Genomic DNA, 228,763 nt, shown 5'->3' on the forward strand with positions numbered 1-228,763 from the left:
AGAATCATCATCATCCAATGACTTTGATGGATTTAATAGTATAGATTTTCTAGTAAACTTCGAGTTATAAGTAGGTTTTGTTATGTGAAAGCACTTTTAATAAAGGTTCTTGATTACAGCTTCCGGTTGCTACCGCATTTAACTATAAAACCCATAAATTGACATATTTGGAGAGCATCTAGCGAAAAAACGAGAATGGTGACCCCATCTTTTTACTGCAGTTTTTAAATGTCCATAACATAATTAATGCCCAAAAAGTTTTCATGACAAAGTTATTGGCTAAATTTCTTTTCAATTTCTTTCAAATATTACCTTAAAAGAGTCCACATTGACGTCATCCCATTGGCAACCTAAACATTGTTCTATACGATCGCAGTACCAGAGTATTGATGGTTTTCACGGCGGCCAATTGTCAATGAATTCTTTTGTTATATCCTCCAACATGGCCGCCGTGTCTTTTGTTATTTAATTCTCTTGGGAATGGTTAAAAACCGTCAGTTATTGGGTTTCCAGGTTTTTTTTGGAAGTCAGTCACTGATAATATCACTGATCATGATCAGCTTGTTGCCTGCACAGACTATTGTATTTTCTTCTGAGCTTCTATGTTCTAGTTTTTTGAACCCGCCTGACAATCATTCTGCAATTGCAGAGTAAAGACTGACCTGGATATAAAAGAATTATTTATCATTTGCATACATTTAATTATTCAAAGCTAGTAAGAATGAACTTGTAAACGAAGGTTCTGATCAAAGAAATTTTGATTTTCGCCAATTTCGAAAAAAAGAAGGAGTTTTACAGTTTACTCGAAATTTAATCTTTTTTTTCCAGGTTATTATATCATTCTTTTCTGAACTTTCTACTGTTTCAAACCCTGTAAAATGAAGCATTGGGTTCGATTCGATACACCGAGTGTTCTTATGTGTGTATGAGAATATATATGAATATATATATTGAATGATATATGAATATATATTTGTACTACTGATGTTTTAATGTGTCAAATTGAGTTGATCCTCGCAGTATATGAAGCAACTTATGCAGCTGCAAATTGAAAGACTCATAAAAAATCTTATTTCCAATCATTTACAAAAACTCGAAAGTGTTCAAGGTCCGAGTTTCCTCACTGTAAACAATCCCTTAGTGTGATACGAACGAAAAGAAATAGTTTCATAGTTATGTGTTTTCCTAACTAACAAATATTTGATGCATTGATTATTGTCTTTGACTGAAAACAAGAAAATGCTAGCAGTGTGTGTCAGTTGATTCACTGACGTGGACATCTGCGAAGCACAGTAATACAGTCTTCTTTGTTTTATATCATTATTATGTACGCCTGAATTGATGGAACGTTGTCATATAAAAATAACGAAATAACAAAATAGGAATTTGAAACTTTCTTTCGAGCAAAACAGAAGTGATTATTTCAGTGTTTTGAAGGTATAGACTGAAATTTTCATTAATATTTCCTCATATTGGTATATACTAAAACAGGTATTTTCATCCATCCATTGGGCTTTAAAATCAAAATGCGAAAAACTGAATATTTGAAATTAATTCCTATTTTTTATTTTTTATGTTTATGTGACCACGTTCTCGCAATTATGTTTATATCACTATTTATAAGGTAAATGAATTCTCATCTTAGGAAATAAAATCACTTTTCGCGAGCAGAATTATCGAGATAACTATCAGAATAAAACTGTATATGGTTAGGTTTTTTCCAGGAGTTTCAATTGTTTAAACTCGGCACCTTTAATGCATACAAATAGGTTGTCATGGATGGGGGGAAATTTCAAACTCGTTAAAATAATAACAGTGAGTTTTTAATAATTTATTAGGGAATTCGTTGGCTGAACTCATCAATTAAAGCTGTCACTGTAATAAAACACTCTAGTCTAAGAAAGTAGTCCATAGGGGGTTTTTCTTCTGTTGATTTTGTTTGACCACGGAACTAATATAAAACAATATAATCTGGACCGATCTTATCAGTCAAGCCAAACCGTCTGAAGCACGTCGAAAGCGGAACTTCTCTCCTTTATACGGTAAGTTAACTAAGGCAACGACTTTGTTACAATCTTGTCAACAGGTTATCCACTACTGACCACTACTTCCGCGGACCGTTCGAAATAGTGTGACTTTAACTAAATTGTCCAACAGAAGCTGGTCGTTGAAAATAAACAAGTTGGTCAACTTTGGCGTTGTTAACCCAGGTACTGAGTTTATTAGTTGTAAATTCGGTGGATGGAAGTGTGGACAAAAACTTGATCAAGTTGGGTGCTGAGAAAATGTTGTTTGTAAAAGCATTTCGAGCGCAGCAATTTTTTCTTTGATGCAAATACTAAATAGGAAAACAACTACTGGTTTTGTGAACTTTCATTACGAAGCATGGAATGACATATAAACAAGTTTTCTCAGCAAACCTGACAAAAATGTTGCGCGAAAGGTAAAAGGATAAAGTAACTTAGTTTTTATTTTGACCCTTATTTTTAAAAGTAACTTAAAAGTTACTTAAAAGTAACCAGCCAGTAGTTGATACAACCATCAATGATGTACTTTGCCCTTGGCCTGCTGATGTCTCCATTCATCCTGCATGACATCTGGTGCCTTGATTGTCCTTCAACGTACGCGCAAACGAACTTCATACTCAAGCACCATGTTCTGTCGTCGACAACGGTGAAGAACTACCAAGAATGCTACGGTAAATGTGCATCTACCACGGATTGCCATAGCATGAATTTCTATGACAGGAGCCAAAGATGCGAGTTGAACAAAGGCAGTCACTTGTCCAATCCTGTTGACTTGGTCTACAACGAAGAAGGCACTTATTCGGTGCATGATAGTCGGTCTGTGGCGACGTGCAGTGACAAATATTGTGGTACTGATACCATTTGTGTGGTAAATAATCAACTGAATAACAACTTTGAATGCAAAGGTGAGTGAATGGAATGCGAAGTCATCTTGCAATTGCATCGTATTGTCATATTATCAGAACGCTTGCCGAGCACATTATGGTATGTGTAGTAGAGCATCAAGATACAGCAACTATATGCATACTATGCTAGTACTGTTTTTCGATCGCCCGAATTTAAAAGCTTGAAACATAGATTAGTAAGGATTTATTATTTTCTGATATCATCCCCCCCCCCCCCCCCCCCCCCCCGGGTGATTGTCCCACGCTGAAATACAACAGAGAAAGCGGCATAATATTTTGCTGGTGGGAACATAATATTCTCAAACATACTAACGTGGGCCTTGGGTAATATTTAGATCTTATTAACCGAGCGGGAGGTCTGTACGGGATAATCTTGACGAGGTCGGAATGTACAGACCGAGGTCAAGATTATCCCGTACAGACCGACCAAGCTCGGTTGATAAGAGTTTTATTATATGACCACTTTTCATTGAAAAGAACAAAATGTTTTCGCCGTAAGATTAATACGCGATCGGACCGGTTAATACCGGAGAATCTAGACCAGTCCGCGATGCGATCTATCCAATCAGATTGCTCGATTTGCTAGTGTCCAGGCTCTAAGATTCACGGTCATAAAATAATTTGAAATATCAAATGGTACGATTTCTATACAGTTTTTACCCAATATTCCAAAGTGATTTACCAACTTCTTTAGATAAACTTAGGATCTTAAAACTGAGGAAATAAACTACTTTTACACAAAGTTACTAACATGTTTTGTATCTGCAAATTTTTTATACTTCAAAACTTCAATATTAATTTTTTTTGAAAATGCTCTCACAGATTCTAAATCTTGAGCAAATTACTTATCCTCCAATATCTCAAAAGCAATTTAAAAACTTAGGTCAAAAAATGGGGAAAAAAAGGCAATAAAGTAAACGCACCAACGCTTAACAGCGATCTTATATTGATTCAACTCATTCGAAAATTTCATCTTTCCCTTGAAACGACTAAAGTGTCTAAATCCGTGTAACAAATACTATTTTTTAGCACTAAATAGTGATAATTAAACAATAGAAAGCAAAGGATTCTGTATGAAATAGTACTAATTAATACTATTTAATGTTCACGGTTTTAGTGCGTGCACTCTAAAAACAATTTTTAGTATTTGATTGTTTGCGTCCGCGTATTTGCGATTGAAGTTTCATGGTAGCACGCGGATAAAACCCCATGGAGCCATCTTAATTATCAACTAGCATATAGTATTTATTGCATTAATTTCTCAGTTTCATATTAACTTTATATTTCTTATTATATAGAATTTCATTGTATTATAATCCTTGTAGACCCTTATATATTGATCAGTAATTTACGCAATTCAGCTAGTCGGGCTTTCATGTCAGCCATCTATCTATTTTTGTTTAAAATCTAACTTAGAATGTGCGTTGGCGTTTGGAATGGGAGTTAATTCGAGCAAGATTCCAAACTCAGCGATAACTGCGTCTTCTTCGCACGGTTCTGCACATGAGTCTTGGAGGGGGCGACTAAATAACTACCCCGTCACCAGACCTTATAGCGCTGGATGTTGGGCAGCAGGGGATAACACCGTAGGACAGTACTTACAGGTGGACTTGGGACACGTGGTATACGTCACCATGGTAGCAACACAAGGGAGGTCACATGATAGTCTTGAGCAGTATGTGACAAAATACAGTCTGGCTTACAAGAGCACCGACAGTTCGTTTGTTGATTACGAAATGGCAAACACTGTAAAGGTAAGTTACAACTATTGATGGTTTTCAACCATTCCCAAGAGAATGAAATAACAAAAGACACGGCGGCCATGTTGGAGGATATAACAAAATAATTCATTGACAATTCTTTTGTTAAGTTCCTCCAACATGGCCGCCGTGAAAACCATCAATACGATATTTCTAATATTCTACTCACTAGCAAACACTAAAACATTTAGACTGCACCAATTGATGATCTTAAGAGGCTTGCCATCGCTAATCAATACCGCAAGTAGAGCGGTGGCGCAGCTCAACTGGGTCGAACAGAAAGCATTTTAAGGCGCCTGTACGAGGAACTGGGAACGAGAATGTAGTAAAATAGGCAAAGTTTGTTCTTTCGCATTACGAAGTGACCAGCACGTAGGCCTTCGATTCGTTTAGACTCACTTGAAGGTTTCTTGTGGATCCGATTTTAGATATGAGGAAAAACTCTTGTCTTAACCGATTAACTTCGCTGTTAAAACTGAGAGGAAAATTAGATGTTAGAATTCCTTTATGAAGCACCTTAATTACATTTACTAATAACCGAAATCATTTTGGCTAGGTCTTTCAGGCGAACACTGACAAGACATCGATCGTAACCCACAGGCTTCCTGAGAAGATAAAAACCCGGTACATCAGATTTGTTGTACGAGAATGGTATGGCCATATTTCGATGAGAGCCGAGGTTTATGGATGCCAAATTCCTGCATAAATGAAAACCAAATTCGACCTCTGACCCCCAATCCTTGGGACAGGCCGGGGAATCAAGCTATACGCACTGTTCAAATCCCCGGTATGCCCCGGGGGTCGGGGAATGGAGGTTTCTATTGGCCAATGTATTCGCTGATCAGGCTTGTCTCGCTCAGAATTAGCACTGCACAAGTTTCACTGTCGGGCGACAGCACCTTCAGATGTTCATCGAATTTCTTAATTTATGTATATATATGTGTGTGTGTACACTTGATTGCAGAAAGGTTGTAGTATACATTTAGAAAACTCATTAATCATTCATGAAGAAAACACAATAGAAATCATGACCATGAAGGTGATTTTATATCGGATAAAGATTCGTCTTCATTTGCATAAACTTTAACTTGGATTTTCTCTATCAAACTTGGTTCATTTCGTAAAAAAATCGGTACACAATGAGAACAAACATCATAAGTTTTCTAAGCCGTTCAATAATCTCGCAGATCGTGTTTTATCGGGTCTAAAACCACTCGGCTGCGCCTCGTGTTTTATACCCGATAAAACACTCCTGCTCGTTTATTAAACATTACTTATACAAATACCTAATTTATTCAGTATATTTAATGATATGCAAAACAGAAAACTCGCTTTATTTATTATTTGTTTCATTCAATGAACGTCAAAATATTTTATTCTTGTGTTTTACATCCTACAGATTATAAATTGATTGGTTTTGAGGGTTAAAAAAGTAAAATTGCAATATGCATCTCATTAGGTATTTGTATAAATGTATAAATGTATACTACAACGTTTCTGCAATCGAGTGTGTGTATATATATATATATATATATATATATACACACACACATATATATATATATACACACATATATAAATATAATGAATGAATGAATCTTTATTAAGGCAAATTCAACAAACGCGAAAAAATTCAACAAACGTGAAAACGCGATATACACTCAATTGCAGGAAGGTTGTAGTATACATTTATGCATATATACGAATATCCGTATGAGATGCAAAAATGAAAGAACTCCTAAAATATGATCGTGTATATATTGTTATAAAATCCATGAATAATTAATTAGGGTTTTGACCAATCAACTTTATGAAACCAATTCTCCCAGGCAGCTTGTAAACTCCATACAAACCTAAAGCACGGGGAGGGCTTGAAGAGCTGGCAGGGAAAGCTAGGGTAGCCTGCGTCGCATCCGGAATTTTCTTCAGGCTAAGCTAGGGGTGAATGAATCAACACAATGAAAATGCAAATTAGTTACAACCACTAGTGGTTGTTACAAAAACAGTATACTACCACTAGTGGTTGTTACAAAAACAGTACACAACACCTAGCTTGAACTGTAAGAAATTAGCATAATCATTACTGTGACTTAAAATGAATAAGGAAAAAATGGCTACATGTACAAGACATTTTGATTTATTTAATTCTTCAAAGTTCAACAATTACTTTTTAGTTCTTCAAACTTTAACACCAAAAATTTTTACAACCAATAAACACACAGTTTTGAAACATTGGTCTTATTTTAGTAGGACGAGTTGAAGTAGACGTGCTACTTCGTGCGCTGAAATTTGAATTCAAACTACAATCATTCCTAACAATTCATCTGGTACATCGAAATTTCCAAATTCATCAGATAAAGAATCTTCGTTCTTGTTGATTTGCTCATTTATTTCTGACAAGTTCCCGTTCAATACCGAGGATCCAGATTGTCCTAAGACATCACTAGGGATATCTAGCATTCTTAGCAATTCATCTGATATGTCAAAATTAACAGATTCTTCGAGAAAAAAAACCTCCAATTTCCCACTACTTTGCGTTTCCTTCTTTTCTATGAAGCCTTTATTAGATATAGTGGACTTTGGTGCTCCTAGGACATTACTAACAAATGTTGTCTGTTCATCACTAGCCTTCTCATAGCGAAATAAAGAATTGGATTTATGCCCTGTGCGTTCACGGATTTGTTTCTCATTTACTGAATTTTGGAAAAGCCGAGTAGCGCATGATATTCGCAAACAGTGCGAGGTTTTTCTCTTCAACCCTGCTCTAGCACATAATTTATCAGGCAATATCTTATTCAAGCTATTTATACCAATTGCACTCTTTTCATAACCGAAAGAGCCGTTACGTTGTGGCCTAAAATAAAACGCATCTGGTTTTTTCCTTTACTCATTCAGTGATTTTGCTTAGATACAATCTATACAGGCTTTGTAAACAACGCGAATGAATCTCTCCAATTTCATGGCACTTGTGCTGAATTACTCTCCAGCTGGTTTTCAAATCTTTTAATCCGCTGTGGAAAGTTTTGGATACTCTTTCATCAAATATTATGAAATCTTTTAAGATAATGTTACAAACTCTGAGAAGCCTATGTTCACTTGATCTCAGTCCAAAAAGCTTGCCATTATAGAAAAAGGCACTCAGGTGTATTATTGCCCAGCAATCCTTTTCGCCATAACAGATCTTCCTCTTCTAGTGTAACTTCATTTCGGACATCTTTCTTAGTCTTAAGATCCACGCCATTTTTAGTTGCATCTCTCATCTCGCCATCCATAACTTTGCGAAATAATGCAAACCTAAAGAAAGAGGGGAAAACATAATGAATAAATCAGCTTTCGTTACTTACTTATTTCCCTTAGGACTTTTTAGTCTTAAAATCTTGAAGTAGATAGACAAAGTATAGCTCACCTTTTATCATTCTTGTTCAGTGGATTTAAGCCACTTTTGTCGTTTAAATACCTCTTCAGACCACAAATGAGAACATATGATGTTCTTGGTGGATATCTTTCACCACTCTTTCACTTCTTCCAAAAAGCGAGTAAGCCATAAGTTCAACGTCTCAGAATTCATGCAATGCAATGGTGTAGACAATTCTTCGATTTTGGACATGTATCAAGAACAACTGAACTTAATTGCAGATTTTTAGGAGTTTTATCGCGTCTACACGTTTGCCATTCTTCGAAGAGCTTCACAGCCCATTTTGTGTTGTTTTGAGTATTCTTTGGTACAGTATTTTCGACTAAACGATATTCTTCATCCTCTGTCAAAGGCTCTCGGAATCTTCCACCGCCTTCCATCGCTAGCTGTTGTAAACGAGGACTACAAGACCAACCCTTAGTAAAACTGACGTGTTTCATATTCATGCATGACATCTAACACCCTTTATGAAGCAACCATTATTGAGTAGGATTTGGTTTTATATTCAACAAATCCCAAATGATATTGTTCTCAATGTCAATTCATATCTCGATCCCTTAATTCCTTCTGAGTCCCACAAGAATTTCTAATTATTTATTCATTTCATAAGTCGTTTACAACATTCGCGTCCGTGTTGTATCAGATCTACAATCACTCACACTCGCCTACGGCTCGTGATCGTAAATCTGATACAACACGGCCACTCATATTGTATATATTACAAAGTTAACAAAAACACTTGTATGTTTTACTTTGATGCAAGACACGTCAAATACATAAGGTTTTTAAGTATCAGACGTTAATTAATTATATTTATTTATGTATTTCACTTTTCTCCAATATATATTCGATATATATTCAATAACATCTCATTGCGCATCTCATATCATATTTTTTATATTCTTTAGGGATACAACTCAAAAAATATATAATATAAAAATACAATATCTCGAAAAATATTACTTTTTGAAGTATGAATGAACGGGTAAAGAGTTTTCATGTTTTTGCATCTAATGAGATATATTTGTATATATGTATAAATGTATACTACATCCTTCCTGCAATCGAGTGTATACACCTAATTGAAAAAACGTAGTCGGATTCGAGAAGGTCATATCATCGAAGTTAAGACCGAAAAGGATTTTGGGTACTCCGAAATGTGTATTATATTTGCATATAGACATGTAAAAATGCACAGTAGAGCAAAGTCGGTTGACCTAGATTAACAACATGCCAAAGCCATGATGCATAAAATGTGCACAGGAAGGGAAAACTGCAATGGCATAATTGTTTGTCTTCCCATGCTCCCCTTCGGTCTTAGCTTTGATGATATAACCTTTTTTGAACCCGATAACGTTTGTTTAATTAGGTGTATGCATACAAACACTAGCGTAGGGAGAGTGGGAATACCGGGGGTGGGGGAGATTTTGGGTATTATAGAGTTTACGGACTTAATACATACACGTAGGATTTAACATTTATCGCAATATCATTATACACAGTATATACTTATTCGTACATTTATAGTATATTAATATTAATTTGGAACCCAGTTTATGTATCGATGATTAAGTGCAATTTGCAAAACAGGTGGAACTGAAGTAAAACATAAGTTATTTGCCGTAGTAAAGTCGGTCCTGATTGGAAAAACCTGTGCTCGTGGCCTTGAAAATGTGCCTCAGCCTAACGGCCTCTCGAGAACAGCCTTTTCCCTGTCCGGATCAACTTTAGGATGGTAAATAATGCCAGTAACATATTTGTGCATAGAATTAGTCACTACAGACACTCAATGTGAGTGGTAAAACACGGAAACGGAAAGTGCAGAAAGCGCGGAAGGTGTGGAAAGCTAGTGCGGAAAGTGTGGAAAGCTAGTGTGGAAAGTGAGGAAAGTGAGGAGAGTGTGGAAAGTGAGGAAAGTGAAGAAAGTGTGGAAAGTGCGGAAAGTGCGGAAGGTGTGGAAAGTGCAGAAGGTGTGGAAAGTGAGGAAAGTGCGGAAGGTGTGGAAAGTTAGGAAAGTGTGGAAAGTGTGGCAGACGTTTAATTTGTGTGAAGAACGAAAGTAAATAGTCAATTTGATCGATGTTAGTTTAATATACATCACATGTACATCTGTATATGATGAAGTGTATCTTAACGTTCTTTGTTTCAGCTTTGATCTGTTTAGGGTTTTTTTCTTTTTTTTTCTTTTTTTCCCCTATACTTTTTTTCTGTTCGAGTTTCTCATTGGATTCCTTTACAGTACGGACAAATAAATAAACAACAACTTTGAGCTGTTGTCCCAGATTTGACAGATACTATTGCTTTTTCCATTTCCGTTTTGTGTGCTAGTGTTGTAAACGTCACGAGCGTTACATCTTTTTTTTTAAGAACATGGCATCGGGAAAACCTGATGACACTACGGTTTGCGGACACAGGTATTCAGACGCAAGCAAGAGAGAGGGGGAAGTGTGAGAAAAATGATAAAAGAAAAATGAAAAAAAGAAAAGATATCGATAAATAAAATGAATAAGATATATACGTAAATATTAAGGCAGCATTAGATTGACGAGTGGAAGGGGTACGTGGAAAGTGGATAAAAATAGTCGAGCGTACACATGAAAAAATATGGATATGTATCGTAGATTAGGTAGCAATGGTAGTACAGTAAATGTAAAAGTAGACCGTACAATGTACATTAGTTGGATTGGGAATAGAAACGTTATGATTGAACGTTACGGAACATGAGCTCATGCGTCGCGACGGTGTGTTGGTGAATATATATCATTTTATTATCAAATACGAAGGCTCTGGGATAGTCGTTCGTTAGTGTTTATCATCCAAGGAAACAAAGTAGAGGTCAGCATTCGACCTACACTTTTAAGTATATTAAAAGTATATTGCTTGCAAGAAAATGCATTTTTCAAAAATGAAGTTGAAAAATATTTGAAAAGTTTCGACAAAAAGTCGTTGTTTTGAGAGCATGAAGCCGACAAAAAAAAATTAAAAAAAGATTAAACACCGAAGGTCTTCACATGGTATCGCAAAAAATACCCTATTTTTCTCTGTTCTTGGCTAGTTAATAGAAATATCTACTAAGAATAATTTTTTTTGCAAGAAAAGGGATTTTTATCGTTATTTAGTGCGCTAACTTACCTTTTATCACAAAAAAGAAAACTACCCTTATCCGCCATCTTTTTTTAAATTCTTGCATAGCTAAAATCCTGTAGAAAGCCAGCCACTGGCCGATTTGATCACGTGACCTCTTAGTGCAAGTCGTCTATCGCATACTTGAACTGCATTATTTGCATTATTACATTCGTTTGCGCTTGTTAAGTACCCCGTTTAGTGCCAGTGATGTCCCGCCATTTTCCCCAGAGATTTCCCGCCTTGTTCCCAGAGATTTCGCTCCTTAGTTATTTCTGAGATTTCCTTTGAATCCAGGACCAAACTTGTGTGTAAATAGTTCAAGGTGAACGACGGTTCTTTTTCGTCACGCGTTCGCGCGGATGGAAAATGTGTAGTACTACTCATACGCGTGAAACAGTTTGCGTTTTGTTTTTGCTTTCGTAATTGTTACAAGCAAAAAATCTTTATTAGCCGAGTATAAATGATACAAGAAGAATGTGCTTATGAATACCGTGGTTGCTTTGTTTCGTCCCTCGCACCAGAAAAGAAAAGAAAGATAGATACTTTAGCCCGTTGTAGAATAGTAAACCATTGCATCCAACAAAGTTCATAAACTCTAGGCTGACAATGATACTCACAGTGCAAAACTAACAAACTCTAAACCAAATGACAGCCGAGGTTAGTTTTTGATCAAATAGGACTGAAGATGTGAATTAAAACAGACATTCTACCTCCTGTTTGCTATTTAAAGTAGCTTCGTCAATCTAGATCAAGTGACTTTATACTTATCTGACATCCTGAATGACAGACGTCAGAGATCATGTTTCAAACAAAGGCCAGTATTTGATCTTGTGCGGCAAGGGTTATATATTAGCTAACAACGCCTCATGCGGTAAAGAAACCATGCAAGGCAGAGGCATATGTCCTCGTCTTCTTGACGTCTTGTTTCTTCTGGTTCTCTGTTTGATATCATCTGTCTGTACAGCCAAGAATAATGCCTGTAGCAAGTGTTCCTGTAATCCGAATGGGTTGGTAAGCTGTTTTGATCTGGAAGAGTTTCCTCCTATTGCAACATTTCCAAGAAACACTACGACATTGTAAGTAGATTCCTTAACCCCATACTTAGATATGACTGAATTTAATACGAGTAAAACTAAATTCTTATAACATTCTAAACAAAAATATTCACTACTTCAAAGTACTTTATTTTAATTCCAAAAGGAATCCTTCCTGATCCAAAACCTATAATCTGCAGTTACTCGTTCGTAAATGGCATGTTTACGGTAATCTTTGAACTTTGGAGGAGTCTATCTAAGCAACCCTTACGGACATTCCTTCCAAGAGATGGCTCGCGTATCGCAACTTGTGTTTCGTAACATAGAAAGTATTCCTTCATGTTTGTAATCCTTATGTAAACTATTTTGCATCCGGAATGTCTTCAAGTTTCTTTTCGAATGTCCATAAGTCACTGTAAAATACATGAATGAAAACAACTAAGAGAGTAAAAAAATCACTATAGAATAAATGAATGAAAACAAATAGCAGGTAAAAGAACGAAACTTTTTTTACTGTAGCTAAGCGAAATATAGTTGCTCTTTTAGCGAAAACAGATGTTTATATTTTAGAATGTGTAGCTATGAATATAGTGTTTATATTTTGTTCTCGATTCCAATCTTATTCGAATCAAAATCAAGTTCCATATCGATTGAAGACTCGTGGAGAAGTCACACAAAATTAAGGTATTGATAAGATAATAAGATTGGGTAGAAGATGGGAAAGAACTCAGAGGAAAAAACGTGTTAGTGTGCAGAATGAAATAGCAAGAAAAATATCTATCTAAATTGCACGATAAAACCATATGATTTACTTTTAATGATATACATGAAAAAATTGAAAAGCAAAATGAAGTATTTTTTGAAGAAAAAGCAAAAATCTCAAGAAAAAGCTATGAGCGCGCGCTCGATGACGTTATGATTGCTTCAAAAACGAGCGAGCTCTCTTCAACCAAAAATTTGTTCAAAAACACTGTAACTTTTTCAACAACTTCCAAGTGAAAAATTGAGAAAGTCCAAGAAAACTGAAAAATTCGCTTGTCACATTATGTGACTTATGCAGTGATCTTTTCATGATTTTCGTGCATAGTTCTATAAGCAGGGCGAAAAAGTTATTTAAAAGTCTAGCGATGTATATTCTTATGCGAGTACTGTACACCGCTTCACGAGATCACGATAATTTTAGCATCATAATTTTACCAGATGTTCTTCGATTTCATATCAACTGACTTACATCTTCTTAATCAAACACACAAACTGCGAGTGACATTTATATTATAAATTAAGTTACTGACTTAAAAATTGGTTTCTAATGATCAGCGAGAACGTTTTGTCTTTTGTTAATTCAACTTGTGTTTTCCCACGGAGGGAAACGAGGTTTTTAATTTCCAGTAAGCAGCGTAGTGCCCCAAAAAAATAAATAGGGTTACTTTTCTCTTGATTTCTCTGAAGTTTTAGAAAAATAAAGAGGGAAAAGATATCCAGAAAGGATGAAGTGAAACCACGCCTCAAGAACGAGCAAACATTATTAGCACAAAATATTTCGGGATTAAAATCTAAACTCGTTTGAAACTTTTATATATTGGCTATAAGTTTCACTGCAACATCTTCGACGGCGCACCTCGTGTGCAATGATAGCTGGATCAAAAGCGCAATCAGGAAGATGATGAAAAAAATCAAAGAACAAATCCTAATAAAAGGCCACCTTTTGCATCGTTTTTACTACGACTACATGAATGCCTTGCACTACTTCTTCTTCCTAGTTGATTAGCACCATTTTTTTAAAACTATTGTCATGAGCAAATAAAAATTTAACTACATTATGCTTGGCATAATAAAAACCGGATAGCAAATTTGAACTCTGAGTTCGTGACAAAAGATCCATGACGTACATCCAGATAGCCGTAATTATAACGTTGTTTACTAATACAGGCTTTGAAGCATTATTTCTTAATTCCTCTCTTTTGAAAGATAGTCTTTCCGTGCCGAACAGAACGAGATAGAATAACACTGAATTAGCATCTGTCAGAAAAGATTTATTTTGTACAACGACTGTTTAGTGGCTTCCGCTTGGAACTACAAACACGTACTGTCAATAACGAATCAATACATTCGAATGTCCTATGATTTATGCTCGCAATTCGGCAGCTGTGTTGGTACCATATCTTTTTCATTTTCTAAACGTAAAAAGGTGTTCTATTTTGGTGTTATACTGATCTGTACTCACTTCGGCAACGCATGACCGACCAATCAACCGACCGACCGACCGACCACGAACCGACCGGCTGACTAACAAACTTACTGTCGACTGACTCACTGATTTATAAATCGAGCGATCGTTCGTTTGATTGGCTATTTAATATGATGCATGTTGGCGATGTTTTATACTGAACTCGAAAGTACCTTATCTTTCAGGTATGTGTCCAATTCAGGAGAGATATCTATCCCCTCTAACATACTACAACACCTGGACGAATTGAAATATTTGTAAGTATTGTGCGGGAAATATTTTTGTTTGTTACTCTGCAAACAAACGTTTCTCTTGAAAACTTCTTTCTTTTCTTTCTTTTCAAGAACGTTGAATAACAATAGAATCAAAAACATCACTAAATTTAGAGTCAACAATGGATATTCCAGTGTGATGTAAGTATGCCGTAAAGTAATCATGGTTTCTAATGGCAATCTTCCAACCTTTGCAAGATTATGTAAAAGTTGGCGTTCACGGAAACTTTCTAAAGTAGTAAAATCGGTGTGTGTGTGTGTGTGTGTAGGGGGAGGGGGGAAGGGGCATGTCAAATTACCTAATGGGGGGGGGGGGGGGGACACTACCGCAATAATGTTAATTTTCCAACGGTAGCCACCCAACCCTGAGATGTTACCAGCGATGTTGCCCTTGCTTGGAAACTAGGTAATGACATCATTACCGCACGGCATAATCAGCGGATATTGAATTGTGAGTAATTCTGTCTGCGTGGGTGTTTCAAGTAGAATACCCATGATCTATATTCCGAGAAGGATAAACTAATGACTAGCGGTTGCTAGTTAGGACTGCATGGGTGTGTTTAATACCACAAGTTAGTAACAAGGAAGCTTAAACGACGCGTAAAAGGAAACCTAAACGCAAATCTTAAAAACGGAAATGTACTGACGTTCAATGCTTTACTCTTACGAAGGACTGATATCCGATCGCTAAACGTACGACAGTACAGTTCCAAACGATTTCGAACAATGTTTCACGATAACAAATTTTCTAAGGATTGGCAAGGTAGTTTTGAAAAAATAAAACGATAAAAATTAGGCGGGTCAAGGTGCCTGTCAAATATCAAATTTTTGAACCCAAAAGACCGATCGTAAAGTGTGACCTCTGGTGTAGTCAGTGTGTACTTAACGTTTTTGGCTATGATCGAAGTAAAACTTTCAAGGGATGCAGAAGTAAACTATCCTGCGTAGCGGCCCAAATTGGGTAGAAGGGAGATGGAGACCTTTGGAGGAGCGGTCGAGGGGGAATGGGACCCCAAAATGCGTTTCTATACGCAGGCTAGAATCATGACAATCATGACAATCATATTCACATATTTGAATGTTACTCCAATATTAGAAAAAACTTTTTTTACTACGTCTGCTGCCCAGAAGTGGTCATGTTGCCATGCATAGCGAAACATTTGTTGGTCCCTACCCCCCCCCCCCCAAGGTTGCTCTGTCGCCCATGGGGTATGTATAAACATCTTCTAAAATCCTATGTATTTTATATGTCATTACTTATCTCTTTTTCTTATTTTATATCGGCTTTAGAACTCTAAGTTATACTCACAACATCATAGAGACCATTGAAAATGGCGCCTTTGATGACCTTCAACAGCTTTCTCTATTGTAAGTCAGACAACCATGCTATTTATATTCACGATGAATATATATATTTATATATAAACTATATGCACGATATCTTTAACAGAACATATTCTTGCATGAGGTTAATTTTGTCAAGATGATGTTAGTATAGGGGACGATTTACAACAACGATATTTCGCGATACGACTTGTCTAATTTTTAATACATATACGAGTCGACCTTTCACGCAACCGCGTATCGCGAAAAACCGTCGTCGCGAATCATCCATGTAGCATCAACTTCAAGACATTGTGCATGCGAAACCATATTTTATCTTTTCAAAATCCTTAATAACTTTTTTAAGTAATAAGATAACCGGCCCCCATTCGTAATCTCACTCTCGGTTGGATCGACATTTTGCGCACAAGCACACATGCATCCCGTGAAACATGTGTGGTTCACTCATGAGTTCACCAACTACATAAGGGGTCAGTGATTTATACTAACTCCGGAAGTGTTAGAATTGGAATCGCAATCTTAGTTGTTTTCTTATTTTCTCTTAGTTGGAGTTCTGTTATATGTGCGCTCCATACACCCCACCCCCACCCCCACCCCCACTCTTTAAAAAGTGGTCTATCGTCCTGTCTAAACTTGATAACTAAAACGTAGGAAGCGACGGAAGCAAAGCCATTATGAAACGTCGTGTCCATGTAGGTATTATGTTCATCATTTTTCAGTTGACTTTCACTAAGCTGCATGCCCTTACGATTCTAATTCTGATTCTGATTCCTATTCCGATGCTCGGACCAATGAGCTAGCGCTCTGACTATAATAAATAACCGGCAATTAGTATAGGTAATAGGACTATACATGCTGTCCAATAAGGAAATAATTGGAGGAAACAATTTCGGGGAGAACTGACAAAATTGGAAGAGGCCGATAGGCTGAGTCCAATTTGGCAGTCAGAGAATTCTTTTGAATTCAATTTCCAAATTGAAGAGATAACGAGCTAAAAACTAATGTGAGCTACGTCGGTGTTTCTAATGAAACAGTAATGATAAAAAAGTAAATTATACACCGTGAAAAGATGATCAAAAAACTTACTGACGTTTCGGACGCTACTCCTTCGTCGGAGTAAAAGAGCTCTTTAACTCCGACGAAGGACTAGCTTCCGAAACGTCGGTAAGTTTTTTCATCTTTTCACGGTGTATAATTTACCTTTCTATCATTACTATTTCCGAATTGGACAGACATGTAGCCCTATTGCAGATTAATTATATCATCCCAAACTATACTAGACTATAGTAGACTGATTCCATAAGTCATAGTTTCCCTTGAAAGAATGCAAATGGAAACGATCCAAATTAATCTTTAATTTGGACAGGAAAGAGAATTTGAAAATAATACAATATTTGCTCATATGGAATTATAGAGTAATAATACAATTAATAGTAGTATCGTTAAAGGAACAACATGGTTTGTTTGGTTCATCTATTACTGATAATACTCCTGGGGTAGCCAAGAGTATACATCACTATATACATGTTCACTTTTTCATATTATTCTTATGCATGCTATTAACATTATCTTTTATTCCAGGGACCTTTCAAATAACAGACTGAAAGAAATTCCTATCTTTAACAAAAAGTCTTCAATTACCAAACTGTAAGTAACGATCATAGGGGGGAGGGGCGCTTAATCATACTCGTCGGCTGCATATATCATATTTACCATGCAGCATTGTGATTGCCTTGGTTGTATGTGGTGTTTGTGTTTGTTCGTGGTTGTCATGGCCTGGTGCCTCCGTTGCCCACGATCTTCTCTGATTTTAAACCACAGCGCTGCATGTGACAATATATTCCAGTTGCCTCTTATTTATTCATTCATTCATCCATCCATCCATCCATCCATCCATCCATCCATCCACCCACCCACCCACCCACCCACCCACCCACCCACCCATCCATCCATCCACGCACCCACCCACCCACCCATCCATCCATCCATCCATTCATCCATCCATCCATCCATCCATCCATCCATCCATCCATTCATTTATTTATTTATTTATTTATTTATTTATTTATTTATTTATTTATTTATTCGTCAGTGAGGGATTTTCATATTATCTGTTTACATCGTTATTTTCGTTATTTAGTTATCTGCGTGGAAACCCTGGAATAACCAAATTATCCAGACAGAGCCTAGAGAATTTACCGCTGCTCGAAAGTCTGTAAGTCATAATATCTGTACTTAGCAGTTTTAATCCATAATAATTTAATTATCTAATTATCTAAGGGGTGGTATGAGTAATACAGGACAAAGAGGTACCCAAATTGTTATGCAAAGACTGTCACGCAAAGACTGGGTGTGACTTAATGTACTGAGTCAATAGTCGAATTAGAAATTAGAGAAATATAGATACAAAATACAGAGAAACCAAGTGAAGAAACGGAGAGAGAGAGAGAGAGAGAGAGAGAGAGAGAGAGAGAGAGAGAGAGAGAGAGAGAGAGAGAGAGAGAGAGAGAGAAAAACTCCAGAAGCTGAGGCGTCGTTTGGACTTCGGACGGCCGATCCGCCCATATGCAGAGGGGTTGGACACGGCGCGCGAGGCATGACGGTAGTGAAGCTGACCAATTAGAAACCTCTTTTTCTAAAGTGGGGGAAATGATCCTACTAGGTGTAGGATTCATTCTTTAAGAACTCTTTTGGCTAGTCCGAAGGCATCAGGGGAGAAAATATTCTATCTAGTTTGTTGTTTGGTTCATGGTCATCATGGTTATGTTTTGTTGTTTATATACTATCTAGAGCAGATTCCTTTCCATTACAAAGGAAAGTGGCTGATTTGGTCGTTTCTAATCTAATTGTACGTCTGGTGTCTGGTTTGTTATTAGGTTCATGGAGAGTACAGGGATCCAACAAATACCAGCTGGGATATTTAGAAAGAATTCAAGACTTATCAGCTTGTAAGGATGTAATTTCCACGCGTTCTTGCCTTTAATTTCGATTCACCTGTTCGGCGCTGGCCGTCAGGGTTATAAATATTGTTACGGTATTTAAACCAAGAAGTTCGTTCTCAGCATATTTCCGTACGAATGTACTGACTTTTAAATAAATCATTTCTTTATGATTTATTTAGTTAGCTCTCTAAGTACAAGCAAAATATCATTTTCCTAACTTGATTTAAGCTTTCCTTACTGCTGTTTAGAGAGCTAGGGCCGAAAAGATGAATCCCCTGATTTCCTAGTTTTAACTTTGATGTTCAAGTCATTCTGTTATTCTGCCGCTCTGTCCTGAGCTACACAGAGCAAGTCTGTTCAGTTATTAAGTCAATGTTTATATGATGTATTTTTACAGGTATTTCAATAAAACCAACACACTTGAACAGATTAATGAAGATGCTTTCGATGAAGATTCGCCTCTCAAAACATTGTAAGTTCAATTACGACTTTGGCGCCGCGCATTGTTTTTGATTCACTGCGCATGCCCAGCCGATACCTTATGAAAAATTGCTGCAACATTCATGGTGTTTTGAGCAAGGGGATTTTTGGCTTTTTCAGTCAAATCTCTTTTTGCTGTAAAAATGAATAAATACATTCTAACTTGCAAAACATTGCCCTTGAGATAATATGAGTATTAACATTATTTATCATAGTATTTTTTGTTATTGATCGTTAGAGTACTGGATGAGACCAGCGTCACATCTTTACCAAGCCGTGGTCTCAAGAATCTTCATGTTCTAAGTCTAAAGAAGGTCCCTGATCTGTGGCAGCTCCCTCAACTGGATAGTATACGCGAGGTTTACCTGAGCTCTTATAATGGATTTTTGTGTTGTGAATTTGAAAGTGGAAAAAAGTACGGCAAAGATTGTACGATGCAAAAACCTTCAACAGAAAAAAACAACGCTCGAACAACAGCCTCTACTACGTCTGGTTTTGACGGTGGCACGTACCCATCGACTCAACCTCACACTACGTCTGGATTTGGTGGGGGAGGCTTCCCTGGTGGAGGAGGCTTCCCTGGTGGTGGTTCAAATCCATCGACTCAACCCCACACTACATCTGGATTTGGTGGGGGAGGCTTCCCTGGTGGAGGAGGCTTTCCTGGCGGTGGTTCAAATCCATCGACTCAACCTCACACTACGTCTGGATTTGGTGGGGGAGGCTTCCCTGGTGGAGGAGGTTTTCCTGGCGGTGGTTCAAATCCATCGACTCAACCTCACACTACATCTGGATTTGGTGGGGGAGGCTTCCCTGGGGGAGGAGGCTTTCCTGGCGGTGGTTCAAATCCATCGACTCAACCTCACACTACATCTGGATTTGGTGGGGGAGGCTTCCCTGATGGAGGTACACAGTTTTTTACCAACCAATTCACTATTCCTGATATTCCAAATGTACACATGAGTACAGCGGATCCACCGTCTCTCATACCACATAGTAACAATACCCCGAATGGGACGCACTTTCATCAATGTTCAAAGATTCCCGTAAAATGCGTTCCAAAAAGTGACGCCTTTCATCCATGTGAAGACATCATGGGGCATGTTTTGCTGACGGTGGTATCTGGAATGGTAGGTGGGGTAGCGTTGGTTGCGAACCTTGTTGTAGCACTCGTACTTTTGACGAGCCAGCGACGTCGAAACGTCACCAGATTCTTGATGTGTAATTTGGCCTTTTCTGACTTCGTCCTCGGCCTCTACATCTTCATACTAACGTGCGTTTCCGTAGCAACGCACGGAGAATACCACAACTATGTTCAACAATGGCAAAACGGAGCAGGCTGCAAAATATTGGGGTTCTTGGCCGTCTTTTCATCTGAGCTCTCTCTGTTCACACTAGTCATGATGACTATCGAACGCTTCTATGCCATTGTGTATGCCATGCACATGAACACCCGGCTATCGTTTCGCAAAACAGTTCGCTGCATGATTGTTGGTTGGATATTCGCATTGGCCATGGCTGCAATACCTCTAACAGGCGTAAGCGGTTACAGCAAAGTTGCAATCTGTCTTCCTTTTGATGTCTCTGATCCTGTTTCTACTGGTTATGTAGCTTTCCTTCTGCTAGTTAACGGTGCCTCTTTCGTATCCGTGGTGTACTTATACTCCAGAATGTTGTACGTGGTTATGAGCGGGGGAGATATGGAGGGAGCTCCAAAGAGGAATGACAGCAAAGTCGCTAAAAGAATGGCCATACTTGTCTTCACGGATATGCTATGCTGGGCACCCATCGCATTTTTTGGTCTATTGGCTGCTTTTGGACAAACACTACTCACTGTTACTCAATCGAAGATCCTGCTCGTTTTCTTTTTTCCTATTAACTGTATCTGCAATCCGTTTCTTTACGCTTTCTTCACCAAGACTTTCAAGAGAGAGTTATTTACGGCTCTAAGTCGCATCGGGTTCTGCAAGTTTAAAGCGCTCAAGTACAACGGAACCCTAAGTTCGTTTTTGTACTCCAGATCGGCGCGTCGCCATCAGTCCACAGTCAACGAAAACTCCACGCCTAAAGTAAAACATGGATCTACTATGTCTTTGAGACAAAGCAACCTGGAGTTGTACACAAAAGAATCGAAAGCAGAAAAAGGCGAAAACCTGAATGGGATCAGTAACGCTGGATTCATCCCAGGACATGAGGAGATAAAAACAAGCCCGGGGACTGTACGATATGTTGTCAGCGCTACGGGGAGTGACCAAGTATTCTTCCCCACCACACCTCATGCTACAGAAAACAAACATTCACCAAAGTCTATCATAAAAAAGAATTCCACCACCGACAACCCCCACCGCGGGGTTTTCTCTAAAGATGACGCACAATTGGCTGGTAGTGATGCACTTGAGAAGAATTCTACGGCAAACTCACCACCACTACAGGAAAAGAGAGTAAAAAAGGTTTCCATCGTAGACTCTCAGCGTGGAGGTTTCCCTAAAGATGACATACAATTGGTCGAACGCGATGCACTTGAAAAAAATAAGGAAAATAAAAAAGATACGACCGACGTACCAGACAAGAAAAGTAAAAAGGTCTCCATTGTGGACTCCACCGTGGAGGAGTGAAACTACTTACTTGAATCTTGTCTTTAATGATAATTAAAATGATACATTAGGTTCAAGTTAAAGCAATGGTCCACGATAAAAAAGGATCCCATTTCATTCATTTAGATGGAGGGTACTGTAGAGACCTGTTAAAATGTTCAATACTGGATGTTTAATTTCTGTTGTATTCCCAACAAAATAAAACGGCAACAGACACTTTTTAATTTTAATAAAACCCCTCCGAAACAACCTCTGGGCTGATCAAAGTCAGGGCACAGCTGACTCACAGAACAATCCCCGAAACAACCTCTGGACTGATCAAAGTCAGGGCACAGCTGACTCACAGAACAAGCCCCGAAACAACCTCTGGAATGATCAAATTCAGGGAACAGCCGACTCACAGAACAAACCCTGAAACAACCTCTGGACTGATCAAAGTCAGGGCACAGCTGACTCACAGATCAAATCAGAGTTTGAAAATGGGAGACCGGTCTCTGGTGGTCAAGTTGCTTAACATATCATAATTCATTCAACATTGCATCCATGATAGCATATATAGTCATGCATGAATCTCTAATAATGATTTTTTTTAAATTTGACATCAGGTTAGAGTGCAAACAATATAACCGTGAAACTTTAGTAATACTAAATAGGACAATTTCATGCAAATTCCATTGTTTTCTATTGTTTAATTAGCACTATTTTGTACTATTTAGTAATTAGTGTTGCATGGATTAATTGTTTACACTCTACTGGGAAACCAAATAGAGTGATTTTCCTTGGTGTACTTATAGAGTGTATAGTAGATCTTCTTTTGTGTCTATTTGACTGTTATACTCTAATTGACTACTAGAAACTGTTTAACAGTCCGAGATATCACTTTATCTCATGCCGTCTAGTATTTTATACTAGCTAGTCAAATATCAATGATATTTGAAGGACAGGAAATTAAAATAGCAGACACAGAGTGAAATCTTGGCCAGTTATAGATGATCCATTGCTGAATCATTAAAAAAAAACAGGAAAAAAAGGCCATTATGATGTTATTTATTTATCAGAACTTTCTGTTTAGTATATACAAGTCCAGTTTATTTTCTTTATAAAATATGTACTTCCACTTAAATATAAAATTGTTTCAGCATAATTCTCAAACTGCGACAGCTGCAGTAAGATAGAAGAGGAAAGACCACAAAATGTAATTAAGAACTTTAAAAAATCATGAACTGTAGAAACTAGATTCAAAGAGCTTTGACCTTTCTATTAACAAAACATGTATAATTCATATATATAGTTGGGAAATGATGTAGACCCTTTCATTAATGAAACATGTATAATTCTTACATATAGTTGGGAAATGATGTGGATTGCAAAACTAAATAAGTAAAATTATTGAAATTCAGAGAGTACGCTCTTATCAAGACTTATGTACATTCCTTTGACTTAACGTTGTTGTTTGATCGGCTTCATCCTTATGCACCTAGACAGAAAAGGATCATTGGGATAATTAATTCACAGTTGCTAGCTGCCGCATATGTTATCTAACACGTCTTGAGCTCGCTGTTTTCGATACCATTTAATTTGCTAATACCATGCCTCGAGCATACGGTGAAGATTTAAACTGGCGAGCAATTTGGATGACACAAGTTCTGGGTAATCTACTCATTATCCTTTTCGGTCTAGGCGTGTAGGGATGATCCGATCAATGACAACGTTTAGTCAAAGGACTGTATACAGCAAACTATTTCAAGGAAGGTTGGTGAAGGTTTTGTTGCATGTTGCTTACTAAACTTCAAACTTATTATGTTCATACGTAAATAATGTTAACACAGAGCAAATTAGGCAGGAAAACATAGCAGACAATGTTTGCTAAAATTCCATATGCTGTGGCGTTCACAAAGCCCATAGTGCAGTTCAGGCTTGGTATTCAACATGCAACAAACTTTAAAAACTTTAAAATTAAAATAGGTGTATACAACCACAGCACTTTCACAATATACGAAATGGAAAGCAAGGTAGGGACAACAACAAAGAAGTTGGGGGTCAGATTTTAATAAAAATCACTTAATAGTAATATATAGTAATATCATAAGTAACAGTTCATTTTTTACGGGCATGGCGGCCTGCTGGTATTTCGAGAATTGTAAAATTGTAAATAATAAAATGTATGACTTACCCCTATATTTTTTTACGTGACCCTCTCCCCCTCCCCCCATCTCAACAGCCCTTCCCTCCCCATGGTCCCTAATCTCAGTTTTTCTTGCTTTTGCTGTAGAAACTGTTGGCTCCCCTACAAATTCCGACTCTCCCAGTACATAAATTACATGCTCTCTTATGCTTTTCCTTGAAGAACAATGGCTCACCTTGACATAAAGGACCACCAGAAGTGGCGCGATAGCCATAATTATATTTTGAATAAGTATATGCAATTCAAAATATATAAGCATAAAATAGTGAGCTTTTAATTTACGGTGGAATGTGTTCGGAACGTTAATCGATCTTAAATCTAATTGTAATTAGATTTAAGAAAAAAGGCTAATAAAAATTTCCATACGTTCGCCTTGATATTTGCGTAGATATGAGTTACACTGCAGTTCCGAGATCACTGTTGGAACATTGTTCTGGATACTCGTCACATTCTTTAATAGCTTGCGCAACTTCTTTTTCAATTGAGGGCGATAAAATACTTCCAAGTGTACTTCTACGTTTTCTGGTTCTACCACGATGTTTTGCCATCACAAAAAGATCGCTTGCTTTACGAAGTTCTCGAGCGACTGTAACAGCTTGTATTGAAATTGGAGCAGAAGATGAACGCGAACGTTTCCCTTCAAACTCAAGATGCCGTGTTTCCAAGAACTCCGTAGACCGAAAGGTAGGGCTTGATTTCGTAGCGTGAAGAGGTTTATGCGTATTAAGACTTATTTGCGTCGTTTCTTGGTTCTGTTTCGAATTCCCTTGTTGATCAGGGATATTTGACTCAGCCATTGTTCGCCACTTTTAAAAATATAATTTCCTTCAAGATTGTGGTGCTGATACGGGTTGAAGTTTTGATTAGAAGGCGTTTCGACGAAGCTGAACAGCGCACTGATATGTATAAATCTAAATGCGATTTTAAAGTTTGCTGTAACAGGGTCCAAGACGTGATACTAGTATTTCGAGCGACAGAACGATAGCTAGATGACTCTAGTACTGGTTCCACTTGTGTTAAACAGCCAAAATAAATTCACATCAATCACTCCAAGTAATGTTTTGACAAAGAAATCAAAGCACTAATACGTTGTTACTCTTGCAGAATAAACGTTTCTGAAAAAAAAATCAACTTGTTTTGATTTTAAGTAGGACTAGTCTGTGCGTGTATGAACCTGAGTACTGTGCTAAGGCCCTCTGGACTGACACGAAATTTTCTTAAAATGACGTCATCTTGTTTATGATCCTCGTCCACGAAGACTGGTGTCAAGGTCAAGAAGCTGAGTCGAAAATAACAAAAGCTAAAATGATTCAAATATATCATGAAGTCACTAAAGAACAGTTCTTAAATCAAATATCTGCAGCTAGAGTGCCAGCTGTTTTGAAAGGAGTGGATTTAGGTGATGCTGTAGAAAAATGGACGCCGCAATATTTAGCGAAAGTTGGTGGCGAGAAGCCTGTAAAAGTTCACGTGTGTAATGAAGGACGAATGGATTTTATTCACAAGAATTTTGCATATAAGTTAGTAATGGAAAAGGGTACAAAAACTAAAAGCGTGCAATATGCTTTGCACTATTTAGCATTAATTAGCACTAATTAAACAATAGAATAGCCTTATTAATAACATCATTTAGTACTATTCATATAGATCGCTAGCATGCTCTTAATATTGTATTTTACTTTTTCTTTTCTTAACTTTAAGGGTTTAAGGATCATGCTATCTTGAGGGGGAGGGAAAGGGTGATACAGATTATTTTCCCTGGCCTCCCCTCCCCTCCCCTCCCAATAGTTCACAAACAGTGGATATTTAGATAACTACATTATGTGTTTCTTTCTTAGGACTCTTCCTTTTAACCACCTTGTAATGAGAGCATCAGAAAATGTTCATTCAGAATACTTTTTTTCTCCTGTAAGTATACTAATTAAAATAAATCTAATTTATATAGTGAACTAGTTAGCATGCAGTAATAATTGGTTATATGAGCTGCACAAAAACATAATTTGTGAAAATGAAAATGATCAAAGGATGCCAAAACTTGAAGAAAGGAATGCAAGATTAAAAGTTTGATGTTTGTGTGGGGAATTGTAGATGTTTGGAGGCTTGACGGTGGTGGGGTTTTTTTTGTCTCGGTTCGGCAATTCACTGACATCCATAGCAAGGTTACTCATGCAGCAGCCATGCTTACTTTCATTAGAATAAACTGAAGTCCATGTGCTGAGCAGAGTAAAGCGCCTCACAGAGGCTGTGCAGGAGGTTACAGAGCAACTACTAATACATTTTAATCTTAGATATGTGTTCTTTAAAAGTGAAGTGTTATTAAGCTGAAGTCAACAGTTTCTTAGGGGGTGGATGAGGAGGTTTTTGAGTATAAAGTCTTCTCTAACTACAAAATGATGACTTTTTCAACAAAAAATTAATAAATGAATGATTAAAAGAATGAATAAATGAATGAATGAATAAATAAATTGATTAATGATGATTTAGTGGGTGGGTAGATAAGGTAGTCGGTATGTAGGTGGGCCAATAATTGATTGACTGATTGATTATTTTAATAATAATAAATTAATAACTGATAATTAAAGATGAATGAATTGATCATGCATAGTGATCCAGATTCTTTTGCCATTTGTACAAGCTAAAGAAAAAGTTCAAGTGCTTAAATTTGAAATTGGAATTTCAAAAGAACCAAACTGTAGCTCAAAATGCATTGTCTGTATACATTGTTTATCATAGGAAGAAAAGTACTATTTACGTTCTTTGGGAGAGGATCCTCGAAAAGTAAGTCCACCTTTGAAAAAACATTTTTATGAGTACAGCAAAAAGCATTTTTATGAGTACAGCTGTATACACTTCTAATGAAGTACATGTGTTACCAATCTTTGTATAGACCCCTTGCGTTGACTCCTAAGAGGATTTATTGTTCTGGGGGACAAAACAATGGATGTTTTTTACATAAGAAAAGACGGCCTTTTGTTTTGTCCCCCAAAACAATTCCTCTAGAAAATAAATGCAAGGGGTCCATTAGTAATTATAAATATATTTATAATATCTTGCACTTTCATTCCAGGATATTTCAGACATCAGTGTACATTTTCCATCGCTTGCACAAGACATCAAGTTGCCAGACCTGTATCCAGAACAACAGTTCTTCTCTAGTGTATTCAGAATAGCATCTCCAGGTTGTCAATTATGGACTCATTATGATGTGGGTATTCAGAGTTTTGTTATTGTAGAGTACAGGCTGTTACACTGTCATGTATATAATAGAGTATTTTTCGCACAACTGTGATGGCTGATTTTTTCCTTGCACTTTGTGATTGGTTTGACAGTACAGTGCATGCACTGTGTTTTTGCCATGTTCCGGGGAATTTGATTGGAAGGAGTGAGTATCCCTTACCGTGTCACAACCATGTTTGTGCCATAAGCTTTTCAGCTTTTCTGCTCTAATGGCATCTAGTGTGCACGTAAGTAGTCTCCTAGGCAGCCGCTATTAGTGTCATCACGCAACGCTCACTCCCCTAAGTAGCTACTCGGGAGTGAGCGTGGCGTGACGACTATAGCGGCTGTGTAGGCATATAGGGAGAGGTTCAGAGAAGGATATAGATAATTTCAAAGGGTTGTGCAGAGATGGTCACAGATCTATATAATATAATTTATGTTCTAGTTTTTTTTGCAAGGTTTTAGGGTTTAGGCCACAAAACTAAACATTACTTCAATATTTTGTATTTCATTCATTTTCCAGATAATGGACAATTTATTGATTCAAGTGTCAGGCCGTAAGAGGGTAGTTCTTTTTAGCCCACAGGATGCTTCCAACCTTTACCTGAATGGAGACAAGTCTGAAGTATTAAACATTGATAATCCTGATTTGAAGAGATTTCCAAGGTTTTCTTCAGCCGTACCATTTGAATGTCACTTAGAAGCTGGAGATGTGCTCTTTATTCCTGCTTTATGGTTCCATAATGTTTTATCTATTGACTTTGGTGTTGCTGTGAATGTATTTTGGAGACATCTTGATGTGGGGCTTTATGACAAGAAAGATATTTACGGTAACAAGGATTTACTACCTGCAACACAAGCCATGCAAATGGCTGATAAACTTATCAAACAATTGGATCAATTACCTCAGGACTACAGAGACTTTTATGCTAGGAGAATTGCTTGTAAATTAGAAAATAAGTGCTATATTCTTGAAGAAAAAGAAATTTAATGTTATGTATACCAGTAAATTGAAGTGATGCAGAGTGTAAAGAATTGTTGTAGGTACGAATTATGTCATAACATAACCACTATTTAATAGATAATTACCGAGGCACGCAGCATATAATGCAGGCGAGGGTGTAGCCCGAAGCTGCCTGCATTATACCTACGAATGCTGCGTGCCGAAGTGATTATCTAGTATAATTATTGTTCTTATCAAAATCCAATTGTTTTCTTTCTAGCTTGTTTATCATAGAAACAAAGCCAATAATGAATGAACTAAATATGTCTGATTTTCCTCTATGCATTCGTTGGGATAATGCAGACTGAAAACAATGGATTTTGATAAGATCAGTAATTATAACACAAGATCTGATTGGTTATTTAGCATATGCCAGCATGCATCCACGCTGACGTGATTGAGTAGCGTGCCCTTTGCAATAAAAATGTCTCTTTAAAAAATGAAATTTTCCTTGATTAACAAAGATTTGAATTTTTTTTTTTTGCTATGTCAAAAGCATGTCATTGATTAGCATGCTTCCATCGAGTTTTGGGTGCACTTGGTCTTTTGCTTAAGCACTCAAGAAGCTACGCCTAATGTGACTCTTACGCTTCCTTTTTCCTTAGCAACAGGCCAAGTCGCTACTTAATGGTGGTTCGATAGTTCCAATGACCCCCTCCCCCCCACTTCATTCTCTCCCTGTAAACAAAAGCTTTTTTTAAAAGATCCAATAATGCAATAAAATGATTATAAAGAAATGGAATAACTAAATTTGGTAGAAAAACCAACTCTCCTTCAAAGTTCCTAGCAATGGGCCTGAGGAACCTCCTGCGTGCACACAAAAACTTGTTGGAAGCAGGCTTATCAATGCCCAATCCTTCATATTACTTATCAAGTTAAATAATGGACAAAAGAATCCATTTGATCCTTGTTTAGAGAAGTAAAGTACTGTGTTAATTAATTTTCAGAGTTACTCCCTTAGAGTGCCATATGAATGTATTCTAGTCCCTAACAGTGCAATATAGCTCTCTCAAAGAATTATCCTACATGTAGACCCTAACAGTGGTATAGACCCCTTGCAGCGCTTAAGAATGCAGCTCAGTTTGAAATTGCAAAACAATAGGTTTCCAATTCTCAGGAGATTGAAATTTTGTTTTGTCATCCAAATTGAGCTCCATTGACATGCAAGGGTTCTTTATAGCTTTCTCAAAGAAGGTACTAGACACACATCTGTACTTTAGCAAGCCATAAACTGTTTATATCTTAAAATATCTTTAATGAAACCATAAAAAACAGCGAGCTAAAGTAGGAATTCACAACTCTAAGAGGTAATTTTCCAGAGTTAATAAGATCAGGCAGTTTCCAACTTCTTTTTCCGTGATAAAGATAAAACAATATTGCACTTGAACAGACAACTAACAGTATTGCAAAGCAAATGGTAAATCAAAGTAAGACAATTGAGTAACCATGTCTGCATTTTAGAAACTCTTATCTGGAATCATTGTATATCACTGGTTTTCAATCATTCCCAAGGCAGTTAATGAGAGATATAGCCTACCATGTCAGCTGATATGACACAAGACAAATAGAGGATATTACATGGGTGTGCGGAGATACGAAATTTATCTTTGAGTGTTGAAAAGATCTCTCACGAGTGACCTTCATGTAAAAGATACCATTACAGCTATAAACGAATCTTTATTTGTTATAAGATCCCTTAGGAAGGAAGGATATACACAAAAAGAAGTTGACCATTTATTTTCAACAATTGTTATATCAAAACTTATTTATGGTCTTAGTGTTTATGGAGCATCACCTCCGGAGCTTACCACCGTACAAAACTTTTTAGATCGCTGTTACAAACGAAATTATACAACATACCATTATGATATCCAGGATCTTTTAAATAAATTTGACACAAGGCTATATAAGAAATCGGTTAGTAGTGACCATCCTTTGCATAGCATAACGCCTAAAATACAAACGTCCAAATATAATTTAAGGAAATCACATTTTATTAGACCTAGAGTTAATTCTCAACGTTTTAAAAACTCATTTGTAAATAGAATAATCTTTAGTAATTAGTATCTTTTAATCAGTTTTTTAGTTTCATGATTGTAATCACGTTAATGATATGTATTTTATCATTTCTTTAATAAAGACATTATTATTATTATTATTAAATTGCGTATCTCCAAGCGCCGATGTAATATTCTGTTTATTATATAATTATCAATGAAGTATGTTTTGGCTTTTTCAGGCAATTCTTTCCGTGTATTTTTGAATAGCCATCGCAGTGGTGTTATTTTCACATGTGTGAAGCCCCGTTTACACAAGCGATTTTTGCGGTAAAGAATAATGGTAAAGAATTTACTTGTAAAGTTTTTTTCAGGATACCAAGATTTTCCTAGACGAATGTCTATTTTGAAGGATGAGACAAAAGATTTCATATTTCTGAAAATTGCAACTGAAAAATCGCCACAAAGATTGCAAGTGTAAACAGGGCTTGAAGATATCAATTTTTCGAAATAGAGAAAAATAGATATTTCATAGGCAAATATATAATAATCACAAATATTTTGTTCAATTTCAACCAATATGGCAAGAGTTAAATGTGTCATGAGAACTGTACGTAGAGGCAATGAACAGGAATCATCAAAGCAGAATATGAAGAAAGCAAAAATAGTTGTTGTAATACTTCATCACATTGTAGATCAGTATCACTGTATTTTGTTCTAAAAGTTGTTAAATATAGAAGATATGCAATTTTGAAGTTATTTTGTGGATACCGGCAAAAGCAAACAAAATTGTTTTTATATGATCTTTACAGGGTTCAAAATATAACAGCCGGACATCGAACAATGTCTGGCAACAATTGGGACTTGTCCAGTCAAATCTTTGCTTTGCCTATCATTTTGACCAGTAATGTTTAGCCAGAAATGAGGTATGACTAAGCTAAAACTGATTTGGCAAGTGATCATGACCAGTGACTGATCGGCCGTTATTTTAAGCCAAGCTGCTTTTAGAGTACATACGATATAACTGTTAAAAACTTTGTAAAAAATTGCACAAATTAGTAAGTTCAGTAAACTGTAGACCCACAAAACTTTGTCTAAATTCGTACAATTTCGTTAGTTAACTTTTTAACATGGATTTATGGTATGCACTCTACTGTAGTACACTTTGTATAATAATATTAAAGACAAAGTTTTGTCAATTGTTTATTTTTAGAGGAATTTTAATTCTAATTTAATCAACTATTTCTAATTCATCCAGTTCTAGATCATCAATATCCTCATCAAATAAACTTTCTTCAATAGGTATGCCATCAACAACTGGTGCTGTATTTTCAGGTTGATTTACATTAGAGCCACCTCCACAGGCTTCATCCAGACCATTTTCATCTGTTGCTGAAGTATCTTTAGGGTTCTAGAAGCAGCCACCATTACAAGAGATTAATCAAATAATATACCTACTAATCAAATAGAAAGGTTTTCAAAAACCCGTGAAATACACTTTAACGAATTACACTTTAAAACACATTTTCTTTTGATTTTTGATTACGATTTATTACACCTTAGTTATTACACTTTGTTTCACGGGTTTTTGAAAAAACCACTCTAATGTGCCTGACCACTATTCTGCAGGGGCCACCGAGCGCCTAACCTTATGAGTCTAGTATAGGAAAAAGTGTGTTTGTGTGTGTGTGTGTGGGGAGTGGGGGGGGGGGGGGGGGGGGGGGGGCTAAAAGACTAGTATGGGAAAAAGGAAAAAGTGTAGCCATCCCCCCTGCCCCACCCCTCCACAGCCCCTGATATGGTTGAGACCATAATCTTACACTCAATGACATTAGAGAATGAATTTTTGATGCAGAAAAATTTAGCTACCTTTTCAGTATCTTTATTTTTTTGTTTGTTCACAGTCCCTGTTCCATCTACTTCCTTAGCAGATGCAGCTAATGCTTCAACAGTTACGTCAACTACTTTTATATCATCATCATCATCTTCATCCTATATACATGTAAGAACAGCAAATTAAACACAATTAAACTTTATAGTAAGTTCTACCACTCACACAATAGGGACCTTAAGCTGCAGGACGGCAACGTGGGCGACAACGTCGGCGAAATTGAGGCGCTTCAACCTTCTATTGTATCGTCATTTCGTGTTTACCTAGTATTTTACTCAATAAGCATCCCCGTTTTAGAGCGAAATGACGTCTTTTGGGAGCGCTTTACTCATAATGAAAATCAGCAAAGATAACCTTATGGCGTAGCCATTCTCTTTAGTACGTAAAAATAGGACATTTCACGTCTTACTTTTAGCACAAGACGGCAATGATGCACAGATATCGTACATTCCAACGAGTATCTATTGAATAGCGCAATTAGTGCTATTGTATGCTTGCCGTCGTTGTTGCCGTCTTGCAGCTTAAGGTCCCTAATATCAGACTGTCATCAACACTCCATTCTCCATACCTTTTTTCTGTAAATACTTATATCTTCTGTTTCTTCATCCTCATCGGCATCTGCTCCTGCTAATTCAGGTTTAAACTGGAACACTTCCCGACCACTGACCTATAACAAAATAAATAACCGTAACATTAAGTTAACATTTAATGATAATGTTAATGAAAATGTTGATATTGATTTTTCATTACTTTTCATATGCATATTGAAAACTAGCTTTTCTAAGATAGAAAATGGAAAAAAAAATCAGTTGTGTGAGGTTGTAAGGAAAATACAAAAATATTCCAATAAGATGGCTAATTTTCCTTAATCAACCAAAATATCGTACAGAATTCAAGCTTTTATATGATTGGCAAACATTAAATGCACTTATTAACACTGATAGTCACATTAGTTTCCCCTTTCTAATAGACGATTCTCCGATACTTGTCATAATAATCTCTAAATATTGATCACCAACCTTGCCAACAATTCTGCCTGACTTGAAATCGTCTTTCTTCTTCTCCTGTTCTTTTGCAAATGCTTCTTTCTTTTCTTTTAACTAATATTGAAATATTCATTGAAACAAAATGCACAGTATAAGTTATATACTGTAGTGTGATATTAAAACCAGTGTACTAAAATACTTTTAACATTCACTAGTATAATTTTAAACTCAAATATAGAGTTTTGCGAGCTGTGATTGGTGGAGCGACCATTGATTATGAGACAATATTCCCTGCTAAAGGGATGATTATGAGGTTTCCCAAAGTTTGCCAGAGAAAAATATTATAAAACATTTTTTTAAATCCTGAATTTCGTCTTTTCTCTGATATTCAAGTCTAAAATGATACTAAAATAATAATAAATTATTCAGTTTAGGCTCAGTGATGATGATGAATATTCACATCTCTGCCTGAAGAATCCTGGCTCAGTAATTAATATTCACTTATAATCACTAATTAATAGCATTGATTGTGAATAGCAAATACCAATTTTATTGAAGACTGGGCTGGCCTATGTGTAAGTCAGGGAATGGGTGACAAAAAGATAGAATTGGATTTTAGCATGAAGTTTGTGGAAAAACCCCTCAAATCAGGGTGAGACTTAACAATCTCGGCTCACATGTGATGCTGTGTCCATGAATCAAAACCGTCAACCCATGTAAAGGTCAATGCACTACCGTCAGTACCGTAAGTACTCAATTAATGCTTTTTTATTCAGTGCTGACCATGCCATTTTATATAAGCCTTGCATTGCTGTTATTTTGAGACTAACCTTTTTCTGCTTCCACATTAAGAATGTTTCTAATGTGACTTTTGTTAAATTGGGTCCAAGGTTCATTCTCTGAAAGACAAATAGATGGTTAATATAGATTGAAAAAAGACTAGTAATAACATGTTTATTGGTCTTATACAATAAGAGAGAATACTGTATGTGGGTCTTTCCAGTACTGCAATTTATATAAACATGAAAACTCTGTATCTCTGAGTTGCACGCTTTGGTTTTTCGCTTCCGCCAGTCAAAAATATGAATGGTACTGACTGATTAGGTTTGATTGACGGCAGTGAAAAACTAGATTTCTAGCCCGCAGACACAGAGTTTACATGTTTATGAAAATTGCAGTAAAAGTACTGGTATTCCTTTTCATCCAAACCAAACCACCACAAAATCAATTATGCTGCAGTTTTAATGAGCAAGTAAGAATTTAATGTGCTTTCTTAACTTGTTGTATATAAAGACTTACCTCTGTTTCAATAAATTCTTCTATAGAAATCTCTTCCTTAACTTCTTTATCTTGTTTCTTTTTAAATACGAAGCCAGGGGGAAGAGCGTGTCTATATATACATGTAGTACCATTGGGACAGGACCAGAACCAGCCATACAAGTTTTTATCTAGAGCCTCAAGAAAATACTTGCACACCTAATGACATATAAAAATAATTATGTATGACAAATATATTAGAGCATGTTCAGAGCGTGAAGGCACACCTAGAGTTTTAAAATATATGTTTTAAATAAATGCATATTACAGCATGTTCAAAGTGTGATATGCCACTCATATAGACTAGTTCTGGGTCCAAAACAAAAAGCAGCTCTATAAAGATTTTTCTTACGTTTTCTAAAAGAGAGGATTTGATGTCCAAAGATCTGGGCCGGGTTGTTCAAAGCCGGATTAACCCTAATCCAGGATTAACTCTATAGGTCTTATTAAGAGTTAACCCAGGATTAGCATTAATCGGGCTTTGAACAACTGGGCCCTGGTTGTTTTAGCTGGAGTTTAAGTCATAAGATCATATTTTTTCTTTATTTCAGCAGTTTTTGTGAGAAGTTGGATATGGAAATACGTCACGGCTTAAAAGTTCTACTGAACTGGAATTCAATGCGTTAGGTTTTGCCAAGCGAAGAAAATGAAAGGAAAACCCTTAAATCAAAGGAGAACCAACAAACCCTGGTCATGTGACGCCCAATCCAGGATTGAAACTGGAGAGCCCATAGATAATTTACTCCTCCTATGTTTGATCCCCTCATACAGTATGTGTATGAATAGGTGCCTGTTAAATGCCACAATTGTTAATCCAAAACAGTTGCCAAGCAAATAAACCTTGATATTTAACCTTTACCATTCAGAAGGAGATACTATACATTACATACAGTACACAATCCATACAAATATCATTGCCATGATATACTGGTAGGATTGACTTACAATTTCAGTCTTTGGCATGCATTTTTCCTTAGCTCCATGTTTTTTCTCAATGACTTCTTCTAATTTTTTCTGATCCCATTTATCTATGGTATCTAATAAATAAATTTATAAAATAACTGTTATGAATGTTGTGTTCTGATTGGCTTGGAGCGAGTGCTTTATGAGAGCACATTGCATGCACGCACACTTTCCGTTTCGTCATTCCTATCTAAAATAACGGTTATTGTAATTTGTATTTCATAAAAGAAATAAAAAACTTGCTTGCTGTGCTGTGTGCCATTATAAAGCACTTGGGGATTGGCAGAACACTTGAGAAGTGTCCAGAATCGCTACGCGTCGTGCTTCTACTAACACTTCTCTCGTGTTCTGCCAATCCCTGCGTGCTTTATGACTGCACACAGCACGCGCACGCGTTTTCTATTTCTTCAACAATTTACTTTAGCGACACAAATAATCCATATAGCATCATCTACTGTACCACCACCAACAGAGAATGCCTTGATCAGCACTTTCCTGATGGTCAGGGAATACAAATTTGAGAAGAAAACAAGTGAAACATCTTGATGGTGGTACAGTAGTTAAAGTTCACCTAACCCCTGATACAATACTTTCAGTATTGATTCTACATAAAGTGAATAGCTGAATAGTAAAATATTTCTTCATTTGAATGTTGCGTATTTAAGTTATGAAGGTTTATACTTCCAATATGTTAATGACTGTGACATCAAGCCAGGTTTCATTAAATATACAAATTTGGTCCACAAAAACAGTATTTAAAAAGCATAATCATTACACTCAAGGTTTCCATAATGTTCATTGTAAATTGGATGTCTCATAATGGCTAATATTTGATATTAAAAATCAAAAGAAATACAGTCAAATGCCTGGGTGAGTAACATTATTGGAATTACTCTATAAACCTTTACACTAGTTTTCACACTAGTTTTTTAGCTAGTTATCTATTCAAACCTTTATAACTTAGAGACACAACATTCTTAATGAAAAAATATTTTACCGTTCAGCTATTCACTTCATGTACATGTAGAATCCATCCATCTATTCTTACCATCTTTAAGATCTTCTTCTGCATCTCGTTTGTCAACATAAATGCTCCTCTTCTCTCCCTTTCGGTCCAAACTCAAATTATGGGAAAATTTACATTTGTCTCCTTTGGAACATGCTCCTTGTTTGAAGAAGGCACACACAACAGATGCTGGGTCAGCTCCTAAAGACATATTCAAACTACATTTAAATTTCTTAGCCCTACACCGAAATTCTCATTTATGTGGTTATTAAGGTGACTGGCTACTTTTGGGAAACAATTTAAACTTTTTTTCCATCTACATTTTTTTAGAGTGAAACTTATTGCTGATTCCAAATATGAAAAAAAAAATGGGTGCCCTGAGCTTGTTTTTGAGATAATCAGCATTTAATGGATGCCTATCATCACCATAAGCCATCTGGATGCTACCAGAAGTGATCAGGAAAAAATTAAAACTCACAAGATAATAGCTCTTTACAGACTTTATAAATGAACACATATGATGGCAAGTGAATCATTCTGCAATACTACATGGATATTTTTGACAAAAAGACAAATAAATGCATTGATTTGTCATATTTCATCATTTGTCCTCAAATCTCAAAGTCAAACAAAAATTCCTACAAAAATCTATTTTTTTGTGGGTTAGAAAAATTAACTCTTCTAAAAAAAATTTGATAACAATAGATTTTTAGAAGTTTTTTCAATTAAGCTTATAAAAAGTATAGAGTCCCATGCAGAATTTGGGGTTTTTGCCCTCTTGAAGTTCAAAACGCGTATGGTTCTTCAATAAAATCAAGAAGATTATTCAGTGGTTTTTGAGCACCCGCACATCATTGGCTCATTAGTTAACATGGAGCAGCATCTGGTCAGCAGTATATAATTTTATTTCATTGCTCATGCTCTCTAGCTATTGACCAGCAACGTGGTTTACTTTGCCATTGCAGGTGGATTTCCACTGCGCCAGAGGTAATGGAAAAGTCGCAATGTATTAGCTGATATGTAAAACGATGCCATATTGCCAGACCACTTCTGCAATATTGCATGCAACAGTTCGAGAGTTGAACACATGGTGCAATTTTGTTGTTACATGCAATATTGTGCACCACATTACAGTGTATCTCAGGCTGTAGTTGAACTACAGCTTATCTTCAAATCAAAATATCTTACCAGCTGATACTTTTTGTGTTATGACTGGTTTAAAAAGTTTGTTTGCTTCTTCCTTTTCCCTCTTTTTGGCTTCAATTTCTTGCTTTTTCTACTGATACAAATATTTATGAAATATCTCATTAATTGACACAATATTTCTTACTTAGTTCAATATGATTATTAAGATTAGAAAACTGTACCTTCTCTTGGTCCTGCTGAAGCTGTTAAAAGAGTAAGAGAGAGTAAAATATTTAACCACAGATTGGACCATACATGTTTCGACTATTAAATAAGTGAGCACTTACAGTGTACACTTTTTATATTAAAGTTATTTAAGCTTATTAAAACTATTATCTAAATTATGTACTTCATTATGAATATATAAAAAAATATACATTTTTGTTATTTGTAGCCTTAAATTCATTGAAAGTAGGTCAAAAACCCAAACCACACGGTAAATTCCGAAACGGAATTCAAATTTATGCCATCTGCTACAAAAACCTCAATGAAACACCACCAAGAAACACAAATCTGATGAACGTAAGTTATCACAGAATCTAGGTAGTCCACGTGATCAAAACAAGACTTTTTTCTGACATTGAATTCTTACCTTTCTAGCCGAAGGATTCCCGCCAAATTTGACCTACACGTTCAACAAAGCATGTATAATTAGATTCCAGCAAGACCGGCAATCTCTCAACTAAATTTGCGGCACAAAATCCTTCCCAAACCTGTTGAGTAACTTGTTTTACGAATTCCTGTTGCTTCTTGCCCTTCTTGTTTTTTAGCCCAAATGTTTTGTCCTTGAGAAAATAAAACAAAACAGGGGAAACATTAAACATCTGGTAAGGAATTTTCTCTGATGATGTCGTAGTCCTATTACCTCGATGACTTTTTCCTTCTTTTTTTCTACATTTTTTTTACTTGGTTCGTTCTTCTTCTGCTTGGGAGGCATGGTGCAATAATGGCGGAAAATATCCTACCCACACACCCTTGCGAGCCTTAGTACCACAGGGAGCCCGTTGTAATAAAATGTAATTTTTAATGGAGATGAAAGGGATCGTGGTGATCCGCGGTATTGCCTTTTTTTGGTGCAGTTTCGCGGTAATTTTTTCCTTAACCTGCGGTATTGCGGTTTCACGAGACTACAAGGTTTTCGCTTTATATAAATTTTAGACTACAGCAATAAGTAAAAAAAGTGTACGGTGGAGTTTTCCCTCGATTCTCTCACATTCTCATGATTTCTTTCACTTGAATTATCTAAAGTACAAGGCCGAGGCAATTGTCCTGTCTGTCTAGACGTCTGCTGTTTTAACCAATGATACGTCAACATATTACGCGTGGTATTGCCACAGGGAGCCCAATTTAGATTAAAGTGAATGGTGAAAATAAAATCGGAAAAATTAAATAATTAATATTTTTTAAATTCGAGATCAAGATAATGTCCTCTGTAATGCGAAAGAGCAAAAAAATCAATGAAAAATGCACTAAAACATTTTGTTTGCGCGCGCCTTTGTTTTCCTATATAATTTCCCTATGGTATCTGATGTCGATCTTATGTATATATATTCTGAATATATTTATACACCTAACCAAAAAATTCTGTAGCTTCAGATATATATATGTCTTTTGTTCTCAAGAGACGAAACAATAGAAAAACAAAAGATATATATATGTAAAGTTGCAGATTTTTTTTGGTTAGGTGTACACTGATTTCAATAAAGTTAGTCAACAAAAACCTAGAAAGCTGAGATCACTGAGCATCGTGGGAAACTTTTCATATCAAAAAAGCATATATATACAAAGCTTTTTTAATAGAAACTGCAGCTCGATGATGCTCAGAAGAGGTGAGACTGTAACCTGTAAAAAAATTCGCAAGTCCATGAACAGTCCATGAACGTGTAAAATGAATCTACCCATAATTCTGGTCGGCCTCAGCTTTATAGCTTTTCAGGTGACTAACTTTATTGAATTAAGTGTATATATATTCAGAATATATATACATAAGATCAACATCTGATACAATAGGGAAATTATGTAGGAAAACAAAGGCACACGCAAAAAAAATGTTCTAGTGCATTTTTCAGTGATTTTTTTTTGTTTTTTGTTTTTTTTTTTTTGTTTTTTTTTTTTTTTGTTTGTTTTTTTTTTTGTTTTTGTTTTGCTCTTTCGCATAACAGAGGACATTATCTTGATCTCGAATTTAAAAAAATATTAATTATTTAATTTTTCCGATTTTATTTTTACCATTCACTTTAATCTAAATTGGGCTCCCTGTGACCAAAGCAAAGCATTATGGGGAATGTGAAAATGCTAAGTAACTTTGGGTTCCCTGTGTCTTGTATTACGTGGTCACCCAGCTCTAATGGCGGCCATGTGAGTAAACGTCAAGTGACGAACAGAACTCTAAAAACTAAGCCAAAAAAGTCAGTTTTCAAAGCGATATGGGATCTTCCAAGAAGCACAAAGAAAAGGATAGAGATAGGGATCGTGAAAGGAAGCGTGATAGAGAAAAAAGACACGATAAAGATAAACATAAACAGAGAAGAAGATCTCGGTCTCCACGCGATCGGGATGAACGTTATGAAAGAAGAAAAGAGGACGTAGACAGCGAGACAGAAAGAAAGAAATCAAGGGGTGTTTATGATGATGATGATGATGATGGTTTATTACAGTATGCAATGGAAGAGTCGACAAGAGAGGAAATGATATCAGGTGAAGATATTTTTGATTTTACACGTTCGAAAGACTTCCTAATTTTGTAGATAGTACAGTACTCGCAGTTTGCTGAGTAAAGAGCTAACAGTAGAATTCATTTGTTTATTATTATGAATTTGTTTCAAAATGTTAGTCCTATCTCTTCAAAATCCCAAAAACATATTGATGGTTTTCACAGCGGCCATGTTGGAGGAACTTAACAAAAGAATTGTCAATGAATTCTTGTCATATCCTCCAACATGGCCGCCATGTCTTTTGTTATTTAATTCTCTTGGGAATGGTTGAAAACCATCAATATGTTATCTGGATAATAAATTTACAGTTATTACGAATTAATTATTCAGCTTCTCATTAATCCCATATAGGTAACTGTCCAATTATTTTCTTAATTAACCATAATTTTTATAAATAAGGGGGACAGTTGGTTAGGGAGTTTGGTATACAGTAGGCAGGCTTTGCAGTAAACTACATTGCTAACTAATTAATGAGTATATCATATATGACCTGATGATTCCAGAACCTCCATCAAATCAAAGGGCTGGTGGTGATGTCTCCCTCAGCATTGAAGAAACCAAGTAAGAATACCTTCCCATAAAGTGTATATATGCACATAGGCCTCTTACAATGTATTATCCCAATGTATTGCAGCTCAAATTGGAGGACAAAACAACAGAATTTTACCCTCATAAGAATTGAAATTCGTTGTCTTGTCAGGACTGCAAATTGAATGGCTTTGGGATCGCGATTGCTAGTACTGAAAAAAAATTGAAATTTGATACCTTGAGATATCCAAAACACATAACTCTCCTGTTGTTGTTTTTATGGGGGGGAGGGGGATAATGAAAAAACAAAAGACGAGCCCTTGTGCAATTCAGCCTAGCTTTGAACAAGCCATCCCAGGCTTAAACTACTGACTACTGATTGTTATGTAGGCCTAGAATACTTGGGTTAAACAAAGGTTTTTATTCTCATGAGAATAAACATGGCACGGTTTGATCAAGATCCATAGCTATGTTCATGGATTATAAGAGAGACTACGTATTTTGTTGGGGGGGGGGGGGGGGGGGGGAGCTTGGGGATTTGCAGTAAATGTTTTAAAAATGGTTATATAGCACTCCCCCTTTCACTCAGTAAGAAATTCATGACCCTCCTATAAGTCAACAAGGAAACAGCTTTCATCAAGATAAAAAGTTTGACCCTCTACAAAAGCTCTTTTTTTTTCTGATTACCCTCCTCTCCGAAGCCCCAGCCCTTATGAAAAATAACAAATAAAAAACATATGTTCCCTAAACATTGACAGCTCTTTTCTTATTTGCTAACCTTTCACCAAAAGATCCCTCTGTTTCGATAGCCATGAATAAAGCTCTGGTTGATATATTAATATTTTCTTTATCTACCATCAACATTAGTTGCTATTGATACATTGTAAACATTATAAAAAGGTTTCATTTAGTATTATAACATTTTGATTGTTCACTTGCAGTAAAATGAGAATAAAACTTGGATTGAAGCCACTTCAAGTTGATGACAGTTCTGACAAATCAGAAGGTGAGAGTAATACTCGCTAAATATGACCCATTTTTCTTAATACTGTAGTTTATTGATAATTTATTGAACTGGCTCCTCCTTTTTCAGAGAAAAAGACCTCACTTTTAGATGATGTTCATGTCCCAGCTATTAATATCAGAGAAAAAGAAGAACAAGAAAAAGTTAGTAGCTATAATTGATGTTTACTTAGTTACAAAATTTGAACCCAAAGATTGAATTAATTTTTTTTTAGATGAGAAGGAAACTTGAGGAAATAAGAGAAAAAAGAAAACTTTACAAAAAGCTGAAGTAAGTTTATTTAAGTATTGACTGTAATGGCAATTTTGCCTTCAAATATTTTATGTTTTATTTCCTTTGTTTTTGCGACAAAATAATCTATGTGCTACCTTCATTATACAAGTATTTTTTATATTCTAAGGAAAAATGAAAGCTCATAGTTAATTTTGTAACAATAGTTTGACTTTTACATTTCCTTTTAACAGCAAAGTCAAAGTTCTTGGTGATAGCGACAGTGATGATGAAAGTGCTGCAAGTTGGGTAGTAAAAAGTAGACAAAAAGAAAAGGAAAAAGAGATGGCAGCAAAAAGGGTAAGGTCAATGACTACCATGTACATAGTAAATGGGAGTCAGCATTGATTCACAATAACTCCTTTTAGATACTAGGGAATGGTCTAGTTCAATAAGTCTATAAATCCAGTAGCTCCCAACAGAGTAATCTGCAAGCTCAGATATTAGTAATCCAAAGGACCCACTAACCTATGGTATGGACTAGCGAATTCTAATTTTCACTAGCCCAAAGCATAGATTTACTAGTCCCAGACTAGTGGACTATCATTAGTGACGTCAAGTACTGAACAGTATTACTAATGTAGCCTGTATATGTGTATGAGTTCCCATGGTTCCCATTCCTCCTTTCTCAGTCTGCGCTACTTTTGTCCTGTGGCATATTTTTCCATTTAAATGTTAAGCTACTGATTCCTCAATTTGGCTTTGCATGTTTTGGATCAGACGGAATAATTTTGCAATATTAACCACATCTGGGGAAGAAGCTGAATGAATGTTGCTGACATTTTCAGTGACATCCTGTCAGAATTTTCAACAATATTTATTGAAGTATCATGAATTTATACTACATACAGTAGTTATAAAGAGTATCTACATGTATGTGCATACCTTATATTGAAACTCTTTTTAGCATATTATATAAATTCATGCTACAGTACTTTCAATAACTTTGTTGGAAATGATTGCAGGTCAAGTCATTGAAACGTTCATTTTTCTATTTACTGTAAATATTTATAATACACTTTAAAAGTACTCTGTAACATGTGAATTTCAATAGCAATACTTTTTGAAAGTGACTAATAGTTCCCTTCACAGTTCCCAGTGCCATCTCGAAAGGAAACAGTGCCTTTTCATTGAAGCGAGGCAAACAGTGAGCTTCCAATGATAGAGACATGTGAATAATTGTCCAAGGCGCTAAAAAAAGGTCTCTTTCATTGCAAGCTAACTGTTCGTCTCCCTTTGATGCAAAGGCATGGCTACCTTTCAAGATGGTGCAGGGAACTGTGAAAGGGACTATTGTTTTAAGCAAGATTGGACTTCTAATCAGGAGTTAAAATAGGGTTTTGTTTCAACCTGTGCCTTTGGAACTCAGTATTTATTTATTTCCTTTTTGTATTCTGACTCCTAAAGGCTCAAATGCTGGCAGAGATGGATGAAGAATTTGGGATTGGTGAATTAATAAATGAGGAATTTGGTCCTAAATCAAAGGTATGCTGGGCAAATAAATAATAATATTGATGGAAGTAATAATTTATCAATGAATACAGTATTGTCTGTTGATCTTGATGTAATGTTGTATGCTCTTTTTATCAGTCATATTCATCTAAAGATCTCAGAGGACTAAAGGTGGAGCATGATCAAACAACCTTCAAGGTAATCAGAAAACAAGCTGAATGAATTAAGTAAAGATTTTAATTGAATGTTTTAATATTCTCACAATCCAAAATTATTAATATTTTACTTCAGGAGGGAGTAACAACAATACTTACTTTAAAAGACCAAGGTATGTCTTGACCCTGAATTATTGAATTTCATAAATTTTTTAATCTACTTTTTTTGTTTAAGGAGCAGGTAGTGATTTCTCAGTTTCCTAAAGCCATGCAGATGCTCATTTTTAGCTCCTGTATATGGGTAGAAAGAAACAAGTTATTGTGAAGGGCCTGAATTCGCCTTTCTGATATTCAAGAAAAGACTGGACAGATTTCTATCTTGTCCCTAAAATCAATCCCAGAATCCAATGCAAATGCAAAATGGCAGCATTTTTTGATTTTGGCCCTTAATTCAGCCCCAAAATTCTGCGTGGCACAAGTTTTTTTCAGTCCTCTGTTCAATTTTGGAAAAGTGAATATGTAAAGTGACACTCGCTCACTCACCAACAAGATGTTAGCAGATTGATATCTAAACAACTTATTATCAACCATCTTACATCATTTACAAACTAATAAATCACAGTCCAAGAATATTGATTGTTGATTGAATTTCTTTAGGTGTTCTGGATGAAGAGGATGAAGTACTATATAATATCAACATAGAAGATAAAGAAAAGGTAAAAAATGTGTAATATAGTTTAAATTGCAACCAGAAATCTATTGGACAATCCAATAATGCAAAGTGACAAAACCACCACTTACCGACACCTTACCATATCGTGCAGATTGATCACAATAGCCAGCAATGTTTATAAATATTACATCCACCTATTTACTGGATTCCTTTTTCAAAGCTTGGGGGAGACTTTTTATGTGTAGCGCAAGGCTCATATGCAGCATACCATGATAGTTTTGCCACAGAATACCAGATTTTTTAATATTTATAAAATGATTGCAAACATTTGCTAAGGTTTGCCTATCTTATATATCTTATTGTACATATATAACACATATATATACATATCTTATATCATGAATTAATTCTTGATGTCTTGTTACTTCGTAGGCTGAAAAAAACATTGAAAAGAGAAAAAAGAAGTCAGATTATCAACCGTACGATGAATCAGATGAAAATGAAATGGTACGAATATGATTACTGTTTTGAAAGTCAGCTGGTGTATCCATTTTGTGATCCTCAATTTACATCTTGTTTCTTGGTTTCATTCACATTTATTTATAAGTAATTAACTACTGTACATCTGTTTTACTAACATTACATACATATATTAATGTGAAGTGTTCCAATTTTAGTTTAAAATGAAAGGAGTTTTAGAAAAATATGATGAAGAAATCGAAGGAGCAACCAAAAAATCTTTCGTGCTTGGTGAGTCAATCAGTGAATCGTATTTGTATGTGATCGTTATATGTACTGTACAGTATGTACATGTATCAGATGTAGCATTATTAGTTCTGGGCTGTAAACTTTCATTTATTTATGGTTTAGAGAAAATAGTTTATTATGAGTTTAGCTGGAATCTATTTTGGGTATCCTGTGGATCCACATGGAAATGAAAATAACCAATTTATTCACATTATGATGCGAAACAAGATATAAGATATCAACTCTATGAAGAATATCTCCCTAAGATTGAATTAGAATTTAGAAGTTGATTTTTGCTGAGGGAGGAAACCGGAGAACCCGGAGACAAACTCTGAAAGCACAGGAGATAACCAACAAGCAACTTTGCTTACATACAACGTGTCTGTGGATCAAACCTGGCTTGCATCAGTAAGAGGCGACCCAGGGCTTAAAATAAACAGCTAGGCATTGGACAATGTTTGGCCAGAACTAGGACTTGTCCAGTCAAATCTTTGCCTTGCCAGCCATTTTGACCAGTAACAGTGAGCTAGAAATGAGGTATGGACTAAGGTAAAACTGATTTAGTCTGTGATAATGACTGATGACTGATCAGCTGTTATTCAAATTGCCAACCAGAATAATCTAACGGGCAATCCAACTAAGCAAAGTGGCAAAACCTATTGTCAAAATGGTTGGCACATTTTAACATCACATTGGCAATGTTTATCAACATTAAATCTTTATATTGTCTTTACGTTAATAAAATTCTCATAAAACCTCATTGATTCCAGAATTTAAAATATATTTTTTTCAGAGTCTGGAGGTAAATTTGATGCCAGCAAAGAGGATGATCTAGAAACGGTAATAAGTAACTACTTCCTTTCTTTCTTTTGCTAAAAATCTTGTTCTGTCTTGTCCTTGTCTTTGTTCTGTTTTGTCTTGTTTCTGTCTTGTCTTTCTCTATGTCTGTCTTGCCTGTCTGTCTGTCCCTCCTTTTGTGATAACTTCTCTTTTCCTTCCTTTCCTTTCCTCTCCTTTCCCTTCCCTTCAATTCCATTCCTTTCTGTTTCCTTCCCTTCCATTTCTTTTTCTCTCCCTTTTCCCCTTTCATTAGATGTTCCTCCTGTTCCACCTTGCCTTACTGTTCACCCTACAGGCATCATTTTATAATAGTACATATAATCAGTCATTAATTCTTATTTATCATTTTGCATTCTGACATATTCAAGTATTTTTATGACATACAAATTCAGGATTAATAAAATCATTTTTTTCCTCAGATGAAAGCAAAGTTAAGAAAACAAATGGTAAGTAATCTGACATTATTTTATTATACATTAAATTTTGAAGATGAATGTGTAGGATTAATAAGGCAAAGAGTAAATTCCTGCCATTGTAGCTTTGAAAGGGTTTGTCAATTGAGCTACATCAATTATTTTATCCTTAACAGGTTTCCCTCGAAATGGAAAGACCAAAGGTGGCTTCAGAATACTACACTGAAGAAGAAATGGTAAAGTACTGCCTTGAACTAGTGCACATTATACTAGTTATGTAAACTCAACAAAATTCTGATTGAGAGAAAAATATCAAATGCCCTTAGCAGGAATTGCATAATTTATTACTTCTATACTATGCCTATTCTTTGCGTACATATTTACGGTGTTCAACTCACCTATAGAGAAGGAAAAAAATCGCTCTGGGATCCTCACAAGTACCCTACATTTCATATTCCAGCTGCGTTACCAGCGTGGATGGTCCTTGTAGTGTAGTGGTTAACACATCGGACTAGAATACCGAAGACGTGGGTCCGAATCCTGCCAAGGGCATTTGATATTTTTCTCTTATTCACAAAATTCTGATTGGATAAGAGAAGTACAATTCAATCGTTAATTGTACTCTGTAGAGTCCCAATTAAGTTGCTCAATTTTGTTGAGTGTATTATAAACGAAAAAAATCGCATGATCTTCTCGTACAATTCGGAATTGATAGATACTCGTGATGTTTTGAAAGTTTTGAAAACTTAGAAACCTTTGAAAACTTCAATCCCACCTGTCAATTCCGAATTGTACTCGAGATCGTGTGATTTCCTATACATTCACATTCCTGGAACTCTTTAAATAAGTTATCAATCTTATTTATTGAAGGTTAAGTTCAAAAAACCCAAGAAGAAAAGAAAAGTCAGGAAAAGAGAAGTATTGAAGGTAAAATTTGAAGGGCACTTTTTTTATCCTAAGACAAAATGTGTTAGTTGATTAGAATTGTTTTAGCAAGTTGTATTCATACATTTTTTGTTATTGAACAGGCTGATGATTTGGAGACCATCACAACAGGTTCAATGACAGGGGCTGGTGATCATGGTTCACGGTACGTCATGTAGTCACAATAAACATAGTTTCTGTCATGTTTTTCTGATTGTTTTTATTAATGTTTGATTGTGAAGGAAAATGAAGTCCAGATCAAGAGGTGCTGACAGTGAGAACTATGGAGAAGAAAGCATGGAGATAGCACCAATAGAGCCAAGCAATGAAGGTATGCTGTATATGACTAGACAGATGTATTACTGGGAGGACCTTTTGGCGCCAAAATGCTGTGCCATTACCGTCACGGTCAGGGTGATGCTTCCGTGTTCCTTAGTCTTGTTAAATGAGCAGTTATAATACCTTGTGTTTCGATTGGTTGAAAGGATGTCATCATTTCATAAATATAACTTTGTTGTGTGCTATTATTTTTTGCTTTAATATGAGATGTGTCAGTTTACCCTTTAAGGTAGAACATACAGATTCAGTGGCAATTCAATGCGTCCAGTCGTTGTCAATCCTTTATTATCATCTTCGTTATGCTCATAATCATCAACATCATTATCTCCTCTTTGTACTTCCTTATTAGCATCTGTGCCATCACTGATCTTCCTCTTCATGCTCAGTAATAACCATTCTAGTGAGCTAACTTAATTTTCAATTTCTACAGAAAACTTTTACAATCCAGAAATCCAAGATGATCATGACATTGTTTTAGAAGATGACGATGCTCAGCTGGAACTAGAGATTGCACTGCAAAGGTACTAACACACAAATGAAAAATGAAGGTTACTATTTGCCACAGTCCAGTCCTCTAGACTTGGAAGATAGTGACAATAGAATAGAATCGCGCAAATGTTGTGTAAAATTAGAACTACAGTGATAACGTAATCACGTTTTCCCTGCTTGGCTAATTTTCTCTGCCAAGAATAGTCAACGAGGGAGACTCTGCTAGCAGGGAAAATCAAATACAATTAAAAAAAGTTTATGTAAAGAAACGGCGATGAACGTTTGAAACTCAGTACACAGTGTCTTGGAAAGGAAAAAGTTAATCGTTGTGTTTTATATATGTTTAACAGTACAATTAAATTTACTTGATAATATTCTTCATGTGATTTTCTTGTTAGGTCTCGAAGAGCAAAAGTGAAAAAAGATCTGTCGGGAGCAGATAAGGTACGTCTGTGTGATGGAATATTGTTAGTGTTCTCAGTGTTTGGCGTGATTACCCGTGACGTGCCCGCGATGTGACGTGACATGGTTTTCTTAAATCTAAATATTAAATATCAAAAGAAGAATTTCATTAACCGTCTTCGAGAGAACTTACCATACAATACCATTCCATAGGTCTGTCTCCATTTATTGGAAATGGCAGTGTGCTGTTTGTGTTCGAGTTTAGCACTTTTTTTAGCTATCAAGCCCATCACAACCCAGGGGCGGATCCAGGATTTTTTCAAAGGGGGGGTTGTAGCACTGATTGAGGTACTTGTTTGGGGGGAAAATAGCACAGGGTTCCCAAACAGAAGTAGGTCTTATGAAAATGATCATTTGCTGCAGGCGAGCATGGTTGTTTCAGGTCCCACACACGGCGTATAGAAAAAAAGCGAGTGAAATGTGTTCGGCACCCCTGTTTTAATAAAACTCGCGATGCTGTTGGTGTTGTCATGAAAATAATAATAAATCACGATGGCTCTCATGGGGGGGGGGGGGGGGGGGGGTTGCAACCCCCAAAACCCACCACTAGATCCGCCACTGCAACCGACAAAATGTCCTTCAAATACAAAATTTGCTCTGTACCCATGCTTAGTTTTTAACATCACGTTGTGTTCTGTGATGTGTAGGTAGCACAAGTCCTGGCTACTGCTTCAAGACAAGAGACATCAGACGATACACAAGGTAAAGTATACTATTCATTATTAAAGGGAAACAATGTAACGAGGCCAACACCTATAGCTATAGTGGGGAAGTTTTGGAGAACCATTCAATGAAAAAAGAATAATGGTCTATTTAAGGCCAATAGCTGATTTACATCTTCCTTACTGTGAATGACATGCCTCCTCCTCCCCTCCCCCCCCCCCCCCCCCCCCCCCCCCCCCCCCCTTGACATACCCCAAACTTTAGTTAATATTCAGTTTTGTCATCACAATTCTGTTGTATTCTACAGGAGCATCTATTGTTATTGATTCAACGTCAGAGTTTTGCCGGACACTTGGAGAAATCCCAACATATGGTAAGATTACTAACCAAAGTATGAACATTAATGGCATGTATCTTTACAATTATACGAGGACACCACAGCCTAGTTACTTAGTACAGAGATTCGTTGGGGATGTTGTGGTAGCGAAGGTGCAGGCATGCTTCTGCATGGACATCTCTTACGACAATTTTTGATTCCGACCAGAGATGTTTTGTATTTTGTTTCAGGATTGTCAGGGAATCGTGAAGAAGAGGAAGAGGAAGACGCTGAAGCTGAGGTAAGAAATCAAACCGAAGGATTGTTCTGATCTATGTTAATTCCACTCTTGAAGGTAAATCTTTTATGAAGTCGTTAACTGTCTTGATAACCGAACCCGCTTGTCCACTGTAGAACCCATTATTTATACTTGAGTAACTAAACGTAACAGTATGATGAGATGGGTTTATCCAATCAGGCACTGCGTTGCCTCAGGTTACGGCGACAAATACTGTCTTGATAACCTAACTTGCTTGTCCACTGTAGAACCCATTTATACTTGAGTAACTAAACCTAACAGTATGTTGAGATGGATTCATCCAATTAGTTGCTGTGTTGCATTGGGTCACTGCACCAAGTACTGTAGGAAGAAACAAAATTGAATCCCATTCATTACAATGAATTTTAAAAAATTCTTTGCCAACACTTGTGTTTAATGGCAGATGGACATCGACAAGGAACATGAACCCCAAGGGGGGTGGGAGTGGGTCAAAGCACAAGATGACAAGAAAAACCAGAATGCAGAACAACTAGTAAGTACACTGTACAGTACTAAATGACCTACCAAGAAAGGTTAGGTACCATATTTAATGGCGTCAAAGATAGATAACAAAGACGAACAAAAACTTGTTTCTTTTAATTTTTGTGTCATGATATAATGCTATAATGGGGGATCGCATTAAAAATCTTGCATTTTTGCGCGCATTATAGGAACGAAAAATAAAATGCATTTTAAGGTTTCCGGGGACTCACTTCAATCGCGTTTAAAAGGGCTCCTCGGCTGAATATCGATTGGCACCTACAACATTATACTGGGGATATAAAGTTGATTAGTTACAATAGGGGTTACTGGAACCAGACCGAAAGTTCTTATCGCAATTCCTGTAATAGATAATTTCTGTGCACAAATTCCTTGGCCAATGTGAAGGGATCTGAATGAAAGCTCAAGCCTGTGAAGCTGAGGCATGGAAGCTGAGAGGTGTTAGAAGGGTGATGGTTTCAACTGAGTCATTAAAGGGCCCTATTTTTCATCCGATTTTTATGAAATGATCTTTTACTAACACTATATGTTTGTGCTAAAGGAAGAGGATAGCCATGTTCTTGATGAGGAACCAGTCGTTGGGTCTGGAATTGCAGCTGCTTTACAGCTAGCAACCAAGAAAGGTAACTAGATATTATTACATCATATGACCATATGCAAACAGATCACTGTGTGTGGTAATAATACGGACAATAAATCTTGCTGCAACTTGTTACGCGGCAACATGATTGTGCTGTAAGGTGCAGAGGAAATATTGCTCTTATTACACTTTGAGGAAAGGTTCTCCTTCATGCAACCAAAATATATAAAAAATAAAAATAAAAAGCCCACCTGCCCACAACTCGTCAATATTGCACTTAACATTGCGTGGTTTTCTTCTACGAGTTGAAATGAGAACAGCTAGGACCTTGCAATTTAACGAGTTTCCTCCCATGTTGCACTTGTGTTTAATACCAATAATGAATGGTTATTAAATAACGAACAAGTTGTCGATTTAACGTTGTATTCTTTGTCAGGCCTTCTGAATCCCCAGGGAAAGCGAAAACGTGAAGAAAAGTTCGTAGCAGAGCTGCCATCTGTTGGTGTCATCGATGAAGATAAAATGAGGTCAGGATCAGTTACTTGTCATTCGTTTGGATTTTAATTAGCAATGTGATACTAAAGGGATTCCAATATGTGTTTCTTTTTCAGAGGAGACGACAAAGACAGAAGTCGATCTGGAAGGTAAAATGGTTAATAACCGTTTATTCTTTGTTTGTTTATTCGTTTGTTTGCTTATTTGTTTATTTGTTCGTTTGTATGTTTGTTCGTTTGTTTGTTTGTTTGTTTGTTCGTTTGTCTGGTTTGGTTTGGTCTGTTTGCTTGTTTGTTTGTTTGTTTGTTCGTTTGCTTGTTTGTTTGTTTATTGTTTGTTTGCTCGTTGGCTTGTTTGTTTGTTTGCTTGTTTGTTTGTTTGTTTATTTGTTCGCTTATTTGCTACCTAGAGTAAGAATCGGAATTGCAAGCGTAACGTGCAGTATCACTAGCCTTGAATTGAAGCCGAGGTTATAGTGACGATGGAATCAGAATAATCGTGAGGTTTCTCTTCCCTTTCCTTCCGATTCCATCGCTTATAATCTTGACGAACTGGAGAATCGGAATCGCAAGTGTGGTCGGAAGTTTTAGCCAATTAGGAAACTCATATCCAATCCAACAAGAACAGTAAACATACATTAAAGTACGGCTTGTGTTTTCGTATCCCTCTCTTTTGATTGGAAATTGAGGCTGCAGATCTGTTGTGATTGTCCCACTATAGTCTTGTCCTTCCCTTTTCTTCCCAATCTGTGACCATAAGGGCTGTCATTTATATTACCACTGGAGAAGCTATTAGAGGTCTCTTGTTATATATTGTTTTTTAAATACGTTGTATGGTCGCAGGGACAGAGAGCGTGACCGTGACTATGACAGAGATAGAGACAGGTATCGAGTGGAAAAGGATGGATATAAACCTAACATCAAACTGGATTACGTAGATGAACATGGACGACAAATGACACCTAAAGAGGTAACAGGCTAAAACAGTCTTTCTTGTTTTATTTTTATTCATTTCTTTATTTATTCTTCTTGTTCTATGATGCCATTACATGACGTTAGAGGGATTTTACTGTACTTTGTCCGTAAACCAAAGTTGTATAATTAGTGTCAACAGGCAAAGTAAAAACAAAAGAAAACGAATGAATTAGGCCCCGTCCACACGTATCGATTTTTTTTTTTTTTTTTTTTTTTTTTTTTTGTGACCGGAAATTTTTGTATCCGTATCCGGAATTTTTCGAAAACGATCTCCAGAGTGGAAATTTTCGAATACGCTCCGAATACGAATACGTGTGGACGGTCGTATCCGCAAATTTTCGAATACGATGACGTAAACACGATTTTGCGCATGCTCAATAAGAAAAACTATCCGTCAAAGGGTCTAGGCACTAGCGTGTATCAGGGCGGATCAAGAAATTTCCGGACGCGTGGACGCAACCCGTATCCGTAAAAAGAAAATTTGCGGATACGTGTGGACGGGGCCTAAATGTGTAGCAACCCATGCTAGAGTTGTTGATTGATACCAGTTTATTTAAATGTGTTTCATAGGCTTTCCGTTATCTGTCACATCGTTTCCATGGAAAAATGCCGGCAAAGCTGAAGACAGAGAAACGATCCAAGAAAATCCAAGAGGAAGTCGTAAGTTGCTATAACCTCTATTATGAGCTCTACTCACATACAACACCAAACCCGGCGGGACTCGAACCCGGCTCGCCTTTCTGAGAGGCGAGCGCTCCCCCTGGACGCCACCCGTGCATTCTGATTGGCTTCGCGAGAGGACGGTATTTTCTAGCTGACCGAATTCCAGTATCCTGTATGGGATAATAGATTGTTAAACCACAACAGAACTCTTAAATAAGATAAAAAGTAAATTGAAAAAAAGTTATATAAGGTCCTAACGGCCTCGCCGAACGTATATTCAATACCTCTTGGGCACAGTTTTTCCCTAACCAGTCCTAAATAACTAATATTCTGAGATCCATTTTTGGATGAGGAGGAAAAAGGAGGAAGTTTTGTTGCCAGGTAACTAGCGGTTATATTGATGATCCTAGAATCCTAGGATCCTAGAATAGACTCGAAAACAGAAATCGCATCATAATCGAGCCAGGACTTGATCGCCAATCACAGCGGCCGTAAGAGGCGATGCTCGTAACCCCCGCCATCCCTGTTTGAATCCCTGAGATTTTTATGAGACAAAAGTGGTGGAAAACAAAGAAGTGCAAGAGGCGCACAGGTAACCAATATATGATGACGTAAAGTATCATCGTTAAGATTCTGCGTTTTCCTTTCTTTTTATTACCAGTCGATGCAGAAAATGAGCTCAGTAGATACTCCCCTCAACACGGCTGCTCTGCTCAAGGAGAAACAGAAAGAATCACAGTCTCCTTACCTTATCCTCAGCGGCGGTGGAAATACATTATCTGCAGGGTAGGTAGACATTTAGGTGCTTTCAGGATTGCTTAGTTGTAAGATCTTCCCTCTACTTGTTCTTGGTTACTGGTGTTTATCGTTGTCCATGTGAGGATAAACGCCAAGTGAAACCTTTGAGGGGTTTGGTCTTTATTGTGTGGGAAAACTAGACAATATTAATTCTTTCTCGGTCAAATAGTGACCAATAGACTCCCTTGGCTCGGGCGTAATGTTTTCCCATTTCAGATCACGTGTCATTCTTTCGAGAATAAGATTCTTTGTTTGAGCTGTATCCATATTCGTGTGTCTGCTCATGTGCAACCGAGTTCAACCGTTAAACAAAGAAATGATACTATAGGGAATGATGCGTGGTCTGAAATGGGAAAACATTACACCCGATCCGAAGTGGTCTTTAGAAGTCAGGGACTCGCAGTTTTCTAGCAAGGGACTCTAAAAATACCTTTCACTCCTGCTAGGATACGTAAGCAATATAAAATAAGACGCGGGAGTCGGTCGTGAAAGAAATCCTCGCCGCTATACGCCGAATAGAAATATGGCGATAAACTTGAATAACTATTGTTAATTCTGGACTGATTAGCCTCGTGTTCATGTTGAAAAAAAGGCCTCTTTCAGTCCAGAACAATAGTTATTCAAACTGGTCTCTATATTTCGATTCGGCGTATGGTCGTAGAAGTTTCTGAGGAAAAAAATGATTATATTTTTTAACTTTTTTTTCTTCAGCACGACTATTTCAAAAAAGAAGTAATGACGGCTCATCCAACCCATCCACAGTAGCGAGAAACAGCTGAAAGGTTCTGCTGCAGGCTCACGTGGATTGAATAGCGGTTAATTATTGGACCCATTCCACTCTCACCTTGAAGACAAACACGCCTCTCAACTTTTATTAAATATACTTTGTTCAAATAGCTAAACACTGAATGAATAAAATGTAGTTTGTTATGTTTTGTCTATTTTATTGTATGTTTAATCCCTTCGGGTAGCATGGGTGGCGTTCGCGGCTAACGCGTCGTCTTTCACCGCTGTGAGTCCAACGGGTCGGGTCGCTGGTTCGAGCCCTGCGGTCGCCACATGTGAATTGAGTTTGTTTGATGTGTTGTTCTCTCCTATGCTACGAGGGTTTTCTCCGGGTTCTCCGGTTTCCTCCCTCCATAAAAATCAACATGTGAGTTGAGCGTTGTGTGCATAGAATATTAAATGTAGTGGTAGTGCGTGTGAGTGAAAAGTGTCCCCAATTAGTGCGAAAGCGCTAGAACGACTAGACACTTAAATAAAAAAGTGATTTTTTATTTATTTATTTCGTTGGAAGCGACGGCTAGTGACGATTGTAACGAGTCCAACCACACTTGCCACAACTTAGATCAAGTCTGAGGTTGTTTCAGGGTTCGATGTGTGAGTTAGGCATGCCCTGACTTAGATCAGCTTATAGGTCGCGTTTAAGGGTTCAAACAACTGTAAACTAATTTATGATTTTATGAAATGTGTTTTTGTCACTTGGTAAAGATCTATATTTAAGTGTATGCTACATCGATTGTATAAGCAGATTAAAAAATCTGCCTCAGTTGGGTTCTCGCGGGACTCAAACCACTGACCTCTCGTTTGCTAGACGAGATCTCAACCAGATCTCGGCCACTGAGGCTTTACGGGAGAAGGTCGTGTTAGATCTATATTTTAATCAAATCCGCGCGTGATTTTTCACCCAACACGAGACGGGACGAACACATTTATCATTTATTTATCAGTTAGACGACATAAAAGCGCGCGCCCATGGCGATATAGACGCACGAGAGAAAATATAAAGAACGATTAACAAGCGAAAGAGTGGCACGAGGCGAAGCCGAGTGACACTCTAGCTTGTTAAGAGTTCTTTATATTTTTTTCCAAGTGAATGAAGTCAGGATACCAGACCTCGGCAGAAATAGAAAAATACCTCGCGCTCCTGTGGCCAATCAGAACGCACGATTTTCCTAACACACCCTTTTTGCGTGGCTAGTTCTTCAAAAGGCATCCGGATCCCACATTGAAAGGAATGATCATGGGAGGTTAGTGGTCAGTGAACCACACGACGTATCAGGTCTGCTGGTCATAGCAAGGGGTTAATCATCTACGGTCTAGGGGCCGACTAACCTCTCCCTTGGGCCTCGGCCGAGCTTCCTGATCAGTCTGTAAATCCAGGGATAGCGGTGTCGGGGCCGAAATCTCCGGCATAGCCGTAAACGCTTCGCGCTGCCATACGACGCTTCAGCACTCGATGTCTGGAAGTATGGTCCTAAAGCAGAAAAACAAAGTAAACGAATACAAAATAAATCGGTCACTGATTCCGATAGTCAGTCATGGTGAAAGCCGCACCTCTTTTCTAGATATCTCAGTCTATTACCGACAATAACGTACCTTAGCACTGCCATTCACTATATCAGTATACTTATACTGATTCTCATTCTTACTTGTCATCTCATCCTAAACATGTACACACTTCAAATGCCACTCCTTTTTCGCAATTTCATCGCCCTCGTTTTTGCGTTGATGACAGATTTTCTTGAAAAATGTTTGGAAATATATTCTTTATTCGTGCACGCAACCGTAATTTACTTTCTAGCACCTACTACTCTTTTAACAAGTAATTTTGAGGTGCAAATGGGAGAACATGGACCCTTGCAGTTCCACTGTGCAATGGCTGCCACCATAACACCAGGTGGAGATAGTAACCAGGACCCTGGATTTAATTGATAGACGATTCTACTTATAATGGCAAGTATATCAAATATAATTTTCTGAGAAAGTATCTGAAAATTAACGATATGGAATCCGGAATCCGCAATACAAAAGCTTTGGAATCCAGAATCCAGAGTCTCGGCATCTGGAATCCAGCGCTTCGAATCCGGAATCCACCATAAGTCCGGATTCCCTTACATGGCGCGACCAGAACACCAGGTGGAGATAGTAACCAGGACCCAACATGTACATCACATCACATCAATACCACTTCAGCCTAGGATGAACATCAACACTAGATGCACCAGAATACCAGGTGGAGATAGTAACCAGGACCCAACATGTACACCACCCCACATCAATACCACTTCAGTCTAGGATGAACATCAACACTAGATGCACCAGAACACCAGGTGGAGATAGTAACCAGGACCCAACATGTACACCACCTCACATCAATACCACTTCAGCCTAGGATGAACATCAACACTAGATGCACCAGAACATGAACCAAGAGGAATTGTAACAAATTCAAATTTATAATTAACATTTGATTTTTTAGCTATGAGGACAAATCCTTCTCATTAAGTTAACGAGCTGAAGAAGACAAGTCTGCTTAGAAAAAAGGTTTTAATAGGCCTATTTAAAAACAATTAACTTGCATTGTTAAGTTTAACGTGTTTTCGTAGGTTGGAATCATTTACAAAAATTAAGACGCTTCCGCAACCATGAAGTAATGAACTTGTGATATAACCCTACTATACATATTGAACAAAATTCAATGAAGGTTAAAAGGTTTAAATGTTTAAAAGCGCAAAAATCATCGTAAGACGAAGAACAAGAATCGAAAAAAAAACAACACACACACAGCGCACATATATAAGTACATATTGGCATAAAAATGTGAAGTCTATGAGGAATTAAACGAGAAAGCTGCTATCTTAATTGATTCTGTATAGTGTTCGTAAAAATACGTCACTCCTTTTGAAGTTAATTTTTTTTCCTCTGATCATTATTTTTACGATGAGGTTCTAATCTCATATCTTATGTCTTATTTTGATCATGCATCTGCTCGAATATTAAGTTGCATTTTAGACAATATCTACAGATAATTAAAAAGAAATTCGTACGTCTAATCAAGTAGAATGCTGCTAACGCTGTTTGATACTGAATCTACTGTCAGATCAAAATGAAAATTGAACTCATTTTGTCTGCCCACCGCTCAGCTGTACGGGGAGAGGGGAATGAAAATAGAGTATGCAGTTTGCTTACACGGTATAAGTAGTAACGCAAATGACTGGCTGCCATCCGCCCCTGATACCCTTACTGCGAATTAACACGTTAATAAATATTATGCTATCACTACAAACAGAACGAAATAACAAAAGACATGATTGCCATGTTTTTTGTGCTGTTTAATAAACTAATGATGGCTACGAAAGCAGTGAACAACGATAAGAAAAACACTTTCAACTTCAGTTTCCTGTGACTAATTGTTAATCACTTTGATAGTAATATGTCTTGACTAATACTTGACCAATTGATAAAGCCTGATTACCAACAATTAGATCATTGGACTAACACTGAATAAATAATAATTCAATAATATAAAGTAGACAAATTGTCTTCATTTCATATTTTTCTGGAGCTACTGAAAAATGCGTTACATCTAAATATATATTTTTCGTGTTAATAACTGTTTCAAATTTCTCTCCTTGTTTGTATACGTGGTTAAGAAGGCTATTGTCAAACTTTTAAACAGGGGATCTTTAGAAGTCAGGGACTCACACTGTTTTCTAGCACGGGACTCTAAAAATACTTTTCACTCCTGCTAGGATACGTAAGCAATATAAAATAAGACGCGGGAGTCGGTCGTGGAAAAAATCCTCGCAGCTATACGCCGAATAGAAATATGGCGATAAACTTGAATAACTATTGTTAATTCTGGACTGATTAGCCTCGTGTTCATGTCGAAAAAAAGGCCTTTTTCAGTCCAGAACAATAGTTATTCAAACTGGTCTCTATATTTCGATTCGGCGTATGGTCGTAGAAGTTTTTGAGGAAAAAAAATGATTATATTTTTTGACTTTTTTTTCTTCAGCACGACTATTTCAAAAAAGAAGTAATGACGGTTCATCCAGCCCATCCACAGTAGCGAGAAACAGCTGAAAGGTTCTGCTGCAGGCTCACGTGGATTGAATAGCGGTTAATTATTGGACCCATTCCACTCTCACCTTGAAGACAAACACGCCTCTCAACTTTTATTAAATATACTTTGTTCAAATAGCTAAACACTGAATGAATAAAATGTAGTTTGTTATGTTTTGTCTATTTTATTGTATGTTTAATCTCTTCGTTGGAAGCGAGGGCTAGTGACGATTGTAACGAGTCCAACCACGTGTTGACTTGCCACAACTTAGATCAAGTCTGAGGTTGTTTCAGGGTTCGATGTGTGAGTTAGGCATGCCCTGACTTAGATCAGCTTATAGTTCGCGTTTAAGGGTTCAAACAGCTGTAAACTAATTTATGATTTTGTGAAATGTGTTTTTGTCACTCGGTAAAGATCTATATGTTAAGTGTATGCTACATCGATTGTATAAGCAGATTAAAAAATCTGCCTCAGTTGGGTTCTCGCGGGACTCAAACCACTGACCTCTCGTTTGCTAGACGAGATCTCAACCAGATCTCGGCCACTGAGGCTTTACGGGAGAAGGTCGTGTTAGATCTATATTTTAATCAAATCCGCGCGTGATCTTTTACCCAACACGAGACGGGACGAACACATTTATCATTTATTAGGAATTCGTTAGATCGAGCAAAGCTTTGAAATGTTGCGTATCGTCGTAGTTTCATATGTTTGGGAAAAAATGGTTGTGACAACTTGTGCAAATGAAAGATACAGGTTTTTGTATCGTGATTCCTATCGACGTTCACTAGGTTATTCTGAGCCGACAATACGGTTTCTTATTATCCAACTACACACTTGACTTTAATCAGTAGAGTAAAAATAAAACTGTCTGAGAGGTCTTCATTAAAAACCGTTTTAAGGCCGAGGGCCTAGTTTTTCCTATCCGGACCGACTTTAGGCCGGTAAAAAACTTATTTAATTTTGTTTCCAGTTTACTTTCCCCCATGGATTATGGAGAAGGTAAACTGTATAAAAAAGGGTACAATTTTTTTTTTACTTGTTTTGCAATTTGTTTTCTCGTTTAACAACCGTTTTCCATGCGCGCGCGGATAACGTAAGAATGAAGTCATGATACCAGACCTCGGCAGAAATAGAAAAATACCTCGCGCTCCTGTGGCCAATCAGAACGCACGATTTCCCTAACACACCCTTTTTGCGTGGCTAGTTCTTCAAAAGGCATCCGGATCCCACATTGAAAGGAATGATCATGGGAGGTTAGTGATCATTGAACCACACGACGTATCAGGTCTGCTGGTCATAGCAAGGGGTTAATCATCTACGGTCTAGGGGCCGACTAACCTCTCCCTTGGGCTTCGGCCGAGCTTCCTGATCAGTCTGTAAATCCAGGGATAGCGGTGTCGGGGCCGAAATCTCCGGCATAGCCGTAAACGCTTCGCGCTGCCATACGACGCTTCAGCACTCGATGTCTGGAAGTATGGTCCTAAAGCAGAAAAACAAAGTAAACGAATACAAAATAAATCGGTCACTGATTCCGATAGTCAGTCATGGTGAAAGCCGCACCTCTTCTAGATATCCCAGTTATTAAATGATGATGATAATAATAATAATAATAATAATAATAATAATAATAATATATTTATAACGCGCATATTTCATGTGGATATGTTCATATGCGCAGAAATTAATTATGCCATTCATGATCAATTAAATAAATTGGACAAAAAGAAATATAGATATAACATAATATAGTATATAGTATATAATAATATAAATATATGAAATAGATAAAATATATAGTAAATAGCAATAAAGATGTATAAAATTCTAAGTAAAAGCTAATTTAAAAAGGTATGTCTTAACAAGTGATTTAAATTTCCTGATACACAGTTCATTCCTGATTTCAACAGAAAGAGCGTTCCAAAGTTTGGGGGCCGCAGATTGAAAAGCCCTGTCACCTAAAGTTTTTTTATATTTCCCACTAGCTGGATTTAGCAGAGTGCCCTTATGATTCCGGAGGTTATACCTAGAAACCTTACTTACTGAAACCAAATCAGATAAATATTGTGGTGCTAGCCCACGTGAACATTTAAATGTTAACAGTAGTATCTTAAAATGAATACGATATCTAATAGGTAGCCAGTGTAAATCGAAAAGAACTGGTGTGATGTGGCAAAAACGAGGAAGCCCTACAATAACCCTGGCAGCAGAATTTTGCACTCTTTGTAACTTATTTACATGAATATCAGGAAGCCCATACAATAAACCATTACAGTAATCAAGTTTACTCACTATAAAAGCATGGACGGTAGAACCACGTGAAAGGTATTTCCTAATTCTTCTAATATTGTATAGATGGTAAAACGATGAACTACAAGTTTTCTTAATTTGTTCATGCATATTCAAGTGGGAGTCAAACCAGGCTCCCAAGTTTTTTACAACAGAAGATTGGTTAATCTTGGATTCTCCAACTTGTAGATTGGTGACGTTCACTTTCTCCAGCTGTTGTTGGGTACCGATCACTAAGAATTCTGTTTTACCAGGATTCAGCTTCAGTTTGTCAGATATTACCGACAATAACGTACCTTAGCACTGCCATTCACTATATCAGTATACTTATACTGATTCTCATTCTTACTTGTCATCTCATCCTAAACATGTACACACTTCAAATGCCACTCCTTTTTCGCAATTTCATCGCCCTCGTTTTTGCGTTGATGACAGATTTTCTTGAAAAATGTTTGGAAATATATTCTTTATTCGTGCACGCAACCGTAATTTACTTTCTAGCACCTACTGCTCTTTTAACAAGTAATTTTGAGGTGCAAATGAGAGAACATGGACCCTTGCAGTTCCACTGTGCAATGGCGGCCACCATAACACCAGGTGGAGATAGTAACCAGGACCCTGGATTTAATTGATAGACGATTCTACTTATAATGGCAAGTATATCAAACATAATTTTCTGAGAAAGTATCTGAAAATTAACGATATGGAATCCGGAATCCGCAATACAAAAGCTTTGGAATCCAGAATCCAGATCATTGGAATCCGTAATCCAGAGCTTGGAATCCGGAATCCACCATAAGTCCGGATTCCCTTACATGGCGCGACCAGAACACCAGGTGGAGATAGTAACCAGGACCCAACATGTACACCACCTCACATCAATACCACTTCAGTCTAGGATAAACATCAACACTAGATGCACCAGAACAACAGGTGGAGATAGTAACCAGGACCCAATATGTACACCACCTCACATCAATACCACTTCAGTCTAGGATAAACATCAACACTAGATGCACCAGAACAACAGGTGGAGATAGTAACCAGGACCCAATATGTACACCACCTCACATCAATACCACTTCAGTCTAGGATGAACATCAACACTAGATGCACCAGAACAACAGGTGGAGATAGTAACCAGGACCCAATATGTACACCACCTCACATCAATACCACTTCAGTCTAGGATAAACATCAACACTAGATGCACCAGAACACCAGGTGGAGATAGTAACCAGGACCCAACATGTACACCACCTCACATCAATACCACTTCATCAGTCTAGGATGAACATCATCACTAGATGCACCAGAACAACAGGTGGAGATAGTAACCAGGACCCAACATGTACACCACCTCACAACCATAACAGGGCTTTTAAGGCTTTTTCGTCTCGAATGGTAACTCCAAACTATGTATCTGGAAAGGATACCAGATTTTGAAAAAAACTGATGACAATTTTTAATTTACGGCCGTAAGTTATGTTTAAGACTTTGGTGAGGAGTAATCCTCCCTTTCCCCTCTAAAGACAGTTTATAAGGGAACGGCAGCAAACACGAGCCTTTTGCAACAGATTATCCGGTGTGATATTCACCCCAAAATGTTCTTGACCTTTTTCAATAGCGCTTTAATTTCCAACAAGTAATCTTAAATTGAGGTCCAAAATTTTGAACTTGGATTTTTCACTGACCCCTTTCCCTGTGCCCTGATGGAGAACAGCTCAGTTTGCGATAAAATTGCCATCAAAACAAATAGACCCTTTTCGAATTCCAAATTACCGCTGTGTTTCTTGATTACAGACTCATTTGCACAGGGTTAGTCTCGAGTTTGTGCAGAATATTCACGTGTTGCAAACAAGGTCCGTCGAGCTTCAAAGTGTTTGTATTGTTGAAGTTGTGCATTCTTTACTTTACCGTTGGTATTTGTGAATATTTAAACACTGGTACGAGGCTAACTCTGTGCAAATGAGTCTGTAATCAAGGAACACAGCGGTAACTTGGAATTCGAAACTGGTCTATTGTCGAAAATCCTAAAGTATTTCTAAGTTTGAGGAATAAAAGGAAGGGTGTACGGGCGTCTGAACCTTCCTCTAGTTGAATATTACACACTCCCTTAACTGAGTGGAGTAAATCTGTAATAAACGTCTCTAAAGAAAACAACTGCAGCCCGAATACTTCAGAACCATTCTTTTATTATCATTAGTTAGTTTACACACAGTTTATCTATAATACATTATACTTGGTTGAATATTTCACACCACTCCCTGTTTGACATACATGGGTAAGTGATAAGAATTGTAGGACAAGAAGCTTAGTTGCCTCAGTTCGATGGCTTTTCGTACAGGAGAAGCGATGTAAGCATCTCTTAGGTTCCGTCTCTGTTCCTTGGTAAGCTAATAATAACACAAGAAAAATATTGATGAAAATATGGGGGAGAAAATGATAAACATTCTTATACAAACTTATACAGCTATTAAAAAACGGTTGTTGTAGGTTTTGCAGTATGTTGCATACCAAGCCCGAAATGCACTATGGGTAATGTGAATCTAATCAGCGAAAGATCACCACAATATGGACTTTTACCAAACTCTGTCTCTGCACTGATTTTTCTGGTCTATTTTCCTCTGTGCTGACATTATTTACACATGACGACAATAAATTTCAAACTTAGCTAGCAACATGCAACATGCAACAAGCAGAATACAACATGCAACATGCAACAAGCAAAATACAACATGCAACATGCAACAAGCAGAATACAACATGCAACAAGCAAAATACAACAAGCAACATGCAACAAACAACATACAATATGCGACATGCAATATGCAACAAGCAAAATACAACATGCAACAAGCAAAATACAACAAGCAACATGCAACAAACAACATACAATATGCGACATGCAATATGCAACAAGCAAAATACAACATGCAACATGCAACAAGCAAAATACAACAAGCAACATGCAACAAACAACATACAATATGCGACATGCAATATGCAACAAGTAGAATACAACATGCAACATGAAACAAGCAAAATACAACAAGCAACATGCAACAAACAACATACAATATGCGACATGCAATATGCAACAAGCAAAATGCAACATGCAACAAGCAAAATACAACAAGCAACATGCAACAAACAACATACAATATGCGACATGCAACATGCAACAAGCAAAATACAACATGCAACAAGCAAAATACAACAAGCAACATGCAACAAACAACATACAATATGCGACATGCAATATGCAACAAGTAGAATACAACATGCAACAAGCAAAATACAACAAGCAACATGCAACAAACAACATACAATATGCGACATGCAATATGCAACAAGTAGAATACAACATGCAACATGAAACAAGCAAAATACAACAAGCAACATGCAACAAACAACATACAATATGCGACATGCAATATGCAACAAGCAAAATGCAACAAGCAACATGCAACAAGCAGAATACAACATGCAAACATGCAACAAAACCCTCACCATCCCTTTTAGCCGTATTCATTCATTCGTTAGTTCGTTTCTTCATTCAATTCATTTTATTTGTTCAGTACATTCCCTATGCTACAAGTCCCTAGAAGAATAAGAAAGACCCTAAGAACAACCACTTACCACAAGATCTTCATCAATCATTTTGCGTACTTTTTCTTCTAGTGAGTGCGCATCCTGTTCCTATAACCAACGAGATAGATATTCAATACGAGAACCAAACAACACCCTGCACAGCAGATTGAATGATCAATGTCCACGGACCCTTACCGGTTTACTGACGAGCAACTCGCGAACCTCTTCCCTGAAATCATTAAATCTGTCGTGGAATATTGCCAGACACCAAGATTCGCGGAAAAAGCTGAAAATGTATGAAACCAAGTTAGTTTGTTTCAAGGTGAAAGAAACATTATGCCAATCAATATTGTAAAGAGATCGATATTTCAGATAACATCATTTCAAGGACTACCAACCTATAGAAGTTCGTTATGAGATCTTCGTCGAAGCGCTGTAGCAGGTTGTTGAGATAGCGTTCGTGTAGTCCATAAAGGCATAACAGATTACTCGTGTCAATGGGCTGCAAATACAACAGAGAGTAGAGCGAGTTAAATCTCTGTGTTAGATAGACAGGGTTAAGTATAAAATGCGCTGCTTGAAGTAAGTAAATCATCCTTGCTGCACGAGAGTATCACTTAATATCCAGTGGTTAATAAAGCTGTGGCCCTTGTTCCATTCAAAATTTAGAAGCTAAATTCAGCGCGAAGAGGAAAGTCGGAGAACCAGAAGAAGCACAGGAGAGAACCAACAAACAGCTCTAGTCACAATCGACGCCGAGCACAGAATTCAAACTCGGGTTGCATTACTTCAATTTAGTTGCAGGAAAAGTTGTTACGTGTGACACTGTGGGCAGGAACGTTGTTCGCAACAGTTGCATGTGTGCCCCCGCCCGATTTTAAGTTGTTTAACGTTTTATGGTTAAAATTGGGAAATAAATACACCCAACTTGTAGGCCATAGCTCAATAAAATTACAGAAAATTACAAATATCAAGTATTGCTGAAAACAGATTTTTGAAAATGTGACACTCAAATGGTTTTTAATATGAACCAATCAAAGATTGAGAAAAGGAACTTCGTCCAATCACAGTATCAGTCACAATATCACAGTATCTGATAGTTGATGGGTCTCTTACTTGTTTACTCAGACAGGTGATTGTCTCAATGGATCTGTACTGATTGACATGTAACCGGAAGTAACCTGGGCTGGACTCATCGTGTTTAGCACTTCCTGTCACCAATTCTCGACCCTAAAACAAAAATATATAATAGAACAATATATTTTTAGAACCTGTTATCTATAACCACGATAAATCGACACTATCTGCTTAACGTCTGAGAATCGAACGTGAGTTCACATGTTAAGTGCGCCTCCATTACCATCAATGCGGAATATTTTTAGGGAGTTTGTTTTCACCCAAGTTTATCTTCGAGTGTTTATTCCCATTAACTCACGAGTCATGCAGTGAGCGCACAAGAACATGATTTTTATTTACTTCACTTATTATTATCCATTGATTTTGAGTTTACCTTCCTCAACAATACCCAACAAGTTCAATTCCAATTCGATCTATGATCGAATCGGATCTGTGTACAAAGAGGGCGGTGGGGGATAATATCTTTACTTACGTATTCAGGCTGTACCATAAGCGAATCCAGTGGTAAGTTGAGGCCTGGTTTACCAACGTGAAGATAGTGATAACCACCTAGATGCGATACGAAAATCATAAAACATTGATTAGCATCGACGCTACCCTTAGTAGTTATGACAGGACAAATAGTTTCACTGGCATCATGCAAAACGCAGAGATCCCCCCCCCCCCCCCCCCCCCCCCTCGATACTCTCAATCCTTATTGGTACACAAAGAAGTCATACTCGAGGGAATGACACGTGGTCTGCAATAGGCTTACGTTTACTGACCTGGCAGCAAAGCACTGTACATCTTAGCTTGTTTGTATATCGGTACCAGCTGATCGTCTTCCATCGAGACTGGCTCGGGAGAGAAACCTTCCAGTGTTGGGTCAAAGAGAACTAGCATGGAATGTGCAAGCTGTCATAAAGAACAAATTAGTTATAGAAGATGAAACACTATTTCAAATCAAGAAGCCTGTTTAGTGGCGGTGGAAGCCTGAGAATTGCCAAAGGAAACTAGTTTAGTGTCACGAGAAAGCCCTTTTGGTGCCATTGAAAGCCTGTTTAGTGGCAAGGGAAGCCAGGTACTGTGCCAAAGGAAACTAGTTTAGTGCCAAGAGAAAGCCCTTTTGGTGCCATTGAAAGCCTGTTTAGTGGCAAGGGAAGCCAGGTACTGTGCCAAAGGAAACTAGTTTAGTGTCAAGAGAAAGCTCTTTTGATGCCTTTGGAAAGCCTGTTTAGTGGCAAGGGAAGCCAGATACTGTGCCAAAGGAAAGTAGTTTAGTGTCAAGAGAAAGCCCTTTTGGTACCAATGGAAGGCGTGTTTAGTGGCAAGGGCCATGCTAAATGCCAAAGGAATCCAGTTAATTGAAAATGCATTTCTGGAATATTATATATCATATTGCTAGTCGACTGCAGGAGACCACTCCCTTAACTAACTAATATCCAATGCGGAAAAACTAGCTGAACTCACCTCAGAACCGATTTCTTTTGAATTATAATTAGCGTGGGTCCTGAAACAAAAGAACAAACACTATAAATTAAAGGGCCATTCTCTGGAAACGTAAAGGCGTAATAGACCTTGTTGACTTCTAGGAGATGAATAATTCCTTTGTTATGCCCCCGAGACTGGGGATCATACAGTGGGTCTATAAGGGGCATCTGACGGCACAGGAGGTAAAGACACTCCCCTCCCCTCCTATTTCCAAGGCAGCACCCTCAAGAGGAAGCCCTAGCACGTATACAGATGAAAACCTAGACCCATTGTGAGGTGCAGTGCTTGCTAACTTACCAGGATTCTGCGTGGTATCTTCTCTGATACTTGGTCAGTGGTCCTGCAGCTCTGATGAACGGATCATTGGTATGGAAATTGGCGTTCACCACAAGTTTTCCATCAAATACCAAACAACTGTCATTAATAGCTAGCAAGGAAACAAACGTTAGAATTACAAATCTTATACTTATTAATTATTCATGACCTCATCGACCAACCAGGGTTTCTTATTTGTACCACGTGCAGTAGTTTGAAACCCCCATCAAATACGACCGCACCCATTTCAAAGTTCTAGTACTTTGAAATATTTCAAAGTCCTACTACTCGGACTTTCAAATATTTCAAAGTACTAGAACTTTGAAATAAAAACAAGCATAACAAAAGCTAGATGTCGTGTCAAATACTCGTCACTGTATTCTATTGTTGTTTCAATATACTCGTGAAATTCCACTCGGATTTTGAAACCCCAATAGAATACAGCAACTCGTATTTGAAACATTATTTAAAAGGAGAAAAGTTCCATTTCAACACCTAAGGGACTGGACATTTATTATCGCCCCTCACACCAGTGGTCTACTGGTCTATAGCTAAAAACGTGATCCTCCTAAATTCTCTGATTGTCCCCCCACCCCCACCCCCAGGGAGAAATGACCGCTCCCTAACATTCTGTTACACAATAAATGAGCCCTGACACCGAGTTTAAGCAACACAATGAATCTATTCATGCTTTTCATAGACAGGAATACAGATTCAGTTGACCCAGGCTACCTATTCATTGATATTTATGTTCCCTTTGATTTCAAAACATTCTGTAAAACCACTGAACTGAAGGCTTACCCTTGAAGGCCTGGTAATCTACTCTTTTCTCTTGGAAGCAGAAAAACGCCTGAATTAAACAGAAGAAAAATAATTACTGGCTGTTGCTTTTATCCACGAACACCGAAATTACTAACGATAAAACACTCTGATGGTCTTCACCACCGTCCATGATCGTTATCATTATCCAAATGTATCATTACCAAAAAAATTCATCATCATCATCATCATATTCACAATCAACGATTACGAACACTTATTTATCATTACTATCAACATCTTTAGACCCTCCATGTCAGTAGGTGCATAAAGGTCACAGTATAGACCATATGAAAAAAGGCGTGTCCCTTGAGATACCTTAGGTCATCAGTTATAGAAGATAACAATGCTTTCATTAGAAAGAGCATATCGAAATTAGTGAATTCTAAAATTTCATTGTAGTAACATTAAATGATAAAAAGCTACAGCTGTTTGAAATTAGAAAGGTTTGTATGGAAACAACAACCAAGGGCCTACTAGCATCGCTTTCATGGTTTTGATAAATTTCAAATGCTTATTACTCTTCAGGGATTTAATATATGACAACAGAACTTTCCGAAATTACTAATTTAGACATGATCTTTCTCGTAATGAAAATATATTTTTGAAGTCATTAATTGCCCTACTTCACTATGGCGTCACATCAAAACAATCTATTGTTTAAACGCAAAGGATCATGGTCGTCGGAGGGGGTCAAATCAACGCAAATTCACCGAAAATTGTTCTAAAACCCGTATCGATCTACGAAGAGAAGTAGAATAGCCAGCAAACGCTCAGAATATTTTTTTAGTACATATCAACACATATTATATCTGAAAACCAGGCCATTTTAGATTAAACTGTTTCGCTAGGAGCAAATTTTGTTGAATTTTTTATTGGATTTGGCGATTCTATCTCCCACATAAACAAGCAGTAACGTCGTAGTCGTACACTCGTTTTTCATATGGTTTATTCAGTGGAATAAAATAGGACGATTATTGGTCTTATTCTTACCTGACATTCTACCCTTAAAGGTTTATTATCTGATGTAAAAGTAGCACAGGTCAAGGGTCCATCCAGGTTACTGTCGTTCCACTGTGCTAAGGTAAACCCTATATGGATCTCTACTCCTGAAAAACAAAAGGTAACTCAAGTCAAAAATTGTGAACATCGATTTTATCCACACCCTGAAACATCTTTTGGGCTAGCTGATTAAAGTCAGGGCACGGCTAGCTCGCTGGTAAGCACGTTGGATAGCGCTGAGGGAGGAAAACCAGATAATTCAGAGAAAAACCCTGTATAAAACACACCTTTCTCATACGGTGGCCATGTTTTTTCTCTCACTAGTATACCTTTGAAGAGTACATTTTTTTCAATAATGAGCAATAATGGCAAAAAGCGCCAAAAACTAGACTTTCGTATGAGTTTTGATCCCAATTTTCGTTTTGGATTAACACTCAAAACCTTTTTTAAACAGTTTTAAACTGATGTACTATGATAAAGTGCCTGTTTGAAGCGGTATTTTCCATTGTACAAAGATGTTTTGTTGCATTTGTGTTAGAATGTTGCTTTGTCAGGCTTTTTATAGAAAATATGTGGGAAATAAGCAAATGAAGGCCTAAACCTCATTTTCGAATAAAATTTTTGCTTTAGGTTAAAACTTTGATTCCACTTTCATCGGGTCTTCTCCACTTCCAAACAAGTTAAACTTTCTGAATAACGAGATTTTAGCCTTGTATAACAGCCTTCTTCAAGAAAATAGTTTTTGGCGCTCACTGCTTGAATATGAAAAGAATTTTCTCTTAATGTTCATTCTTGGTACGGATTAGTAAGGTGGCTCGACCCCCTCACGCTTGACCGCTACCTTCCACTTTTGGAACGCTAGTGCATAAACGTCTTTTATCCGATTGCAAATCTTTTTTGCACATAAGTCACATAAAGATTGAATTAATGTTTGATGCAGTTTTTTATGAGATCGGACGTCATAACACGTGATTAGGATGAAATATTTGATTTCGTTTAGAAAATAATTTTAGTCTTGCAGAGCGTTCAACACTAAAATGCTTCGTACCACATAATTATGTACTGGATGCCTCCATTTGTGGGGATTTTTGAAAAAATCTATCAAGCTAATTATGAGATATTTGAGATTATTTAAATATAGTGCATAATCTACTTCAAAACTAAACAATGGATTTCATACGGCCGAAATTAATATTTCAGAGCTATATTTTCACAAAAGTCATGCTCATTTAGTTTTACTCTGTATCTAGTTTTAAAAGGAACATTTTGAAGGTAATCGACTTATGCGATTTTGTGAAAACGTATAGTGCAGAAGACGGGGTAAACATTTGATGCGCACTTTTCATCGCAGTTTTCTAGTCAATCTTACTAGATCTTCCATTATTCTAAAATTCGCTGATCATTTCTCTCAAAATTACGCCAGGATACAAATTAGAACTTAAACTAATATTACACAAAATTGCAAGACTATTGAACTCATTTAAAGCGATCTAAAGCGAACGAGAAATACAGAAAACATTTTCCCTTTCCCAACGATTTGATGCTCTGGGAATTCTATTGTTTGCTAATGATCATAACACCAAATTCTTTCGCACCATGCACGGTCTCATCTCGCTTGGCTGCTTTCCGATTTACTCCCGAAGCATGGTTCTTTATCTAAACTCAAAAGTCTTGCTCGCTTCTTTCTTGAAGTTTTAATTTGAGGCATGTTCGCCGATTCTATTCACTCACACTGACAAAGTACATCATGACAAACGTCCCACGTTTGAATAAAAAAAAACAACTGTTTGTTACCAAACTTCGGGGGTAAATCGGAAAGCAGCCAAGCGAGATGAGACCGTGCATGGTGCTAAAGAATTTGATGTTATGATCATTAGCAAACAATAGAATTCCCAGAGCATCAAATCGTTGGGAAACGATCAAGGTTTTCTGTATTTCTCGTTCGCTTTAGATCGCTTTAAATGAGTTCAATAGTCTTGCAATTTTGTGCAATATTAGTTTAAGTTCTAATTTGTATCCTGGCGTAATTTTGAGAGAAATGATCAGCGAATTTTAGAATAATGGAAGATCTAGTAAGATTGACTAGAAAACTGCGATGAAAAGTGCGCATCAAATGTTTACCCCGTCTTCTGCACTATACGTTTTCACAAAATCGCATTAGTCGATTACCTTCAAAATGTTCCTTTTAAAACTAGATACAGAGTAAAACTAAATGAGCAATGACTTTTGTGAAAATATAGCTCTGAAATATTAATTTCGGCCGTATGAAATCCATTGTTTAGTTTTGAAGTAGATTATGCACTATATTTAAATAATCTCAAATATCTCATTATTAGCTAGATAGATTTTTTCAAAAATCCCCACAAATGGAGGCATCCAGTATATAATTATGTGGTACGAAGCATTTTAGTGTTGAACGCTCTGCAAGGCTAAATTTATTTTCTAAACGAAAACAAATATTTCATCATAATCACGTGTTATGACGTCCGATCTCACTAAAAACTGCATCAAATATTAATTCAATCTTTATGTGACTTATTTGCAAAAAAGATTTGCAATCGGCTAAAAGACGTTTATGCACTAGCGTTCCAAAAGTGGAAGGTAGCGGTCAAGCGTGAGGGGGTCGAGCCACCTTAAGTGCGTTGTTCAATCCCACGCAGCTGCCATGCGAGAAAGTTTCATACTAGAGTATTCTAAGTCGCAAACATATGATATCCGCCAGATCCCTTTGACTTACCGAGAGTCTTTAGTGAATTCTCGATGGCTTCATCGATGTCTAGATTATTAAAGCATGATGGGATAGGTGGAGGTGGTTGTACCATTACAATTCTACTGGCAGGGACACCCAGGCTTAATAATCCCTGGATGGTAGTATAAGCTTCCATTGCCCATCCATACACTACAGCTTTACCTGATAAAATACAGCATAACAAGTAAGGAAATATAAACAGACAGACGAACCAAGATATATTTTTTCATACCATCAGAAGCCAAAAACTGATCCTTTAGCCACTTGACAATGTGAGCAGAATCTTGCAGTGAGTTGATAGCAAACACGTTGCCAGGCAACGTCCCTCGATAGACAGTATCACGGGGTCTCTCTACCTCACTGGTGGTCACAAGGGTACTGATATCAGCACCGGATGGCACCGGGATTTGGAACTGTTGCCCCGTGCACAGGACCAGATAGTCGTATGGTACCTTGTGGTCGTTTGTGACGTACACAATTTTATTGGTTCTGAAAAACACATTAAGCTTTAGTTAGAGACCTTTCAGCTGATAGCTACACCATTTCCCCTGGTACCCCTCTCCCATCCACTCCGACATGATTATTGAAAAATGAGAAGCGAAAAGGTATGAAAGAAGAGGATAGATATAGAGGATGAGGCTGATTTGCTTGCTATGATATTAAAGAGAGAATAGTTATTTTCAATTCTGTTACCTGTCAATGCGAGTCATTTTCTCCTTCACAACATTAATCCAAGTTCTCAGTGACATGTGGGCGTGGTCATCGTCTGTAAAACACAAACTGAAAAAACGACGCCATTAGAACGGTTCCACTTTAGGAAAGGCACTCAATTGGTTGCATAAAAGTAGCCTTGCTTTACGATAACATGTACATAATCTTGTAATAAGGCCAGCAATGATTCACTCACCTTGAAGGAAGAAACTGATTGACCTGGGGATCTGGTGCAGACTGGCCAGGAAGCCCTTGGGGGGTGATGAGCGTAAGGTTGTTAAACCTCAAATGTGGACTGTAAAAAGAGAGTAGAAGTCACTTGATCAACATCATGAATGCAAGAATCCAAGTTTTATTTCAGTGTTAGTTAAACTTACCAAAACACGAATGTTTCTAGGAATGAGATGCCAACATCTGAAGCACCGACTACCACAATACGAGCGTTGATGGCAACCTAAATTAAAGAGTAACCAAAAAGTACAGACTTTTTTATTGGTTTAAAAATAGTGCGCCTTAGGGTGTCAACTGAGAAAGCCCTCGAAACTCCGCAAGGCAGCAAAGAGAGACATTGCCGGCTACTTTTTCATTAGATTTTTTGAAATTTTCGACATTGTTCGAAAATTAATAGCCAGCTACCCTGGGCTCCAGACGTTCTGGTTCGTTCACTTGGAAAGCGAATAACCTTGGCCGACGTGTAATAACCAATCCCCTCCCCTTGGACCGCTACAATCCAAGGGTAATAACCACTCCCTGGACCAACCACTGAACCAGCCCTCACCCCCAAAAAATTAAAAGGAATTACAAGATGTTTTCAGCTTAAATAAAGACGTAATTCGCTAGATGGTACTACCTTTGGCTCTAGGGTTAGTTTTCTGTTCAGGTGATTCAAAGCAAATGGTTCCTGGAAAAGAGAAAAAAATATATTCACGACTGAAACTGGGACATTAAGGCTAGACTTGGCTTCTTGTAAAATCCCTGTGAATAAGAGTACGCTCACATGCAAACTGGCACACTGCGCCATCACAGATTACAGTATATGTATACAGACATTACTAACCTTTGGTTGTAGGATCCGGTCTGACGGAGCATTGCCTCCTAACTGTTCAACTGGGTATATGATTTGACGGCGTGCCCTGTACAAATGAAAAAGTCAGCTACTAAAGGCTTTGGGGTGGAGAATGGGTAGAAATCTACCACCTTTCTTCTTCTGACCCAACTACCTGTGCCCCCCCCCCCCCCCCCCCCTTACACCCACTGCCTTAAACCTAATGGGATTTACCACTCTATAGTGGACGGCAGAAACCCTGACAGAATTTTTAAAAAAACACTTGATCGAATTAGAATTTTAAAAATGATTTATGAGAAGGGAGGAAAATCCGGAAAACTAGGGGAACCCTTGAAGCACTGGAGAGAATCAACAAACAACTCTACTCCATCACATACGACACCGAGACCGGCAATAGAATCCAAACCATCCCCTAATTATCTTACACATCCCCACATATATCACACCCCATCGTTTACTGAATAATCATGATCAGGAAAACAGGCGTAAGAACAAACAGATAAACATGATTCTTACTTTATGGTGACCAAATCATTCAGCGCAGTCACTGTGGAGTGAGGCTTTATACCCTGAAAGAATAAATACAAAAAAATCACATGTGAATAATCTCTTACGCAGCACAGAAAAATCCGAGATAAAAACAGGAGCAGGGCCCGGTTATATGAAGGGTGGATTGCGCGAACCGACGGATAAATCTTATCGAGTGGTAAAAATTATTGGATAAAAGCTAGAGCCAATCTCCACTGTTCCACTGGATAAGGATTCATCCGTCGAATAGCGCTATCCACCCTTCGTACAACCGGGCCCAGAGGGTTGAAAAACGAGATCGATATAGATATAAAAGTAAAAAATTATTTGAACGATCCATCTTAAAATTCTAAAAGAAACTGAATGATTGTGAGTAATAAATGACGGCTAACCAGGGGCCGGGCTGACCAAACAATGCTTACCTCTAAAGTTGAATATCGAGGAAAGATTGGATAATAGAGACAAGACTTGTGAGACAGTCGTAGCACTTCCTACAATAAAACAACTATCGGTTAGATATTCCTTCATAAAGGAAAGTTTTTTAGTACAATGGTTATTCGAAACGCGATAAGCACGCGGCACAGTGTCAAGCGTTCTGATTGGATGACTCTCACGAAAAGAAGGGGAAGCCATTTAAATGTTACGGGATGTCATACCGTGTGTATGTACGTACATAATGTAGAACCGTACTCAGAACCGTACGTTTCCCACGGCGAAAACCAGTAAAAGACAGCTATGGTAATGATACAAATTCGAGTTGTTGCTCAGGGTAAGGAACAAAAACTACAGCAACAACAGCAACCACGCTGCAGCAACAACAGCAACAACAACGACGACGACGTCACGTGGAATTTTAGTTTGTATTAGTGCAACAAAATAAATCTTGGCTGGATTGGCAAAGAGGTAGAAATCATTACTAGTAAAAATCCCGTGAACCGAACAACTTCAGTATATGCGCCCTGGGAAACCTCCGACGTCCGGGGATATATAACAACCCGTTCCTGGACTCCCCGAGCATTCATAGGTTCCGCTCGCTTGTCCACGGGATTTACATTATACTGTTGTCCGGTAGCCCCCAGATCTAACAGTCCCGTCTGGTAAAAGACCCCCTTGAATTGATTTTTCTAGAGGAATTGTTCTGAGCGACAAAACAATAGGCCGTCTTTTTTCATGCGAAAAAAAATAAAAAATAAATAAATAAAAATTTGTAATCCAGAACAATTCCTCTCGGGACTCATACCTTGCAATTAAAGAAAATGATATACCTAAATACATGCATGGCTCTTAATAACATGTACCTTGAGGAAGTGTTTGGAGTACTGCTGGAATATAGGGTTGAGTACAAAGTGATGTAAGTGAGCATGTTCTTCACGCTGGTGATGATTGAAGTACACAAAGTCTTCGATGCTGTAGTGCGAACGAATATACTCTATATCCTGACAAATAAAAACCACATTCAACATTAAACTATAATATCAAATACTGATTCAGAGAGTCAAAGGTGGCATAGCGGAAGTGCACTCGCCTTGAACCTTCTGGAGTTGGCTCTGGTTTGATTCCTGGACTCGGCGTCAAATGTGAGTAGAGTTTGTTAGGTCTTTATCTACCTTGATTCGAGGGCTTTTCTCCGGGTTCTCCAGTTTTCCTTCAGACGAGGACTCCCTACAACCTAACAAGCTAAATCCCTATTCTATCTGTGAGTAGTTCGACGGTCCCTGACTTCTGAGGTCTTTTCAAAGTTCTGTGTGAGTGCGTGCTTGAAAACTGTTGGGGATATTTTATACGAGCGTGTGTTTTAAAAACGACGATTACCAATTACTCAACACCAGTGATATTAAAAAATCAACCATGTCTTGATTAAAAGTGTTTGTTTGCCGAAGGAAAAAGATGTTCTGCAAAAATCATATAAATATGCAGTACAAAGAGGGTTCCTTCTTCCCGCAATATCAAATTAACAATAATATACCATACCTCTTCTCGTCTGAGGATTGCCACGCCCACTATTTGACCCATCGACTCGGCGACAAAGGCTTGTAGTTGTGTCCCATCCTGGACATAGTGAATGCACGAAAACGTAAGAAATAGTGGACTCGAACTTGACCTTTATAATACGGACACCAATTATATAGGGGGTTACCGTAACACAGAGATGACCGTAAAATAGAGGTGACCGTAATATAGGGCTGGGTCTACGAAACAATAAATTGTATGGTGATTTTGCCTGGACCTAAATATCGGTCCGTAATAGAGAGGTGTCGAGTGCTTGGTAGCAAAAAACCTGCCTTTAACAAGTTATTATAATTTAAAATGCAATAAGATACTCACATGATCTCTAGGTGATGCGATGTACTGTTCGATGTCACTGGGAAAAGAAATAATAAATCGTTTGGTCAGAACCGATATCTCTGAGCTCTTAGTGAAAAACGCAATAAGATGCTCTTAAAAAACGGCTTCTCTATCCAAGCTCTGCAGTCAAAATGGAAAGGAAAGAAAAGGAAAGGAAAAGGAAGGAAGGAACGGGAAGGAAGGAAGGAAGGAACGGGAAGGAAGGAAGGAAGGAAGCAAGCAAGCAAGCGAGCAAGCAAGCAGGCAGGCAGGCAGGCAGGCAGGCAGGCAGGCAGGCAGGCAGGCAGGCAGGCAGGCAGGCAGGCAGGCAGGCAGGCAAGCATGTTATCGTAAATAAGCAGTTTTAATTAAGGAACAAGACCTTACGTCATTATTCTGTTAGATCCTTTCAGACTCTTCACTACATTTTTGATGCCATCAGTGTCTGAAGTTGTACAAGGCTTAACGCTAAATGATCTGTAGATACAACAAGACACTGATGATTAGTATTAGCAAATCACAAATTGAAGGTTGGGACAGGAGTGGTTAATAATGTACACTTACTCTATGAGACCCCAGCGATGATAGACATACAGTTCCTGTGAAAGGGTGCTGTGTCTTTTTGGAGTCACTCTCTGTGAGAGAAAAAGACAACAAACGTTGAGTAAGACACTCACTTACATGCAATGATTTACGTGTAAAATAAAAATAAACTAAAAACCAGTCAGGTAGAAAAGCATTTTTGATTTGACCATCATCCACTTGGCTATGTTGAATAGTGTTTTTCATGGATGACGTCACGATTGTGGACAGGCCGACCCAGTGCACGTGCTAATATGCTACAACAATGTTTTGTTGACTTGTTCTTTCCAATAGACTCTTTAGCTTCGTATGCAAATTGCCCATTTCAGATCACATGACATTCCCTTGAGAATTGTTCTTTTATGACGAACATGTTAAAATATTTACACATGAAATAAACAACTCCCAAGAGTGGAATCACATGGTCTGTATGTGCACAACAAAGCTAAAAAATATATTTACTTCCTACCATTGTTTGTCATGTGTACTTGTGTGCTGTAAGTACAGTACGTAATCAGTATCCCATTCATATATTAATATGGACTCTGGTTTTAAAAATAGTTTTTCATAGATAATAGAGAAACATACCGTGAAGGATTGTAGAAGAGGAAACTCCGAAACAAGGTGTGGCATGGTTAGTATACAATAATCTCTATCCTGTTAATAAAAAATACATGAATATTCAAATGTTATCTTTGATAACACTAATAATTTACAACAATCAGTTACAGAATGCACTTGAAGCATTATTCTAATCTGAACTAATACTATAATCTTTGTACACCTATTTTAAAGAATGTTGTCGGTTGGCGATCCGAAATCTAAGGTTGAGTAGCACCCCCGGGGGAGGGGGGGGGGTACTCCCCTATATTTGCTATATGGGTACGTGCCGCCAAACAGGGTATGGTTTTCAGCGATTCTACTCTGAAACAGCGTATACAAAATCGCACTCGCTCTGGGACAGGATATATGAAATCACGCTCTCTCCTCTCTGGAACAGGGTATCCATTTTCGCACTACCGGAAAAGGTTATGGTTTTCAGCGATCTTGCTCTGGAACAGGGTATGAATTTCAGCGATTTTACTCTGGAACAGGGTCAGGGTTCAGAGGGCTCAGCGGCACATCCTTACCCTAAACGGGCAAGAGTACCCCCCCCCCCCCCCCCAGGGTAGCACCCTGCAAATTGTAATATATTCACAGCCGAACAACGCAGTTTCCTTTTAGATTGGAACATGAAGCATGACCTTTGAGTTAGGAATGTGATTTTTTGCATTTTAGCCAGAAAACATGAAAGAACAAAAATCTGTTTAAAGGACAACTGACCCTCCAAAATGACCCATTTTTAAGAGGAACTACATCATTTGAGAAGTCCAAAAATCCAGTTTTTAAAGGGGATAGAGCATCCATTTTTCTAAAACAATTTTTTGAAAACATCGCATATATCGCTCTGGTGGCCGCCATCTTGCGCTTTTATCGCGGGCTCAGAAAAATAGCGTAATGACGTCACAACGTCACAAGAGTTCAAGCTTCCAGTTGTTTGCCTGACTTCTTCCTCAGTTTCTTATACTTTTTACTCAAAAAATACAACTTGGTCATCAAATTAAAGGCATGTCAGAATCTAATTCTTCTTCCGAAGGCTCGGACAGCTCGGGAGACGATTTCGCTCAAGAATTTTTCGGAATGGACGACGAATTTGGTTTACGGCCATATCAGTTTGAACCAGAAATAGAAATCTCCTCAGATGAAGAGTTCAGAGAAGGATCTGACAGTGACATTATTGAAGACGATGAACAAGAGAACAATCGACTTACAAATTCAGATTGGTAAGTCGTACCTCTGTCTTATCACAAAACTGAACTACATATCCATTTTATATAAAATCGTATCTTGCCACTCGTGTTCTTGCAATCTGTTCTTTAGATATTGGTATGCATGAATCCAGTTTGCGACCAAAAGCAATACCAACTTTCACAATTTTAATTAAAAACATGTTTAAAAACATCGCTTGATAGTCAATAAGTTATATACTGCAGGATATAGATACAGGGATATAGTTGTGTCACAAGTTGTGTATGTATATTCTCACTTGGGACAATCGTTGATAATGTTCAAAGATACTAAGAATTGTTTTATTTCTGTTAAATAGGTGTACCTGTGGTAGCTGCCAAATTATGGATTCAATATCTGAATGCATTTGTTGCCAAGAAATCGAAAAAGTGGTTGCAACATGCCAGTCTGTTGTTGAAGATGGAGATGCTGATGAACCACCACCATGCATTACTCAACATCCTGGATTCTTACCTGTTCGTGCCAATAAGTATGTTCTTCGAACCGCATGGGCTCAGTACAAACAGCAGTACAGTAATGCGTATGAAGGCCCAGAGCACAAGCAGTACAGACACATTGCATATAGGCAACTAGCAAGATGGTGCTGGGGAGTTCTTGGAAAGGAAGTTCGGGTTGTTCTGCCCTCTTGTGCTGTCATGTGCATCAGAGCACACTTCCCTCCCCCTGGACTAGAGGAGGACTTTGAATTTGAAGGTTTTCACTATGCAGATGATTAGCTTGGCCTAAAGTTACATGGAGTTATTATATACATTTTATTTATTCCTTACTTCATTTCATATACACAGAGTGGATTTTTTTCTATCAGGATTTCTGAATTGATAAATTGAAAAGGAAAACATGGAAAGGCTGAGACCAAAATGTATAAGAGTAGTCATGAATTTATTTTTAGATGAAGTACATATAGAAAGTTGTTTATATAAATGTTTTCTAGGTTTTGCATATTTTATTATTTAAAAACAACTACACCTAGACAAAATATCCAGCTGAATAGAGAACCTAGTGTACAAAGCACTAGTGGACAAAATCATGAGCTAACCAAGCAAATTTTGCAGTTATACTAGACATGGATAACCAATATTTCCTGGGCACCAATTTGTCTGAAAACAAGGCTAGTCAGTATTGTTTATAAAGAATTTGCCTTGAAGTAGCATGCTATAATGGATTCAAAAATTGTGCTAAATGAAAAAAAAATTCTCTTGGTGATAGAATCCCACCCCATCTTAGAATCTCGGTACTGACTAGTCTCATTGTCAGACAAATTGGCACTAGGAAATCTTGGCATCCAGGCTTGTCAGCCATTTATGGCTCATATATTTTTTTTCCAGGCAAATAGGCCCTTTGCAGCTCAGTAATCATGTGCTGATTAATTCACTGAGAGCAAATGAATGAACATCTTGATTCCCATGAGTGAAAGCGAAAGTCACTATTCAGCTGGAATTTTTTCTATACTACATTCATACTGGGAGAGACCCCATATATAATGGAGCGTAGATAGTTAAAGAAAAGACCTCTTTTAAGATTTCATTTAAAAGTCAATCGTTTCCTAAGTGGTAATGATATTTTAATACAATTTTCATCTGAACATCTAAAAACTGCAAACTTATCTACCACTTTAATCAGGTCCCCTTCACATTAATTACATATTTTGTTTATAGCAGTTTTACTTGGGTCTGTCATGTACCTTCCCATTTGTAGAAGCATTGTAATTATTACCAGTAATGAACACAACTGTTCAAAGATGAGGGGGATTGGGACGACAGGCTTACTTGACAGTTCTTTCAAAACAGCTATTCACTAGAGTACAATCACTAAAAGAGTGCCAATGATGCTTTGCATTATTTTCTACTAAATAGTGTTAATTAAAAATAGGAAATGGTTAGAATTAGCATCACTTAACACTACACATTTCAGTGTTTTTAGTCTCTACTACATTCCATTTAAATTAATTACCTAGAAAATCTTGACCGGTGTCGTTCAATCAATTCCTGTTTGTCTGGGGCAGGAACACTAGCAATGTTTCTTGGTAATTCAACCTCTTCAATTGGGTCAACCCCTGCAGCCTCCATGCCACCCTCACAAATTTCAAGTACTTTCAGTTGTAGCTCAGGGAGGAAAGCATAGCTTTTTCTTTGTAAGACTGGCTTAACAACCCAGCGCTTGTGCATCTTAGGGAAGCACTTGCGATAACGAGCTTCTCCACTCCTTGGGCCTTTTTGAACAATTGCTTGAATTCTAGCTGTATTGAAATTGTTGTCAATGGCAGCAAGTTGAGTACGAGCAACCATTCCCTTGTAAGAGAAGTGCTCTCTTTTTGAGCAATACTTCAGCATCATCGAATGATAAACTTCAAGCCCTCCTGTGTGACAAAAGTCGGTCAATCTTGCCAAGTCATTAAGTAACTTTGGTTGAAGGACAACCTCTTCTAGGGCCACATGAGCTGGTGACCCCGGCTTGATCCAGTGTGTGGTGCGCACTTGTCTGCGGGTTAGGGGAGGATGGGCACACTTTTTGAATACCTCTGCATCCTTCCAGGAATGCTTGTTCACGCAATGGTGAACAACAGATTTCCACTTCTCTCTCAAAAGTTGTACATCCCCATTACATGTAGCAGCACACCACCAAAGATGGTTTGAAATGGATTGTATCCAGGGTGCCAGCTCTTGGTTTTTCTTCAATTTTGCTTTCTTGTTCAGCTTTTTTACAATTGACTTGGAAAGATGCCACACATCATACTGGTGTTTGATGTGGCTAAAATCTTTTGCCATAGTGCTGGTGATGGATGTGTGTCTGTCAGTTGTGATACATTTTATACTGACCGTGTCTTCTAAAGTGTTCAAACACCTTAGAAACCCCTCTTTCTCCATAGCATTGGAGCTGGTTACTTCAGAGACTTGAACAATGCTGAAGGTGGCAATTTTCCCTGTGCTTGTCTCCATCATAGTATATGTGCCACATTTAGCACTATGGCCAGGACTGTCACTTCGGCCATCACCATTGAGATTTACTATGTCCTTATTTGACAGCTCTTCAATTACAGCAGCCTCCTCTCTCTTCCAAGCATCATTAACAACAGGAAATAGGTAACGTTCCTGATGTCTGTAAAAGACCCTCTCACTCAGAAATTTTAGGCCAAGACAGGATGCAAAGTTTTGAAGTCTGGTAAAAGTATTACCAGTAAATAATATTGATGAGGAAATCAACAAGTTCCCAATAGCTAAGCGATTTAACATTGGCTGTGAGTACCATGTCAAAGCATGATGTTTCATACATATAGTTGTCACAATAAGTAGGCTGCCTTGACATACAAAGTTGACATCAGCGATAGGTGCTCCACAGCTTCTACAAAACTTGAATAACTGCTGCAAACAAGAGTTAAATACCAAATATTTAGGTTCTTTGATATGGTTTTCAAGAGTTTTATTGCAGTCTTTGTTTTCTGGCTCTAATTCACTGTCCGTTGTTGAAACTGTCTCTTGCGATGAAACAATGAAACCATCATCATCGTCACTTAGTGGGAGTCCCTCTTCCTCTGAAAACAAAGACTTTTCTGACTTTTGTGGAGACACTGTTGGCATTGACTTTACTGGTGAGGTGTGATAGCTAGTACTGTAGCTGTGGTCGTGGAAGCTCACACTGAGTATTTCATCTCTACTGATGTTTGGTGAAGGGGAGGGATTGTAAACTGTTGTTGTGTCGGCATCTTTATAGTATCCAGGCTCTGTCTGAGTTGATGCAGTGGATGTTACAACATATCTACAACCAAGGCAACACTGAACACCAATCTCCTTACAAAGTGGTTCAGGAGAGAACTCTGGTGTTTCCATACTTGGTGGATCTTCACACGAGGGATTTATTGTGGCACATAGCTGCTCCACATTCTTTGAAAATACAAAAATAAACAATGTTTTCAACAATACTATAAACCATTCTTCGAGGCCTACTTTACCTTAAATAATACAAAATAAACATATTAACCAGCAATGCTATAAATTATTCTTCCGTGGTCATTTATCCAAGCAAATTTGGAATATTACGGCAACATTGTTATGGTTTACGAATAAATATCAAATGTAAACTAAACACGTGCAAATAACCATTTTGAAAATTTCAAGTATCGATCAAATATTACTAGCTATACTTATGATTTTAAGCAACATTTCATCTATGAAAGCATAAATAGCTAATGATTGATGACTCGCTTCGGTATGCATTAATAAGTCTTTTTCATGAGTGATTATTTCGAAAAACAATGTAAACTATGTTATGTATAAATGACATGTTATCTCACCTCTTCGTTTTGTTTGCGTTTGAGCCGGTTCTCTGATGTAGCTCTTCTTTTAGCTGGCTTGCAAAAATTGAATACTGACGGAACAGCATCGCTCTTTAATCTCCTCTTCCTTTTTATCCCGGTTAACTGCTCCATCAGATCCACTTCAAAGCATGAATCCTCGAAGTGATCGCTGCAAACGTAGCAGTTCTTCAAAGGCGGCAGGTTCTCTCTCTTTATCCGCGCTATCCATGCCTTCTGAAGAGCTATTTTGTTAGGAATTTTGTGGTAGCTAACAGACTCAGTTTTGGAAGAATGGTTGGTGCATTCTGGCACACAACAATGGACCATCTGGATTAAGAAACTTACTCTAACTTAGACTATTAAAAGATCGACTAGCACTCGAAATATACAAACTCAACAAGTTTGGAATGCAAGCTTCACGTTGTGACGTCACGGCATTAATGCGGTAATTTATTGCGGGCTCAAATATGGCGCTCTTCTATTGCTATTTTTCGCGAATTGATTATTTCTTTTCGGCGACATAGAAGCTGTATCAGAGTTCAAAGTTGAATTTATGTGATCTATGTACGTTGTAGTTTTATATGAAAAACGGCAATTTTTGGGGTCAGTTGTCCTTTAATCTCAGATCGCGCATCTCAGATTGACGACGTTTTTTCTAAAATAGATGTGAATGTTTCTAAATGACCTTCCAAGGTCATGCAGTGCATTAATTGTATCAAGGAGTTTTCTACTTACAGGAAACTGAGCAAAAGCTGCAGGTAGGAAGTCTAGAGATCTACGAAAGAAACGGCATTAGGAAAGAAATTTTCGAACATTTTCAAAGTTTCTCAATCAAAAACAAATATGGACTGACCTCATTTCATATTTTTCATCAATGCAGAACAGTTGAATACAAAAAGCACTTTCAATTCCTTGATACACTGATGTCTGGAACACAGCAAAAAATTTTAAAAAATAATTCAAAATTAATTCATTTTGTCATTCATTTTCCCACTCCCATTTCCATTCACTTTATTCATTTATTCAGACTTTTCTCACCTTTCTGGCAGAATCGCTGTCACTCTCTGAATCATAACTGGAAAAGAATCAATTTTGAATTATGCATTAGGGTTAATCCATGCAGCAATATTTCCTGTATATTACTTGATGGTTTACAGTAAATATGTAAAAAACAATTCTCTCTTTAGTCATTACCCTTGTCTCATGTGTTCATCACTTAGTTTAGGAACAAATGATTGAGATTCTGTGAAAGATAATAAAAAATATATTGTAATAATATCCGATGAAAAAAGAGAAAGAATTTACGTAATGAATGAATGAACCAACCAATGAACAAACCAATGAACAAACCAATGAACAAGAAAAGATAAACAAACAATCAGACAAATGGGTGGGTGGGTTGGTGGGTGGATGGGTGGGTGGATGGATGAATGGATGGGTGGGTGGATGGATGAATGGATGGGTAGGTGGGTAGGTGGGTGGGTGGATGGAAAGATGATTGTAATGTGCATACTGTTATACCTTCTTCCTCAAGAATCTCATCGTCTTTGGTTTCCTTTGATCTGAAGTCGAAACAAAATGCATTAGAAACTGCTTTAAGTATATAAAGCAAGCAGCTTTGTTTGAATTTTCCTACTTTTTTAAAAGCCTTATATGTAAACAACTAAATAATATTTCTTGTACTTACGACTTCCCACTATCTGTTGATGATTTTCTTTCTTCTTTTTGTTCAGGAATATCTAAACCAATGCATAAACAAACAAGAGAATTAATATCGTCTTATAAGTCCTTTTGCTTGAAAAATCTTTTAATTTGCTGCTCATAAAAACATAATAAATGGCATCTGCAAATTGGCATACAACCCTGGAGCTTAAATCCATAGCTTCAAAAGGATTTGGTAAGTGACACCCCAGGCTAACGTTTATTTTCTTATCAGCTGTAAGCCATTTTATATACATACATAAATATATTGATTGGATGTAACTTAACTGGCTACTTTGTTTTTATATCAGAGGACTGAGACAGCCTTGTGCAAAGTCATTCACAAATATTTTATAAAAGTGATAATGGCTGCTAATGTCTTGTAATGTGATATAAACACTCTCTAAGAGGTTAAGGGCTCTTGCAAAGCAAGAAGCTGTAGAGCACTCACAAAACAAGAGAAACACTTGACCATACCTCATGTTTCTAAGCTTGCTTCTGTCATGCTCTACAGCTCTCAGCATGTTTATATGACAGTACTGAGACATTCACACACGTTTTACATGACTTTGTTTAATCCTTAAATATTCATGCGCATAATATCATGCATATGCATAGAGTATGCATGCTTGAGCTCATTAATGCATTTATATGCATAATTTTTCGCAGGCCTCCAGCATACAGCTTTGCAAAAGACCACCACTTCACTTTACCTTTCACAACTTTTTCTTCCTTCACCATTTCTTCATTCATTGATCCAGTATCATCTCCATCCACTAACTTCTTTAGACCATTAAATGGTCCAAGGTCAAAACATCTGTTTAATATCTGACAATCAACTTGAGAACAAACACTCATGAATCCAACAGCTGTACCATCCACCTATAATATATATATATACAACAGATAGATCATTAGCTAAGGCATCCACGCATGAACAACAGTATGTGCTTTTGTTGTAAACTGGCATATTTTAAAGAAAATCTGGATCTGTCTTAACAAATAAGGTGTGTAAAAGTTATGTATGCAAATGCAAGAAATGTACTTTATGTATTGCAATGTGCGTACATGTAAGTTACCCATATAAGATAAAAGACAAAAAAGTGATAGAGCTTACATAGTCTCATCTGTTCCTCCCTCTTCATGTTTTCTGACATTACGTCAAGCAAGACTTTTGAAGCTATAATCTTTTTTAATTGTACCTTATTATTGCTATAAACAGGGATAAGCATAAATGTGGCCATGGGGCTGAACAATGTAAGCTAATGATGGAGGAAGGAGAACTCAATTGACACTCACATCAGCAACTAGACATCTGTTATCTTCATCCTGTGCCTCAATCATCTCAGCTAAGAAAAAGTTACCATACATTGAGGTCAACACATCGTTCTGTCTGTTGAATATTGGCATCAAGTCATCGTGGTCTTCCACTCTTTAAGAAATAAATAAATAAATAAAGAATTAATCAATTAATAAAAGAGCCAATGAATCAATATATGAACATGTACATGTACACACAAAAAGGAAAGAAATACTTTAAGTGACTTTCCACTGAAAGAGGACTTATGTGTGTACTTATGCCGACTTAAGCTAACTAGTAACATAACCCTACTATCATAGACGGCATAGCAAAAGCTCAATAATTCATAGCCATATGTAATCTAAAACATACATTAAGCTTTAGCTGTTGTATTATAGCATGGGACAGTCCCTGGGGGGTTCTCTATATTTACTATAAGGGTAGGTGCCACCAAACAGGGTATATGGTTTTCAACGATTCTACTCTGGAACAGGGCATATAAAATCGCGCTCGCTCTGGAACAGGGTATATGAAATCACGCTCTCTCCTCTCTGGAACTGGGTATCTATTTTCGCAATACCGGAACAGAGTATGGTTTTCAGCGATTTTACTCTGGAATGGGGTCATGGTTCAGGGGGCTCAGCGGCACATCCCTACCCTAAATGGGCAAGAGTTCCTGTTCCTGGGGACAGTCACAACAGAGCTAGGCTCCAACTGTAGGTGAAAGCCCAAAGATTGAATTGGATTTTAGAAATTGATTTTTGAGGAGGGAGGAAAAATGGAGGACCAGGAGAAAAACCCTCAAAGCGCAAGAGAGAACCAACAAACAACTCTACTCACACTATGACACAGAGACTGGCAGGAATCAAACCTTGCAACGCATTAGCAGTGCACATCACCCGTGCTTCCAATAATGAGCAAGTCAATAGATAAACATCATTCTTTACCTGGCATGTCGAATGTGTAGTTTAGGGCAGTGTTCATGGCGGTGGCATATCTTAACCTCAAAATTCAAGTTGCCTTTGAAATCTGGATTGTATCTCATTGAGTTAAAGATTTCAAACAATCCTGGCCCTGAAAAACAAATTGATCTAAAATGAAATTCTGAATGAAATACAATTATAAAAATAAGCGCTCAATAAGCGCATGTGTCTACTGCTTGGTCAGTGGCAGATCCAGGGGAAGGGTGCAAGGGGTGCACACCCCTCCCTGGTTCAACTTTGTGCCCCTATACAAAATAATGCTTTTTCTCTTTGATTCTAAGGGGTGCACCCCTCCCTGGGTTAACTTTGTGCACAGCACCCCTCCCCTAAACAAATTCATGGATCCACCCCTGTGGTAAGCAGCTAAAATAACTGTGAAAATTATAGCAACTGAAAATCTTTTGTATTGACTTAGGGTTCAAATATCAGTAGTGTAGAAATGTTATATTCCAGTTATTTCAGCTGGAAAAAAAACAAATCATGAAAATGAGCATGATGTGCCCCATTATGTGACGCATCCCATGACACAAATCTGAACCCGCAACTAGATTACATGGCTCATCGCAAGGCAAAACACCTCTTATTTTATGCCATTTTAAACGTTTTTCCCCACTATATTGTTGAGAAGTGCTATATGAAACAATACTAAATAATATAAGGAAGCCAATTGATGTTTTCAATACATTTTGATGCAGACTTTTAAGTGATATCATAAATGTTTTGATTCATGAGGTTGACTGTGAACCAGGATTGTGTTGTCTTGAAAGGAGAATGTTAGTGAAGTAAATATTTTACTGCAGACATCAATTACATCATCATATTTTGTGGCAAAATTGTTATATAAAATCATGTTAATTGTCATACGTTGTATGTTGTATGTTCCAGAAATGTACAGAAAACTTTCTACCTAACATTCTAGCGCTATTGCATGCGCTACTGTATAGCATCCTTAAAACTTGCATGTGCAAACATTTTCACCGATGAAGGTCTTTGTTTAGACAGAATCTGTTGTAAATTTAATTTATTTAATTTATAATGAATCATGAATCCTCACTGCAATTTCGGAATGTTATATGTGTTAATACACTGTTTTGAACTAGGTACAGGGTTCATGAATGATCTTTAATGCGTGTCTAAATTGTGTATAAATTATGAATGGTCTAGTTCAATAGTTTAAGGAGGTTCAACAGGAAACACCAGTCACAAAACTTAGAAGTTTTGTCTCTGATGTTTCTCTTGAACCTTCTCAATCGATACAAAGAAGATTCTCAATATAATTTTTCCTTTCAAAGTTCAAATATTACAGGACTTGAATATTATGCATATTGTAAAAATTAGAGGCAAAGGAGTCATCCAAGCAGTGGAGCAGAAAAGACCTGATGGGGTCGACCATTAAACATCAAGTATATACTAGCAAACTTGATGATGTTATTTCAAATTTGCACTTTCAGAACAAGCTCTAACAAACCCCTTTGTTCCCTAGGATGCATGAATCATCGCTGTGGGTTGTTGTCTATGTGACGTCATTAGAAGTTTTACATCACTTACTATACAGTACTTACTTAGAGTACACTGGCATATACTTGACTTCGGTCATATTTTATGCCATTTGCCAAATAAACTTGATAGCATAGTGTCTACATATAGTGCTGAATATACAGTATAGTACTCCTACTAACCACAATCAGCTCCTCTTGGCATAACAAGAAATAGATAATGCAGAAATGGGACAGCATTGAAAACTGTTCTTATGATTTCTGATGCACATCCTAATGCAAAGTCTGGTTTAGCAACAAAGAAGTTCAGGAATAGACTGTTAAGTGCCTATAAGGAGGATAAAGGAAAGTTAAATACATACCAATATATTTTATGACAAACAATACCATTCTGAACCTTAAACTCTTTAAGAAACAACTCTACACTTGTCCTATTCCACTATGGCATCATATGAAAACAATCTTTTGTTTTAATAACAATAAAATAGGCAACAAAATTGTGCAACTTGTTGAGCAACATTGTTGCATTGCAAAAGGCAGAGCAAATGTTCAGCAACTTACAATGCTACAATGTTGCACAACAAGTTGTGCAATCTTATTGCCTGGGGAAAGTAACCATTAAGCGAACAAATACTTAATATTAAATTGTACAGACTGTAGGATAAACACTGGTTTATCAAAATGTTTGAAAAACAAACATATCAGAGCTATCAATACACCATTTTCATGGTGAAATGCAAGTATCATTCTTTTCTAAGCATCACTATAATATCTAACACACTTACATTGGCCTTTGTACAGTCATATTTTTCTTTCAGCCACTCCTCCCATTTTGCCTGGTTTATAGAAGGTATGTTGGGATAATCAAAGAATGCTGCAAATGCTATCACATCATTTTTTGCATTGACCAGAGTGACTGCCAAGTTAGCTTTCTCTCTATGAACAAAAAGAAAGATCTCCTTACTGTAGTTATTAACTAAGTTAAATCCTATTCAGGTCCCCTATCCATGTGGAGAATGAGTGGTTTTCCTGTGGATGCCCTGTATAAGGAGTACTGGGTAATAAGAGGCAAAATCCATGTAAGATTCTTCCTCTTATCATCTCCTCCGCCCCTCCCCCCATGGCTGGTGAGGTAAGACAGTGAAAAACAATCTGTGAATAGGGGCCTTATGCATTAATTCAAGCATCAAGGAAGGTGATGTCAGGATATAAATTAAGCATGTTTCTGAAATAGATTTCCTTGTGTGCACTGTCATTGACATTGAAAACAGTGATGCTGAACCTAAGACGGCATGCACATGAAAAGCCCATTTTCCCAGTGTTGCTGTTCTCGATGCATGTCAATGTGTAAGGTTTCTAATTTCAGGTGTGCACACCCCGAAAGGAGGGTGGAGTGGCCCTATTAGGGGTGTGGGAGGAGGTACTCATGTCCTCCGTCTGAATTCCACAACTGCCTATGTTTTAATGAGACCACCCAAGCGAATTTGCTTCATTGTCTAGAGGTTAGGTTTAGGGTTAGCGTTGGGGTTGGCATTGTAGTAGTTCTTTGGCGCTGAAGGTGCTGAGTTCGATTCTTGGTGTCCTCACTTTTTTCTTTTTCTAAGTGAAGAGAACCAAAATTTCTAAGTCCCACTCGTGTGTTCGGAAACCTTAATGACGTACTTCGTTTACCCGTACACGACGATAGTACCGTCTTGTTGATTGTCGGGATTTGTTCAGCATACACACATGCACAGTGCGGTATAATTGTACAATAATTATGATGTGCTAAACGTGAAAATGCCTAACATACATTATATTTACAACATTAACTCGACCGAATAGCTTCTCAGTTCCTCCACTGACGAGCTTCAGTATCTCAGGAGCATCCAATGATTCCGTTCTTCTGGCTTGAATCACCTCTGCGCCACTCATTCTGTTAGATTATCTACAAACACAATCACCAAGCAAATGTTTAATCCCTAATATTTCCTTCCTTACCTCCAAAAATAGAAGAAAAAAATGTTTTAAACAAGAAATTCTAAAATTTTCGAGGTTGTATATTTTCTGACAGTTTGTTACAAAAAGCATATTTGTGGTAATTTTTAGTAGTTTTTGGAGGTAATATTGGTGAACTCTATTATTTTGTAGAACAGTAATGTACTGAAGTTTTTATAATCGTACCTATGATTGATGAAAGTTCTTTTGAATCCAGTATTTCGGTGTTTTCTTTCTCTTCTCGTATTTTCTTTATTTTGCTTTGGGCGCCATCTTGTTGCTGGGATACAATTACCCATGATTCCACTCATACACAGGAAGCCCAACATAATGCAGAAAAATGTCATGTGACCCAGAGGTAGCTCAAGCTTGGTTTCTGTGGTGTCCTATTATGAGGAAATGTATGGAGATTCATCAAAAATTTCAATAAAATCATTGAAACGTGAAATAAAGCCTCGAAATTTTACCCGATCATTGAGAAATAGCACTTCTTTCGCTCTGCGTGATTATTTTTTGAATTTAGCCCGTTTTAAGATTTTTTCCCCCCGCAGGACACCACAGAAACCAAGCTTGGGCTACCTGTGATTCAAATAATTAATAGATAAATAAATAAATAAATAAATAAATAAATAAATAAATAAATAAAGAAGATATTTTATTTCACAATTGATTTTCATATAGTCTTTAATCAATAATTAATAATAACAATAATCTCTAATCAATAATTAATGATTTTTAAATATTTATACATTTTTTCAAGATTGTAAAAAACGAATAGAATTTGTCCATTATTTAAATATGAATATGTTAATATATAATACTTACAAAGAAGAAGGAATTATAAGAAGAAAAACTGACTAATAAGGAAAATTGAAATATATATTAAATATATAACTATGTATCTTTATCTAAAAATCTACGTTAATAAGCTAAAAATCTAAATTTATAAAATGGCGCTTTCAGCAACCTGAATGTCTAAGTCTATGTTGTTTATATCATTATAAGTTCTTTTTATAGTCCTTGAGCCTCGTAGACATACAAGTGCAGATCTTAACAGAGAGAAACAAGTCTTGGCCCTAATCCATGCCATTATTTTGTGGTACTCTTCACCTTTCTTTCGGGCTATCAGTTCAGCAAGCCTGCTGTGATATGTTTTGCATTCTTTACTCATACCTCCTGTTGTACAAAAGACAAGGGGAGTAAATGTTCCATGTTCGATTTTGTTTACTCTTTCGGTGTATTTCCGCTTCTTGTCATTTTCATGTAGCTTGTAGATTTTGGGTAGATCTAGATCTTTGTACGTATCTGCATTTGGGTGACAAACCCTTACGTCAAAAAAGGCAGAACGTTGCTTCTCCCAGAAACCTCGTGCATGGATGTCAAGTCTTGCGTCTGCAGCTTTGTTTGCTCCTTTGCTTAGTTTCTCATCTGAGATTGATTGTAACAAGGGCTCAATCTCTACGTCGTTGCATAGTGTGCTAAGAAGCTCAGCCTCCAGATTGCGTAATTCGTTGTGACGTTGAATTACGAATCCACCACGTTTACATATCATTGCGTGATCGACCGAGAAATCTTCACCACATACGCACTTTGATGGAATGTCTCTGAAAGACCAATTATAAAGGAGACGTAAAGCGTCTCTAAATTCTCTCTTGTTCAAGTCGAATCCCATTTCCTTAAGAGGAATTACAGTTAACCAGGTTGATGCTCCTTTCTCTGCGGCTAAGTCCAAGGATCTGGCTGTAATCTTTGGTAGACTTTCCTTCAGGCTTTCAAACGCATCTTTGGATGCTTTTTCTTTCTCAGTGTGACATTTCTGCTTTGCTGTTTTCACTTCAATTTCATCTGGCAACTCGTGAGACTGGGAGATAATCTTCTCCACAAGTGGGGCACTTACTTTGACTGACGATGAGAATTCATACTTTGCGTCAATACACGGGTTAGTAATACCGATACCTCCATATCGTGTCGGTAGCGATAAAATCTTGCGATCATCTTCATCACAATCTTTTTGTGTCATGGCGGGTATAAACACGTCGGAGATGGCAGCTTCTAAAGGTTTCAGTAGTTCTGAGATATCTGGAAGTGTGCGAAGAAAGTACGTCCAGCGATGTTTTAAGCCAAACGTGTAGGCAGCGTAACGTAACAGGCCTGTGGCTGTGATAGAGCAAATTCTGCTAATTTGGTGATCTCGTTCACCCAGTTGTCAATCTTTTCCGTGACGTACTCGTAATAAATAAATAAATAAATAAACAAACAAACAAACAAACAAACAAACAAACAAATAAATAAATAAATAAATAAATAAATGAATAAATAAATAAATAAATAGATAAATAGATAAATAGATAAATAGATAAATAGATAAATAGATAAATAGATAAATAGATAAATAGATAAATAGATAAATAGATAAATAGATAAATAGATAAATAGATAAATAGATAAATAGATAAATAGATAAATAGATAAATAGATAAATAGATACATAGATACATAGATACATAGATACATAGATACATAGATACATAGATACATAGATACATAGATAAATAGATAAATAGATAAATAGATAAATAGATAAATAGATAAATAGATAAATAGATAAATAGATAAATAGATAAATAGATAAATAGATAAATAGATAAATAGATAAATAGATAAATAGATAAATAGATAAATAGATAAATAGATAAATAGATAAATAGATAAATAGATAAATAGATAAATAGATAAATAGATAAATAGATAAATAGATAAATAGATAAATAGATAAATAGATAAATAGATAAATAGATAAATAGATAAATAGATAAATAGATAAATAGATAAATAGATAAATAGATAAATAGATAAATAGATAAATAGATAAATAGATAAATAGATAGATAGATAAATAGATAGATAGATAAATAGATAAATAGATAAATAGATAAATAGATAAATAGATAAATAGATAAATAGATAAATAGATAAATAGATAAATAGATAAAAAGTATGATAATAATAAAAAGCATATCATAGAGCTAAAAAACATTTGATGTATTTACATTTAAAACAAAATCTTATATGGCATTCGTGATCCTCTAACGCTCATATGGACAGATCTTAGTATCTAAATATCTCAGGAAGCCCAACTTGAGTTTGGCAGCGCACAAAATTGTAATGATTTTCCCGAGTATTTCCAAATTATTTGTCAATTAAAATAGAGAACTTTGCCTGATAGGAATGATAAGGGACCGGTTGTCTCCAGACCATGTGTCATCATCTTGAGCATCATCACTTCGTTTAACGAATGCGCACAAGAATGGCGTGAATATGGCCGGATAAAACAAACAAAGAATTTTATTCTCAAGAATCGATACTTGGTCTGAAGTGGGGAACATGTTACAATCAAGCTAAAGAGGTCTATTTTTTCTTTCCGAGCTTCTTAATTTTCATGATTTTCTTTATTTTCCATTTTCAGCTTGTTTTCATTTGTTCAATCTCGATCGTTTTCTTAGAATCCCCAGCGAACATGGCAGCCTATGAATTAGAATTCCCGGTGTGACTGATGAGGAACGATGCTGGCGACCACGAAATTTTACTTTTGTCACCGTTGCCCAGGGACGGCGGAAAAGTTCTTAAAGAGGGGGGTGTTGCAGTCCTCCCCTCGACTACCTATCCCACATACCCAAAAATTAGACAAAATCAAAATGTAATTCTGGCAATTACGTAATTCTCTGTAATTCTTAGCCCCCCGTCCTCGCCGTTCCTGTGCGCACAGCATTCCAGCATTCCATAATCGAGGTGTCAGTATGTTGCCTTACATGTAATCACAACCTTCATATTAGTATTCACAAAACTATGTACGGTCTTTACGCACGAATGCTTGATCTGTAGCAACAAGAGGCCGTCACTTTCTCTTTTGAGTAGTAACCTTCGTCAGTGATTGTAGTTAGATCACAGGAACTGAAGCCCAGACAATGTACTTGATCTCAAATAAATATGTTTTAAAAAAATCACGTGAAATTGTAAAAGAAATGCCCTTAATAAATTTATTTTTAAATTCTTATTTTATCGGTATATGGAGTTTTTATCGCTTTCTGAAGTCCACCATTTAGTGGTATTAGAATATAAGTGGGTTTCCTGTGGTACGAAATAGAAGTTAGGGAGAGGTAGGAGGGTAATTTTTTGTCGCCATACTGCAGGCTCGTTTCCTTGTCAGCAGTGAGTATTTCTGTTCTTGTTCTCTTGTTGCATCAGCTTGCATGTGGACACGAATAGCAGTAAAACTACCGGCCAGATCAGGGAAATTATCATTTACAGCCTTCATTCAAGCCAGGATCTTGTGTACTACCACTTTATCTTCCAGTATGAAGACTTATACTGTGGTCGCAAGCACCTCAAACCCTCCAATAGGTGAGTTTTTCAAACAGAATTTTGCCCAGCTTCTTCACGTGTGACCGATTTTACTTAAAACGTCAAGAAATCTTAGATTTTTGTACAATTATGAGAAACAATAGCTCTTTATTTAAGACGTAGGTCGATAATGGGTTAGGAATCGATGCTTAGGAATCGAATTTAGCTTGAAAATTACCAATCTTATGTTCAGTATAGTATTTTTGTGATTACGCCTACATAAAAATACCCGGGGTAGCCAATCGATAAAATCGATGACCGGAAATCCAATCGATAAATTGATAACAATCGATAAAATTAGTTAATGAATATCGATTGGTATCGGTCAATCAATAACCAATCGATAGTCACAGAAAACTTATCAATCGGTGTATATCGATTGACATTTTCGACTGCTATCGATTAATATCGATTGGCATCTGTCATGAAAGGTCTGTACAATGTTTACACAACATTACATATATTCAATATTCAAAATCAATAAATTGATAGTGCAGGCCTGGTCCATACTCAAAATTTCCACATCTTCAACTGCGAGAAGAATCCGAACACCTTGAAGATGAAGCCGTCTGATTCCACTGTGACTGATAACACCTCTACTTAATTTCTGACCCTAGTTTTTAATATAAAGCATAGAATCTCGGAAGTGAATCCGAGAATACTATGTAAGACACAGGTATTCGGACTCAAGCAAGGGGAGAAGGGAAAGGGTCTTTGTGCATAAAATGTTAAAGAGTACGTACAGTAAGAGTCACGTTTGCGTATGGAGGGGAATGAGTTCATAAGAGTATTGAGTATTGTAGATTGAAAGAGATATAGGGAATCGGTAGCAATGATAATATTAAGGGCAAAGGGGGAAAATATGAAATTTATAGGGATTAATCTGAAGGTAGTGCGGGGAATAGGGGAAATATGCTGCGTGTGGCAATGGCATGTGTGGAGGGGGCGGTGTTGATATAATGTATCAAAAATTAATTTGCTTGTCAGTTTGTATGATGAGCTCGTGTAGTAGGTAGAACCGAAAGTATTGGACCTAGTGTAATTCTATCTTGCATCTATCGTCAAGGGTGAAGATGCAAGATAGCAAAGAAAATCGACGTGTTTCAAGACCCATTTTAATCTAGTGTCATTCATGATCATTCCTTTGCAATTGAGTTTTATTCCGTTTGTTTGTGACTGGAATTAAGTTTTTAGTGAGATACCCATTTATCCTAATAGAATGACAAAATGGGAAATGGGAAGACATTGCAGACCTCTAGCACCTTCATCCCTCGCTCAGTCACTTCGCGACCTCATATTAAGCTCGCTTCGCTCTCCCTCACATAGAGGTCAACTTGGGGCAAGTCTACTACACATTATAAGATCGTTTATTCCAACAATTTGCATTCAGCTTCTAAAGGCTAAAAGACTATTCATCTGTTCTGGGTTTAATAGGACTTTCACCTATACATTATTGTAAGGCTTTTCTCTTAGTTCCCCACTTTCTCTATTCTCCAAAACCCATTCAGCTTGTGAGTTGTTATGTTTGGCTAGCTAAATACAACAATGTTGATTCTTTTGATTAGCAACTCTGTTGACTGCTGAACACCTCAAGTCTACTGGTGTTGTCAAGGTTGAGCTAGGAGATTCTACATACATCAAGTTAAATGAGTAAGAGAAAAAGATATCATTTGGATATAGTAGCAACACAAACAAACAGCCTTGATTCAGAAATGACAGAGTCAGTGGGACTGGTGGGAGGGGGGACCCTTTTACTTAAAGTACATTTTTATTGCAATTATTGGGGAGTAGGAGGACTGGGGCTTGAGAGGAGAGAATTCGAGTCATCAGTAAAAATTTGAACTTTTGTAGATGGTCAGGTCCTCTTATTTTGATGAAGCCTAACCACTATCCAAAATAAAAAACATACATTCCTTTACACCTCAATTTTGAGGCATTTGATCAAGCTAAAACACCACACATTTGTAAGTAAGTCTTTTCCACCATTCCTGTGATTCATAGTTAGAGAAAGTAATTAATGTGCATTCTGTTGTTTGATAAAAAATAGTATTTTGACCCTTACTGGAGATCACAATGTATCTCGTCATCTGGCTAGACTTGTTCCAGCAAAAGGGCTTTATGGTCAAAACATGATTCAAGCATCAGAGGTAATCTTACAGTACAACACAATATTTGCATATATAAGTGTTTTCATACATACTTAAACTATGGTTATTTTACTTCTGCTTATGACCAACGTAAAATAACCATAGTGAAAGTAATAATAAAATTAATTTTATTTCTGATTGAACCAAAGATATAAGACAATGCCAATTATTGTTAAGTCTTACATACAGCTGTAGCTCTGAAGATGATGATTTTGCAAACGTTTATAATTTCATAAGTACTTATTATTTATTTATTTGATTGTTAAGGTTGACCATTGGCTGGAGTTCTGTAACAGATGTCAGAGTAATCCAGAAAAGGCTCTTCAGCAATTAAACAAAAATCTAGCTCCAGTTGCATACTTGGTTGGTCCATCAATAACACTTGCAGATTTTGCTGTTTGGGGGATGATAAGAGGTGAGATACCAAGGAATCTGAACAAAAGTATAATAGTTTGTACAGTAAACAAAAGCTATAAGCTATAAGCTAGTAGAGTGTCTTCCAGAAGATTTAATGCTTTCATGATTTCCTTATAATTGAATCCTAGGTAATGGAAGGCTCAGTAACCTACTCAACGGTGATAAAAATTTTGAGCATGTATCCAGATGGTATAAGTTTTGTGGTTCTCAGAATCCATTCAGTGTAGTTTCTAAAGAACTGCCAAGCAATTATGAAGGAAAAGATGCTGCTGCTTCCAAAAGTGGGGGCAATATGGGTGTAAGTAATAATTACACATTTACAGAACTCATGCTTTCTTATAATTCTTAAATCCATAGTTTTCATAATGTAAAACCAACGGTATCCGGTCATTTCGAGACACAGTCGTTTCGAGACAGGTCGTTTCGAGACACTAAGATACAAGTTCGAGACAGGCATATATCCGTTTCGATACACCTCATACACCGTTCAATATATATCATATATATAGGATATTACAGGTTCAAAACGATCTTATAAAGATAAGTATTTGTTGCTATGTTGAGATACAAGGATACCAGACCAAACGTTACCAAGTTTTCCGTAAATTATTGACTTGAAAACTCGTCAATCGACAACAAGAATGATCGACTCGTCAAACTACCAGATCTTAGTCAGAAAACTATGATTTTTTCCAAAATCTTTATCAGAAACTCACATCTGCTAAACTTTATGAAGAATTTTTAGATAAATATGAAAGGGGATTCAAGTTTAGAGAGAAACACGAAAACGACTAGCTCAAAAACTTTAGACGCGGACGAGATATTTTGACTCGACAACAAGAATGTTCGACTCGTCAAAACTCCCAGATCTTAGTCAGAAAACTATGATTTTTTCCAAAATCTTTATCAGAAACTTACATCTTCTAAACTTTATGAAGAATTTTTAGATAAATATGAAAGGGGATTCAAGTTTAGAGAGAAAGACGCAAACGACTAGCTCAAAAACTTTAGACGCGGACGAGATATTTTGACTAGACAACAAGAATGTTCGACTCGTCAAAAACCAACAGATCTTAGTCAGAACTCTATGATTTTTTCCAAAATCTTTATGTTGGTGTGGTTTCGTTGGTGTATAGTGCATCTAAAATCTTTATTATTATTATCAAGGTAAAAGCATATGAATTATTGACTTTTGAAGCATTTGGTCGGTTGTGCGTCTTTTCTGGTTAGGAGTTAAAAAAAGCCAATAAAGTGCTGTGATAGGTAGATTTTGATCCGCTTGGAGCTCAAAGCTCGATGAATCTACTCTGATTGGAGTTTTTTTTTATGTGGATCGAATTCATATACTTTCACCTTGATAAAAATAAAGGTTATACTAGTATATTCTCTAACTTTAATGTGTGTTTCTGATAACGATTTTGGAAAAAATCATAGTTTTCTGACTAAGATCTGTTGGTTTTTGACGAGTCGAACATTCTTGTTGTCGAGTCAAAATATCTCGTCCGCGTCTAAAGTTTTTGAGCTAGTCGTTTGCGTGTTTCTCTCTAAACTTGAATCCCCTTTCATGTTTATCTAAAAATTCTTCATTAAGTTTAGAAGATGTAAATTTCTGATAAAGATTTTGGAAAAAATCATAGTTTTCTGACTAAGATCTGGGAGTTTTGACGAGTCGAACATTCTTGTTGTCGAGTCAAAATATCTCGTCCGCGTCTAAAGTTTTTGAGCTAGTCGTTTGCGTGTTTCTCTCTAAACTTGAATCCCCTTTCATATTTATCTAAAAATTCTTCATAAAGTTTAGAAGATGTGAGTTTCTGATAAAGATTTTGGAAAAAATCATAGTTTTCTGACTAAGATCTGGGAGTTTGACGAGTCGATCATTCTTGTTGTCGATTGACGAGTTTTCAAGTCAATAATTTACGGAAAACTTGGTAACGTTTGGTCTGGTATCCTTGTATCTCAACATAGCAATAAATACTTATCTTTATAAGATCGTTTTGAACCTGTAATATCCTATATATATGATATATATTGAACGGTGTATGAGGTGTATCGAAACGGATATATGCCTGTCTCGAACTTGTATCTTAGTGTCTCGAAATGACTGGCATTCAAAACCAACACATCTGGATTTTGCTCCCAGTGTATTCAAATTTAAATATGAACTCACACCATCAGGAATTTGGTCAACTGTGATGATCAAAGCCAAAAATTCAAACATTGCAAATGATGTATGTTGAAAATACAATAAAGAACATGACAAAAGTATTTTATGGATTTTTTATTTTATTTTTCACCAGACAAAAATGAAGCAAGAAGGCAAGTATGTTGATCTTCCTGGTGCAGAAGAAGGAAAAGTTGTGACCAGGTTCCCACCAGAAGCTAGTGGGTAAGTGCAGTGACTGTTGAATTGTTGGGTTTATGTGACATAAACCATTTATACATTTCATCTTGCTTCTTTATGTATAGATATCTACACATTGGTCATGCTAAAGCAGCACTTCTAAACCAGTATTATAAGAATGTCTACAATGGGAAGCTAATCATGAGGTTTGATGACACTAATCCTGCTAAAGAGAATGCAGAATTTGAACAGGTGATGAATTTTTAGAATTGGTTAAATTTGAGATATATTTGGTCATTTTAGTAAAGAATGCTGTGAGACATACAGTACGTTTAGATCAGCTGAGAGTTTGTTTTTAGAATTTAATAGATTTATTTGTTTCTTTAGTAAAACAGTAGTAAAACAGAAAATCATCTTTTTATTGTTGCAATGTTTTTTTTCTTATTAGGTTATTTTAAAAGATTTGGAAATGCTGCATTTTAAATTTGACATGTTTTCACATACTTCTGATCACTTTGACACCATCATTCAATATGCTGAGCAAATGATTCAAAAGGGACAAGCATATGTTGATGACACTCCGACTGAAAAGATGAGGGAGGAGAGAGAACAAAGGATTAAATCAGCAAATAGGGATAACTGTAAGTTTGTCACTGTACAGTATGTAGTATATACAGCATGAGTGGCTGTGTTGTATCCGATATACAAACTCGAGGCGTAGCCGAGTGATTGTATATCTGATACAACACGGACACGAATACTGTATATGACTTATCAAACGTCTAGGTTAGTTCCTTTGTGTTTCACTAAAATTTTCAAAATTAAAGTGAATCTGGCCAAGAAAATCCAACTCAAAGTTTATGCAAATGAACAGGATTCTGTATCTGATTTACAGAACTCTTCACGGTGGCAATTTCTGTTGTGTTTTCCTCATGAATTATTATTGAGTTTAATAAGGCTTATAAATAAATAGTCTTGGGATTAATTGTCTGCACTGCTAAATCTCATTTATTTGTTATTTTAGTTTACTATCATAGTGGAGTTTTATTACTCTCAATTATCTAATCAAATTTCCCAAAACATGGTGTGAACATAACACAGACACAATCACTGCCAATGTCAGGGCACTGCATGCCTGACCAAAACCTTATTGCATGGGAAAAAAACTGCAATTCAAATTTCTAGAAAAATGCCATGTGCAAAGCTCAGGGTTGCATGAGTGCCTTGCTGAGAACATTGTGTTTTTTAGAATTTTGACTTATGCAAGGCACTCATACAGCCCAGAGCTTTTCACATCAGATGAAAACTGACACTCTATTGTGTCATCTCTACTGCAATTACCTTGTTCTTACTAATTTTCGCATGTACTAAATTTCTCAAAAATTTGGGAGCTGAATTTTTGCAAGTATTAGATTTCGCAATGGCAATAAAAATTTGAGTAAAACTGTACTAATTAGGTACTAATTTTGCAAAATCTTTTTTCGTGCCACAATTTTTTCTTAAATTGTGAAAGTTGCAAAAATTTATACTTGCGAAAATAGACCCGTTTCGAATTCTAAATTACCGCTGTGTTTCTTGATTACAGACTCATTTGCACAGGGTTAGCCTCGACTTTGTGTAGAATATTTGCGTGTTCCAGTCAAGGTCCATCGAGTTTCAAAGTGTTTGTATTGTTGAAGTTGTGCATTCTTTACTTTACCGTTGGTATTTGTGAATATTTAAACACTGATACAAGGCTAACCCTGTGCAAATGAGTCTGCAATCAAGGAACACAGCGGTAATTTGGAATTCCAAACTGGTCTATAGGTAAGAATAAGGTTTAAGATATTAACCATAAATTACCTAAGAAATAGTATCTTTCCTTCATAATGTTAGCTGTTGAGAAGAATATGCAAGACTGGGAAGAGATGAAAAATGGTACAGAACGAGGCCAAATGTGCTGTTTGAGAGCTAAAATTGATTATAATTCCTTGAATGGAGCCCTAAGAGACCCAACCATCTTCCGCTGTAAACCAGAGTATCATGTCAAAACAGGATACAAATACAAGTATGGACATTCTTTCTTTCACTTTAAACCTACCTCTTTATTACGCCATATTTTTCTGGAAGAATACCCATCACTGAAAAAGTTTTTTTTTTAAATAAACTTAGTCACAAGAACGAGAATGTAAGAAATAAATTTGTCATGCTGAATATTTGCTTATTGTTTCAATGTTGGATAATACCAATATAGTCTTCTTTGCAGCAACTATTAGTGTTGTCACGCAAAACTCTTTCCCCTACTACTACATATAGGAGAGAGCAATATTGCATGACAACACTAACAACGACTGAGTCAGAGACTAAAGCTGATTGTTATAGCTGTTAATTCTGATCTTTTTTTTCTCTTACAGGGTTTACCCAATCTATGACTTTGCATGTCCTATTGTAGATAGCTTAGAAGGTGTAACTCATGCATTGAGAACGATGGAATACCATGATCGTGATCCACAGTACTACTGGTTTCTCGATACTCTTGGTAAATAAAAAATAATTGGCACTAGTTTCACTTTATTTGCACAAGCTTGACAAAAACACTTTCTTGTTTGTAGGTCTAAGGAGGGTTCATATCTATGAATTCAGTCGGTTGAACCTTCAAAATACTGTCATGTCAAAGAGGAAGTTGACCTATCTGGTTAATGAGGGATATGTGGATGGATGGTAAGATTACTGAATATATATGTCATCAAAGAAACTTATTTGTAATCAGCCTAGAAGACTTTCCAGACTAAAAATTATTATTATTATTATTATATTATTAATATTATTAATATTATTGTTGTTGTTGTTGTTGTTGTTAATTATTAATATTATTGTTGTTGTTGTGGTTGTTGTTATTATTATTGTTATTATTATTATTGTTTTTATTGTTATTATTATTATATTATTAATATTATTGTTGTTGTTGTGGTTGTTGTTATTGTTATTAATATTATAATTATTATATTATTATTATCATTGTTGTTGTCATAGTTATTATTATTATTATTGTTGTTATCGTTATTATTATTATTATAATACAAGCTAAAAGATTGAGTTTGTTGTTGATGTTCAAGGGATGATCCCAGATTTCCTACGGTGCGTGGTGTCTTGCGTCGTGGGATGACTGTTGAAGGCTTGAGAGAGTTCATTATTCTTCAAGGTTCATCAAGAGCTACTGTCCAAATGGAATGGGATAAGATCTGGTCAATCAATAAGAAGGTAAACCAGAATATAGAAAGAATGGTTAAGTGAGAAACTTAATACAGTAGTGGCACAGTCAGCTGTAATTTTAAAACTGAAATGTAACATTCCTACCTTTTCAGTTTTTTTTCATTACTTTACTATGTTTAAATTATCCATAATCTTAATATTAAAATATTTTGTTTGCTATTTTTTTAGGTTATTGATCCCATAGCACCTCGATACACAGCGCTACAAAAAGATTCTGTTGTTCCTTATAATCTTTCAGCAGCAAAAGAGGAGTTCAAAATGTGTCCTCTTCATCCTAAGGTATTTACAGTGTGTACAGATATCTAATATCGTTATGTATACTGTAAGTTTAGCTAAACCATCTGTTTGCAACTTTGTTTTGGTATTTTTTCCCATTTCATTTCATCTCCTTTCTTTTCACTTCTTTTCTTTTTTCTATCCTCCCTTTCTTAAAATTTTCATTATTTTATTCATTTGTTTCACCTATTGCATTTTCTGTTTTGTGCATTCAGAGCATATTTATTAGAAATAATGACCATTTTTCAGAACCCTGATGTTGGAACCAAAAAAGTGTGGTATTCACCCAAAGTATTCATCGAAGGTGAAGATGCACAAACATTGTCAGTGGGTGACATGGTCACACTTATGAACTGGGGAAATACAAAGGTCACTAAAATAAACAAGTAAGTACATAAACTACTGTCAACAGGGAAGTGCAGTTGGTCATATATCAATCTTACTGGTAAACATTTGACCATGTCAATTTGTATAAAATTTACTTTTCTTATTGAAATTTCTCTAGGAATTCAAAAGGAATGGTTGAATCAATTGACGGAGAATTACATTTGGACAACAAGGTACATACAGAACCATATTGTGTGTATGACTGTAAGAGCGTATCTGTTAGTTTAGTTTGTTCATTTGTTCACTTTTTGGTTTTGTCCTGGTTATTTTGTGTTTCGTTTGTTTGCTTGCTTTTTTGTTCTTTCAGTCCTTGCTATCCAAAGATATTTCAACATATATGTATTATTTTTTTTTTATCATAACTACTATTATTGATAGTTACTCATCTGATGCTTCTTCCTACTTAACAATTAGACTACGAGGTCGAGTTTTCTACAAGTCAATAGATGGTCGATGAGGCACGTAGCGCCGAATCGACTATTTGACTCATAGAAAACGAGAACGAGTAGTCTAATTGTTTTAGCATAAACCTACTAGCTAATATTATAATATTGAAAACTAAGAATGACAAAAACTAACAAAACGACGGTCAACCGGCCGCACTGTTTTCATTCATCTTTGCGAACTCGACTCGACGTCTTATCGCGCATTGTTAAACTTGCTCTATTTCTACAGTTTTTTGTCTCTATTATTACGCTCAAAACTCCCCTCTCCAATATTCTTTTTCATTTTTATCAGTTCTTGGGATCATTTTTCTAATTAATAAGTGATAAACTGAACGGATTTGTTTACAAATATTTTGTTGTCAGATCATTCAAAGTCGTGCCATGTTTACAACTTGCTTAAGATTCTTGTCAGTTAACTTGCACTTTCTTTATTGTTTCGTCTATTCTTACCGTTTTGAAATTCTTCTTGAATATATATGAATAAGTTTTCTTTTGGGTTTTTCCTGTTCTTTGGGGAAATCCTTTTAAAATAACATTGTTATCTCAGTAGTCAGTTGTTTGTCCTTTCCTAAGTTTTGCTCTTGAAAATCTCAATGAAATCTGACGGCCGCTTTTTCGTGTTAGAATTGCTATAATCCTCCAGTTTTTTATTTGTCTGTACTGTCCAAAACCTCCATTCCTTTCCTTAAGAGTGTCTTTTGTTTTCTACAATCGATTTTTAAAGATTTTTTAGAGAACAAGCAGAGATTTCGACAAAACTTGACCATGCATTTGTTTATTTTTCGCTACTCGCCATCTATCACAGGATAGATAGTGAGTACTTTAGCCAATCAGATTGCAGGATTCGTGAAAGTATGCTAGTAGGTTTATGCTAAAGACTATTTACGATGTTTTGATATTTTGCTCAGGACTTCAAAAAGACAACCAAGTTAACATGGCTGGCCGATCCATCCTCTGCCTCAAACATACCAGTAGTAATGGTTCATTTTGATAATGTCATTACCAAACCAATCATAACCAAGACAGATAACTTCAAAGATTACATCAACAAGAACACGAAGGTTTGATAAACTTTATTTATTATGACTTTATCGACGTGTGATGGTAGTAACTTCTTAAACTCTTTGAACTCTTGGAATTGAAATATATTAAGGTTTCTTATAAAGGACACTTAAAAAGTCCTTAAAGAAGTAAATAGTCAGGGAAGAGATGGGTTTTACATTTTAAACAATCCTTAAAATTTTTGGATTTCATTAAAGGAATCTTGCATTAACTCTTATGTTATCTGGAAACATATTTGGGGAATACATAGTTTTCTTTTACAAGTTTTTAAAAGAAATTTTCTCATTTTAATTTTTTTCTTCGAGAAGAATTTTAATTGCGACCAAAATGTTTGCTCGTTCTATCCTAAGGGACCTGCCTATTACATTAAATCACTAGGAACTAGAATTTTATACCTTTCGAGAATATTTTTTAAGACTAACAGTGTTATTTTTATTGTTGTATAGACCGAGACACTCATGTTTGGAGAGCCAGAGCTTGCGAACCTCAAGAAGGGCGACATCATCCAACTACAACGAAGAGGGTATTTCATTTGTGATCAGCCTTACGAACCTCCAAGGTATTTGTTACACGAATAAAGTTGGCCGGGTTTTTAGATGAAGCACAGTGCTTGTGAAGCTAGTAAAAAACCCTTCATATTTTATATTTTATCGATTCCCTGAAACAGCCTCTTGGCTGATCACTGGAGCTGATCAAAGTCAGAGCGCAGTAACCTATAGATCGGATTGAAAGTTAGAAGATATCTTGCTCATGAGCCTTGAACTTAACTTTGCCGTTGCTAACAATTTTGAATATTTCTTTTTTTTGACGATGTTAGTCGTCACACAGGTCGTGAAAGTCCTTGTGTATTATTTTCTATCCCTGATGGACACACCAAGCCACAGACCACAGGAGGTGCTAAACCATCAAAGGTTTGTAATTTTTTAACAAACAGTTACAGGAATCATTGCGACACCACCTTACTTTTCCAATAAAACTCTTTCACTCAGTCCCTGGAGAGTTAACTGACAATAGAGATGGCAGCCATATTGGTGATACCAAAGTGACACCAAAGACAAAGGACAAAGTTATTGTCAAAGGTACACCAATATGGCGGCTGTAACATCATGTGAAAACGCTCTGTATTCCTCTGTATACCTTTTTCTTTTTCAAAAGTAGTGTTTCTTCGAATTTGCGATATTTTTTTCGTACTCGTATTTTGAGGTAGTTTTTTTTTTAGCGAACACGCTTTCACTTTTCATTCTACGAATTAGTAGACTTCCGAATCCCGTAGGCTGATCAAAAAAAGGCAGTCCAAGTCCTACCTTATTAATCGTCTAGTATTAGCCTTTCCGAGGTCGACAGAAAAATTTTGGTCGAGTGCATTGTGGACTGCCCCGTGATGCATTACAATACCAACTCGACCCACCGTTACGGTTGTTTTCCCCTTTGTGGTTTTGGAACTGTTATCTTTCTCCCTCTCTCTCTCTCCTCATTTAAGGGGAAGTGATAACGTCAAGAAAAAATGGTTTCAAGATTGTCCTTCAACCCTCACTGCAGCTAAAAAATTTACTTGTTGCTATGGGGACTGAATTTTATAAGTAAAATAGTGTTGCCATGGTGATATGACTTCTATTATTAGAAGAGGATAGGGGATAGGGGAGGCCAGTGTTCAGTTTTATTCGGATGTATAAAAGTATATTTCCACAAAATACACGCACAACAACTGTGTAAATACTAACGTAACTTCATTCAGTCGAACTTCATTCAGTCGATTTTGGTAACGTCAAAGTAACTCGATCTTTCTTCGAAACGTGTTTTCAAAGGTATGGAAAATTGGTATGGTAGCCATTTTGTGGTCTCTTTCCATTGATTGGATATTTTGATTTGAAATATTACTTCTGGTACCCGCCACGCTACGAGTTATTCGTTTTATTGTTCTTCGAGTTGAGAGCCGGGACAGACAAGACGGGTTGTACTTAATTCAAGGCGAGTCTTTTTAGAAGGTTTCCCGTTTTATCTTCTCACTTTGAATTCTATTTATTTGGCTTTTTTAGTCTTAATTTCCTGATTTATTACAGGTTTGTATGAAGCTAAAATTAGCCGAATAGTCACTGAGTTAAAAACCTTCAAAGGTTTAGAAAATGTGTAGTTCAGATTCAAGACTAGATTAGAATTATATTTTATAGAGCTAAACAAATAGACTTTAGAATTTCACTCAACCGACGCTTAAACCCCTTTTTTTTTTTTTAAATCCTTAGGATATCTTAATTCGCCTTTTGATATCAGTACCCGATATTTTTTTAATGATTTATAATCTTTATAATTACTGTGCTACCTTGTTATTTTATGTTTGAAAGAGCAGCCGAAGGAATTGTTAACCATTGTAAAATCCTCAGTTAAATAGTGTAAAATCTCGGCATAAAGTTTTTATCATTCTACTTTTGACTTGTTTATAAAAGACAATGTAAGTGATTTTAAATTTGCTGAAAACTTTTTTTGGTTTATTTTAAGCGATAATTTCTCTTAAAAAATTCTCTCGCTGTATGTATCTACTACTGTTGCTTCACGAAGCTCCACGTGTTTGCTGGAGGATAAATATTATTATACCTAAATGCATTAATTCACTCGACGTTGATATTTTTTCAGGAGGAGAATAATAAGAAAGAGAAAGGAAATAAAAAAGAACAAAAGAAACAAAACAACGCCGTGCAAGTAAAACCAAGCGCTTCTCCAGAGGCTGTCGAGAAGCTAAAAGCTGAAATCTCAAAACGAGGAGATCTAGTCCGTGAGCTGAAGACTAGCGGAGCCGAAAAGGTAAACAAATTACTAGAGTTGGAAATTCGTTGCATGCCAATAATAAGAAAAAGCGGGAAACTTTGGCTTATGAAAAATGGTATGCGTGTCTACCGGAAGAACCGAAATGAGCGGGAAAAGTGCATTATTTCGATTCAGTCGGAAGACCGGATTTTCCGGAAGTTTTCGATCGGTATGACACTTACCATTTGCTTTCCAACAAGAATTTTCGGTTTTATCGGGTAAATGGTGAGCACTCCATATTTTTAGATTTCGTATGAATGGAAAACTGAGACTAACCTCTTTCTTTTTATATATTAAAGGAGAAAGTGACTGCTGCTGTAGCTGATGACAAAGAGATGACTGGGGAAGACTTAGCCGCATCAGGGAAAGGAAAACAAGAGAAAAAGCAAGATCAGAAGAAAAATGGGAGTCAAAAACCAGAAGAAAAGCCTGTTGCTGCGGTTGCACTGAGTAAAGAAGCCGAGGAATTGAAAGACGCCATTACGAAACAAGGTGACAAAGTACGAGGGATGAAGACAAGTGGTGCTCCAAAGGTGAGAATGTTACTATAGTCAAAAACTTAGGCAGTGCTCCGTTCAGTAATAAAGCACGCAAGAAGTAGCGTAAGTACGAAAGAAGTGTTGAGTGCTTACGGAGCTTCCTAAGTGCTTTACTAAACGGAGCACGGAAAAAAGCTGATTTATTCGTTTTATTATATAGTTACTAATTTCATTTCGGTATTGAACTTATTTAGGCAAAAATAAAAACGGTCGCAGGGTCTAGCAGCACTTCGCGCGCGCAGATGGTCTTGGGTATAATCTTTTTCCATTCCTTATATGGTGTCGTTTATACCCAATAGACCACAATGCATCATTCTTTTGAATTCAGTAAAATTAGGATAAGTGTGCTCTGTTTGTTCACCGCCATTTTGATAGAAAGCTATACTGAAGGACTATGGTAGTATGCAATATTGAAAAAATTGAAACATTTTTGACACTACATTTTTTCCCCTTGCATAAATACAACCCCGTTTGAATGCAACACTAGAGGATCTGAAGGGACCTGTCTTAGAAGTATTTACCGAGTTCACCGACTTTCGGAGATTAGTTTTTACACGGCAATTCAGTTGATTTCCCCCCCTACTACTATCCCTTACCATTTGTTGTTGTTGTTTTTAAGTTATCAACTGGTGAAAAGTATTATTAAACTTAAACTTTTGCTAAGCTTTAATATATAGTGTAATGATACCATTTGTAGGACCAGGTTGACGCAGAAGTGAAAACCTTACTAAGTCTCAAAGCTCAGTACAAAGACCTGACGGGTGAGGATGTGACTGGTGCTGGCGGCAAAGGAAAAAAGGATAAGAAAGACAAGAAGAAAGAAGCAAAATCTGAAGAAAAGAAGAGTAAAGAAGACAAGCCTCAGCAAGCATCGAAAGGTGGTGGTGGTGGAGATGAGGGTGGATTAAAGAAAACCACAAGGTACAATTACGATGATCTCTACTCGTCTGTTATTGGCCCCATAACCAATGTGCACGAGCACGAATCTCTAGCACAAAGCATGATGGGAAACCTAGTATTTACGGTTTTTTAGCTCCTCTAAAAATTCCTCTGACAATTTTTCTTCGACTTTTCTTTTAAAACAGTAAGTATTTCAACAGACGAAAATAAAAGAGTAATTGTTTTCTGATAATTCTATTGATTTTCTTGTTCTGATTTGTGTAGTACTCGGTTTCCCATCATTCTTTGTGGTAGATATTCGTGCTCGAGCACATTGCCTATAGGTTGCTATCAATAGACGTCACTTCCGGTAATAGCTCTTTTTTGATGGCTTGTAGAATCCTGGAGGTTGTTTTGATCTCTTGTTTTCTGGTTTGATGTCGTGAAAATAGTCAACTACAATAGTTTGAGGACTTACTTTAATATGTTTTGACTTAGCATCCGCTAGTTGCCCCCCAGTCAACCGTTTATTTGTCCCCCATTCAACTCCAAGAAGTCACGTGATTGATCATAGTAAGCAATCAGCTGAATCACAAGTTTTCAATAGCATTCTTTCTGGTTGACAGCACGTGGTGGTCAGTGTTTGAACACCATGTAGAGCAGATTATGAGATTCAGAGATTTGTATCAGCTGATTGAAACCCAGCAATTTTCTCAGTTTTTCTCATTTCGTCTCTTTTTATAACTAACAGGTTGGGTATGGAAGCCAAGAAGAGTGAGAACCTCAGTGAATGGTACACCCAGATTATCACCAAGTCAGAAATGATTGAATACTATGATGTTAGTGGGTGTTATATATTACGTGCCTGGTCCTATGCTATCTGGGAATCCATCAAAGGTATAACATAATACAGTAGATTCATATTCCAATGAAGTGTTCACAGGGTTCGTGCTACTCCTAAAACTCATTGAAAACTCCTTGAATTTAATTCACGTTTTCAAGGGCACTTGAAAAGCTCTTGAATTTTATGATTTTAGCGAAACTCCTTGAAAACTCCTTGAATTTTTGCTTTGATCATTACTTGCATGGTTCTGAAATAGATCTAGTCAAAAAGATTGGAAAATCTGAAAGTCGGCCATGTGCAACCACCGTGTAAAACCTTGGCATAGTTAGCTGAACATACTCCTTGAAAATTCATTTTTTGGGTCCTTGTATACTCCTTGAATAGTCCTTGAATTTTAAGTGGTTACCTCAGCACGAACCCTGTCTTCAATCTAACATATTAAAATTAAATGCATATGAGTACAGTTGATATTGTATTTTGTAGGTATGTTTTTAGTCTGGCACCACTGAAAAAGAGATTTTCATCTTCTGATTAAAAAATGTATGTTTTTTTTGTTTTGTTTTTTTTTTTCGATTCTAGCGTTTTTCGATGCTGAGATCAAAAAACTTGGTGTAGAAAATGTATACTTCCCAATTTTCGTGTCTCAAGCCGCTCTCGAGAAGGAAAAAGACCACATCGCTGACTTCGCACCAGAGGTAAGACAGTTGTGTGACGCTATGTGTGATGAAGTACTTTCCTAACCAGAATTCTTAGACTTTTTTTCTGAAGCATTGTTAAATTCCGATTTTTTTAGGTTCTTTTCATTTCTCTTATCTTGTTTTTCCTTTCTTCTTTCTTTCTTTTTCCTTTCGATCCTTTATTTTCCTATTGTCTCCCTTGCTTTCTTTTTCCTTTTTTCCCTTTCCTTTAGAGTCCTTTCCTTTCTTTCCTTCGCTTTCTTTCTTTTGTTCCTACAAGTTTATGACTGAAAGTGATTTACTTGAGATATTATCGTCCGTTTGTTTGTTGAGTGTGATCTAGTCCTGATGGTTATTGAATTAGCTTCAGAAACACTCATTATTGCGGTGGATATTTACTATTCCAATGGGACGATCATACTCCCCGTCAATCCATAAGTTTAGTTTGACTCGTAGTTTACGTTAATAATCTGTTTTAGGTTGCCTGGGTTACAAGGTCTGGCCAATCAGAGTTGGCCGAGCCAATAGCTGTTCGACCTACCAGCGAAACAGGTAAGAAATAGCTCAACCAAAGGAAATGTCTTTTGACAAGGGTAGAACTTCTTTGTTTCCTCAAAAAATATTCCCTCAAATTGTACCTTTCCATCCGCTGTGATATGATTTGACGCATACGTTATAGACCTGTCAAAAATTTATAAAGAAAAGAAGAGAGGTAAAAAAGGAAGTGAGGGAAGGAAGAAAGAAAGAAAAAGAAAGTGCAATGAGAATAAAACAAATACGAAATGTGTTTTAAAGTTTTGTGTTCTCACACTGATATATTTATTGTAGTGATGTACCCTGCTTACGCCAAATGGGTCCAATCACACAGAGATTTACCTCTAAAATACAACCAGTGGAACAATGTAGTGGTAAGTACACCATACGGACACGAGTGAAAAACGTCGGCGCATGCTCTGAATCCGTATGCAAATTAGTCAAAACATAAGTAAATTTGACTTTCAAACATGCCTTATAATTTGGACTTCACAAAATGCCAAAACCACAGTAAATCCGTGTAACACTAATTACTAAATAGTACAAAATAGTGCTAGTTAAACAATAAAAAACAATGGAATTTGCATGAAATTGTGCTATTTAGTATTACTAGAGTTTCACGGATTTACTGTGGTCACTCTAGTGTCCATGCTTGAAACTTAAGACTAATTCTTTCATATTGCGTTTGTTAATACAGTATCTTGGTCTGGAAAAAGTATACTCTCGAACTTTTTTGTATACTTGGAGAAAACAAACATTTATTTTCTCACTCAAACTCTTCAAAAGTCTTACAAAACGTGCTGAAGTGCACGCATGCGCAAACGTTTTTCCCTGGTGTCCACCATACGAACTACTTTTAGTAATGGTTCTTCCGGCTTTTTTTAGTCTCATTCCGTTACTCATTGCGACAAAACGGTACGAGATTGGGATTCATTTTGCATTGCTGCTTTTCCGTTTCAGCGATGGGAGTTCAAGCACCCTCAACCATTTATACGTACACGCGAGTTTCTGTGGCAAGAAGGTCATACGGCCCATGCTGATCGAGAAAGCGCCATAGAGGAGGTTTGTTATCTTCAAATATTTTTGACCAACGTAGCTCAGTCTGATTTTCTTTGAAAAAAGATTTTAACTTAACTTAACTTCTAAAATTGTTTTTGCATCTTACATTTTTTTACAGTCTATAAATTCAAATAAAACGGCTAATTTCTTTCGCCAAGTTTTATAATTACACGACCGATAAGCTAACTCACTCCTTGAGTCTGGGTTTAGTAAATCGAAATGATTATTAGCTGAGGCCGTCGAAAATCGGATTGGCGAAAGCTCCATTGCTTTGTTGTCTGGAGCGCGTCATTTAGTATGGAAATGGGCGTCGCCAACAACTATAACAAAGAAGTTTTTATAAGATAAGTGCAAAAAGATGGGCTGATGGCCTTTCGCCATTCAAAAATTCTTTGGTCTGTTTTCCAGATAATTAACTTTTCACTATTAAAATAGGACCTTTTTAACCGTAAGACGGAAATGCAATTACCAATGTGACAAACCACATCCCTGGTTTTCGTTTCTGACTGATGTATTTTTGTTGGTGTTGATATTTTTAGGTGCACACAATCTTGGAGCATTACGCTAACATCTATACCGAATTGCTGGCCATTCCTATTGTAAGAGGACGAAAGACTGAGAAAGAGAAGTTCGCAGGATCTGATTTTACCACAACGATAGAAGCGTACATATCAGCCAGCGGTAGAGGAATTCAGGTATGTAAAAGCATAAGATATTATTAGTACCCTCAAAGGCGTGGCAGGATACGTAGGTATGACTGTGGGTTGGTTGGCTTTAAGTGCTCTATTAAATAAAAGAGAGGCTAAGTGTATAGATCCCCTCTAAACGTTCCACTTTTCCGTACAAGGGGTGAGCTCGTCCTTTGCTTCACTCACAGGATCGCCTAGTCCTCGCCAACAGAGAGTTATTAACTGTGACTTGACAGAAGTCCAGTCCAGTGGAAGGCTTACAGTTCGCTCCTTATGACCTAGCTCGATTTTCCACTTTTCTCGACTTTCTGTAAGCCTGAGGCTGTGGTTAGGCAGAGGATGGAGGGGTGTGTGTGTGGGGGGGGGGGGGGGAGGAGGGGGGTACGCCCGATTAGCACTGGAAGACCAGCAGAAGACCTATTCCACTGTTTTCACATTTCAGACCACGTTTCAGACCCTTGAGTATCATTTCTTTGTTTGACGGTTGCACATGAGAAGACACATGAATATGGATTCAACTCAAACAAAGAATCTTATTTTCAAGAGAGTAACGCGTGGTCTGAAATGGGCAAAGCATTACGCTCCAGTGGATTTATAATCATTTTTAATTTATATAGCGTTAACTGGTCCGTCACTGACCTTCAAATGAAGTGCCACAAATGCCCTCCCTTTTTTCAGACAGTAATGATTTAATTAATACAGTAATGATTCAATTAATAATGTCATCTTCTCCACCTTTGTTTCACAGGGCGCCACATCACATCATCTTGGCCAGAACTTCTCCAAGATGTTCGACATCAGTTTTGAAGACCCAGATCCTGAATGCCAGGTACCGACGCGTGAAATCTGTCCCATCTTCTACATATTCGATATCTTAAAACTTTTATTTTCTGTTGTTCAGGAGAAGCGATACGTGTACCAGAATTCCTGGGGTATAACGACAAGAACAATTGGAGTCATGACTATGGTTCATGGAGATGATCAAGGTCTAGTACTGCCACCACGTGTGGCCACAATTCAGGTAATGCCATTCCGTCCATTATAATTCTTTTAATACTTCTTTTTCTACTTACGTAACAGGAATAAGCACCCTTTATATTGACATTTAGTGACGTCGCTAATAAGTTACATGTTCGATTTGTTATAAACATATCAAGGTATACAGTAAAAACCCGCGAGTAAGAACCTACATTTTTAGAGGTATCCTTAACAGGTTTATTGCTTAAATGGTAGTTAACACAATTTTAGGCTATCTAGGATCTTAAATAGGTTCTTATTTCTGTGTAAAAACAAATAAATACCAGTTACAAGACAAAATGGTAATCAGCCTATTTTTCAATCAACCCCACCCCTCATAATGCAATACAATTAATATCAACCTTCCTTCACTTTACGTTTGATTACATGAATTGATTTATCTTATCTGCACAGCAATGGCAAGCTCCTATTTTTCCAAACAGGATTCTTACCCAGCTCTGCATCACTAAATGATGATTTTTGAAAATAAGAACCTGTTTTTCATTTTCTAGGCTAAATAGGTTCTTGTTTAAAGGGGGTATAAATGACAAATGTGAGGCTAACAGATTCTTAATTTTCAAGTTCTTACTCGCGGGTTCGCGGGACGCCGAAGTCTGTAATATACCTGTTCGTGGTCACATGTTCACTTCCCACTTCACTAAAGGAAACAGAAAATAGTTTTTATGTCTTTATACCGGGTCGGTATTAGGTCACGTGATCATTTCCCGCCACTCTGAGGGGATATCGAATTACCATTGGGTCACATGACCATTAACATCTACATTTGATATTTCCATTACATTTCTAACATCTGTGTTTGATATTGAACGAATCACTGACAGGTTGTTATCGTACCATGCGGAGTGACAATAAATTTGCCTGCCAAGGACAAGGAAGAGTTGCTCAACAAGTGTGCAGAATACGAGTCAGCACTGAAACAAGCATCGGTACGAGTTAAAGGGGATTTTCGTGAGAACTATTCACCCGGATGGAAGTTTAACCACTGGGAACTGAAGGTAGGATGACCGTCGGGTTGTTAACCCCCCGGGGATCATGAACATGGCTTAAGGTCATGACCCCGATTTATAAAAATGTGTTGGGAAGGAAATTACATGATTGAGGGCTTAGTGAAAGGAAAGGGTCTTAATGGCTCCATCTCGTAGATGGAGATTTTATATAAAACAAATGTCGTACCATGCACGCGAAAACTGCACCGAAATTCTGACTTGACCACTGGAAGGCTTTAATTAGAAATTTATACCGGTGAAATGCAGGTCGCATTAATCACTATATTTGGTATATGTGAAGTTCCTACCTTAGCAATGTACCTAGCATATGCGTGCGGGATTAAGGTGGAAGCGAAGAGGACGGCTACAAAATTAATCCTCCCAGTTCCTCTTGATATGTAGGATTCTGATTGACGAGTAATCGTGTTTCGTACATTTAATAGCTACCAACACATTCTAGAGCAGTTTTGGTGTGACTGAAAAGCTTGTGGCATAAACGCAGTTGTGGCACGGCTAGGCATACGCCAGCCCAATAACATTGCGAGAGAACGTACTCCTCATCTAATCAAAAGATTGCCCGAAACACGGCAATTGCCCGTCCAATCGTCACATTGCGCGAGAAAAAAATCAGCCAATGGTCCTAGAAAACATCACGGTCACGGCACAACACGCTTGTGGCACCAAGCTTTTCTAAGTCATACGAAAACTGTTATAACTGCGTGCATTATAAGAGCACAAAGCACGCGTGCGGCGCGCGTGTTATTTCATCATTGGTGTACAAAAAAAGCCACGCACGAGCGTTAATTCGTCTATTCAATCATATTCTTTCCATTTTGTAAGGGTGTGCCTATTCGTATGGAAGTTGGGCCTCGTGATGTTAAAAATAACCAAGTTGTTCTAGTGAGACGACACGACAAAGGCAAGGTAAGTACTAACTGACTTCATGCTCACTTCACAACCTATTTTGTTCTTATTTTATATACATGTACTTGTAGTTCTCACTTTTATGTTGCTTGGTACACATATTTTAATTGGGGGGGGGGGGGGGGGGCTGTCTGTTATTTACCAAACAGGGTTTAATTCCTAGTGTAATCAAAACTATTCCCAGTCTTGTACGCTGGATTAACAGAGGTTTCCCATCCTGGAGACAAATGAGGATCGACAAGAAGAGTCGTAGGCCTTCTTCCTTGTGTTTGAGTACCTCACAGACAAGACATCCTTAAACGAACCCCTAGCCTACTTCGCAGCCGTTCTTAGGGTCGTCACGCAACGTTTCCCTTCCCACACGTTGCGTGACGACCCTAAGAACGGCTGCGAAGGAGGCTAACGAACCCCACGCATCATCAATCCTTCAATCGCCTTAATTGCTTTAAAATCTGTTCAAATTCCCACCATGCTGTCTCCATGTGGTAGCAATGAATTCACACTTCTTTACTTTTAAAGCGCTTTCTTTCAGACTTTATTAAAAACAGACCCTTGATCATAAGTGGTTGGTAATGAGGTGTGGACGCGGAGGGTGGTCGCTGCGAGAGTTTCTTTGCGTTCTTTGTTTTTTTTTTTGTTTTTTTTTTTTGTTTTTTGTTTTGTTTTACACTGATAGAAACCCTTGCACCCTTTCTTAGATCACCTTAATGCGGGAGACAGCACAAGCGAATTTCACTCCCCCTCAGTAAATCAAAAGCTATTCTTACTTCAATTTATTTTATTGCTTTGGCTCCCAAATCGAGTCGCGCCGGGGAATGTTGCAAGGGGTCTAAATGAAGTGAGAAATGGCGGCCGTCAATCATTATTATTCTTAATGCAGTAGTGAAGAGACAGCGATATTTCAACGGTTTATGAGAGCCACTCGAAGGTATATGACTCGGGCACCTATCCATAACAACTTACTTTTTTCTTTCAAAGGAAATAGTCCAAAGCGCAAACCTAATTGATCACGTGAAGGAGACGCTTGAGAAGATCCACCATGGAATGTATCAGAAGTAAGTCCTTGTGACGCGAATTAGATAACCTTATTTGAGACAACTACATCATTCGAACAGTAGAATGTGGTCATGCAAATCAGGGGGGCTGCTAATTTACCTAATAAGACTCCTTCTCGATCTCATAAGCCGTTCACACGATTATTCCAGTTTTATGTCACCATGTGTGAGATAGTAAATCTTGTATCTCAGATAACGTCATGGCCTATCAGACAGGGAGACCAAATCCACTTCACTGTGCTAATGAGGCTGGTGATAAAGTTAATCGAACGACTTTTGTGAAGGAGTTTGCTTGGAAATGACTTATTTAGCTTCTAGCTAGACTGTTTGGTATGGGAATCCAAAAAATGCAGACTGTCTTTCCTTGTCTCTATAATTGAGGTAATGTGACTTGTGACTAATGATGTTCTTTTGCGCCTCTTGCTTAGAGCAAAGAAAGATCTTGACGATCACATGGCTGTCACCACTAGTTGGGACGAGTTTCTTTCGATGCTCGAAAACAAAAAGGTACTGTGCAATGACATAATGCTTTTAGATGGTGTCTATTTTCGGTCTGGTGTTATTCTTGCTGGAATGTAGCCATTCATAGTATTACTAATGTGATTCTAGATTATCCAAGCACCATTCTGCGGAGATTCAACATGTGAGGATAAGATCAAGAAAGATAGTACAAGGTGGGTAACAACACGGATGCAATGATCAGGATGGGAAAATGTGAAAGAAAGGGAAGAAGGATAAATTGAAGTTTGGATAGAAGAAAATGAAATGAAAGGATGGGAGAAATGAAGGAACAGAAAAAGTGAAAAAAGGAAGGGGCAGCGGAAAAGAAAAAGAAGGAAAATAGTCAAACAGACTTCACAGACTTAAAATGAAATACTCTTCTAAACTAATCGCTTCTTATCGTTGCTGCTCGCCAGGGAGGAGTCATTGGAGGCAGGAGCTCCATCCATGGGTGCAAAGGCATTATGCATCCCTTTCTCACAACCAGCACAGATTACACCTGAAACCAAGTGCGTTCATCCTGATTGCGTTAGGCCGGCCAAGTGCTATACTCTCTTTGGACGAAGTTATTAACTTCTGGGCAGTTTTGCAGTTAGGTACAAAATCCGAGGACAGATGTAAGAAATTAGAATCACAAATAACACACCATTTATGCCGGGAAACTTTTCGTCCGCTTTTATAATCAGTAGAAATATTAAAGAATGGCTTTGACTAATAAAAAGTGCATTTCTTTTTCTTCAAAATGCGTATTAAATTTAACTGCATTGGTTATTGTCGTCATCTAGCAAGTTTCAAAATTGCATTGTTTGTGAACATTCCAAAGAGAATAAACTATAACAAAGTATGTTGGCCGCCATGATGGAGGACTACAATTAAACCCAAAGATAACGAGTATAGCCCTCCAATATGGCAACTATAGCATGACACTTAAATATTGTGTTACAAAGTATCTGGCCGCCATGATGGAGGGCAACACATAAAACCCAATGATAACGAGTATAGCCCTCCAATATGGCAACTATAGCATGACACTTGAATATTGTGTTACAAAGTATCTGGCCGCCATGATGGAGGGCAACGCATAATGTTAACGAGTATAGCCCTCCAACATGGCAACTATGGCATGACACTTGAATATTGTGTTACAAAGTATCTGACCGCCATGATGGAGGGCAACACAGAACGCAATGATAACACATTCACTAAAGCCCTCCAATGGTAACTATGCGTTACCCATTCTGCCCCGCCTTTCACACTCGTCTAGAATTAAAAAGGGATTTCCCCTGGCTCAAAACCAAGGCGGGACAAGGGAATGAATTCTTCCAAGAGATCACGATGGTGTCTTGATGCTACTCCAACGAAGTATTGAAAGACAAAGAATGGCGCGTAGTCTATAGGTCAAAAAAATCCTTTCAACATTCACTTTAGCACGAGTCTAATATTTCCACTTTGACAAACTTTGTTTCCTACGACAAACTTTGTATTAGTGAATTCGCTATATACTCGTTAGTGGACGTTGACCAGGTCACGTATAACTCGTAGTCAGCTATCAGTATCCAACCGGACGTTGCTATCACGCTTCCAAGGTCAAAGGGGCTTGTGCGATCAGAGTTTTTAACCGCGGGAATAAAGCACAATTCATTGGAATGGAAGTATGTTGCCAACCTCTAGTTAAAACCGAGTCAATCCTGGCTGCCCTTACGTTGATAGCTATCTTTCAACGCTTGTAATAAGGGTAGATAAGGACTTTTATTCTAGCATAGGAGCTAGAGGAATATTTGGGCAAAAACGTCTTGCTAGGGTAATACGTGATTGACAAGTGCTAGTCACGCTACCAGCACTTCAAAACCCTAGAAGAACGCACAAAGCTCGTACTAACATCAACTCAGTCACGTTCATAGCTTGAACCATTTGGCTTTTTTATTTTCAATGTGTGCTTTCTAGAAGCCTTCGTTCCGATTGTACTTAAGTACTGTTGACGCAGTAAGACTTCCTTCATAGGTCAGCTCTTTTCATGACTTCTGTTATGACTGGAGGTAGTGAATATTCTTATGTTAAAAAGTTTTCTCCGAGAGGTTTTTTCAAGCATTACATGTACAAGTTGAAAGAGGAATTTAAATCTAGGAGTTAAAATTATAGAAAAGTAAGTGCGAGAGGATAATATATCCATTTTAGCTTTATTCTTGATCAGTTATAGCGAGTTCATAAATAGTTTTCCATCCGTTCAACAACTAGATGAGCCTTCCGGTCTGCAATGATCCGTCAGATAGCGAGTTTGTCAACACTGTGTCGGTAAACTAATGAAGGAATTGTTATGCTTATTAATCTTATTTGTACATGCATTAGTTAGTTAATTGCAGTTGTCGATCGCATCAAAACTTTCCATTCATTTTACTTTCCAAGGAATGTCGTACTGCAATCCCCATAGTAGAATTCCTTGTACTTAAAAAAGCTATTAAACTTGTCAACCTTAATGCAATGTTATAATTAATTATGAAAATCATTATAAATACCTCAAATCAAGTCAAAATATGGGCGCGTTTTAAAAGGAGAAATGAAAAAAAAACGACGATCTCCATTAGTAGGGTGGACATTTGGGGGTTTCTTTTGGTCACCGCGAGTCATCAGTAGAAGTTTATTCTTTAGAAAATTTTGGGAAACGCTACCGGTAGGTTGGCAGAAATCCATTTCTGGGCTCTACTCCTTGGCAAAGATGATGCCGCCTCGCGAGGGAATTTACAACTCCTTGACAGCATAGCTCTATCAACTTATGTTGACAGCCATGCCTGGGGCGTCCATCACACATCGAAGAGTATTTTGTGGAAACAAAAGCGTCATTATCTCACGGGGTTTATGAATACTTGGAGCTGAGATAAAGCCGTACGGGATATGATGGTCAGATAATGTGGTATTGGCTGCGAAGTGCTTCAGGTTACATCAACACGTCTCAAGTTACATTACTCGAAGTCATCACTAGCGGGTAGAAGTGAATCTTGTCCAGTGCAGAGTTTGATCAACTCACAGCCAAATTTTTAGCTCTTTACTCTTGAACCATGAAGTTTTTTCTAGAAGAAATCCTAGGGCTTGTAGTGATTGGATTGTTTGCCGTGGTAAGTATGATACATGCAGATATTTTAGCCCCAGTGTCTAGTTTATTATGACACTTTGATAGCCATCACTGCTGTGCTTTGACAAGAAAGACTGAGCGTAATATGCTTTTCATTTGTTAGCAGTGCTTTCGAATCATTTAGCGATCTCTCAAGGTGTTTAGCGATATTTATATGATAGCAAAAAATTAATTCATTAAAGCTGTTTGAGCTTGGGGAATAGAAACATCGTTTTGAAAGTAGAATTTTTTTGGCACTAACTAGGCGTCGAAGAGTTTCAGCTAGTACTTTAAAATATTTTCCAAATCACTCTTTTACATCGTGGAACATGAATTGTCCTTCAAAGTGATATAGTTTTTAACTTCTCGGAGTTCAAATTAGTAAGGTAAGAGGATTGTTAAAGTATGACGTTTTTCTAAATTTGATTTTCAGATGATTGTCAAAAGGTAAATCCCCCGTGTAAGTTTTAGCTAACAATAACAAAAAGGTCTTGTATTCTGTTGGCCTTCGCTCATTCTATCTCAAAAATTCTCTTTATATCTTTGTCTGTAAGCTTTGACAAAGAAACAAAGCCTAAAATATATGAATCGCAAGACAAAGTAGTCTATAAAAGAACGAGTCTTTTCAGTGGAAATCCAAAAACTGTCGATAACCGATTATCTGCTATCACGCGAAGTTCTTCTTTTTCTTTCAAACAACTCTTGTAGCTTTAATTGGTAGACCATAGGTTTGACCTTTCCAAGTCTATCATTTACTTCCCATAGCAGGGCTTTATTGTTTCTCGAGAGAATGTTATTGAGATTTGAACTGAAGACCCACAGCAGGAGAAATTTGAAGACAACTCAAAATGAAGTGGTCAGTCTTTTTATCCTCATCTTGTTTAACCAAAACCGGCTGCAATCTCCCGCCACAATCTATTTAATTTTGGCCAGTCGTGGGAGTGGTCTGTGAAATTCCCCTCGTGGGAGGTGCTCGAGGATATTTCACGGGTCAAAACTCTGCATTCTTATGTCTTAAAACAAACTGATGACTATCTGTTACGTTCTTCAGCGTTTTCACAATTCTAGTCAATTTAGCCAAGAAATTCCTTCCCTTCCCTGCCAAAATTAAGGACGTTTCCGATGACTCGCTTTCAGCGAAGGATTGGTGATTGAAAAGATGAGTCAAACAATTATACAGACTTTAAAATTTAGTTTTTTAGGGATATTTATACAAGGTTACGTTTGAAGTCTATCTTCTGTTCTATTAGTCAAGAGCACGTAACAAGGACTAAAGTAAAAATAAATCGACAGTTATCCCAAAAAACTTGAACACCGAGAAAAGGTGAATTGATTTTATATGAACACATGATATCGATAAATTGTGATATTCGTTCGTTATCCGTTTATCTTCTACGTGCTTGCTCTGAAATTCCTGCTATGTTTTTGTTTTGAAAGGGGAATAATATCAGTGTAGTGTTTTTAGCGTAGATCTGTCATCATGATATCACAGATGTAAGATAGGAGATTTGTGGGAAGAGGAGAAAATAAACAATGGAAAATATTTGCGAGGATCGATTCATGTCGCGCGCGCGCCAAGCCGCCGCGTCGATTAAGAGTTGCGCGCGAAATTAAGGCGCGCGTTATATACTATGTTATAAAGAGTCTTGTCACGTCTAAGGATAGGTACAGTCACGTTCCTAGCGGGAATATATCGCGAACTGTATTCTAAATGAAGACGAACATACAAAGGCCGATTTACCGGCGTTTTGTCGGTGCTAGACAATATTTAAAGAATTTCAATAAATGGTTAATCGCACGAAGTGTATTTGCTGATAATGATCGCCAGACATCATTACAGTTAACAGCGGTACAAATCCAACCGTGGCCTTGATCGAACTTAGACCTTTAAATGCTAGACGACGTAACAATTTCATTTCATTTCCGGTTTTCACTTGAGTAACAATGAAGCATTCGTTAGTTTGCATTCCGCATTACGTATCACAAGACCGATCAGACCACCAATATACGACTGACTCAGGTCAATTTGCAACCCAAATCCATGCGAACGCATCTCTTTATTACATATAAAGCCCGATTGGCTGATAACAGTTATTAACGACCTCCATTTATTCGAACCTACTAAAACGATCTTATACAGATGTGGTCGAACCTCTTTTGAACGAACCCCAGCGACTGATAACAGTTGTTACCGACCTCTATAGATTCGAACGTACCTCTAAAGTGATCTTATCACTATCCATACAGATGTAATTGAACCTCCTTGAACTAACTATAAGGAAGCGAATGCACCTCTGTAAAGCGGACACAGATACCTCTAAAGATTCGAACGTACCTCTAAAGTGATCTTATCATTAACCATACAGATGTAGTTGAACCTCTCTTGAACTAACTATAAGGAAGGGAATGCACCTCTGTAAAGCGGACACAGATACTCTCTTCTACAGATGCGGTCGAGCCTCTTTTGAACGAACACGAGGCGACCAATCGATACTTTTGAGAAATTCGACCGCACCTTTCTAAAGCGACCATATATTATATGCTCTTTATTTAGCTCTTCTTCGTCATATTGAGAGGTGACAAAGTTGTTGTCGAACCTCTCTGAGTCAGCGGTCTCCTAAATCACTAATTCGATACTTTCTTGATAAATTCAATATTGTTCCATAACTGGATAAAAAAATATCTCGCTGAATAATATAATTGAAAATTCATATGAAAACAAAAACTTTTTGTAAAATACTATCATTATAAATACGTTGATAGCGCCTTTATTTTCTAATGAAAAAATGCATAAACATGAAAAAAGGGTTGGGAAAACGGAAAATACTAACGGGATTCATACTGTCCTTGGCCTTTCAGAGTGTTAGCAGTCAACAAATAAGTACCTGTGAAAACACTTTTTGCCCTTATGGTCGCATGTGCGTGGAACAGACTGGTGGAGGAACAATCTGTCAGTGCCCAGAAGAATGTCCTGTCACTGTTGAACCAGTTTGTTCAGTGTATGGAAAAGAGTTTGACAACATGTGTGAGCTACACAAGTTTGCGTGTGCTCTGGGTGTCAGCATTGCCGTCAAGCACAGGGGCTTGTGTACGGAAGGTGAGAATACGTCTAAGATGCGTGCGAACACTGAAAAGTTTAAAAGAAATATTCTCGGTTGCGGAGACGTTTAATCAAACAACAGGAGTGTCTCGGATTTTGAGGGGTTCACCCTTAAAGCAAATACTGAGTGCCCTTTTTAAAAGTTCAAGTTTCTAGTGGGGATTTAAAACATGCAGGTTCTCGCATAAAATTTGAACTTTCTCTGAAAAAGTGAAGGTTTTCAGAGATTCTATTCCTGGCATAGACGGGTATTTCTTAATAGGACAGGAAAGAAAAGAGGACGCACTTGTTCTGCCACCCACTATAAATAGCGCCCTTGAAATCTAAAACATGCTTGTTCCCGCATAAATTTTAAACATGCATTAAAAAACTTTACCTGCTTCTGGTATTCTCAGAGAGGTATTCCTTCATAAAAAAGGAAAAGAATGGAAATGGGATGCATTTGATTCACCATGGCCACCATCTATAAATGGTGCCGTTGGTTGCATTTAAGCGCTCGATGCTAGAGTCATTAACCTATGGTTTTCATGCAGTTCATTTGTTTTCTAGATGATTTGAATCCGCGTACTCGCTGCAATGACTATCAACTGCTGCAGTTTCCATATCGTTTTCTTGATTGGCTCATGATTGCGAGAGGAATGTCGTTAAACCCGAAGTTCAGGCTTGGTAGACGAGCAGAAGCGCTCAGAGAAGAAGAGGTCAGGGACATTACGCTGGTATGTAACAATTCAGGGCTTTAAAATCATCAACGATGAAGAAATATTTTAATATATAATTAATTTAATAATGTTCGAGCATAAAAACAAGGATCATATTATCCATGTATTTTTGAGCTATGTCTTAGAGATTGTTGCGCGTGTGTCGAACACTACCAGAAAGATAAACTTTGATCCAGTAGAATGAGATCACATTGGTGCGTAAGGATTGTTGCGCGTGTCGAGTACTACCAGAAAGATAAACTCTGGTCCAGTAAAATGACATCACATTGGTGCGTAAAGATTGTTACGTGCATGTGTCGAGTACTACCAGAAAGATAAACCTTGGTCCAGTAGAATGAGATCACCTTGGTGCGTAAGGATTGTTGCGCATGTGTCGAGTACTACCAGAAAGATAAACTCTGGTCCAGTAGAATGAGATCACATTGGTGCGTAAAGATTGTTACGTGCATGTGTCGAGTACTACCAGAAAGATAAACTTTGATCCAGTAGAATGAGATCACCTTGGTGCGTAAAGATTGTTACGCGCATGTGTCGAGTACTACCAGAAAGATAAACTTTGGTCCAGTAGAATGAGATCACCTTGGTGAGTAAAGATTGTTACGTGCATGTGTCGAGTACTACCAGAAAGATAAACTTTGGTTCAGTAGAATGAGATCACCTTGGTGAGTAAAGATTGTTACGTGCATGTGTCGAGTACTACCAGAAAGATAAACTCTGGTCCAGTAGAATGAGATCACATTGGTGCGTAAAGATTGTTACGTGCATGTGTCGAGTACTACCAGAAAGATAAACTCTGGTCCAGTAGAATGAGATCACATTGGTGCGTAAAGATTGTTACGTGCATGTGTCGAGTACTACCAGAAAGATAAACTTTGATCCAGTAGAATGAGATCACCTTGGTGAGTAAAGATTGTTACGCGCATGTGTCTTCTACTACCAGAAAGATAAACTTTGGTCCAGTAGAATGAGATCACCTTGGTGAGTAAAGATTGTTACGTGCATGTGTTGAGTACTACCAGAAAGATAAACTTTGGTTCAGTAGAATGAGATCACCTTGGTGAGTAAAGATTGTTGCGCGTGTGTCGAGTACTACCAGAAAGATAAACCTTGGACCAGTAAAATGACATCACATTGGTGCGTAAAGATTGTTACGTGCATGTGTCGAGTACTACCAGAAAGATAAACTTTGATCCAGTAGAATGAGATCACCTTGGTGAGTAAAGATTGTTACGCGCATGTGTCGAGTACTACCAGAAAGATAAACTCTGGTCCAGTAGAATGAGATCACATTGGTGCGTAAAGATTGTTACGTGCATGTGTCGAGTACTACCAGAAAGATAAACTTTGGTCCAGTAGAATGAGATCACCTTGGTGAGTAAAGATTGTTACGTGCATGTGTCGAGTACTACCAGAAAGATAAACTTTGGTTCAGTAGAATGAGATCACCTTGGTGAGTAAAGATTGTTACGTGCATGTGTCGAGTACTACCAGAAAGATAAACTCTGGTCCAGTAGAATGAGATCACATTGGTGCGTAAAGATTGTTACGTGCATGTGTCGAGTACTACCAGAAAGATAAACTCTGGTCCAGTAGAATGAGATCACATTGGTGCGTATAGATTGTTACGTGCATGTGTCGAGTACTACCAGAAAGATAAACTTTGATCCAGTAGAATGAGATCACCTTGGTGAGTAAAGATTGTTACGCGCATGTGTCTTCTACTACCAGAAAGATAAACTTTGGTCCAGTAGAATGAGATCACATTGGTGAGTAAAGATTGTTACGTGCATGTGTTGAGTACTACCAGAAAGATAAACTTTGGTTCAGTAGAATGAGATCACCTTGGTGAGTAAAGATTGTTGCGCGTGTGTCGAGTACTACCAGAAAGATAAACCTTGGACCAGTAAAATGACATCACATTGGTGCGTAAAGATTGTTACGTGCATGTGTCGAGTACTACCAGAAAGATAAACTTTGATCCAGTAGAATGAGATCACCTTGGTGAGTAAAGATTGTTACGCGCATGTGTCGAGTACTACCAGAAAGATAAACTCTGGTCCAGTAGAATGAGATCACATTGGTGCGTAAAGATTGTTACGTGCATGTGTCGAGTACTACCAGAAAGATAAACTCTGGTCCAGTAGAATGAGATCACATTGGTGCGTAAAGATTGTTACGTGCATGTGTCGAGTACTACCAGAAAGATAAACTCTGGTCCAGTAGAATGAGATCACATTGGTGCGTAAAGATTGTTACGCGCGTTTGTGGAGTACCACCAGAAAGATAAACGTTGGTCCAATAGAATGAAATCATCTGGGTGCGCAAAGATTGTTGAGCATGTGTCTTCTACTACCAGAAAGTTAAACTTTGATCCAGTAGAATGAGATAAATATTATTATATATGTGTATGAGAATATGTATGAAATATATATTTGTACTGTGGTTGTAACGTATCAAATTGAGCTGATCCTCGTAGTATATGAAGCAACTTATGCACCTGCAAATTGAAAGACTTAGAAAAAATTCTGAGTCTCGGAACGGGACTTTAAGCCGTGCCCTAGCAATTCCGGTGCCATGCTCTAATCACTGAGCTACCAACTTATGCAGCTTCAAATCGAAAGACTTGGTAAATCAGTGGTTAGAGAGTGGTTTGGGTATTATAATATTTTCAAGGCTGAAACTCCTTTTCTTATTCTTTCTCGTTTAACTAGCTCCTAATTTAGTATTTATCATATGTCTTGCAGTGGGAATTCGAAAACCGTGACAAGGACAAGAACAGAGAGCTCGACGACAATGAAATCAAAACGATTGAAAATCGCCTGTTGCCTCTAGAAAGTTGTATTCATGGCTTCTTGAAATCTTGTGATCTGGATGGTGTTGGTGGGATCAGTGCAAGGGAGTGGTCTACGTGCTTTCCCAGAGGAAGTAAGTTAGATGAATAACATATTATAGAGGTAGTATGTCATGCATAGTATATGTCTCTCAGGCCCCGTCCACACTATGCCGGATAACTTGAATCCGCTTCACACCGAAACCGAAAAAAAAGTTTTCCGTCCACACATGAAAACGGATAAAATGTTTCGCGTCCGCACTAGTCCGATCAGAGGCGGCAAAAACGCTTCATTGCACATCTGAGCATGTGCATCGAAGCTGAAATTGAGCCCGCGGTGAGTTTTAAGCCTTCCCGCCATGTTCCCATGACAATCATGACGTCATCGTACTCGGATACGAAATGTTCTCCGTCCACACTAATACGGCTAGCCGGCGTTTTCAAATTGTTTTACTCTGGAGACCGTGTTCGAAAAAAATCGTTTTCGGTGAAGAGTTGTTCCGGATTCGCCCGGACTAGTGTGGGCGGTAGGCCTAACCGAATAAATTCGGATTCAAATTTATCCGGCATAGTATTGACGGGGCCTCAGACCAAAGTAGAGAGTTTGAAAAAAAACTCCTTTGTCTTGGTGCCCTTTTAGGTTGAGAGTCGACGTTGCACATCTTATTTTTTGTCTTTCAGTACCCTAAAAAATATTTAAGTTTGCGTCTCCTCCGATCAGCAGGGTAACACACAACAGGCATCTCTCATTCTGCCGAGAATCTGTCCTTTTACAATCCCAAATTCCCGATGCCCAGACCCCGTTAATAACTACTAATTTGCAATAATACTGCTCTAATGTTTCCGTTTCACCTTCTAGGGAGGAGTGAAGCCACAGGAAGCAGAAAATTATAAAGACCTGCTTTCCAGCTTCTTCTACACTATACTTGGTATCATTTTTATTTGTTTATCATTTGTTGCTGTTGATCTAAAATCCAGAAGCGAGGAGGATTGATTGAATGACGATACGCACGATAAACGAATTTTTTCATCTTTCATGTGGTATTTTTCTTATTATTTTGCTTTTCTTGTTATTATAGATAGTATATTTATGTCTTGAAAGTAATGCGTTGATATATTAAAATGATCAAATTTGTTTGAATTTTGCTACTTCTGATGAATAATAGATTAAAAATTAATTTTACACCTTTAGGCATATTCTTTCTTTTATGCACTAGTCAATTGAAACCCCCGCCCCCCGACCCCCGCGGCTAGCGGGGCACTGAACGGGGACGTGACGCGTTTTTTATGTGCTTTTAAGAGCATGATTGCACCGGGGGTTCGCGGAAGTAGTAGGGTAGGGGCAGCACAACCCCTTTTTTGGACGGGGAAGGGGACGGGGAAGGACGGGGAAGGACGGGGTACATTAATTATTCATCGATCATTAGCATAAAACGACGGGTAGGTATTGTTTCGGGTTGCCATGACGACCAATTGACGTCATAAGACTATTGTTGACCGGTATGAACAAGACTTTGTTTCGGGAATGGTGGGCCAGTGATGGGCACCTCCATTGTTTATTAAATCGTTACCATAAAATGACGAGCAGACTATTGATTATTAAACCGTTACCATAAAATGACGGGGAGACTATTGTTAGGCAAGTTTGGGCAAGTCTTTTGTTTAGCAATTCAATTTATAGAGCGCGGGGACTTTGAATTTTTTTATTCCAAAACTCAACCAACCAACCAAGCAAGACCTAAAAAAATTACTTTTGAGAAACGCAATGGCTACGTTATTCCAGTTAGGATCTCGAGGATATCATGCTACCGTCAATGAATTCAAAGGGCAGATCCTGATCCACATCCGAAAATACACTGATTTTCCTGACGCGGAAAAGGTTCCAACAAAGTATGGAGTGTCTCTTTCCATTCAAGAGTTTGAAGAATTGAAAAAAGTCATCACGGACTTGAGTGAGATGGTCAACGTTATGGCAGAAACGAGTCCTATATCCACCCAACCCGGAGATCAAACAAGAATTCAGAACCAACAAGTAATTGATCCACGAGCTACGAACCCTAAGTCAAAAGGTTTCGCTAAAAGACAGCAAGGAGGCAAAGAAAATGAACCTCCCAAGAAAAGACAGAAATCAAACAAGCTTTCTAAATCCGATAGCATGCGTGGAACTAATTTCAGTCTATTTTAGTTTTAGATGTAATTACTCATGTGTAATATTTCTAATGAAAATAAATGTTTTTTTGAAACAATCTTATGTGTTGACCAAATTCTTGATAACATCCTTCCATAATTCTTTTAAGAACAAACGCCAAGCGTAGATATATCGTTTTATGAATTATAATTTAGTGACTATTGTATCCAACACAATACAATTAATGACTCATAAACCACAAAGAATAAGACTTACGAAGTTCTACCTAATTATTCAAATACAAAGGAAAACGTTGGAGAGTAAAACATCTTTATTTGTAAACTAACATAAAAATACAATGCTCATTCTTCATCGCTACTTAAATTAAAAGTTTGGCTCGAAAATCGATATTTCTCCACAAAAATGATGTACTGAGAAAGAGTAAAATACTTGTTACCAAACATTCAAATAAACAATACAGACCAATACAAATCATTGAGTTTTAGTTTATTCATCAATTTATGATAACAAACAACAAATACAATCAACTCATTTTACTTCATCTTTGCTTATAGATCATTTTAGATATTTTTCTTTTGAACCTAAAGCAATGTCAATGGTGGTCGTACTTATAAGGGAAGCGGTTTTTTACCCGTATTGACCGACGCACACTTTTTCCAGGCTTTTTGTTGGGGCCACCTTCTAAATAGTTTAGTAATTCAAGACGTGGTCGTTTACGACGTTTGGGAAGTGAATCAGGTGGGGTTAATAGCGAAGAAGGTGGTTGTATCAAAGGAGAAGGTGTCAAGAGAGATGATGTAGGAGTCTCTGGCATTTGTGGTTCAGTGGAGAGTAACACAGGAGAGGCAGTGATAGGTGAAAATGCGGGTGGAGGAAGAAAGTTAGAAGGTTCAGCAGGTAGCGGTGAACTCCTTGCGGGCTCGAAAAATAATTGGTCTGATGATGACTGAATTTCGGCAGCGAAGCTACTAAGGGGTGTTGAATTACCTAATCCCACTGTGCTGGGATTTATTTTGTCCTTGTAGCGCAGATAATTGTTCTGGAGTTGAACGTATTGCCTTGCTTTTTGACTTTTGCCCATATTAGGATCCTTTAGAAGGGTATTCATTTGATCTTTCAAGCTTTGCATTCTCGAAATCTCTGGGGGTAGTACAAGATTTTGCCTACCAAGGTAATGAAGCAATTCCTCAGGTACATTTTTCTCTTGCTCTTTCTTCTCTCCAGGGAAGACATTGGTTCTCAGTCTGCAGTCGTCTGGTGTGGTTGTCTTCAAGTCAATGAAGAGATATCCATAAGGTCTACTCACGGCTTGTTCATATTTTTGCAGAAAATATTCAGTTTTTCCAGGATACATTTGCTTGGCTAGATTGAGAATTTGAAGTTTATCTCTTGGATTCTTGAATATAACCAAATAATGACAATTCAAACTAATGCCTCGATTAACTTTTCCTTGATGAAAGATATTCTGTACCATGTAGATGACACTCAGGTTGCGATGATGCGATCCTTTAGTGAACAAGTTTAAAACTCGCTTATCATTCCCAGTTTCGGTCATCTGGTCATCGATCACTATAAGATTTCGCACATTTACATCAAAAAAATGATCTTGATCCAGTTCCTGCGGAATACCTCTAATAAATTCAATGCCAGGCACGGTTCTTAACATTTCTAGATAGGCTGGTTGCCATTGGGAATAACAGTAAACAATACGCTGAGGTGGAGGGTTGATCATCACTTGCGCATGCTCCAATAACTGCTGTACCCAAAAGGTTTTTCCACATCCTGTAGTTCCTCCCACCATACAAGTAAATGGATGCTCCAAGTAAAAAGGGATACATGATTTTTCTGGCCTTGTGATTCCAGCTTGTGGAAAGGTCCGATCCTTGTGTTTTCTATTCATGTGTCTCTTTAGATTATCTTTTCTAGAAAACTGTGTTTGACACACTGAACATTCCATATCCATGTTACCTCGACGGTGACTTATAGCTAAATGACATGAAACAAGTTCTTTTCTCACTAATATGTCTCCTCCTCCTCCTCCTCCTCCTCCTCCTCCTCCTCCTCCTCCTCATCCTCCTCCTCCTCAGCCGCCTCTCCTCCTCCTCTCCTCCTCCTCTCCTCCTCCTCTCCTCCTTATCCTCATGTACGAGTTTTAGTATAATTACTTAGGGACAACCGTTCTGGCATCATTCTTTCATCATGTCTCGTGTGGTAAAGAACAATCTTGGTTATCTTCAACTCTTGGTGTCTTCTCCTGAACACCAAAAGCACTTCCTTCTTTGCACTGCTACACCCGAGCAAGTTCACGCAATTATTCAAGTGATTCATAATATTTTGTACAAGTACATCCCTACGACAAAACAAGAACGGAATCATCTGCTACCTTACCAAAGCTCAATATGTGATCTTCACGACCCTGGTGTTCCATATAAGAAAAAGAAACAAATTCTTGTACAAGAGGGGGGTGGATTCATTTCGGATTTACTGACCCCGGCTTTCATATCGGGACTTTTGATGCTACAAATGGATAGTGATGTAGGCGCGGGCAATCATTTGATTTAAGACTCAGTTGGGGATACATCACCATGAAAAGAAAATTGGAATGGCGGGAACAAGAAGACGAAGAAGACAATGAAGAGTCCAATGATGAAGAAGAAAGTGAAGAAGAACCGCTTATTCAGAATGTTTTGCAAGATCTTTCGGACGGTGTTTCAGCGTCAGATGCCAAGGATCTTTTGCATAGCATGGCGGCTTCCAAAAATATTGTGTTCTGGACACCAGGCGGTGAGCTTTTACGAAACCAGCGGCGCATACCTGTCACCAGTATTACAGAACTCTTAGATTATGTATTGTTGCCCTACAATCTTGATATCCTCAAACCTAGAGCCCTCAATTCGTTCCTGGAAGGATTGGCAGAATTGGGGATTAATAAGAAATGGATTCGAAACAAAAAAGTCTTAAGTGATTTAATGGAAAAAGAAGAACTTGAAGATAATAAAGAGCAATCCGATGAATCTGATAGTGAAGAATCAAGTAGCGAGGAGGAGGAGGAGGACCGAAATTCTGAGACTAATGACACTGAACAAGACCAGGAAGAGGTGGACGAAGAAGAAAATGAGGGAAGTGAGACAGAAGAAGATCCCTGTGTTTACTGTGGAAACAAGGATATCAAAGTGAACAGAATAGTGAAATGTCCAAAGTGTCTTTGGCACGAAAAGCTAGTAAATTTTCCTAGTTCAACACTCTGTAGTATTTGTAAACATCCATTTGCAGTCAATAGAAAAACGCTCAAAAGCGTGCTTACACGCTGCCATGGTTGTAAGACTATACATCACCAATCACCCAGAAGTAACAAGCAAGAAACTTTTAATTTAAGTAGCGATGAAGAATGAGCATTGTATTTTTATGTTAGTTTACAAATAAAGATGTTTTACTCTCCAACGTTTTCCTTTGTATTTGAATAATTAGGTAGAACTTCGTAAGTCTTATTCTTTGTGGTTTATGAGTCATTAATTGTATTGTGTTGGATACAATAGTCACTAAATTATAATTCATAAAACGATATATCTACGCTTGGCGTTTGTTCTTAAAAGAATTATGGAAGGATGTTATCAAGAATTTGGTCAACACATAAGATTGTTTCAAAAAAACATTTATTTTCATTAGAAATATTACACATGAGTAATTACATCTAAAACTAAAATAGACTGAAATTAGTTCCACGCATGCTATCGGATTTAGAAAGCTTGTTTGATTTCTGTCTTTTCTTGGGAGGTTCATTTTCTTTGCCTCCTTGCTGTCTTTTAGCGAAACCTTTTGACTTAGGGTTCGTAGCTCGTGGATCAATTACTTGTTGGTTCTGAATTCTTGTTTGATCTCCGGGTTGGGTGGATATAGGACTCGTTTCTGCCATAACGTTGACCATCTCACTCAAGTCCGTGATGACTTTTTTCAATTCTTCAAACTCTTGAATGGAAAGAGACACTCCATACTTTGTTGGAACCTTTTCCGCGTCAGGAAAATCAGTGTATTTTCGGATGTGGATCAGGATCTGCCCTTTGAATTCATTGACGGTAGCATGATATCCTCGAGATCCTAACTGGAATAACGTAGCCATTGCGTTTCTCAAAAGTAATTTTTTTAGGTCTTGCTTGGTTGGTTGGTTGAGTTTTGGAATAAAAAAATTCAAAGTCCCCGCGCTCTATAAATTGAATTGCTAAACAAAAGACTTGCCCAAACTTGCCTAACAATAGTCTCCCCGTCATTTTATGGTAACGGTTTAATAATCAATAGTCTGCTCGTCATTTTATGGTAACGATTTAATAAACAATGGAGGTGCCCATCACTGGCCCACCATTCCCGAAACAAAGACTTGTTCATATCGGTCAACAATAGTCTTATGACGTCAATTGGTCGTCATGGTAACCCGAAACAATACCTACCCGTCGTTTTATGCTAATGATCGATGAATAATTAATGTACCCCGTCCTTCCCCGTCCTTCCCCGTCCCCTTCCCCGTCCAAAAAAGGGGTTGTGCTGCCCCTACCCTACTACTCGGGGATTTAACGAATGGTTTTCTCAGCGGGGATTTTAACTCTCTTTTGAATGTGTAAGGGCCTGGAAACAGGAGGTCGGCCATCTTGAAAAATACCAAGAAGGCGTTGTAATACCAAGCACAGGCAGCCCGTAGCCTAGTACAGAGCAGTATGTTCTACACAACACACATGCTCAAACAAACTCATAGCAGTTTCTACCTATACACTTTTACACTGAACTCCACTGATAAGAACCTTTCTTAAAATTAATAGGTTCTTATGTGGAGGGATCTTAAAGTGAGAATGTAGCCTAACAGGTTCTTTAAAAAAAACCAGGTTCTTATACGCGGGTCTTCTTCAGTCGTTTCGGTCAGTTCGAATGTAGAATCAGATCATGATTAATCTATTAGAACTACTTCTTCGCAATATTTACAAGCATTGTTCATTTTCAATTTGATACCATTAAATTCTCAGCTGACTAGACGTAAACCCAAACTTTTTCGCACGATTTGAGGTTCAGAGCTTATGAAAATAATGAGCATTGAATATTTAGTAGCCAGCGTACTGGCTAAATATTTAGTGCATGGAACACACAACAATTGGCTCTGTGTAGCACAAGAATTTGGAGTTGGCGTGAAATGTGTTTCTCGTTGACTACTAAACCAAAATAACGGGACCACAATAGCGGGGGTTTTAACAGTGAAAATTTCTGACTTTAACACCACTCAAATGTTAAATTCCCCGGTATTTCGCGGGGGTCGGGGTTTCAATTGACTAGTGCATTAATGTCTGTAGAAACTGTTCCTATACTATTCTCACAGGGAGTCCAATTTAGCGTAATGCCAAAAATAAATTCAGTAAAATTTCATTTACTGGAATTTTTGGTATTTGTGCTAGGCCATGATATTACCTTAATATCATTATTAGCCAATAGAAAATAAGCAAAATTAAAGTACAATTTGTTTGCGCGCCTGTGATATATAATACCTATTGAAACTGTATTTTGACTTAGGACACCATAGGGGAATTATAAGAAAGGACCGCTACAAAAGTTTTAATAATGTATTTTCGTCTAAAAAACTGATAAACTTCTCAATTTTTCTTCCTGTGATATATTTTAACCATAAAATGTCTTTTACTGTAGATTCGATTCGAGTCCATGTAAAAAAGACAATGATGACACGCGCAACCACGGCCCGCCTATTTTTGCAGTTCCACAAGTCACCCTCGTTTCGCTCAGAGTACCTATCCCCGGCCCGCCGCGCTGACATATTTGAACAACACAACGATTCTCTATCTGTACCTTTTGCATAATTTAACTTGAAAGTTCATCATTTTAAGGGTAGCCCCCCCTTTACTGTGTTTGTTCAGCTCTGCCTCTCTTTTCGTTTCCTTCCTTCCTTTCTTCATTTTCGAGTTACATTGATCCACATGGCCTTTTTATTTTTCACTATTTTTTTTTCCTATTCCCATACAGACCTTGCTTCCTTTTTTCGTGTTTTAATATTTACACCCCCCCCCCCCCTTCGCCTCTACTCTGCAGCTTTCATTCCTCATCTGTAGAACGATCTATTTGACCTTTGACCCCTTCCCTCCTATTATGATTAATCATCACCACCATCACCGGAAACACTCAAGGCAGGCTCTAATAGCCTCTAGACTCAATTAGAACCAAAACACTTTGTTTATCCCGAGAGAGGAAACCATTTAAAAATCTTGAACAGACAGTAAAATTTATCTGGTGATCATAGGCCTTCTTGCAAATCGTTTAAACGCATGTAATGATTTGGGTTTTCTAGTTGATTGTTTTAAAATTAAAATGAGTAAACAGATACTCATTTATCCAAGAGAAACTGTATGATTTCATTCTGTTAGCGGAGAAAAGGAGCAAAATATCCCTAGGGCTGCTGCCAGGAGAGCTTGTGACTCATCCATCAGGCACGGTATGTTGAAGTACTAGTGGCGAAAAACGATTTGGTCAGTGGCTTCCGTGATGTGTGGGAACCTCTGAGTAATGTTCTTTATGATTTCCGGAAGGAAAGAACTCACAATAAAAAAATCCTTGACTTTGAATTGAAAATCTGTAATTATAGTCAACGAAATGTCAATAATTTTGAGATTTCCTTGTATTATATATTTTTTCTGTCAGCAATTTGTTAAAGCTGACTGTTTCGAATTCTCACCTATTTAACCGCAAACGGATATTCATGCTAAACTTCGAACAACCGCAAGGCACATTATTATTATTACAACAATCAGTATAAATGCAGGCGGGGCAATTTTTATCATCCTAAAGTGTTTTTTTACATAGTGATTTTTACCATTGAAAAGTTCAAGCCTATGAATAGCTCAGTAAAGAACAAAAATGTGAACCTCCGCTTTCCGGTCGTGTTCGGGTGTGGCGAAGAGCGTATGTAACGCTAAGAATGTTAGCAATGGCTGCACGCATGCGCAGTAGCCCGTCATGTCTTGTCACTGAAGCTCAATGCAGAAGTCACATCAACAGACAGTAGCAGTAGTCGGTACTCTAACCAAGATGTTTTCTGTTTTCATACTCTTCGCTCTCTTTTATACCTCTGTATCATTCAATATTGATTTGAATATTCCTGTTGTGAGACAAAGCGACCAGACTGGTAGTTATTTTGGGTTTTCTGTTGCACAGCACCAGTGGTTCAACTCGACGTCGAATGCTTATGAAAACTGGTAAGCGTCGCGCGGCTTGTCTTTGGATTAACTTTACACTACGACTCGCTATTTCCCAAGGAAGGAGATGATTACTTCATGTTTCCTTTGTCTCACTGCTATCTTTTTTTATTTTATGTGGTTGTTCTGTTTAGGCTTCTAGTGGGAGCGCCTAAGGCGAACGTAAGTGTAATGCTCGCTCAAAACATCGTGAATCCAGGAGCAGTTTACAAATGTAGTTTGAAGGAAAACTCATGTGAACAGATGCCTTTTGAAAACAGTGGTAAGAATTCTCTTTGTCTGAACAGCCTAAACGTTTAGGTCAGACCTGTTTGTATATGTATAGTGATATTTAAACGGCTGTTTGTTGTTATGGGAGATTTTTATTTTGATTCTAAGAAGCGATTGGAGTAAACCAAACGAAGGCAGTGATCTTTTGCTTACTTTAGTGTGGCAAGGTCAATATTTGCAAATTATTTCAACAAGTGCTTTTTGGCGGTAATTTTCTACCTCTCAACCTAATTGCAACCGTACATCATTAAAAATTTAGCTTCGTGGTAAAAAGGGTTTCCTCGCCACGATTTTGTTCACATTCTAGCGTAGCTTGGGTTTAAATTATTTCGCGTGATCATGATATATAAGTGTGATGTTATATACAGGTCTAATAATGCTGATCAAGTGTAGTCCCAGCCTTGATGATCTTAAAATTTGAAAAACGCTCAAAGCCTCAATCAAAACAATATCATCTTTCGACATGGGGCAAGCGTTTAATTCGGTTAATCTTCTGATCTCACTGTTACCTACGCTCGTTTAAGAATGCTATTGTTTTGGAATCAGTTGACATGGAATGTTCATATGTTTTATTTAGAATGTCGAGTACAAACATCAAAATTCTAAATATTTTTAAGTTTTCCAAATGATTATTAATCACAATCTTTCAGTTCTAATGTTTTTCGTGCTTACAATAATGCATTTTTCTGTTTTGTTTTTGAATAACAAAAGAATAAGGTTCTTTTTTTAAATTTAGGTTTTTTAAAATTTATATTTATAATTAAGATAAAAGGTAAACAAATAAAGGAGAAAACCAAATTTTTGGAAGAGTAATTCGGTTTTTAAATGCATACATGTATTTATATAAAAACTGAAAATTTTATCCTAATTTGAATTTAATCCATATTTATTCCCTAAAACTCACAAAGGTAATGAGGACGTTGGTGGTAGTGTCATAGAAGACAAGAGTAACCAGTGGTTTGGTGTGTCACTTTATAGCTCAGGACGTAATGGAAGAGTCGTGGTATGTACAACCTTGTATTAATTATCAACTTATCCTAATGTTTTCATCAACACATAATATTTCGTGAATATAGGGTTTATGTAAAAAGTAATCAAAAGGAATTAATTTACCTATGTTATTTAATCAACTTGAAATCTATTGAATTATTAGTACAAGGATAAACATGTGACTGTTTTATAATATAACTCTTTTAAATCATATTAACCCAGAAATACTACCGAGACCCTGGACTTTTAGTACTGCACATCCACTAAATTCATGTGTAGAAAGGATGTGCGTGAACAATGCCCGTGAACATCCTTAATTTCAATAGTTGTAAAACAATAGACAGTTGTAAAATTCTGTTTTTGTGACTGTATAATCATAACCCCTGCTGTGAAGATATTTCTTCCATCATCAACCACAGACAATATGCAATTTATTTGCTGGTTTATTTAACAATTACTTCTACAGGTGTAATTATCGTTGAAAACCTAATGTGATCTGTTTATTTATTAATGTCACCAGGCATGTTCACATCGTTATTTGTATAAAGGACAGATTGCCAATTATCACATGTATCCAGGGAAATGTTACTCATACATGGGAAGCTTGTCGAAGGAATGGGAAAAAACCCTTTATGAAACATGCAGAAATTTAAATGACCGTAAGAATATGACCATTTAAAGTGCTACTATGACGAAAATCGCTCAAACTTGGATTCAGCTGAAACTTCCTAAAAATACTCTTTAAAGGTCCAATAATCACTGTATGAAGTGTTTTCTCAATATTCAGTACGAAAGTATGATATTTTTACGATTATTTTTTGGAGTCTGTGACGTCATACACTCAACATCAAACATTGCTACATATATTTCTTTGTATATAAATCCTTAATTTATTTTATTCCTATGAAGCCCAAAGGGTGGCTAATGTGTTTATTTCACATTACTTGTGACTATAATTTATATTTTGGGGTGTTTGGGTATTTCTTTCTCCCTTTACTACTGATATTTTGATCATAAACTACAAAGAAATGTATGGAGCGATGTTCGATGTTGAGTGTATGACGTCACAGATTCCAAAAAATAATCGTAAAAATATCATACTTTCGTCCTGAATATCAAGAAAACACTTCATACAGTGATTATTGAACCTTTAAAGAGTATTCTTAGGAAGTTTCAGCTGAATCCAAGTTTGAGCAATTTTCGTTGTAGTAGCACTTTAAGTAATATATACAGTATGAGTGGCCGTGTTGTGTCCGATATACAAACTTGAGGTGTAGCCGAGAGTTTGTATATTGGATACGACACGGACATGAATACTATAGATTACTTATCAAACGTCTAGGTTAGTTCCTTTGTGTTTCGCTAAAATTTTCAAAATAAAAGTGATTCTGGCCAAGAAAATCCATCTTAAAGTTTATGCAAATGAACAGGATTATGTATCTGATTTACAAAACTCTTCACGGTCGTGATTTCTGTTGTGTTTTCCTCATGAATTATTAATGAGTTTAATAAAAATTAATTACAGTGCAACTACTTACTTCAACCGAGGCCACTTTGATGAATTTTCTACAAATTATTCAATAGTGTTTAAGTATTTAGACAATATTTTTGCTGCAAAATTTGAATTTAGATATTCTTCTGTTGTTCAGATCGACAAAACTAAATGATAAACAAGAGCTTGTAATATATTTTCTTTGCAAATTAGAGATTTGTATCACCAAAAATATAGAAAAAATAGTAAAGTATGACTTCAAATACGACAGGAAAGCAAATTAGAAACTGTATAAAACACAGTCTTTATGATTACAGCGGCTTGTTTCTTCCAGACAACGAAATTATCAGGCTGACACTGTTAGATCTTATCACTGTGTTGCTATCACATCATTTGAAAACATGGATATAATGTATGGTATGTTCTTATTCTCTTTGTTGTTTTCTTGTATTATCACAGAGGATGCCTCAAAGCAGACCCCAGGTGTCTCAGTAGCCTCCTACACAAGATATCAGTATTGTCAGATGGGAGTCAGTGCATTGTATCTTCCTGTAAGTCCTGTGTGTAGCCCAGATAGAAAAGATGTGGTATATATGGTATGGGTTGAAGCATAAAATACAGAGAGGCCAAGAATCAGTCAATAAAAAAGACCCAGAGCATCCTTCTTAAGGGGAAAAAGCATTCAAGTCCTTTTTTTAGGAAGGAAAATGAAGATTTAGCTTTTTCCTTGAAAAAGCCTGGCCCATGAGTGTTTCCCTTCCAAGAACAGCAGCTGTCATTCTTATTACAGTCAAAGGACATGAATCCTGCCTCCCACTAGACTGTATACATGATGCACCTTTTTATTGCTAAAGAAACAGTTTTCACAGGATGTGACTCGTAATGTTCAATGTTTCCCTGCAACAAGACTTTGAATTGAGGAAAGCTATGCATGTTACATAATTTAGACAGCCCACTGTCAGAATTGCAATTTGAGTGTCAGTGAAACTCGTTTTGCTGCCAATGTATGCATCCTGTAGATACCTAGCAGTGCGTAAATTATACTAATAACATGCTTTTACTATTGATTCTATTAATTTTCAGGAGATCAAAACAACAATGTTTGGTGCACCTGGGTCTATGAATTATCAAGGTACAGTCATATCTTAGGGACCCTTTATTTCTATGGGCATGGTGAAGGCTGGTGGGATTCAGGAGGGGTGGGGGTGCACCTGGGTCTAAGAATTATCAAGGTACAGTCATATCTTAGGGACCCTTTATTTCTATGGGCATGGTGAAGGCTGGTGGGATTCAGGAGGGATGGGGGTGCACCTGGGTCTAAGAATTATCAAGGTACAGTCATATCTTAGGGACCCTTTATTTCTAAGGGCATGGTGAAGGCTGGTGGGATTCAGGAGGGGTGGGGGTGCACCTGGGTCTAAGAATTATCAAGGTACAGTCATATCTTAGGGACCCTTTATTTCTAAGGGCATGGTGAAGGCTGGTGGGATTCAGGAGGGGTGGGGGTGCACCTGGGTCTAAGAATTATCAAGGTACAGTCATATCTTAGGGACCCTTTATTTCTATGGGCATGGTGAAGGCTGGTGGGATTCAGGAGGGGTGGGGGTGAACCTGGGTCTAAGAATTATCAAGGTACAGTCATATCTTAGGGACCCTTTATTTCTAAGGGCATGGTGAAGGCTGGTGGGATTCAGGAGGGACGGGGGTGCACCTGGGTCTAAGAATTATCAAGGTACAGTCATACCTTAGGGACCCTTCATTTCTATGGGCATGGTGAAGGCTGGTGGGATTCAGGAGGGGTGGGGGTGCACCTGGGTCTAAGAATTATCAAGGTACAGTCATATCTTAGGGACCCTTCATTTCTAAGGGCATGGTGAAGGCTGGTGGGATTCAGGAGGGACGGGGGTGCACCTGGGTCTATGAATTATCAAGGTACAATCATACCTTAGGGACCCTTCATTTCTATGGGTATGGTGAAGGCTGGTGGGATTCGGGAGGGGCGGGGGGTGCACCTGGGTCTAAGAATTATCAAGGTACAATCATACCTTAGAGATCCTTCATTTCTATGGGCTTGGTGAAAGCTGGTGGGATTTAGGGGGGCACATAAAAAAGTATGGCATTTCAGTGGGCCATCCCAAAAATAATTAGCTAAATAGAAAATTTATTATTAAAATAATTTATCTTGTTTTGATAGGGGGCCACATAAAAAAATTGGTAAGGGGTCATACATTTTTTATAATTCACAAAATCCCACCAGAAACCCCTCCTATACACACAAAGGTAGAGAAACTTGTGTATTTGAAATGTTGAGGATGACCACAGAAGTCACTTAGTTGACATCTTACAACAGTTTTCACCCCTAAATGGTGCTTAGTGGTAAGGTACTGTACCCTGAAAGAGAGGAAACCTAGAATGTTTTACATTGGAGTACACCTCTTCTCTTGGCGTTTATGTAGACTCTTTTTTCCCCTCCAGGTGTCATATTTTACAAGCAGAGAGGCCAGACGAAAGCCAAAGAGATGCAGAACACCTCATCTGCATTGGGCTATCAAGGTCTGTCTACAATGTGTTTATTTTAACCTTGTCAACAAATACAAGCTTGTATAAGTAGCTAGTTGTAGGTCTTCTTCACAGTTGTCAGGGAAAAACAATTCTTATTCCTAACGGGTTAATATTTTTATTATAGGTTTTTCAACTTCATATGGTTCTTTCTTCAAACCAAAACAAGTTGGTAAGAAAGTTATGCTGAAAAACTTGGCTTCATTTTTACTGTACTCTTTTCTTCGACTCAAATTTACTAAATTATTTCTTCAGTGTAATAAACTAAGATGATTACACTTAGGTCTAAAATTTCTATGTCAAGTTAGATAGGTCATAAGTTTGAAAAAATAAGAACTTCCAAATGAGAACTCCCAAAACATTGCAAGTATCTATCAATTCCAAATTGTATGAGAAGATTTGGGGATTTTGTGTTTATAATACACTCAACAAAATTGAGCAACTTAATTGGGACTCTACAGAGTACAATATGGGATATAATTGTACTCCTCTTGTCCAATCAGAATCAAGTAATTTTGTGTATTATAAGTTAGTGTACCTATTATCCAACTATTCAAATTAGAGTAGAAATAATGCAGGAGAAATCCTTGAGCAGATGCAAATATCCTAACATGTTCAACAAAATACTGCAGACTTGAAGAAATATCCACCAATATTCTATGCCCTAAAATGTCTAATAAGATCTATATTTCTTTGAACAATGGTTTATTTTCACTTATCCATTTGATTATTCTTTTTTGCAAAATTATTTTTTATTTACTGTTTTCAATCATTTAATTGTTGTTCAGATATTGTGACTGGAGCACCACGTTTTAATCACTGTGGAATGGTAAGTCATTATTTTTGATGTTTCCTTGCTAGTTTAATGACAAACATACCATCATTAGAATCTCGATGTGAACACTACGCAGACATCAAAACAAGCTGTAACTGGCTCCTGAAACTTGTACATTTGTCATCTAAAAAGTTAACATTTTTCAATTTCAAACAAAACCACCATTTATGTTCAATTTTATTTTTAGCCAACAAACATAATCAGTCTAGCTTCCTTGTTATATCACATTCATTCCTGACTTCTTTCCCCTTCCTACATACTACACTTCTAGACTTGTTGGATGCTGTATTGCCTCCAAGTTACAAGAAAAGGTTCGCACTCATTTTACTATAATGTTAATATCTTTGTAATTCATAGTTCAACATTGCTTTCCATTTTCCTACCAGGCTGTAGTGTTTGAGAGAGGTAGTGGTATCTATCCAGACTATCACCCCCGTAGGGTTATTCTTCCAACTGAAGAAGAGGGAAACCCACAACCTGGCTCAGGATTTGGTTACTCCGTTGCTGGAGTAGATGTTAACAATGACAGGTATAGTTATTGCATGATGCTTCAGAAAATCACTCAGGAAAATATTGCCATATTTATCTTAGTCACATACAGTAGCCTAAAAAAACTGTAATGAGAACATGAATGGCAACATTGTTTGTCATTTGGGAGGAAGGAGTGGATATGCCAAAAAAAAAAAAATTGAAAATTATGCTGAAAATGATAAATCTGGTCTGGTATCCTAAGAATTTGCATTCTGATTGGCTGCCTGAGTCTTGTCATTTACTATCTCAGCCCACAGTCCGGTATTTGTGCACACATGTGACAATGATGGATTGCAATATTGTTAGATGTCAAAAGAAGTGAAAAGATAAATGGGAAAAATGACTAATTTTTTTGCCATCCTAAAGTCGATCCTGATTGGGAAAATTGTGCTCTCTGCCTTGGAAATTGGCCTCAGCTTAAGCTTAATGGCCTCGGATCTGGATCTCCTGGCCAGTAAATTATACCTATATTATCCCACTAAAGCCTCAAAGTATAGACCCATTATTCATTTTGCAATAGGCCATTTGACTACCTCTACCAAAATCCTTGGTAAAATTTCTTTCGTATTCAAATTTGTATAAATCCTCGTGAGAATATCCTCTGATTAATTAATGACACTATAATGCAAGTGGCCTATTGGAATCAGTTCTCATTTTTTATCAGTTGAGTGTTATTTCTTTGTTGCTACTAGAAATGAGATATATGGTATAGAAGAGAATAAAATGACAAATTTGAAATTTATGTAATATGTCACCGAGATGGCTTCAATAACTGATTGCAATATCTTGTTTGTAATACTAGCCTGACAGATGTCCTAGTAGGAGCACCTTATTATTCTGTCAAGGATTCACCAAACGAAGGAAGAGTGTTTGTTTATATCAACAAGGGAAATGGAGTGTTCAAGAAGGAGATGGAGCTAGCACCAAGTGTCAAGAGGAGAATGGCTCAGTTTGGACATGTTGTAGCAAGAGTGGGTGACTTAGATCAGGATGGCTATGAAGGTACATTATGGTAGCATGGGTGGCATACACTGCTAAAGGTTCGGGTCACTGGTTCGAGCCCTGTAGACACCATTTTTATATTGAGTTTGTTTGATGTGTTGTTCTCTCCTATGCTACAAGAGCTTTCTCCGGGTTCTCCAGTTTCCTCCCTCCGTAAAAATCAACATGTGAGTCAAGTGTTGTGTGCATATTGAATGTAGTAGTATTGAGGGTGAGTGAATGTGTGCCAAATTGGAAACAGGCCCTTTTAAAATGCTGTATTTGACACACACTTAAAATAAAGATTATTTATTTATTTATCAATGACTTTAGCATGTAGTACCCATGGCTGCAAATCTATTTTCCAGCTCAGTTTTTCTGAGAAGAATTTCTATTTTCATAGATATTGCAGTAGGAGCTCCATATGAAGATATGAATGGCGTAGTTTACATATTTAATGGCTCTGCTGATGGGCTCTCCAAGAAGCCTGCACAGGTATAATTTAATTTTGGGCCTTTTTCGCTTGCCAACCTTCTTATCTATTGACTGAAACAATAGAGTCAATGTAATGTGACACATTCTATGGTTCATATGTACACTTATGAGAACCAAAAGCCCATAAAACTCACTTAAAATGTTACCTAGGGCGGAATAGAAAGAAAATCGCATTCAGGGTTTTTTGTAGGTGCTTGGAAAGATATTAAAGATGTGAATTGAGTTTCTGAAACTCAACACTGGTTAGAGCATCTGAATAACAAACAGAAGGTTACAGGTTTGAATCTTGGCTTGATGTTTTCAAAGTAAAAGTCACAAGTCCTACGCACACTCAGTATGGAGCTCAAAACCTTTTTTTCAGGAAAAATTTGCTTGATGAAATTCACATCTTCAATATGGTATTTGTTACGTTAAAAAAGATTCCCCATATCTCTGTGCAGAGGAAGGAAAAAAGAGACTGATAAACTGCTGTTAGTTTTAATAGTATTGTGTTAAATTTGTGATTTAGATTATAAAGTCTTCAGAGCTGCCTCAGAAGCCCAAAACCTTTGGATATTCTATAGCTGGACGTCTTGATTTAGATGAAAACGGCTACCCAGGTATAAAAATAGAAAATAATTTTCTTTGAACTTCAGGAAATATTCAATACTTCAGTTGAAATTAACTTTTTATGGCTGGTTTTTTTTAACTAAAATAATATATGATGTGAGTGTCCACACTCTAGATGTATGGACATTCATTCATAATGAATTGGATAGAAATATTGTTTATTTGGAAGGAATATAATTTCATGTTTGACTAAACATTTTGAGATTGAGGAGTGAGTTTGACCAAAACAGTCATGTTAGTTGAAAGGAAATGAGGACAATTCTGTACCCAATTTACAGGCTTCTCCTGATTGATGTTTATTGTCTTTTTCCTCATTTATTGATAATTTGATAATCTCAAATAGAGAATCCCTTTATGATTGGGATGAAATATACCTACCGACACCCTACCAACAACCTACCATCACCCTACCAACACCCTACCAACATCCTACTGACAATCTATCAAGACCTACCCACAACCTACTGTCTCACTAAAACCTATTGCTAAGATATGTATTGTTAACTAACACGCTGACAACACTTTTAGGTCACATTCATAACCATGATAATACCAACATATTTATAATTGCTATTTCAGTTCATAAACTATATAATATTTTCCACAGATATTCTGGTCGGTGCCTATGAATCAGACAGCGTATTTCTGTTAAGGTAAGTAGTTCTCAGCACAGTAGTTCTCCTCTCCCATCTCTGTGGGTTTTGGTCTCAGCTGCAGCATGTATACCTATACTGATTTTAGCTGCCTTCCCAATTTCCCCCCCAGACTTTCAAGACTTTCAAGTAGTATTTTCCTCTCTTTTTTCAAACCAATCGGAACTAATTCAGACTGGTAAGAGTTTGACACTGGGAGACATGACAGTGAATGATGTTATGGCTGCAGTCAAAGAAACACTCAAATTCTTTCAGTTTGGACCTTGTGATTGACCTTGGATTACCTGTATTTAGAGTGGTGGCTAGAAATGAAATAACAGGCTTATAACTACTTGAGTGGCTTTGTACCATCATGTGATGGCAACCATGATAGGAGACAGAACAATTGAATCTGCTTTACATCAGAAAGAATAGGGAGGGTACATTTTTTATTTGGGGTAGGGCTGGGGAATTGGTAGTAAATGTTTTTTCAATGGTCATATGTGACCCTTTCAATTTTATTCAGTAAGAAATTCATGACCCATAATTATGCAATTTAGACAACTAGCTATAATTTAAGTCATCTGGGTCCGTCAATCAACTTTCCGACTGTCTGAGTTACTAATTTTTTTTGATCAACACAAAAACCCTGACAGTTTGGGATGAGTTGGTCAAGTAATGCTGAAAATGAGTGTAGCATATTCTTAATTAATAGTTTGTAATTGTTTGTTTTTTGACAGATCCAGGCCTATAATTGACATGCAAGCAAATATTGCAATTACTCCAAATCCATTTGACATTAGGACCAAAACCTGTCCAGTGTTGTATAAAGGAAAAACTATCAATACAGCATGGTATGTTGAATGACATCTTTAACTGTCAAGGAATATTTGACCAAATACATGGTTTCCATATTTCTGTAGTCCAAGGCATTAGTAAGTTAGACTTTTTCAATTCATTATCATGTGGCATTCTGGATGATTATAGTAGCACATTAATTGGTAACACATTTGCAGTATCTACAATACACATACACCATGAAGATATGATGAGATACCATATTTACCTGTATAAGGGCTGTAGGGCTTATTAAATTTTTGGGTTTCGTATGCAAATTTAATTGTAGTTGAATAGGCCATCCCCCCATAGAAGACCTCTCTTACTTACCTATATGGAACTTTCTCATCTCCCCTCTAGCTATTAAACTATCCTATCCCTTCTTTCTTTTTTTTTTAGTATGGCAATTCAAATATGCTTAAGTTACAAGGAAAGGAAAAACAAACTTAAAGATAAGTTAAGTAAGTATCATTTCACCATCAAGGGGCCTTCCATAGAGCAAACTCCGTGTAATGGTGGATAACTCATGAACTGCATGAATGTTGTTATGTGATTGTAGGCCTATTGTGTTCAAGCATGTTCATTGAATGAAGGAGTTATCTCCTCTGCTCTGACTACTTCAATAGATACCTTTGATTGCATACATACCATGATTTTGCAGTATGTCATGCTGATGGTCAACATTATCATATGAAGTCTACTTTTTTTAAATCTATAGTGACATCTCATGAGTGTCTGAATTCAATGCATTTTCTTCTAGGCATAGACTTAACTGTTGAGTCAGATGTTGAATATGTCCATCAATCCAGGACAAAAAAAGAGGCTCGTATAATGTTTATAGCAACAGGAGGTCCTATCTATAACAAGACTTTAACAAACCTGCCTGTTGATCCAACCAAGGAATGCTTTGTTGAAAACGTTTTCTTGAGGGTAAATACCAAGCCATTTATTTAAAAAATATATCGTAGTTGTGATAATATAGGAAGCAGATCTAGAATCAAGTAACATGTTGTCCTAATACATGTATGTATGGTATATATAGAAATATGTGTGTGTATATATATATATATATGTTGTATTGGTAGATAAAAATAAGAGATGTAGGCTACACACCTCCAGTTTGTATATCGTATACAACACAGCTGCTCATATTGTATAAATTATTTTAGTATATACCAACAGCACTTGTGTACTTACTAAGAACGCGCACGCTCATTGGTTAATCGGAGGTGAATATTGTACAATATTCACCTCTGAATCTCAGAATATTGAAACAAAATGGCATCTGCCGGCAATTGTTTTGCTACAATTTCCGATGAGGACTTAGGAATAATTATGTTATTTGGTATTTTTCTTTTTCCATTTTTGTAGGAGAATGTAGAAGATGTGTATCCTGATATAACATTCAAAATAAATTTCCTAATGCATGAACCCAAGACTCCACCCACAGCCGCCCCTGATAAAATGCCGTCCTTGGCTGGATATGCAATGTTGGAGGAGAAACATAAGAATTTTGTGACAGCAGTGGTGAGTACGGCTAGTGTAATGTTTGGTTATAATGAAATGTGACCAGGCTAATCCAAACATTTTACAGCTGGGTATTGTATTGTACTGTGAAAACTAATCTTGTAACTATCCCCATGAGAGTTAAATGACAAAGAAATGGCATCCATGTTGGAGGTATTAACAATGGAAGCTAATGAGAAATCTATACTGTAGGCAGTAGCTAAATACCAACATGGCTGACATGACACATATATGCAAATCAATCTGAATTCAAAAAAATTAAGTATTTGAATTGAAAATTTTCATTTGCACAATCTATCTTTGTCATTAATTCTTGTAGTATCCTACCTAAACAAATAATAATAATTATCAATTCTTTAATTCTACTAAATAAATAAAATTTGTTTTTTTTTAGCTGAAGTTTAAGAGAGATTGTGTCAAGTGTGAACCAAACTTAAATCTGGCTAGTGCAAGTAAAAAGTGAGTTTATGATGATTATGATGATTATGATTCATATAGCGCCCTTATGTGGATATAATCAAAGGCACTTTACATGGAGTTGTGAATGACAGATTGCTTTTTGTGCAATTTACGAGCATGAGAGATGGTTAGTATGAAGTGGAGGCACTGAGAGTGGTCACTGCCAGGGTTTCGTTTTACGTCCTCAGTGGTTCTTTTATGTCCCCCATTTACTGCAGGTTAGGAAGGGTTGGGAGACAGGGCCTACAGTTTAAAGTCCTTATCTGAGAAGACTTGAAGGTCTAACCATTTGCAGATATAATTACAAAGGCAGCACCTTCTCCTCAGTTATTTTAAGACCCTGAGTGTTGGTCCAGCCGAGGCTTGAACCACGACCCCCACAACAGACTGACGCTCTCACCAACTGAGCTAACCGGGTGGTGGTTATATTAGAATATTAATTATTACCTCTCTGAATTTGATTTACAAATCCTGATTAACCTCTTGAACAGCATCCTTTCTTCCCCTTTTTACTGTTACTTACTGTTCTGTTTTCTTTCCTCCCACCCCCCATCCACCACACTTATCTTTCAGTGATTGAAGGACTGATCAGTGTAAAATATAAAATCTAATGAATATTTAATTCAAGTCCTGTAGACAAATGGATAAGGGTGGGGCAGGGATGTGGGGATAAAATTAAAAGCTATATACTTGAAACTGTTCTCCCATGACCCTACTCTAGATACAATAATAATGATGATGATGATAAGTACAATAATATAATAATAATAATAATATAATGCAATGTTATTTTATGAGAGTAACACATTATAGTTCTTAAGCACAACTTTAACAATCTGGTTATTTGATCTAGGACTCTTGCAGTAGGAGCACAAGACTACCAACTAAATGTAACGATTTCCAATTCTGGTGAATCAGCTTATAACACAGAACTATTGATAACTGTTCCTGAAGGAGTCACTCAGAGTGCAGTCTATGATGCTAGTGAAAAACAAAAGGTACAGTATTATATATTAAACCTGAAATTAATATGAGCACTGTACTTCTCTCGATGCCACACAGGAACCCTGAGTTTAAGAGAGAACCAATTTAAGTAATTAAATATTGTCCAGCATTTGTTAATGTAATGTCTTTCCTAAATAATATGCAGCCATATTGTCATTGAATGGAACAATTGTGACCACTGAACTGTCAGTGTGACATTGCAAAAGTTATTCTACAATTCAACTAATTTTTAAGCCCAAGGGTAAAAAAATTTACTGGCACTCTGAAATTGTCTTTTTTCAATGATTTTTATCCTAATCAATAGCATTTAATATTTTGTTTCAGGATCGCTTTACAATCAGTCATCTTGTTACCTCTGAAATACTTAGTGATAACAGTTCAAAGCTTGTCATACCTGTTGCCAACCCTCTTAAGAATTCTGTGACGGTATGTTTACTTGTCCATTTCGTCCTTGAGCTCCCTTCTCCATGCACTTGTTTAATTTCCATTCTACCTTCTCTTCTTCCCCTCTCCCTCTTACTCCTTCCTTTTCATCTCCTCCCTTTTCCTTTACCCATCTCTTCCCACTTTTCTCTCTTCCCTTCCCTCTTCCTCTTTATTCCACTTCTTGCTATTTTCTCAATTGTAGTAACTTTATCTTTACCTTTCAAGAGCAAAAAGTGTTTTGGTTTCATACCTTAACTCAGTAGTGTAAAAAGCCATTAATTTATGTCATCACCTTATTACAGAAAAGATTCCAAGTTCTACTTAATACTGCAAGCTTCAGCAAATCACAAGATTTCTTAGCTATAGATTTAGAAGTAATGAGGTAATTACTAAAATATGACATTTTGAGATTTTAAACGTTTAATTATTTGATAAGCAGTATTTGATAAGCATTATTGGTGTTTGCTACTAGTGCTGCCACTCACTGCTACAAGACTGCCAATCCCTGAAGTCTTGATAGTTCAAATCTGGAGAAATTATTTGAATAGGGCTACCTGCGCAATATGATCGATGATTGCAAAAAGTGCATGAAAAAGATTTCAAATCATTTTAACATTTAAAAATTTGGTGTTTTATATTCACCTGAAATTTAGACCAGCAAATTAATTAGCAATTATTTGCCAAAGGGAAAATCGGGGAATATTTACTGAGACATGAGTCTTCAAGCGACGAGGTAAATATTCTCCATATTCACTGAGCCTGAGGCGAATAATTGTTTTAGCATATACCAACTTGTGTACAGAGTGACTTATTTTTATATACAAAAATTGAATAAAAACAAACAAACAGAAACTTTTAGTTTGCGTTACAAATTCACCCAAAACTTTTAGCAAAACTTTAGGCCATACTTTGTTGCCTTTTTAGTATTGATAGGAATGGCATTTACTTTCATTTTTTCAATTTTCTCATCGGAAATTGTAGCAAAACGATTGTCGGCAGATGCCATTTTGTTGCTGACTCAACATTCAGAGGTGAATATCGTACAATATTCACCTCCAATTAACCAATTAATCATATTTTGCAGCTCCAACAAAGAACCTGATAAGCACATGGCTGATAACAAGATACATTTAAATATTACTATTGTATCACGAGCTGACTTGGAACTATCTGGGTAAGTAACTCATTAGCTAATAGCATCAAAGATAAAAGACAGCTTTGGTGATTTTGAATGAACAAAAACTAGGCCTTTAGTGAGAATAATAATAATTATTTTTGAAGTTTTCAAACTCATTAGAGAATAATAAATATGAAAGACGGTTTTGATGATTTTGAATATTAAACAAATACTAAGCCTTAAGTTAGAATAACTTTTGATACTCACTGTTTATGAAGTTTTATCATAATGTGTGCCATCATTGGGCTAGCGTCTTCCCCAAAAGTTCCCATAATGCACTGCCTCATGAATTTAATAAATATGGTAGGTAGGCTTTAAGGCTGTTTATTGTGTATTGTTCTATGCACAGAACTCTCAATGAGAACCCAGAGAAAAATCCTTGTAAGAAGGGAAAGAACAACACATGAAACAAACACAACTCACATGCTAGATCAGATGGACTCAATCATTGTCACAAGCCCTATGATGGTGGGATGACAATGCAGTATAGAGCACCTATAATACCATGTAACATTAATCCTAATAAAGGCTACTGTACAACTGATGTATAACAACCAATGCACTAGCTTTTTATACCTGTGATACATACAATTGTCATGCATTGATCAACTAATCCTTCCTCTGCTCATGATAACAGATCAACCAGGCAAGAACAGATTTACTATGGTGGAGAAGTAGTTGGTGAAAGTGCAATGGTTACTGAAGAGGATATTGGCAATGAAGTCAGGCACACATATATTGTAAGTATAGGATGCTACTGTACCCCATTTTCACATCTTATTTAATTCGTAATTAAGGCAGGGATTGATGAAAAGTCATCATAGCATAGGCCCCCCTCCCCCCCAAGTCCCGGTTAAATTGCTGTTAGTGTCTGGTTTTGAAGGTAACCTGTTTAGCATGGGTGACCCTACCATGGTCAGTAGACTGTGTTCTCACTATCATAAATTTTAGGTCTGGGAAACACCGAGACCATCCCCATGCTGTAACCATTTCTGTAGCTACACGCTGTGTCATACAAAAACTGGTTCCAAAGACACACAATGCTATAGTGCAGCATTAATGTATTCATGAATAATGCTATATTAACTACTGATTAATGACTTTTTATTTGTTTGTTTATAATTATACTAAAGTTCACTCCCTTTCAATACGATAAGTAATAATGTGTATACTCGTTTCTGGTCCAGTATATGTATCCTAAAAAATCTAGTGCATTCTAATTCACTGCACAAGTCTGTGGTATTTTTTACCTCTGTTTATGGTCCAATAACCTGTGCTACAACCACCTGTGCTCACATGGAATAACAGATTGTTAAACAACAAACAGATATAGATGATTTCCAAGATGCAGGAGTGCTTGCTCTTGCTTGTGTTTGCTCTTAAAATCTTGCCCAAAAATACCTCGTTTTCTATTCTGAGCACCTGATACTAATTCCAAAGCACTCACACATCTTAGTAAAGATCTATTGCAAAACAAATCAAAAAGGAAAAGTCCTCTACCTAAAGTTGGTCTGGACAGGCAAAGTGTTTCCCTATCCATGCAGACCTCCTGGCTGTGGTAAATAACCTCTATATCATTCTATGGTTTTTCTATGCTTAACAGGTACAAAACCTAGGACCAGATCTTGTGCCTGAAGCAGAAATAGTAATCAATTGGCCTTATGAAGCACCAAGTGGAAAACACTTGCTGTACCTCATGGAAGTCATGGTAACTAAGACATGCATTATATAAATTATTGCAATATATATTATAATAATATGTATATCCCAGTAAATACATGATGTAAAAGGTTTATCTGCCATTTTTATCCTGGCAAATAGAAGGTGACTGAGATTAAACTTTGTGATTGACAGGTTGGTGGAAGAGGAGAGTGTGAATTCTTGCCGAATCAGATTAATTTACTTAACCTTTTGGTAAGTACAGATTGTTTGGTAATCAATACTACAAAACATGATACAGCAACAAAGAAAGCATCAATTTTACTTCAAAACAACCTGATCTGATCAAGCGGTTCGATCAAGCTGATCCAAGTGAGATCACTGACTCACACATCAAATGGGAATTTAGCATTTTGAGTTTTCTCAAGTTTTCATCCCTCTACAAAACCCAGTTAAATGCCTCTCATGAACATTTGATGCTGAGTCCAGGAATCACACCTGAGACCCCAGAGTTGAGAAGTGACTGTATTTATTATATCCTTGTTTAGTGTTATAGTGGGCATATGGGCCTTATGGCCCAAGAGTGACTTTACCTTATAGTGAGTGAGTTGTATCTAAATAGTCTTACAGTGCGACTACTCCAACCAAAGCCACCTCGACAAATTTTCCACAAATTAGCCAATTAAAAGTAGGAATCTGAACAATAGAATTGCTACAAATCGGACAAATTTCCATGGGTTTACACAGTTGAGAAGACTGCCGGCACCTTTGTTGTCAAATATAAACGTGCTGTCGCATAGCAACATAGTGATAAGATCTAACAGTGTCAGCCTGATAATATCTTTGTCTGGAAGAAACAAACTGTAATCATAAAGACTGTGTTTTATACGGTCTCTAATTTACTTTCCTGTCGTATTTGAAGTCGTACATTACTATCTTTCTATATCTTTGGTGACACAAATCACTAATTCGTGAAGAAAATATATTACAAGCTCTTCTTCATGATTTAGTTTTACCAACCGGAACAACGGAAGGATATTTAAATTCAAAATTTGGAGCTAATCTATTGTCTAAATACTCAAACACTATTGGATAATTTGTGGAAAATTTGTCGAGGTGGCTTTGGTTGGGGTAGTCGCACTGTAAAACCATGGTAGATTTCTAATGAAAGTAGATAAACAAAGTTTAAATGAATCGGGTGTCTGATAAATACTGTATGTAAAACTGGTTCAAATATTTTTATTTGATCTTTAATAGAAAAAAGCAAAATCCCAAGCATCCAGAAATGCAACAGCTAGAGATATTTCAATACGAAAAAGAAGAGATGCTCAACCAGAACCAGAAAAGAAAGAATCAAAAGAAAAACGAGAAACGGCTGAGAAAGCTAAAGGACCAAAAGGAGTTGTTCTGGTAAGTTTATTTTTGTTCTTTAAGTTAGCATAAACATCTGGCTTTATTTCTTAGCATAACAGAGGTAGCCTTACTCAGTTTCTATACATTCCGTTTAGAAATGACAGACATAATAACACATTGCCAAAATGAACATAGTATCAGGCTATAGTACTATGTTTTGAAGTGGTTTCCACTAAGCATATATTTTCAGAAAACTTGCCTGCCTATGGATAACACTCTTACTTTGTTATTGAGAGCCTTGATTATTCTTGTCAATAGAGGATTCGTATGATCACATGCCAACCATCATGCCGCCAACGTACCATCATGTCCCTCTCCTTCTAGCCCACAACCATCATGTCCCTCTCCATCTAGCCCCCAACCAACATGTCCCCTCTCCATCTAGCCCACAACCATCATGTCCCCTCTCCATCTAGCCCCCAACCATCATGCCCCTCTCCATCTAGCCCCTCTCCATCTAGCCCCTCTCAATCTGGCCCCTCGCCATCTAGCCCCTCGCCATCTAGCCCCTCGCCATCTAGCCCCTCGCCATCTAGCCCCTCGCCATCTAGCCCCTCTTCATCTAGCCCCCAACCATCATGCCCCTCTCCATCTAGCCCCCAACCATCATGCCTCCTCTCTATAGATGGGGAGGGGACAAGATGACCAGTTATTGACTGCACAAAATCTCTACACTCAAGTCAATGGGAGTTGTTCAGAATAACTAATAATCAAGAGCTTGTTTTCCTACAGGACTGTAATAATACTCCCTGTACTCCAATTAAATGCACCATGAAAAGACTGACCAAAGGTGATGCAGTATCTTTTGTCTTGAGGGCAAGAATATGGAATGGAACTCTGCTTGAGGTAAATGAAGTGTCAGTCTATTAATCCCCCTTTTTAAATTATAAATTAGATTAACTATTGCCAATGGTTAATGTTTTGACTGTTAACAATGAAAACCATGGGGTTATTGTTTTGGTATCTAATTCATTGGCTCATACTCCAGAAAAAGGTTCAACTTGGGGTACCCTGCTAACCCCCCAATGGTATGACTCATCTGGTAAAATCACTGGCGTAGACCTCACATGCCATGATGATGTTCATGCAGTGACAATGATGTCTTGCAAATTAAAGCAATGTATACCTAAATATCTATTTTCTGATCGGAACAGGACTACTATGGCAAAGAAGTGGAAGTTGTTTCCAGTGCGACCGTCAAAACATCTGTTTCTTTTGTAAGAGAAGTTGATGAAAATAACAACAAGGCTGAGGTAGGTTGAAAAATTATTTTATATTATTATTCACATGCATGTATAAGATCTATATCACATATGTATGTCATTGTAGAAGGAGTTCCAGAGGAGAGGGAATGCACATGTCGTGATGTGAAAGTTTCTGCCAAATCCACACACTTTTCTTTTCTTTTATTCTGACATAATATAATATCTAGAATTTCTCTCACATTTTTGACCGTTTTCATCTCACACATACTTTTCACTCTCTGCTTTCTGTTTTCCTAGGTTTTTCACTAACACATCATAAAAGGCTTTGCACCATTGTGATGACAACCATGACAGGAGGCAGGAACATTATTGAATCTGGTCTAATCTGATTTACATGAGAAAGAATTCAGTTTCTCAAGGGAAAAAAGACTATCGTTGTGCCTCCTGTCATGGCTGCCATCACATGATGGTGCAGAGCAGGCCTCTATAAGTCAGAGTCTCTTATACTGGTATTAGGATAAAGTAAGTAATAATGATGACATTTCTTTGTTTCAGATCCGTACCCTGTTTTTCCCAGACTTTCCTCCACCTCCTTCCAAAAAACTAGCTTCATGGGTCATTCCAGTAGCTGTGGTTGGTGCAGTACTAGCACTTCTTATCATCATTCTCATCCTTTGGAAGGTAAGTATCACTGCAGACAATCTAAAATCAATAGCCATCTGCTTCAATATTTTTGCTAAGGAAAAATGTTCCTTGGTACGTGATTTGCTGAGACAGACATGGTGCATATTTGTTGTTTACCATTGGCACGAACAACTTTTAACTATAAGCAACATTTATCATGCCTTATATACACCTATTTAAAAAATTCTGGTGTCCAGAATTGCTGAATTGCTTGGGTATTGCTAAAGTGGAATTTGTGTGGGATTTTTGGGGGGGGGGGGGGGGGGGGGGGGGAGTTGCATGAAATTGTTAGGCTGGATGTCTAGGACAGAAGGATACTTCTTGTGATGGTTGCCTGTCATGAGCACCCAATTCTATATCTAAAGCTGTGCTTTGTTTTTAGCTGGGATTCTTCAAGCGAAAAAGGTTTGATGGAAACTTGACAGAAGCAGAGGGAGAGGCCATGTTAGATTCCAAGCAAGAAAAGAAGCCTTTTGATCATTAACTATTTGGACCATAGGAATCATTGGTGGCCTTGCTTGCCTCTCTCAATACGAATTATAGACACCAGAATAGAATGGAGGTATTCTAGTTCAAAGATGTTTTTCACAAGTATGTCTTATGAAAAAGAGCATTTTATCCAAGATGAATAAGACATTGATGACTGAGTGTTGTATGGAAATGACATTTGGACAGAAAAATACATATACATATCCATATGAACACAATACAACAGTATCATTTCAAGACTGTAGGCTGTAAAGAATTCTGTCAAGACAGTTATATTAAATTTTTATTGCATTATGGTTTGACATATAATTATTTTAAATACAGGATTAGCTAAAGTTCATGGTGTTCAGCCATACATGTATGGCCAGTTTTTAGGCTTTAGGTAAGCTGTAAATAGCTGGGACTTCAATACTAGCTTCAAAGTCATCATTCATTTTCATGTGCCAGTATTCCAGTGCCATGGGTCAGAATTTTTGACTTCAACAAACAAGATGCATTGTGGTCCAGCTTGAGTACAACAACACTATATAAGCAATATTTGTACACTTAGACTGCAATGCACCATGTTTGCTCTCAGAAAACATCTATGTTTATTGTTACGTTTAATTTCAGACCAATTTGTCACCACTTCTTCATGAAACAGTTTTTAACCAGTTTGAATTCATGCAGCTTGCAATCTTAAGATTGAATTTTATCCCTGTTTCATGTTACTGTGAGGTGTGGTGTAGTGTAGTGTGATGGTATATAACTGTGTGTAGGTCAAGTGAACACACATTAAGCAGGATTAGTAATTTATAACATTTGTCAAAGTTTTACCTTCCTAAAAGAAACTAGTTTCAAGCTTTATAGTCAGTAATAGCAGATCATAATCTCCCCTACAAGATGTAAAAATGACTTGATATGTTAACTAGAAAACATTTTGACATAAATAGCAGGGGTAGTTATAAAGTGTTTTAATAAATGTACATAATGTGCCGATACATTATAATCTATAGTTAGGTACATTAATTTTTTTGGATTGTTGGAATGTTATTTACAAATTGATTCATCAAAGTTCAAGTTTCTGTTGCAGCCCTAATTTTGCCCAGGACACAGAAACTTTAATTATTCCTTTCTGAAAATTTTAAAAAAAAATCTTAATAAATGATGCTTTAAGTAACAAAGATGAACAAAGAATCATTGTGTACTTCCAAGAACATTTCCAAAACTTGTTTAGCAAAATAAACTGTAAAGCTAGAAAAATCTAGATCTATGCAAGAAAAATATTTTCAAGTCTCCAAACTGGTATTCAACCGAGTTTGATAGTATTTAGTTATTTTTTTATTTTAATAATTTTGAAATTTTCATATACAATATAATGGTATGTTGTACTGCATGCAGAGTACATGTAATTTTTTGGTTTCAAATATAGTTCAAGTTTGCCGATTGTTTTATTTTTTTATGCTCATTGTTGAATCCATGGCCAAGAACCCAACTTTTTGTTCCAGTTTCATTGATTTCTGCTATTGGGTTATCGTTGTGTTAGCCTCTCTTTTCTCATTTCAAAAGTCATAGAGTGGTTTTCATCAACCAGTGAAACAAAAGTTACTTATTAGATGGTAATAGCCAGATTCAAACAATAGAAAACACAGGAGTTAGAGCGTAATAGTACTAAATACGATAGAATGTATTTCACATATTTATGAAAATCACTCCATGTCATGACTATTAGAAAATGTTGGCAGACAGATTTGTGTGGCATGATCGATATGTCAGGTTCTTGGTGGAGAAACCAATGCATAATAGAAATCTTTTAATGCTATTGTATTTTTATTACTAATCAATTGGCCACTTTAGAAACGAGTTGAGCACTGGTAACGAGTCTTTAGAATTAGCCTAGTTACAAAATAAATGCCATTACAAGAAAGAGTACATCGAAATTAGTAAATCTCTGGAGTTTCAAGATTTTGGGTTTCATACCTTTCGTGTAGCAACCTCCCAAGCATCTCAATAATTGGCTGCGTTCATAATGTATCTCAGAGGGATGGGGGGGTGGGCAGGTGAAAATTTGAGATGTCCAGAATAATTCTTAACACCCCCCTTAAAGTTGTGCAAAAAAATATGATCCCCCCAGGTAAGCAAGGCCTGTAGCTTCTTCCAAAAATTGTGCATCCCCCCCATTTTTCTGATAAGAATTTGCCCATCCCTCCTCAATTTCACTTGCCCCCCCTCTGCCATACATTATGAACACAGTCTTACAAAGAAATGTATGGTTACTGGGGATGCCGCTTGTCCTTACTAAACATACGTTTCATTCTAATTTTTGATGTTTTTGATTGCTTATAATTTAACTGTTTTAAAATCAAAGCCAAACTGCAGAAGCCTAGTAATTTTGATGTGCTCTTTTTCATCATGGGAATCATTTTCAAATAAGATTAATTATCAATACCTTCTACGTACTTGTTCCCAGTCCACTCATTTCTAAAGTGGCCAATACTTTACACATGGTGGTGTACATAACACCATTAAGATTGTTTTTGGTTTATTTTCTTTTATTGTTTTCAATTAAAGGAATTATAATTTATTTAACTACAATTAATATTGTACTCGTCGCCGAATTATTATTTTTCAAAAAGTAAAATAAAGCTATATTATATAAAACAATTTTGAGTCAAGTTTCTTACATGCCCTGGCCCATAAATGCAATTTTTCAATTAACAAATATTTGATTTTCTAAGTTTTTTCCTATTTTCGACATTACATCTTCTCGTCTTCCATTTTCCCCACTAACGCAGTCTTGAAGAAGTTGATTTAATTTCACTCTTAGCTTTTTTCCTGGGGCAGAGTGTAGTAGGCCTTGTCGTCCCTTCATGTCTGCCAAAACACCTCGACACAATGCATACAAGTTATGATCTCTACAGATACCATTACAAAGATCACTTGGGCTGTACTGCAAGCACTCTGGCTTGTTTGAAGGGCAGTTATCAGGACAAGTTGCTCCTGTAAACAAGTAAAATAAGCAAAGATATCATCACTGCTATCTGACGTCACAACTGCCATCATCATCACCAATTCATCATTCATCATCACAATCAATACATCCTCATCAACTCACCAACAAAGGAAAAAACCTCAATACATTCTGATACTGGTCAATACAGGAGAAATTTGTATGATTTTACAGCAAATAATTGTATGATTTTGTGCAAAAAATTGAGAAGTGCTGTAAACGAAAAGCCCATACCATTCATTTTCTTTGTCATCTGTCTTCGGTCAGCAACCAAGATATGCTCCATATCAAGCAGCACAACTTCACCCTTTTCATTGACACCAAAGTTCTCTGCCGAGGGATCACCCAAGTACAGCACCCAATCCTCCACCTCCCCTGAGCCTAACTTGAGGGCCAGTTTAATGAGATTTAGAGCGATCTTAGCACGCACTGGCCAAGGTTTTTTATCAAGAGACTTTAAGTTCTTGCCTACATTTTCAACAACTATTACTCTTCCGCATGCTCCATGAAATGTAGGAAAGGGCCAGCCATCTTCCTTGGGGAAAATCTGTATCAAAAATCACATGTGTATGTAAGTGCATGTTCTATTTAGCCAATGTCTTACAAAAAAACTATCAAAATAATACTAAAGGCCCAGGGGGGGTACTCTTGCCCGTTTAGGGTAGGGATGTGCCGCTGAGCTGGGCCCACTGAACCCTGACCCTATTCCAGACTAAAATCGCTGAAATTCATACCCTGTTCCAGAGCAAGATCACTGAAAATCATACCCTGTTCTGGTATTGCGAAAATGGATACCCTGTTCCAGACAGGAGAGAGCGTGATTTCATATACCCTGTCCCAGAGGGAGCATAATTTTATATACCGTGTTCCAAAGTAGAATCGCTGAAAACCATACCCTTTTTGGTGGCACGTACCCATGTAGTGAATATAGGGGAGTATCCCCCCCTGGGACTAAAGGTCATTTATAGTGTTCAGCTGTTTAATAAATTATGCTCAAAGCACAGATTCTTATAAATCTGCTAGTATACCTGAAGTAATATCACTTCTTGGTTAAGATGTAAAGCTGTACTTAAGTAAAGTTTCTCCTCTCCTGTTAAACCTTTTTCACTTTTGCTATAAGTTCCAATAATTTTTTGCAAAAGTCGGTGAAAAGTGCAGTCCATCCCATCATGTAACATTCTGTGAAAAGTTTAAAATTGAGGAAAAAATTGTTTCATGTTAATTAATTGGGTTGAGTGGTGTGTGTGTGTGTGTGTGTAGTACTTCTCACTCATCCCCTCCCCTCAACTACTATAAATAATATACGATTTTTAACAAGATCAGTTATGTAGGCTGCATGGAGTACAGGGGGGAAGGCATAAGTATAACTAAGCAAACATACTTTTTGACAGAAGTCTCGTTGGCTAAGAAAGAACTCCATACATTAGATTTAAGGTCGCAGGAAAGCTTCGAATTCATTCCTGAACTCGTGCAAATATGTCTATCAAATTCAGCTATTTCACTGGTCGAAGCAAGATACTTAACGACCACTTCCATGTTTTTCCATCTCCCATACATAACACCCTTTGTATACTCATTTGTCCAAAACCCATTGGTCTTTACGGTGATTTCACCATCTAAAATACTTTGACATAAAGAGGTATTGACTCCAAAGCAAGCAGGGCATTTTGAAAGTCCAATTTCATCTGCTGTCAAAATATGAGGGACTTGAAACAGCCATTCGACAGCCTTCCAACAAGTTAATCTGAATATAAACGCTGCTACTAAAAAGATGAATACTACTTGCTTCTTCCTCTGTCTTTTGAATGACAATGTCCGAATAAACTGTAAGAAATTCGGCCTCATAAACACGGCTTAATATTTCACAATTTTTCTTCTTCAAAACACGGTTATGACCAGGCGTTCTTGCCAAAAGCCAATTTCTGTTCACTAGGGTGGGGTACGGATAGTTTTGTCACCTCTGGAAATAGATCGAATGATTGGTGGTAATAATTCGTACGACTGTCGAACCGCGAACCCTTCAGGCTAGAAAATCAAACGAGCATCTTATCTTGGAAGTTGCTCTGATGGCTTCCTCTCCGAATCCTAGTTCTAGTACACTAAATAATACAGAGGATGGAGAAGAAAATAGTGGCGATGAAGACGAGACTGATGAAATGCTCGATCCTCGCGTGAAGGTACTGTAGTACAAATCAGAATGTTGACATTTTCTGACCCCACAGAGACAAAAGCAAGAAAGACTTTTACATAATACGATTTTACACTATCCTTAACAATGTTGAACTGTTTTAACGTTAAAAGGTCGAGCTAGAGAGGCTGAATTCAGCTACCACGAACATTAATGAATTGGAGCAAGAACTAGAGGTGAGACACGCATGCTTTCATGCGCTAACTGTTTTTTTTCAGTACAATTACTAGGAGATTTTTAACGATAAGAAAACGATCAATCCGAAGTTTACTTTATGTATGAAACCAGAACAAATTAAGTTTTTGGTTATGCAATTCATTTGTAAAATTGAAAGATAAAAATTCTAACAAATTTTCGCACGTAATAAAATTTGGCAAATTTAGCTCAAGATTATGAAGCGTATTCTATCTTGAAATATGCAAATAATTCAAATCATTCCCAAATGTAAATACAGTAAGATTCTAAGGTGAGATGAAGTTATAGAATTATACCTATTCATCTTCTTTTATGAATTCTGTTATTTTGTAGGAAATGCATGCTATCTTTAGACAAACGTTGAGTGAGTCAGCCTTTGTGCTGAAGACTCGAGCAAATATGCTTGGCAAGTGTGTGAGGCAGTCAAGACCTTATTATGAAGAACTAGAGATAGCAAAACAGGTAATTCCTTGCCCGGAATATGACACAAAGAGCGGTAAACCATTGAGGAATTTGACTTTCAAAAAATCCCATTTTTCTTTCATCCTTTTTTCACAAACTTTTAACTTTAATTCTTCAATATTTTTCTTTCTCGAATTCCTTTTTTTTCTTAAAGATTATTTTAGTTTTCATGAAGGTATTATGTATTTATTTCCCCCAATATCTTTAGTACAATATTTCTAAAGAGGTCTCTTAACTTTAGGTTGCTTTAAATGCCATCTTTTTATATATTAGACCTATCTGCACTCATTCTGATAATTGCTCAGCCAATCCAACACATCATCACCATATCTCATTGGCTCTTGCTTCTATTAATTAACCAAAAACATGTCCATTTGGTCTGTTGGAAATTAGATCAATCATAAGAAGGAAAATCCTTCTACTTGTAAAAGGTCTGTAGCTTTATTGTTCACATAAAAAATGAGCTTTTAACTATAGCTTGATAAATGAGATGTCCCTGCTGTGTAAAAATATCATTGATATTATCATTTTATTATTTTTGTCCGGAAACATGGATCATTTACTAATTTTTCCGCTTTTGGATGTCCAATAATATAATAATTATCATTGCAAAACAGGCATTAAATTTTATACTGTATACATTATCAAATAAACTAAGTATGGGTATGTAGTGGACTTGCTGGCACCTTAATTGAGTAAAAAAACTTGAATTTGCCCTGCCTTTAAATTGCTCTAAAACATTTCTCTAAATTCCACCACTTTCATCAAATAGTTGTTATTTTTATTAACATAATACCTAGACCTTTTTTGCTCTAAAATGTTTTTCTAATCCCACTACTGTCATCAAAGTAATATATGACTTATAGACCTTAGAAAATAGAACTACTAATGTGTTTTTATGTACAGATTCAAGTGGAAACTCAAAAGGCAGCTCTTAAGTATGAAAGAGCCTGTAGCCAGCACCAAGCTGCCAAGCATATGGTTGGTAGAGCAGAACAAAAACTTGCATCAACATCAACAGAGCACAAGAGCCTTGATCCTGCTTGGCAGGATATGCTCAACAAGGCCATTAAAAAAGTAAGTGATTAGAAGATTTTCATTTGATGGTTGGATTGGAATTTTATTTATTATCAGAAAGAGAGTATAAATGGGCCTTTAAGATGGACTTTTTATTTAATTACATACTTTTATTTCTGGCTAATGGTATTTTTTTACCATAAAGAGGATCAATATTGAATCAAGAAGACACTCAGGTTTTTATTAGTCTTACTCCCATCTATACTTCTATTTGGTGCAGACAGCAATCTTCACAATAACATTTCTTTTCCTTTAAAAGGCATTTCATGTACCAGGGCCAAAATGATTTTCAAATTTTCTTTTTTCTTTTATATGTGTATTTTCTCTCGAGAATAGTAAGATAATTGGTGCTGATTGACTGAACAAAAGAAAGTGTTCAAGGGATTTTAGAAGGGGTAAAATAAACCTAAGATACAAATGACCTGTATTATGTTAAAGGAAGGAATGGCTTATAATCTGGGTTTTAGGAAAAAATACTTCAAATATCATATTTTGTTTAAATTATTGAGTGTTTTGAACATACTGTTACTGGTCTGTGTGTGTGCACGTGTGGGAGTTGTTTTTATTGCAATCCACTATTAGAAGTTATATCCTTAAGTAGGTTTGATCTGGAAGAAATATGCTATCTTCCACCCATGTAATACCATATTTCACAGGCAGGGTTAAAACTAATCAGAAGACTAGTTCACAAATAGTGGAAGGAGCTCTTTTGTTGTTCAAATTCCAGAAAATGGAGGGGGAGGGGACCTTTTTTTGGCTAATCCTTCCACCCACCCCCTCCCCCCCCCAAATCTGAGTTGCTGGTGTCCAAAATATTTTTATGGAAGTTCTATTATTTCAATTGAGAAATTTCACTTCAATCTAAGGTCATGGATTCAGAGCTTGAAAAACAGAAAAGTGAACAAGAACACCTAGAAGTGGCACACAAACTAACCTTAGCTAATAAGACTGTTTCAAACCTTAAAACTAAACTCAAGTCAGCCATCAACAAATCAAAGTAAGTAAAAAGTAATTCTTTTAAAGTTTCAAATTGCTGCAAAATGATAGTATATATTACTATATATGAATTAAAAAGGTAAACCTTAATCATGGGTGTGATAGATTCTGTTTAGTTTTACAAGTTTCTTTGTGTATATTCACAAAAACTATCCAGCTGTTGACGACAAGGGCATAGCTAGGGGGCTTGTCCCCCTTCTTGGCAACAAAATGGCAGCTTTTTAGATTTCATACAGTAATTTCCTTTTTTTTTTTTTTTTGTAAAAAAAACATGCTGGTTTATATATTTGTGTAAGAATAAAACGTAACATGTTTATTTTTTGGTTCAGCTTTTCGGGGGCGCAACAAAATGGTGGATTTTTTAATTTGACTACATCCCTTGATGAAGTTGGTATGACAGTCAGTAAAGAGAAAAATAGCAATTCAGAAAAAATCTCCCCTCATTTTATTCACCTATTACAAGAAAGCCTTTTTCAGGTTGTTGGAGCTAAAGGAGTTAGGCGTTAGGTCATTCCAAGACAAGAAGAAATGATGGGCACTGAGACAATTTCGTTTAATACCTTACAACAAGAATGATAATAAGAAACACTGACAAGTCATTCCCTGAGTTATTTTTGGATCTTTGAATGACCTATTGCTTATTGCTTTAATAATTTATCGCTCCTACGAACTATTTTGAAATAGGTACATTCATGTAAGATATATAATATGACTTAAGTTGGCAAGATGCAAATTATTGAAATTGTTTCAGCTGAGGTTAAAGTAAAAAGATTCATTTCTATAGCCCCGTTTACACTGGCGATTTTTGCTGCGATTTTTGTGGCAATTTTCGGAAATATGAAATCTTTTGTCTCATCCTTCAAAAGAGACATTCGTCTTGGAAAATCTTGGTATCCTGAAAAAAACTTTACAAGTAAATTTTTTACCATTATTTATTATGGACAAAATCGCAGCAAAAATCGCAAAAAAATCGCTAGTGTAAACGGGGCTTATCACGCTTCCTAGTGTCCTTGTATCTCAACACCTGCAATCTAGTGTTTTGGATTAGTGTTTATTAAAGGAATAACCGAAGACTAGTGACGGTCAATCGTAAATCAAGTTCTAGATACATTCACATAGAGTAGCATATGAGTTGCACTAGCTATGCCATGGCCAGGCATCAAGGACTGGATTTAACGACAGTTTGTTTAGCTGACCACCTCTTTTGACCACATGAATATAGACGCATTAAGTTTCACCGCATTTTAGAGATTGATTTAAGATATGTTTAGCTTTCCATGTGTGTGTGTTGTTCATCTGTCTACCCACCAACCGTTTCTTTATTCATTCGCTTACCAGTTGTTTTTTTCTATCGTTCATTCATTCGTTCTATTTTGTACTTTAATTCGCTCGTTCGTTTTTATTCATCAGTTTGTTCATTGATTTGTTTTGTCAATTCTTTCATTCATATATTCTGCAATTTTATTCTTTCTAACATTTTCTCTTCCATCCATCCATCCATCCATCCTACCATCCCCTCTCCCACCCATCCATTCATCCACCCATCCATCATTACATCATTCATTCCAAGTTTAAAACGGCTTTTCTTTAGTCCTGTAATCTAATCGAGGTATGTTATTTGAATAGGATTTATTTCGATTTAAGAGACAAGTACATGGAAGTCCTTGAGGTAAGTGCTGCGGTTTCTTTTTCGCTATAGATTAATTAGCTTAATTAGAGAAAAAGGAAGCGCTAAACTAGTTAGAGACCATTTATTAGTGATTTCGACATATTTCAAAGAGATTTGTCAAGAGTTTTATCATAAAAACTGTCTCGCTTTTGGTAGCAGCTATATAGTGTGAGGGAGGTATGCTTTAAAACAAGGCAAAAAAATAAGGCGGTCATATTGCAATTATTAAAAAAAATTAACCAAAACTCTACCAAAATTGCATCTATTTAAATTTAGTAATCTAAACGTTGACAGAGTCCTACGAGAGACTACAAAAAGTTTGTTTTTTTGAATCTTAGGAACACAAGCAACATATAATTTCTTTGAAAAACCAACTAAAAGACTCAAAACAAAGTTACTCGAGCTCGTTGAGGAAGCTCGAAGGTATTAGTGATGAGATTCACGAAATGCGACGAAGTCAAAGTCAGTTGGAGATGTGTCTTTCTCCAAGGCAAGATGGCGTCGGGGCTGAGGATCCGCCATCGTCTACGTCCGACAGTGCTTTTGAAGATTGTTCTGATATTAACGAAATGAAGCGAAAACTAGAAGCAATAGATGGGAGTATTGATGAGACGTTAGAGGAAGAAAAGGTTGAAACGACGCCTTCAGAGTAGTAAAAAAAAAAAGCAAATATCTAAAAAAAATCCTCTGTTGAAAAAATGTCAAAAATGCTCAAAGTATAAGTTATAAAATAAGCATAGATATAGGAAAGTATATTATAAACGAAGTAAGATATTTATTGTAAGCAAAGCGTTTACAACCTATGATAATATTTAAGATTGCCTTTAACAAGGTTCCTGAAACTGGTAGCTTTCAATATAATTGCAGACGTGGAATCGAGTTTTACCATCTGCAGCGTTGCACGCAACTAGCTGCATCGTATTAATACGACGTTCAACGTCGATAGTAATCTCCTGATTTTCTAAGCCAACGATATTTTTACAATTATTTTGGTGTACCAAGGGCGGATCCAGGGGAGGGGTCTCAGGAGGTCCGGTCCCCCCCCTTACAAATCGTTTTCCCCTTTTTAACATACGATATATTGCAGAGAATCTTTACAATATGATATCGTAAACATTTTCTACTGAAAGCCATGACTCTTATGTCTCTCATACCAGTAGCAACACGTGTATGTGTTAGGACTGGATGGTGTATGTATGACGTCAAAAATGACGTCACTTATTGAGTGTAGGTTTTGGACCCCCCTCAAAAAAATCCTGGATCCGCTCCAGTGCAAGCTGATCAGATCATAGTTAATAGAGGGGAATGGTTAGGAAACCTATTGTTATCAGGTCTTTGTTCGCTTTTGATGTTGAACCGGTCTTGACCGTTCACAATGTTTGATTTATGCTCATCCGAAATTGCAAAATAAGTAAACAAAAACTTTGTCTATGGGATTGTTGTAAGGAATATTCAAATATCTCTCATAAATCTTGAAGTATTTTGAACTAGCAGCCAAAAGAAAGATTTTGGTCTGTTCACTCAGCCATTGCCAACAATGGTAAAATAATGGTAAAACAAAGGATTGTGCATTGTACGCTTGAAAAAAATCAACAAAGACCTATAACAATAGGTTTCATAACCATTCCCCTCTGTTAACTATGATCAGATTTGGAAAGTATTTCTTGATTCATACTATTGTGGCAGGAAAAGGTGCTACGTGTGATTTCCCTCGAAATCTTGTTGTTTCGAGATATTCAAATTCCAGCACGATATATCAAGGATTTCAATAAATGGGTATACTCGATATAGTGCTGTAGATTCGATTAGAAACGAAAATTAAAGTAAGAATGTTGTATATGTAATTTTAGTTATTCCTACCAATAAATGCATTTGGTGATCCACGTGTTTGTATTGTAAATAAAGTACCATTCGATTATAGCCTCGCGGTCAAATACACTGTAAACCTCTTTACTTGGCATAATCGTGTTTCTGGGCCCGATCCCTAGAGGTAAACCTTTTTTTGACCCGGGACAATTTACCCCAGGTTCACCACTGACCGCTAGGAATCAAGCCGTCAATGGAATTCAATATTGCGGCTCTTCCAGCAACGACGTACTTAATTGGTTATGACACCTTGAAATGTCGAACGTTTGACAGAAAACACCTTACGTGGAACTGCAGTTTCAGGTTTGCGGTACCTAGCAAGAACGTGGTGCTAAAGGTCTCTAATAACTCAGGGGTAAACGTCCCATCTTTAGCTTCATGGGCCTCGGAAGGGGTGGGGCAGGGTGGCTATAGACCCCCCACTTTTTCCCTTCCCCCATATTTTCCCCTTCTCTCATATTTTCCAATCGTTGCACCACCCCACACACACACATACTTTTTCCCATACTAGTCTCAATCTCAGTCCCCAAACTTTTCAGGTTGCTCCACGGTCCCTGAGCTATCAGTATCTACAATAAATAACGATGGACTACTCAACCTTTGTCATTCCTGGATTGGTATTTATTGCATATTGTAACCACACTAAACTTCAAAAACAATCATTGTTCTTGAGAAGATGTCAAGTGATATAAAATAACAAATATGAACAGATATAAGAATTAAGTCTAAATTTTAGACTTGAATAATAATAGAGTTTTGCACGCTGTGATTGGTCGAGCGACCAGTGGTTGTGAGACGATAATTACTGGTCGAGCGGTGATCATGTGGTTTGCAGAAGTTTCTATAACTGAAGTAATATTTAAAAACGTATTTAATTATCCCTGAATTTCGTGTTGTCTCCGATATTCGAGTCTAAAATCATGCTAAAATAATTATTCTCCGAAGTCGAAGTGAATATGGTAACTTTACCGACCCACCTCTCGGTAAATACACACCCATATTCACTCCACCTAAGTTGTTAGGTCATAAAATCCAGGTCAGAATTGGATTTTCTGATGAACAAAACATGGCGGCGTATAACATTTCTTTTCAGTTCTTTCTTTCCTTCTCTCTTTTTCTTGCTTTCTTTTTTCCTTTTTTTGTTTTTTGTTTTCTTCTATAGTTGCTCCAGTGTACATTTTTTACATCATAGTTCATAACTACTACTAAGGGGGAGAGACCTTATAACTCGCAGGGGATTTTCACAACAAGTATCGCTTGATTCTGGCATCATACAGTTGTTTATTGTTCTAATTGATCAATAATTTTTCGAAGACAGGTTGTAATCCATATCTTTATAACTGCCTTGTGAGTGGCTGTCCTTGCAAGACTAGCTTGATTTCTGTAGCATCTAAGGTTTCATACTTTAGTAAGGCTTCTGCTAGAAGTTTGTGTTCTTTTGATTTTGTTACGAGAATATGTTTTGCTCGTTCATATGCCTCCTGATGATAAAAGTAAGGTAGAAAAATAAAGACGTTAACATGCATTCATTCAGGACAAAGAATATATATAGGAGTAAGGGAATACTTGTAAGCATGGGTGGCGAAGCAGTGACTGTGCTCGCCTCTCCAATGCTACCCGGGTTCGATACTCGGACTCGTCGTATGTGAGTAGAGTTGTTTGTTGATTCTCTCCTGTGCTTCGAGGGTTTTTCTCCGGTTTTCCTTCCTGCGCAAAATTAACTTCTAAATTTCAATTTGATCTAGAAGAGCCTAGATGAAAATTCCTCTGCGTCAAATTCTAACCATACCAAATTGTGTGCAGTTTTGGTGTAGTAAAGGGAGAACGATGGAAGAACATTCCATAATGCACTCCTTTCCCCATCACAAAGATTAACCAGATCTTGGTCAGTATACACCTACGTATTTCAAAAAACGTCGTCATCGCCAAAGGAGTTAGGCGAAAAGCAATAGAAGATAGGTTATTCAAAGATCCAAGAATAGCTGGAATGACTCGTGTTTCTGTTTCTTAGTCTCGTCAAGAACATGGACCCTAGTGTTGAGACTGATTCAATGTTCTTCGTATTCAAATAAACCATTTCCACGTGGGAATGACCTATCGTTTGTCCGCCTTTGACGATGACAAGGTTTATTGAAATGGCTGTATATAATACGCTAGCTAGACCTTAATACCCTTCCTTCGCTATTCCCCCGACAGGAATGGCCATGGCAAATAGCTTACCGACAATAATCTCTTGATTTCATTTTCGATTATCGCTTGGGTCTCTGGGCTTAAGTGGTCTGTGTCCTTGATTTGGAACATTCCAAGCTGGAGAAAAAATGATTTGTCAGGCTTTGATATAAGAACAGACTGTCACTTGAAGATATACTTCAAAAGTTAGAAAATATCACCAGTTATCATGTGAAAATTGATCATTAATGCTTTACTACTGAAGATTTTCTTTTGCAATGATTCCTGAAAGCTGAATATTCTAATAGGGTCGTAAACAAAATAGAGCGGTTTTCATATGAGTGGGAAAGGATACGACAAATCCATGATTCGGCGCACTGTAGCCGTACGGTATCTTAACTACGCGTTGTGATTGGTTGAATTACTGGAAGACAATGGGAAGCCATTCCAATGTTATGGTATGTCGTACCATGTACTTAATACGTGCTGTGAGGCGGTACCGTACGTTTCCCACTCATTAAAAAACCACTGTTAAACGGAACATGACATGTTTTTGCTTACCTTATCACTCATACAGTAGTTAGTGACCATTGCTTTTGCTATAGCTGTGGCTTGCTGTGAGTCACTCGATGCTCCTAGGAACAAATATTTATACGATTTAAGCCAACTTAATTTATGGTTTTCACGTCGGCCATGTTGGAGGACCCTAACAAAAGAATTGTCAATGAATTCTTTTGTTATATCCTCCAACATGGCCGCCGTGTCTTTTGTTATTTATTTCTCTTGGGATTGGTTGAAAACCATCAATAGCCCAGGAGAAAAGCCTTTGTATGTCTACTTTGTCTTCACAAAGGAAAATCGCTAGAGGCGCACATGATATGCAGTCACCAACTAGCCATTTTGCGCATTACGCACATACAGAAATAAATGAAGGAAAAAACTAGGAATCACAAACGAAAACACCGTGGAAGCATTAGGTACCTGTTGTAACATGATCTTTACCAAAGATAATCTCTTCAGCCACACGCCCTGCCATACACACATCCAGCTTGGCTAACAGCTGTTTCTTGGTCCACTGGAGGTCATCTGTTTCTGGGATCTGTGCAACCATTCCCAAGGCCTGTCCACGGGGCATGATGGTGGCTTTGTGAAGAGGAAGAGAACCTGCAAACATTCAAGATTTATACAAAACTGGTTGACCTAGGGTAGCAGCCACGGGAATTAAGGGTAGCATAGCGGTAGTACACTCACCTCTTGGGGTCTAGGGATCGATTCGATTTTTTTTTTAGTTGATGTATTTATTATCATATATTTTAGTTTTGTGTCTTTTTTGATAATATTCTTATTATTTTATCTGATATTTATTTTGCGGGGTTTTTTTACTTATTTTTAAATTACATATGAAGGGTAGATGGGATGGGAGGGAGTTTTATAATGTACAGATAGGATGATAGGAAGATAGGTGTCCTCTATTAGTTCACAATTTATTGTAAACTAGAAAGTGTCGACACGTAAATAAAGTTATTATTATTATTATCATTATTATTATTATCATTATTATTATCATTATTATTATTATTATTATCATTATTATTATTTTTATTATTATTATTAAAGTCAGGGCATGGCTTAGTCACAGATCTAATAGGAATTCAGCGTGCTAGGTTTCGTTGAGGAAGGAAACCCGTTAAAAAAACCTTACAAACTCTACTCGCATTTAATGGCGAGTCCAGAAAATACTAATTATTCCATATATACTCCAATTATTTTTCTTAATTGGACAGGTCTTGTTGATATGGGATTAATTAGGCGACTATATAATTAATAGGTAATGGGATTTCATGCTCCCCAATCAAGAAATAATTAGACTTGAAACATTTCTCTGACTGCCAAATTGGACTCGGCCTATACTCAACCATGATTGGATAAAATGTAATTTGAAAATTTGTCTGTGTGGACTTGGTTGGTATAGTCGCACTGTAAAGACCTGTCCTTACTCACCAGGGGTGTAGTAAGCAACCAGAGCGTGACCCCCTTCGTGGTATGCAACTATTTTCTTGTTTTCTGCATTGATTACGGCACTCTTGCGTTCTGGACCTAACACACCAGGAACATATAGTTAGTGGAGTCCAGAAAAAAAGAAAGATACTATTTTCAGTGGTAGGTATTCTTACCCATAATGATCTTATCTTTAGCAAACTCCAGGTGTTTGGTTGATACACAAGGGTCCCCACTCGTGGCTGCTTTGACTGCTGCTTGATTGACTAGGTTAGCAAGATCAGCACCTAAACATTCCAATAACAGTTTAACACATACTTCAATTCTTAGATTTTAATACATAGTTTGCTCTAATTAATGTTCTCATCATTGATACTGTAAGTAAAGGATCAAACACTAGGGCGAGGGCATTCTTAAAAATAAAGGTGGAGGCCAAGGCCAGAATAACCAGCCCTGATCCATGATTTAGGAACAATGGATTTGGATTTCATATTGATTTGATATGAATGTCCACGCGACAGTTCTATATTTTAGAAATATAGACCTGTACCGGGACATTATTGAGGATAACCACTGCATTACACAATGAGATTGGGGTGTGGCTGGTCATTAATGTTGGCGTGATTCTTCTTTGAGCTTCTTTGCTGTGCCTTTGTGGTCGTTGTAACCATACTGATCGTTATTAACTTTAATCATTGTTGTTATTAATATCGTAGTTTTTGTTAATTCGTAACTGTAAGTATGAACTAACCTGAAAAACCTGATGTACCCCTGGCTAGCACTTCTATATCAACGTCTACAAAAATAAAATAAAATATAAAATGAATGGTATTTAACAGTTGGCATTTCCTCAGAGTGGCTCTTCTTCCACTGGATTCCAATTGGAATTTAAAAGTTTTACTTTTGCAGAGGGAGGAAAACCAGAGAAAAATAAATAGTATTTAACAGTGGCATTTCCACACATTGGCTCTTCTTCCACTGGATTCCAATTGGAATTTCACAGTTTTACTTTTGCAGAGGGAAGAAAACCAGGGAACCCAGGAAAACCCCTCGAAGCACAGGAGAGAACCAACAAGTAACTCTACTCATGACACTGAGTCTGAGAATCAAACCCAGGTCACCTTGTTGAGAGAAGAGCGCTCTCGCCGCTACGCACCTGTGCTTCCCAGAAACCTGAATAATTGGAGAATGAATTAAAATAACAGGTTTAAGAGCAGGTTTAAGAACAGGATGTAAGCAGTAGACTTACCATCAGCAACAGTCACATTCTTGAGGTGAACCTTCAGTATATGGAAACGTGCCTTGATGTCTGGCATTGGCACTGAGATTTTGGTATCAAACCGACCAGGTCTGATTAGTGCCCTAAGGAAAACAAGCATACAAAAAAAGGAAAACAATTAGAAAGAGATTAAAAATAACCTTTATTGTTTCGATTCCAAGCATCGCTATTTCATTGCTCTATTTTTATCAGTATTACAAATGAATGGATAGATATATAATATATATAATTATAAAAACTAAATACTGTAAATCTGGATGCTTGAGTCTATACTGTCGGTAGAGTGCTCGATGCAATGAGTAGCAGAGCGTAATAGATTGTAGATATATCAAATACAAGACATCCCTTTAGCTGTTACTCCGACTTTCATGCTTATGCAATCATCAGAATTATAAAAACTATATATTTTACAACTAGCACTGCTAGTATGGGGCTCTTCCGTGAGGTTCCCTCCACACGCACTACCACTACATTCTATATTTACCACATACAACACTAAGCTTACATGTTGATTTTTAGAGAGGGAGGATACTGAAAGCCCTTGTGGCAAGGGAGAGAACAACACATCAAACAAACTCAACTCACATATGATCCAGTCTGAGCAAGGGCTCAAACCAGGACCACAGTGGTGAGAGGTGAGCAGTAAACCACTATGTCACCCATGCCACCCAGATGAACAGTTGGATGGAAGAAACAACAAAGAAATACTAATACATGACAACAAAATGACTTAAATAAATAGTTTTCAGTATAATTGTACTTACTTGTCCAAGATTTCTGGGAAGTTTGTTGCTCCTATTACAACAATTCCTTCAGACTTGTCAAAACTGTAAAAAAAAATAAAATAATAATAATAATTAAAAAGTAATCAGAGCACGTCACATATAATTTATGTGGAAAAGGAAAATATTACAAAACCTTTCTAAAAGTGATGTTATAAAACCTTTCGTAAATAATGCTTGATGGCGTTGAAACGCCAAGAAAATTGGAGTAAACTTGTCTCCAGAAATTTCATAATTAAAACTTTGGTAAAATACATATGATTTATATAATATGTAATATATACAGTATGAGTAGCCATATCGTATAAAACACAAACACAAATATTGTATATTGCTTAACAAACGTCTAGGTTAGTTCCTTTGTGTTTCACTAAAATTTTCAAAATTAAAGTGAATCTGCCCACGGAAATTCAACTTAAAGTTTATGCAAATGAACACACATTTTGTATCAGATTTACAACACGCTTCACAGTCGTGATTTCTGTTGTGTTTTCCTCATGAATTATTAATGAGTTTGACAAAGATATATATTATGCTTTATATATGAATCCATCTACTCCTATATGTGCATGACTCCGTTGAAATCTCCTTCCATTAATGAATGTATGTAATCAATGTGAGTGTGTTATACATGCAATAGACTCACCCATCAAGCTCAACCAGCAGTTGGTTAAGTGTCATCCTTGAGTAAGGCTGGTGATCGTTAACAATACGAGTTCCACCAATCGCATCCAGCTCATCTACAAACACTATGCAAGGTGCATGCTCTCTTGCGGCAGCTGTAATGAAATAGCAATGACAATAGGATCTATTATACATATAATAAATAACCCACAAAAGCACTGATGTCTCTTGGAGCTATGGGTACATTGTGGGTATATTGTGCAGTATATTATGTGGTATATTGTATGGTATATTGTGTGGTATATTGTGCGGTATATTGTGCGGTATATTGTGCGGTATGTTGTGTGGTATATTGTGTGGTACATTGTGGGTATATTGTGTGGTATATTGTGTGGTATATTGCGTGGTATATTGCGTGGTTTATTGTCTGGTATATTGTGCGGTATGTTGTGCGGTATATGGTGCGGTATATTGTGCAGTATATTGTGCGGTATATAGTGCGGTATATTGTGCCGTATACTGTGCGGTATATTGTGCGGTATATTGTGCGGTATATTGTGTGGCATATTGTGTGGCATATTGTGTGGTATATTGTGTGGTATATTGTGTGGTATATTGTGTGGTATATTGCGCTGTATACATTTATTGTGTGGTATATTGTGGGTAGTGTTGGTCAGTGGGTATACTGTGTCTTACCAAATAGGTTTCTGACTCTTGCTGCTCCAACTCCAACAAACATCTCATCAAACTCAGATCCAGAGCAAAAGAAGAAAGGCACACCAGCTTCTCCAGCTACTGCCTTGGCCAGTAGAGTCTTGCCTGTACCAGGTGAGCCAATCAGTAAGACACCTTAAGACACCAGAAAAGAAAATAAAGACATTACCATCTTTTAAAATGTATGGCAAACTTTCATGGATATTCAACAGTGTTGGGGTGTAGAAGAAATTACTAATGATTTTGAAATTTTGATTACACTTGTACACTTGTAAAAGGATTCTTTATCTACAGCTGTATAGAATTTTCAACCAACACTTTGGTTTTCTTTACTTATTCTTCTCTGATCTTCCCATTTCTTTTCTTTTCTCTCTCATCTTTTCTCTTCTCTTCCATTTTCTTCCCTTTCTCCCTTTCCTTTCATTACATTACATTACATTTCTCCTTTGTTGAAGCATCAATGTTCACACTTACCAGTAGGCAGCTTGCCACCAAGCCTCTTAAACTTATCAGGATTGCGTAGAAAATCCACAACTTCTTGCAGTTCCTCTTTGGCTTCATCAACCTTCAATAAAAAAGAACCAATGAAGCAGAGGGAGACAAACATGTTTGACTCGTAAGAGGCATTTAGGAGAAAAGCTTCTCATCTTGTAATCAATCGCTTATCACCACATCAAGTACAGTAAATGCACAGAGCTCTCAAAGGGGTCAAACTGAAAGCAATGTACTACTATACTTACCCCTTGAACATCATTAAATCTGAACTTTCTATCCACATTATCAGGCGTTATCTCCTTCTGATTGGTTGTCACTGTGAATTTAATGCAAGTCAGTAGTCAGTTAAATCTTTTGGGGGGCTCAAAGGTGGCAATCTTATTCTGTAACATGAGGCAAATACAGTAAGAGCATCACATACTTTCCCCACCTTCTCTATGGGATGCTAGTCTATCAAAGTTTTACCCCAAGGTACAATATGTATATTTTATTTCGTTGAAGAGATCTACACTGTTAAAGCTTTTTGTTCTCTTATTTTCTCTCTTATTTTTTTCTCATTTTGCTCTCTTGTTTAATGAGCATGAATGAAATTCAGGCAAGTTAAAACCGAGTCGTAGCGGCCAGCCGCTACCCACCCCAATAATATGCAGTGGGGGGTGGGGGATGGGGGATGGGGGATGGGGCGCATTTTTGCTAAGGACTAGTGGCAGCTTTGCCAGCAGTCTTGGTAGCTTTGGTTGTGAGCTTGCAGCAGAAATTTTTTTTCCGGCCTGCCCACTCCTCAATTAGTGGGAGCAAGGTGAGTATTATTCCACTGAATGGTCAGTGTGACAGGTACCAGGTGGTGAGCTGTGGCCCGGTTGCCATTGTTACCTCCATGGTAGGGCATAGTCTGATTGATGCGCACAGCTCGCACCATGGTACCTAACCCCAAACTTATCTAGATGATGAGTTTTAATTGTTAATAACAATAAATACTCTGACTTATGAAACTCTCAAGAACACAATACAAATGCCACCAATTCTCAGGCTCTAAGGTTTAACTCTGCTGCACTGATTACTCACTCTGTCTTTATGGTATTTTGAATCTCTAAGACTAATAGCATTTACTCACTTTTCATCTGAAGTTGTGCTTCGATGACAGAGAGAATCAAAAATAAAGCAATCAAGAATCGAATGGTATTCCACATCTGCTCCTTGAAGAATGCACCTGGTGATAATCCACAGAAAAAATATTTATCAATAAATGTAGGGGATTATACTTTGCTGCACACCCATGCATTAAGATTATTCAATCAGGGGATACACGTACAGTGAGTGGCTAAAATGTTTTGTAGCTGCATTACCCCTAGCCCCTATGCTCTGTATCCAAACATAGCTCACAAAGTGATGTTAAAATGTGAGGATGAATGTCTTACAGAGAATGATAAGTCATAACATACCTTTCTGACTCTGTACTACAACATGTAGTGGAGTATCTTCAGAGCCATCATATCTGCCATCTTTGGCCTTTCTGGTTGGTTCTGCAGCATAGGATGTCCCCTTCGGATAACCATAATGACCTGACCTGGAAACCTACAATGCATTGGAACTTCAAAAATCAATAAACTATAAACAGAAAGGAAGCAAGAGAATGACTGCAGACTTTGACAGTCCTTTGTTTTCAGAGTTTTAAGATTACCTTCTCCAGGTCATCGGTGTCAATTTTTTCAGCAAGAACCAAGGCCTAAAAAAACAGTTAGAACTTTTTCATTAACTCATAACTTTTTAATATATAATATAATCTTATTATATGACCGTGAATCTTAGAGCCTGGACACTAGCAAATTGAGCAATCTGATTGGATAGATCGCATCGCGGACTGGTCTAGATTCTCCGGTATTAACTGGTCCAATCGCATATTAATTTTACGGCGAAAACAATTTGTCCTTTTCAATGAAAAGTGGTCATATAATAAAACTCTTATCCACTGAGCTTGGTTGGTCTGTACGGGATAACCTTGACCTCGGTCGGGTACAGACCTCGGTCAAGATTATCCCGTACAGACCTCCCGCTCGGTTAATAAGATCTAAATATTACACTAAGAAGAACTTGAACTTGAAAGCTAACTTTCAATAGAAATTGAGTCACGACCAAGGCATTTTAACTTTTTTGTACTAAAGTACTGAAGAATAATTCAATTATTGATGTTGTGCATAAATGTACAGCTGTTGCTTGAAACCTGGGTCTTTGAAAAGACCCTTTTACTGGACCTTTTTACTTTTGGCGTAATGCTAGTACATAGAAAGTAAAATGTACCTTGAGGTATTCTCTATTCACAGACTCATCAATAGCGTAACGTCCACTTTCATATCTTCTGATGACATACTGAGGGTCTTCTGTTACCATGGCCTTAAGTAAAGTGCAAATTTATTTAACAACAATAATAATTAATGTTCACTGGAGCAAATGATAATGATTTAAAAGATAAGCCTTTACTTGATATTAAACAGAATCACAGGACTTAGAAAAAATTTTGGCTAGTCAGTAACCTGTCATGATGGCCAGCCAAATAAGTCTTAGCTTGGTCATACTTTGTTTCTGGCTTGACGTTACAGGTCAAAATGACCGATAAGACAAAGATTTGACCGCACAAGTTCCAATTGTGGCACGACATTATCCAATGGTCAGCGATATTTTAAGCTCCGGAATCAAAATTATTTATTTCATTTATTTATTCTATTCTTTTTATATATTTATTTTATTTATGTCCCAGTCATGTTATTAAAGAAATGGTCAAAACTAATTATGGACAAAAACTGAGTTTGAACACAAGTTTTGATTGCAGGACTTTAGAATTTGATTGAATTTCTTACTCTCAAATAATCTGCTTGTGCTTTTGGGTTATCCTCTTCATAATTTGCTCTTTCTTCAAGTATCTGAATTCTACTACTCATTCCATGTTGTACAAATCTCTTCTGATTCACTGAAAGATGAGAATCCAGGAATATGAACATTACCATTCCAACCCTGCAAATATTTTTTTTCTATAAGGTTGTCATACCCCAAATCAGGGATAAGGACATGCAGCCAGTCTGGTCAGACAAAAGCTTCTTTCAAATACTGCAACCAAGAAAAAATATAATGCACCTGCGGCAATTCTTTCAGGTGAAACAGCTGAAATAACATAGCAGCTGCTATGTGTTGCACTAGATCTGTCCTTTCCACTGATTGGATTCACTTTTCACTCTTATTTCTGACCCGGGCATATACTTTAAAGTTCTGCTTCTGGTCTTGCAATTTTTTTCATAGTTTTTTACATTCCAAATCCTAACAGAAGAGTCCAGTCAGCGTGTGTGTTCAGACTGAACATTCACCAGTCAAAACCACTAGTTTAATGGACAAATGTCTGGCACTAATTTGCAGGCTTGCAATGCCAATTATGTTGCTGAAGGACTCAAGTTGGCATTGTAATATATTGTGTCGCTGTTTGATCCACACTTCTCAATATGTTCATATATATATACATACCATTTATTGATCTGTTTGGCTGAAGTAATCTGGACAATGATGTAAAATATGGATTATAATGAGTATCTCTTGGCTTGATCAGTTTGGTCCCATCTTCAGAAAAACCTAAAAAAAGAAAATTTTTAGTATTTTCCAACACAAAAATGAAAGTAAAAAATCCACATTTATTCTCTGACATACTTACCATGTTTGTTTTCAAAAAAGCTGTTTGCAGAGACATGAGACACAAGCCATGGTCGGCAATCTGATTGCGCTGGAATTGACAGGGGAGTAACTATTCGTTTTTGCCAGTCCTTTGGTAGACCTCTAAGACCCAAGTCATCAAGAATTCTATTACAGGACCTCTAAATCATGAAAAACACAAACACAAAGCATATAATTATTATAGGTAAACGATAGCCCACATCATTTAACAACATTAAAACATACATCCTACGTAGAGTAAAAGAATATGATTGAATCCACTACACACATGGAAAAGATAACTCTTATCTCACATTTCCATTTTACCTTCGTTTTTTAAGAAGTGGGGATAGAATCAGTCAGGAGGTTAAGTTTCAGCCAATTAAGAAGCCTGAAGAAAAAGGATAACGATAGTGGATTCCTCCATCCCTTCCCCACCCCCCCCCCCCTGCACCCCCCAAATGAATGCTCCTTTAGTACCCAGAGCCCACATTCCTCATGGTCAGCACCGAGAAACGAGAGGCTCTGGTTGTAACTGATTTTCAGTTGGCTTCCGGTCCGTGAATTTCGGACCGGAAGTTTCAACTGCGCATACCTTAATCACAGGTAAGCTGATGTTTGGGTTACCTTTGATCTTTAGGGATTCAAATTGTTTCGAACAAACGGTAATAAATTTTTGACCTTTTTAGCTTGAATATAGTAGTTAAATTATTTATCCTTTGCCTTCTTATAGTTTATTTAGTAAAGTTTTCCCCCGGGTACTAATTGCATGTGCTGTTTTGCGAGTTTTTAACACTGTTTTTTTGAGTTCAAATCATCACGACAAATGCAAGAGCGATCGGCCGCTAACTTGACTCGCACTAATCCTCGTGAAAATTTGCTTAAATTCCAGTCTTGATTGATTATCGTACCACATTCTAGCAAATTTTGAGTTCGATTCAAGCCAATTTAGTTCTTGAAAAATCCACTTATTTCCTGATATTTTTGAGTCTGTTAGCCATTTTATTTCCGGAACGACTCTTTCTATTGTTTTCCCCCGGACCAATAGGAATGCTCAAAAAATCAGTTACAACCAGAGCCTCTCATTTCTCAGTACTGACAAGGAGGATTATGGGCTCTGGGTACGAGATTGTGCTCCTAGACAATTACTACTTATAATTATATGAAATATTTGTATTAACATATTCCATACTGTAAATAGACCCCTTGCAGCACGTCGGAATGCAGCTCAATTTGGAGGACATAACAATAGGTTTCCAATTCTCAGGATTTTGAAATTTTATTGTTTTATCCTCCAAACTGAGCTCCTTTGACATCACATGCAAGGGGTCTATTGGGTAATACAATATATGTGTAATTGGTGGTACTATTTACCTCTAACTCAGCAATAATGGGTGATTCTGTCTGAGTTTCTCGTTTTTGCGTTGTTGTTGTCGTAGTTGTTGTTGTTAAGTCTTTAGATAGAGATTTCCAGCTTTTCTTTTGAAGATACGTCATACATCTTGCCGAGGCAGCATGTTTGGCATTGCCTAATAATGATGCTGCACTGGACAGTAACCCTCCAACCTTGATAAACCAATTTTTTAAAAATGAAGAAAGAAGGAAATAAAAGAAGAAAGGAATTTGAGAATTACTCTTATCATAATAAGCTATTTTCATGATGGCATAATTTCACTACAACTACCAATATGTTTCATTTCTTACTTAAATTTGTATTTCCTTGCAAGAAGGAAGTAAGACAATAGGTGCTAATGAACTCAACAAAAGAAAGTTTGCGAAGGATCCTGTTAGTGGTAGTGAATGACACTATAATACAAATAGCCTGTTAAATGTAAAAAATCTATGACTCATTCTTTTTTCAGAGGCTTAAATAGTTGCATGTTTTTCTTTTGCTTCTCTCGTATGATCTTGAAAGCTAAAGAATATTTTAGACTTGAAGCAAAACCGTAATGCCAGGTAATGGAACTGAATAGGTACCATATCCAAATGCATTGCATAACAATGGTGATGTTAAAAAATTCAGTTATTCGTATTTTTTAAACTATATAAGAAGAAAAAAGAGTTTAAGGTTTTATTGCGTATGTTTTACGATAAAATCATCATTCTGGTTGTTATAATATTTTTTTCTACGTTTACATGGCTCGTTATGGATGACCTTATTTTCTTTTGCAGTCTGTATCATCAAACCTTCAAAGTTGTGAATTTTAAGTTGTTCAATGCTGCTTTAATAAATAATTACTTCATAAGAACACAAAACCAGAGGAATTAACAAATGTGTTATCATTATCACAAGGAAAATATAGGCTGAGAGAAAAATGTTTTAAAGATCGCGTGTCGCAAGAGTTTACTTCATGGCAGCCATCTTGTCTCTCTTACCTCGAAAATACACAATAAAACACTTTAGAGTACACAAAACCTTACCTGTGGAGACACTCCGCTGGACGAAAACATTGGGAAAGTAATGAAGGTAGCTTTAGAAGATCTTATGAATGATTTTCTGATAGAAATTTAGATGATAAGTTGAATAAAATGCTGACAACTTTCATTGCATCATGGAAATAAAAACACAGGGAGCCCATCAAAAGAATTAGAATTACCACAGGGAACCCAGAAGAGTTCTTACTGGTGAGGGAAAAAATCCTTAAAACGGGCTAAATTCAAAAAATAACCACACAAAGCAAAAGAAGTGCTGTTTCTCAGTGATCAGGTAAAATTTCGAGGCTTTATTTTACGTTTCAATGATTTTATTGCAATTTTTGAAGAATCACCATACATTCCCTCATAATATGACACCACAGAAACCAAGCTTGGGCTTCCTGTGTTCAAACTCATGTTTTTGTGCGACATCCGGTCAGCGCCCAACGGTACACACGCTCTCACGCATGCAATCATGAAAATTGATAAGGGTGGTAGGAAAAAATCTACACGGCTCTAAATCAAAAGCTGTCATGGTTGCGTTATGAAATCATCAAAATAGATATGATTTTGGGAGGCGCGGGTGGCATAGCGGTGTAAGCGCTCGCCTCTCATCTATGCGACCCGAGGTCGAGTCCCGCCAGGTTCGGTGTTGTATATGAGTAGAGTTGTTTGTTGGTTCTCTCCTGTGCTTCGAGGGCATTACGAGCCGGAGACCTACTTTTTTCGTATGAGATTCCCGCTGGGTCAAACAAAAGGCTGTGGTTTTCAGTGGACAGTTGATGAGACTCGTATGTCAGTAGCTACCTTGTAATAACCAGCGTCAAATAACTTTATCTTCAATATTTTGGCGGCAGTTTCGCACGAATTGGTTGATTAACTTTGTTTATGCTACATTAGTAGTGAATTTTAGAGATGTGGACGTATAGTTTCGGCTAGTTTGAATCTAATAATTGTAATTGAGCTTTTGGTATCATAATACAGTGCGAAAATCGTAAGTTAGTTCGATTTAAGTTGTATTTAGGCATAGGACAAGACCAAAGACCTTTGACATGGTTCTGGGTTCTGAATCCAAGGAATGATGGCTCGTGTTCTATGGACCGGAGCTCATCGAAGAGAGCAAGAAAGGAAAGTAACCCATATGTTTTATAATCATATCATGTCTTTTCAATTCATCCGGCATAGTGTTTTTTACTCAAAATGACGATGTATTATGTTTAACGTGCTTTATAGCCCCTCTGCAATTTCCCGCGCAAAATCTGTAAAATCAAGAGAATGTCCTTTGGTTTACCGGTATATTTCGTAACTGCCAAATTCGAACAACTCGATGATCACGTACAAAAGCTGATTAGTTTTTATTGAGAAAAACAGAACCTTTCCCAGTGCTTTCCAGGTGTTGTCGCCCGAAAGCAGTAGAATTACTAGGTGACTCGCCCGTAGTTCTATGAGAGGCTAAATTTTTATCACTAAAAGCTGTTTAGTTAATTTATTGTCAAATGATAAAAGTCGACGTCTTTCCCAGTGCTTTCCAGGTGTTGTCGCCCGAAAGCAGTAGAATTACTAGGTGACTCGCCCGTAGTTCTATGAGAGGCTAAATTTTTCATCAAATGATTGGAATTTCGATATGTTTGGAACTAAAACTATAATATTAATAACAACAAAAACAGTACTCCAAAGTTTAGTCCACCTTGTTACTAGCTGTCATCATCTCCTAATCCAATTATCGCCTGGCCTTTGTTTTCTAACCACAGGCAGCCGGATCTCAGATCCGGCTCGTACGAAAAAAGCAGGTCTCCGGCTCGTAATGTTTCCGGGTTCTCCGGTTTTCCCCCCTCCGCAAAAATCAACTCCTAAATTCCAATTCGATCACGGAATGAGGGCCACAGGTTTGTTAGCTACTGGCTGTTAAGTGCTACCCTCGTAGCGTGAAATTCGCTAGGGAGTTAGCATTACTCATAAGGGGTTTCAATTGCAGTTTGAGAGGGGGTGATGAACCCCCCTCCCCCAAGGCTCCTCACCCTCTTGGTCACATCGGTAAAACCAGTAACACGATATTCTTAGCGTCAATGTATGGCTGCACATAGCTTCTATATATCAAGGTGCATGGTTGACTTTGACAAAATATTTTGTCTTTGCGTCTTTTGTCCTGTCATCCAACATGGCGGTCTCGTCTTATGCCTTTTATTCTCGGCATTAATACTCTACATGATTGTATGGAGCACGTACGGCAACTCCAAGGCTCAGTCCAAACGTCGAACTTAACATGAGCCGAACCTAATTGAAACTGGATAACAAGGCGGTCGTCTTTGATGTCATTAGTTCGGCTCATGTGAAGTTCGACGTTTGACATGAGCCTTAGCCCGATCACAACCACTCTGTCAAGCTAAGTTCACCATGAGAAAAGCCCATGGACCAACTAATCTTTCCTTTCACTCATTAGGAGTTTAACAACTGATTTTATTTTACAAAAATGTGAATCATAGAAAAAACAAGTTCATACTCAAGGTGGAAAATGATAAATAGATATAAATATTCCTGGAACATTTTTAAAAGAATAAATATGTATTTTACCAATTCACTTAAAGAAGTAAGGCAACATTTGTTTCATACAGAGGAAACTAACAAAATGTAGTAAGCAAGCAGAAGACGATGAAGTCAACGGACGTTGACAACTGTTCCCTGCAAATTTAAATGAGCTAGCTTTTTTAATATTATATACATATTTATTATAAAATATATATAATTATTATAAACTGATGCGTAACTTTAATTGAAAAAAAAAAGACTTTACGATACTTAGGGAAAATTAAGTATCGTAGACCCATGAAAAAGAACTAACTAAATTGTGCTTATTTATAATAAATAACCAAAGGATTTTGCAGCATATATGCTTATGTTTTAATCTTAGTAATTCTTACATACGGAAGTAGAACTGTACCGGCAACCAGAAGAAACATGACAGAAAAAAATGAAAACATGAAACAAAACCTAACGTTATAACTAGGAGGAATGCACTGTAGAACTATAATTCGTTATAAAAATACAGTACTATCTTTTAGCACCGTTTTCGGCCAGGCTCATTTTCTTTGCCGCAATCAAGGTGCGACATCAAAAAATGGGCATTTTTTCGATCCATGAATTGCTGGTTTCCAATGACAAAAGACATTAATAATAATATTAATAATATTTATTATTTATATTGTGCATATGGCTGGCATGTTGGATGATATAACAAAAGAGACTTAAGAAGAATCTTTTGTAAAATTTATCCAACATGACGGCTGTCAAAAAATCATCATTTCATTAGGAATAGCTTTACTATTATTTTGAGCATTTATGTAAAGGTTTTCTTTAGATGAAAGATTATTATAAACGATATACCTTAAGAATAAAATGTCAAAACGCTCGACTGGTTTCCTCTAATTAGAAGGACAGGTGGAAGATCCGCAGAGAGAGCCTCCAACATGCTCATGTACAAGTTGGGTGTAGTGACTTCCGCTACGGGAATTGGAAGAGAGATTACTACAAGATTGGCATCCTTGGAGCGCTCGCGAACCAATTCTCCAACTCTTATAGTTCGAAGTACCTTCTGATCAGTCACTTCACCACCTTCCAACTCTTCTTCACCTGCCAGCATCTTAAATGCATCGAGGCTCTTTTTTGATGGATTGGTGTTTGCGCCAGAAACTTGTTCCACACTACTGACGGTGATACGAAACTTCTTCATCAAATTTGCCATCTTTAGTTCAGTGGCTTTGATGGTATGCTTGGAACGGATGTCAAGGGAGAACAGTCTCAGTTTACATCCACCCCACAGACGGTGCTGGGTGAGCAAGTAAGGAAGGAGAACTGTCAGGCCTCCATCGTCATACAACCACCACACATCTATCGTCCCCTGCTGTTTTTCTTTAAAGGTTATTTCACTACTTAGAGGTTCGGGGGCTGCTTTCAGAGGCTGTTTCACTCCCTTCTCGACGTCTTTCTTCTGGTTCTGGTTTTCGGCCTCAGTCTCTGAATCTGAAGAAATTCCGTCCTCAATATCCAACTCTCTGTCACCCATTCGCAAGATACACAGACCGTAGCTGAAGTCAAAAGCATCATTAATGATACCAAAGTAGCTGGCTAGATCTTTGGATTCACTCCTCCAGTTCTCCATATAACCGAGTACAACCGTGTTGGGTCTCAACTTTCCAAGGCCAGATAAGTTAAACATGGCTTGGGCCCCGGCTCGAAGATTTTGCGCTGAAAAATACAAAAGCATGTATACATAAAAAGAGAATACGTTAAAAAACGAGATTATTTTGTAGAAAATGTTTAAGTACTTTTATATTTTATTATAAACAAAAGTGTGCCATTTTGGTCTTTTAAATGGATTTTGCTGTGAGGTAAAGGAAAAGCGCACGAAAACGTACACCATCCAATCACTTAATTGCAGGCACGCAGTACGTGCTAAATCTGTTCCTTTATCAAAGCTAAAAAACAATAAAAATATCCAAGATACCTGTCGTTGCTGCACGAAAAGCTTTGATTTTATGCTCACGAAGCCATTTCTTCTCTTCAATAGCATCTTCTTCGGGAACATCACCGTTTCCTACGTACACATTGCCGTACATCATAAGGCCAACATTCTTGCTCATTTGAGACACTATGGTCATCAACGCCAAGTGTTTAGAAGGATGTCCAGTTAAAACCAGGAACTGAGGACGAAAATTCTTGACGTGCTCTGCCTGGTTGTCAAGCATGTTTGTGAGACGAAGAGCTGTCATGTAGGTGTTGGCTTGGCCTGAAGAACCCCAGTTCACCTGTAATCGATAGTGAAAAAATATTTATATTTGGTGCATGAAATACTTGTTCCATGACTTAGGTCTAGGTCCCGGGGGGTACTACCACCCCAACTTGGGTAGGGGTGTGCCGCCATAACCTCAAAACCCTGACCCTATCCCAGACCTGAAATTTTGATTTCACATACCATACCCCAGACTAAAACTAAGAATTGTACACCCTATCCCAGACTAAAAGACGGATAATACGGTTTTACAATCGATTGCAATCAATATTTACTAACATTTTTATTGTTTTTGTGTCGGCAGAAAGCGTAGCCCGATTCGCCAGACAAAAACGACCAAATCGTTAACCCTATCCCAGACAAAATGTCAAAAAATGATACCCTACCCCAGACCCAAAAGTCGAAAAACCATACCCTATAGGGCGGCACATACCCGTATAGCAAATATAGGGGAGAACCCCCCCCCCCCCCCCCGGGGTCTAGGTCCACCTAGAAATTGTTCTGCGGTTTGATAAAGATTGAGATTTGCCTAAAAACTTTCTCCACTGGGCTATGAAAATGTCCCTTGAAATACCTGTGAAAGACTTAGGGGACCCAAGAGAAGAGTAAGAGCATCTGTGTCAGGGGACTCACAGGGGGAGGAGAAGAGAGGCCAATGGGATGTAGCCACATTTCTCTGCTTGTCCAAGGGCGAACGGAATCAATAAACAAGCACACTTACTTCAGGTTTTCTGTAGTCCACAAACTTGTACAACCCAACACATATGATAATAGCTATCAGTGCAGACCACCACTTGATCAGGAACATTATCACAACACACAGCAAAGCTCCCACAAGGGACACCCACATATTATAGAACTTGAAGGATGGTCGCCAGCCTGGCGAGTTACCAAGAGATGCAGCAAATACAGAGTAGTTGATGAGTGCATAACAAATCAAAAAGAAATTGGAGATGATGGGAGCGATGGCATTAAGTTCACCAATGGCAATAAATGCAACAGCAATAATAAATGCTAGTACATAAGCACGGCGAGGTTCATTGGCCGGACCATGACCCACAGCGAAGAACTCGACTTTAGGGAAGAGTTTGTCCCTACAAACAGCTTGGAATGTCTTGGGAGCACCAACAAAACTAGCCAGGGCTGAAGAGAGTGTTGATGAAAAGATTCCTGCAGTTACTATTGGTCCCCATCCGGATACTTTCTCCATAACCTGTAAAAATACAAATGTGTGTTTCTAAGTTTATTGATAAACCCTCATTAGCAACCAACCCATTCTATAATAAACAACAACGACAACAAGAATAACAATAACAATAACAATAATGATAATTATGATGATGATAATGATGATGATGAAGATAATGATAATGATAATGATGATAATGATGGTGATAATGATGATGATGATATTGATGATGAGGATGAGGATGATAATGATGATGATGATAATGATGATGATGATAATGATGGTACTGCTCCTGCTGATGATACTGATGATCATGATAATGCTGCTACTGCTCATACTCCTCCTGCTGCTGCTGCTGCTCCTGCTCCTGCTGCTCCTGCTCCTCCTCATGCTGCTGCTGCTGCTCCTGCTCCTGCTGCTCCTGCTCCTAGCCTCATCCTGCTGCTGCTCCTGCTCTGCTCCTGCTGCCTGCTGCTCCTGCTGCTGATGCTCCTCCTGCTGCTGCTGCTGCTGCTGCTCTCCTGCTGCTCCTGCTGCTGCTGCTGCTCCTGCTGCTCCTGCTGCTGCTCCTGCTGCTCCTGCTGCTGATGCTGCTGCTGCTGCTCATGCTGCTGCTGCTGCTGATGATCCTGCTGCTCCTGCTAATGCTGCTGCTCCTGCTGCTCCTGCTCCTGCTGCTGCTGCTGCTCCTGCTCCTGCTAATGCTGATGCTGCTGCTCCTGCTGCTGCTTCTGCATGATGCTGCTGCTGATGCTGCTGCTGCTGCTCCTGCTGCTGCTGCTGCTGCTGCTGCTTGCTGCTGCTGCTGCTAATGCTGCTGCTGCTGCTGCTGATGCTCTGATGATAATGATAATGATATTGATAATGATAATAATGATGATGATGATCTGATTATTTTGGTAGCTTTTGCTCAAAGTTTCATTACCTGGAAATCATTTAGTAATCCATATCTACGGTCACTTGAAAGACAAGACAATGCCTCTGTTTTATTGGCAAGAGTTGTATTTGCTAGCCCAGCAGCAACAATCCCTGTTGCCTCTCTAATATAAGTTGCACCAACTACCCAGGCCAGAAGTATATACACAAGAGAACTAATGACGATTGCAAGCAGAGTGCCTTTAGGGATAGCAGAATTGACATTCTTGAGGTCTCCTGAGATATTGACTCCAGCAAGAATACCTGTCGCTGCTGGGAAAAAGACAGCAAAAACAGAAAAGAATCCTTCGCCTACAAAGTCTGGCTTCATGTTAGTATAAAATGCATCCTTGTTGTAACCTACAAACCCCTTAGCTTGGCTTTCTGCATTTTGAGGACCAATAATAGACCCAATAAGCACATTAAATATGGATATGATCAATATAGCCAGGAGGACAATTTGAGTCCGAACCACCCACTGCAAACCAACTATTGCCACAACAAATAAGACGACGACTGTTATAAGACCAATGATGCGAATGTCATTCACTTCATCGACCATCAGAGCATTGTTCTCTCGCAAGAGGTCTCGTACTGTTTCAGCAAATCCTACCACATACATTGCTATGGCAACTGCATTTGCAATAGAGAAGATCACTCCAATGGATCCACCAAATTCTGGGCCAAGACTTCTGGAGATAAGAAAATATGCACCTCCTGTGAAACAAAAATTAATAAAATAATCATAAGTAAATAAGGGTTTAAAATATATAAATAAATTTAGGGTTATTTATGAATTCGGTAGTTTTTCACTTCATTTTGTAATCTCTATTTTATTTCAAGGACTCAGACCAGCTCCAAAGATATGTCATTTTTAACATCAGCTCCAGACAGTCCAAGTAGAATTTATTACAGTACTGTACATTCAACATCACGGAATGTTATAAGAGAACATTCCTTTTTTAGAAGGAAAGGGGCCAGGGGCGGTCCAGAGGAATCCACATGGATTATCCTAGAAAATTAACAACCCTCCTTAAGTTTTTCTAAGGAATAGGTATTGTAACCCTACCCACATTGTTCATCAGTTTTCTACCATGACAGAACTAGAATTGAATGAAAATGCTGACAACTTTTTTGGCTGCTTAAGAACTTGATAGACCCCTCTAGATTCCCCCCACCCTCCCCCCTTCTAAAAACAATGAATGAGGTGTTCCCATCCATGTCAAGGATGACAAATTAAAAAAGAGACTAAGAGAAGCCATCTTTTCCTATTCCTCACCTCCTTTCACCTCTCCATTAGTACAAATAGCTGACATGGAAAGAGTTGTAAGTGTTGTAACAACAGCTGAAAGCAATATAATAACAGTAGCCATTCCAATCCCTGCTTGTCCAACAACCCATGACAGACGCAGGTATAACATGACGCCCCATATGTTAAGAAGGCAGCCAAACAAGACTCCTTTGATCCAGCCAAATTTGGGTGCATTGGCAGTGCTGCTTTTGATTTCCAGCTGTTGGTCATCTTCTGATTTGTCATCTTGAGAGTGTTCAACTAAGGGCTGTAAGTACATAACAAACATTAGAATATATAATTTAAAAAGCTACTATGATGAAATTTCAATGTCTCCAATTTTCACTATTTAAACACATGTTAAAGTACTTTACAAAAGAAGAAAACCAGCATTTTTCATTTCTTGTTAGCATTTTTGGCTTGAGGGATATTCAAGTTTTACGTTAATGCTAATCAGGGGGTTGATGAAATCTTATTCTCAACCCACAGTTTCCTTCAACATAGATTTCAGTATATTATCTCTGAGAGTATTTGACGAATATCATTCAAACTTTGCTCCATGCTTAGCTTGTTCACCATTAAAATATATATAAAAAGGAAACTGACATTTTACTGCACTATCAAAGGTCTTTCAATCCAGGCAAATAAGAAGTCAGTCAAAAATTTGATTTTAGTGGCACTTATAGTGGCTGCCTACTATAGAAAAATGAAGCTGCTGTGCATGCTCCTATATCTATGCAATGACAAAAAAATCTTAATATTGATTTTTACTGACTTTTACTAGGGTTTTATCGATTTCAATAAGGGTTTATTGTTTTTGATATGGTTTACCCACAGAATACCGTAATAACCACATACATGCATTAATTTATAAATGCATGCAACAATAAATCAATGTTTCCCACTGACAAGTTGTTTTTTATATACGTAAGACACATAAACCAAGCTTTATTCCTTGACATCTGTAACTTCCTAAAGAAGTCTGCAACAACCAGACAAAATGGCATGTTGGGGCAACAAAAAAAAGCAATAAAATAATACTGTTTTACAAATGAAGATAAATGTATATAGTGCCCTTTTTATGAAATATAATCAAAGTCATCAAAGGTGCTTTACATTGAGTTGTGAATGTCAGATTGGTTTTGATGCAATTTGCAAACATTAGAGATGGTTAGTATGAGGTGTAGGCCTTGAGAGTGGTCACTACCAGGGATTCTTTACGTCCTCAGTGGTTCTTTTACGTCCCTCTGATAGATATTGGTTAGTAATGATAAACTGTGGAAAGAAAGGGTCGCCATTTAAAGTGGTCATCCAAGCCACCTAAGAGTCTAACCATTTGTAGATGTTTTTACAAAGGCATTACTAATTTCTTCTCAGTTATTTTAAGACCCTGAGTGTTGGTCTGGCCAGGACTCGAACCACAACCTCCCACACGAAGGTCAGATGCTCAGACAACTGAGCCAACCGGCTGCTATTAAAAGCTATTAAAAAATAGAGAGTCCCCAGCAAAATTTGAGGGTTTTGCCCTGTCAAAGCTCAAAACGCGTATGGTTCTTCAATGAGATGTTGTAGATTTTTCAGGTCACATTGTGAGCTCAAATCGAATGTTCAAAGGTAGGCAGCCACCCTAGATCAATAAAAATCAATAAAGAAAAAATGTGTGGTATCGATTTTTACCAAATTGATCGATACCAAATGATATTAATCAAGTATATCAATAGTTACTGATTTATCAATTGGCAAAATCAGTATCGACTTAAATCGACTGTCTACGTCGGTGTAATAATCTTCATAGAAGAATATGGATTTGTAAGCTTATGTTATACCATAGTCAATAGAGCTGAATGGTTAGGAAACCTATTGTCCTATGTTTTTTTTTTTGTCTTTATCCATCGTTATATGACATTGACAGTGCACAGTAGAGGAAAAGTTTCTCCATTTGTTCACAGTATTAGGGAATATAAAAGATTTTTACCCTTAAGGAGGAGGGAAAGTGTTTTGTGCTTCACATTATGAACTGAAAAAAATTATTATGACTGTAAAATGACAGCAAGTAACGCGGAAAGCCAAAGACCATAAACCAAAGATCACAATGGACATGAAAAAATGATGTGAGACGTTGCTATGATAACATCAGAACCCTTGGTATGCCATCAAAAAGGTTTATTTAAAAAATCATAACTCAGAAACCAAATGGTGAAATTTTTTAAAAACCGGAATATTTCAACTTTGTATCGTATTCTTCTTTTTGACAAAAAAAGAAAAATTTGTGTAAAAGTGAATTCGTAAAAATCACTAAAATTTGTTCGGAATAGTTCCCTCTTACAGAATTTTTTCTTTTTTGGTTTATGGTCTTTGACTTTCTGGGTTTACTTGCTGTCATATTAAAGCCATATTTTTTTTTATTTTATAATGTGAAGGCACACAACACTTTCCAGCCTCCTTAAAAATCGTTCTAAAATATGTATTATTTGTTAATTAATCCTATATGATTAATTAATATTAATTGTTTATTGAAAATTAAAATTGCCCTTTTTCATGCTTTCTTATTTATCATCTAGTAACTTGACTGTATCTGCGCAGAAATATTTATCTGCATGGTTTTTGGTCATGGAATGAAAGCTTTTACTTTCAAAGTGCTCATGAATGAAAATAATAAGGAAATGAGCATTTTCAGCCATACTTGCTTTGGTTCATTGTGCACCGTCAGTAACACGTGATGGTACGATTCAACATCAAAAACGAAACAATAGCTTTGTTCCAAACCATTCCACTCCATTAACTATGGTTATACTTCGATGGTTAATAGACCTTTCCCAAATTTGCTCGTATGACCACGAAACAATGGTTTGAAGTCGAGACTGGACTTGGTTCTTTTATTCATCAAGTTCAACCTCGATTTGAAACCATTGTTTCGTGACCAGTCAAGCAGATACGGGAAACGCCTATTTACAATTTGCAAAGTCATTGACCTCCTTTTAATAGAACGTATTGCTGGCGTACAAGAAAATGAGATGAAAAAAGACGTTGCCGTCCTTAAGCTTGTAGCCTCAGCCTTTATCAGCCTTTATATTATATTTACATAAGCATATCATGTTTTTTCAAAGTCAATCAAAATGGCGGGCGGCTATGACGTCACACGGCACTGCAACCCAAGCGCCATTTGTATGTGTTAAAGACTCAATAACTTACTTGAAAGGGTGAATCACTCTCTAGACCTTTCCTTAGTTCTTGTAAAGTAGGTCTGTGTTTGCCTCCCGGTGTTTGTGACGAGGTATTCCGATAGAATACAGTCATTGGAAGGGCCTCATTAGTAGCGTACCCTTGAGTAAAGTTCTCGTGGTGGGGACTTTGTGGCTCAAATGGTTTCTCGCCAGATTCATTTACATCCTCCTGATGTTCAATACCATCCTTCTTTTCCTTAGCTTCATTGGTGGATGGATTCTCAGAGCCAGTGAACCCAACTTGACGAACTTTGAAGCGGTCATTTCTTTGAGTTTCGGGAGTTGCCTTCTTTTTCGTTTCTGTTGGCTTGTCTTCTAACTCACCCTCTGGACGAATATCATTTACTTGTTCGGCCATTTTCCTAGAATAGGACAGTTATAACACTGTGATAATGATAGTGATTACCCAAGCTAAACCGATCAATGATCTCTACTACAATAACAACCTAAGTGCTCCACGGCTGCGAAGCAAATGACCCTTTCGGGGGTGGGGGTGGGGGGGGAGGGTGGGGGAGGAGGAGGGGACAAGTAGGCATGGGTTACTATACTCAGCTCCTGTCACGTACATTCAAAGCCTGTATCTACCATTTACCATGAAATATTCTTCAAAATTGTTTGGTCACGAAGCACCAAAACTATGAACCTTTGATATTAAAAAAAAATGAAAATGTTGGTTTGTCCTAAAAGATAAAATTTTCTCGATAACTCATGATCGACTGATACCTTGTGTTACAAACCTATTTTATTTGCATGATATATTCGTACCACAGGAATCCCATTGTGTATCTTCGTGAAAAACAAAGAATACGCGTTTACTATCGCAAAAATTTGGATGCCACAAGTACCGGGCTGTCCACAAGTTGCTCCAAAACCTCAAAAATTGTTGCTCAAAAGTTGCCAAAAAGTTGCTCAAAAGTTGCCCCAAACTCTAAAAGTTGCTCAAAAATTGCCAGAACGCTGTTAACAAAATCTTCAATTTTTCACTATAAATTGATATTTTTAATAACTTTTTGAACTTGAACATACAAAATTTTCTTGTCTTTTTCAAAACTTAATGCAAAATGTCAATATTACTTGACTACTGTTGTGTACTGCTACCTATCAAAGCATCTGTTATGCTTCTTCTTCTATCCCACAGGCAGCCCATGTTTAAATTATGCGAATTAGCTATTTTTCGGAAACTTTAAACGACAAGAAAACAACTTATATATTCTGTTATTGGGTCTGATAATTTGCTAGAACTCGGGGGAAATTACAAACAAGAATAATATTTGCTAAATATTAAAAAAGTTGCTCATATGGAAAAAAGTTGCCCGTATTAAATTGAAAAATTTGCTCATCGAAATAGTAAAAGTTGTTCAAAAGTTGCCGAGCCCTAGCCAGTGAAAAAATTAATAATTCGGCAACAATGCGAAAAAATATATATCTGGATGTCGAGTGAGAAAATAAAGCCCTTTTTTATAGTTTCCTGGTGTTTCTTACTTTGATATCACTATATCACTGAATCTATTTAGATTGAATCTATTTAGATCGTATATTTTATATAGAAATTTAATAATAAAATTTACTAGCCTTAGTTTGAAGTCTCTATCTGTTGGTTTTCATGCCCTGTGCTCAATTTCAGCGTACAGTGCCATTGGTCTCAAGGTGCCTGTTCCCCTTCCCTTACCTAAATGGTTCCCCACGAGGGCGAGAGGGCTAAGCCTACTAATTGGTCAAAATGGATACAGCCAATAAAATTCTAGTAAACATCACGGTTACGGCACGGCACGGTTATGACACTGCAGAGATTTTTACATATATGCCAAAACGGCACTAGTAGCCAAAGTATTACAGTATTACGAACTTTGGATGAGAGTGATACCACTGAGACGTGAATAAATCATACACTGCAGTGTTGCAGTGTTTATTTCCTAACTTGTAAAGTAGAGCAGTTTTTGTATGACTGTGAAACGGCTCACGGCACGAACGCGGTCATGACACGGTAAGGTATGCGCCAATCCAGTCACACTGCGCGATGATTTACTCATCATCCAATCAAATGCCCGAAACACGGCACGATCATGGCGCGGACACGGTCACGCCAAAGTCGCGGCACTAAGACCAATCAAATTGCGCGAGAAAAAAATTAGGCAATTTAAATTCTAGAACACATCACGGTCACGACAAGGAACGCATACGGCACCGAGCTTTTCACAGTCATACGAAAACTGCTCTACAGTTGACTCTCCCGTAAGCGACCACCCCGGGGCATGGAGAAAGTGGTCGCTTACGGGAGATGGTCGCATACGAGAGTTACCACAGGAAGCCCAAACAATGGGAATCCTAACACAGAAAGCCTAAACCATTTATAATTTGTAGCTCGCGTGTTACAACTACTGTATTAACGATTAAACTGTTTTAGTAAACTGTGCTTTTTGTCTACAGTGCTATAATTGCCAATATTTCGTCGGGATTTTAATACCCGATGACTCTATGTTCTTAAATTTTTTATTGTTAAAGGATCTGTCATTGACTGGCTCTTAGGTGGTCGCTTACGTGAGAGGAAAAACAATGAAAAATTCCAAACTTTTAACCCCAAAGGTGGTCGCGGTCGCTTACGAGAGTGGTCGCTTACGAGAGAGTTTTTTTTACAGAGTTTATATGGGAAACAAAACGGGAAATTCAAAAAATGGTCGCTTACGGGAGATGGTCGCTTACGAGAGTGGTCGTTCAAAGAGAGTCGACTGTATATGGGTTTATTTGAGATGAGAGCTTGATAGATGATTTACATTCCAATAACGTTACATGTCATGAGATGTCTATCCATGAGCGTCATCATCTTTATTTGTTCTTTATGCAAAAGAAAAAATACACACACACACACACACACACACGATGAAGCTGCCTCAAGAATCAGGTTTTATACTGAGCGGGGCATATGATAAGAATCATAACATTTAGTGCTACTGAAATACGTATTATTTAAAAAGTTGAGAAATTATTCGAAATTTATATAAACTATAATTATACTGTAGTACAGCGTACTTCTTGCCATCAAAAGTATAGTCAGAGGAAGTTGGTAAGTTTTTGAATGTTTTAAAACTACAGCTAATCCTATTTTAATCAGTCAAAATCAAAACACTCATTAAACTCATTCACAAACCCTTCTTTTTTTGAGACAGCGGGTTTTCAGTTTGTTTTCGACTTTCGCCGAAGTACTGAGGAAGAAACCACGGTTAACAATCGGTCATCTTGACTGACTAGTTTCGAAGGAATGTGAGGTCAGCTTGCAAAAAGATTCAGTGCAAACAATCCCACGATACCCGACGGTAAACATTGCCTCCTTCATAGTTATTCAAATTCCGAGGTTAATTGGGACACTTTTTAAAAGAAAATTACCCTTTCAGACCCTAAATAACGCCATCTAGCAGCTAAAAACAGCAAATACTGAAAGACAAGGCAACAACGACCTGACAGTAAAAAAGAAATGAGACGAAACAAGAGGGTAAGAAAAAACTGTTAAATATAGTAACTCCATGTTATATATCCAATATAAATGTTGTATTTTAGTAATGAAATGCCGCGTATCAGTGAACGTATGTATTGGGGGGAAGGGAATGAAAAAAACAATAACAACGCAATAAGGAAGCTTTATTAGGATAACTATAAGACGCAATCACACATTTTTATTATGATTAAATTTATATTTCTGAGCTCCGGCTAGTTATAACTGAATATGATGATTTAACTTAGAATATTTAGAACTTTGCCTTTCCAGTTCGTGAAATTCTCTGCTAAACGTAGGCAGAAAAAATCGATTAAATTGTCTTCCTGGAAAAAGCTTATGTTCACTAGATTCTGACTGATGAAATAGTAAAAAGTATGTTGAGTGTTCTCTTTGTACAAATTTTATGAATGATTTGATTCGATTTGATTTGGTTCAAACATTTATCTTGCATTCGAAACACACTTACTTAAATTTTGGGATAGAAGTGAATTTAATAGTGAGATTTTTAAAATTTTTATCAAACAAATTGTTTTTGCCCGTTTTTTTATTCACTTATTTGTTTATTTGTTTGTATTTTTTATCAATAAAAATATCAAAATGCTGAACACGGAAGAAAGATGATCAGAAGTCCATTAGGGGAGGGGAGGGGGGGGGTGCGACTACAGGGGTTTTAACGTTTTAAAGGGGCTATCGAAATTGTTTTTTAATATTCATAATATTTTAATGTCAACTGAAAGTCTGTGACGTGGAGGGCCACCCAAAAAAAATTATTTCAAAATATAAAATCCCCATAGCCCTCATTACATAAATAATAAATTCTCTGTTATAGACTTCTGTCAAGATTTGCCTTTTCTGCAGTTGTTTCAATAACTGGTTACGATTTAATTTTTCAAAAACTAAATGAAAAAACTTCAGTCATTTTTGCAAACAAAACCATGAACCATAACAACAATCTCCACATAAAAAAATGTCTTTGTTTCCCCTTACGTTTAAAAAGGATCATTACATTTTATTTTTTCATAACGGTTTTTCGATTAACAGTTAGTTTTAACTATCGGATCATTCGGATCATCTGCCTCTAGAGCATGCAGACTATACCTAAACAGATACGATTGTCTTCCTTGGTGACAGAAGGACATTCGGCCTCACAGCTTCCGATCGGATTTCACCGTGTCGCGAAATAAACCGGCTTCGTGATGAAGACCCCTCTCTACCCGATTGCTGTGAATTTTTCATCGATGATTTTCTAACATCTCTGTTCATGTTACGATATAGGTTTGTTATCCCTTTACCAACATCCCCAAAGAGGTTTCAGTTTTTAATCGGGATGGTCTCCCCTAGATCCGCCACTATTGAAAGGCTTTAATGGAATATCAACGTGTTTTATTTGTTTAATATCTTAATATTTACCCAAAAGGTTCCATTAAAAGGCATCAGTGTTATGTTGTAAAGAGTAGACTGGACTGGACTGGACAAGAAGAGGCGGGCTCAGTCCACATTTTTGAAAAACCACAAAGTAAAACATAAAAACCCATCACTTTTACAGCAATGAAATTTCACATGTGCCAAATTACGTGTGAAATTTCACCTTGAAATTTGGGAGTAATTTGTCCTCCATCCTATACCAATTCAACGTGGAATTCCCTCGTCACTCAATGAGTTTTACTAGAGGGTGTCAATGGGGGTACCCCCAATTGTAAGTTAACTACTTATTTTTCGGCCAAATGTCAATTAACCGTAATAATTATACGAGTGCTGGCCATATTATCAGACCTAGTTTTAGGTGTCAGTTTAGTAATTTTTTGGCCAATTGTCAGTTAACTACTAACCCCATTGGCAACATCGTACTATAATATCATGTGAAGATACTACTGCATTGGTAATAAATAGCAAAAATCCGCTAAAATATTATTTCTTCGCTCGATGATTGTCAGTATATCAAAACAGAATATCACATGGGAGCTTGGAGATATAGATTTTATCTTATAAATCTGCTCGTGTTGAGAATATCTTAGTCCTTCGCTGCGCTCATTCGTCATTTGTACTCGAGGTAAAAATCCGTATTATAAAAACAAAACTTACAACGTTTTTCAAAGTGGCTACGGCCCTGTCTAGTGAAGAAAACATTAAAAAGTAAATTAAATTAAATTGAAATGTATAGTGATTGTCGCTGAAATCTGCATGTCTCTTATTCGAGTCCAGTCCAGTCCAGTCCAGTCCAGTCCAGTCCAGTCCAGTCCAGTCCAGTCCAGTCCAGTCCAGTCCAGTCCAGTCCAGTCCAGTCCAGTCCAGTCCAGTCCAGTCCAGTCCAGTCCAGTCCAGTCCAGTCCAGTCCAGTCCAGTCCAGTCCAGTCTTTACAGCACAATCGTACCAATTGGAACCTTTTGGCTAAATATTAAGATATCAAGCAAACAAAACACGTTGACATTCCATTAAGGCCTATCAACATTGTAAAGTTCTGTTTACGTTAGAGTCCACATGTCCTAACGGCAGAGGGTCCGATAGTTAAAGCTAACTGTTGATCGAAAAACCGTTATAAAAAAGAAATCCTAATGATCCTTTTTAAACGTAATAGAAACGAAGACACTTTAATTTGTCATCATATTTTAGTGTAGAGAACGAGACAGGCATGCATATATGTGGAAATTGTTGTTATGGCAACCATCAAGATTGTACTAACTGTTCATGGCTTTTGTTTGCTAAAATGACAAAGTTTTTTCAAAGTCTTTGTCAAAGGAATATATGAAGTTTGGTCTAACAAAGCTTGAAAAATGAAATCGTAGTCATTTATTGAAACAACTGCAGAAAAGGTTAATTTGAAATAATATCCCCCCCACCATTAAAACTTAACATTTTTTTCAGTGACCACCACCACCCCCAAACTACGCAGACAGTAAAATGTATCCCTAATTTCACTCGTTTTTAAAATAAAAAGACAGCTGGATGAGAAAACTACGCCAACAAACATACAAAAAAATTCTAAATATACTGAAACTTCTTTAGTTTTATACAGTAAGCAGCCGTGTCGTTTAATGTGAATGAATTTTTTGGTTTGTTTTAAAACTCGTTAATTTTTAAAACTACCAGCTGATAACTAACTAACAAATTAACGGCTAATATCGGTAAATATTCCCCAGTACTCACTTATTTTCTGTGGATACCATAATTTATCAAAGCCGTCCTCAGAGATAAATTGGGAACTGGGTTTTAAAATACGGAATACAAGGAAAATGAGAATGGAGGGAAGGCAACAGGAACTGGATTTGACAATCGGATTGAATGGCTAATGGTGGAATGGAATTCCAAGCCAATTCTATTATGTGTATTATTTTTAAATTTTAAACTTATATTATTACTTTTTTTTGGTTGCTTCTTGCTTGCTTGCTGGTTGCTTGCTTGATTGCTGGCTCGCTTGCTCGCTCGTTCGTTCGTTTTTTCGTACGTTGCGTTTGTTTGTTTGTTCGTTCGTTCGTTCGTTCGTTCGTTCGTTCGTTCGTTCGTTCGTTCGTTCGTTCGTTCGTTCGTTCGTTCGTTCGTTCGTTCGTTCGTTCGTTCGTATCGGAATACAAAAGGAAAAATGTTACATGACCGAGAAATGAGAAAACGCGTACGCTTAGTATGTAACATATTCAGTTTTTCGTTTCTTTTCTAGGTCTTGCTGTTCCTCCTGGCTGGAATGAATGCATTAATATTCTTTGTCTTACACTTTAACATGACTGAATTTCGTCCATTGAGAGGTAACTGAGATAGATCTCGACATCGATTGCAGTAATGAGTGATATCATCAACTATCAGATTGCCCTTTTTCCTTTTTCAAAGCATTCATAAGTAAATTTTGCCACAATCTCTTGAATGGATTTCCATGGGTTCAGTTATTATTATAAGAAATTTTTCGCTTTCCTTCATGTTCTCAAGGTTAATATTTAACTTATTGAATTGAGAGGTTAAAGCACCCCTTTCATTAACGTAATATGGACATAAAAGTAGAAAGTGCCTTTCATCTTCTACTACGAGGTTACATATTTGGCATTTTCTTTCTTCTGCTTACATATGGGCGCGCGTATCTTCCTATTTCAATTTGCAGGGAATGGATGCTGATTCTTAATTTTGTAAGATTTCATCTATTTGTTGCGTTGCGTTAGTATGTATATAGTATGATTAGTATGATATACCATCTATCTTCGTCAACCTCCCCCCCTCATCCCCCATTCCTCCCATAAGACCGACCTAAAGCAATGCACAATTTGCACATAAGATAACGAAAAGACAACAATTTCTTCCGCCACCGGGCCTAACAGCAGCTCAACCATAAACCCTTCCTAAAAGTAGTTTATTTCCCTCTGTAAAGAAACGTACGATGCCGTAATGTTACCAGTTAGCATGCCAAGAAATGATATTGTGATCTCCCAGAAATACGTGACGGTGCGATTTCCCCGGCGTCAAGTGCCAGCATCAGCCTCTAACAACGATGTACAATCAGGCTATCATGCAAGGGGTGTGGCCAAAGGAATGGAAACGCGGAGAATGGACTCCAATTCACAAGAACGATGATCCTTTGTGCATAGAGAATTACAGACCAGTCACCGTGCTAATGATCAGTGGATAAAGTTTTTGAAAAACTTCTCTGCCTGCAGCTGAAAGAACTAACTGAAAATATCCTTGATGTATTCATGTCAGCTTACAGAAGTACTTATAGTTGCGAGACTACCTTAGTTCGATTAGTGGAAGATTGGAAACAGTCATTAGACAACAATGAGTCAGCAGCCGTCTTATCAACCGATATGAGTAAGGCCTTCGACTCCATGTACCCGCCTTTATTGCTAGCTAAATTACAGTCCTATGGTCTCTCAAACGACTCCATCAAGCTCTTTAAATCATACTTCGAAGACAGGGAAAACAGAGTGAGAATTGGAAACTACACTAGCGACTGGAAATTAGTAAACAGAGGATGTCCACAGGGTTCTGCACTGGGACCAGCCCTTTGGAACATATTCCAAAACGATCTGTTCTATGAGGAAATAAAATCACAACTTTCAATGTATGCAGACGACCACCAACTCTACTCATCACACAAGGAAATGAAAGAGGTTATTAACTCTATAGAACAGGATGGTAGTAACACCGCAGATTGGTACAGACGGAACTATTTGAAAGGCAACATCAGTAAATATAAAGCCATGGTAATGACCAGAGACAAACACGTACAAGATGCAAGGAACGTTGTTATAGGCAATTTTAACATCAGTCAGGAAGATAAATTTAAATTGCTAGGAGTGACCCTGGACAAGGAACTGATATTTACAGACCATATATCATCTATTTGTTCTACAACAAGCAAGAAGATAGGAATCCTCACACGGTTACGTAAATTAATACCCATCCACGCGAAACTGCAGATTTACAAGTCAGCCATTCTACCTCACTTTGATTACTGCAGTCTAGTCTGGCACTTTTGCAAAGCAGGCGACAAAAATAAACTAGAGCGAATCAACGAAAGAGGACTGAGAGCTGTATACTGCGACTATGAGTCACCCTACGAAGAACTATTGAAGAGAGCAAAGCTCACCACATTGTACAACAGAAGACTCCAGAACATTGTGATCTTCATGTACAAAATCAAAAATAAGTTATTACCACGAACTTTAATTGACTTATTTAAATCACCGACGCATAAATATAATCTAAGGAACATAGACTTTTCATTGCCTAGCTATAGCACTGTAAAGTATGGGAGAAATAGCCTAAGGTATTTTGGACCACACTTATGGTCTAAGCTTAGTACTTCGTTAAGATCATCGCCATCCCTTCAAGCATTTAAGAAAGGAATAAGAGTTTCAGACCTGACCAAGTTGATAAAGTAACACTCGCTTCAATCATATTAATCTATCTATTTACTCTTACTATGAGAACTGAGTGAGTTCATCAAATATCGAAACTATATCTATATTTATATATATATATATACATATATATATATATATATTTTTTTTAACGGAATCATATTTATATTTATATTTCATAGACTTATATCTACCTATATATTTATATATATTTATATTTACATTTATATTTATATTTAAATTTAAATTTTATTTACTGTTTATATTATCATTTACATTTCTAGTATTATGTTATAGTCTCCCCGATTAGTAGGGTACTTGTGCCCGGCTAGAAGATAGAGACTTAAATAAAGTTATCATTATTATATATATTATCATTATCATATATTATAGAAGATAGAGACTTAAATAAAGTTATTATTATTATTATTATTATTATTATTATCGTTCCATGCGATCTTAGTCATTCCTTCTCATTGGTTCATTGTTTTTCCAGATCACTACAAAATCTATAAGATGGTCATCAAGGAAGTCTTCCTCGAGCGAACGAACCTTAAAGACACATCAATTCTAACAAGTGAAGAAAACGCGCGTAGACTAATGCGTGAGGAGACAGAAACAGAAGGTTACTTTCCAGTGGATGGAAGGAACATTTGCCCTTACCTTGGAATAAGAAAAATTCCTTACTTTACTACTAGAACAAACAGTTCCACGTCGAATACTTATTGCAAATTGAGGGTACCGTCAAAAGTTGAATGCAAGAAAGCCTACAAAAGCTATGGCATAGGGGAGAAAGCTGAGAAATGCCAGGAAGAAAATAACAAGAAGGACCTTTGTTATTTTACGCATATCAACATGACAACAACAAAGAAAGTTAATCTTAAATGTGATCTAACACCGTGTGGGAAAAACTCGGTCTTTGTGGCTAGTATTGATCCAAGGAATGGCGAGCTTGAAGACAAAGCCAAATGGAAGGAATTCTTTCAAGTCGCTGAGCTAGAAGCAAGTTTACCTGAAATAATTGAGGAGAACTTCAAAAATGGCTTCCAGTTTTGTTTCTTATCTTGTCTTTCTGCTTCAGGAAGTAATACTATCGAAACTTTGTTGATGTTTCCTCCTCGAATACCGAGAAAGAATCAAGCAAGTGTTAATAGTGTGCTTAACATCAACGTGGTGGTTTTAGATTCTGTTTCCCGGCCTCATTTTTATCGATCTCTTCCAAAAACTGTGAAAGCATTGAGAGAAATTTCCTACAACGATTCTCTGGATGCTATGGTTTTAGACTACGAGCTCTTTCAAAGTATTGGTCCATATACGTACATCAACATGAAGGCATTCTTCACCGGTAACTCTCTTTACCACGCCGAGAAAAGTGTCCAGATCAACAGTGACTACCAGTATTACTACGGCTTTGATGTATTTTACAGAAAGCTAAAAGAAAAAGGTTTTTACACTTTGTTGCAAGAAGATCTATGTTGGTACGATGTCTGGGGAACTGTTATGGGTAACACAAGGAAGGATTTTTCGAAGGATCGTGATGCTAAGGACAGGATAAAAAGATGGCGACGTCTTCTTCAAGATATCAAAAACAGCTATATTGACGACACGGGTATAACGCATGCAACCTGCAATGTCCTGAACCAGTACGGTGTAACCAACCCCTTTACCAAGCCTAAGAAAATCTGTTATGCAGGGAAAGTTTTTATTCAATATTTTTTAGACTATCTTGATAAAGTATTTTCTCAAAGTAATGGATTGAAAGAGAGAAGTTCTCGTATTTTTGCATATACTCATTTCAATGTCGGGCACGAGAACACAGGAAGAAGAATACAACAAGCCGATGAAAGCTTGTCGAAATACCTGAGGAAAATGGCTGAAGATCAAAGCACCTTGACCTTGGTTTTCTCTGATCATGGGCCTAAAACTACTGATTATTCCATCCATTCTCTGGAAGGCATGTATGAGCTGTATAACCCATTCATGTTTATCATTATGCCTGAGAAAATAGCCTCAATTATAGGCGCAAAAAGGATAAGAAACTTAATAAATAACCAGAAGCGTGTCATTACGTTGAAGGATGTCCACGGAGCCTTGACCTCAATCTTAGAATTCGACTACAGTTTTGACAAACTTGCAAAGCCAGTCCAAAGAGAAGGGATATTTAGTGCAATACCAGAACATAGACAAATTTGTACCTATGAAACTCTGTGCATTTGCAAAGGAAATGAAAAATGGTTTTCTGATAATGATGCTCATTTTACGTGGGTCGCCGAGTTTGCGATAGGTGAACTTAACAACCAAATCCAGCGGCTTTATTCAATGGGCATGCGCAACACCAGTACTGTTGGAGGATTTGGAAACTGTCAGAGACTGGTTGGAAAACGTTTTAAAAAAGTTCATCTGAGGGAAGATGATAAGAACTTCTTTGTGACAATGGATATTACGACCAGCCCTGTAAATGTAGAATTTCAAGTGCATGTCAAGTATCCGAAAACGCCTGCATCGTTCAAACGTCGCTTTACAAAGAAAACCCTCTTTGCAAGACTCTTGAATTTCCGACGTCTGACAACCTACCAGGATTATCATGAATGCAAAGATCCCTATGTTTCCATACAGCTGTGTGTCTGCAAGCGATCCATCTTCAATAACGCAGTAGAAAGAGGAAAAAGCAGTATGTGGAAATGGACGACCATGGATTCCCCTAAAGCAGTCCACGAAGTTATGCGTCGCCAAGGAAACCTTGGGGCCAATCAGAAGATAGTAAATCTCGACGACTCAGATTGTCTTTATTTGATTAGCAGGTCATATGCGAATCAAACTCTAGTGTACGAAGTTGGGAACGCGTGCACAGAGCGTCGCTACATGGTTCATTTTACAGGTCATTCTGTCAGCAAAGTGCAGCCATCCGTGTCTTTTCCCTTTACTGTAGATGTAAAACCACTGACACTACATTTTATTCTGACTGTTTACCACTACAGAAAGCCTTTCGATTTTAAGCCTCTTGTTACATTTCGTATTCATTCTTATTAAGAAATATCTTTTTTAGTACAAACCTACCAATAATATAATAATAATAATAATTTATATGGCTTATATAGCGCTTATACAAGTCTGTTCTAAGCGCTTAGTAACATAACGTTAAAGGAATAAATAAATAAGATAGATAATATGATTATAAAGAAAAAGCTAACTTAAATAAATGAGTCTTGAGTTTAGATTTAAATAAAGATAAACTGGAAATATCTCTAATTGAAGAAGGTAGAGTGTTCCAGAGGAGCGGAGCAGCAACTGAGAAAGAACGTAGACCATATGACTTGAGATTATAAGATTTTGAAGACAGCAACAAGTGAGAAGACGAGCGAAGATTTCTAGCAGATCTGTGAACGGTGATGAGTTCCTTGAGGTAAACAGGAGAAAGACCATGAAGCGCTTTAAGTGCTAGTAGAATTATTTTAAACTTAATACGTTCAGCAACAGGAAGCCAATGTAAATCAATAAGGACAGGAGTGATGTGATTATGTTTTTGAGATAAGGTAACGAGACGAGCAGAGGCGTTTTGAACAGTTTGAAGTATGTCAATAATAAGTTGCTTGGGAAGACCAAAAAGTAACGAATTGCAGTGATCAAGTTTAGAAGTTATAAACGCATGAACACTAGAGTTTCAGTGATCTTGAGGGAGAGGAAGTTTCTGATTCTAGCAATATTTCGAAAATGATAGAAGGCAGATTTTGTTTAAAGTCATCCAGTTGTCAATGTAAGTTAAACAGGTTTCAATTAAATTCATGGCTTGATCGAGGGGAAAATCATCATTACAGGAAAAAGGAATATACAGTTGCGTGTCGTCAGCATACAGGTGAAAAGACATATGGTGTTTACGAACAAGGTCAGCAACAGGCGAAGTGTCGGAGGAGATATAATATAGGGCCAAGAACAGAACCTGGGGTACACCACAATCGAGCTCGAGGGATTCAGAAGAGACGCCATCAAGGGATACGAATTGCGAACGATTAGAAAGGTAGGATTTGAACCAGCAGAGAGCATTACCAGTGATACCAAATTTAGAATTAAGACGCTTGAAAAGAATTGTGTGGTCCACAGTATTAAAAGCAGCAGATAAATCAAGAAGTAACAAGGCACACAGGAACGATTGTCTATGGTTTGAAGAATGTCATTCTTGACACGAAGAAGAGCAGTTTCACAACTATGGAAAGACTTGTAGGCAGCCTGCATGGGCTCAGGAAGATTGTTATCAGATAGATAATTATTGAGTTGAACAGCAACGACTTTCTCAATGATTTTAGAAACTGTTTTCAGGTTAGATATAGGGCGATAATTTCCAAAAACTTCATGATCAATGGTATATTACAAACCCTGTGCTCTGATTGGCTAAGCTTCTAGTGATCTATTAGTGGCAGACCACTAGTCACGAAAAGTAGCTTTGAAAACTAAAACAATTACACAAAAATAGATTATTTCATCCCAATTTCAACATTGTTTGTATTCATTTGCTTGACCTATATTAGCAGATTTATGTAAAAACAAATGGACCTCTCGCACTTATCGCGGTTTACGAGTCAATAGAGAGTTTTAGATTTACGTTCACGGCAAACGTGAAACGTCAGTTGACCAGTGAAAGATTATTTTAAATAGCGGAGAAAGAATCGCAAAAAAGGTTAAGTAGTAGGAAAACAGAAGAATATTTGTGTGTAGTGAGAAAGTTTGTAAAAGGTCAAGTAAAGATGAAAACGTGGTCACATTTGCCGTTTGCGAGAAGAAAAAAAGTCAATCTAAAACTCTCTAATAGCCAATGTTGACTCCAGCGTAGACCATAGGACTGCGGGAATAAACTAAACCCATTCGAAGGTAAAATTCAATGCTGTGTTTCTCATACACGTTACAAACTTAATTTCGTTAAAACTTTCGTCATTTATAAAGTATCTTTTCTAGTTTATAAAAATACAAATTGTGAATATTGAATGGGTAGAACTGTGGTGAAATAATGATAGATGTGTTGATCATCACAGTGAATGCTGTAAAGAAAGATTTGAAAAAGTGATTTCAAGCTTCAACGGGAATCGAACCCATGATATGGGGTCGATGTGGGGTCGATGAGAGGTCGATGAGAGGTCGATGTGGTGTCGATTTGAGGTCGATATGAGGTCGATGAGAGGTCGATGTAGGGTCGATGAGAGGTCGATGTGGGGTCGATATGGGGTCGATATGGGGTCGATGTGGGGTCGATTTGAGGTCGATGAGAGGGCGATGTGGGGTGGATGTCAATCTACACTAGAATCTACACTAGAATCTATACTATATCTACTATCTACACTAGAATCTACACTATATAGAGCTAGGCTATCAGCTATCAAGCTATCGGCTATTGGCATGTACCTGGCCTGAAAGTCTACACCTAGACCTGGCTGAACTCATTAGTGAATAAGAAATTTGCGCTAATTATTTTTAAAAATTGGACGGTTTGTTTTGTAAAACTGAGAAAGAGTAGATCGTGGTCTTGATATCAAGTAGGTGATTCGCGTGATTGACTCGGCAATTATGCAGAACAGAGTCCTCTATTGTTTCAAGTGACGGGTGTTTCTATTGAATAAATATATACTAACAATCAAAACATCATACTTAGTTAAATAATGAAAAGAGCTGTAACTAAACTTATTTTGTATTCACATGCATTGAGCGTTTTATAAATAAATTTTAATTTTTTTTAGAAAACGTGTTTGTCGTTGTTCCTTGGGCAAGTCATCTATTGTTTGTTTTTGATGAGTCAACAATTTGACAGGGAACATAAAAACAGACGCTGATTGGCTCATGCGTTTGATCAAGCCATAATTAGGACTATTCTAAAAATAGATGTGACCTATTCAGGAGGGTGCTCAGAAGCGGCCCTGATTGCTTCTCAAGAACTATGACGTCATAATAGGGGTTGTTCTAAAAATAGATATGACCTATCCGAAGAGGAGGTGTGACGACACTATGAAGGGTATGACGTCATTTCATAGGGGTGACGTCATTGCAAGGGCTGATCCGCGATCCGCCCTGATCCGCCCGACGCAGAACCGCTATTCTGTATACTACTAATAAAGCACAGTTTTCGACCAATCAGAGCACACGCACTATCCTAACTATATAATCTTATCACTGTGTTGCTATGCGACAGCACGTTTATATTCGCCAACAAAAGTGAGAGCTATTAATCTTTATGTATAGCTCTACTTAAACTAGGAAAATAAGGCTTCAAATATTCCAGTGAGTCAACGAATGCCATGTTTAATTAATAAAGTTTACTTGCCAGATTTTTACTTTGAAATTATTGAATACTAAATGGCCGGCATTTTCCTTTTTTTTTTTTTCTTCAGGAATTTTCCTCGGGTAGATTTCAATTTGACGGATTTGAGTAGACAGGAATAGGTTACTCGAACAAAGGAAGGTTTCACTTCTATATTTTCTATTAATTTAAAACTCATAAAAGAAAAACGGGAAAAAGGAGAAAACGCGTGAGTAGGTATGATATTTTGGTCACCCATCCAAGTGCTAACCCTCCTCAGACGAGCTTGACTCAGTATCTTGAACGACAACAATTTATCCACTGGACCACGGTTCCAGGTGAATCAGCATAACAATAGCCATGAAAACAATGCACCGTATAGACTCGACTTTTTAACATTAAATTTTCAACCGATTCCGTGCGTGGCAGAGATGCAAGGGATTAGCCGATATGGTCTGGGGGCCGGCTGGTCTCTCCCCTGATGCTTCGGCTAGAACATTTTCTTGCGTAATTCGTACATCCAAGGGCAGAAGGATTTAATCGCCGTCAGGTCTGAAGTCCATACGACGCCCCAGCTCTGCGGATGTCTCGGGGGTATGGCAAAGTGGAATCGATTTTTTGAATTTCTTTTGGTGGGTTCGAGTCCCATCTCACATAAGATTTTTCATTTTTTGTTGTTTAATCGCTTTTTATCAGATTTAAATCTTCAACGATAAGTCAATCTTTTTAGTGAAAAAAGATTTATTCTTCGTCGGTTGCTTATAAGCCTGTATAAGCAATATTGATTTGCGAAAAGTAGAGCTATACTTTCCTATCTTCCCTGGCAAAGTTTGTTGACAAGAACTTTTACTGCACTTGGATCTCTATATCATATGCCCGCAAAGGAATAGTGAGTAGTGCCGTGAAGACTCCTAGGTACTATTGCGCTTTAATTTATGCATTTTCTAACAAGGAAAATAAACAGCCACCCCAGTAAATAACATGATAAGAAAGGATGGGGCAAAGATAAGAAAATCAACTGGTGATTTTTACTGAGAACATTGTGATATTTTATCTTATTTGATCACAAGTAGTGTGACATGCATAACGCAACACCGTTTATTTTATAGCCTACAAAAGGACAGAACCTGCAATTACCTTAATAAAATGTAGAAAACACCTTAAAGTAGAAGATCGCCTTACATGAGTTAAACGAAATGATTCTTTTCTGTGAAACATTCCATTATCTTTTGACTGACATTGAAAACGTCTTGCAGCTATGCTAGGCCTCTGTGCATGATACAGGCAACCCAGTGAACGCCTATAGGGCGTCTTGTCTGTTATTTGTTCGGGTGACCTTGGTTGGAGAAGTTTCACTATAAATACCTACATTTATTTAGCATATTAAGGGTCGTGCTTTCCAGGTCTCATTGCATCGGTTGTTTATTTTATTAGGTTATATTGCAATCTGAAATGAGTTGAACACGTTTGTAATTCTCTAGTCGAATGAATACAAAAATTAATAAAAAATTAAGAGTAACATCAGAAGTTTATAACTTATAAGGTTTTTTTTCTTTTTTTTTTTTTTTTTCTATCTTTTTCTAGCTCTCTTTTTCTTTTTCTCTTTCTTTTTCCCCCCGCCTTTTTTTAAGGCATTTGTCACTCACCTATTTCTAACTACTGATATAGATCCAGGTTTTTAATTCTGTAAAAAGATTAGTGTCGAACGATCAAAACCAAAACAAATATCAATACAATTGGAAAAAGGTCAGTCTCACCTTTGCTTTACCAAACTGTACTTAGTGTACCACTGTACTTTTATCATTAAATCTGTTTTGAAAAATCCTTTCAAGTTGAAAACCACCAGTTTTTAAGAAGAAGGACGGCTGATTATAGTGATGCCCAATTAAATTGTTTTAAAATATAACGCTAATTACACTATACACTAGTAGACAAAAAAACAGAAGCTGAATAAAGTAGCCGAAGCGATATATATACAGGAGGAAAGTACAAGTAGATTGTTTTTTCAACCTGTCATGTCATACGCTACAAATAAATGATTAAACTTCTCAAAAGTCTCCAGATAACGAGGTATAGTCTTTTTTTTCTTCATGTATTCAGTGCGATGGCGGTCAGACTAAAGGAGATTTCAAAATTTTAATGCAAGCTTATTAGATCCTGCGCTTTATTTGAACAAGTTATTTTCACGGCTATGCATCGAAAGGTTAGGAAAACAAACTGATAAGAAATAGATAAAAAGAAGCAAGAAAAAAATTCAGTGAAAGGTCGAAATAAAGCAAAAGGCACTGTCAATAAAGTACTCGACTGCGGTCTGCGGGTGTAATCTTGTCTACTAGTTTCTAATTCTTCCACTGACTGAAGACTTCCTCTTGAAAGTCCACTACAAAAGAAACAATCAAACAGTGTACGAAGCGAATTATTAGAAACACCAACCAACCTATTGGAAAAGAGCGGAGCACAATGGTAAGAAAGAAAGCTACCGGAAAAAATTAGAAAGCCTGTATTCCAAGAGTGAATTAATTGGGCGGTACTGTGCCGATCACATGTCCAAAGTGTGTGATTGTTTTTTAAAAACTGACAGGTTTTTGGACGGCAAAATTAGCGAGCCAATATAAGGATTCGTGTTAATGGTATTTACTGTTTTTCGATGGGGAATCCAATTAACTGTTGGTTCATAAGCAAAGAGAAGGATTTCATTTCCATACATATGTTAATAAACTAAGATGAACAGCTAATTTCAGAGAAGTCTTTATCGCACAGACTTTTTCGACAATGTACAACCAGTGTGTCTTTTATGGAGCGCCTTGTTAACTTCATATCTTTAGTTGTATAATGGGAAACTAGTTCTAACCCTATTATCAAAAGCAAGGGATCTCTTCAAGGGTGTCTCGCTCACGAATTCAAAACGACCACGTCAAGGTAACTAACCTAATAGATAGATAAAGTCTACAAGAATTTTATCTTAAAAAGCACTCGTGGCTAAAAAAAGTTCATTTTATCCTTTAATATTAGAAATATAATGATTAAACTAAGTTGATAACTTGGTGATTGAATAGGTTTTTGATTTCAGAGTATTCTTCGAGTGGTATATGAAATATTTACTAGTTCGGGTGACTCTGTGTGAGCGCAGGTGATAATGTATGTATTCATTATACAATACCTATAATCTCTACGCCTCTTATTATTTTGACTTTAATCTTGAAAACATTTTCCTCGTAAAACGTTACAATAATTTTAATAACAATAGCCGGTCAAGTGCAATATAAATATTCTATTCTATTCTATATCTTTATTTGTAGAGTTCTTCTTGTTCTGTTCCGAACGGGACTGATCTAAAGCGGTATTCAATTCGTGACGTCAACTTTCAAAATTTGAAAAATAGGGCTTTCTCCAGATTTGAAGTCTATTAATGCCCGCTTCCTAATGTTAAGATGAATTGAAAACTCAGTGCGGTTTATGAAAATCTGGATTCAGTCAATTTAACAATGTTCTATTTGTCTCGAGGGCATTTCCTAATTGAATGGGGGTGGCAGCCATATTGGATGGTGTTCACTATAGGTGGTTTGTAATCATTCCTAAGGGAATAAATTAAAGTGGTAGCCATGTTGGATGGTGTTCACTATAGGTGGTTTGTAATCATTCCTAAGGGAATAAAAGTGGCAGCCATGTTGAATGATGTTCACTATAGGTGGTTTGTAATCATTCCTAAGGGAATAAAAGTGGCAGCCATATTGGATGGTGTTCACTATAGGTGGTTTGTAATCATTCCTAAGGGATTAAAAGTGGCAACCATGTTGGATGGTGTTCACTATAGGTGGTTTGTAATCATTCCTAAGGGAATAAAAGCAACAGCCATGTTGGATGGTGTTCACTATAGGTGGTTTGTAATCATTCCTAAGGGAATAAAAGCAACAGCCATATTGGATGATGTTCACTATAGGTGGTTTGTAATCATTCCTAAGGGAATAAAAGTGGCAGCCATGCTGGATGTTGTAAATAGAATAGAGAGAGACAAACTTTATTGCTTTCAGTTCAAGGAAGGGTGTTTTCTAAATTCCAATTCGACCTAGAAGGGCCTAGATCGAAAATTACTCTGTGTAAGTCTAGTTACCCTACCAAATTGTGTAGTTTTTTTTTTTATTTTTTTTTTAAAGTTTTGCTATACAAAAACTAGCGACAGCAGCTGAGAGCAATTGCACTCAGTACACATCTTTTCTGTCTATTAAATCTAAATCTAATGGGATTAACTCCAGGGTGGACGGAAAGTCTAACAAGTTTTACAGCCCACTTGATAAGCCAGTCGATAGACCAAAAACTTGAACTACTGAAGTTGATTTTTGTTGAGGGAGGAAAAACCGGAGAACCCGGCTGAAAAAAACCCTGAAAGCACAAGAGAGAACCAACAAACAACTGTACTTACATACGATCGACCCAGGAACCCAACAGTTGATAATATAGAGCATCCAGCGTTGAAGGCAGTTATCGCCAATATTGTCGAAAACTGCGACAAACTCAACACCAGACTACGCGTCTCTACTAGCTCTTGGCCACACATGTTTAAACCCAGCCCTCAGGATTCTTTCACGTGTTTCTGTTTTTTTCTCTTTCTCTCCCTCTGGCCTTTGGTTGAGTGAAGACAGAGGAAGTGAAGAAAGTGGCATTTGTTCCCGAGGCCGGACATTTGTTTTAATTAAGGAAAGAACTTTTATATCATAAAACACCGTCCTGTCTTCCACGTTCAAGATAGCTGTCAGTTCGTTTCACATGCACAATTTATCAAATCCGAAAGATAAGATCATCATTTAAGATGGGAATGACACTGGTGAAAAACGCACTGCGCATGCTCGGAGATGGCGTAGCGTAACTAAGGGCAACTTATGTTTTTGATGCCGGTGTTTTGATTGTTTTACAAAATCGCGAAACTTAAGAAAAATACTGAAAACTTAAGGTTGTCCTTTTCGCAATAGCAAGATAATTTCGATTGTGATACACTGCTGATTTATACAAAAAAACTTTTGTTTATACAAAGCAAAAATAATCTTTGAAAATGCCGCCACTCGCGGCCCGACGTCGACATCCAGCATGGCTAATTTGCAGATAATCACATGGTCGGATTCTATGTAAAGAAATCCAAAATTATCTGTAGGAATATAAAAAAATAGCCCTGTCGGTTAAAATAAAACCTACCTTTAGATGTGATTGATTGTTATTGTACGCCATTTTGTTTTTTCTCCCAACGCATGCGCAGTGCGTTTTTCACCAGTGTCGATGGGAATGAATATGAAATAGCTACAGGTGGTGTGCGACACGGTGCACGTGACATTCATCGTCCAATCAGATTCCCTGATTTTCCCCCCGAATGTTGCGCAAAAAAAAGAGGTTGAAGCATTTTCCAAATTCCTATTGCTGAAGAAAAAGCCTCTCTATTTCTTCGAAACTAAAAATTAAGAGCTTGTTGCAAGGACATGGAAAGGATAGGCCTTCTCCTACTGATAAGTGAAGTTTGAAGTGAAACTAAACAAAATATCTTTTGTTTCTTCGCTTGAAAGTGGGAAGTTTATAAAGTGATTGTTTACGTTTCACTTAGTTTCTCTTCTACCGGAAGTTCCTAAACCTCCTTTCTGTTTGTAGTCGAAATCATTTAATTTAGGATTTGAATGGACTAAGAATAAGTGTAGTGAAGAATGACCTAGTGAAAAGTTCCGGTCGACCCGCGTCGACCTCTTCTAGTTTCTCTGATATTATTTTGGTTTTACTCGAAGCGTATACAAGTGTATTTGTACTGCCACACACATCAACATCAAAAAGACGAAGCACCGTACAACGTCTAGTTTTTTCCCGGAATTACGACTTGGAAACCAACAAAAATCTAAAAGAAGTCCTTAAACATACACAGCAGTATCATGTACTTGATAAAATAATACTCTTTTTATTATAACGTTGCAAAAAACACTTTTTTGCCGCTTACTAGTTTGAAAACTATGTGTTTACAAACGTGGAAACCCATTTGCAGTCGTGATTCACCTCTTTGACGAGCTGTTTGATTGGACAACTACCTGTCAAAAGTGGCAGCTAATGATTGACACCGCACTTTTTCTAAAAGCAAGCCGAGAAAGGAGTAAACTTTAGTCGTAATATTTTGCTATATGTACTAGAATTTATGCCTTTTATACAGCAAAAAAGTTATAATTTTCAAAAGTCTGATGTCTCGATGTAACCATGAGGAGTCTCAATTGATAGGATTTGTTTTTGGGCACCAACTCGAAGAGTGGACTCGTAAAAAAAGTGATTGAAAATTTCAGAAAGGTTTGAGAAACTAATCTGGAAAGGAACTACATTACTATAACTTAACTTAGTTGTTATCAAACGATGTCTTATCAAACTACGTTCAACTATTTCTTCAATTGTTATTTGGTTGAACTATCACAAAACGACAGTATTATCTTAGTTAGCTTTGAATCTAAACGACTCTAAAACTGTTTTCTTTTTCATAATAAAAATATCCAAAGCCATTTATAAGCTGAAGCTGTGAAGTTTTTCAACTTTGCAAACTTTTGTACGAGTTTACGTATTTTATTGAACATGGAGAACTTTGCTTAGCTTTTTCTTTTCTTTTTTACTGGGAGAGGGAAGGGTGGGTTGGTTGCAAGATCTTTAACTTTTGAAAATAACATCAGAAATACCGGGCTCTGTACACTACGACGAAGAAATAAGAGAATTTCTCACTGGTGGGGGGAAAATCTTAAAACGGGCTAAATTTAAAAAATAACCACGCAGAACAAAAGAAGTGCTATTTCACAATGATCGGGCAAAATTTCGAGGCTTTATTTTCCGTTTCAATGATTTTATTGAAATTTTTGCTACCTGTGGTAACTTGTATACATCAATAAGAGGCGTTACGTCCTTCTAAAAAACGTGACTTTTCGTTTAAGACTTATACAATATGGATGATTTCGTGATAGGAAAACGTCCAGGACACCACGTAACAAAAGGAACCTTGCGATGAATCCGGTGTATAGGACAAGGAAGTTTACACGACCACGCGCGTGTTTGATTAAATTGAATCAATCTCCCGAGGGCCAGGAAGCCATTAGTAGCGCCCTTAGACTTCCAGTCATTGCACTTGAATAATTGTCCATCCCTTTTTAAAGTATATTACATCAAGCATAGCTTTTTTTATTTTTGGCACATACTGATATTGTAGTCAGTTAGTCAGTATTTAAGTTCAATTTACTCTACCATTTGACGAAGATAGGCGAACAGTCAACTATATACGAACGACGGATGTTGATATTTTTACATATGCCGAGTCTCTAGCTCACACCGCATCAATAATTCCAAGACCATTATTTCTTGTTACTCATGGTGTTATGAAATTCGACCCTTTTCGTGTTTAATTTTTGCATTTGATTTTAATTGTCATTAATATAAGCCATAAACAAAGATAAAAAATAGTTCTATTTTGAAAGGAGCCCGGAGATCGTAACGGAAAACGATGCCAGGGTTGAAATAAGGTGAGTTGAATACACATTTATTTTAAGTATACATATAATATATAATATAATTATGCCCTATAGTCTGCTGTTTGTCATTGTCTCACACTTGCAGGTTTTATCTGTTGTTTTTTAAACCTTGTTTGAAAAAATCTTAGTTCGTTAAATATATATAGTCAAACTGGATCAGCATATTACCAATTCTCTCCCTTGATTGGAGCGTTTTTCTTCAGGTTTTTGGTCTTTCTTCCTCCGTGGTACAATCAAGACATTAAATTTTGGTTCGTCCATTGATCGTGAAACGAGGACAACAGGTCTGTTTGCTACAGAGCTATCTTAGTTAGAAAGATTGTTTCTTTAAAAACGCAAACCCACGCACAAACACTGGTAAAACCAATTACTAAAAAAATATATGCATACTCAATAAATAAGATAAAACAGGAAGAAAAGGAAAGGAAAGATAAGGAAATAAAAAAAATATTAGTTTTGCACTATCTACGCGAGAACTATCCAAGATATTTCGTTAGTAAAAAGCTAGCGCCAATTTTCTTCCCTCGGCAATCTCTCAGGCAACTCGTACGATGGCGCCAAAAGAAAATCCATCAATATTTGTTCTTTATTTAAGGCGTTCGTGATTTGATTTAAAGTTAACCGTAAATCATTTCCTGACAAAATACTCCGAGATAAAAACCAATATTATGGACAGATAAAGTCAACTAAAAACCTTTGTGTCCAACGCCTTAAATTAACAACGTTCGATTTAGGGAAAAAACGTTAAAAATATTTCATCATATCTTGTCCTTTTGTCTAGCAACAATACATGCGGGAGTTTAAAAACCACACTGACTCGGGAAAAAATTGATTGTCAATAAAACCATGTTTAAGTTTTAAAATAATAAACACGCAAGGTTTCTATCATTGTGATCTTGATTAATGAATAGATTAGAATTGGTATTAGTGTAAGTCAAATAGAACAATAGTTTGAAACAACCTTCTCTTTAAGGAGCAATACTTGGGGTAGATATCCAATACGGAAAGTTATTATCTTATTTTGTCTTTTTGTTTTCTTTTCGAAAAAAAAACGTTAATGGTGACATGTGACTTTTATATATGTTTGACTCTACCCTGACGAGAGTAAGATTCCAAGTATTGATAATTAAAAATAATTAACTAAATCTACTGGGATATCAACGATTGAAAAGTACATATAATCCAGTTATGCTTTTATAACTAATGCCTTCAGTGAGGATATCATTTAGATCATCAGTGAAATAAGTTCTTATTCTTTCTAGGAAGGGCCTGAAAGAAAATTACAATTACAATTCGATCTTGAAAGGGTTTGTTTGTTTGTGTGTTTGTGTGTTTGTTTTTAATTTTTTATTACCAAGCGAAACATTGTACGTTCGCTTTATTTAAGATTTTTCGCAATCTCTATTTTGAGAGCTTCAGGGTCTAATGTGTTAGGTTACGTTCACTTAAAGGTGTTTTTTCTAATGTTTGATAAATTAATTTGATCACAGCTGAGCGATATAACAAAGACAATAAGACGCCAGTGACAATATTCCTAAACCTAGCAAAACCCACTAAACAGGATTAACACCTGCTCTGCTTACTGGAAAAAACTTGCTTTACAATCCGTTACACTCTTGTTTTAAGAGTATTTAAAGAGCTAAAGTCTTTACGAGATTTAAGAACCAAAAATGATCGCATCCCTTGCGTCTCTCTCCCTCTTTCGGTAACCGGACAGACGACCCTCTGACCTCCTTCATCTCCTCACAACCGATCCCTACATTCACCTCCGCGCTTCCACCTTACTCCCGTCCTCATCTCTTTCCTGGTCCTCCCCCATGCCCTTAGCCCACCCACCCTCCCACCCTACCTCATTCACACCCCCCCCTATCTCCCCGCGCTCCTCTTCCCACTTCAGCACCCCTCATAACCCCACCCCCTAATCCCTGACTCACATTCCACCGTGCCCCACTCACACCCCTCACAACTATCAATTACACCCTACCCTCCTACCCATAACTCCGATTACACCCTCTCCTATACCTCCCCCCCAACGCGCACCAGCTCCGTGCCCTCCGTTTATGTCTATCTCACACACCAATACCCCACCACCCTTTTTATCCTCCCGTAACTGACCTCGCTCACCAGACAACTATTAACCGGCTCACTACCCCCCCCTCCCCTCCCACCATGCACCTTCGCTTGTCCTCCCGCCCACCCCATTCACCTACCACATTATGCCCCTCCTCCCTCTTCCGCCCCTCATCTCACTCCCCCGCGTCCAATCACCCCCCCGCTTAACCCCCTCCAAGGCCCCCACACCCCTCCTCCTTCCCGGTCACTTTCCTCATCCCCCACCCCACCTCTTGAAGCGTCCAACCCTTAACCCTCCCCACACCCGCCCAAAATTGGACCCTTATCATTCAACCATGCACTTTAAAACCCCCCTGCCCTCATAAACCTCCCCCTTACATTCCCCTACCAAATTTCACCTCCTCATATATTTTACCCCCCCGTCCCCAACCCCGGCCCTATTACCTCCCCTCTCTCCCGCGCTGCTACCCACAACACCACCCCCCCAACCCCCCTCTCCTACCTTTCAAACCCCACCCACCTCTCTACCCCCCTTCCCACCCCCCCGCATCACGCCCCCTGCCTCTATCCCCCAGCCAGTGTCCCCCGCCCGATTTCTACGCCCCCTGAAGATTAGTTCTGGAGGGTTCCGTTTAGTTAATAAAATGTGCGAATCGAAAATAGGTGTTTCAATATTTCATGATTTGGATGTTCAGATAATTTTATTCTATTTATCTTGATATTCTTTTCTTGCATTTATTCGAGTCGTTTTACTTTTATGTCTTATTTATTTATTTATTCTTCTATTTTCTGATATTTATAAAAAGAATTTGAATAAAATATTTTTTACAGAAGCAAACTAAAAAAAAAAAAAAAAAAAATCAAAATTGTTTATGAACTTTGTCGTTGGAAGAATCAGAATCACTAATGTTTTCGACATAATCAGTCATTCAATACAATATATAAATTAGTGGTGTATATGGAGTCTCATATTAGAGTGATCCTTTGATTTGACTGCATGGTATCTCAGGATTTTGTTGATGATAAATCACTAGTTCTCTATCAGAGCTCAGCCATTTCGACTCATCGTATTTACACAACTCTTCGCTTTATTTACTTTTGAATATCACGTTGAGCAAAAACATATATAAATGTGTTTAATTAAAAATTTTGAATATGAGTCTTTGTAGACTGATAAATGCCGTATAATGAAACGCCAATAAAGTTGAGGAAAATAAACCAATCAGTTGAGGAAAATAAATCATCGGTGATACAACTGAGAGCAGATAAGGTGAGATTTTCATTTTCTCTCTCATGGTGTAGTTGATTCTTCGCAAGACCTTGTTTTGTTTATTTTTCTCCAGTGCTCTTCCTAATATACCATAAAAACTCTCAATATCACAGCGTGTGAGGTTCGTATTTAGTTTCCTTGTGTCCTGGGAAGCCAAAAATAATAATTTTCTTAACGCAAGTGATTTGGAACCACAGTCTTATCTAAGAAGAGTTTGCTCTACAACCACGTGTCGTACTGACTACAAACTCCATCCAATTCCTGAAAAAACAATATCGATAATACAAACATTGTTTTAATTAACGTCTTGATTTATTCATACTCTTTTTATTGATTTAACGACGTCCATAAATCAAAAAAGAATACGCTTTCCTGGTATCAAACGATGCAGATTCCATTTTTTATTTCAAGGTGTTAAGTATGTCCAAAACATTTGTACATATAACGTGGTTGGCTATACCCCATGTCACTTGTGTTTAATCATTTTTTAATCCTGAATTATTAGTGTCAATGTTTTACCGTTTCGCTTCTGTCACAATCTTTTGTAAGACCAAAAGATTTATTTGCACATATTCTGACTGTCAATTACATCTGTCATCAGATTTGACACATGAAGTTTCATGTAATTGACCCGGCCTACATTTCCATACAAGTTCTAGATAAGCCAACAATGACTCTCACTGCCGGATTGCTTAGTTACTAGAAGTACGAATTCTGTAACATTACGAGCACTTTTGTACACAGCAGCGCCGAGGTTAAGCTACATATCAAGCAGAGAATGCCATTTTAGGTCAAGAGTTATGGATTACATATGATATACTGAGGTCACAACCTCTTCTATTAGCTCTAAAACAAAAGTACGTGAACTGAAAGAAGCGTCAATCATTGTACTTCAGGAAACGTGTCCAGAACAGGCTACACCTCTTGGAGTTTGAATCATTCAATCGTCCAGAAATACCGCTTGAAAGGACTGAAAACACGAAACTATTTTGTAGCATTGGTAAGACAACTTTTGGGGCATTTTGGCAGCGTCGAATTTCTTCCTATTTAATGGGTGGTCTTGAGTGTACGGACGCGGTTAAGTGGTTTAAAAGAACGCATTGACAAAAGTATACCATCAAGAGTATCTACTTGAGGTAAGTTTTTCTAATGATTTATGACGTTGAAATTCTGTAATTTTTCACTTTATATATACGAGTGTAAAATATAAACGTATCAAGAAGACGATGGATAAATGATCATTCCAAGGATTTTCGTGCAGAATGTTTCTAAATCTATGACTTCCAAGTGATTAGCATTCATAGAATCTCTATCAGATGTAACCTAAAATCCCTGCGGGCTATTTTGAATGGATATCAGAATATTACTAAACATTACAACAAATCCCCCAAAGCTATAATTAATAAACATACGACTGAGTGAATGACTGGTCCAAGTAATATGAAATTAGTTGTACATTGATAATAGTTTTAAATGATTAAGCTGGGAAAGGTTTTGTTCTGAAGACATAGCTTTGAAGTCCATTATTCTCATCAGATCGCGCATTAGGAGGTGGTGAATTCTTCTTCACAATAAAAAAAATTGTATTAAAAAGTAATAATAACGTAATGACCCGGTTTTTTATTCAGCAATTTGATGCCATTGTTAGCTAGGGATATCTCTGTCACCATTTTTATATATGTCATATATTAAATCCCACGACTTTGGAGACATGTTCACTTCCGGAAAAAAACATACATTTCCGTCCAAATTTACAAATGTTTTTCCATCATAATGAATAATAATGGTAACATTCTTTTGGGGTTATTAGGATATTTTGTTGATGAGATCGGTTTATTTACCATGCGGATAAAAATAGGAAGGATCGTGTAATAATATTTTATTTACGTTAGTGTAGGGTTTGTATAAATATCGGAGAGAAATAATGCTAAATATAAAGTGTACGTGCACAGCAGTTTGCAGTTTGTGGTGCAGCCATTACCAGTGCTCTCACAAGAGTAAATAATTCAGTAGGAAAGCCACTTCGATGTGGTATAGAGCCGGGGAGGGAAGCCATTCCGGGGGGGGGGGGGGGGGGGGGGGGGGAGGGCAGCCATTACAGTGTTATACAAAGAAGCCATTGTGCTGTTAGTAAAGTATGTAGACGGAAGACATTGCCGTGTTAGTACGAGGAATCATTTAGATGGGAAGCCGTATCGTTTTAGTAAAGTATTTAGAGGAAAGGCTTTGCAAAGTTGATGAGGATACATTTAGATGGGAAGCCATTGTGATGTTAGTAAAGTATAATAGAGGAAAGCCATGTTGCGCGATGTTAAGTTAGTAACTAAGTATATAGAAGGAAGACATTACAATGTCACATGGTGATGGCACGAGAAGACCTTGTATACCGCGAAGGAAGGATCATATACAGACTGTATATATATCCATGCATCTAAGGGAGTCATTGAAGCGGCTAGAACAAGTACTAGTGTTAAGAATTTATCAAAGAACAGGCCAATGTAGAAAGGAAGCCATTGCAGTCAGTGTTAATAAGGAACTGAATTGTCATTGTGATGATGTCACAGGGAACCATTTTATAGAGAAAATTCTTTTATAGAAGTAAGCCATTGTTGTGTCAGTAAAGACCTTGCAGGTGGAGGGAATCCAATGCAAGAAGGAAATCCATATTGCAATGTTACCAAGGGTAATTAATTAGACAGAAGCATTTGTGATGTCATTAACTAGTATAGAAAGGAAGCCATTGCAATGATACATGTATTACAGGAAGGTGTAGCCATTGCGATGTTACAGAAAACGGACCGAAAATAAACGATGCCATTATGATATAAGCGGGATATACATTACGGGAAGACGTTTAGAAGGATAAACATTTGCATATCTTCTTCAAAATGAAAGTGATCATTAGAGAAAAGAAACCGTTTCTGCTTGAGTTTGCCTAATGGTCGTGGGTCGTGGGTCGTTGGTACGAAGTCGTGGGTCGTGGGTATGAAGTCGTGGGTCGTGGGTATGAAGTCGTGGGTTCCAATTTCTTTTCCAAATTTATCATTTATAAATTTGAATTTATCACTATACTTCCAAAACAAGATCGTGTGGCTTTGTTCCTATAAATTCGGTGTAATTGTGGGTTGTGCAAGGTAGTCTGTGTCTGATTTGCGTGACAGTGTTATAAAAATACACCAAAATTGGTGGCCTGGAAAACCTTTTAGCACTTTCTTACATTTCATTTAAGTATATTGGCCTTGCTGTTTAAACATAAATTTAGCGAAGAAAAAAAAAAAGAGAAGAAAAAAAAACCAACAAACAAACAAAAACCACTAGTCGTCTACCTTGTTCGCTTAAACGAGGAGTCTTCAATGGACTTTATCCGGATGTTACCTAGAAACTGGAGCGACAAGCCGCGCGCTGCAAACGTGTGAAGTCGATGGACAGTCCATCTTCATCTTCATCACCAGTCTCAAACCTTATATTCAGTTTTATTGGAACCAAATTTTAATTTTATGTCCTAATGTATACGAGAGATCTAGTATCTTTTCGTATTGGGTGCGACTGGAAAGAGCCTAGCTATGCCATAGATTGAAATATTTTACTCTGCATGGCTCACGGTGTGTGGACACTACAAAATTTTTTATAAATTTCGAATCATTCTCAACACACTTCTAATTCGATCGCTTTTCACATAGTCTATTTTTGCTTCTGATTGTTGGTGTAAAGTTTATGGAAATATCTGATAAGATGCTCCTCTCGTTTTCTATTATCACGCCAAAACTCAAAATATTTGCTTTTAACTACCAATGACAAACAGGGAATACTAATTCGCCGGTTTCTTTATGTTATATAGAGCTCTAAAGTTGGTCGAGTATGACTATATTCTAATAGACGATAGGCCATTCACAGATCTGTTTGGACGTCTTCGGTCGGTCTTTTGTTTTGGTTAAAGTGGCAAGAGCTCTTGACAAGCAGCAGTCCAAAACAGCGTCAAGTGTTTACTTGAACAAATTGAGAGTTGTCAACACCTTTTTGATTAAAGACCTTGTGTCCGAATTGCGTGACGCTGAACAACATATTAGTGAACTAAATACTTGAAATATACACTGATTTCAATCCTGCGCATTCTCTATTTAAAGTCAAATAGTCCTTTGTAATACCAAGGCATTGAAAAGCACCCTAAAAGTCGTGCTTTAGTTTCTGCCCATATTTAAAGGCCAAATAGACACAGACTACCTTGCACAACCCACAATTGCACCGATTTTATAGGAACAAATCCACACATCTCGATTTGGAAGTGTAGTGAAGAAATGATAAATTTGGGGAAAAAATTGGAACCCACGACTTCGTACCCACGACCCACGACTTCATACCCACGACCCACGACTTCGTACACACGACCCACGACTTCGTACACACGACCCACGACCCACGACCATCAGGCAAACTCTTTCTGCTTGGTGTATCTGTCTAACTGAAAACCTACAGTTTGACCTTGTACATTTGAACTCCTACAACAAATATAATGAAAAAATGAGTTTTTATCTGGTAGTTTTAAATTAGGACAAAGGAAGAATAATTACCACAGCTGGAACATGAAGAATATGTTAAATTTACAGTAATGATAAAAAGGTAAATTATATACCGTGAAAAGATGAAAAAACCTTCTGACGTTTCGGACGCTAGTCCTTAATTTAGTATGGCAAAATCTGAAGGAAGAATTAAGTCAGTTCAAGACTTGCAAAGATATGATTTTTGAAAAGTGTGAATTTTGTAAGAACCTGTTGCCCACCACGTTTTTATACAAATTTTCGATTTTTGAAAATGTATATCTTCGCGACTTTTGAACTTAATTCTTCCTTCAAGCGTCTAGTGTAATTATTTTTCTGTCCTGTGAGTGTTAAGAGACTTTTAAAAGGAACATGCATGAATTAAGCTCCGATTATTTAGACCTCTTACTTCTCCCGACGTCAGCAACAACAACACCCACAACTTCCACAACAACAAACCTCAAGTCTACAGCAACGACAACTGGAACAGCGAAAAAAAGCCTGGGAGGGAGAATGTCAACAGTTCACCTTCACGTACGTTTTTCTAATACTCTGGTAAAAACAGCAGACAAATAAGAAAAGCTAGATGACAGTATAAAGTATGACAACGAGAATTATTTTATTCAAGTTCATGAACTTTTAGATTTCTTCATCACCTCAACAAGTGAACCTATGAACAAGCCAATAGAATGAATAAAACGGAATGGCGTCTAGCTTGTCACAGCAATGGCGGACATGATTAAAATGAGTAATACACTGAAGTTTTGTACTCTCGCGGAGATTATCTCAGATCTAAGGTAGTAGAACGAGTAGATAAAGTCCCCATGCAGGAGAAATTCTGCAAATAAAAAGCAAACAGTGTTGATAAAGTGCTCTATTTTAGTTATCGTCAGGTCAAAGAACCAGCGATCGAAAGAGAATAAGTTAGTGTAAATGGTCAGTTCGAGTATTTTGGCCATGTTTCATAATACTTACCACGTGTAGCAAAGATAACGACTCTAAATATTCACTCTGGAAAAAAGAAAGCTCTTGGTTTTACCGTGGGAAAACCTATTAGATGCAAGGAAAGATAAAAAGTGTTTTATAATGTTACCTCCCACAAGGTACATACAATATTGATCACATGACACGTATTGCAACGCGCGTGCGAAAAATGAGCGGGAACTGAAATGGTGAACGCGATCACGTATAAGTTTTGAGATTTCCATATTTGTAAACACAAACTTCAATATCGTAGATATTTCTATTATTTTGAGTTTTTTCTTTAATAAACACCCAAAAAAATCCCATACAAAATTAAATATCATTGTGTTTAATTTCCGACAATATATTTTGATTTTTAAATTTCTAATGAATCAACAAGTATTCATTTTGCTCACTGAAGTCTGGTTTTGGCTTGGTCGATTGTTTCCATTGTTAGACCATATGAATAAAGTATCTGCTTTAGTTTCCAATTAATACCCCAGAGGATAATTTGTTCTTAAGTTCCTGAAACAAAGGGTATTGAGTTCAAGAGTTTACTGCAAACAGGACTCATATTATATGATATCAAATGTTTATCTTTCAACTTTGTAAATATCTTTCGACCACGCTTCCCTACCGATATTATTATTACAGTCTCACGATTTTAGGAATCGGATCTTTTAAAATTAAAATTCTTCAAATCTACATCTTAACAAATGCTATTCAGGTATTTCTTATCAAGTTTTTAACCTATATTTTCTAGTTTTTTCAAGATTTTCAAATTCCATCTATTTTTTCCCCTGTTATTCTTTGCTGATTCTATCATAAATAAAAAAATCCAGATGACTTTAAATTATATCACATAAAAAAATCGTTTTTAATTGACTCTGGATAATTTTTACCAAAAAAATTCATTAAAACAACTGGAACATCCTAATAATCACTGAAAATGGTTCAGCTAAGCCCTTAATATGAATCAATCCTTTTGAGATGTCTTAATATTTTGAGCAAGTAGTGGTGGCGGCAGATCAAATTCAATTAATCAAACATGGAAATTCAATCGAGCTTTAGCATAATGTATGTAAATAATAGTACCAAATGAAATAATTTAATTAGTTGGTCTCAGAACCTAAAATTTAAGATAACTATTAACCTGATCACAACTTTTCTTGTAACTTGTAGCTTTGAGGCTTAAAAAAATCCATGTAATTAACGGTTTAAGTTCTCAGCGAGACGAAATAGATATTAGTACTCCTTGGAGACCGTTTTTAATCCTGAATCTTACATTTTTTATATTTTATGTCTAATTACTTGTTGCACATGCTGCGAGAGTTTTTCTCATAATATTAACATCTCCATGAATGGCGTATTTCATTTTAGTTAATATATTTTTTTAATAACCAATGGTCAACAAAGTTATGAAATTATATTGGATATTTCTTAGATATAGACTTAAAATACGTATATTTAAACCTTTTATTTCAAACCTACAGAAAATAACATTATTATTTTGAAATAATTTTTTTCCAAAGTGCTTTAGAAATCACTGGATTCATTAAGTTTGACGTTTGAAAAAAGAAGATCTATTCCAAGTTAGTTTTTCTCTCAATAAATCAATGCTTAAAATTGTAATGTCAACAAAATATTTTCAATTTCGATGGATTTTAAGCCAATGCTGTGAGATAAAGTAATATTCTATTGTTGCATGGCTACTAAATCCTAATTACGACCCCAGTTTCTCTTTAAATTCCAACAAAAAAAGTGAACATTTTGGTAGATTTACAATGCAACTCTCTGACAAACATAACCAATAAAGCTAGTCCTCGTTAACTTGAACTAGAAACTAGAAAGTGGCG

At 37.2% G+C, this 228,763-nt stretch overlaps 16 protein-coding genes and 1 long non-coding RNA gene across 19 annotated transcripts; 10 read left to right on the forward strand and 7 right to left on the reverse strand.

Moving 5' to 3' along the window:
* The first annotated feature begins 1,987 nt into the window (after positions 1-1,987).
* Positions 1,988-5,583, forward strand: LOC116297974 (neuropilin-1-like). The gene is made up of 4 exons (XM_031706294.1): positions 1,988-2,042; positions 2,494-2,932; positions 4,349-4,686; positions 5,249-5,583. The coding sequence occupies exons 2-4, from the start codon at positions 2,545-2,547 to the stop codon at positions 5,396-5,398; spliced, it is 876 nt and encodes a 291-aa protein (XP_031562154.1). The 5' UTR covers positions 1,988-2,042; positions 2,494-2,544; the 3' UTR covers positions 5,399-5,583.
* A 6,495-nt stretch (positions 5,584-12,078) lies between these two features.
* LOC116297966 (putative glycoprotein hormone G protein-coupled receptor) lies at positions 12,079-21,969 on the forward strand. The gene is given in 10 exon segments (XM_089027161.1): positions 12,079-12,309; positions 14,680-14,751; positions 14,839-14,907; positions 16,057-16,134; positions 17,692-17,757; positions 18,251-18,325; positions 18,987-19,058; positions 19,450-19,524; positions 19,771-21,769; positions 21,771-21,969. Coding segments are annotated over 10 exon segments (2,778 nt in total). The 5' UTR covers positions 12,079-12,115; the 3' UTR covers positions 21,849-21,969.
* A 3,494-nt stretch (positions 21,970-25,463) lies between these two features.
* Positions 25,464-29,473, forward strand: LOC116297967 (tRNA wybutosine-synthesizing protein 5). Its single transcript, XM_031706288.2, has 5 exons — positions 25,464-25,831; positions 26,150-26,219; positions 27,045-27,089; positions 27,379-27,516; positions 28,054-29,473. The coding sequence occupies exons 1-5, from the start codon at positions 25,551-25,553 to the stop codon at positions 28,519-28,521; spliced, it is 1,002 nt and encodes a 333-aa protein (XP_031562148.2). The 5' UTR covers positions 25,464-25,550; the 3' UTR covers positions 28,522-29,473.
* A 294-nt stretch (positions 29,474-29,767) lies between these two features.
* On the reverse strand, positions 29,768-38,850 carry LOC116297975 (zinc finger CCCH domain-containing protein 15). The gene is made up of 13 exons (XM_031706296.2): positions 38,744-38,850; positions 38,592-38,663; positions 38,471-38,503; positions 38,061-38,081; positions 37,882-37,969; positions 36,736-36,894; positions 35,670-35,761; positions 34,707-34,883; positions 34,238-34,306; positions 33,441-33,521; positions 32,990-33,088; positions 32,400-32,522; positions 29,768-31,941 (listed from the first exon to the last, which is right to left on the reverse strand). The coding sequence occupies exons 1-13, from the start codon at positions 38,813-38,815 to the stop codon at positions 31,762-31,764; spliced, it is 1,266 nt and encodes a 421-aa protein (XP_031562156.1). The 5' UTR covers positions 38,816-38,850; the 3' UTR covers positions 29,768-31,761.
* Positions 38,851-40,221: 1,371 nt separating this feature from the next.
* LOC116297973 (U4/U6.U5 tri-snRNP-associated protein 1) lies at positions 40,222-55,147 on the forward strand. Its single transcript, XM_031706293.2, has 31 exons — positions 40,222-40,575; positions 41,096-41,153; positions 42,062-42,126; positions 42,214-42,287; positions 42,359-42,414; positions 42,609-42,714; positions 43,822-43,899; positions 44,005-44,064; positions 44,158-44,194; positions 44,679-44,737; positions 45,127-45,201; positions 45,372-45,444; positions 46,235-46,281; positions 46,701-46,727; positions 46,871-46,930; positions 47,565-47,621; positions 47,723-47,784; positions 47,861-47,949; positions 48,388-48,478; positions 48,845-48,890; positions 49,556-49,610; positions 49,879-49,944; positions 50,139-50,188; positions 50,610-50,699; positions 51,249-51,330; positions 51,724-51,814; positions 51,899-51,931; positions 52,625-52,751; positions 53,327-53,416; positions 54,081-54,205; positions 54,929-55,147. Exons 1-31 carry the CDS (start codon positions 40,305-40,307, stop codon positions 54,951-54,953), a joined length of 2,325 nt encoding a protein of 774 aa, XP_031562153.1. The 5' UTR covers positions 40,222-40,304; the 3' UTR covers positions 54,954-55,147.
* Positions 55,148-63,527: 8,380 nt separating this feature from the next.
* On the reverse strand, positions 63,528-91,523 carry LOC116297972 (cilia- and flagella-associated protein 61). Its single transcript, XM_031706291.2, has 39 exons — positions 91,433-91,523; positions 91,062-91,196; positions 90,055-90,205; positions 89,453-89,597; positions 87,738-87,864; positions 86,790-86,922; positions 86,204-86,372; positions 85,477-85,528; positions 85,311-85,351; positions 84,984-85,032; positions 84,828-84,864; positions 84,643-84,716; positions 84,525-84,564; positions 78,239-78,307; positions 77,633-77,703; positions 77,456-77,545; positions 77,069-77,105; positions 76,715-76,792; positions 76,042-76,179; positions 75,166-75,234; positions 74,732-74,784; positions 74,207-74,282; positions 74,000-74,050; positions 73,527-73,603; positions 73,346-73,444; positions 73,132-73,218; positions 72,671-72,927; positions 72,427-72,600; positions 69,681-69,796; positions 68,670-68,718; positions 67,851-67,980; positions 67,533-67,572; positions 66,848-66,977; positions 66,556-66,632; positions 66,063-66,176; positions 65,345-65,448; positions 65,142-65,232; positions 64,995-65,054; positions 63,528-63,748 (listed from the first exon to the last, which is right to left on the reverse strand). The coding sequence occupies exons 2-39, from the start codon at positions 91,181-91,183 to the stop codon at positions 63,608-63,610; spliced, it is 3,618 nt and encodes a 1,205-aa protein (XP_031562151.2). The 5' UTR covers positions 91,184-91,196; positions 91,433-91,523; the 3' UTR covers positions 63,528-63,607.
* On the forward strand, positions 78,970-81,460 carry LOC148912306 (uncharacterized). Its single transcript, XM_089027389.1, has 2 exons — positions 78,970-79,473; positions 79,797-81,460. The coding sequence occupies exons 1-2, from the start codon at positions 79,259-79,261 to the stop codon at positions 80,212-80,214; spliced, it is 633 nt and encodes a 210-aa protein (XP_088883515.1). The 5' UTR covers positions 78,970-79,258; the 3' UTR covers positions 80,215-81,460.
* Positions 81,038-84,131, reverse strand: LOC148912307 (uncharacterized). The gene is made up of 2 exons (XM_089027388.1): positions 83,787-84,131; positions 81,038-83,376 (listed from the first exon to the last, which is right to left on the reverse strand). Exons 1-2 carry the CDS (start codon positions 84,114-84,116, stop codon positions 81,445-81,447), a joined length of 2,262 nt encoding a protein of 753 aa, XP_088883514.1. The 5' UTR covers positions 84,117-84,131; the 3' UTR covers positions 81,038-81,444.
* Positions 91,524-95,459: 3,936 nt separating the features above from the next.
* LOC116297965 (bifunctional glutamate/proline--tRNA ligase) lies at positions 95,460-119,242 on the forward strand. The gene is made up of 35 exons (XM_031706285.2): positions 95,460-95,647; positions 97,213-97,297; positions 97,695-97,794; positions 98,062-98,209; positions 98,340-98,509; positions 100,509-100,597; positions 100,678-100,804; positions 101,001-101,193; positions 102,428-102,599; positions 102,946-103,070; positions 103,144-103,252; positions 103,648-103,792; positions 103,973-104,083; positions 104,330-104,466; positions 104,586-104,640; positions 105,822-105,974; positions 106,422-106,534; positions 106,793-106,886; positions 108,604-108,771; positions 109,074-109,307; positions 110,011-110,234; positions 110,944-111,089; positions 111,616-111,731; positions 112,193-112,265; positions 112,542-112,621; positions 113,208-113,309; positions 113,846-114,001; positions 114,744-114,824; positions 114,897-115,016; positions 115,855-116,028; positions 116,860-116,943; positions 117,922-117,998; positions 118,427-118,505; positions 118,608-118,672; positions 118,916-119,242. The coding sequence occupies exons 1-35, from the start codon at positions 95,497-95,499 to the stop codon at positions 119,070-119,072; spliced, it is 4,413 nt and encodes a 1,470-aa protein (XP_031562145.2). The 5' UTR covers positions 95,460-95,496; the 3' UTR covers positions 119,073-119,242.
* A 2,130-nt stretch (positions 119,243-121,372) lies between these two features.
* LOC116297971 (SPARC) lies at positions 121,373-129,395 on the forward strand. Its single transcript, XM_031706290.2, has 5 exons — positions 121,373-121,609; positions 124,465-124,702; positions 125,255-125,421; positions 128,169-128,349; positions 129,114-129,395. The coding sequence occupies exons 1-5, from the start codon at positions 121,553-121,555 to the stop codon at positions 129,146-129,148; spliced, it is 678 nt and encodes a 225-aa protein (XP_031562150.2). The 5' UTR covers positions 121,373-121,552; the 3' UTR covers positions 129,149-129,395.
* An 8,001-nt stretch (positions 129,396-137,396) lies between these two features.
* LOC116297962 (integrin alpha-6) lies at positions 137,397-160,559 on the forward strand. The gene is made up of 31 exons (XM_031706280.2): positions 137,397-137,641; positions 137,776-137,903; positions 138,820-138,914; positions 139,422-139,560; positions 140,853-140,944; positions 141,477-141,525; positions 142,869-142,946; positions 143,080-143,124; positions 143,741-143,781; positions 144,174-144,316; positions 145,121-145,320; positions 145,703-145,794; positions 146,303-146,393; positions 147,011-147,056; positions 147,776-147,889; positions 148,272-148,333; positions 148,633-148,802; positions 149,244-149,399; positions 149,794-149,858; positions 150,712-150,856; positions 151,188-151,289; positions 151,592-151,671; positions 152,374-152,463; positions 153,104-153,206; positions 154,070-154,174; positions 154,321-154,380; positions 155,383-155,535; positions 156,271-156,384; positions 156,693-156,791; positions 157,299-157,424; positions 157,810-160,559. The coding sequence occupies exons 1-31, from the start codon at positions 137,424-137,426 to the stop codon at positions 157,909-157,911; spliced, it is 3,303 nt and encodes a 1,100-aa protein (XP_031562140.2). The 5' UTR covers positions 137,397-137,423; the 3' UTR covers positions 157,912-160,559.
* Positions 159,692-162,786, reverse strand: LOC116297963 (divergent protein kinase domain 2A). The gene is made up of 4 exons (XM_031706283.2): positions 162,287-162,786; positions 161,934-162,084; positions 161,140-161,452; positions 159,692-160,895 (listed from the first exon to the last, which is right to left on the reverse strand). Exons 1-4 carry the CDS (start codon positions 162,748-162,750, stop codon positions 160,606-160,608), a joined length of 1,218 nt encoding a protein of 405 aa, XP_031562143.2. The 5' UTR covers positions 162,751-162,786; the 3' UTR covers positions 159,692-160,605.
* An 89-nt stretch (positions 162,787-162,875) lies between these two features.
* LOC116297964 (SH3 domain-binding protein 5-like) lies at positions 162,876-169,371 on the forward strand. The gene is made up of 7 exons (XM_031706284.2): positions 162,876-163,082; positions 163,207-163,269; positions 163,622-163,750; positions 164,657-164,827; positions 165,694-165,824; positions 167,450-167,492; positions 167,831-169,371. The coding sequence occupies exons 1-7, from the start codon at positions 162,972-162,974 to the stop codon at positions 168,143-168,145; spliced, it is 963 nt and encodes a 320-aa protein (XP_031562144.2). The 5' UTR covers positions 162,876-162,971; the 3' UTR covers positions 168,146-169,371.
* A 585-nt stretch (positions 169,372-169,956) lies between these two features.
* LOC116297970 (uncharacterized) lies at positions 169,957-183,671 on the reverse strand. Its single transcript, XM_031706289.2, has 22 exons — positions 183,534-183,671; positions 182,487-182,678; positions 181,114-181,273; positions 180,930-181,034; positions 180,275-180,384; positions 179,718-179,810; positions 179,101-179,145; positions 178,862-178,994; positions 178,534-178,629; positions 177,665-177,735; positions 177,399-177,489; positions 176,907-177,059; positions 176,233-176,365; positions 175,569-175,631; positions 174,775-174,887; positions 174,277-174,321; positions 173,702-173,812; positions 173,529-173,624; positions 172,509-172,691; positions 172,089-172,162; positions 171,579-171,665; positions 169,957-170,839 (listed from the first exon to the last, which is right to left on the reverse strand). The coding sequence occupies exons 1-22, from the start codon at positions 183,561-183,563 to the stop codon at positions 170,693-170,695; spliced, it is 2,331 nt and encodes a 776-aa protein (XP_031562149.2). The 5' UTR covers positions 183,564-183,671; the 3' UTR covers positions 169,957-170,692.
* A 2,730-nt stretch (positions 183,672-186,401) lies between these two features.
* Positions 186,402-195,383, reverse strand: LOC116306086 (solute carrier family 12 member 2). The gene is made up of 6 exons (XM_089027687.1): positions 194,901-195,383; positions 191,697-191,976; positions 190,428-191,134; positions 189,035-189,526; positions 188,029-188,329; positions 186,402-187,769 (listed from the first exon to the last, which is right to left on the reverse strand). The coding sequence occupies exons 1-6, from the start codon at positions 195,288-195,290 to the stop codon at positions 186,910-186,912; spliced, it is 3,030 nt and encodes a 1,009-aa protein (XP_088883813.1). The 5' UTR covers positions 195,291-195,383; the 3' UTR covers positions 186,402-186,909.
* Positions 195,384-197,791: 2,408 nt separating this feature from the next.
* Positions 197,792-209,990, forward strand: LOC116306089 (uncharacterized). Of its 3 annotated transcripts, XR_016119287.1 has the most exons (6): positions 197,792-197,993; positions 198,097-198,243; positions 198,322-198,419; positions 202,076-202,160; positions 204,760-209,389; positions 209,423-209,990. XR_016119287.1 is itself a non-coding variant. In XM_031716122.2 (5 exons), exons 3-5 carry the CDS (start codon positions 198,402-198,404, stop codon positions 207,291-207,293), a joined length of 2,637 nt encoding a protein of 878 aa, XP_031571982.2. In that variant the 5' UTR covers positions 197,792-197,993; positions 198,097-198,243; positions 198,322-198,401; the 3' UTR covers positions 207,294-209,990. The 3 variants fall into 3 exon arrangements, 2 of the variants coding, with proteins under 2 accessions (XP_031571982.2, XP_031571983.2); XM_031716122.2 differs by having other exon boundaries at positions 204,760-209,990; XM_031716123.2 differs by lacking the exon at positions 198,097-198,243 and having other exon boundaries at positions 204,760-209,990.
* A 16,556-nt stretch (positions 209,991-226,546) lies between these two features.
* Positions 226,547-226,995, reverse strand: LOC116306090 (uncharacterized). The gene is made up of 2 exons (XR_004198234.1): positions 226,920-226,995; positions 226,547-226,782 (listed from the first exon to the last, which is right to left on the reverse strand). It is a non-coding gene; the product is annotated as an uncharacterized LOC116306090 (long non-coding RNA).
* Between the last annotated feature and the right edge of the window lie 1,768 nt (positions 226,996-228,763).

This window comes from Actinia tenebrosa, unplaced genomic scaffold (assembly GCF_029948245.1).
Source record: "Actinia tenebrosa isolate PJP-AT-01 unplaced genomic scaffold, QUT_ActTen_1.0 PGA_scaffold11__36_contigs__length_13525064, whole genome shotgun sequence".
Lineage (NCBI taxonomy): Eukaryota > Metazoa > Cnidaria > Anthozoa > Actiniaria > Actiniidae > Actinia > Actinia tenebrosa.

Bases quoted from the DNA above. Each gene is read 5' to 3' on its own strand.
- LOC148912307 (XM_089027388.1), bottom strand. From the start codon at position 84,116: ATGGTCCATTGTTGTGTGCCAGAATGCACCAACCATTCTTCCAAAACT. The intron at 83,377-83,786 runs GTGAGATAACAT...GTATTTTCAAAG, and splicing joins AACGCAAACAAAACGAAGAG to AATGTGGAGCAGCTATGTGC.
- LOC116297964 (XM_031706284.2), top strand. From the start codon at position 162,972: ATGGCTTCCTCTCCGAATCCTAGTTCTAGTACACTAAATAATACAGAG. The intron at 163,083-163,206 runs GTACTGTAGTAC...TAACGTTAAAAG, and splicing joins TGCTCGATCCTCGCGTGAAG to GTCGAGCTAGAGAGGCTGAA. The intron at 167,493-167,830 runs GTAAGTGCTGCG...TTTGAATCTTAG, and splicing joins AGTACATGGAAGTCCTTGAG to GAACACAAGCAACATATAAT.
- LOC116297975 (XM_031706296.2), bottom strand. From the start codon at position 38,815: ATGCCTCCCAAGCAGAAGAAGAACGAACCAAGTAAAAAAAATGTAGAA. The intron at 38,504-38,591 runs GTTTGGGAAGGA...TTGAACGTGTAG, and splicing joins TAAAACAAGTTACTCAACAG to GTCAAATTTGGCGGGAATCC. The intron at 33,089-33,440 runs GTTGGTGATCAA...ATTTTGTTATAG, and splicing joins CAGGCAGAATTGTTGGCAAG to GTCAGTGGTCGGGAAGTGTT.
- LOC116306089 (XM_031716122.2), top strand. The intron at 202,161-204,759 runs GTAACTGAGATA...TTGTTTTTCCAG, and splicing joins TGAATTTCGTCCATTGAGAG to ATCACTACAAAATCTATAAG.
- LOC116297972 (XM_031706291.2), bottom strand. From the start codon at position 91,183: ATGAGTGGCGCAGAGGTGATTCAAGCCAGAAGAACGGAATCATTGGAT. The intron at 84,865-84,983 runs GTAATGACTAAA...ATTCTTTTCCAG, and splicing joins GATGAACACATGAGACAAGG to TTATGATTCAGAGAGTGACA. The intron at 65,055-65,141 runs GTAAGGGTCCGT...CGTTGGTTATAG, and splicing joins AGTTGCTCGTCAGTAAACCG to GAACAGGATGCGCACTCACT.
- LOC116297971 (XM_031706290.2), top strand. From the start codon at position 121,553: ATGAAGTTTTTTCTAGAAGAAATCCTAGGGCTTGTAGTGATTGGATTG. The intron at 124,703-125,254 runs GTGAGAATACGT...TTTGTTTTCTAG, and splicing joins CAGGGGCTTGTGTACGGAAG to ATGATTTGAATCCGCGTACT. The intron at 125,422-128,168 runs GTATGTAACAAT...TATGTCTTGCAG, and splicing joins AGGTCAGGGACATTACGCTG to TGGGAATTCGAAAACCGTGA.
- LOC116297974 (XM_031706294.1), top strand. From the start codon at position 2,545: ATGATGTACTTTGCCCTTGGCCTGCTGATGTCTCCATTCATCCTGCAT. The intron at 2,933-4,348 runs GTGAGTGAATGG...AATCTAACTTAG, and splicing joins TAACAACTTTGAATGCAAAG to AATGTGCGTTGGCGTTTGGA. The intron at 4,687-5,248 runs GTAAGTTACAAC...CATTTTGGCTAG, and splicing joins AAATGGCAAACACTGTAAAG to GTCTTTCAGGCGAACACTGA.
- LOC116297967 (XM_031706288.2), top strand. From the start codon at position 25,551: ATGATCCTCGTCCACGAAGACTGGTGTCAAGGTCAAGAAGCTGAGTCG. The intron at 25,832-26,149 runs GTTAGTAATGGA...TTTCTTTCTTAG, and splicing joins CACAAGAATTTTGCATATAA to GACTCTTCCTTTTAACCACC. The intron at 27,090-27,378 runs GTAAGTCCACCT...CTTTCATTCCAG, and splicing joins TGGGAGAGGATCCTCGAAAA to GATATTTCAGACATCAGTGT.
- LOC148912306 (XM_089027389.1), top strand. From the start codon at position 79,259: ATGTCAGAATCTAATTCTTCTTCCGAAGGCTCGGACAGCTCGGGAGAC. The intron at 79,474-79,796 runs GTAAGTCGTACC...TCTGTTAAATAG, and splicing joins CGACTTACAAATTCAGATTG to GTGTACCTGTGGTAGCTGCC.
- LOC116297965 (XM_031706285.2), top strand. From the start codon at position 95,497: ATGTGGACACGAATAGCAGTAAAACTACCGGCCAGATCAGGGAAATTA. The intron at 102,600-102,945 runs GTATGGACATTC...TTTCTCTTACAG, and splicing joins AAAACAGGATACAAATACAA to GGTTTACCCAATCTATGACT. The intron at 105,975-106,421 runs GTTTGATAAACT...ATTGTTGTATAG, and splicing joins ACATCAACAAGAACACGAAG to ACCGAGACACTCATGTTTGG.
- LOC116297962 (XM_031706280.2), top strand. From the start codon at position 137,424: ATGCAGAAGTCACATCAACAGACAGTAGCAGTAGTCGGTACTCTAACC. The intron at 140,945-141,476 runs GTAAGTCCTGTG...ATTAATTTTCAG, and splicing joins TCAGTGCATTGTATCTTCCT to GAGATCAAAACAACAATGTT. The intron at 153,207-154,069 runs GTAAGTATAGGA...TATGCTTAACAG, and splicing joins AAGTCAGGCACACATATATT to GTACAAAACCTAGGACCAGA.
- LOC116297973 (XM_031706293.2), top strand. From the start codon at position 40,305: ATGGGATCTTCCAAGAAGCACAAAGAAAAGGATAGAGATAGGGATCGT. The intron at 44,195-44,678 runs GTATGTCTTGAC...GAATTTCTTTAG, and splicing joins ACTTACTTTAAAAGACCAAG to GTGTTCTGGATGAAGAGGAT. The intron at 47,785-47,860 runs GTACGTCATGTA...TTGATTGTGAAG, and splicing joins GCTGGTGATCATGGTTCACG to GAAAATGAAGTCCAGATCAA.
- LOC116297970 (XM_031706289.2), bottom strand. From the start codon at position 183,563: ATGTTTTCGTCCAGCGGAGTGTCTCCACAG. The intron at 181,274-182,486 runs GTAAATAGTACC...TTCATGATTTAG, and splicing joins CCATTATTGCTGAGTTAGAG to AGGTCCTGTAATAGAATTCT. The intron at 174,322-174,774 runs GTAAGTCTACTG...TTATTTTTGTAG, and splicing joins GAATGTGACTGTTGCTGATG to ACGTTGATATAGAAGTGCTA.
- LOC116297963 (XM_031706283.2), bottom strand. From the start codon at position 162,750: ATGAGGCCGAATTTCTTACAGTTTATTCGGACATTGTCATTCAAAAGA. The intron at 162,085-162,286 runs GTATGTTTGCTT...AACTTTTCACAG, and splicing joins AACGAGACTTCTGTCAAAAA to AATGTTACATGATGGGATGG. The intron at 160,896-161,139 runs GTATGGGCTTTT...ACTTGTTTACAG, and splicing joins GATGACAAAGAAAATGAATG to GAGCAACTTGTCCTGATAAC.
- LOC116306086 (XM_089027687.1), bottom strand. From the start codon at position 195,290: ATGGCCGAACAAGTAAATGATATTCGTCCAGAGGGTGAGTTAGAAGAC. The intron at 191,135-191,696 runs GTGAGGAATAGG...TTTGTTTCACAG, and splicing joins TAATGGAGAGGTGAAAGGAG to GAGGTGCATATTTTCTTATC. The intron at 187,770-188,028 runs GTATCTTGGATA...TGTATTTTTCAG, and splicing joins TTTTCGTGCAGCAACGACAG to CGCAAAATCTTCGAGCCGGG.